Here is a 264,497-nt window from a genome sequence, read left to right on the forward strand (position 1 = left end):
AACCCAGTATCGTCCATTCTTTGATGAAAGTCAGACATGATTGAAGCAGAGAAATCAAAGTGTGGTGGGGAGGGGTTGTGTGAGCCAGATTGGAGGAGGCAATGGCAGCAGGTTGTTTAGAGCCATGCTGACTATTCTGAGCTTTTTGAAGGCCAGTGGACAGCCACTTACTGGCATTAAGCAGTTCTTGTGCTGCAAATATATTTTGGAAATAATAACCATGATTGAATGATATCTGGCAGGACAGGAGCTTGTTATGAACAAGTTAAGGAAGACTGTGAGGAAGCCTAGACATGGAGATTGGTTGTGGATCAGGAAGATAATGCAGTGATATAATGTAGATGTAGATGGTTCAAAGGGCATCCGCTTACTGAATGCACATTCCTTGAGTTACAGGCTGTAGATCAGTGAATGCTTCTCGCACTTGAAATATCAATGTGAATAACCTGGGAATCTTGTTAAAATGTGGATTTTGATTCAGCAGTTCTCGGGTGGGGCTTGAGATGCTACATACTGAACAAGCTCCTAGTTTATGCTGGAAATAGTAAGGATGTTGTCTTAGTCATCTAATGCTGGTATAACAGGAATACCACAAGTGGATGGCTTTACCAAAGAGAAATTTATTCTCTCACAGCCTAGGAGGCTAGAAGTCCAAATTCAGAGTGCCAGCTCCAGAGGAAGGCTTTCTCTCTCTCCCACCCCTGGGGGAAGGTCCTTGTCATCCATCTTCCCCAGTCGAGGAGCTTCTCAGCACAGGGACCCTGGGCCCAAAGGATACACTCTTCTCCAGACTCTTGTTTCTTGGTAGTGTGAAGTCCCCATGTCTCTCTGCTCACTTCTCTCTTTTATATCTCAAAAGAGATTGACTTAAGACGCAACCTAATCTTGAAGATTGAGTCCTGCCTCGTTAACATAACTGCCTCTAATCCTGCCTAATTAACATCATAGAGGTAGGATTTACATCGGAAAATCACATTAGATAACAAAATGGTGGGAATCCTGGGACTCATGGCCTAGCCAAGTTGACACATATTTTGGGGGGACACAGTTTAAACCATGGCAGTCTATGTTTTGGCCCCCAAAAGTTCATATCCTTGCCACATGTAAACCATATTCACCCCATCATATCATAGCAAAAGTCTTAATGTGACTCCAAGTCCAAAATCCAGAAATTTCTCTTCATTTGCGAAATCTAGAATACAGGTTATCTGTTTCCAAAGTACAGTGTGGAACAGGCACAAGCTAGACATTTCCATTACAAACAGAAGAAATTAGAGGGAAAGAAGGGATAACAGGACCAGGCAAGCTGGAAGAACACATTACTTTAGCCCTCAAGACTTGAAAATAATCCTCTGTTCTCTAAGATCATTTGTACAATGGCTCTGCCCTCCAGACTGTAGGTATTGGCCACACTGTCCGGATTCTGAGTGGAAGTCCTTCAGCTCTGGGCTTCAGCTTTGCCTTCCAGGCCCACTGTAATGGCAACTCTGCTCCATCGAATTTGGGCGGCCCCATTCTCCTAGTCCAATTGAGTGGCAACTCCACCCTTTGAGACCCCAGAGGAGGCTCACCCTTTGAGATCCCAGAGGTCATGGCTCTACCCTTTGAGACTGAGGGAGCTCAGCTTCCTGTATTCCTTGTCTCTTCAGCTTCTTTCTGGTTCATTGGCTTCTCAGCCCTTCAGTGCTCACTGCCCATGTCTGCGCTTCTGGGACAAGTGTTCCAAAGCTGTTTAGCGCCATCTATAAGTACCTGGAGACACCCCACTCCACCAGTAAACTTCAGCCAGAAGGGACTCAGCTCTCTTCCTCCGTGGATTGGCAAGCCTAGCTCCACCGATACGTTTTCAGAGGCACCCCACTCCACCTAGAAGCCACCTGCCAAAGGCACTTAGCTCTCTTCCTCTGTGGGTTGGCTCCAGTGCTGTCTTGCATTTGTCTCCTGGCTCTGCTGCTGCCATTTCTCTGCCACTGCTTCTCTCCATCAGCGCCATTTCCAGCGTTAACAGTTCTCTTCACTTCCTTCTGAGTCCTCACCAGAATTGTCTTTGATGTCCATAATTCCACCAACAATTTCTTCAAGGCAGTTTACGCTTTTACTATTAGGCGCTTTAAAACTCTTCCAGCCTCTGTATATTCACAGTTTCAAAACTGCTTGCAAATCTTAGGTATCTGTTAGTACAGCACCCAACTCTTGGTACCAAATTCTGTCCTAGTCATCTAGTACTGCTATAACAGAAATATCACAAGTGGATGGCTTTAACAAAGAAAAATTTATTCTGTCACAGTCTAGGAGGCTGCAAGTCCAAATTCAGGGTGCCAGCTCCAGGGGAAGGCTTTCTGTCTCTCTCAGCCCTGGGGGAAGGTCCTTGCCATCAATCTTCCCCAGATGAGGAGCTTCTTGGTACAGGGGTCTTGGTTCCAAAGGACACACTGTTCTCCTGGCTCTTGTTTGTTGGTGGTATGAGGTCCCCATGTCTCTCTGCTCACTTCTTTCATTTATATCTCAAAAGAGGTTGACTTAAGACACAATCTAATCTTGTAGATCGAGTCCTGCTTTATTAACATCATGTTGTTGTTGTTAGGTCCCATCAAGTTGGTTCCAAATCATAGCAACAGCGACCCTGTGTACAACAGAACAAAACACTGCCCAGTCCTGTGCCATCCTCACAGTCATTATTATGCTTAAGCCTATTGTTGCAGCTGCTATGTTGGTCCATCTCATTGAGGGTCTTCCTCTTTTTCTCTGACCCTGTACTCTACCAAGCATGATGTCCGTCTATAGGGACTGATACCTCCTGATAACATGTCCAAAGTATATGAGACATAGTCTCGTCCTTGCTTCTAGAGAACATTCTCGCTGTATTTCTTCCAAGACAGATTTGTTCATTCTTTTGACATCCATAGTATATTCAGTATTCTTCACCAACACCATAATTCAAAGGCATCAATTCTCCCCTAGTCTTCCTTACTCATTGTCCCTCTTTTGCATGCATATGAGGCAGTTGGAAACACCATAGCTTGGCTCAGGTGCACCTTAGTCTTCAAGGTGACATTTTTGCTTTTACCACTTTAAAGAGGTATTTTGCAGCAGATTTACCTAATGCAATACGTCTTGATTTTTTGACTGCTGCTTCCATGGGTGTTGACTGTGGATCCAAATAAAATGAAATCCTTGACAACTTCGATCTTTTCTCCATTTATCATGATGTTGCTTATTGGTCCAGTTGTGAGGATTTTTGTTTTCTTTACGTTGAGGTGTAATCCATACTGAAGGCTGTGGTCTTGATCTTCATCAATAAATGCTTCAAGTCCTATTCAATTTCAGCGAGCAAGGTTTTGTCATCTGTATCTCTTGAGTTATTAATGAGTCTTCCTCCAATCCTAATGCCCCGTTCTTCTTCATATAGTCCAGCTTCTTGGATTATTTGCTAAGCATTCAGATTGAATAAGTATGGAGAAAGAATACAACCCTGACACACACATTTCCTGACTTTAAACCACACGTTATCTCCTGTTCGAATACTCATTGTTTGCAATGTTATCCATAATTTGTTATGATCCACACAGTCAAATGCTTTTGCATAGTCAATAAAACACAGGTAAACATCTTTCTGGTATTCTCTGCTTTCATCGAGGATCCATCTGACATCAGCAATGATATCCCCAATTCCATGTCCTCTTCTGACTCCGGCTTGGATTTCTGGCAGTTCCCTGTTGATGTACCGCTGTAGCCGCTTTTTGTATCATTTTCAGCAAAATTTTACTTGAGCCTGACATTAACGATACTGTTCAATAATTTCTGCATTATAACATTATGTTAACATCACATTATTAACATCATAAAAGTAGGATTTACAACACTTAGGAAAATCACATCAGATGACAAAATGGTGGACAGTCACACAATACTGAGAATCATGGCCAAGCCAAGTTGACACACTTTTTTGGGGAACACAATGCAATCCATGGCAGATGTGAATTAAATCTGAGAGTGCTATTAGAGAAAATAATAAAAGAAGCGTGTAGAGATGATGCGAGAGAGAGAACATTTACACTGAGACCAAGAAATGAAAGAGTAGGATTAAGCTTGGAGGGGAAACAGGGTAGCAGGGTGGAAGGAAATGGGAACAAAGGAGGGAAATGGCTCCTTAGAGAAAACTTAATGATTTTCTGATTTACTTGTTGATTAATTTATTATAAGGTTGAAAGACAAAGTGTTCAGGAATCCTCCCAGATTTCTCAAAAGCTTAGGGCCTGGTGGTGTCATGGTTTGAGAACAAAGGGGGAAAAAAAAGACTCAAGGGGAAGAAAGATGTTAATTGCAAAAGCTACAGGAAAAATACCGATCATATATTACAATGCTATAAATGAAATGAAAAAAAATTAAAAGCAAAATATAAGTGTTTTAACTGCACATAATTAAAAATGAATGAACCATGATGACAAAAGTTGAAAAACAAATTCTTTCTGAAAATTCACCCATGTTAATATCAAACAGCAGTGCGTGTGTTGATCTGTAAGGGACAAAGTTAAAGTTACGTAGGTGAACCCACTTCTTCAACCTTGGAGCCCTGCCTCGCTGAAGGAAGTCAGGTTCAAGTTTTCCATCCTGGCCAGGCCTGGTTGCTTCTCATGCTCTGGAATAAGTAAATTCCTGCATCTGTGATCTTGTTGCCAGAAAGAAGATCCCACGGAGCTGCATGAAAGAATGCAGGTGTGTGCTCTGGAGGCTGGAGCCTGTTCTGCCTTCAGTGCCAGTGCCCCCAGAGGGGAGCATTGCCCTGAGCCTGGGAGGAAGCCAGAAACCTGTCACTCCCTGCTTACTCAACACTGTTTCCTCCCCATCCTTCTTCCATTCTAGGTCACAAGTGCGGTACAGGGAGAACTAGTCCAGTCCAGGCAGCTGGGGACTTAGGACTACCGTCTCACACATCTGTAAATTACAAGTACGACTTCAACTGCCCTGACTAGCGTATGGAGTAAACATTATTCATCTGCTTCCAAACTGCCTGGTGCTGTGCCTCTGCTCCCATCCTTCTTATTGAAGTGGTTCTTGGGCTTAGAGACAGCATCCTCTCAGACTTCCAGAAGCTAGATCAAGGAAATGGTGAGTTCTACGGGGAACGGGGTTATTCTTACCATAAGTGGCTGAAGTTTGATATGAGTTGTTGGGCGGCCAGCTGTGTGCTGCAGGACTGTGGCTCCTTAATGAAGAAAAAAGTTGGCAGAGGAGGCCAAGGGACTGAGCCCTAGGAGGTACCCTAAGGCCCTGTTCCACTGTTACTGGGCCCTTCCTGTATACATATGTGGCTTTTCAAGATTTGAATGTCTGGGATCACCTTCCTTATGTGACTCTTAGAGCAGGCACCATGGGCTTTTAGCATCCCCATCTTGGGCCTTGGTGCTCTGTATTGAATGACAGAGTGTCCTGACCAGAGCCTGAAGACGGAGCAGCTCTGGCTCTGGAGGCTAAGATCCAGCCCTCCAGAGCCATCCTTGCCCCGCCTCTCTTAACCATTTTCTTGACTTCCCCCAGCACTGGAACATGTTCTGTACAGTTCTAAAACTACTGCTCCACCTCTTACACTGTGTTAGGGGAAGAGAGTTCGTAGGTGAAAACCCTCTTTGTGGGGTCCTGGGTGGTGGTGGTGCTCTCCTGACATCACCAAAGGTATGAAGCTGGGGACAATGAATCCAGTTGGATCCTGTGTGGGGTCTTCAGACCCATTTTTTCCCCCTGCGGTGGGGAATGCTTTTGCCTCGAGGCTTTCAGGTGTGTGGAATGTATGAATCCCCAGTCTAGGTCCTTGGCCTCCCACCTATGCCTAGATTCTCTAGAGCTGGTATTTAATCCCTATAATTTTTGACTGTTCTCCATAGTCTTGAATTAGAATCTAAAATTATTCTTTATTGCTAGAGAAGTTCAACGTGTGAGATGTGTGTATTTAAGTTCTTGGGTTTACAGTTTCCACTGGGAAAAAATTTCTAGATCATTTGGTATGTTTCTACTGAGAATTTTTCAATTTAGTGGATATGAACTTGTCAAATAGAGGAATGCCTGTTTTAACTGATGGTTACTCTAAAGCTTAGTTAAATCTTGAAATGGTTCTTACAGACTCCTATTACATTTAACACATCATGCCAGAACCTCTAATGTGTTATATATTTTAGCCATTTTAGAAACCTTCTGGCTCAGATAAAATGGATGTACAGACTCTGATATCCCTGGCTACTGTGTTTAGAAAAAGAGGGCTTAATTTATACTTTTGTGATCTGCACAAGTGTATTAGACCATTTAACAACAGTTAGGTCCTAAATGATTAAATTTTAAATGGTTTTATTATTAAATGAATATAATTCCTAGTAAAAACACTTAATAACTCGTGTTGACTTATATATCATGTTTAAAAATACAGTATAGTTTACTGGAATTTTTTTTCCAGTAGATAATACCTTCAAAGTTCAAAACGCAATATGAACTTAAAAGTATACTTTATGAAGACTTGTCCCTATCCTTGTCCTCACTTAGCCCATCCCTCATCCCCCAGCTTCCTTTAAGTAACCAGCTTTATTACTGTCTGAAGCACCTTGCCAGTGTTTATCTAGAAGCAAGGAAATAGAATAGAAATTTTTTTTATTTCCCCTAGTTTGTTACACAAAAGATAGCATGGAATTCACACTTACTTTTTCATGAACAAATTGTCCTGCTGATCTTTTCATAACAATACATAACCCAAAAAACTATAACCCATTGCCGTCGAGTTGATTCCGACTCATAGCGACCTTAACAATATAATACATAGAGAGCTTAAATCTAAATTCTTATAAAACTCCAAAATACTACATCCAATTGACCTTGGTTTTTTGTTGTTGTTTTTAACCATATCGCCATGAGTGGACACTTGGGTTCTGGCCATTATGTTGCTTCTGCAGCACTTGTTCTAGTGAAATCAATGTAAATTCCTAAGATTTGGGTACCAGTAGGTATAAAAGCCCTTCTGAACTAAGGTAAGTAAAATCAAAATGAAAGAGTTTTCACATGACTCTGTAAATTTAATATATGAAAATTAGTTTTCTTTGGGGTTTTAAATAATGCTTTAAACTTCCTATTGTCAACTATATCATGAACAAGGAGTGCATAAACTTCTTCTGTGTAATTGAAATAGTGATCTGAGTCACTGATAATCAATAGATCTTGGTCAGTTTTTGTAGACCCCCAGTGTGTCCTGCCTTGATCTCATCTCCTCCTGTCTGGAGATTATTACTATCTGTATTTAGAAGTTTATGACTATTACCAACATTTCTATCATTATAGCTTTATCACCCAGGTCTTAATCCATAAACTCTATATTGTTTAGTTTCGTCTCTTTTGAGCTTTCTCTAATTTCAGTTATTACTGTGTCTGGGTTCTTCAGTGACTTGTTTTCCTCAGGATGCTTTTGAGTTTCATACATGTTGGTGTCTGTAGCTCTAGTCTACCCATGTGCCTATGTATGTATGTTCCTATTGTATGAATGGGCCACAATCTACCTACCCATCGTAGAACTTGTGGGATTTGGGTGGTTCAAATGTAACTTTTGTTGTTGTGAGTCTTGCTGTTCTTTTGTTCATTCTCCTTCCGGGCTCCATGTGTTTAGTGTTTACTAGGAAATACTGATTCATTTTATAACTTTTTCCTCCCAAAAAGTATGCATATGTCTTTATTTGTTCAATCTGTTTATCTAATTAATTTTTACTCTTGTAAAGAGTGTGAAATGGTATCTTTGATTTTATTCTGTAATTACACTACTCCACTACTGACAAGGCTGTGCGTATTTCCCCACCGTTAATTTATATTTCTATGACTTTCTAGATCTTCCTTACAAACTTGGGGAATTTTTCTCCTAGTATGTAACTTATCTTTTCACTCATTTTCTTTGCCCTTTGATGAATAGTTGTAAATTTTAATGTAGTCAAATTTGTTAATCTCTCCTCTTATGTCTTACTCTTAAGAATTTTTTCTCTATTCTGGTGTCGTAAGATCATTTGCTCCAAATGAGGGGGACAAGGGAAGATCCCCACTGAATAGATTCCTCTTTTTCCTGATGAGCCTGGGGAATAGAGGGTGGAGGAAGATGCTGATAGGATTATACGATTCAGTTGTGAATGTGGATTGGTAACAGGGTTAATTGTGGTTGTAAAAACTGTTATTACAGAAGCAGTAACTGTGAAAGAGTAGACTAAGGGGAAGGCACTGCTAGACTGGAGGACAGTGGCTGAACCTAAAATCCCTTAAAGGTTTTACTGTGCTGATACTTCATCATGAGGCTCAGAGGCTCTCAGAGCAAGGGAATAATCCTCTCTCAGTTAAATTTTATCAGAGGCCAGGTAGGGTGAAGGTGAGACGACTTTTGGAGAATATGACCAGATCAGATGGACACTCGGCAGCAGACCTGAACAGCTGGTACCTGAGTAACTTCACCTGAGGACTCTTTGCCCTACCGAAGTAATAATTGTTAATGACTGTTTTGGAGTGGTAAAATGATTGGGAGGGGGAAGTTAATCCTTCAAATACGAAAGAGCCAGGGGATGGCCTGCAGCGCAGTGAGTTACTTAACATAGCTATTCTAGCCATAATCTTTGTAACTCCTACCAAATGACTGGGTGGAGCTATGCAGATGTGGTACTTGCGTCCCACCAGGGAGATTGACATCTTCCTAATAATGGTCATGGTACCATGCAAATAAGGTGTATGGAACCTAACAATGGTATTAGCCAGTTTTGCCATCCTGCCACTTCTTATAAAGAAGCCATCCCAGAGGCAGAAAGGGAGGAACCTCACACCACTAAGAAAGAAGATTCAGGGTAGAGTGCATCCTTGGTGCCCAGGGTCCCTGCGCTGGGAACCTCCTAGACCCAGGAGACAAAGAGCTGTAACACTGGAGATGGTGAGAGATGGCAAGAAGCAATGGCAGAGAAACAGAAGCAGCAGAACCTGGAGACCAATTACATTGGTCAGGGCTCAGTTAGTCATGGTTGTGTGCCTTTCAGGAGCTGCAAATGTGAGAGAATTTTGCAGTGGAGCCTCTAGAGGGCTAGTGTGTAACTGTTTCCTATGTTTCACAGGCAGTTTTAACAGGTAAACTGCCCTTCAACTTACTTAAAAAATTACTTTTATTTGTGGTAAGAGTTATATATAACAAAACATTTGCCAGTTCAACAATGTTTACATGTATAACTTGGTAACATTGATTATGTTCATCATTTTGTGCAGTTGTTAAAAATGGACATGTAACCTCTTCTCGGTCAGCAAATGCAAGGGTATACTATTCTTGTTTCTGCAGAGGTAGTGCTCTTTGTCATCTTACAAGGTTAGACTGTGTGTGAGGAAGTATGGGTTTATGTTTGTTGAGGGGAGCAGTCACTAATAATTGGTGTACAGTTGCATCATGTCTCAAAATTTGAGAATTGTGGGGAGATCTGGATTCTAATGTTTCCTGTCTCTCACCTGAGCTCTTCTTAATTTTTATTACCTTTGCCTGTCTCTTTGATAGGGACAGAGAGGATGACAGAACAACAGAGTTTTTTTAAAAATAAGTGACTGGCATGTAAAAATTCATAATTCTCCAGAGGAATATTCTTTTCTCAGCAGTTGGACCTGTAACCTCTTGATTTCCTAGAGTTGTTCAAGAAATATGATCAGCTCACACCCTTGGGTTGCCAGTTTGTTTGTGCTGGCCCCTGGTCCTCCCATGACTGTGAGGAAGAAAAGGAAACACTGCCATTCTGCAGTGTTTCCCAGTTGTTAATACCTTATCCTGCCTTCACCCTTTGCTTTATGTTTTGCTGAGTATCCTGGTAGTCTCCTGGAAGGAGGTCAAACTGTTCACAATGAAGTGATAACCTGAATTAGAGCTTTTCTAACTGTTCTAGACCATAAAGAGAGAAGAAGAAGAAGAAGACTGCAATTGGTGCCGTCAAACTGTGGACAGATTATTTCAGTTCTTTGAAAGTCTGTGAGACAGGATGCAATCAGCAAAGAAGTGAATTCAGTTAGTCAAAGGAAGAGGATGATAGCTATACACTAGAGTAGACCTTGGTAGAACAAAGAAGCTTATGTCAAAATCTCTATGAATTCTCAGTTCCTCAGGACTGTCAGCTTCACCGTTTGTTCTCGTACACATTCCAGTACATGGTATCTTGCTGATCCAGAATGTGTGGGATGTTTTAGGACTCAGTGGTCATTGAGGATGTGGCTGTGGTCTTTAGCCAGGAAGAGTGGACTTTGCTGGATCTTGCTCAGAAGAAACTCTACAGAGATGTGATGCTGGAAACCTTCAGAAACCTGGCCTCAGTAGGTAAGAATGGCATCATTTATTTTTTTAATTTATTCTTTTAGTGAACAAAAATATTTTACTCATCAACTTTGCTCCAGTATTTGGGCTGAGGAAGAGAAATAAATTGTTAAATATAGCAGGTGTGGTCCCTTAGTCTGTGGAGCTCACATATCCTGGCTTCTCCATGAATATAAAGTTGTATGTGAGTTTTCAGTTCTCTTTTTCTTATGTAGGGTTCTCTAGAGAAGAAAAATCAGCTAAGTTTATATAGAGAGAGAAACAGAGAGAGAGAGATTTATAGAAAGGAAATAGCTCACACAGTTGTAGAGGCTGGAAAGTCCCAAGTCTGCGGATCAGGCTTCAGGCTTCTTCTGACTCACATAGATGCAGGGGCTGATGAACCCAAGGTCGGTAGGTCAGATGGCAGGCTGCTGGTGGCTGACGAATCCCAGATTGGCAGATAAGATGGCAGACTGCTGACTCAAGTTCCAAGAACTAGAGGGCAGGTGATGACAAGCCAGATGCAGGATCCAGAGTAAGCAAAAGCCAGCAAGCTTTGCCAGAAAGTCCATATGTAATGGATGCAGGCCACACCCACAAGGAAACACCCTTTCAACTGATTGGCTGCTAATAGTAGATCTCATCATGGAGGTGATTACATTATATCAGCTCTCATCATGTAGTTAATTGCATCATTACATAACTGCCAAACTATATCATAACTGTCAAAACACTGAGAATCATGGCCCAGCCAAGTTACACACAACCTTAACCATCATAGTGTACCCCTTGTCAACTTGGCACCTGTACACATCTCCTTAAACCATATATAATCTCTACATAAAGACAATTATAAAGACATACTTGCATCTAACAGGATACAGTTAACGTGTACAACGAAAAATGCACTGGTCATGTTTACATCTCATATATTATGAGTGAAGAAACCAAAAATATTTTATGTACACATACAAGGAAGAACTACTCATAACAATTATGCTCCTAGTTTCTGCAGCATGGTCATAGTTGGTATTTACAACTACCTTCTTCTACCACCCATTCAGTATTCCCTTTACTGTCAGCAAGCACATCAGCTGGTCATGGGTCTCTGCCTGGTGAGGTGACCCAAACCTTCATTCCTGAATGGTCTGGACCATTTAATAGTCATGTCGGAATTGGGTTGCTGTAGTTTTCCGTTCTCCCACGTGTCTGTCATTTTGTCTTATCATAGGGGCTTGCATGTTCATGTGATATTGGAATCTCTGCCACTGGTATTCAAATACCAACAGGGTCACCCATAGGGGACAGGTTTCACCTGAGCATACAGACTAAGACAAACTAGGAAGAAGGACCCAGCAGTCTACTTCTGAAAAGAATTAGCCAGTGAAAACTTTATGAATACCAGTAGAACGTGGTCTGATACAGTGCCAGAAGATGAGCCTCTCAGGTTGGAAGGGACTGGGGAAGAGCCGCCTCCTCAAAGTAGAGTTGATTTTAATGACTGATGGAGTCAAACTTTTGGGACCTTCAGTTGCTGAAATGACATGATTCAAAATGAGAAGAAACAGCTGAAAACATCCATTAATCATCTGAATGTGGAATGTATGAAGTATGAATCTAGAAAAATTGGAAATTATCCAAAATAAAGTGGAACACATAAACATCGATATCCTAGGCATTAGTCAGCTGAAATGGACTGGTATTGACCATTTTGAATGGGACAATCATATGGACTATGCCAGGAATGACCACTTGAAGAGGAATGGCATTGCATTCATTGTCAAAAAGAACATTTTAAAATCTATCCTGAAGTATGGTACTGTCAATAGGATAATATCCATACGCCTACAAGGAACACAATATGAATGTTATTGAAACTTACATAGCAACCACTAAGGCTAAAGATGAAGAAATTGAAGGTTTTTTATCAACTTCTCCAGTCTGAAGGTGGTCCAGCATGCAATCAGGACGCATTGATAATTACTGGTGATTGGAATGCAGAAGTTGGAAACAAAGAAGGCGGTCCGGTAGTTGGGAAGTGTGCCCTTGGTGATAGAAACGATTCCAGAAATCACACGATAGAATTTTGCAAGACCAGTGACTTCACCATTGAAAATACCTTTTATCACCAACATGAACGGCAGCTATACACGTGGACTTTACCAGATGGAATACACAGAAATCAAATTGACTACATCTGTGGAAAGAGACTTTGGAAAAGTTATATATCAGTCAGAGCAAGGCCAGGGGCCAGCTTTGGAACAGACCATCAATTGCTTATATGCACATTCAAGTTGAAACTGAAGAAAACTACAAGTCCACGAGAGCCAGAGTATGACCCTGAGTATGTTGTTGTAATTCGGCACCATCAAATTGGTTCTGACTCATAGCGACCCTGTGTACAACAGAACAAAACACTGTCTTCTCCTGCACCATCCTCACAATCGTTGCTTTGCTTAAGCCCATTGTTGCAGCCACTGTGTCAATTCATCTCATTGAGGGTCTTCCTCTTTTTTGCTGACCCTTTACTTTACCAAGCATGATGTCCTTATCCAAGGACAGATCCCTCCTGACAACGTGTCCAAAGTATGTGAGACATAGTCTCACCATCTTTGCTTCTAAGGAGCATTTGGTTGTAATTTTTCCAAGACAGATTTGTTCGTTCTTTGCGACCATCTCAAAAATAGATTTGACACATTGAACATCAGTGACCAAAGACCAGATGAGTTGTGGAATGACATCAAGGACATCATACATGAAGAAAGCAAGAGATTATTGAAAAGACAAAGGAAGAAAGTCCAAAATGGATGTCAGAAGAGGCTCTGAAACTTGTTTTTGAACATTGAGTAGCTAAAGCAAAAGGAAAAAATGGTGAAGTAAAAGAGCTAAACAGAAGGTTTCAAAGGGAAGCTCCAGAAGACAAAGTATTATAATGACATGAGCAAAGACTTGGAGATAGAAAACCAAAAGGGAAGCGCACACCCGACATTTCTTAAACTGAAAGAACTGAAGAAAAAATTCAAGTCTCGAGTTGCAATATTGAAGTATTCTACAGGGAAAATATTAAATGACGCAGAAAGCATCAAAAGAAGATGGAAGGAATACACAGAGTCATTATACCAAGAAGAATTGGTCGACATTCAACCATTTCATGAGGTAGTATATGATCAGGAACTGATGGTAGTGAAGGAAGAAGTCCAAGCTGCACTGAAGGCATTGGCAAAAAACAAGGTTCCAGGAATTGACAGAGTACCATTTGAGATGTTTCAACAAATGGATGCAGTGCTGGAAGTGCTCACCTGCCTATGCCAAGAAATTTGGAAGACAGCAACCTGGCCAACTAACTGGAAGAGATCCATATTTATGCCTCTTCCCAAGAAAGGTGATCCAGCCGAATTCAGAAATTACCGAACAATGTCATTAAGATCACACGCAAGTAAAATTTTGCTGAAGATCATTCAAAAGCAGCTGTGGCAGTGTATGGACAAGAAACTGCCAGAAATTCAAGCTGGATTCAGAAGAGGACTTGGAACCAGGTATATCATTGCTGATGTCAGATGGGTCCTGACTAAAAGCAGAGAACACCAGAAAGACGTTTACCTTTGTTTTATTGACTGTACAAAGGATTCAACTGTGCGGATCATAACAAATTATGGATAACATTGTGAAGAATGGGAATTCCAGAACACTTAATTGTGCTCATGAGGAACTTGTACATAGATCATGAGGCAGTCGTTCGAACAGAGCAAGGAGATAATGCATGGTTTAAAGTCAGGAAAGGTGTGCATCAGGGTTGTATCCTTTCACCATACCTATTCAATCTGTATGTTGAGCAAATAATCCAAGAAGCTGGGCGATACGAAGAGGAACGCAGCATCAGGATTGGAGAAAGACTCATTAACAACCTGTGTTATACAGATGACACAACCTTGCTTGCTGAAAGTGAAGAGGACTTGAAGCACTTACTGATGAAGATCAAGGCCACAGCCTTCAGTATGAATTCCACCTCAACATAAAATGAAAATCCTCACAACTGGACCACTAATCAACATCATGATAAATGGAGAAAAGAGTGAAGTTCTCAGGGATTTTATTTTACTCAGATCCACAATCAACACCCATGGAAGCAGCAGTCAAAAAATCAAAAGACACATTGCTTTAGGCAAATCTGCTGCTAAAGACCTCTTTAAAGTGTTGAAAAGCAAAAATGTCACCCCGAAGACCCAGGTGCACCTGACCCAAGCTGTGGTGTTTTCAATTGACTCATATGCATGCAAAAGCTGGATGATGAATAAGGAGGACGGAAGAAGAATTGATGCCTTTGAATTGTGGTATTTGTGAAGAATATTGACTATACCATGGACTGCTGAAAGAAGGAACAAATCTGTCTTGCAAGAAGTTCAACCAGAATGCTCATTAGAAGCAAGGGTAATGAGACTACGTCTCACATACTTTGGACATGTTATCAGGAGGGATCAGTCCCTGGAGAGGGACATCATGCTTGGTAAAGTAGAGGGTCAGCAAAAAAAGAGGAAGACCCTCAAAGAGATGGATTGACACAGTGACTGCAACAGTGAGCTTAAGCCTAACAAGTATTGTAAGGATGGGACAGGATTGGGCAGTGTTTCATTCTGTTGTACGTAGAGTCATTATGAGTTGGAACCAACTCACTGGCATCTAACAACAACAGTTTTCCATTGACTTTAATCATTAGGCATGGTAGTACTAAGAGACACCCTAAGGGATCTCCTGTATTCCAGACATATTCTTCTTTACCTCCATTATGTGATATCAGTCCAATTTAAGTTGATAATCAGGATCAGTCACACCAGCCAATACAGTATCTCCCTCCTTTGCCTGTTGATCCAGAGGCATGAGGACCCCAAAGTGCCCGGGTGACATTCATAACTTTCACTTCAGTGGAATCAGGGTTGCGTCTCCTGGTAGGAGCATTCCTGCCTTTGGAAGTAATACGAGACCTCTAGACCTGCAAAGCATAGGGTGATGAGGACAGGAAGCAGATATTTTGTGAGTGGGTCACTAAGGATATTAGTGAGTGGTGCCATTCCCATTTCCATCCCTTGATTCCTGGACCCGTGAATGCTTGCTATGGGAGAAATAGCACCATATATTGGACACTGGTTTAGAGCATATACAGCCTCCTGGAGAACATTGCCCCAACCTTGCCATCCTGCACGGTATTGCCACCTAGCTGGCACCGTAATTATGTCTTTAAACTGTTCTGTCAACCCAACTGCTTAAGGATGATGGGGAACATGGTAAGACCAAGGAAATCCATGAACGTGGGCCCATTGCTGCACTTCATTTGCTGAGAAGTGGGCCGCTTGATCTGAGGCAATGCTGTGTGGGATACCATGATGGTGGACAGGGCATTCTGTAAGTCCATGGACAGTAGTTTTGGCAGAAGCATTGCATGCAGGGAAGCCAGATCCACATACAGAGTAAGTGGCTTGTGATCATTAAGGTTGTGTGTCATCTTGGCTGGGCCATGACTCTCAGTGATTTGACAGTTATGATGTAGTTTGGCAGTCTTTTTTTTTTTTTTTTTTAATGATGTTGTGATCACTTCCATGATGAGATTTGATATAATGTGGTCACCTCCTTGATGGGATCTGTTGTGATTAGCCAATCAGCGGAAAAGGAGTTTCCTTGGAGATTTGTTCTGTATCGAACGTAAGTGGAGTCTCTGGCAAAGCTTGAGGGCTTTTGCTCGCTTTGGATCCTCCGGCTAGCTCCTGTTCATCTGACCTCCACTTCTTGGGAGTTGAGCTAGCAGCTTACCTGCAATTTTGCCTGCTGATCTGGGTATTCGTTGGTCTTCACAACCTGTGAGCAAGAGCCCTGCTGTCTGACCTGCCAGTCTTGGGTTCACCAGCCTCTGCGGCTTAGTGAATCAAGAGAAGCCTCCAGCCTAATCTACAGATTTGGAACATTCCAGCCTCCACAACTGCATGGGCCGTTTCCTTAATATAAATCTCTTTATATAGATATATGGGAAGCCCTGGTGGCATAGTGGTTAAGTTCAAATCCACTAGGCGCTCCTTGGAAACTCTGTGGGGCAATTCTACTCTGTCTTATAGGGTTGCTATGAGTCGGAATCGACTGGACGGCTGCAGGATTTTTTTTTTGTATAGATATATAAACATTTTATAGGTTTTGCTTCTCTGGAGAACCCAGCCTAAGACATTTGGTACTGAGAGTGTTTCTAGAGAAACAAAATCGTAAGAATGAATTTTCTAACTTAGCTTTAGTCTGGTTAGTCTTAGAGATGTCAATGACTCTACGTTCAGTAGTAAAAAGGACACTGCTAATCCATGGTGTGAGGTGGCAATACAAATATGTAAAATATCACCACCGTTAGATCAGGTATTGGTGAAAGACGAGGCTCTGGGTGATCACATGTGTGATACCTTTCTACAATTTTGTCATAATGAGAAGTATAAGGAAGCTGGTTGGTCCCACTTTTGTTAGACAAACTGGTAAAAAAAAGATGACCTCAGAGCTTCAGAGTCAGAGCTCAAGTGCCACATAAACGACCTCGATCTTTCCACTTGTGCCTTGAATGAAAGCCTTATTGTAGTAACAGAGTTGATACTGCCAAAAACCAAACCCAGAGTCTTATTGTATGAGTGGCTGAATTACAATGCTAACTCAATTGCCAATCTCCAGAGGGTCTGAAATTAATGTGAAAGCATTTGTTGAGAAGAAATGGGATCCTGAAAGTTGGGATGGAGACATATGGACAGATAATCAGGAAGCTGGAGACACTGAAACCCTAAATTCTGTTGAATCACTCCTTCCAGCAGAACTAGCCCTCTCATTCCCATCCGAAGCAATTACTCCATCTTTCTCTGCTAAGCCACCCTCCTCAGTAAAATCATTAGCCCCTCCACCCCCATCTAATGAGATTAACCCAGCTGTGTCTAAAGAGCCTTTTCTGAGTCGTTACCTGGGGCATTGCATGAAGCAAATGCCTTACAAACAATGCTGAATATTCTCAAAACACATACCCACCACCGATTTTGGTTTTTAGACTTATAACTAGAATTAAGTCCCTGCAAGCCCCAAAGTACAAAGTGAAGTACAAAGTGTGACCCAGGAAGAAGTACGCTGCACTCTAAAAGAACTGCTTGATTTTTCTGACATGTACAAACAGAAATCTGGGGAATATATGTGAGAATGGCTGTTAAGGGTATGGGATAAAGTTGCAAGGAACATAAAAATAGATCAGTCTGAGTTTATTGATATGGTCCCGTTAAGCACAGAATCTTCATTCAGTGTTTCAGCTCAAAAGGTTAGGCAAGAACCTAAATTAATAGTTTATTTGGTTGATTCGCTGAAGCATGGATTGCTTGGTAGCCTACACTATTCAAGTTGAAGTACCAGGCCTGCCTGGTATATTGTAGAAGAAGGTATCCAAAGGCTTAGGGAAATAGGCATGCTAAGAGTGGATTTATCAAGCTAGACCCACAGACCCATACACAGAGTGCCCAGAGGACATACCTTTTACCACAATAACCCACTGCTGTCGAGTCGATTCCAACTGATAGCAACCCTATAGGACAGAGTAGAACTGGCCCATAGGGTTTTCAAGGAGCAGCTGGTGGATTCGAACTGCAGACCTTTTGGTTAACTGCTGAGCTCTTAACTACTGTGCCACCAGGGCTCCTTTACCACAAAGGTGAGTAACAAATTGTGGAGGGAGCCCCAGCATCCTTGAAGACTGCTGTGATAGCTGTTTTGTGTAAGCCAGATTTGCCATAACTGATTAAGACACCTAACTACAATGGGGTTGATTTGACCCCATGGTGGTAGGGGCCAAGTGGCAGTACTCAATCAACAAAGACAGGGTGGGCGTGGTTACTGTAATGGACAGTGGAATTGAAGCAGTAATCAGAATAGTCTGACTGGTATGGACTTATGGCATTGCCTAGTTAGTCACGGTGTCCCTTGAAGTGAAATAGATAGGAAATTAAATATTTTCTTGACATGTACAAGCAAGTGAATTCTAGGTCAAGTGAACTGCAGTCTGACTTGAATCGCCAGAATAGTGTCACAGCACCTCAGTTTGTTCCCAAACTTGAGCGAATTTAAAGAATCACAGTCTCTTGAATGAAGAGGAAGCCAGGTTCCCTTGAGGAACGTCTCCAATACACTGCCAAAAAACTTACGCTGTCAGTCTTTCACCCAGCCTTCCCCAAGAGGATCTACAGCCTTTTATGAGTGTGACTGTTCATTGAGGAAAAGGAAATAATGAGACTTTCTAGGGATTATTGGATACTGGCTCTGAACTGACACTAATTCCAGGAGACCCAAAATGTCAGTGTGGCCCACCAGTCAGAGTGGGGGCTTATGGGGCAGGTTATTAATGGAGTCTTAACTCATGTTCATCTCACAGTAGTTCCAGTGGGTCCCCGAACCCATCCTGTAATGATTTCCCCAGTTCCAGAATGTATAATTGAAATAGATATGTTCAGCAAATGGCAGAACCCACACATTGGATCCATGACAAGTGGTATAAAGGCTGTTATAGTAGGAAAAGCCAAGTAGAAGCCATTAGAACTGCCTTACCCAGTAAAACAGTAAACCAAAAGCAATACCACATTCCTGGAGGGATTGCAGAGATTATTGCCGCCATCAAGGGCTTGAAGGATGTAGGGGTGGTGATTCCCACCACATCCCCATTCAACTTGCCTATTTGGCCTGTGCAAAAAACAGATGGATCTTGAAGAATGACAGTGGATTATTGAAAACTTAACCAGGTGGTGACTCCAGTGGCATCTGCTGTTCCAGATGTGGTTTCATTGCTTGAGTGAATTAATACATCTCATGGTTCCTAGTATGCAGCTATTGATCTGGCTAATGCCTTTTTCTCCATACCTGCTTCATAGGACCACCAGAAGCAATTTGCCTTCAGCTGACAAGGCCAGCAATACACCTTCAGTTGTCTACCTCAGGGCTACATCAACTCACCAGCTGTATGTCATAATTTAGTCTGCAAGGACATTGATTCTTCACTTTAGAAGGAATATCATAACATGCCCAGCACCACTGGGACCCTAGAAATTTCACTGGGGTGGAAGGCACCTGAATTTTTGTCAGATTAATTTCCCACCCTCTACCATGCAAATGTTTTACTAATAAGTCCAGATTCATTGACACTTCTTCCTAAGCAAGTCCAATCAGCATAATGTCATCAGTGTAACAGACCAGTGTAACATCTTGTGGAAGGGAAAATTTGGAGAATACAGTATTGCTTTTGGTTTACTGTTGTATTACGTGGGGGCAGTTCTAATGGCTCCCACTTGGCTTTTCCTACCATAATAGCCCTTACTCCACTTGTTAGAGATCCAATGTGGGAATTCTGCTAGCTGCTGAGTACATCTATACTAATTATGCATTTTGGAACTGGGGGAAACACTATAGGATGGGTTCAGGAAACCACAGAGCCCAGTGTGAGATGGACATGAATGAAGACACCTTTAATAACCAGGCCTCCATATGCCCCAACTCTGACTGGAGGGCCACAGTGACGTTTTGGGTCTCCTGGAATTAGTATCAGTTCAGAGTCAGTATCCAGTATTCCCCTAAAAGTCTGATTATTTCCTTTTCCCCAATAAACAGTAACTCTTTTAAAAGGCCATAGATCCCTTTGAGGTAGGCTGGAAGAAAGATTAACAGTATGAATTTATAGAAGTGCAGTGTGGTCCTTCCTGAAGGGGACGTGGCCTCCCCTTTATTCAAGGGGTTGTGGGTCAGTAATCTGGCTTAGGTCAGGGATTTCATTGAGGGGCCATGACTGTTCTGGCAATTCAAATTAGACTGCCATTCACTTGACCTAGAATTCTTCCACTTGTACATATCAAGTAAATATTTAGTAGATTTCCCACCTGTTTCATGCCTAAGAACACCATAACTAAGTAGCCAATTCCATAAGTCTATATGAGTCAGACTGTTCTAATTACTGGTTTGACTCCACTGCCTATCACGGTAACGATGCCCACCTCCTCCTTCTCGACTGAGTGCTTCCACTTGCCCCCTACCACCACAGGGTCCAATCAGCCCCACTGTATTTAGGCATCTTAATTCAGTTAGGAGAGTTCCCACTTACATAAAACAGCAATCACAGCAGTCTTCAAGGATGCTGGGGCTCCCTTCACAAATTTGTTCCTCACCGTCGTGGTAAAAAGTATGTACTCTAGGCACTCCATGTGTGGGTTTTTAGATCTAACCTGATAAATCTACTCTAACATGCCAATTTCCCTAAGCCTTTGAGAACCTTCTTCTACACTATACCAAAGCAGGTCTGCTACTTCAGTTTGATTTAGTGTAGTCCACCACGTAATTCATGCTTTAGCGAACCAACCAAATTAACTATTAGATCCTTTCCCAACCCTTTGAGCAAAAACATTGAATGAAGAATCTGTGCTTAGTGGGCTGTCATGGATTGAATTTTGCCCCCCAAAAATATCTGTTAACTTGGCTAGGTCATGATTCCCAGTATTGTATGATTGTCTACCATTTTGTCATGTGATGTGATTTCCCTATGTGTTGTAAATCCTGTCACTATGATGTTTATTAGTGGCAGTTATATTGAAGAGATCCACAAGATTAGAGTGTCTTAAGTCAATCTCTTTTGAGATATAAAAGAGAAGTGAGCAGAGTTACATGGGGGACCTCATACCACCAAGAAATCATCACTGGGAGCAGAGCGCGTCCTTTGGACCCGAGGTTCCTGTGAGAAACTCCTAGACCAGAGGAAGATTAATTACCTTCCTCCAGAGCTGACAGAAAAAGCCATCCCCTGGAGCTGATGCCCTGAATTCAGACTTGTAGACTGTGAGAGAAGAAGCTTCTCTTTGATAAAACCATCCACTTCTAGTATTTCTGTTATAGCAACCCTAGATGACTAGGGCAGAATTTGGTACCAGGAGTAGGGTGCTGTTGTCTAGTTATAGGTCTAGAAGCAAAAATGGGTGTGGTGATGTGTCTTGAGGACATTCCGCAATGTCTTGTAAGGCGTCTGCCTCAGGCGATGCCCCAGGCAATGACTCAGGTCCCAAGAACCAAGCCAGATGCAGGATCTAAAGTGAGCAAAAGCTAAGAAGCTTTGACAGAAAGTCCATATATGTTGTTACTACAAGAAATGAGATTTTCTTTCAGTGCAGAAAGGGCATATTTGAGGTCATTTATGTGGCTCTTGAGCTTTAACTCTGAAGCCCTGAGCTCATCTCTTTCTTTCACCACTTTATCTAGCAAAAGTAGGACAAACCAACCAGCTTCCTTATACTTCTCATTATTCATACCACTTTTGGTACCAGATGTCTTAGACTGGATTCTCTAAAGAAGTAAAACTAGTGACGCCTGCATAGATGTGTGTATATATATATATATATATACAGAGAGAGAGATTTATATCAAGGAAATGGCTCATGCAGTTGTTGAGGCTGGAAAGTCCTAAGTCCATGGGTTAGGCATCAGGCTAGAGGCTTCTCCCGACTCACATAGCTGCAGGGGCTGATGAATACAAGATCAGTAGGTCATATGGCAGGCTGCTTGCTCATGGGCTGCAGAGGCTGATGAATCCAAGATTAGTAGGTAAGATGAGAGACTACTGTCTCAGATCTCAAGAACCAGAGGTCAGATGATGACGAGTCAGATGCAGGTCCAGAGGGAGCAAAAGCCAGCCAGCTTTGCCAGAAAGCCCATTGGATGCAGGCCACACCCCTAAGGAAGCACCCTTTCATCTGATTAGCTGCTAATGGCAGATTTCATCATGTAGGTGATTACATTATATCAGATCTCATTACATAAGTGAATACCAAATGCAAACCCAGTGCCGTTGAGTCAATTCCGATGCATGGCGAACCTATAGGACAGAGTAGAACTGCCCCATAGAGTTTCCAAGGAGCACCTGGCAGATTCAAACTGCTGACCCTTAGGGTTAGCAGCCGTAGCACTTAACCACTATGCCACCAGGGTTTCCTAAGTGAATACATCATTACATAACTGCCAGACTACATCATAACTGCCAAACTACGGAGAATCATGGCCTAGCCAAATTGACACACAACCTTAACCATCACAAAGTGTTAGCATTGGCACTAAGATTTGTGTTTTGGGACCTTGTGGAGAATCTTACTGTGTTTATTACAAGTTTGATATGATTATTTTGCTGCACATAAACTCACATCTGTCCATCTTCAGTGACCCTCAAGAGGAAAGTATTGGCTCAGTGTCTCGGAAATGTTATTTGCTCTGCACTGTCTTCCCTCACGATATGCATTTTTCCATGACCACCATGTCTTCTATACTCATTTAGTTTCCATGAGAAGGAAGGACAGTGGAGATAGGAGTCATCCAGGGCCGCTGGGTCAGGGAGCACCAGGAAAGCAAGAAATTTTTGAAGGACCAGCCCTGCATTTAGCAGAGCCATAACAAGGAGGGGCAGGGGGTATGGATTTGCTCCAGGATGCAAGTTCAGGAGGACGCTAGGTGAGGTGTGGAATGACATTGTGAGATGCCACAAATATGACAGGCACCGGACTGAGGCAGCGGGACAAGACGGGGGAAGGTGTTTCTACTGACACATCACCACTATCAATATCCATTCATCTTGAAATTGGCGTGGGGCACAATTTAGAGATTGCCCCTGGGCGCTCATTACCCTCACTATGCCCCTGGCATAGAGGGAATTACATTTGAATCAATCAGTTAGAAAAAGTCTTGTCATGGATTGAATGTCCCCCAAAAAATGTGTGTATCTACTTGATTAGGCCGTGATTGCCAGTGTTGTGTGGTTGTCCTCCATTTTGTGATAGTAATTTTATGTTAAAAAGGATTAGGGTAGGATTGTAACACCACCCTTACCCAGGCCACATCCCTGATCCAATGTGGAGGGAGTTTCCCTGGGGTGTGGCCTGCACCACCTTTTATCTCAAGAGATGAAGGGGAAGCAAGCAGAGAGTGGGGACCTCATACCACCAAGAATGCACCAGGAGCAGAGCGCATCCTTTGAACCTGCGGTTCCTGCGCCTGAGAAGCTCCTTGACCAGGGGAAGATTTAGGACCAGGACCTTCTTCCAGAGCTGACAAAGAGAGAAAGCTTTCCCCTGGAGCTGACACCCTGAATTTGAACTTGTAACCTACTAGACTGTGAGAGAATAAATTTCTCTTTGTTAAAGCCATCCACTTGTGGTATTTCTGTTATAGCAGTGCTAGATGACTGAGACAAATCTCTTATGGGCTGAGGATACAACTTTACAGATACCTGAGCTTACTTTGCTGACTTTAGCAATTCTTCCAAACCTGTGGTCATGGAGATCTTTTTCCTTTTTTAATGTTACATGTCTATTGTGTCTGGTATCTTTCTACTTAGCTCCCCTAATTACACCTATATATGTCACCGTTACTCCCAGTCCTCATGGAAGTATTTCTGAGCAAATTGCTTTTTAACCATTGCCAAAGTACTGAAACTGTGAAATTTGGCTAAGTCTAAGTCTTTTTTGGTTCATAGCAGTCTTTTTTTTCCCTAATAATTCCTTTTTTTTCTTTTTCATATTGTGAACCTCAACTTGAATTATTGGGTCAGTCTCTCAAAACTTTAACGATGGAGAAAAGTTATCCAGCAAACATAGACTAGTGCGATTCATGAAGAAAAACACCTGGTCCTTCATATTAGGAGAAATCTCCAAATTGCATGGCAATAAAGATCCGCATAAAAAACAGAGGAGACATTTGAGGTAAGTGTCATTCATACAAGAGAAAACAGTGTCTCAGGAGAAAATCCTAAGGTGTCATGACTTTACATACTTATGTATATGCATATATGTGTATATATTTATATATGTAATATTTGGTAGAGGATCAGAGAAAAAAAGGAAGACTCTTAACGAGATGGATTGACACAGTGGCTGCAACAATGGGCTGAAATATAGTAAAGATTGTGAGGATGGCACAAGACCAGGCAATGTTTCATTTTTTGTACACAGGGATGCTATGAGTTTGCACCTAACAACAGTATGTATAAACCTAGCTCTAAAAGTGTGTTCAGAGAATTTTCACAATAGAACATTCTCATAAATGTGAGTCAGATATTATTTGAAACATACTTTACTTGGATACAATTATCAGAAAGCCACATTTTAGAAAAACAGTAACAGTAATTGTGTTTCTGCTAGATGATTTATCCTGTGAAACAAGACAAGTCAGGGCAAAAACTATGCACATTCATGTGTTTGGTAGTGGTGAAATGGAAACAAATTTATTTACAACAGCATATTGCCTATTTTTAACAGATGTCATACAGTAGAAAACCTCTGTGAAAGTAATGAATGCATTCAGTATGGGATAACCAGCTGGATTCCAAATTTTACTGTGCTAAAAAGAAATCCTCCGGAAGTAAATCCTTTTGAATGCTATGAGTCTGGAAAAGCCTTCATGGATCACTCATATAACCATCATACTAGATCTCACACTGGATGCAATAACTGTCAGTGTAAGGAATGTGGAGAAGCCTGCAGTTGCCCCTCTCACCTAACTACTCCTATGAAAACTATTACTGGAACAAAACTTCAAAAATGTATGGTATGTGGGAAAGACTTTATTTGTATCTCAACACTTAGGAATTCTGTGACAACACTCACTGGTGAGAAACACTATGAATGTAACAAATGTGGGAAACATCTCTGTAGTTTCCAATCCTTTTGGACACATGTCAGAGGTCATAAGCATGAATATAAAGAATGCCATAAAACCTATAGTCCTTTATCCCTCTTTTTACATAAAAAGATTTATAACAAAGATGTGTATTATGAATGTAAGGAATGTGGAAAAGCCTTCAGTCGTTCTTCAGACCTCACTATACATATAAGAACTCACAGTGGAGAGAGGCCCTATGAATGTAAGGAATGTGGGAAAGCCTTTAGTCGTTCCTCAGCCTTAACTCAACATATAAGAATTCACAGTGGAGAGAAGCCTTATGAATGTAAGGAATGTGGGAAGGCCTTTAGTTGTTACTCAGTCCTCTATCAACATAGAAGAACGCACAGTGGAGAGAAGCCTTATGAATGTAAGGAATGTGGGAAAGCCTTTAGTCGTTCTTCAGCCCTCACTAGACATGTAAGAACTCACAGTGGAGAGAGGCCCTATGAATGTAAGGAATGTGGGAAAGCCTTTAGTCGTTCGTCAGCCTTAATTCAACATATAAGAATTCACAGTGGAGAGAAGCCTTATGAATGTAAGGAATGTGGGAAAGCCTTTAGTCATTCCTCAGCCCTTGCTCAACATACAAGAATTCACAGTGGAGAGAAGCCTTATGAATGTAAGGAATGTGGGAAAGCCTTTAGTTATTCCTCACGCCTCACTGCACACATAAGGGCTCACAGTGGAGAGAGGCCTTATGAATGTAAGGAATGTGGAAAAGCCTTTAGTCGTTCTTCCCACCTAACTGCACACATAAGGGCTCACAGTGGAGAAAGGCCTTATAAATGTAAGGAATGTTGGAAAGCCTTTAGCTGTTCCTCAGCCCTTGCTCAACATATAAGAACTCACAGTGGAGAGAGGCCTTATCAATGTAATGAATGTGGAAAAGCCTTTAGTTCTTCCTCAGCCCTCATTAAACATATAAGAACTCACAGTGGAAAGAGGCCCTATGAATGTAAGGAATGTGGGAATGCCTTTAGTTGTTCCTCATACCTCACTCAACATATAAGAATTCACAGTGGAGAGAGGCCTTATGAATGTAAGGAATGCGGGAAAGCCTTTACTTCTTCCTCAAACCTCACTCGACATGTAAGAATTCACAGTGGAGAGAGAACTTATGAATGTAAGGAATGTGGGGAAGCCTTTATTTGGTCCTCACAGCTCACTCAACATGTAAGAACTCACAGTGGATAGAGGCCTTAATAAATGTAAGGAATGTGGGAAAGCCTTTATTTGTTCCTCACACCTTACTCAACCTGCAAGAACTCCAGTGGAGAGACTACTCTGTCAAAAGTGAGATGTTTCATTCTTACTGCTATAATTTCAAACAGCAAATTTCCCAAAGCCTGGGAGTAAAGAACAGAGTTCTTCAGTGAGTAAGAAAGCAATACTAGCTCAACGAAGAGGCCATCAGAGCTACTTTGTGTGTTTGGGAGAAATGACAGTTTCATCATAGCTGCGAGGCTATCATCAGTGTCACTTCCTCAGTCCAAACTAAATTTTACCTTTCTTGAAGTCTTTGGCTAATACAAATAAGGCTGCAGAAAATAACCTTGAGCGAATGTGGTTAAATGTTTTATTGATGTTATTTTGCATACAATAAAATACACTGATCTTGTATTTGGTTTGTGTGTTTTCTGTTGTTTCCATATTACATTTCCTTCCGTTCTTTCCTATTGTAAAGTTAACTGTTTTATCCTTTATAATTAGTAAGTTTCTTATATGGCAGTACTTTGAAACTGCAAATATTCTTTTTTTCTTTGAACTTTGGCTTATTATTTTTAGTACCCATTGATGATTATTACCTTTGATTGTTATCACTGTGTTGTTTACCAAATTATATTTTCTCTTGAATTCATTTTTTCTGTGTTTATTAATTGGAATTCTGCAAGTATTAGCTTTGCCTTCTCTCCTCTTATTATTTATACCAGTATAGGCTAATCAATATTACTTTTTTTTTCTTTTCTTGCTCAAATTGCCCCAGATTTTGCTATTAGGACCTCCCTTAAATAGGTTCCTGTATTTTTTTGACATGTCCCCATTATAATTTGTACATTACTTTCTGCCAATGGTCAAGGTTCATCTTGTCCTTTTTCTGCCTGAGCCCTTGGATCAGAGTTTTCTTCAAGAAACCTTGGTTTCTGTTAGTAGAGAATGATATTTAGAAACAAAGTTCTGGGCATTATGTGTGCTTATTTCTACTCAACCCTCAAAGTGGAAAGGGCTAGGAAGTATATGTGTGTGAGTATATAGGCATACCTCAGAGATACTGCAGGTTCGGTTCCAGACCACTGCACTAAAGCAAATATTGCAATAAAGCAAGTCACAGGTTTGTTTCCCAGTGCATATAAAATTTATGTTTACACTATACTGTCGTCTCAAGTACAAAAGCATTGTGTCTAAAAAAAATGTACATACCTTAATTTCAAAATTCTTTATTGTTAAAAAATGCTAACCATCATCTGAGCCTTCAATGAGTCATAATCTTTTTGCTGTTGGAGGGTCTTGCCTTGAAGTTGATGGCCACTGACTGATCAGGGTGGTGGTTGCTGAAGGTTCGGGTGGCTGTGGCAATTTCTTAAAGTAAGATAACAATGAAGTTTGCTGCATTGATTGACTCTTCATTTCATGAAAGATTTCTCTGTAGCATGCAATGCTGTTTAATAGCATTTTATCCACAGTAGAACTTGTTTCAAACTTGTAGTCAGTCCTCTCAAACCCTGCCACCACCTTATCAGCTAAGTTTATGTAATAGTCTAAATCCTTTCTTGTCATTTCAGCAGTGTTCACAGCATCTTCACCAGGAGTAGATTCCATGTCAAGGAACCATTTTCTTTGCTCATCTGTGAGAAGCAACTCCTCATCTGTCAAAATTTTATCATGAAATTGCAGCAATTCAATCACATTTTCAGGTTCCACTTCTAGTTCTCTTGCTGCTTCCACCACATGTGCAGTTACTTCCTCCACTGAAGTCTTGAGCCTTTCAAGGTCATCCATGAGGGATGGAGTCAACTCCTTCTAAACTCCTGTTAGTGTTGATATTTTGACCTCCTCTCATGAATCACAAATGTTTTTAATGGCATCTAGAATGGTGAATCCTTTCCAGAGGTTTTCAATTTACTTTGCCCAGATACATGCGAAGAATCACTGTCTGTGGCAGCTACAGCCTTATGAAATGTACTTCTTAAATAATAAGACTTGGAAGTCAAAATTACTCCTTAAGTCATGCACTGCAGAATGGATTTTGTGTTAGCAAGCGTGAAAACATTGACCTTGAAGATCTCCATCAGAGCTCTTGGGTAGCCAGGTGCATTGTCAATGAGCAGTAATATTTTGAAAGGAATCTTTCAGCAGCAGGTCTCAACAGTGGGCTTAAAATATTCAGTAAACCATGTTGTAAACAGATGTGCTGTCATCCAGGCTTTGTTGTTCCGTCCACAGAGCACAGGCAGAGTAGATTTAATATAATTCTTAAGGGCCCTAGGATTTTCAGAATGGAGTGAGCATTGGCTTCAACTTAAAGTCACCAGCTGCATTAGCCCCTAACAAGCCTGTCCGTTGAAGCTTTGAAGCCAGGCATTGACCTCTCTCTAGCTATGGAAGTCCTGGATGGCATCTTCTTCCAATATAAGGCTGTTGCATTTACACTGAAAGTATGTTGTTCAGTGTAGCCACCTTCATCAGTTAGCTAGATCTTCTGGATAACTTGCTGCCGCTTTTACATCAGCACTTGCTGCTTCATCTTACACTTTTATGGAGACAGCTTCTGAAACCTTATGAACCAACTTCTAGCTTCAAACATTTCTTCTGCAGCTTCCTCACCTCTCTCAGCCTTCATAGAATTGAAGAGAGTTAGGGCCTTGTTCTGGGTTAGTCCTTGGCTTAAGGGAACGTTGTGGCTGGTTTGATCTTCTATCCAGACCACTAAACTTTCTCCATATCAGCAATAAGGCTATTTAGCTTTCTTATCATTTGTGTGTTCACTGGAGTTGCACTTTTTATTTCCTTCCAGAAGTTTTCCTTTGCATTCACAACTCGGCTAACTGTTTGGCACAAGAGACCTAGCTTTCAGCCTGTCTCAGCTTTCAACATGCCTTCCCCGCCAAGTTTAATCATTTCTAGCTTTTGATTTAAAGTGAGAGATGTGGGACTCTTCCTTTCACTTGAACACCTAGAGAACATTGTAGGGTTATTGGCCTAATTTCAATATTATTATGTCTCGGAATAGGGAGGCCCGAGGAGAGGGAGAAAAACGGGGGAACGGCTGGTCGGTGGAGCAGTCAGAACACACACAACATTTATCAATTAAGTTTGCCATCTTAATGGGTGCAGTTCATGGCACCCCAAAACAATTACAATAGTAGCATCAAAGATTACTGATCACAGGTCACTGTAATAGTTATAATAATAATGAAAAAGTTTGAAATAGTGCGAGAATTACTAAAATGTGACACACACAAAAGAGCACTTGCTGTTGGAAAAATGGCAGATAGACTTGCTCAACACAGGGTTGCCATAAACTTTCAATTTGTAAAAAATGCATTATCTGTGAAGTGCAATAAAACGAAACCCAATAAAACAAGGTATGCCTGTGCATATACAAAGACACACAGTTATACCTGTATCTGTATGGATCTGTATATATTTTAAAAACCACAAAATAGTACCCATATCTCTGATTCCAGTCCAATGCCACAGGGTTCATTTTAGCTTTTTCCCCTACTTTATATGTTACTCCTTTCTATAATAGTAATACTCCTGGCTTTCATTATCCACAATGTTATTTGCTGAATCTTAGATATACACAAAGTAGTTTCAAAATTGCTAACTGAGGTGATGAAGCACCTTGCAGAAAGCAGTTTGGCCCTTGAGGTTCCTGAGAGTCGAACTACAGCTGAGGATAATGAGTGAGGGTGGGTAAGATTAGAGAGGGACCACCTGGTGGCCTGATGCTAACCTCTTGAGGCACAATTTAGCTTATACAGGACTGGCCAATAAAAGCCCAGAAGTCGGAGGCTTAAGGGGGCTTCCCGGTTGATAAGAAGCATCCATTCATGTGGAGGGTAGCATGTCCTGGGGACATAGAAGCTCTACACTTTTTTTTTAATTTTTATTGTGCTTTAAGTGAAAGTTTACAAATCAAGTCAGTCTTTCATACAAAAATTTATACACACCTTGCTATATACTCCTAGTTGCTCTCCCCCTAATGAGAAAGCACACTCCTTCCCTCCACTCTCTATTTTCGTGTCCATTCAGCCAGATTCTGACCCCCTCTGCCCTCTCATCTCCCCTCCAGACAGGAGCTGCCCACATAGGCTCATGTGTCTACTTGATCCAAGAAGCTCACACTTCACCAGTATCATTTTTTATCCCATAGTCCAGTCCAATCCCTGTCTAAAGAGTTGGCTTTGGAATGGTTCCTGCATTGAGCATCTTGGATAGATATCTTGTCATCGTTCATGATATCAGGGAAGTTTTCTGCCAACAAATCTTCAACAATTCTTTCTGTATTTTCCTTTGTCTCCCCCCCGTTGTGTTTTTTTTTGTTGTGGCACTCCAATCACTCACAGCTTATTTCTTTTGATAGAGTCCCACATGATTCTTAGGGATTCTTCATTTTTTTTAATTCTTTTATCTGATTTTTCTTAAAATAGATCGGTGCCGAGTGCTTTATCTTCAGTCTTACCAATTCTGCCTTCCACTTGCTCAGTTCTCCTCTTTCTATTGAGTTGTCTAATTCTGTAATTTTATTGTTAATCTTCTGAATTTCTGATTGCTGTCTATGGATTATTAAATGTTTCCTTATATTCTTGAATAACCTTTTTAATTTCTTTAGCTGTTTTATCTGTGTGTTCCTTGGCTTGTTCTGCATATTGCCTGACCTTCCTGATCTCGTTCCTGATGTCTTGAAGAGTTCTGTATATTAATCTTTTGTATTCTGCATCCTGTAATTCCAGGAAGGCACCTTCATCCAGAAGATCTCTTGATTCTTTGTTTTGAGAGCTTGTTGAAGCAATCATGGTTTACTTCTTTTTGTGATTTGATATTGATTGGTGTCTCGAGCCATCTATACGTTGTTGCATTAGTTTATGTTTGCTTACTCTATCCTAGCTTCTTGCTTTGTTTTGTTTTGATATGCCCAAATAGGTTGCTTGAGTGAGCTAGCTTGATTATTTTCACCTCTGAAGCTCTAATGTCCTGTCACCAGGTGGCTAGAGCTGTTACCGGGCATATCAGCCTAGTATCCCATTCACTTTTCTTGTATGGATTCAGCTCAGGTGTCCAGGTTATTGGTCAAGTGTGTGGTACAGGCTCTGTTCTACAGTCTTTGAGGGGCAGCAGTGTTTGGTGTAGGTACCAGTATCTGGTTGGTGTAGATACCAGTATCTGAACAAGGCAGGGGGCTGACATTCGTCCCCCAAGTGTCTGTGAGGAAAGTGTATCCCTGTTCCCTAGAGCACACAGGTGGGTGGGTTCTGCAAACAGACATGGGCACACAACACTTTGGTTGTAAGAACTGGGAGGTACCAGTTATGCTTGGTCTGCCGTCATGGATGGCTGTGTGACATGAGTGGAGCCACCAGTCTTCAGGCCCCTGATGTGGGTAGGTGAGAACCCTATTAAATAGGCAAAGCGGTGTCAAACATCAAACACCCACCTCTCCACCACACAGCTGAAACAGTTGCAATCTGCCAACAAGGGCCTCTTATCCTGAAATGGGCCCACACAGGTTCATGCAGGGGGCAAAGACATTCAATGCCCATGGACCATTTTTGCCTGGACAGTAGCCGCTTCTGTTCTGAGCTCCCCAGGTTAGTGGAGCTAGCAGATTATCTTTTCCCCCAATTGTGAATTTATTCCTTCTCCAAGGCCGGAAGAATGGCTCAGCATGCTCAGCAGGGCCTATCTCAGGCCCAGGGAAATCAACAGCCACTGAAGCCAGCTTGGGGGCTGGGGGCACAGGAAAATATACGCAAGTACTTAGCTTTTGCCGACAGCACCGTTCATCTCTGGTTCCGGAGCTGTGAGTATGTTGTGAAGCTGGCTGTCTCTCCCTGAGGAAACTGCGGCTGAACACTACCACCAGCCCACTGCAGTCTTTCCCGGGAATGGTGCCTGAAGGTTCCCAGCGATTCATGTCCAGCAACTCCTCTCCGCTTCTGAACCATCTCTCCCTCCCCCTGCCACTCAGTCCCTTTTCTAACTTTGCCTTTGATGTTCAGGGTCCTAGCTTGTCATAAATATAATCATTTCATTTTTCGGGTCTTTGTTGTAAGAGGGATCACCGGAAGCATCTGACTGCTCCGCCGTCTTGACTCCACCTCCTCTCTACACTTTTTGTGGACAATATCTTTGTTGGATTAAAGGTCATATCCAGATTAGGATATGCTCGTTAAACAATAAAGTCAAACTAGCCTACAGATTTTCAGAACTATGTAGTTCTGTGAATATAGACCAAGCTCATGTGATTTACAATGATGCTGTCTTCATAACCAAATATTTTAAATATTCTACTATTTTAATTTAGGGAAAAAAAAGTAATTAAACAAAAAGTTGAACAGAGATTCCCTGAGAACGCATTCACAATAAACTTGCTTTCTTTATCTTTTAAACAAAGTTCACTGGTGAATAGCAGGGAGCATTTCATGGGATTTCCAGGAAGATAATATATCAATTTCAGAAATCATTGGATACATGACATCATTATATTCATGGCATCTGAAAGAAGGAGAATCAGGAGTGCCTTGAGAAGGAAGAGACGGAAGAACTGCATGACTACAACTGTAAAAAAAAAAAAAAACTGTAGGTGTTATTTAATCAAGGAATAGATGTGAATCAAGCTCTAGGGAGGTTAGCGGATATTCTGAAGAGAGAGTCATTGATTTCAGAGGTACAGAGCACTTCTGGATGACCACAGGTCCATAGAATTTGTCATCTGTAGTGGAAAATTCCCAGCAAAGAGGTCAATGAACCTAGAGGCCAAAGTAGTAGATAAAAATCCATGCAGATGCAGAGGCCCTCACAAGTGATGCAGAATTTAGGAGAGAAGGTAAGGATGAGCCAGGTTCCAAAGTCATTAATGAATCCGGTAAATGACTAGAAGGTGGGCAGACAACAGTAATGAGGATGGAGAGAAGCTGGTATAGACAAAAGGCAGTAAAAGAAATGAGATTTCTCCTGTGAGTGGAGGGTGGTCAGCCCCCAAATGCTACTAGGGACTGAGAACAATTCTGATCTCACTCCTGGAATCAGAGGTAGAAAGGGTGTGAGAGAAGATTCAAAGTGTTGAACAGATTTTTAAAAATCCAGAAACAACCTTGAGAAAGAAGACTTTTTCATACAAAGTAGATTGTCCACAAACAAGGGAGCTGGGGATTACTAGAAGAAAGGTTTGCCCACTTCAGCTGACCTCTGTCTTTCTTACCATGAATCTTTTACTCTCTTTTACTTTCCATCCCTTCAGTCTTTTTCAATTTTTATATCTCTGCTTTATTCGGCTTGGTTGCTTATACCTATCTATAAGTTTGGGAAATCTACCCCCTGCTGTGTATCAACTATTAAACCAATCTACCACCTCTAATTTTGTAACTATATGTTTCAGTACAGAATTCCTGGCTGGTTCCTTTCAGATCTACAGTGTCTTCTGTGATTTTTTCCAGTTCCTGCCTTTTATCCTCATGACCATGGTAAGCATAGGTGTTTTACATCTGCGTGTCTGTTTCTGTTGTCTGTGTTTGTTCATTTCCTCGGTGCCTGATAATTCGTTGCTCTGTGATAGACATTATATTCATTAGGTTTTCTTTTTTTTCTAACAGTTTTAACGTATACTAAATAAAGTACCATTTATTGCTCATATGCAAGTTCAAGTTCAAGCTGAAGAAAATTAAAGCAAGTCCATGAGAGCCAGTGTACAACTTTGAGTATATTCCACCTGAATTAGAGACCATTTCAAGAATAGATTTGACACATTGAACACTAATGACAGAAGACCAGACGAGCTGTAAGATAACATCCAGGACATCATACATAAAGAAAGCAAGAGGTCATTAAAAAAGACAGGAAAGAAAGAAAAGACCAAAATGGTTGTCAGAAGACACTCTGAAACTTGTTCTTGAGCGTAGAGTAGTGAAAACAAAAGGAAGAAATGAAGTAAAAGAGCTGAACAGAAAATTTCAAAGGGCAGCTCCAGGAGACAAAGTATTGTAATGAAATGTGCAGAGACCTGGAGTTAGCAACCCAAAAGGGATGAACACACTCAGAGTTCCTCAAGCTGAAAAAACTGAAGAAAAAATTAAAACCTCAAGTTATAATATTGAAGGATTCCATGGGCAAAATATTAAACAACGCAGGGTAGCATCAAAAGATGGAAGGAATATACAAAGTCAGTGTACAAAAAAGAATTGGTCAACATTCAGCCATTCAGGAGTACCATATGATGATGAAGAGCCAATGGTACTGAAGGAAAAAGTCCAAGCTGCGCTGAAGGCTTTGGCAAAGAACAAGGCTTCAGGAATTCATGGAATACCATTTGAGATGTTTTGACAAACAGACACAGCTCTGGAGGTATTCACTCGTCTATGCCAAGAAATTTGAAAGACAGCTACTGGCCAGCCAACTGGAAGAGATCCATATTTGTGTTCATTTCAAAGAAAGGTGATCCAACAGAATGTGGAAATTATCACATGCAAGTAAAATTTTGCTGAAGATAATTAAAAAATGGTTGGAGCAATATGTTGACAGGAAACTACCAGAAATTCAAGCCAGACTCAGAAGTTATGTGGAATGAGAAATATCACTGCTGGTGTCAGATGGTTCTTGGCTGAAAGCAAAGAATACAAAAGAGATGTTTCCCTGTGTTTTACTGACTATGCAAAGGTATTTGGCTATGTGCTTCATTACAAATTATCGATGATATTGCAAAGAATGGGGATTGCAAAACAATTAATTGTGCTTATGCAGAACCTGCACATAGACCATGAGGCAGTTGTTCGAACAGAACAAAGGGATACTGTGTGTATTAAATTCAGGAAAGGTATGTGTCAGGGTTGTATTATACTTATTTAATCTGTATGATAGCAGATAATCCGAGAAGCTGGACTATATGAAGAGGAACATGGCATCAGGATTTTAAGAAGACTCATTAACAACCTGCAATATGCAGATGACATAAACTTGCTTGTTGAAAGCAAAGAGGACTTGAAGCACTTACTAATGAAGATGAAAGACTACAGCGTTCAGTATGGATTACACCTCAACATAAAGAAAACAAAAATCCTCACAACTGAACCAATAAGCAACATCACGATAAACAGAAAATACTGAAATCGTTAAGGATTTCATTTTACTTGAATCCACAATCAACGCCCATGGAAGCAGTAATCAAGAAGTCAAATGATGCATTGCACTGGGCAAATCTACTACAAAAGACCTCTCTAAAGTATTAAAAAGCAAAGATGTCACTTTGAGATGTAAGGTGTCATGGATTGAATTGTGTGTCCCCCAACAAATGTGTGTATCAATTTCGCTGGGCCATGATTCCCTGTATTGTGTGACTTACCTATGTGTTGTAAATCCTATCACTATGATGTAATGAGACGGATTAATGGCAGTTATATTGATGAGACCTACAAGATTAGATAGTGTCTTAAGCCAATCTCTTTTGGGATATAAAAGAGAAAAGCAAGTGGAGAGACACGAGGACCTCATGCCACCAAGAAAGCAGTGCCGGGAGCAGAGCACGTCCTTTGGACACGGGGTCCCTTTGCAGAGAAGTTCCTATCCGGGGGAAGATTGATGAGAAGGCCAACAGAGAGAGAAAGCCTTCCCCTGGAGCTGACTCCCTGAATTTGGACTTTTAGCCTACTTTACTGTGAGGAAATATACTTACCTTTGTTAAAGCCATCCACTTGTGGTATTTCTGTTACAGCAGCACTAAGACAGTGTGCCTGACCAATCCATTGTTATTTGCAGTCACCTCATATGCATGGGAAAGCTGGATAATGAATAAGGAAGACCAAAGAAGTTTTGTTTTTTTTTTCTTAATGGCGTTGGCTAAGAATATTGAATGTATCATGGACTGCCAGAAGAATGAACAAAACGATCTTGGAAGAAGTACAACCAGAATGCTCCTTAGAAGCAAGGATGGCAAGACTTCATCTCACGTATTTTAGACATGTTATCAGGAAGGACCAGCCTGGAGGACATCATGCTTGGTAAAGGGTTAGCAAAAAAGAAAAATACCCTCAATGAGATGGATTGACACAATGGCTGCAACAGTGGGCTCAAGCATAGCAATGATTGTGAGGATGGTACAGGACCAGGCAGTGTTTTGTTCTGTTGTACATAGGGTAGCTATGAGTTAGTACTGACTTGACGGCACCTAACAAAAACAACAATCTTTATAGAATAAGAATGCCACATCGTTCTTCTGCATAGCAGCTGGCGAGTTTGAACCGTGAACCTTCGCTGCTAACCACTGCACCACAAAGGCTCCTTCAGATAGACCGATGTATATATCTATATCTAAATATATAAATTTGTAAGACGTGAAGAAGTCTACCAAAGTTTATATAACTGGGGAGACAAAATGTGTTTCAAAGAGAAGAGTCAAAATAGAAGGAAATGAAATCTCTAATCTTTAAAACAGCTCTTTTAAAACATTAACGGCACTTTGTTTCTAAGACTTACCTGGTAATCTCCTGCCACTGCTTATGCCTACACTGTTACACCTTACCTATGTCCCTCCCCAGGGGTGCATACTCCGTCCATCCTGCCCTCCAGCTGTGAGTTTCCCCAGGCCAGTGTGCACCACTGTACTCTGGCTGTGTTTTCCTGGGTTTCCCCAGGACTCAACTCTATGCCGTGTTCCTGCACTACTCTCTCAGGTCTGCCTAGTCCCTGTACACACTTTGCCCCCTTTGTTGCGCCTTACAGGCCTGTCTCAGTCTGAGTCCTCTGTTTTGTTCCCACCCTGGGCTTTTTGGCAATTATGAATATAGCTGCTACCACCTGTGGCTATCTCAAAATGGCCCCATTCAGCTAAGTGGCAAGCAGGGTGTGGACAGTCCAAGAATCCTCCTTCCTATGGTCCCTGCTTCAACATTCTCCTAATTTGGTACTCAGCCTGGTTCTACAATTCTTCACTTGGTATCCAGAGCTCCAAGATCTCTGGTTTTGTAGGTTTTTACTTGTTTTCTTTGTCATTGTTGTAGGGGATCATGAGGGTGCTATTTGTGCCACCATCTTGCCTCTCCTCCTCCTGACTTCTCTTTTGAACACTGCAGATTCTAAGAAATGAAAGGATAAGGGGAAGAAAGGCTATTTTTACCAAGGGTTTTCATGGTACACGTTCCCTCAGGTCCAGTCATTTGGAAGGTGTTATCTTGGGTAAGCACATTGACATATTTTTTGGCTACATACACAGATCGATTCCTACTCACATTGACCCTATAGGACAGGGTAGAACTGCCCCATAGAGTTTCCAAGGACACAACTAGGATGTTCATTCCTTTCTAATAAGAAAGTCTACCTGGAAATAAAATCCCTTCCTGACAGTGACTTAGAGCAGGGTTCAGCAAACATTTTTGTAAAAGGTTAGATCATAAACATTTTAGGCCTTGCAGCCTACATATATACCTGCCGTTATTGTAGCACGAAAGCAGCTGTAGACAATAGGTACATGAATGGTTGTGGCCCTGTTCCAATAACACAGTGTTTACAAAAGCAGCTGTTGGGCAGATTGGGCCTGGGGCTGTGTAGCATGCTTACCCCTGACACAGAGAGTAGATTCAGATATAGGGAGCAGGTAAATCATAGAGGACACTGTAAAATTAACAGAAGAAATCACATACAGCTTCCTTTCTGCTAGTGGGACTCACCTAATAAAAGTTCCAGGGTGATTACGTCACTCAGGCTCTGCCCCGTATTCCTGGCCAATGCTGATATAACTCTCAGACCCTCTGTCATCCTGACCTTCCCCTATACCATCCTAGCCCATTAAAAAAAAAAAAAAAAAAAAGGTTGCCCTCGAGACAACTCAGGCTCATGGCAGGCATTGAGTTTCTTCTGTTTATGGTGATGGAAAATTGAGAACAGATATTGGTGATGGTTGTGCAACATGATTAATGTAATGTTACTAAATTGTGCACGTGAAAAATGCTAAATTGGCTAATGTGTTATTTATATATTTACCAAAAAAAATTACTTTCAGGGTAGGGGAGAGAACTGCAAGCTATGCGGGCAGCTCCTCTCTGAAGGGGAGATGAGAAGGCAGAGGGGGACAGAAGTTGGCTGAATGGACACTGGAATACAGGGTGGAGAGAAGGAGCGTGCTGTCTCATTAGGGGGAGAGCAACAAGGAGTACACAGCAAGGTGTGTATAAGATTTTGTGTGAGAGACTAACTTGATTTATAAACTTTTACTTAAAGCACAATAAAAATTAAAAAAAGGCTTGGGGATCTGGGGTGAGCGTTCAGTTCTGGGAGCATAATACAAGGGTCTGCAGTGGTGTCCCTCACCCATGAGGTAGGCTTAATGACCCCAGGGGTGGGGCTTGAGGGTGTGACAGTACTGGCCAGACAGTTGGGGATTTGGAGATGATATCCCAGCCCTGGAAAGTGACTTAAGGGTCTGGGGGTGAGGCCCCATGGACTGATTTGAGGTTTTATGGTTTATGGCTGTACCTCCTAAATTTAGGGCACTGGCTCTACTCTGTCCTACAGTTTTGCTATAAGTTGGAATCAACTCAGCCCCAGTGTGTTTGCTTTGGGTTTGCCCAGTGAAGGGGAAACAAGCTTTGCCAGGCTGAATGTTAGCACCCCCATGTGGTCAACTAGTTCACTACAGTTTGCTAAGTCATCCTTATGTAAGTCCCTGGCATGTAGCCACTATGGTCTACTGCCATATAAAACCTCTGCCTTCACACTATGGGGTGAGATCTGGTTTGATCCTGCAGCTGCCCAGCACTTGACCTCCTATGTAAGTCTTCCTAATAAACTTCTTCGGCGCCATGCTGGAGTTGCCTTGTCTCTTTCTTCAGTCTCTTGGCACCCTCTATTTTTGGAGACAAATTTCAACTTACAGGTCCATGTCTGGACAGCCAGTGAGGGGAACTGGACCTGACCAACCAGGGAGGCCTGGGAAGGGTGACTTGAGCATGCCCACTATCCCGCATGGAACCATTTTTGGCTCTGCCTGTAAAGGTTTCTAAGTTCCATTCCAGTGATTAGGACTGGGCCAGGCCAAGTAGGGGGCCAGCAGAAGGCCCCAAATATCATATGTGCCTCCAGAAAATATTTCTAAATCCCTGGCAGAGTGGGAAGCAAGGTACGAGCCTGGGTCAGCGAGGAAGGCCTGGGGAGGGCACCCGGGGCCTGGCTGCAGTCACATGTGGGGCCCGGTTGCCAGATGTGCCTCTTGAAAAAAGTCTCCCTCTAAAGAGAGGGACCATCCAGAGGCCTAAGGATGATTCCCCAGCCTAGTCAAGGTCATGCACGCGGCCCAGTTGCTTGATGCACCTCCCAAACACTTCACAAAGTCTCTCTCCAGAGGGGGAAACCACTGAGTAAAGTTGACCAGGCAAGTGTGGGGAAAATGGGCTCCAGCCTTTCAACCAACCTGTGGCCCAGGGTCATAGGTGGCACCCACCCAACTGTTTACCAGAACCTCCCTGGTGGCAGAATTGGACCAGGGCAGGTGGCGAGCCTCACCTTGGGCCTGGTTGTCACATGCTCCTGCTTAAAACATCCAAGTCCCCCTTTGTCATGGATTGAATTGTGTCCACCCAAAATGTGTCAACTTGGCTAGACCATGATTCCCAGCATTGTGTGGTTATCCTCTGTTATGGATTGAATTATGTCCCCCAAAAGATGTGTGTATCAACTTGGTTAGGCCATGCTTCCCAATATTGAGTGGTTGTCCTCCATTTTGTAGTTGTAATTTTATGTTAAAAGGATTAGGGTGGGATTGTAACACCATCCTTACTCAGGTCACTTCCTGATCCAGTGTAAGGAGAGTTTCCCTGGGGTGTGGCCTGCACCACCTTTTATCTCTCCAGAGATAAAAGGAAAGAGAAATAAGCAGAGAATTGAGCACCTCATATCACCAAGAAAGCAGCACAAGGAGCAGAGCGCATCCTTTGGACATGCGGTCCCTGCACCTGAGAAGCTTCTCGACCAGGGAAGATTGAGAACAAGGACCTTCCTCCAGAGCCAACAGAGAGAGAAAGCCTTCCCCTGGAGCCGATGCCCTGAATGTGGACTTGTAACCTACTAAAAAAAAACCTACTAGACTGTGAGAAAATAAATTTCTCTTTGTTAAAACCATCCACTTGTGGTATTTCTGTTATGGCAGCGCTAGATGACTAAGACATCCTCCATTTTCTGATTTGATGTAATTTTTCTGTGTTGTAAATCCTAATCTCTACCTGTGGTTAATGAGGCAAGATATTTGTTGTTGATAGGTGCCGTCGAGTCAATTCTGACTCATAGCAACCCTATGTACAACAGAATAAAACACTGCCCAGTCCTGTGCCATCCTCACAATCATTGTTATGCTTGAGCCCATTGTTGCACCCACTGTGTCAATCCATTTCATTGAGAGTCTTCCTCTGTTACTGACCCTCTACTTTACCAAGCATGATGCTTTTCCAGGGACTGATCCCTCCAGATAACATGTCCAAAGTATTTGAGATGAAGTCTTGCCATCCTTGCGTCTAAGGGCCATTCTGGCTGTACTTCTTCCAAGACAGTTTTGTTCGTTCTTCTTGCAGTCCGTGGTATATTCAGTATTCTTTGCCAACACCACAATTCAAAGGTATCAATTCTTCTTCGATCTTCCTTATTCATTGTCCAGCTTTAGCATGCATATGAAGCAATTGAAAACACCATGGCTTGGGTCAGGCATACCTTAGTCCTTAAAGTAACATCTTTGCTTTTTAACTTTAAAGAGGTCTTTTGCAGAAGATTTGACCAATGTAGTTTTTTTTTCAATGCGTAGTTTGATTCTTGACTGCTGCTTCCATTGGCGTTGATTGTGTATCTCAGTAAAATTAAATCCTTGACAACTTCAGTATTTTCTCCATTTATCATGATGTTGATTATTTTCTTTTTGTTTGTTTGATTATTGGTCCAGTTGTGAGGACTTCTGTTTTATTTATGTTGAGATGTAATCCATACTGAAGGCTGTAGTCTTTTTGTGTGTGTGTGTGCTTTAGGTGAAGATTTACAGCTCAAGTTAGTTTCTCATACAAAAATCTATACACACATTTTATGCAACCCTGGTTATTATCCCTGTAATGTGACTGCACATTCCTCCTTTCTCCCCCAGATTTCCCGTGTCCATTCAACCAGCTCTTATCCCTTTCTGCCTTCTCATCTTGCGGCTGGACAGGAGCTGTCCATTTAGCCATGTATCTACTTGAACTAAGAAGCACACTCTTCTCGAGTATCATTTTATGTCTTATAGTTCAGTCTAATCTTTCTCTGAAGAATTGGCTCCAGGAATGGTTTTAGTTCTGGGTTGGCAGAGAGTCCGGCAGCCATGTCTTCGGGGGTTCCTCCAGTCTCAATCAGACCATTAAGTGTGGTCTTTTTACTAGAATTTGAGTTCAGCACTGCACTTTTCTCCTGCTCTGTCAGGGACTCTGTTGTGTTCCCTGTCAGGGCGATCATTGATGATAGCCAGGCACCATCTAGTTCTTCTGGTCTCAGGCTGATGAAATCTCTGGTTTATGTGGCCCCTTTTATCTCTTGGGCTAATATTTTCCTTGTGTCTTTGGTGTTCTTCATTCTCTTTTGCTCCAGGTGGGTTGGGACCAATTGATGCATCTTAGATGGCCCCTTGCTAGCTTTTAAGACCTTAGACGCCGCTCACCAAAGTGGGATGCAGAACATTTCATAAACTCTGTTATGCCAATTGATGAAGGCTGTAGTCTTTGGTCTTCATCAGAAAGTGCTTCAAGTCCTCTTCACTTTCAGCAAGCAGAGGCAAGATTGTTGTTGTTGGTAGGTGCTGTCAAGTCGGTTGCGACTCATAGCAACCCTATGCGCAACAGAACAAAACACTGCCCGGTCCTGAGCCATCCTTACAATTGTTATGCTTGAGCTCATTGTTGCAGCCACTGTGTCAAACCACCTCGTTGAGGGTCTTCCTCTTTTCCACTTACCCTGTACTCTGCCAAGCGTGATGTCCTTCTCCAGGGACCGATCCCTCCTGACAACATGTCCAAAGTATGTAAGACGCAGTCTCGCCATCCTTGCTTCTAAGGAGCATTCTGGTTGTACTTCTTCCAAGACAGGTTTGTTCGTTCTTTTGGCAGTCCGTGGTATATTCAATATTCTTTGCCAACACCACAGTTTAAAGGCGTCAATTCTTCTTTGGTCTTCCTTATTCGTTGTCTAGCTTTCACATGTATATGATGCGATTGAAAATACCATGGCTTGGGTTAGGTGCACCTTAGTCTTCAAGGTGACATCTTTGCCCTTCAACACTTTAAAGAGGTCCTTTGCAGCAGACTTACCCAATGCAATGCGTCTTTTGATTTCTTGACTGCTGTTTCCATGGCTGTTGATTGTATATCCAAGTAAATGAAACCCTTGACAACATCAGTCTTTTCTCTGTTTATCATGATGTTGTTCATTGGTCCAGTTTTGATGATTTTTGTTTTCTTTATGTTGAGGTGCAATCCATACTGAAGGCTGTGGTCTTTGATCTTCATTAGTAAGTGCTTCAAGTCCTCTTCACTTTCAGCAAGCAAGGTTGTGTCATCTGCATAACGCAGGTTGTTAATGAGTCTTCATCCAATCCTGATGCCCCGTTCTTCATGGAGTCCAGCTTCTCGGATTATTTGCTCAGCATACAGATTGAATAGGTATGGTGAAAGAATACAACCCTGACACACACCTTTCCTGACTTTAAACCAATCAGTATCCCCTTGTTCTGTCCAAACAACTGCCTCTTGATCTATGTAAAGATTCCTCATGAGCACAATTAAGTGTTCTGGAATTCCCGTTCTTCACAATGTTATCCATAATTTGTTTTTGATCCACACAGTCGAATACCTTTGCATAGTCAATAAAACACAGGTAAATATCCTTCTGGCATTCTCTGCTTTCAGCCAGGATCCATCTGACACCAGCAATGATATCCCTGGTTCCATGTCCTCTTCTGAAACCAGCCTGAATTTCTGGCAGTTTCTTGTCAATATACTGGTGCAGCCGGTTTTGAATGATCTTCAGCAAAATTTTACCTGTGATATTAATGATATTGTTCTATAATTTCCACATTTGGTTGGATCACCTTTCCTGGGAATAGGTATAAATATGTATCTCTTTCTGTCAGTTGGCCAGGAAGATGTTTTCCATATTTCTTGACATAGATAAGTGAGCACCTCCAGCACTGCATCTGTTTGTTGAAACATCTCAATTGATATTCCATCAATTCCTGGAGCCTTGTTTTTCGCCAGTGCCTTAAGAGCAGCTTGGACTTCTTCCTTCAGTACCGTCGGTTCCTGATCATATGCCACCTCTTGAATGGTTGAACATCGACTACTTCTTTTTGGTATAATGATTCTATGTATTCCTTCCATCTTCTTTCGATGCTTCCTGCATCATTTAATATTTTTGCCATAGAATCCTTCACTATTGCAACTCGAGGCCTGAATTTTTTCTTCAGTTCTTTCAGCTTGAGAAACACAAAGCGTGTTCTTTCCTTTTGGTTTTCCATCTCCAGCTCTTTGCACATCATTATAATACTTCGCTTTGTCTTCTTGAGAGGCCCTTTGAAATCTTCTGTTCAGTTCTTTTACTTCATCAATTCTTCCTTTTGCTTTAGTTGCTCGATGTTCAAGAGCAAGTTGCAAATTCTCCTCTGACATCCATCTTGCTCTTTTCTTTCTTTCCTTTCTTTTCAGTGACCTCTTGCTTTCTTCATGTATGATGTCCTTGATGTCATTCCACAACTCGTCTGGTCTTTGGTCACTAGTGTTCAATGCGTAAAATCTGTTCTTCAGATGGTCTCTAAATTCAGGTGGGATATAGTCAAGGTCATATTTTGGCTCTCGTGGACTTGCTCTGATTTTCTTCAGTTTCAGCTTGAACTTGCATATGAGCAAGTGGTGGCCTGTTCCACTGTCGGCCCCTGGTCTTGTTCTGACTGATGATATTGAGCTTTTCCATCGTCTCTTTCCACAGATGTAGTCAATTTGATTTCTGTGTGTTCCATCTGGCGAGGTCCTTGTGTATAAATAGTTGCTGTTTATGTTGGTGAAAAAGGTATTTGCAACGAAGAAATCATTGGTCCTGCAAAATTCTGTCATTCAATCTCCGGCATTGTTTCTATGACCCAGGCCATATTTTCCAACTACTGATCCTTCTTCTTTGTTTCCAACTTTCGCGTTCCAATCGCCAGTAATTATCAATACATCTTGATTGCATGTTCAGTCAATTTCAGACTGCAGCAGCTGAAAAAAACTTCTATTTCTTCATCTTTGGCTCTAGTGGTTGGTGTGTAAATTTGAATAATAGTCGTATTAACTGGTCTTCCTTGTAGGTGTATGGATATTATCCTATCACTGACAGCGTTGTACTTCAGGGCAGATCTTGAAATGTTCTTTTTGACGATGAATGCAACACCATTCCTCTTCAAGTTGTCATTCCTAGCATAGTAGACTAGATGATTGTCAGATTCAAAATGGCCAATACTAGTCCATTTCAGCTCCCTAATGCCTAGGATATCGATGTTTATGCATTCCATTTCATTTCTGACAATTTCCAATTTTCCTAGATTCATACTTCATACATTCCAGGTTCTGATTATTAATGGGTGTTTTCAGCTGTTTCTTCTCATTTTGAGTCGTGCCACATCAGTGAATGAAGGTCTTGAAAGCTTTACTCCACCCACGTCATTAAGGCCATCTCTACTTCGAGGAGGCAGCTCTTTCCCAGTCATCTTTTGAGTGCCTTCCAACCTGGGCGGCTCATCTTCCAGCAATATATCAGACAGTGTTCTGCTGCTATTCATAAAATTTTCACTAGCTAATGCTTTTCAGAAGTAGACTGCCGGGTCCTTCTTCCTAGTCTGTCTTAGTCTAGAAGCTCAGCTGAAACCTGTCCTCCATGGGTGACCCTGCTGGTATCTGAATACCAGTGGCATAGCTTCCAGCATCACAGCAACACGGAAGCCCCCACAGTACAACAAACTGACAGACACGTGGGGGCAAGATTAAGTTATGTTAAAGAGGATTAGGGTACAACACCCTTACTCAGGTCACATTCCTGATTCAATGTAAAGGGAATTTTCCCTGCATCACCTTTTAATTTACAAGAGAGAGAAGGAGAGAGAAGCGACCTGACAAACAAGGGCCAGGAGGGAGCATGTCCTTTGGACCAGGGGTCCCTTACGCTGAGAAGCTCCTAGACCAGGGAAAGATTGGTGACAAGGACTTTCCCCCAGAACTAACAGTGAGAGAAAGCATTCCTCTGGAGCTGGTGCCCTGAATTCGGACTTCTAGCCTCCTAGACTGTGAGAGGAGAAATTTTGGTTTGTTAAAGTCATCCACTTGTGGTATTTCTGTTACAGCAGCAGTAGGTAACTAAGACACCCTCCGAAGGGGAGACACTGTTCTGGGTCAGACAAGGAAGCCTGGGGAGGGTGCCACGGTCCCAGATGTTGTCGTTTTGTGGGTCCTGGGCATTGAGAGTGCCTCTGAAAACTTTACATTCTTCTATAGAGGCTGAGACCAGCCAGTATGGATATGGAGGCCCAAGGACGGTGCCCTCAGCCTATTCACTGTGCAGCATGGGGCCTGTCACAGGAAGCACTCACTGAAAATGCTTCTAACTCCCACTCCTGTGGCAGGGACCAGCATGGGCCAGCCAGGGAGGCTCGGGGAGGCTGCCAACACCATTCTGAGGTCCCACGTAGGGCCTGGTCATGGCAGCCTCCCTTGAAAACTTTCACAAGTCCTGCTTCTAGTCTGGTAGAGCCCAGGCCAGAAAAGAAGTCCAGGGAAAGGTGCTGTGGGTCTGGCCACAACCCATGTGGACCCACTTGTAGAATGAACATCCCACAAATGTTTCAGAAGGGAGCACAGGTCTGGGCTGGGCAGAAAGGCCTGGCCATGGTGAAACCATCTTACTGGATGTGCCTCCCCCCAATTTTTGTAACTCTCTCTCCAAGGACAGAAACAGCCTGAACAAGCTGGTAAAGTCTGGGGAGGGTGTCCTGCCCCGCCATGGCCCCAGGAGAGGCTTGGTCTTAGTAGGCACCTCCCAGAAACATTTCTAAGTTCCCCTCTGGTGGTAGGATCGAGCCTGGGTCATCCCAGGCAGGGTCTTGATTCCACATGTGTCAGAAGGCTTCCCCGAGAAGTTTGCTAAGTCTCCTCCAGAGTCCAGGATCAGTCTGAATAAAACAGGGAAGCCCAAGTAGGCTGCCCCGGCCTAGCCTTGGTCCTATGTGGGGCCTGTTGAATGCGTGCACTCCTTGAAAATATTTACAAGTCTCCTTCCTGATGGGAGAACTGGGCATCCATGGAGGAAGTCCAAGGAGATCATGGTCTCTCATTGGATCTAGTCATAGGAGGGTCCCCTAAAATATTTCTAAGTCCCTCTATACTGGTGTGTATAGACCAGGGCTGGCCAGGGATGTCGAGGGAGGATGCCCTGGTCTTAGAAGGTACCCACCAGAAAGGTTTCTAATCTCCTCCAGTGGTGTAGACCAGACTGGATGGGCCAGTGTGGGTTGGGGAGTGTGACCAGGGCTCGGCTGACTCCCTTTTGTGCCCTGGTTATCGAACTCTTTCACCCTGGGAGGGGCCACCAGCCCACACCAGCAAGGAGGCTGGGTATGGGGGCACCAGGCCCTGTGTTGGTCCTGCTTGGGTGCCTGTCTTTAAGAGTGCTTCCAGAAAAGATTTCTAGGTCCCTCTCACTAGGCTGGGACCAGTCCAGACCAGAGGAATGCTTGTGGAGAGCGCCTGGGTCTGCCCACAGCCCTGTGTGGGACCGGATTGAGGATGTGGCTCCCAAATGTTTTCTAAGCCCCCACTTAGGGCGAGCAGGCCCAGGCCAACCAGAGAGACCTGGAAAGGTGCCCTCAGTGACCTGCTTAGGGTCTGGTCGTTGGATGGGCTCCCTGAAAACATCTCTATTCCCTTGCGAAGGCCAGAACCAGCGTGGCCAGCCATGGAGGCTGTGGTCCTGCTTAGGACCCTGTCTCCAGAGGTGTTCCCTGAGAATATGCTTAAGCCCCTCACCTTGGTGGGGACTGGTCAGGGCCAAGCAGTGAACCAGGAAAGGGTATCCTGGACACAGCCATGTTTCTGAGTTTGCATGGGTCACCACGTGTGTCTCCTGAAAAAGTTTTCAAGTCCCCCTCTGGAGAAGGACTCTGACCTGCGCTGTGTAGAAACACCTTAGGAGGGCTCCCCAGTCCTGTCAAGACCTCCATGGGGCCCAGTTAGTGGATGCAACCCCTACAAAATTTTGTGTTTCCCTCTAGAGGAAAACACCGGTCCTAGTCATCCAGAAAGGCCCAGGAAGGGTGCTCTGGACCCAGCCACAGTCACATGTGGACCCCATTAGCCATATGTGTCTCCTGAAAATGTTTCTCAGTCCCCATCTAGGGTGGCTAGCTACATACTTGGAGGCGATTGGACTCCAGCCACATGTAATTCCCAAAAATTGTGTAACTCCTCCCTCTGGTATGGAGCTGTGGTGCTGAAGTGGTTAAGAGCTCGGCTGCTGACTAAAATGTTGCAGTTGAAATGCACCAACTGCTCCTTGGAAACTCTATGGGGCAGTTCTACTCTGTCCTATAGGGTCGCTATCAGTCGGAATCTACTCCACCGCAACCGGTATATATGCCAGAGAGGAAAATTGCCCTGGGATATCCAGGGAGGCCCATGGAGGGCTACCCGCTCAGGCCACAGTCTCATGTGGGCCCTGGTCATCAGGTGCACCTCCCAGAAATTATTTCTATGTCCTCTGGTGAGGCCAGAGATGGCCTAGGCCAGCCAGGGAGGCCCGAGGAGAGTGGCTTAGGCCCAGCCTGACACACCATTCCTCTCACCCCGCAATGCTGTGGGCCCATGCACAGTCGAGTGAGACAGGGACTTTGGGGTTAAGGTGTGTCCTGGTCGTGCAGGTTGTCGCGCGCCACCTGGCGGCCGCTTTTGCATCGCCCCTTGGAGCTCTGGCTGCCTCTGCTTCGAATGGGAATCGGCTACGGAGCCGAAAGCTGAGTTCCAAGCAGGGCTTCGAACCGGTTCATTTCGGTTTGAGCCCCTGTATTAAATACTTTTCAGGCCAAAGTATGCTTGCCCAAAACTTCTCCTCTTTGCCTGGAATCCGCATTTCTTCTGGCAGGACCCCGACAGTGTGCCCATGCACTTGTGATTAGAAAAGGAAGAAAAGAAATTTAAGATGCTGACCGTGCCAGCCAGAGGGGCTGCGTCAGCATCAGGAAATGAAACGGCCAGGGCTGGTTTCCTGCCTGACTCAACAGGGGCATGGGGTGCTGGAGCTCATAGGCAGGAGGGACCCCGGGAATGGTGGGGTGGGGTGCGGTGGCCACAGAGCTGGGGAGGCCAAGACCCCCTTCCGCTGAGCCCCCAGGATTGCCCCGGTTCCCGCAAGTCACGAGGACACATGGTTTGGGTCACGATCTGCGGATGCCTAGACAGTGAGCTCACGGCAAGGCGGGAGGGCGGCAGAATAAATGTGGCTTCCATTTTCCCAAAGCCAGAGCTCTCTGGCTCGGATGAGAGGTAGGCCGTGCGGTGACTGAATCTCCCTCGCCCCAAACAACACAAGCACACACACACGCTCACACACACAGCCTTCTTTCTTAAAAAGTCTTGCTAGGAAAGGTGCCCACCTGAAATAGGCCCAAGGACTTCATCTTGAGGCTGCCCCAACCTCCCAGGTCCCTTCCTGACCGCTCCAGCTCATTTAGGACTGCTGTGTGGCCCTGGGCAACTCGTCAGCCTTCTCTGGGCCTCAGCCAGGGAATTACCTATAAAATGAGAGGCCGAAATAGAATATTCATGTTTCCCAAACTACTCATTTGATCCCAGTCAATGTTTGCCATTTCATATAGCACCTGTACTACTATTGGCTAAATAAAAAATTAAAAAACCCAAACTCGTTGCCACTGAGTCGGTTCCGACTCAGCCACCCTACAGGACAGAGTAGAACTGCCCCATAGGGTTTCCAAGGCTGTAACCTTTACAGAAGTAGACTGCCACATCTTTCTCTCTCAGAGTGACTGGTGGGTTCAAACCACCAACCTTTCAATTAGCAGTGGAGTGCTTTAACCACTGTACCACTAGGGCTCCGTTCTCCCTAAATCACTTCTTTTTTTTGTAACCTGAAGATTGGAAAGCCAGGGTCACCGTTCATAAACCATTACAATGAACATAAATCCTATGACCACGCGACAAAATGAATACATTCTAACTAGTTACTAACAGAGAAGAAACTTTAGCAGGGGCCAGCCAGTGAGAGGGAGAGATGGGCGGAGCCTGGGAGTTCGGAGCAAGACTTGGACCAGCTTGGATGCTGGCCCTGCCCTTTCCTGATGTAGACCTTGGGCAGGTCACCTGACTTTCCTGTGCCTCAGTTTCCTCATCTGTGCAATAGGAATAATGACAATGTTAGTATCTTTTGTTTGAGAGAGAATAAAATAAAACATCCTCTCCCAATGATTTAGTGTTATTCCCTGTGCCATTCTCTGATCATCCTAAATCAATAGGTGGCTGGGGGTGACTTCTCTGGGATGCCCACTGAAGGCTCCTCGAGGGCAGCTACCTGGGCTTAGCTGGCACGGTCAGATATCAGATGCTTAAGGGGGCCACGGGGAAAAGCAGGGCCTGGGTCCTGTTTGGGAGGCGAGCACCTGGAAGATGCTTTGCTGAAGTCTTCCCTGCCTCTCCCACAACCCCAGTTACTCCTTCCCCACGGGTCCGTCTTTGCCCCAAATCTTTGCAAGAAAGAAATAATCCAATAAGTCTAGGGCTAGTTATCTTACCTACTGGGTGACCTCAGGCAAGTGACTCCATTTCTTCATGCCTCAGTTTCTTTCTCTGAAAAAATACGGGTGACAATCCCACTTTGCAGAGCCGTTAAAAGGCTTAACCTTGATAATATACCTGAAAACCTAGAGCACCATCTAAGCAGTCAGTATGTTACTGTTATTGCTGCTTCTGTTGTTGCTATCAGCACTATTTGAACAGGCTCTGATGTCTTGAGACCAGCACCATCCAATCGAAATACAATGTGAATCATGTATGTAATTTTATATGTTCTAATACAATATTAAATAAAATAAAAGGAAACAGGTAAAATTAATTTTAATAATGTATTTTCTTTAATCCAAATTTATCTAAAATATTATCATTTCAACATATAATCAATATAAAAATTCTTAATATCATACATTCTTTTTTTCCTTGGTCTTTAAAATCTGGTGTGTCTTTTACATTTACAGCACATCCCAACTCCCCATTTCAAGAGCTCAAAAGTCACTGGTGGCCAGTAGCGACTGTACTGAACAGCTCAGGTCTGGAGAGGGGTTTACTGAATGGTGGGTGGGGACTAGAAGTTCCTGGAAGGAAAAGGCCAGATTTCCAAAGGGAGAGGGAATCTGGCCACTTAGGGGCTGGCTTGGGTTTTTCCTTCTGTGTAGGTCATGCCAACTGAAAGTGGGCAAAAGGTGAGATGGTTCATTCAACAAGTTGTAGATTGAGCGTCTGCTGTTTTCAGGGCGCTGTTTCCGGGCGCTGTTCCAGGTGCTGGAGGCTCAGCAGTGCTCTATTTAGACAAACCCCTGCGTCGTAGGGCTCATGGTGGTAAGGGAGAGACAGATACTAAACAACTGTAGAAATAGATAAATAAATGTAAGGACAACGGAGAGAAGTGTGATGAAGGGAAAATGCAGGGTTCTCTGAGGACGTGGGGGAAGGGGGTGGCCAGAGGGGCCCAGTGAGGAACCCACAGCTGGACAAGCTGGGGGCAGAGAAAAATGATCAGGGTGGTCGAATTTGACATGCCTTAGGTTGAACCTATGAAATTGCCACTTTCATAGGTAAAAAATAATCGAAAATTGGCAAAGTCATATGATTCGACCTAATATTTAGGACATAGAATGGATTGGGAAACACTGGTGGCGTACTGGTTAAGTATTACGGCTGCTAACGGAGTTAGCAGGTTTTTTTTGTTTGTTTGTTTAGAATGGATTGAGATCAAGGGTGGGCTTGAGGGAAGATCTCCAAACCCCCTAATTAGAGCTCCTTACAGGAGCCCGTGACTCCCCTAAAGCATCGAAACTTGACCCTGCGCCCTGAGAGGCCGAGGGAGTTGTTTTGGGTCCCACGGGCAGGAGGAAGGAGGGGCTGAGCGCTGTCCGGGGCTCCCGCCGCCCCGTCTCGCTCCCCCAGCTGGGCGGTGTTGATTGTCCCTTCGCGGTGCCCGGAAGCGACCCTCAGTAAACAAAGCCGTGCGTGGGCGCAGCCCCAGCTGCCCGGGGCGCGCTGTCCAGCTCGAGGGGGCGGGAGGGAGAGGAATGTTGTGAATGAACCCAGGGCCCGCCCCGAAACTCCGCGTAAGGGCAGCGCCGCGGGGGTCCTCCCGCTCCGATTGGCAGCCAGAGCCCCGTGATTGACAGTGCCTCTCGCTGCATGCTCTGATTGGGTGAACCCCAAAAGAAGGGCCGCGCAGGCAGCGAATGAGCAGTGGCACCTTGGGGACGCGGCCGGTGGCGCCGCCAATGGCAGAGAAGGGCCGCAGACGACGGGGGGGGGGGCCAATGGGGACTGGCGGCTGGGGCGGGACGACAGCGGAGGATAAAGCGACAGCCGAGGCAGCTTCATTGTTGTGAAGAGTCTTAAAGGGGCCGCATCACCCGGCCAGCCCGGCGCGGGGCAGGGGTGGGTGCGGCGGGGGTCCCGGGGCGGCCGAGAGCAGAGGCAGGACTGCAGGGCGGCCAGAGGGCGCGGGAGCCGGCAGATCAAAGCAGGTACTGGACCGACCCCTGGCAGCGCCGCCCCGGCCCCGGCCGGCCGATGGACCCCCCCGCGGCCAAGCGGAGCCGGGGCAGCCTCGCTGGACCAGAGGAGCGCGATTCCCGGACCGGGGCCGCGCGAGGCCGGGGCCGGCCCGAGGCGCTGCTGGACCTCAGCGCCAAGCGAGTGGCCGAGAGCTGGGCCTTCGAGCAGGTGACCGAGCGGGGCTGGGAGGGGGGCTGGGTAGGGGAGAAACGCACCTCGTCCCTTCCCGACATGCCTTCTCCTCCCCCTACCCAACCTCCAATCTCCGGACCCGCCTCCCACAAGAAACACCCCGAGAACCCCTTCAAGATCCTGAGCCCCGCCCCAGACACCTCCTCGTCCTCCCATTTCTGTCCTTCAAAGCCTATGACCCACCCGCACCCCTTGTCCCCCATTCCTGCCCTCCAGCCCACATACTGGCCCTTTAGTCTGGGATACTCTGAGCTCTGCACAGCCCAACTCAGGACACTTCTTCTCCCGCCCCGGACTCCTGAAATCCAACCCCCATGCTCCTCCCAGAAGCCTGTGTACCCCCCTTTTCTCATCTCATTCTTATTCCCCACAAGGACAAGTCCCCCCCACTGAATCCTCATTCCTCTTTCTAATTCCTACAAGCCGCCCCCCTGGAAACACCCATCTCCCCAGATCTCAGAGCCAGTGACTTCCAGCCCCCGACTCCTGCCCTCCAAACCCCTGTCCTACACGCCGGTAGAAGACTGCCCCATCTCTCCAGATCATGGTCTTGAAGCACCCTTTTCAGCCCTCCATCCTGCTTTGCAGCCTCCAGAACCCACCTGTCACTTGGGGACCCTGTTCTCCACACCCTCATTCTCAAGCCCTTCTCCTCCCTACCCCTTGCCTTCAGCACCCCTGGGGCCAGCTCCCACCTGAGACTGCCCAGCCCCTCCTGGCTGGTAGCAGGGATTACCCAAGTGCCAGGGATCACCACAGCCATTCCAGTCCTTCCAGGGGTCAGCGGCAGTGGGAGCAGGTCCTGGTACCTGGACAGATACACCTGGGGCCCTGCCTCTGTGGCTTCTGGGGGTGCCTCCAGGATGTCCCAGCGCTGGGGCCCTTGAAATGCATTTTCCAAGCCTCAGTGTGGGCCCACAAGGAGCCTGGACCTGGCTCTGTCCAGCTTTGGAGGGCGGTCTTTGCTCCCCTGGCCTCTCCTGAGTTAGGAGCTTTGCCAGGCTGTTGAGTCTGGGCCAAGTGGGGATGGGGTAGGCTCTGACTCATGGCCTGAAAAATCCCTCCTTAGTCATTTGCCGACTGTCCCCTTGGCCTGAGCCCATCACTGACCCTCCCACCTCCCCCAGAAACCCAGGAGCCAGGGCTCCGGATCATCCCTGTCCCAACACTGTGTGCAAGACACACCGAATAATCCTCAAATGACCTCCAGGGCTTCTGTGTACTTCCCTTCACCAGGCCTGGTGCTAGGAGAGCTCCTGGCCCCAGAAGCTCAGCAAATCCTCTACAGCCCTTTGGGAGTTGTTGTTCTTGGTCCCACTTTGTGAGGAACCTCGGGCACAGAGAGGTTGAGAAACTTGCACAAGGTCACCCAGCCAGTAAGTAGCAAGCCCAGACTGGAACACAGGCTCAACCAGCTCAGTTCATTGCCTGGAGCCCACAGGGATGGCTAGGACACCCCTCCCCTCTTGGGGGCCCTTCCTCGGGGAGGGGCATGGACAGGAAGCTCAGGAACAGAGCTGGTCTTGGGAGTTGGAGCTGGCCAGCTCTGGGACTCTGAGCAAGTGAATTGACCCCACCTCTGAGGCTCAGATTCCCTGTCTGTAAAATGGGGTGATGATCAATGTCTAACCCACTGGTGTGAGAATTAAGGGAAATCGCATACATAAAGCATTTAGCGTAGTGTAGGCTAAGAAAATGTAGGCTTTGATTTTTATTATTCTTCCTATTACTTCTGTCTTCCTGCCTCCCGCCCCCTCAAGGCCTGGGAGGCAGGACTACTTACGCTGGTTCCCTGGGTCCTGGCATCCTGGTGGGAAGTGGCAGAAAGTTCTAGAACACTAACTATGAGCCAGGTGTTATTGTAAGCACTTTACATATATTATTGTATATTTAATCCTTACAATACTCAGGAGGTGGGTGCTATTAACATCCCCATTTTACACCTCAGCAAACAGAGGCTCAGAGAGACAGAGTGACTTGCCCACCGTCATACATGCTGCTTGCATTTGGCAAAGCCAGGATGCACATCACAGACCCCTGCACGAAGCCCAGCTTCCTAACTCCCTGGCCCATCCCCCAGGTTGAAGAGAGGTTCTCCCGGGTGCCAGAGCCAGTCCAAAAGCGCATCGTGTTCTGGTCGTTTCCACGCAGTGAGCGTGAGATATGCATGTACTCATCACTGGGCTACCAGCCCCTGGAGGGTGAGCACGATGCCCGGGTGCCCTTCACCCGCGGGCTGCACCTGCTGCAGAGCGGGGCCGTGGACCGTGTGCTGCAAGTGGGTGAGTGCCCCCTGACCCCCTACCCCGGACAGGGAATTCTGGAGAAGAGGAGTTAGAGGGACTCCTTGGCTGGGGGAGAGAGGTTCCAGACCTCAGGCAGTGGGCCCAGTAGGGGTTTGGGGTAAGGGCTAGTAGAGACTCAGTGTCTCAGAGACTCAGAGATGAGAACCACTATATGGGTTGGGGGTAGAAGTTGTGAGACAGGGTGATGGAAAGTCCTAGACCTTAGGCTTCAGGCCTAGATGGGGTTGGGTGCAGGATTATGAACAAAAGGTGAAAAGTGGTCCTAGACATCCATCAGCTTAGTTGGGGAACAGAGGAAGAGGGGGTAAGCCAGAAGGGGCTGGCAGGGGGGGCGGGGGGTGGGGAGCAGGGAACAGAGTCCAAGTAGGGGCTAGAGGAGTGCTTGTAAACCAGGAGAGGTTCCAGGCCTCAGGCAGCAAGGCCCAGTGATACTTTGGGGTAGAGTTTAGAGCCAGAAACAAGACACAACCCTAAACCTCACACAGCGGGACCCAGGTGAGAGCTGGAGGCTGCGATTTAGAGCCAGAGGTCAGAGGTAGTCTTAAACCTCAGGCAGAGAGACTCAGGTAAAGGTCTTAGACCTAAAGCAATGGGGCATAAGTGGGAGTTGAAGGTAGACATTCAGGATCAGCTGTGAGGGGTGGTCTTAGACCTTAGGCAGCAAGGTCCAGGTAAGGGTAGGGGGCAGAGGTTAAGGATACAGGTGGAAAATGATCCCAGACCTCAGCCCAGGTGGGGGCCGAGGGCAAGGTTATGGGCCAGAAGCAAAGGAAGGGGTGCAGAGTCTAGGTTGGGGCAGGCTGTGAAGAGGAGTGGAAGAACAGCCTCCGACCTCAGGCAGAGGGCTCAGGAAAGGCCGGTAGAGGTTGAGCCAGTAGAGGTTGTCCCAGACCTTTGATGGTGGCAGGGGCTCAGTCAAGATGACCCTCTCTGGGTCCTGTCAGCCTCAGGTCCCTGCGGCTGGCCACAGTCTCCGCCGCCTCCAGCCGATATGAGGAAGCCGTCTCCCGGCATGACGCAGCCAGGACTGGCTGGGGCCCGAGCGGACCAACCAGTCAGGCGAGCCTAGCACCTGGCTTCCCAGGGGCCAGGGAGGGGTAGGGGGTGATAGGATGACCTGCACCACTGGCCTGCTGCATCAGCCCCTCGCCCCCAAGTGTCACAGCTTTTGGCATCTTCCCAGGGAGCTCCAGAGCTCCTGGATCCCTGGCTGTGTCCATGGTAACCCGAGTCTGAGAAAACCATCTCTGACATCATTGCTATAATAGTATTCGTAATAGGTTAAGAGCAAGCGTTTCTTTAGGGCACACTGTATGTCAACACTGTTCTAAGTACTTTTCAAGTATTAACTCATTTAATCCTCACAACTACCCAATGAGGAGGATGTTACTATGATTCCCATTTGACAGATGAGAACACTGAGGCATAGAGAAGCCAGGGGACTTGCCCTGGGTCACTCAGCTGGGTTTGCATCTGGGTCTTGGTGACAAGGCCTGCCTGTCCCTGGGGGTACATGGCCCTGACCATCTGGTTCTGGTCTTAGGGTTCCACCTGAGTGGGAATGTGCGGGAGCCGGGGGGCCCTGGTGAGCCCGAGCGTCTCTACCACATCTCCATCAGCTTTGATCGCTGCAAGATCACGTCCGTGAGCTGCGGCTGTGACAACCGCGACCTCTTCTACTGCTCCCACGTGGTGGCCCTGTCACTGTACCGCATTCGGCATGCCCGCCAGGTGGAGCTTCGGCTGCCCATCTCTGAGACACTCTCCCAGATGAACCGGGACCAGCTGCAGAAGTTCGTGCAGTACCTCATCAGTGCCCACCACACTGAGGTGCTGCCCACTGCCCAGCGCTTGGCCGATGAGATACTCCTGTTGGGCTCTGAGATCAACCTGGTGCATGGTAAGGGCACCAGGGGTCGGACGGGGCAGTGAGGGAGCAGCTCACAGCCAGCTCACCTGCTGTGGACCAAGCATCATCACAGGATCCTCATATCCCCTTGATACATGGGGGGCAGAGGTGCCATTTCCAGGGTCCCACACCTAATATGTGGTAGATACAGGAGTCCATCTCGTCCTGGGGCAAGGGAGTGGTCAAATATCAGCTGATGGGCAGAGAGCAGGACAAGAGGGAGTGCCTGAGTTGGGGGACCTCAGGATGGGGGTATCTCAGGATCACAGGGACAGGCTTGGGTGTGGATGAGTGGTGGGGGATGAAGAGCTTATGTGGACATTAGTATCTGTCAGGAGTGGGGTATGAGTAGGGAGATATACCAGGAGGTGTTGGGATGTCTGGGAGGGTTAGAGGGCTATGAGGGCTGGGTTGCCTAGCTATATGGTTGGAGGATGGGGTTGAATAGGGGATGGGTAGATTGATGATAGAGAATGGAGGAATGGATGTATAATTGAGGGTGGGGATGGATGGGTGCAGAAAGAATTGATGATGGATGTTAGGGTGAACTGACAGTGTGGATAAACAGTGAAGTGAGTGGATCGGTGAGTAAGTAGGACAGTAGATGAATGGGGAGTTGGTGGTAATTAGAGGGGGAGATGGGTGTGTGGTTGGGGAGGGCTTTGATGATTGGGGAATTGAGGTAGACTGATGGTGGTGGACAGATGGGGTTAGTGAAAGAATGGAAGGACCAAAGGGTTCACAGATTTGGGGATGAGTTGATGGGTGCATGGAAGGGTCCATATGTGAGGACCAACATGGAGGATGGATAGAGTGGGTGGGTGTTTTGTTTAAGACGGATGGATGGACTAAATCAAGTGGTAGATGTTTGGAGAAGTGCATATGAATGGATGGTTTGACAGGTAAAGGGTAGATGTGAGAGTTGTGGTTATTTGGGTGGGTAGATGGTATGGCTACAAGGGTCAGTGAATGGATGGGTGAGTGGGTATTTTGAGTATAGGCAGTCCCCAGGTTGTAAACGTGAACATACATACAACCCATAGTTATGAACCAATCCCCTTAAAGCCTATTATATTAAATATTTGAGGTACATACAATGGTTCTTAATAATAAATGGGCACTACTTTGTGACATGCATCAAAACATTATTATTATTACTGTATTACTATGTTAAAGATGTTTTAGTGTATCTGGAAGTGTTTATTTAATATTTTTTATGCAGAGAAAGATACACTGTATACCAAGACAAATATTTGACAAACTGACATTAAATATGAACCATACCTAACTGTTCTGACTTACATACAAATTTGACTTAAAGACAGATTTAGGAATGGGACTCGTTCATAATCTGGGGATTGCCTGTAGCTGGTTTGGATGGATTGGAAAGGCAAATGGGGCGAGTGGTTGGATGGATAAATGGAATGGGTATATCGATGGGTGGGAGTTACGGGTAGAGCAGATGATAGATTAATGGGGGGTAGATAGGTATGCTGAAAGGTATGGATGTTTGGATGAACTGATATAGGAAAAATGGATGGATAGATGCACAGCACGACACAGGTGGATGGGATGGGTAAGTGATTTAGATAGATGGGCTGATGGTTTTTCAGGCAGGATGGATAGATGATGGATGAATGCGTGCTGTTTCTGGTCGAATGGACAAATGGATGGTGTTATCGATTGAATTATGTCCCCCAAAAATATGTGTTGTAAATCCTAACCTCCATGTCTGTGGTTATAATCCCATTTGGGAATGGGTTGCCTTTGTTATGTTAATGAGGCAGGATTAGTGTAGGGTTTATCTTGAGTCTATCTCTTTTGAAATATAAAAGAGATTAAACAAGCAATCAAGAGAAGCAGAGATGGAGGAAGAGAGATGCCAAGTCATATGAAGATTGCCCAGGAGCAGAAGCTCAAAGAGACAAGGACTTTCTTCTGAGTTGACAGAGAGAGAAAGCCTTCCTCTAGAGCAGCACACTGAATTCAGACTTCTAGCCTCCTAAACTGTGAGAAAATAAATGTCTGTTTGTTAAAGCCATCCACCTGTGGTATTTCTGTTATAGCAGCACTAGATAACTAAGACAGATGGGTAGATGAGTAAGTGAATGGATGAGTAAATAGATGGGTGGATAGATGAGTAAATGGGTGGGTGTGCGGGGTGGCGTTTCGGGTGAGATGGATGAGTAAATGTATGGACAGGTGGGTGGGGGTGGTGTTTTGAGTGGAACGGATGGATGATGTTTTGGGTGGGACGGACAGATGGATGGATGGGCAGACGATGTTTAAGGTGAGATAGACTAGTAGGTAGATTAGTAAATGAATGAATGGTGGATGGGGTTGATGTTCTCACTGGGACAGATGGATGGATGGATGGAGGGATAAATGGATTTATAGGCAAGTGGTGTTTCAGATGAGATGGATAATTGATGGATGGATGGATGGATGGGCAGATGATATTTAACATGAGAGGGATGAGTGAATGGGTGAGTAAATGGATGGATGGGTGAGTATGGGTGGTGTATTGGGTGGGACAAATGGATGGATGGATGAATGGGCAGGTGGTATCTCAGGTGAGATGGATGGATGGATGGATGGATGGATGGATGGATGGATGGATGGATGGATGGATGGATGGATGGATGGATGGATGGATGGATGGATGGATGGATAAGTAAATGGACGAATGGGTAGGTGGGGTAGTGTTTTGGATGGGATGGATGAAAGATGAAAGTTTGGAGTGTGTTGGGTAATTTGGAGGAATGGACTGATGGCAGGGGCAGACACCCTCTCTGTCCACTCTGCTCCCAGCCTCAGCTTTCCCTTCCTCCCCGCAGGTGCCCCAGACCCCACAGCAGGTGCAGGCATCGAGGACGCCAACTGCTGGCACCTGGATGAGGAGCAGATCCAGGAGCAGGTGAAGCAGCTGCTGTCCAATGGCGGCTACTATGGTGCCAGCCAGCAGCTGCGCTCCATGTTCAGCAAGGTGCTGCACGGGTCGGGGGCACAGAGGCTCAGGAGACCCTGGTGCTGACACCCCACCCCCTCCTCACCTCCACGTCCCCGCACAGGTGCGGGAAATGCTGCGAATGCGGGACTCCAATGGGGCGCGCATGCTGATCCTCATGACAGAGCAGTTCCTGCAGGACCCACACCTGGCACTGTGGCGGCAGCAAGGCGCAGGCATGACTGACAAGTGCCGGCAGCTGTGGGACGAGCTGGGTAAGACCCAGCCTGGAGCGCGGCAGATGTCAAGCCTGAGATTAGGGCCTGGCCCAGGAATCCTTCCTCCACTCATTTGACAAGCATTTATTGAGCACCTACTATGTGCCAGGCACTATACTGGGCACTGGGGACCCAGCAGAGAACAAGAGACAAAATCTCTGCCCTCATAGAGCTGATAGCTCATGGGGAGGACAGAAGATAAAATGCAATAAACACGCTAGACCAGGGCTCAGCACTCTTCTTCTGAAGGGCTTAAAACAACAGAATTGTGTGCTCTCAGAGTTTGAGAGGCCAGAAGTCCAAAGTCAAGGTGTCGGCAGGGCCACACCCCCTCCAAAGTCTCTAACGGGGGGATCCTTCCTTGCCTCTTATAGCTTCTGGTGGCTGCCAGCAATCCTTGGTGTTCCTTGGCTTGCAGACGCAACGTTCCAATCTCTGTCTCCATCATGACCTGGCCTTCTCTGCCATGTTTCCATCCCTGTCTCTGTGTCCAGATTTTCATCTTCTTTCTAGTCATTGGCTTAGGGCCCATCATAATCCAGTAGAACCCTGTCTTAGTCTCCTAGGGCCGCCATAATTAGAAACCACAAAGTAGGCGTCTTCAAAAAACAGAGACGTATTTTCTTACAGGTCCGTAGGCTAGAACCCCAAACCCAGGGCTTGGCTGTGTTGATCCCTTCTGAGGGTTCTGAGAGAAGGACGGTTCCATGCCTCCTGGCTTTTAGTGACTGTCGGCAACTGTTGGTGTTCCTTTGCTGTTTACAGATCCATCTATCTCTGTCACATGGCGTCCTGTCTTCCTCCTGTGTGACTGTCTCCATGGCTTTCTTCTTTTATAAGACATAGTCACATAGGGTTAAGGAGTCCTGGTGGCACAGTAGTTAAGCTCTCCTCTGCTAACCAGAAGGCCCGTGGTTTGAACCCACCAGTGTTCCTCAGGAGAAAGATGTGGCAACCTGCTTCCATAAAGCTTTACAGCCTTGGAAACCCAAGGGGCAGTTCTATTCTATCCTATAGGATCTCTATGAGTTGGAATTGACTTAACGGCAACGAGTTGTCATATAGGATTAAGACCCACCCTACTCTGTATGGCCTCATTAACTTCACTAATAATACCTTCAAAAGAAGACCCTAACTCCCCAAACAAGGTTACGTTCACAGATATGGGGGTTAGAGCTTCAGTGTATCTTTTTGGAGGACACAATTTGATCCATACAGACCTCATCATTACATCTGCAAAGACTCTATTTCCAAATAAGGTCACATTTACCAGTTCCAGATGGATATGAATTTTGCGGGGGGGTGGCGAGGCATTATTCAATGAAGGGCAGCCGGAGAGTCAATATTTTCAGCTTGGCAGGCCATCCAGTCTCCATCACAACTAATCAACTGTGCCACTGTAGTGGGAAAGCAGCCATAAACGATACATAAATGTGTGCGTGTGGCTGCATTCCAATAAAACTTTATTTACAGGCATTTTTATTTATTTGAATTTCATATCATTTTCACAAGACACAAAATCTTCTTTTTTTTCAGCCACTTGAAAATGGTTGTCCAGTGGGCATGCAAACACATTCCACAGACATGTTAGAGAGAAATGCTATAGAAAAAAACACATGGAGAGGGACCAGCACCCTGGTGTGAATCCTGACTTCCAACTTAGCAGCTATGTGACCTTGAATAAATTATTTTCCATCTCTGTGCCTCAGGTATCTGACCTGTAAGCAGGGCTTTGAACCGGTTAGTTCCTGTTCAAACCCCTGTGAGAATCTGCATTTCCACCCCCAGGTATACTGAATCAGAATCCACATTTTAACAAGATCCCCACGTGATTCCTATGTATACATAAGAATGGGGACAAAATGAACTGGTTTTAAACCCTGTCTGTAAGGTGAAGATATCATTAACACCAACCTCAGAGAGTGGAGGTGAGGATTGAGCAGAGCAGGGCCTGGCACACAATAAGCGCTCAACAAGTGTTTGCTGCCCTCTACCCTCAGGGGCCCTGTGGGTTTGTGTTGTCCTGAGCCCCCACTGCAAGCCTGAGGAGCGGGCTGGCTGGCTGCAGCTGCTGTGCAAGTGGGACAAACTGGAGGTGTGCCCCCTGGAAGAGGGCAACTATGCCTTCGACAGCCCCAGCCTGCAACCCACTGCGGCCCCCAGCTCAGGTAGGAGAGGGGGCCCTGTTCCAGGAGAGAAGGGCGGCTGGTATAGGGCAAAGGCGGACCCAGCCAGAGGAGAGTTCATGCCCAGGGCAGGGGTGGTGGAGAGCTCCGGGGGATGTTGAAGTATGATGGGGAAGACACCTGCGGTCCTGGCTGATGTCCTGGTTCAGCCTTCTATTACCAGCTATGGAGACAGAGTGGAGGAGGGAAAAATACAGAGCGAGACAGAGTAGAGGAGAGAGAGATGGAGAAGAGAGAGACAAAGAGAGGTGGAGATGGATGGAGAGAAAGAGATGGAGTGGGGAAGGGAAATGGAGAGTGAGAAAGAAGGACAGACTGACGGACAGTTACTCAGCTTCAGTCTCCATCCATGTGATGGGGCTATCATAGCCCCACACATACACCCCTTTGAATGGCTGCTATGAGGATTTGGGGAGATGATGCACACCCATAGTTCCACACAGGGCCCAGCCCAGAGTCCATTCCTGGTGGGTGGAGCTGACCACATCCGCCGTTTGTGCCCCCTCACCAGACCGCCTTGGGTCTCTGTCCCCCAGGCCCAGAGGTGGCAGCAGCAGGTTCCCGCCACACAGTGTTCAGCCGAGCCCTGCAGGCTGGGGAGCTGCACTGGAACGACGCCCACCTACAGAGGATCCTGGCCAGTGACTCCTACAGCCCCAGCCTCAAAAGCAACGTAGGCTGTGACAACCTGACCTTCGACCCCCAGGGCCATCCACTCTGGCTGGGAGAGCCCTTCCCCACAGCCTGTGCCCGCGTGGACACCCTACGTGCCCATGGATACCCTCGTCAGGCCCTGCGGCTGGCAGGAGCCATTGTCAACACACTGCGGCTACAACGTCGGCATCAGCTTGAGAGCTACAAACAACAGAAAAAAGGTGGGCACCAATGTTAGCACCACATCCCAGGGGCCGCGGACACACAGGCTGGCCAGTGGGGACAGTGGCACCCCAGAGGGCCCATGGGGGGCCACCAGGAAAATAGAAACCACTGCAGGTGTCTGGAGCAGAAAGGAATATAACACAGGGAATAAGGGCTTAAAAAACAATTGCAGGGCTACAGAATTGAAAGTCATGGCAAACCGCCAACAGCAAGCACAAGGGCCTGCAGCCCGCAAAGGGCCAATTCCTAAGAGGATGCCAGAACCTGCTGGCAAAACTCTCCACCCTGCACTGAGCCCCACACCTGCTCACGGCTGCTGCAGGGGAATGGTGGGCCTCTCCCACCTTCACATCTCCCACAAAGGAGGCTGGGACATGCCTCTCAGAGATGTAGGCCCAGTGTGGCCAGATCTTCTGATTTTGTCAAGTGAGGCCAAACCAAAAACCCATTGCCATCCAGTCGATTCCAACTCATAGTGACCCTACAGGACAGAATAGAACTGCCCTATAGAGTTTCTGAGGAGTGCCTGGTGGATTTGAACTGCCAACCTTTTGCAGCCATTAGCAGCCGTAGCTCTCAACCACTATGCCACCAGGGTTTCGGGCATATGGATTAATGGATGCAGAATTTCCTGGTTTTTAAACATAAGTAACATTCAAATTTATGTTTTTGTTTTTTTAACTGTATGGGCAAAAAAAAAAAAAAGGAACTGTGGATCAGATATGGGGGTGGGTACCAGGTGAGTTCCGTGAGTAATGCGGTTGATGGATCAGGAGTCAGAAAATTGAGCGCAGGGATAATGGGGGAAACACGGGGGCTCCGGGAGCTGGGCAGAGGCCCTGAAGCAGCCTGCGGGCCTCAGGGAAAGCCTCCCAGATAGCTAGGTAGAGATCTTTAGGATGTCAAGTTGTCCAGGAGAAAACAGAGGGGTGAAGAGTGCTCCAGGTAGAAGGACTAGCCTGGGCATAAGCCCAGAGGCAAGAGAGAACATGGCTTGTGAGAGGAGATCCAGAGGGCTGTGAGGCATGCGCCACCGTACGAAACTCTCTGTTGGTCCTGGAGGCCTTGAGAGCTGTTTGGGCTTTGTCTTCTCAGAGGTGGGGAACAACACATCCCTTGTCCCTGTGTCCTGCCAGGTCTAGGCCTAGCCATGGGACGGGAGGTGAGAGCTATTGTACAGCTCAGGAGCAGAGAAGACGGCTGCTGGGTGGGCAGGTGGTGGGGCCTGGGGGGCTGGGGGGCCTGGAGGTCAAGGAGAGGCGAACTGCCCTGGGGCAAGCGAGCCGCAGGTGAGCATTGAGCCCCTCTCCCACTCACAGAGCTGCTCCAGAAAGGCTCCACCTGCATCACCAACACAGAAGGATGGGTGGGCCACCCCTTGGACCCTATTGGCTGCCTCTGCAGGGCACTCCTGGAGGCCTGTCGCCTAGAGGAAGAGACCCTCTCTCTTTACCCAGGTATCCACATTGGGGACCCCTGTAGGTGGTGGGGTTGATCCCACCCCCTTGGCCACGCCCCCTGGCCAGTGCCAGGCACCAATAGACTTAGGTTCTGAAAGTGAGGCCACCAATAGGTCTTTCTGCTGCTAGCGGGAGGGCCCCGCCACCTGGTGCGTGCTGGGAGCTAATGTGCTTCACCACTGGGCCTTCCCTAAGCCCTGCCCCCAGTCTACCTGCTTGGGTGGGCCCGGAAGAAGGGGGCCCCCTCGCAGCCTGTGCCTGTCTCCCACAGACGAAGGCCCTGAGAAGCAAAAGGTGGCCTACCAGCACGTGCCCGTGCCCGGGAGCCCCGGCGAGTCCTACTTCGCTCTGGCGCTAGAGGTGGCGCTGCTGGGCTTGGGACAGCAGAGAGCCCTGCCAGAGGGGCTGTATGCCCAGGACAAGGTGGTGCGCAACGAGGAGCAACTGCTGGCCCTGCTGGAGCAGGTAGAGCTGGACGAGCGACTGGTGCAGGTGCTGCGCAAGCAGGCAGGGCTGCTGCTGGAAGGTGAGGCCCAGCCCCTAGCCCCGCCTCCTGGTCCTTGTTAGGTGCTCTGGAGTCGTTCCGACTCATAGGGACCCAGAGTGGAACACAAGGAAACACTGCCCGGTCCTACTCCATCCTCAACAATCATTGCTATGTTTGAGCCCATTGTTGCAGCCACTGTGTCAATCCATCTCGTTCAGGGTCCTCCTCTCTTTCTCTGACCCTCTACTCTACCAAGCATGATGTCCTTCTCCAGGGACTCTTCCCTCCTGACAACATGTCCAAAGTATGTGAGACAAGTCTCAACCATCCTCGATTCTGAGGAGCACTCTGGCTGTACTTCTTCCAAGACAAATTTGTTCATTCTTCTGGCAGTCCGTGGTGTATTCAATATTCTTCACCAACACCGTTATTCAAAGGCATCATTTCTTCTTTCATCTTCCTTATTCATCGTCCAGCTTTCTCATGCATATGAAATGATTGAAAATACCATGGCTTGGGTGAGGTTCACCTTACCCTCAAAGTGATATCTTTGCATTTTAACACTTTAAAGAGGTCTTTTGCAGCAGATTTGCCCAATGCAGTGCGTCTTTTGATTTTTTTGACTGCTGCTTCCATGGCTGTTGATTGTCGATCCAAGTAAAATGAAATCCTTGACAACTTCGATCTTTTCTGCGTTTATCGTGATGTTGCTCACTGGTCCAGTTGTGAGGATATTTGTTTTCTTTATGTTAAGGTGTAATCTATACTGAAGGCTGTAGCCTTTGACCTTCATCAGTAAGTGGTTCAAGTCCTCCTTGCTTTCAGCAAGCAAGGTTGTGTCATCTGCTTATCACTTGTTAATAAGTACCTTGGCTCCTCCTAAAAGGTGAAATCTAGCCATTGGTCCCGCCCCCTAGCATGTGCTGGCAGGGAAGAAGTCTAACTGCTGCCCTGCCCACTTCTCACCTTGGGGCCAATAAGCCGAGTAGCTGCTGCTGGAAAGTGAGGTCACCCTTCCCCGTCCACAACTTGGGCCCTGCCTGCTCTTTCTGGCTCCACCCATGGCCCCTCCTCCATACTGTGAGGCCTCGCCCCTACCACGCTTCCAGAGCCTACTTGCCCCTGCCTCCTCCTGGCTCTTCTCTATGCTAATTGCTGGGGCTGGCCTTGGGCCGATGACCCACCCTTGTCGCAGGTGCGGTCCCACCTCCACCCTCTGGCACCACCCTGCCTTTGGGTACTGCCCACCACCCAGGGGTTCCTCCACCTTTTGTCCTTAGACCTTCCAGCACTTGCTTCAGCCCCCAGTCCCCACCCCAGGGACTCCTCTAGACCAAGCTACCCCCTCCAGGGGTCTACCCATCCGCCCTTCAGAGCCCAGGGTCTAGGGAGATCTGGGGAAAGGCAGAGGCAAGCCCACACCTGGGGGCTGAGTTCAGGCTGCCCCTGCAGGGGGTCCCTTCAGCGGCTTTGGAGAGGTGCTGTTCCGGGAGAGCGTGCCCATGCACACCTGTGCCCGATACCTGTTCACCGCACTGCTGCCCCACGACCCCGACCTGGCCTACCGCCTGGCGCTCCGAGCCATGAGGTGAGGACAGATGGCTGGGGACGCGGACATGGGGGAGGGAGGTGGGAGGCATTTCAGGGGCCCCACCCTCCCACAGCCTGGTTCATCTAGTCTCCCCTACCCTGGCATTCCAGGCTGCCACGTGCTTTTTATTACTAAATACAGACAGGTAATATTGTTCTGAGTTTGAGAAATATCCACACGGTACAAAATTAAAAAGGTACAAAAAGGCAAGTCTTTTTCTACTCGCACTTGTCTCAAGCTACCAAGTTCTCCACTCTGGAAGTAGACATACCCACACTCATTGCTGTTGAGTCTATTCTGACTCCCAGCGACCCTATAGAACAGAGTAGAACTACTCCATAGGGTTTCCAAGGCTGTAATCTTTGTGGAAGCCAACTGCCGCATCTTTCTCCTCTAGAGAGGTTGGTGAGTTTAAACCATAGATCTTTCAGTTGGCAGCTGAGTGCTTAATCGCTACACAAGCAGGGCTCCTTAAACAATGTTATGACTTATATGTTCTGGTCCTACGATAGTTCTATACCCCAATTCTCAGTCTGAATCTGAGTCTAGATTTATGCAAGCCTTTGATCTGGACCTTGAAAGTTGGTCCTGCTTTTACACAAATGGCAGCATCTAGTCCTTTCTCCTTCTACCTCAGTGAACTGAACACTGCATCTTAGAGGCTTTGTCATATCACCTAGTAGACAGGATGCGTGAATCACAGCTTTGTTCCACTGCATGCACACGCCATAGAAGAACCTGGAGCTGATGGACTTTTATGCCATTTCCAAAAGGCACTGGAATGAATAACCTTGTTACAGTTTCTCATGCCCGCCAGCAGATCATAGAGACAGAATTTTAAAGGCCTCCTCTCTATAGAAAACCATGCCCAACAAATAATGTGACATCTGTCCCCTACCCCCTGATCCCCTTCTCCAGAGATACCAACTGACAACCTGGGGTGTGTCTTTCCAGAATATTTGGAAAGAATAATCCGTAAAAGCCATGATTTAGAAAACACTGTTTTATGTACAAGACTTTTTTCTAAACCAGAGGTCAGCAGACTACAGACCACAGGCCCTATCTGGTCCACCTCCTGTTTTTGTACAGCCCATGAAATAAGAACGGCTCTTACTTTTTTTTTTTTAGTTTATTTTATTTGTTGTTATTATTGTCAAGAATATACACAACAGAACATACACCAGTTCAACAATTACTACACGTACAATTCAGTGACACTGATTGCATTCTTCAAGTTGTGCAACCACTCTCAGCCTCCTTTTCCAAATTGTTTCTCCCCCGTTCATATAAACTCACTGCCCCCTAAGCTTCCTATCTAATCTTTCGAGTTGCTGTTTTCAATCTTATCCTGTATAGATTTAAAAATTTTTTAGTTCTTATTAAAAGAGCACCATGTGTTTTTATATTGTCTAATGATTGGGGGGAAAAGCAAAAGAATATTTTGTGATATATGAGAATTATATGAATTCAAATTTCAGTGTCCAGAAATAAAGTTTTATTAGAACACAGCTATACCCATTCATTTACATATTGTCTATGGCTGTTTTCACACTACAATGGCAGACTTGAGTCCTTGGAAGAAAGACCAAAGGGCCGGCTGTCTTAGTTATCTAGTGGTGCTATAACAGAAATACCACAAGTGGGTGGCTTTAACAAACAGACATTTGTTTTCTCACAGTTTAGGAGGTTAGAAGTCTGAATTCAGGGTGCCAGCTCTAGAGGAAGGCTTTCTTTCTCTGTCAACTCAGAGGAAAGTCCTTGTCTCTTTGAGCTTCTGCGCCTGGGCCATCTTCATGTGACTTGGCATCTCTCTTCTCCCATCTCTGCTTTTTCTCAGCTGCTTGTTTAATCTCTTTTATATCTCAAAAGAGATTGACTCAAGATACACCCTGCACTAATCCTGCCTCATTAACATAACAGAGACAACCCACTCCCAAATGGGATTATAACCACAGACATGGAGGTTAGGATTTACAACACATATTTTGGGGGGACACAGTTCAATCCACAACACCGGCAAAGCTGAAAATACTGGCTTAAAAGAGTGCCAACCGCTGCCCTAAGCCCATGATGTTCACTGCCTGATGTAATCCTCAGAACAGCCTGGCGATGAAGAAAGTGATCTGTTTGTATCTCCATTGTCCCAGGTCACACAGCAAGGAATTGTAGCTAATATTTAAACCAGAATTGTCTGACTCCTGCCCCCACGCTTTTAGTCATACCTAGCTATTTTGAATATCTTGCTGAACACAAAACTAAAAAAAAAAGCAGTTTCCCCTGATTCCAACTCATGGAGACCTCATGTGTGTCAGGGTAGAACTGTACTCCATAGGATTTTCAATGGCTTCTTTTCTGGAAGGAGATTGTCAGGACTTTCTCCCGAGGTGCCACTGGCTGGACTCGAACCTCCAACCTTCTGGTTAGTAGCCAAGCACATTAACTGTTTATACCACTCAGGGAACACGTATGTAAATTTCAGTGAGCCACTTAACAAAATTGGCTTGGATATGGAGTCATCCAACAAATATTTATTGTTCACCTACTGCATAATCAGGTGTTGTTCTGGCTGCTGCAGACACAGCAATAAACAAAGTAGTCAAAAATCCCTGCCCTTGTGATGCTGACGGTCTAGCGACAGACAGCTAATAAAGAAATAGCTAGAATGTGTTGTCTATCAGATGGTCGTACTCAATTTGATGGGGAAAACAGAACAAAGAAGCAGGAGAGGGTGTTGGGGGTTGGACTGGCAGTTTCTCGTGTGGGGGTGTCAGGGAAGAGCTCTCTGAAAAAATATTTGAGCAAAGACCTGAACGAGGTGTGAGGGAGGAGCCATGAGAAGATCTGGGTAGAGGCCTATGCAAAGGCCCTGTGGTGGGACTGCCTGATGTATCTGAAGGACATCAAGGTGAACAGTGTGGCTGGAGTGGAGTAAATGAGTGAGAATGGGCAGGGGGTGAGGTCACAGAGGTGGTAATGGGGCTGCATCAGGACACAAATAATTGTTTCGCCTCTTAGCCGTGTTGCCCTCGGTGCATAAGTAGAGCATGGTTTCTTTAACTGACTCCTGAGTGATGCGCATTGTCAGGACTTCTACATCCCCTCTTATAAACAACACTGCAGTGAACATCCTTGTCCACACATCCTCCATTTTCTGGGTGCCAGGGCTCTGCTGGCCGCAGAAGAGTGGCTTGGGCTGGGGCAGAGGCTTACCTCTCCCAGAGAGGACAGACACAGAGCCCTGCCTCACCACAGGCTTGCTTTGCCCCTCACCCCAGGCTGCCTGTACTGGAATCAGCCTTTCCAGCTGGAGAACCTCACCCCAACCCAATGGAGTCCATCATGAGCAACCGCTTCCCCCGCTGGTTCATCCTGGGCCACCTAGAGACCCGCCAGTGTGAGCTTGCCTCCGCCATGCTGATGGCCGCCAAGGGTGAGGACAGTGGCTGCCCCTTCCCCACCCTCATGCCCCTTCCCACCTCCTTTATCCTTTGACCAAATTCCCCCAATCTTCATTCAGCACCTTCTGTGTACTGGGCACTGTCCTAGGTGCTGGAATAAAGCAGGGACCAAAACAGCCCCAAATCCTTACCCTGCGTGGTTTCCAGCTAGTGGGAGGACAGTAAGCAAAGTAAAGACCCAAAACCAAACCCTTTGCCTTCGAGTCAATTCCAACTCACAGTGACCCTATGGGACACAGTAGAACTGCCCCATAGGGCTTCCAAGGCTGTAAATCTTTACAGGAGCTGAATGCCACATCTTTCTCCTGAGGAAAAGCTAGTGGGTTTGAACCACCAACCTTTCAGTTAGAAGCCAAGCACATAACCACTGCACCACCATGGCTCCCTATTATTACCCACTTTACAAATGTGGCAGCTGAGGCACAGAGAGGTGAAGTGACTTGTCACACAGCTAGTAAGTGCCAGGGCAGGGCTGATGCCCTTGACAATTGGGGGTCCAGCAGTCCCTGAGCAGCTCCCTCACACTGGGCAGAGCAGCCCAGTGGGTACAGAGGAAAGAATGGGGAGGCAGGAGAGGCGGTGGGTCCAAACCACCACAGAACCATTGCCTGGTGCATCTCCCTCCACACTCACGCACCAGCACCTAGGCTGAGAGACCTGTGTGAGCAGGTCAGGCGGTGGCAGACCTGTGCTGGGGGTGTGTCCAACATTCCTCTGTCCCTCCCTCTGCCCAGGAGACCCCAAGTGGCTACACACAGTGCTGGGTTCCGTCCAGCAGAACATACACTCACCAGCCCTGCTCTTCAAGCTGGCGCAGGACGCCTGCAAGACAGCTGCCCCAGCCAGCGCGCCGCCGGACACCACACTGCTGGGCATTGCGCTGGAGCTAGGCCTGCAGGTGAGGGCCACCAGGTGTGGGGCGGGGGGGGGGAAGGTGCTGCCTTGGGGCGGGGCCTGTAAGAATCAGGGAAGTGAGGGAATAGGGGTCATCAGTAGAGGGGGCCCATGAGTGAGGGACTCAGTGGCAGGTCCTGAAGGTAAGGCTCTCCCTCTGGGAGTGAAGTCTGTGGTTGAGGACCACCAGAGGGACCCTGGACAGGCAGGACCTATAGATGAGTAGCTAGGCTTCCCGAGGGGGCAGAGCGAAGCGGGTAGGCCTGGGGTGCCTTTGGCTGAGAAACATGGGTGGGCAGCACTGAAAAACTAAGGGAGGGTGGGGGCTGAACCCACCAGTAGGTACTTTCTTAGGGATGAGGAATGTACCACTGAGGGGTGGAGCCTAAGAAGGGAGGGTCAGAGGAGGGTCCTGAGAGTGAGGAGCCACCTCTGGGGTTGGAGTCTGCAGTCTCAGTGGGGCCATGGCCACGGCCCTGTGGGTGAGTGCTTAGGGCCATCCCAGGGTCCTGCAGGCCCAAGTCAGGGCCAGCATGGGTGGAGCCAGCAGGTGAGGAGTCAACTCAGAAGGGCCAGAAGGGCCCAGAAGGGACAGGATAGGCAAGCAAAGGTCCTGCAGGGGACAGGACCTGAGGGGTCAGGTGGGGGGGCCTGTAGGGGCAGGGCCAAAGAGGGTGGCAGAAGTAAGATAAAATAAGGAACAGCTTGGAGAAGGCCTGAACCAGACCTTCCCAGGTAGAACAGGCAAGGGTAGAGCCTGTGGAGGGGAGGGATCGACCTGAGACAGCCTCCTGTGGGGGCAGAGACATGGTGGGGGTGGGGGTGAGGGACAAAGGTGGAGCTCTGGAAGAGACAGGCTAGTAAGGAGCTTGCCAAAGGCAGGGTCCACACTGCAGGGCCTGGGGTGGCCCCTCAGGGGAGAGGCTAGCGAGTAGGGTGCTTACTGGAGGGTGAGGCCTGAAGGAGGCAGTGCCAGTAGGGCAGGTGCTTTTGGGGGCTTCAGGGGTGAATCTGCTGAGAGAAAGCATGGAACTTTCCCAAGAGAAGGCCCACATTGGTTTGTTGACCAGGGCAGGATCCATGGGATCTCAAAATAATGCCAGCGTTAGCAGTAATAGTAATTGCTGACATCAACTGAGCACTTTCAAGCAGCCGGGTAAAGAGCTTCACTACATAGTTTCATTTTGTTCTCACAACAACCCTATGAGGTATACTATCTTTATCACCACTTGACAGAGGAGGAAGCTGAGGCCCAGAGAGGTGAAGTCACTGCCCCAGGTTGTATGGCTCACTGGAGCAGCCTTTCACTTTCAGGCCTCCCCCTTCAATAGGCCAACCCAAGACTTTGAGTGACCCCCTTCTCCCCTCAACCCCATCTTATAGGTGATGCGGATGACCCTAAACACTATGACCTGGCGTCGTAGGGAGATGGTGCGCTGGCTGGTCACCTGTGCCACGGAGATAGGTGAGAGCCCTTCTGAGTGTCCTGGGGGTGCCTTGACAAAGAGCCACAAACTGGGTACCTTAAATGACAAAAACTTGTTCTCTCACAACCTGGAGGCCAGAAGTCTGAAATCAAGGTGTTGGTAGGGCCACACTCTCTACAAAGTCTCTAAAGGAGACTCTGACCTTGCATCTTCTAACTTCTGATGGTTGCAGCAATCCTTGGCATTCCTTGATTTGTAGCAGAATAATTTCAGTCTCTGCCTCCATTGTCCCATGGCCATCTTCCCTGTGTGTGTCTGTGTCCAAATTTCCCTCTTTTAAGGGCCCACCCTAATCTACTATGACTTCAGCCTGATTATATCTGCAAAGACCCTATTTCTAAATAAGGTCACATTCGCAGGTTCCAAGTGGCCATGAATTTTGGAGCGATACTCTTTGGCTCAATACAACCCCCATTGGGACCCTCCACCTACCTCCCTGCTGTGGTTCTCCAAGTTTCACTGAGAGAACCAGGCAGGCAAAAGAGAAGCAGAGCCTTTTCCCTGACTCCAGCCTCTGCTCAGACCAAAGCTGGGAGGGAGGCTCAGGAGGGGAACCTATATGGACAAAGGTCTGGAAGCCGGCCAGCCTAAAGTGGTTTGAGGAGGAAGCATGTCTGCAAAACTTAGCCCCCTACGTTAATTCCAACCCAGTCCGGCCCTGTCCAGTTGCCCCCCCCCCAACTCCTTTGGACAGGTAAGGCGCAGTTTCTGTTGAGAATGATGTGGAGATGGGGGCTATCTTCAGTTCCGGTTGGCAACGATGGCGGTGTCGGGGTAAACCCACGCACACATGTACACGTGCCTTCACTTCTTGACCAGTTTCTCCCTCTTGCCTCCCACCAGGCCCACAAGCCCTGATGAATATCATGCAAAACTGGTACTCTTTATTCACACCAGTGGAGGCAGCCACGATTGTGGCAGTGACGGGCACCGCTCATGCCACACTATTGCGGCTGCAACTGGATGGGCCACGACGTGAGGAGCTCTGGGCCTGCGCCCGCACCCTGGCCTTGCAGTGCGCCATGAAGGACCCGCAGAACTGTGCTTTGCCTGCTCTCACCCTGTGTGAGAAGAACCATGCCGCCTTCGAGGCCGCCTATCAAATCGTGTTGGACGCAGCGGCCGGCGGCCTGGGCCACGCCCACCTTTTCACCTTGGCACGCTACATGGAGCACCGTGGCCTGCCGCTGCGAGCCTACAAGCTGGCGACACTGGCCCTGGCGCAGCTCAGCATCGCCTTCAACCAGGACAGCCACCCGGCGGTCAACGACGTGCTCTGGGCCTGTTCCCTTAGCCATTCTTTGGGCCGCCACGAGCTCTCTGCCATCGTGCCGCTCATCATCCGCAGCGTCCACTGCGCCCCCATGCTCTCTGACATCCTGCGCCGCTGGACCCTCTCAGCCCCTGGCCTGGGCCCCCTGGGAGCCCGCCGATCTTCCAAGCCCCTGGGCGCCGACCGGGCGCCCCTCTGCCAGCTCCTGGAGGCCGCAGTGGCGGCCTACATCACCACCAGCCACTCACGCCTCACACACATCAGCCCACGGCACTACGGCGACTTCATTGAGTTCCTGGGCAAGGCCCGTGAGACTTTCCTGCTGGCACCTGATGGGCACCTTCAGTTCTCCCAGTTCTTGGAGAATATCAAACAGACCTACAAGGGCAAAAAGAAGCTCATGCTTTTGGTGCGGGAGCGTTTCGGCTGAGGGGCCAGGGGAGGTCCCCCTTTGCCCCTGCCCTCCTGGCACTGCTCCCCACAGGGGGCTTCAGCAATCTAGGCCCAGGTGGCATTTCAGTATTAAGTCAGGGAAGGAGCCAGGTTGGGGCAAGGTGGTCTTGCTTGGCACCCACCCCAAACCCAGCTGGAGACCGGGGTTAAGGAGGTGGCATCCTACCACCTGTGTGCCTAGGAGTATGCAAGATGTGAGAATCAGAAGCCACAGCCACCACCCGTAGGCCTGGAGGGGGGTGTATGCTTGGGCTGCTGGTATGATCCCCACTTGGGCATCCCAAAAGCAATAGGCAAGTTCCCCTTCCTGGACTTGCAGGCCTGACTTGGGCTCCAGGGGGGCTAGGAGGCAGGACTTTCCAGGGACAGCCTTCAAAAGCTATGTAGCAGAACCCCCTACACCCTACCCTGAGGTGACAGGAGCTCACCTTAGGGCATCCAGAATCCCCTTGTGCACCCTCCTGTCACTGCCTCAGGGCCCATCCCACCTCCTGGACCTGCTCCCAGGCTGCCCAGTGGGGACCATGCCTCCTCCCCAGTGAAGGATTTTAAGAGGCCTCTGGTCTCAGCCACATACCTCAGACCCCTCTTCCAGCGGGACCCCTGTTCCCTTCAGCATCAGGGTCTCAGGGCGGGCTGGAGTCATCGCTACCCCTCCCACCACCTGTTAGTCACTGGACACACAACTCAGGAACACAAGTGAGGCTAACACTGTCCCCCAAACTGCAAGAGCCAGGAACTGGGCCGCCTTATTAATGGCTGTCCATCTGGCTCTCTCCCCCCTGTCTCCTGCCTCACCCCTTCAGCTTACTCTCCCTCTCCACATTTCATAGTTGCCTTTCTATTTGTGTCTCTAAGTCCTAGCTGCTGTCGCTTTTCGGCCTTCCTTTCCACTCCCTCGGCCTGAGGAGGAGGAGAGAACGTCCCACCCCCAGTCAGCCCCTCTACCTCTTCTTCTCTTGTATATTAAGGACAAAGGATCACACCGTTTTGTAATTTTTTTCCTATTTATTGAACCTTATATTGCATTTCCTTTTTTTCTTTTTTAAAGAATAATCACAGTTTTTACTTTTTAATTTTATTTTGGGGTTGGGGTGCATCCGCCTGGGCCAGAACTCCCTGTTCCGTTCCCTCCTCAGGAAATCTCTGGCCTCCTTTCTGGGCACAGCTTCAAGCAACGGGTGGAATGAGAGCGACTGCTGGTTTTATCCAACGGCCAAAATGGCAAACGCGTATAAGCGATTTCCTTGTGTCGTTAATTGTTACAGCAACTCTGTGAGGTTTAGTATTTCCATTTTACAGATGGGAAAATCGAGGCTCAAAAGTTTCCAAAAAGGGCACTCAGCCAGGAAGAGGTGGAACTAGACTTATTACCAGGCTGCCCGCCCAGGTTGCGTGGCCCCTGCACCGCTGGGAATGGCCACTCGGGGGTGCCCTGGCTCCAGACACACGCCATTGGTGGTGTGGTCTGCAAGTTGCGGAGCAAGCGAGCTGCTTCAGGTACTAGGTGCATAACCGCCCAGGATTCGGGTGACTCATGCAGCCCCAGGGACAGGTCGTTTCACCACAGTGCGCATTAATGGAGGGCTGAACGGGCGAGGGAGCTGGGTTGTTGCAGAACAGCCTCAACAGGCAGCTGGGTCGGAGGTCTGGAAAACACCCTGCGCAAAGTCCGGAGCAACCGGCCTGGACTAGGCCATGGTGGGCGGGGCTCCGGCTGCGACGGGAAGAGGGGTGGGCGTGGTCAAGACAGCGGCGCTAGGCGGAGGGCGTGGTCAGCGCGGGTCGGCGGGTCGGGGGCGCCGGCACGGCGGCGAACCCTCCCGGCCCTCAAATAGGATGAGAGGTCTGGGGGACGGCCGGAACGTCTTTGGTTGCTTTCCTTCCCTGACTCCCCGAGAAGCAGCTCCCTCGGGACCTTTCTGCTGACGGACAAATAGGGGTACTCGTGGCAGAGGCCTGAGTCTGGGTCACAGTCAGCGCCGGGGGCAGGCGAGGACAGAGGCTCCCGGGGGGCGGGGCTTAGAGTGGGGCTGGGCAGGGCCTGCCGACAGAGCGCTGGGGCGGGGTGCGCAGCCGGGGGCGGGGCGGCGGCGGCGCTGGGCACAGCGATTGGTTCGTGCCTCCGCCATCGGCTTCAGAGGACCAATTGGGGGCGGCCCCGCCCCACGCGTTCCGCAGGTATGTGCGGGCGGGCCCGGGGCTGGGCCGCGCGTTTCCTGGGGCGGCTTACAGGCCTGAGAGGGCGGGGGTGGCAGGCCTAGTGCTCCGCGCCGGCATCGCTTCGGCGTCGTACCTCCGGATCCCAGCCCTCCCCAGTTGTCCTCCTTCGGCTCCCTCAAACGACCCCTTCGGGCTGGGGCGTCCCTGAGGTCCCAGTCTCTCCAAATGTCCCTCCTTGGGCCTGGGGTTTCCCTAATGTCATACATACCCCTCAAGCTCTTGTTCCCCTCCAGCGTTCTCCTTAGGCCTTCTCAAAGTTATCCCTTAGGTCCCAGTCGACCCCAAAGGTCATTAACTCCATCACGGGCCACCCTTCTGGTTATCCCCGAGTGTCACCTCTGAGGCCCAGGTTTCCCTCAGGGTCACCCCCACTACCGACTCAGGTGGGACCCCCCTTCAACGTTCTTGCTCAGGTTCCATCGGTCCCGAGGCATGGGGCTCATTGTTACCTCGGAACAGCTTTCTCCGTATTACCCTCTCTCAGGCCTCACTGGTCCTGAATGTCAGTCCCTCGGGTCCAGGATTTCCCTCAGGGTCACCTCCCAACCCCAGGATGCCCCTCAAGGATACCCTTCCAAGCCCAGGGCACTCTTCGGTCCAGGTAACTAAATTTCCCCCTTTCCCAGAGCAGGCAGGGTGATGGGGATCCTGTGGGGCCGGGTGCCCCAGGTGCCAGCTGATCCACCCTCCCCACCCAAAAAGCCATAACTCCCTGGGAACGGATGGAATGAACCACAAAACGAGACCTGCCCTCAAGAATGAAGCTGGGGCAACTTTTATTGGACAGCAGGCAACACACAGCACAAACTGCCCCTCCCTCCTCCCCACGCTTCTGTCTGTCCATACCTGCTGGGGAAGGGGCCACCCGCCCAGCCCTGACAGCCTGGAGGGCAGGGGGCATCAGCCGCATTAGCGGAGGGTGGCGCGGGAGGGGGCACACTCTGCCTCCACAGCCCCACCCCATCTCATCTCGGAATCATGGGCAGTCTCAACTTGTTTCCATGCCCTGGGATCATCTGAGGGCAGAGTGGTTCATGTCCTTTCTCTGACCACAGGAGCCTTGTTCCTGCCCCAAGTGCCAGAAGAGGGGGTCATCGCCCCTTCCCCCAAGTTAGGAAGCTGCAGGGCTCAGGGAGAAGGGGCCAGGCATGCTTAGATCAGACCAGCCTGGTTCCGGAAACCTGGAGCTGGCATTTAACGGTCTGGGGGCCCAACACAGCTTCCTCTTGGGTAACTGGTGGTGGGAGGTGCAGGCCCAGTCTGGCCCATGCCCTTGCCAGGCTAGGGGAAGGCGGGGCTGAAGCTTCAAGCCCAGGGGTTGTCCAGGCTGGGGACACAGCTGGCTTCCCTTCTTCACAGAAGGGCTGCCTGGGAGCACAGCACAGCCCAGCCCAATGTGAGACCACGTGGGGGGTCCTCAAGTGCAGACTTGGGGGAGGGGACCTGCAGCAGACAGCTGGGCCCAGCCAGGCCCCATCCCTCCCCATGTCCCTCCTCTGGACACAGGTCTGGGTCCAAGTCTCTCCCCCAGGCATCGGCCCACCCAAGGACGGTGGGGCCATGGGCTCCGAGAGGGCGAGACTCCTGTTCCTGCTGAACTGAGCCAGTCTGCACAAATCAACTGTGTTTCAGCTCAGTAGGCACGGGAGGCAGAGCCCAGGGGAGCCCGGGGAGGCCCAGGAGCTGAGGGGAGGGCGGCAGGGCTGAAGGAGGCGGGGGCCCGGGGGGCGGAACTTAGCCACTGTGAACACGACTTGGTGTGGACCCTGCTCACAAGCAGCTAAGCCCTGCTCCTCAGGCCAGGCGCAGGCAGAAGCCTCCCTGCCACCCCTTCCCCTGGCAGCATCTCGGTGGTGGCAGCGACGGTGGCCCCGAGGCAGGGCCCAGGGTCGGTTGGAAATCCCTGGCAATGTGATTTGTGACAGGCAGCAAATCCCATCCCCAGGAACCCCCGCCGGCCATGGCACAGGGTGGGGGCACCGGCGGGGCCAGTGGCTGGCACCTGGGGGGGAGAGAGAGAGGAAAGGAGGTGATGAGATTTGGAGGCCCCTCCCCTCCAGGTCCTGGTCTGCCACCTCTGAAGCCTTGCAGCGAAGCTCCCTCCCCACGTGCAGCAGCCACAGGAGGGAGATCCAGACCAGGAGGCTGACCCCTGCCCATACCCTGGTCCCAGGTCCCGAGAGGTCCCTTTAGGCCAAGGAGCCTTCAGGAACTTCCAGAGCTAGCCCCCCCCCACTGCCTGTCCCCCCCACCTCTTAGCCCTGGGCAGGCCAAATGGGGCCAGGGCGAGAGGAAGCTGAGGGGGTGGCGGGCAGGCGGGTGAGGAAGTGATCTCACCCCAGCTGGCGCCACTTCCGAGCCTGAAGGGCAGGAGGAAACCACCGGCCCCCGCCCCCTGTGGCCCCGGCTCCAGCAGCCAAGCCTGCTCCTGGCCCTGCCCAGACTACCCCATATCCCAGCAGAATGGGCGCTGCCAGAGAGCACCCAGCTCTGTCCCTTGGCACACAGACGCAGAGCTTCAGACCCAGGCTGGAAGATGCAGGCCTCTCCACTCAAACAGCCTGAGATTCAAATCCCAGCTCGGCATTTCCTCATGTCCCCCAAGCCTCAGTATCCCCATCTGTAAAATGGAGCCAACAGCCTCTACTGCGTAGCACAGGAAGGTTTCATCAACAGTGTGTATGTAAAGCTCTCAGCAAGTGCCCAGCACCAGGACCAGCTACAGAGTTTGCGGGGCCCCATGTCATTAAATCATTAAGAACTTCGGTTGCAACAGCAGAGCATTAAACCAAGTGCAAGGCCCTTCTGAGCACAGGCCTTAAGTATTCGGTAACCAGAGCTTCTGACTAGGAGAGTCATGTGGCTGGGAGACTCCAGCTCTGGAGCCAGCCTGCCTGGGTTTGAGCCCTGGCTCTGCAGCTTCCTAGCTGGGTGACTCTGGGCAAGTTACTCAACTTCTCTGGGCCTCACCTTCCCCATCTGTAAAACAGGGATAATAATAGCATCTACTTAGTAGGTTACAGTGAGAACTTCATGGGGACCCCATGAGTAATACATGTAACTAGGAGAGGGTCAGGCAGACACCAAGCAGGGTAATAATATGTCACAGGTAGGACCCCAGCATCCAGGCGGGTGGGGAGAAATGTCCTGCTTCCCCCACACAGGGTCTGGGGCACCAGCCAGCGCAGACGAGGCCCCAAAGGGCCGTCAGTCTCCCTGGGCTCCTCCGGAAGTGAGACAGCACATTCAAGTCCCAGGGACGAGAACGGGAAGGGCGGCCATTTGGCCAGGCCCATTTCCTGTGGGGTTTCCCCTGCACAGAGCGCAGAGCCGGGGCCAAGGCCACTCCCCGTCCCCACGGGCACCAAAGGCCAGGTCCCGCATGTAGGGGTAGTGGCACGCAGGTGTCCAGAGCCGGGTCTCCCTTACCCAAGGTGTGCCTCAAAGGCTCATGGGAGAGCTGTCCAGGAAGGGCCAAGCCCCTGGCATCTAGGAGGCATGAGGGAAGGGCGGAGCCTGGAGTCGGGGAGCCCCAGGACACCCTGGCCAGCCCGTGCATGTATCTGTGTGGATATATCTAACCCTGCAGACAGGGCGTGTGCGTGTGAGACTTATGTGGGCACGCGTAGTGCTACCCTCCCACCCGGTGCTCCAAGAATGAATCAGGGCAACTTCCGCCGGGGGCGCCACCGCTACCGCCCCCAAGCCAGGTCCCCAAATACTTTCCACCCTCGCAGAGCAGCTGGGATCGGAAAATACCAAGGGCTGCTGGCCCCGCCCTGCTTGTCGTCGTTGTCGTCGTCGTCGCCGCCGCGGCTGCCTGCCCTCCTGCCTGTCACTAACGCTTTGGCTAATGGGCCCAGAGTCTCAGCAGAAGCTCCGTAGGCTGGGCCCCAAGCCAGCCGCCAACCTGGGCTGCCCAGCCAAGCGCTGCCAGCCCCCCACTTCTACCCCAATCCCAACGCAGTGACAATAACAACCGGCTGACAGGCACCCTCAAAGCTGGCATCCAGCTGGAAGGGGCCAGGGCACTGGTGAATGGGTGGGCCCCCGCTGCCCACCCAGTGCTGGAGGGGAGCTCAGGAAGGGGTGAGTAAGTGGGGACTGAATCACTTGTTATAAATAGGGGAACCAGAAAAGATGCCTCCCAGCCCCCACTGGGCCCAGACACACCACACCCCAACCCCTGGCTTAGACTCTAGTCCCCCGTAACCAACCACAAAATTCCCAGATGCTCCCAACATTCGTGCTGTGAGCCCTTAGCTGAGGGGTGCACCCCCACCTCCGCATCCACCTCTGCCATCTCCCCATATAAGTCCATGTCCTGGGCAGTGTCCTGGGCTTTTGGAGCCACTGGCCTTGAGAGCAGTCTCAGCTAGACTGGCTTCTGGGCCCCCTACCCCTCCATCAGCACCCCGACAGTCCCCAGGCCTGAAGCTTAGGGTCTCTGGATCCCCAGGCATTCTCAGTGTGGGTGAACACAGCCGTGGACAGTGATGGCCGGACACAGGAGCAGAGGAGGCCATGGTGGTAGCGTCTCAGAAGTCAGTTCCCTGGCCCCTCACCACCCAAGCCCTGCACCCCAGACCACCCAGCCCCGCTATGCCCAGGGCCACAGCTCAGTGACCACACCCAGGGTGGCGCCAGCTCCAGCACCCTGGGGCAAGGCACTGCTGGAGCGTGACTCAGCCGGGCCCAGTATGGCGGCGTCCTTCCCCCCACCCCAAGGATCCCACACACCCATGCCCCCTACCCCTCTGAGCACATCTTTCCCCAGCGACAAGCCCTAATGGCAGAGCCTGCCCCAGACACACCTCCGTGTCTACCCCAAACAGTCAGCAGCAGGAGGGAAGGTGGCCCAGAGCGCCCCAAAAAGGACTAAAGAGGAGGGCTGGGGCAGGGAGGGGAAGGCACCTTTCCTTCAGCTTGCTTTCCCAATGTTCCCCATTTGCAGATGGGGAAACTGAGGACCAGGGAGAGTCAGAGCCAGCTCAAGGTCACAAAGTAGGTCGGAAAAGCAAGCCTAAACCCAGGATAAAGCAAACCCTAAGTGGGGCAGAGCTGGCCAGTGAGCCCAGAGGGCAGGAAAGAGCTTTCTCAGGGCTGCCCAGGGTTCCTCACAGCAGTCTATGGCGAGCAGACCCCCACCCAGTCTTCCAAGGTGAAGGGCAAAATCAGCCAGGAAGGGTCTGAAAATACCCTAAGGTGTGTCAAAGTGCTACGCCGGCCCAGGGCGAACAGGTCACCCCACTGTCCCCACAAAGCCAGTTACCCTGGGACCGCAGAAGGGATGGGGCCTGCACCACAGCTGCAGCCTGCGCACAACATCTGTCCTCCACTTGCGACAGGCAGGGGGTGGGCACAGGGGTCCCTGGGAAGACCCCTGGAGCGTCCATGTCAGCGTCTGCTCTGTCTTTCTCCAGCAAGCAAGGGTCTTTGTAGACTCCGAGGCCGCCGGGCCAGCACAGACAGGCCCGGCACTGAGCCCCCTGGACACGCCCTGTCACGCATGTGCTCCGCGTGCCAGGGCAGAGCTAGCCAAGCAGCTATTTTAGGGCCCCCTCTAGTCCCACAGACCAGGCCTGCCAACTGGGGTCTTGAGGAAGCTCCCAGAGGACACCCAGCAAGCGCAGAGGGCAATGGCTGCCCCTGGGTGCCCAGGCAGCACTGGCGCCAGGCCCCAGGGCCCATGCCTTCCCAGGATTCAGCCTGTGAACACATGTGCCTGGGCTGGCCTGGGCAGGGTGCGTGGGCGAGTGGACAGGGTGTGTCCCACATCACCTCGCCTCTCAGCTTGGCACCTGTTGCGTGCTACCCTCCAGCTTGAGTCAGCATGGGCAAGGCTGCCAGGGGCCAATCCTCATCACAAGGGTCTGACAACCCCCAGCATCACCCTCATGCACCACACCATCAGCAGGCTAGGGGTGGGGCAGGGAAGGGAAGGTGACAGGGAGCCATCTGCTGGGTCTGGGACCTGGCAGGGGCTGGTCTGAGAAGGAAGGTCAGTGCTAAGGCTGTGGGCTTTGGTAGCAGTCAAGTCTGCTGCTGGGGTCAAAGGTCAGTCTGGGGTTAGGATGGAGGGCCAGGCTCAATCTAGGCCCTTCCACTCTCCTCCTGCAGCTCAAGGACATGGGGACCCAAAGCTGCACAGAGCTGGGGATACAGCCCTCCAGGAATCTCCTGAAACTGGCCTGCCTCCCAATGCAACCTTGACTGAGCCCTGCCCTCCCAGGCCCCAAGAAGTCCCCTAAGCCCTGCTGCACTGCTGGGTGCCACCAGGCCCTCTGCTGGGAAGCCTTCCCGACACTCACAGACCAACAGGTCAAGAGCTTGAACCCTGCCCCTCTATCCACAGGACTCCGGTGCTGCTCCAGCCTGGGGGCTCCAGGGAACCTCACTCATTCTTCCTGCCCCACCCCCACCCTGGCCAGGCAGGCACCTCCCGGGGCGCAGGCACACGCATATCCATGCCACCCCACCCTAAGCCGGACACATGCCCTTTGACGCTGCCACCAACTCCCTGCCCACCCTGAAGTACCTCAGGCGCGTTGGGACACGCCCTCCTCACCCCATTCTCATGGGTCTCCTGGGGGACCCGGGTGCGGGTCGCGGCAGGCCTCCTGGACAGGAGCAGAGGCTGGGCCGCCCTGCCCCCTGTCCGTAGGGGGCGCCCCAGGACTCTGCTGCCGCCACCAAATGCAACCGGCCCCGCGCCCCGCGCCCCCATCCCGGAGGCTAAGCGCCGGGCGCGCGTCCTCCCCACCCCCAGAAAGAGGGCTGGGGCCCCGGCGGGCGCACCCCACTCCGCCCACGAGTCCACCGGAGAAGTTGCGCCGCCGCTCCCCCCCTGCCCCTCCCACCACCCCGACTTACCGCGGGGGGAGGGGAGCCGGCTCACGGGCTCTGGCCGCCCCGGGCCCGGCCGGCCGAGACGCAGGCGGCGGCGGCAGGCGACGGGCCGGGGCGGCCGCCGGCGCTCCACCCGACTCACTGGCCGGCCCGCCGCCGGGCCCCATCGCCTTTAAAACCTTCGCGTCTCCTCCCCACCCCCGGGGCCGGGCGGGGGGCGGGGCGGGGCGGGCGCGCCGTCATGTGCCCCGAGCCTGCCCGCCCTCACTTTCTCTCTCCTGTCCCCCACCTCTGTCCTGTCCCCAACTCAAGCCCAACTTTCTCCCTTCTTACCCCGAATCTGCCCAGGAGGCAAACCCAACCCATCTTACCACTCTGCGTCCAGAACTTTGGTCCCAGCCCGGTTTTTAAACCTAACCTCTCCCTATGGAAGTAGGGTGGGAGCAAGAGTCTTAACCCCATCCCCACCCCTGGGACCCTTCTTGGCCCTGAATCCTGCCCTGTGCCGGAAGGAGCAACACGGGAGGCCGGCGGCGGCTGTGGGGCTAGGGCATACGCGGCGGCTTGGTGCCGGGGCATCCAGCCACTGGGACCCCTCTGGTAGGGCATGGGCCTGGGTATTCTGGGATCCCGCCAAACAGGAACCCCGCTTCCTACAGTTCCCAGAGTGCCTTCTGCAGCGTTAGGAAGTTCCTCCTTTTATCCCACCCAATCCTCTCCTACTGTCGTAGGAGAGACTTCCTGACCCCAACCCAGGTGGTCACCGGGCCTGGGTCCCCTTCCCCCACTCTAGACTTCCCGGCATCCTCCTCCCCAGGGCCTCTGGGAAACTCCCCAGCTCCTGGAGTATTCCTGGGAGAGAGGCCCTCCCTGATCCCTCCCTCCTTCCCTGCGTTCCTGTCTCTCCCGCCTCATCCTCCAGCCTCCCCTCCACCGAAGGAACACGGAGGCATTGTTTCCCAGGACGGGGCTCTGCCTCGGGGCCTGGCCCAGTGCCCAGGTGGGGAGCCGGGAACAAAACTCGGCAAAGGAGGGGCGTGGTGCCCTCTACCGCCAAGCCAGCCTCCTTTGGCATGCCCAGCCACCACTCACCCCTCTCTAGGACAGGACAGGGGCTGAGCACCCCCACATACATGCCCTGGCAGGGCTCTGGAGCCTGGCACACACTCCCCAGACCTGTGTGGGCATTGCTTTGGGGGGCAGTTATTCCTACCCCCCCCCAAAAAATTTCAGAAGTCATATCTTTGGGATTGGGGGTTGGATTCTTCATCACCTACCTCCCAGCAGTAAAGGGGAGCCTTCCCTTTGAGTAATGCCTGGTGGGGGGGCAGCAGCAGGCCCAGGCAGGGGACTGGAGGGACTGGTTGGACGCCTCTGGGTCACCCATGCCCCAGATGTCCTCCAGGGCCCCCATTTCCTCAGTTCAGCTCAGCAACCCCCCCCCCTTGGATCTTGAGGGTATTGGGGAGAGGTGGGTGGAAGCCACACCTGGCTACCATCCCATGAGGCCCATCCCTGGGGGCTCCTGGGTCTTTCTTCCCTGTGGGGCCTGAGGGGCAGGCTGGCCCAGGCTGCAGCATCTGGCAGGTTGGGGCAGGAGGGGCAGAGCCACCCATGGGGCCTAGGGGATGATTTGGGGTGGCACAGAATTCCCCAACTCAGGGTGGGGCCCAGAGTGGCTACAAACCACTGAGAGGAATGAGATCCCCAGGGCTCTGGATCTCCCTGTGAAATACATATGTGCTTGCTCAGAAGCAGAAACTGACCAAATTATGGTGGCAAACAGCTCGCAGTGTCAACCTTCTACTGCACCCCTCCATGCAGTAGAAGCCTGTCCAGGAGGCTCACACCCCAGACCGAGGACTTACACTGGACACCTGCCCTATTGTCATAGTGCAACTGGCATACATTTAGGGGTAATGCCTCTTCCTCCATGCTGGCCTCTGGGGATACCTGCCCTACCCTGCTCTCTTACATGTGCTTCAGACCACCCCACCTCGCTTAGCATCCCTCAGCCCAATCATGGAGGGTCTTCCAGGAGCTTCAGCTCTCCCTCTGGGTCCCCCAACATCTGCCCCCACAAGCCCCAGTTATGAACTGGCCACTTTACCCAGGGGCAGCAGCCAACAGAGATGGAAGTTCGCTAAAGTGACCACCTGGTCCTTTCTAAGACAGGTGGGGAGAGAGGGAGAGCCGGAGGAAGTCAAGTTGTCAAGTGGCACAGGGCACATACACACACCCCCACACATTCATTTGTTCTACAAACATTCCTTGAGCATCTGTTATAGGCCAGGTGCTGTTCTAGGCACTAGGGCACAGAAGAGAACAAGACAGAAAAGTCTCTGCCCTCATGAAGCTGACATCTATGGGGGAAAACCCACACAATAAACAGATGACTATGTATAAAAATATATAGTGTGTTGGGTGGTACGTGCTAAGGGAAAAACTAGGTGAGGGTAAAGGGGATCAGGAGTAGGGGGCCTGGTCAGCAAAGGCCTCCAGGAGGAGGAGGTGACATTTAAGCAAAGACTTGGTGGAAGTAAGAGAGGAGCCCTGCTGATATCAGGGGAAAGGGTATTCCAGGCGGAGTGAACAGCCAATGAAAAGGCCTGGAGGTGGGAGTGTGCTTGGGGTATTTGAGAAACAGCAACAAGGCTGGTGTAATAGAGTTGGGGAAGAGTGCAGTAGGAGTTTCGAATCCTTGCTTCCCAACTTTCTAGCTGGATGATCTTGGCCATGTGATTGTACCTTTCTGAGCCTCAGTTTCCTTAGCTGTAAAATGGAACTGAAAACGTGGAGTTTGCACTTATTACAAGGCTCTAAGATGAGGTGTGTCATGTCCTGGCCCTGGGCCAAGGTAGATTCTGGTTAAGCATGTGCACACAGGTACACACAGGTACATACAGCCGGGAAGGCCCAGGCCAGGGCCGGGGCAGAAGACCTTGACAGGCTCAGCCGCCCCACAGGTCACCCCGGCTGGCATGCAGGGCTGCCTGCCGGGCCCCATGGCAACGCCACACACAGAGACATCAAACAGGCCCTGCCGAGGAAGTCCCACGTCACTGTGGTTAGAGTGGCTCCTCCCAGCCCGGCCCCTGTTCGTGACTGTACTCCTCCATGCCAGTCAGGGCCCCTGCCTCCTGTCAACCTGGCAACTGACTGTGTTATAGGCTGAGCAGAGATCCCACCACCTGTCCCCCCTTCACCAGGACACCAGCCACTCCTCATATCCAGGGAAGGACGTTACATGGTGACCCCCGCTCCCCTCCACCCACCCCTCCATTCAACCCCCCCAGCCCAGCATCTGGAGCACCAAGAAAGATATTGCCTACCCACCCATGGTTTAGGGGACAGAGGGGCCCAAAGGATCCTTGGGACCCCCAGCCAGATGCTTGAGTACCCAGGGAAGCCTCTGGGTGTTGCTCAGGGGCACGGTGGGGTGAATCAGACAGGAATAGCCCCCAGGCCTGCCCAGCTCCTACCTTGGGGCTGACTCACCACCCACCCAGGACCCAATGACCTCACAGCCTGGCCAGCCACCCTGACTTGGCACGGGGCCAGGATGGGGGGGGCTTCCAAGAGGTGCCACACCTGGCTGCCCTCTCCCGATAGACTGCGCCGGCACCATGGGGTTAAGGAAGGGCCCTCCCAGGGGTCTCCCCCTAACCCCACTCCCCTTTTCCCGGGGATTTCGGGCCCCAGCCCCTCTGATGTCACTGGGGGTTGCTATGGCAACCGGCGGAAGTTCCCAAATAAAATTACCGCGGGCGGGTTAAGTTTCCTAGGAGGCAGCCGACGGATAAACAATGGCTGTGGCAGGCGGGGCCGAGGAGGGGCCGTCTCCCCCTCCCACTCCAACTGCTGGGACACGGGGTCCCCGGGCGAGGGACAGCGTTCCCCTCCCGGCCTAATACCCGAGAGCCTCGTGTGCACCGCGGAGACTGACGCACAGACGGGGGACACGGAGGTCACCACTGAGATGAGAGCGGCTTAGGGGATTTGGGGGGTCGAGGCGGCGGGAACAAAGGGGGACCTGAAGCCCGAGCTCCACCGTCCGCACACCCCGCCCCCCCCCACCCGGCCGCCCGCCAGTCCAGCTGTGGCTGCTCCCAGCTGCCTGGCTCCCCACATCTGGCGGGCCGCGCGCTCACTTCCTGTCGCCCCGGCAGCCGGGAGAGAGGTAAAAATAACCAGCCCCCTCCCCCTGCCCGCGGGCGCAGACTGCGGATCCTCCAGCCGGAGGAGGCGAGGCCGAGCCTCAGCCCGCTGAGGGAAGGCCCCAGAGGCCGCCTCCCGTCCATCCCACCGCCTCGGTGTCCTGAGAGGAGGCGGACGGGGGTGGCACAGAGCCAGGTTCTGCGAGGGAGCTGGGGATTCTATTGCCTTAAGAAGGCCCTTACCTGAGCGGCGAGGAACCGGGGGACCGCACTCACCTCTCACCCCATGGTGGGGTGTAACCCCTGTCGGACTGTAACCAACATGCCTGAATTGGAATCGGGGTTCAGTCACTTACTAACGGCATAGACTGGGCCTCAGTTTCCCCATCTGGAAAATGGGTATAATAGTAGGGCACACTTCAAAGGGGAGAGCACCTAGCAAGTGCTAGCTCAGCTCTTCCTGAGTATTAGATATCAACGGTTCCCCATTCCCAAACTGTTGCCAGATGAAAATACTCAAACCCAACCCATTGCTGTGGAGTGATGCTGACCCAAAGCGACCCTAAGGATAAAAATACAGGACGCCTAATGAAATATGATTTTCAGATAAACAACAAATAATTTTTTAGTGTAGGTATGTCCTATGCAATATTTGGGACATGCTTGTATTAAAAACTACTTGTTGTATCCCTGAAAATCCAAATTTAATTGGGTGTCCTGCATTTTTATTTGCTAGATCATACAACTCAATCCCCAAGCCATAGTCATCTCTGGCCTAAAAACACTCCCACAGCCACCTTCCTGGCCACCCTTCTCCCATCCATTCTCCAGAGAAAGCTTTTTTAAACCTTAAATCCAACCATGCATCCCCCTCACCCCCACCCCCCACTGTGAGCCATTCCCCTCTGATCCCAGCCTCAGCCACTGAAAGGCCTTGCTAGTCAAAGCCCCCCTCCCCTGCCATCTCTCCAACCTGTCACTCTCACCTGCCAACTCCTGATCACCCTTCAGGTCCCAGGACATCACCTCCCCTGGAGGCCTTCCTCACCTCCCTACCCCACCATGGCCCTGGGGCTTGAGGCTCTCCAGTGAGGCTGTACTCACTCCCCTACCCAACCCGGCATCCCTGGGCCTGCCTTGGTCACCGCTGTGTCCCCAGTGCTCTGTCCTGGCACCTGGAAGAGGCACAATGAGCATCCATTAAATGCGTGAATGATCCAAAAGGTGGTCCCTTCTCTAGCAGCTGGGAAAGGACAGGGCTCTGTGCAGCGCCTCAGGCAACCCCCTTCAGAGCCCTGTGGGCAGCTCAGTGGTGACTATAACGGGGTGCTAGGGAGCCCAAAGTGATGTGATCCGATGCTGGCTCTTGGGGAGCCCTCTCCCTGCCCTCAAATGCCATGGTCATCGGGACGGCGGCAAGTACAGCCCCTGAAGGAAGGCACAGCCTTCAGCCGCCTGTGTGGGCAGCCACCACGGAGCCCACCGGGACCCCACCATGCTCTTACATGTCCCACTCACACTTCCACGTGTACTTGGCACTCGGGTCGTAAGTTCAAGACTCCCACGGGCATACCCACAGCTGAAGCCCTAGGCCACAAGGGGGCTTGCACCCGGCTGAGAGGGGCGCACCTCCTCTAGTACCGGACTTGTCTCTCTGTGACTCAGTTTCCTCATCTACAAAATGCAATCATACCAGTGCAACCTCAGATGGTGATTGCAAAGATTAAATTAGTTGACACACATATAGACCAGGACTTGGGACCCAGAAGGCACTCATTAAGTATTAGCGACTTTTACAGCCAGCGGGGAGGGTGAAAAGCCAAAAGCCTCTACCACGACCCTCCTGAATGCCCAGGACAGCTCCCCACATCCCTCTGGGAAAATGGCTTTAACTCCTCGGCCACAGCTGCAGCTCAGCTCTCAGGGTCTCTCTCACCCCACAGGGACCTCAGAGCAGGACAGAGGTGAGTCAGTGCTACCCTCTGACCCTGGCACCCGCCTCCGGGGACCCAGAGGTGGGACTGGATTGGGCTGCAGCCATTCTCTGCCACTACCCCCAGTGGACCACAGGCGTCTCCGTCGCCCTCAATTCTGCGCCCACCAGGTCTGCAGGCCTGATCTGAGTCGCTAATATGGGTCACTGGGTCCCGGAGCCCCTCGCAGCTTCCACCTCGGCGGGAGGCTGGAACCCGGGTCCGCGCGGGCGGGGCAGGTGGGGTGGGAGGCGGTGGCAGTTGCCTGGCAACGCCCTGTTTGTTGGCGGCAGGGGGCGTGGCCGGCGGCGCGCGGTGACTCAGAGCTGCGTGATGCGGGCGGGCGCGGCGCCCGGCAGCCTGGCGGGCGGCCCGGACCCGGCGGGCCTCGGCGGCTGGAGGGGCCCGGCGGCGGGGGGCGCCCCAGTCCGTGGGGAAGCGGCGAGCAGGCCCTCGCATCTGTTCGAATCCCACCCAGCATCGCACTTTGGGTCTGTCAGTAAATTAAGGGCTCTGAGCCTCAGTTTGCGCATCAGGAAAACAGGGGCGAAGGTGTTGGCTGCAGTAACCGCACCGCCGGTTCACAGGGTAACTTGGGTTACTACCTAGTAACACTATGGGGCAGCAGGCTAGGTGTGTCCCTCGGTTTGACTCTCCTGAGTCCTTGGATTAACCCCATAGCCTCACGAGCCTCAGTTTCCCCATCTGTAAAAAAGAGGTGGCAGTAGCACCCTTCACTGAAGTGATTTGAGGGTTCAATGAATCAACAGGACAAGCTTGGCCATCTCAGTATGGGCCCCTGCCCCACCGAGGAAGTGAGGGTTGAGGGTACTTTCTCTGTGATCTGAGCCCTGGACAGCAAGGAACCAGGGTCGTGCAGGGTGGCCACCCCTGGGGGGTGGCATGGACGTGGCTGAGGAGGCCCCATCCCATGCTGTCTCTGGCAGCACCTGCTGCAGACGGCTGGCGGGAGGGGGCCTGGGCGTGAGTCACCACCCAGCAATGAGGCTTGAGTCACGCAGGGCGGGGTCCCCCAGCAGCCCCCCCTCAGCCGCTCCCACAAAGACTCTTTGAGAAAATCCCCCCTAGCCCCTAGGCCTTCTCTGGGGGTGGGCTATGGGGCCAAGGCCAGCTGGGCTGCCCCCCAGGAGCCTGGTCTGGGCCAGGGAGGCGCCAGCCTGCTTCCGCCATGACTTTTCAAAGTCTCCACGGGCAGCCTGGCGTCCCTGGGAAGGGGGCTTCCAGACCCCCTGAGTCATTCAGAGGACAGCGGAGGGTCACACACACGGGGCTCCTGCACACAACAGACAAACTGAGTCAGTCTGTGTGGTAGGGCGGGCAGGCAGGGCGCTAAGAATCAGGCTTCAGAGAAACCCCTGGAAGAAACGTTTCCCCCACACTTGGAATGGGCACCTCAGGGAAGCCCATGACTTCTGGCAGGAAAAGAGAATGTCTGGGGCACATCTGACCATGCCCATCACCCCTTCTGCTCAGGCCTTCCTCCCTGCCTTTGCTGGACCCCTCTTCCTGCTTTAACTGTTCCTCTTGAGCTTGATGTGGGAGGGACAGCAGAGCCTGGACTACAGTGAGGAGAGGGAGGCGCTCCCCTGGGACACAAAATTTAAGGGAGCACCAAAATGGATAATAAAGATTCAATATCTTTTTACAGCAGCTTCATTGAGTACATACCATAGAATTCACAAATTGAGTGTGCAATTCAGTGGTTTTTAGTATATTCACAGAGTTGTGCAAACATTACCAGTCAATTTGAGAACATTTTCATCACCTCCCAAAAGAAACTCAGTACCCATTATCAGTCACTCCTTATTTGCCCCCAGCCTCTCAGTCCCTAGCAACCACTAATCATACAACACATGGCTCTTTGTGACTGGTTTCTTTCACCAAGCATAGTCTTTGCAAGGGTCATCTGTGTTGTAGCACATGTATCAGGTCTTCATTTCTCTTCATGGCTCAATAATATTCCACCGCGTGGATGCGCCACGTTTATTTATCCATTCATCTATGGTTTCCACTTTTCAGCTCTTGCGAATAACACTGCTGTGAACCCTCACGTACAAGTTTTTGTGTGGAAGATTAGTTTAATGTGATGTTGTAAAGCAGCCAAATGAATGCAAAGGAAAAAAAATCCATGACGAACAAACTATCTGCATTTTAAGCAAAGACAGAACCCTACAGGTCTGGAATGAGGGTGAGGTGAGTATGATGAGTCAGGCAAGGGCAGGGTCTGGTCTTGTTTAGACCTGCATTGTCCAATGTGGCTACTTAGCATCTGAAATGCAGCTCATTCAAGTTGAGATGCGCTGTAAGGAGAAAGCCTGCACTAGAGACTGGAGACTTAGCATAAAAAAAAGAAAAAAGAATGTGAATTATCTCAGTAATCATTTGTATTACATATTTGCTTCCAGGTATTTGTCACATGTACATGTATTTGATTCCATGTTGATACTCTTGAATAAAAAAAAAATATATACTGGGCTAAATAAAATACTTGATTCACATCAATTTCATCTGTTTTTTTTTGTAATTTTTTTTGAATGTGGCAACTAAAATTTTTTTATTTACACAGGTGGCTCACATTAGAGGTTCACAATCTATTTGTGTTGGACAGTGCAGCGCTGGACTCACCGCTTTTGTTTCCTTCCCACCATTGACTCCCCACGTGGCCGCCTGATCACACCATTGACACCAACAAGCTGGCTCAGGCAGACTTTCTCATTTGTTGCTGGACTCTTCCTCTAAGTAGCATCTGCCCCTTCTGCCCACTTTCTCCTTGGCCTCGAGATGCCACATTGACCTAGGGCCGCCCTCCTCAGTCTTCTTTGTGGAGCAGCTTTCCCCCCTCAAATGCTGTGCTCCCCGGGGCTCATCTCTCCACTGTCTCCCTGATTTCACCCAATCCCATAGCTTTGATCACCAGATACTGATGATCCCCTTCAAAAACCTCTCCTCCTGGGTATCCCCCAAGTACCTCAGATTCAGTGTGCCCTAGCTGGGCCCCACCCTCTTTCCGTGACTCCTTACCCCCTACACACATTTGGTCCATCTCAGAGACCTGCCAGGTCCATCTCTCAAAGCTCTCCATTCCCACCTGTCCCCCAAGCCCCTGCCCTAATCCAAGCCCATTTCCTCTCCCCTGGACAACCACTCTGGTCTCTCCACTGACTCCCTGCTTCCACGATTGCCCCCTCTGTTCTGTTTATGGCCCAACGCACGTGACCTCATCCCCCTGCTTAAAGCCCTCAGGCAATGGTTGCTTAATTTCACGCATTTGTCAAAGCTCATAGAACTGTAGAAAAGGTGAATTTTACTCTAGGTGAATTACACCTCAACAAATGTGGCTGAAAAAGAAAGTCTTCCAAAGTCTTCCCTGTCTTGCTTAAATCCAAACTTCTTACTGTGGCCGACAGGGCCCTGCAGGACCTCACCTCCTCCAGAAGCCTTCTCTGCACCCCTTCCCCCAGGCAGGGCCCAGCACCTCACCTGTACTCTTTGTGCATCCAGCTGTCAACACTGAAAACTCTGCATTGTAATCGGCTGGCTATATGACTGTCCCCGCACCAGACGGTGGCAGGCAGGCTCCTTGTCTGCTGCTGTCCACCACGCCATTCCCCATGCTGGCATGCCAAGAACATGGAAGCTATCGCTGACTCAATAGATAATGACCAAGGTCCAGCTCTAGGTGCTACTGCAGGGATCAAAACAAACGTTCCGGCCCTGGAGGAGCTGAGATCTGAGTGCAGGAGACGGACAAAAACAAGATACACAGTAAAACACAATACGTTCAATAGTGGTAGTGTTGTGGAAAAAATAAAGCAAGGGGTGCCATTTTAAACAAAAGAGTTAGAGAAAGCCTCACTGAGGAGGTGATATTTGAGCAGAAACCCCAAGGAGGCGAAGGAGGGAGCCAGGTGAGTATCTGGGGGAGGCAAGCCCTTGGTAGAGTGAACATCCTGTGCAAAGGCCCTGAGGCAGACCTTATGGAGCAGTGAGGAGGCCCATGTGGAGGGGTCGGGGGGGAGACGATGGCAGGGAGGTGGAGGGGAGGACTTGGGTTTTTACCTTAAGTGAGGTGGAAACAGAGTGGAGGAGGACAGACCATGTGAAGTGGCGGGGGGGGGGAACAGGGGGGCACTGACACCACTGGTCCAGGGCCTGGACCAGGGTGGGGGCCCTAAAGGCGGGGAGGAGCAGTCAGATTCTGGATGTATTTAGAAGGGACAGTAAAGTGAATTTGTTAACAGATTGCATAAGAGTGGGAGCAACTCCAAGATTTTGGCCTGAGCAGCTGGAAGGATGAAGCTGCCATTTCTGGAGCTAGGGAAGATGGTGGGAAATGCAGTTTGTTGTTGAAGGAATGAGCCTCCAGGCCCGGCAGTGGCCCTGCCCAGACTCTGATGGGGTGCAAAGGAAGACGCCCCCAGAGCCTGGGCTTTGTCTCCTCAAGGTCTTCTCTTGGCTGTCGCCTGATTGCGCAGGCTACACGCAGACAGGCGCGCATGGTCACTGACCAAGACCCCCATGATCCGACATGCCACCCAATATCAAATGCCCACAGCCTTGGGGCCTCTGGAAGCTGGGGGCTCCAGTTGATGAGCAGAGAAGGGCCTCCTCGTTCACACACCCACCCAGTCCACATCAGGGTCCCCAAGGAACCCCTGAGGGGCCAGGGGTGACCTGGGGTGGGAAATCTCCCAGGGAGAGGTTCAGAAAGGGCCGCTGCTGAGTCACTGTCCTGGGCTCCCCCTATGAGTCAGCACTGGCAGGGGCCCCAGGAAGTGGGGGTGGGGGTGGGGAGGGCAGTTCCCACGTCTGAGGGAACCAGGAATCCCTGGCACTGGGGCTTCCCCGGCTGCCTCTCCCATCCTCTGCTTTCCGGGTATTTGGAGAAATTGGGGCGGGGGGGGGGCGCGGTGAGAACCCAACGGTGGACTAGCCACTCGGCTGGGATCCAGGAATCCTCTCCCCTGGTCTGACCCAGTTCAGGAGCACAGAAGCTGCCTGCCCAGAGAACGTGTTGCAGCAAGAAGAAGTAGAGTTAGACGTTAAGACGGACCACGTGCAAATGGGGCATCTGTAGGCACGTCAGTTCTAAGAGGCTTCATTGAAGAAGAGCGTTTTACTGGGGTCTTTGCATTCTGGCAGAGGAGGCTTCAGCCAGGGGAGGCCGGCACAGTTCTCAGCTGCCAGGGGAGAAGGGAAAGGCGCTAAGAGCCAGTCCGGCCTCACGGGCTCTGGAGTCTGCTGCCCCCTTCTGGTAGCCGCGGGAAGCTCAGCGGGCAGGAGCGTATTTTTCGGCCGATCCTGGAAGGCAAGAGACAGGAGAGGCCCCTTGACGCTTGTCGCCAGAATCTGGGTTCTGCCGCTTCCAGGCTGTGCTGAGATGATGCCAGCCCTCTGGGGCTGAGCAGGGCCATTGGAAGTGAAGTCGTGGCAGCTCTGTACCTCGAGCCCCACCCCCTCAAAGGGTTCCCTGGTTTGGATGGGAAAGGAGGCTTATACACATCTGTGGGATGGACCAGTGAGAGAATGAATGAATGCTACATATTTCAGAGCAAATTCCCCTTTTTCAGTGGGAATGGGACCATGAAAGACACAGCAGGGACAGCAACAAAGCTGACCCAGCCAAGGAGGCCCAGTTACTGTTTACTCCCACCCTCTCCCCCTTGTGGAGACCTGGTGGTGTAGTGGCTAAGAACTCGGCTGCCAACCAAAAAGTCAGCAGTTCAAATCCACCAGCCACTCTTTGGGAACCCTGTGGAGCAGTTCTACCCTGTCCCATAGGGTAGCTATGAGTAGAAACCCCCTCCATGGCAAAGGGCTTTCTCTTCCTTCTGCAGCTTCCCTGAGAACTATCCCTCCCCGGTTTGGGGGATTCAGGCCTAGGAAACGGAACGTTAATGCTTTAGTAGTAGAATTTTCTCCTTCTATGTGAGAGACCCAGGTTTCATTCTGGGTCAATTCACCTTGTGTGCACCTACTGCCCGTCTGTCCGTGGAGGTTTGTGTGTTGCTATGGTGCTGAGCAGGTTTCAGGGAAGCTTCTAGACTAAGGAGAATTAGGAAGAAAGACCTGTCCATCTACTTTGGAAATCAGCCAACGAAAACCCTGTAGATCACAACGGTCCAATCCACAACCTATCATGGGGATGGCGAAGGACCCAGCAACGTTTCATTCCATTGCGCATGGGGTTGCCATGAGTGGGGGCAATTCCACCGCAGCTAACAACAGGTCTAGTGAGGGTGGACCCCACTGCCTGCTGGGGGTCCTGGGCCATCCACCCACCTGGGCCAGCTGGAGCTTGGCCTTCTGGGCTGACACCTGAAGGAAGGGGGGAGGTAGGGAAGAGGGGCTCATCAAGGAGAAACTGAGACAGGATGGTGGTGAGGGGTCATGGGGAGAGGAGCCTGACATGGTGTAGTAGGCCCATGGCCCTGAAAGGGTTAAGGCCCAGGCTTTTGGTGGGAGGATTCGAAGATCACTCCAATCCCTTCTCAGACTAGTTGTTGTTGTTAGGTGTCCTGGAATCAGTTCTGATTCATAGTGACCCTATGCACAACTGAATGAAACACTGCCTAGTCCTGTGCCATCCTCCTGAGCCCATTGTTGCAGCCACTGTGTCAATCCATGTCGTTGAGGATCTTCCTCTTTTTTGCTGACCCTCTACTTTACCGAGCATGTTGTCTCTCTCCAGGGACCAGTCCCTTCTGATAACATGTCCAAAGGACGTGAGACAAAGTCTCACCATCCTTGCTTGTAAAGAGCATTCTGGCCGTACTTCTTCCAAGACAGATGTTTGTTCTTCTGGCAGCCCATGGTCTATTCAATATTCTTTGCCAACACCCTAATTCAAAGGTGTCAATTCTTCTTCAGTCTTCCTTGTTCATTGTCCAGCTCTCACACACACATAAGGCGATTGAAAACACCATGGCTTGGGTCAGGTGTACCTTAGTCTTCAAGGTGACATCTTTGCTTTTTAACACTTTTATGAGGTCTTCTGCAGCAGATTTGCTCAATGCAATACGTCGTTTGATTCTTGACTGCTGCTTCCATGGGTATTGATTGTGGATCCAAGTAATACGAAATCCTTGACAACTTCAATCTTTTCTCTATTTATTATGATGTTGCTCATTGGTCCAGTTGTGAAGATTTTTGTTTTCTTTATATTAGAGTGTAATCCATACTGAAGGCTGTAGTCTTTGATCTTCATCAGTAAGTGCTTCAAGTCCTCTCCACTTGAAACAAGGTTGTGTCATCTGCATAATGCACGTTGTTAATGAGACTTCCTCTAATCTTCATATATAGTCCAGTTTCTCAGATTATTTGCTCAACATACAGATTGAATAAGTATGGTGAAAGGATTCAACTCTGACGAACACCTTTCCTGACTTTAAACCATGCAGTATCCCCTAGCTCTGTTCAAACAACTGCTTCTTGGTCTATGTACAGGTTCCACATGAGCACAATTAAGTGTTCTGAAATTCTCATTCTTTGCAGTGTTATCCATGCTTTGTTATGATTCACACAGTCTAATGCCTTTGCGTAGTCAATGAAACACAGGTAAACATCTTTCTGATATTCTCTGCTTTCAGCCAAGATCCATCGGACTTCAGCAATGATAACCCTTGTTTCATGTCCTCTTCCTAATCCAGCTTGAATTTCTGGCAGTTCCTCGTCGATGTACTGCTGCCACCCTTTTTGAATTATCTCAGATTTAAGTGCTGCTAACCAAAGGGTCTGCAGTTGGAATCCGACAGGCGCTCCTTGGAAACTCTATGGGGCAGTTCTACTCTGTCCTATAGGGTTGCTATGAGTCGGAATTGACTTGACGGCACTGGGTTCACTGGGTTAGGGCAAGGGGGTAAATAAATAAACAGAATAAAGAAACTGTCAGTTTTCCTGGGCCAATGGGAGGCCGCCTGGCGCCACAGTCTGTCCTGACATGGCCTCCCTCTGACCATGATGGCCATGGAATCAGGTGGTCTGGGGCTGTGTGCGTGTCGGGGGAGTAAAAGGGGTATGGTCTGTGTGAGTATCCCTAGAGGGAACCTATGTACGTGCCCATGCACCTGGTGTGTGTGTGTGTGTGTGTGTGCGTGTGTATGTGTGTCAGAGGGTATGCGGGGGGTGTGAACATCTCTGGGAGATCAGGGAGCCTTGGTTCGTTTACAATTTGTGTGTCCTGTGCACCTGGCCTAGGTGTGTGCCTAAAAATGATGGTCCCAGGTACACATGTTCCCAGGTGTCCCTGTATTTTGTGCGTGTCTGTGTGGACCCCCGTGGCCCTGCGGACCTGCCAGGAGTTTTGTGGCTAGAATTCGGTTGGTTTTGTGAAGTCTGTGTTCTGCCCCAGCTCATCTCTATGCAAATGGCTACATGTGTTTGTGTGTCCGGGCACTTTGCATATCTGTGCGTGCCCCTGAAACTGTACCTGTGTGTCTTTCTGGGTGTATCTCCGTTCTATGCATATAATGGAACGTTGGAGGGTTTTGTGTGTGGACGTTAGAGTGTTTTGTGTGTGTCGAGGTGTTCCCATGGCTGTGCACCTGGTGCTTGGGGAGCTAGAGGTGAACGGGTGTCCGTGATTTTCTGTGTTTGTGTGTGTGTGCGTGTCCCTGGGCGCTGTGTGTGTGTTGGGAGTTTCTGTGGCCATCCCTACGTTTATGTGTATGTGGTGTGTCTGAGTATTTTCTGTGCGGCCTCTGGGCTCCTCTCTATGTATATTTCAGTTTTGAGGACAATTTCGCCTGTCCTCGATGTGTGTGCCTGTGTGTCTTGCATGTGTCCGCATTCCCTTGGGTATCCTTACGCGTGGGGCTTGGTTTTATGGACATCCCAATGTGGCCTGGTGTCTGGGGCGGCCGGGCGCCCAGCGCCGCTGCCTGTCTCGCCGCCCCTCCTGTGGGTGTGTGTCTCGCAGCCCCCTGCTCACCCTTCCCAGTGTCTGTGGTTCGCGTGCCTTTGTGTGCGTGTGCTCTCCGCGAACCTTAGAGGTCTGCGTGCGTCTAGGTCCCTACTTATGCCCGTCCGCTTCCCAGTGTCTCCCGTGCGGACCCAGGGAGCCGCGTCCTGTCACCTAGTGGGCAGCCCTGCCTGTGTCCCGGGGCGCCTGGCGGGAGAACTCAGGCGCGTACGGCCGTGGCTGGCCCCAGAGCCCGGCGCGGCGCGGGGAGGAGGGAAGGGGAGGCGGCGGCGGGGCGCGCGGGCACGTCACCGAGACAGACAGGCCGGCGGGCGGGGGGTGGCGGCCCCGGGTTCGAGCCAGCGACGGGCCCACGGCCCCCTCCCCCCGCGGCCCGGAGAGCCCCCGCCCGGCCCCGAGCTGCCGAAATGCAATTTCCCGTGCCGGCGCCTCGGCGCGGGGGCTTTTCCGGGCGGACTTGGAAAGAAGAGGAGAGCCCTGGGAGCAACCAGAACGAGGTGGGCGCGGGCGCCGGGCGGCCGGGGGCGTCGGACCGGGCGGTCGGGGGCGCCAGGGCAGGGGTGCCGGGGCGGGGCGCGGCGGGGGCCCGGCCGCAGCCCCCACGAGCACCTGCTCGCGCCTGGGGGCGGGCACCCGGCCTCTGCGGCCCGGCCCTCCATTGTTGCGGCGGTTGGGAAGGGGGCGGGGAGGCCGGGTGGCATCTCTGCGTCTAGCCTTCCGGAGAAGGGGCGCCGAGGACCAGACTCCTGAAGGAGGACAGCCCCGCAAGTCCCCAAGCCGAGGCCACTGTGGGGGAGGGCGCGCAAGCTGCCCCCGCGGGGCGGGGACGCATGCCGTGGGCGTGGGGGCTTGGGGGCAGTGGTGCGGGAGTCGCCGACACCTGACGGCGGGAGGGCCGTGTCAGGCGGTGGTGAGCTTTGTTCTTGGGGCAGCAGAGCGGGTGGGGGGCCTGGAAATCCAGTGCTGGAAGAGGCTCCGAGTTGTACGTGCGTTCGGGAAGGCATCCCCGGCCAAGTTCACGGACACGCGGGCCTGCTCTGGCTCTGCAGAGACGGATCCCCACGGGCGGCCCCGCTTGGGCCTGGCTACGCCCTGGCCGGGGGCTGCAGCGGCGCCGCCAGCGGGGGGCCTTGGCGCCCTCCCGGGGCTACCCCCAACCTGTCATTAGCAGGGGCTGCAGGGTGTTTCCAGGGGCCAAGGCTTGCTAAGAGCAACCTGTCCTCCAAAACTGGCCATAAAAAGGAAAAATGGCTCGAATTCCCCTGCTTAGAATGCCCTTTTAAAGGTACAGGGCACCTTTCCCAGGGGACCTCTTCCTGGAGACTCTGCTGGGGGTGGGGGGCTGGAAAGCCCCCTCATTGGCTGATGGGGCTGAGAAGCCCCCCACACACACATTTGGGGTTTTCTACCCCCATCTCCATTCCCATTATCTACCCCACTCGTGACTGCTGACACAAACATTTATAGAAACATGGTTAGATTCTCCCAGATCATTGAGGAGGACCCTCAAGCTACACACCATACAGGGACACATAACATCCAGGGTTGTCCACAGTAACGCCAGCACACACATGTGCACACAGTCACCCACCATAACACTGCCATGTGTTCACACAAAATAGCAAGGGTGATGCAGTCGTTCAGGTGATGGGGTCATTCAGGACGGACACCTTGAAAATGCTGCCACACGGAAACATTCAGCCACTCCCCACAGTGGTCACAATGTAGATACACAGCCTTATGCATACACTGACATACAGACACACAGATGCTCACTGTACCAATCACGCACAAATTGTCACCCAGAGAAGCCTTGACAACCACAGTTACATAAACTCCCCAACACAGGGACACATAGACACCATTGTCCAAAATGACATGGACATGCACACTTAGGCGTCCATGTGTCTGCCCAGCAAGGACACACACTCAGAGGGTACAAGACCTGCAGAGAGAGGGGCATCCTGACAAAGGGTCCCCATAATCTTGACATATGGACCCCCCAATAGCAGCCAAGAGCGCTGACACACAGCTGTCCACAGTAAAACCAATGCCACAGGAACACCCATTAAGAAGTATTGACATCCCAACAGTGCTGACACCCACCCTAACACTTGGTATGCACCTTCCTTGTTGTCCTCGAGTCGATTCCAACTCATATCGACCCTATAGACACAGTAGAACTGCTCCATAGAGTTTCCAAGGAGTGCCTGGTGGATTCAAACTGCCAATCTTTTGGTTAGCAGCCGTAGCTCTTAACCTCTACACCACCAGGCTTTCCAGATACCTGTAACGATGCTGACACGCACACTGACAGAGCATCACAGACACAATACCATGCGCACCTGGGCACGTACAGCTGGTTTCCCACAGGAAAATGGACACAGGGACATGCAGAAATCCAAAGCCACTTTGATATTCAGACTCCACACTTGTTTCTTGAACATCTGCTACATGACCGGCACTGGGGACATAGCTGTGAACAAGTGATAAAAGTCTCTGCCTGCCTGGACCTCGCATTTTAGTAGGGAGGCCCTTAATCGGATGACACACAGACTGCAGTCACCCATGGTGACATCGACAGACAACAGACATCCACGAACACTGGCTCACACATCCACCTGCACCAAAAACAAAAAACCCAAACCCATTACTGTCAAGTCAATTCCGACTCATAGGGACTTATGGGACAAAGTAGAACTGCCCCATAGGGTTTCCATCCAAGGAGCAGCTGGTAGATTCAAACTGCAAACCTTTTGGTTAGCAGCTGAGCTTTTAACCACTAAGGCACCAGGCCTCCTACGTCGACCTGCAATTCCCTACAATTGCCTAAAGCACGTCCACCATCACACAATCAGAGGCCCATGGGGGTCCTGACACACACAGTGCACCCACTTACCCACCAGGACACACAGATGCCCATGGACCTCCAACACAACCCCCCCAGAATAGCCCTGACCTGAAGCCCACTGAGCCCCCCAGTCCCAGGCTCACAGACAGCCCCTGCCCCTTCACACAGAGTCCACCAGACCCGACCCAGGGTTGCCCTGTACCGTGAGCCTCAGTGGAAGGGTCTGGATTTTTCCTCCAGAGCCCTCAACCCCAACCACAGAGAAGTGGGGCCTCCTAGCCTCCCCCTAAGCTCAGGTCCCACATCCGGTGGGACATGGGAAGGAAGCTCCGGCTCCTGGCCCACCCACCGCCCCATCTGGGCAAGACAGACGAGCCCCTTGTCTGAGGACCCTGGCGTGAAAGGCTCTAGCAGCTGGAAAGGAAGCTGGGGAGACGTCATGGGGAAGGCAGGGCAGGAACCTGAGAGGCCACGCAGGTGTCATCAAAACCAGGAGCCCCTGCCCCCTAGTCTAGACAGCCCAGGCCATCAATGAGCCCCCCACCTGGGGACCGCCACAGGGCTCACTCTGTCACTGCAACCCCATAATGGGCTCTTTGTCTGACCAACCAGTCTCCCTGCTGGCCCATGCACATACACAGACACACAAGGACATACACAGAGACACAGAGGGACATACAGGGACACACACAGGGTCACACACAGGGACAGGAACACACCCAGAGACATACACAGAAGTATGCACACACGGACGCACACCCTGGGACATACAGATGGGGACACAGACACACACACAGGGAAACATACACACAGGGACATACCTAGAGACACAGAGCAAAATACAGCAATACACTGAGGGACACTAAGAGACAAAGAAGCATACACAGGGACAGAGACAAACAGGGACACAGATATACACACAGGGACAGGGACGGAGACACACACCCAGAGACGAAGAGGAACACAGAGACAGAGACACAGATATAGACACAGGGACAGGGACACACATACCCAGAGGGACACACAGAGACACTCATATAGGGACATACACAGAGACAGATGGACACACAGGGACAGGGACACACATACCCAGAGGGACACACAGAGACACTCATATAGGGACATACGCAGAGACAGACGGACACACAGGGACACATACCTCAGGACATACAGAGACACAGGGACACACACAGAAGGACACACACCCCAGGACATACACAGAGACACACAGGGACACGCACAAAAGGAAGTGCATACACATACACACACACACACACACGGGGAGACAGAGGGAAGCACGCACACACACACACACAAAGGGACACACAGGGAAGTACTCGCGCACATGTATACACACAGACACACACACAGAGGGAAGCACACACACAAGGACACAGGGAGGGAAGCACGCACACACACACACACAAAGGGACACACAGAGGGAAATACTCGCGCACGCATGTGTACACACACACACACACACACACACGGACACATAGGCCTCCAGACGTCACCTCCTGCTTCTGGCCTGGCACCTCCCCCACCCCTTGTTCTTCAACTTGACAGCTACTACGCAGAGCTGCCTCCATCCATTGCCTGCCCATCTGGCTCCGCTGGGACCTCTCACCTTCGACCCTGACCCCCAGACCCCACAGCTGTCCTGCCTTCCAGGACCCCAGGAAGGGGGCAGGGCTCCTGGGTCAGCGTGGCTTCTGGAGGGCTTCCCCTCACCCTACTCAGACCCATCCTCTGCCCCAGACAGACCCTCCTAGCTGGGGGTGGGAGTCCCAGGGGCTAAGGAGGCGGAAGAAGCAGGAGGGCCACAATGGCCTGCACAGGGTGGGGGCGGGGAGGGAGGAGACAGCTCCTCCTGCCCCCCACACTCCCTATACCACCGGGCTTCAAGGGTAGATCAGGCTCATGCCCAGATGGTCAGAGCCGCAATAGGAGGTCCAGGCAACCCTAGTTGTCCTCAGGGACTCTTGGCAGGAGGGACAGTTAGCCCAGTCAGTCAGAAGAAGGGGGGGTAGTGGCTGACACCCACAGGACCTGCTCCAACCCCAAGAGGAAGATGGGTGTAAAGGGCCAGCCACACACAGGGGCGCACCGACAGCCAGACACACACACAGAATCAGCCTCAGACAGGCGACCCCAGGCTGACAAAGAGACAGGCGGACCCAGACAGATGCGGAGGGCGGGAAAGCAACTGCGACCAACCACCAGCAGACAAAGGGAGACAGGCCGAACCCGCAGGGCCAGACGGCCCCACCCCACCTGCGGGCCAGATGGGGGCTGAGGCCCCTCCCACCCCCTTGACTTGCAGCCGTAGCCTCTTGCCCTGCTGCTGCCTTCCCGACGCCAGGGTGAGACACCCCTCAGGAGGGTCTTTCCCAGCCTTGGGGAGACCCTTACAGGGCTCCCCTTCTTGGCAGGTCAAGGTCAAAGCCCTCAGAGGGAAGCAAGACAGAAGGTGTCTTGGGAGTCTCCCTTCCCCCATGGGGCTGCAGGCCTAATGACCCACCATTATAGCTTCAGGAATACCCTCTGCGCCCCCTCTGGTCCTAGCTCTCAGAGCCTCAGCATCCCCACTGGTAAAATGAGTCTCCCGACAGTGGGTTTAATACCACTCGTAATCGACTCAACGGCAGTGGTAATACCACTAACTCCCAACTCTAAGCATTCACCTTCTTAGCACCCAATCTTCAAAGCAGGAGACCCTGTGGCTCCCTCAGCGTCTCACTCCCCTTGTCACCCCTCAGAGGAGAGAGTCCTTAAGCCAAGGGCCTGGATACTTGTGCGGGGTGAAGGGGCACAACTCCGGGCCACCACCAACCCTGCACCCAAATGGGGGCCTACTGGCTGGGGCGGATGGATGCAGGAGAAAGTGCTCCACCCTGAACTCTGAACAGGAGGTGGGGATGAGACTGGGTGGGGGTGGGCCTGTGGGAGGGGGCTGGATTCCATGGAGGCCGGCTTGGGGATCCCTAGGAACTTGGCCTACTTGGGTGTCTGGGTGGGTGGGCTTCAGGGGAGGGCTCTAAGGAGGCAGGGCTCCCCTCCCAGTAGACAATAGGTGAGGAGCCTTAAGGGGTGGGTTCTGAGGGCGGGGATCAGAGCCAGCCTAAGAGGGGCTGGGCTCCTGGAAAACAAGTTTAGGGGGCCAGGCCCACGGGACTCTAGATGGACAGGCTTTAGGGCTCTAGGGGCAAGTAATATGTAGGTCAGCCTTAAGGGGTAGGCCTTGGAATGGGCCTTGGCTGGAGGCTGCAGAGTGGCAGGTTCTGCATGGGAGGTCTTGTGGGCAAGGCCTGGGGGGACTGCAGCCTCCACCAACTGACATTCTGGGGGTCACCCAAACCCAACATACTTGGGGTTCCTGATCTACCTTGGAATTCTGCCAGGGAGGGACCCAGACATTAGGATGTCCAGATGTCCCTTTCTAGGCCATCCTGGGGGGTCCCCAGGCCCAGGTTAAGGGTGGCCACCCTTTTTTCTCCCTGGTTGCTGCTTGGCTGGGGGTGGGGTATACCTGCAGGCCTGAGCCTGGGCGTGGGGGGACCCCAAGGAGGAGGGTGTTCAACTCTGCCCAGCTGCTGGAGGGAGGGACTGGGGGCTTTTGTGCTCATGAGAAAAGGGGGAGCGGCATCTTGCAGTCAGGGCCTGAGGAGGGGTTAGTCAGCCTGTTTCAAGGCCTTGGGGTGCGGTTTTGCACCCCCACATCCTGAGGGCAGCACTCCTGTGGCTAAGCTCTCAGTCGGTGGCCCCAGAAGAGCCGGAGTTCAAATGAGTACACCCCGAGAGACCCCCACTCCCTGCAGGATGGAGGGTGACTTCCCTCCTTCTCTCTCCTGGCGCTTCTCCCAGGTAAAATGGGGCTGTGGGCCCCGAGGGCAGGGTCTGGCTGTGGCCTCATGCTGACACCCCCTTGTTATGATTCATAAACAATAGTGGTGGGAACACAGTTAGCTGAAGGTGTTACATTGTATTAAAATGACTTGTTTATAGCCTTCTGGGTGGAAGCCCCAAGGGAGGGGGCCCTGTGGCTAGACACTTTTGGGGCAGACATCTGGGCCCCTGGAATGCCTTCCCTGCCTCTCACTAGCTGTGCCTTTTGGTCTCACTCTCCCCTTCCTGGGCCATTTGGAGGATTCCAGAAGTTACCATCAGGCACTGCTGCATTTATGGACAAGGGCTACATAAATATTTACTGTTGTTAATACTTTTAGGAGCCCTGGTGCTGCAGTGGTTAAGCGCTCGGCTGGACTGGTTGGCGGAGTGAACCCACCAGCCGCTTGGCTTGGCGAGAGAAAGATGTGGCAGTCTGCTTCAGTGAAGATCACAGCCTTGGAAACCGTCTGGGGCAGCTGTCCTCTGTCCTATAGGGTCGCTATGAGTGGGAGTCAGCCCGAGGGCAGTGGATTTTGTTTTTGTATTGCTGTTTGCCCCATGTTCTTCTCTGGCTTGGGACAGACAGTGTGTACCTAGTAACTGTTTGCTGACTTAATGACAATCAGTGAATCCCTTACTCTTTCTCCTCTGTTCCCCCTACCTTGCCGGGTTCCCTCTCCACCACCCCTCCACCACTTGGTCTCTGGAGAATCCACCAAGGGTTTGGGGGAACATTCAACCTGTCGGTGAGTTTGGGCAGCACAGGCAAACCATCGACCGTTGAGTGGACCCCGAGGCCTGGAACTGCCATCTGCCTGTTGCAACCACACCTGAGATCTGGGGGCGGAGGTGCTGATGACAGGGAAGCCGGCTGGGACTGTGGAGCCCTAATGAAAGCATACCCCTCCCCTAGGCCACAGCGAAGGTCACAATCAACATTCATTGTTGTCGGTGGGTTGTGAAGATGGAGGCCAGACCCACCGGGGGATGAATGTCACTGTGGCTGGGCCAGACACGGCCTGGGGGATGGGAGGGGGACAAGGCCCCCGGGCTCCCTCAGATCTCTCAGCCCATCCCTTGCCCTGACCCCCAGCCTCTTACCTCTTGTGGAGGGCTGGTGTCAGGGATCTTTACGGACGTGGACTGGATTTGAGGACTAAATCCTGGAGGGTGGGTGGGGGCAAAGCTGGGTGGAGGGAGGTGACCAGAAACCTTTCTAAAGAGGGCAGCAAGCTCTGTTCTCAGGAGGGGTCAATGAAGATTTCCTGAATGAATGAACAGGGAAAGGAGGAGGGAGGAAGGGGTCGTGGCGTTTCCAGGTCCTGGGATGGCGGGGTCGTGGCGTTTCCAGGTCCTGGGATGGCGTTCTCACCCTCCTGGCACTCTTGGACTCCCTCTTGCCCTCTGCACACCCTTACATGAGCTGGTCCCTCTGCCTGGAAGTCTCTGTCCACCTGGGTGACTCCTGGCCACACTCCACCCTCCCCAGGCTAAGATGGGGTCTCCTTTGAGTGGGGAGGACCAAGGAGACGGCTAGTGCTGAGGGTCCCCCAATAGCCTGTCCTGTGATGTACTCCCAGGGATGCCCAGCCTCTGCTCCCCCACCCCCCTGCAGGGTTTTGTTTCACACACAGACACACCCCGCCCTAGGGTAGGAACACCCCCACAACCCAGGAGCCAGAGGCCACCCCCCTTCCAGAGGCTGCTAAACATTAGCAACCCTCTCAGGAGCCCAGGGGCACCTGGCCCTGCCCCCAAACCCCCATCGCCCCTGGCTGGCCTCAGTGCCCTCTGAGGGTGTGGGCCCAGATTGGCTGCTCCCCTGCAGCCTTGTCGCCCCAGCCTACCCAGGAGACCAGTACCTCCCCTTGGCAGGTGCATTGATGGGGGCGTCAACAAGGCCCCCTGCGACACTAAGGAGCCTCCCTCAGTCTGCTCCTCCCCCTTCGCACCCCTTGGAGGTAAGAGGAGGGAACAGACAGCCCACAGACTCCCAGGCTCCAGGGAGGGGCAGGGAGTGAGGGGCTGAGCTTTGGCAGGCAAGTTTGCTTCTCTCTCTGCCTGTCCCCCCCAAGCCATGGGGACCTTCAATCTGTGGACAGATTACCTGGGTTTGGCACGCCTGGTGGGGGCTGTGCGTGGGGAAGAGGAGCCTGAGAGCAGGCTGGACCCCCAGCCAGAGCCAGCGCCAGCGCCAGGTCCAGGGGATCAGAGGCCCAGCATGGAACCCTCCCTGGCCCCTGAACGCCTGTGCTCCTTCTGCAAACACAACGGCGAGTCCCGGGCCATCTACCAGTCCCACGTGCTCAAGGACGAGGCGGGCCGGGTGCTGTGTCCCATCCTGCGAGACTACGTGTGCCCGCAGTGTGGCGCCACTCGCGAGCGTGCCCACACCCGCCGCTTCTGCCCGCTCACTGGCCAGGGCTACACCTCAGTCTACAGCTATACCACTCGCAACTCGGCTGGCAAGAGGCTCACCCGGCCTGACAAACAGAGGACACAGGACCCAGGGCATCGACGAGGAGGAGGAACAGGTGGCTGGGGTTAGGGGTGCTGTGGAGGGGGCCTGGAGCCAGACTACATTGAGCATGGGACTGTACCCCTCTGGGCCTCTGTGAAGTGGGATTAACCCAGTGCCCACTCTGGAGGGCTGAGGGAGGGGCAGGGATCCATGTAGAGTTTAGGATAGCCTTCTAGAGGTGGTGCTTGTCATGGAGAAGCTGGGGCCAATTTTGCTGTGTGTCATTGGGACAGTCACTCTCCCTCTCTGGACCTGTGGAAGATAATGCTATCCTTTTCCAGGCGCGGTGATCTGGCAGGAGTGTAACTGTGGGATAAATGTAGTTACTGCAAGGGCTTCAGTCCTGGGGGGCACTTAGAACTGTGTGGCATGGAGAAGCTCTGAGCCTGGCTTCCTCATATCCACTCACTTACCAAATAGTTTGCTGGGCCGGGCCAGCAGTGGGAGAGCAGCAGTTAAAATGCTGGGTGAGAGGTGTTGAATTGGGGGGCCCAGACCAGGGCTTTGTGGAGGAAGTGACTTCTGGAGGCCTCACTTGGTTAGGTGGGGGGCAGGGAAGTGGGACCCAGGCTCCAGGGTGGGTGTGCAGGGCTTTCAACTCCAGAACAGGGTCTGTTCAGGCAATCTGAGGCTCAGCGTGTCTAGGGGAGGAAGGGTGTATGTGTGCGTATAGGGGGGTGTCAGATTTTGGGGCAAGCTAGGGGCTTACAGGGCCTTGCAGGTCCCCTTCAAGAGTTTGGACTTGGGCACTGGGGAGCCATGGAAAAGGCAAGGTCAGACAGATTTGTGTCAGAGCAAAGACAGTGGCTACCGGATGGGCAGCTGTACCATAAGAAGGGTTTGAGAGCACTGGTAGGGTGGAGGCAGATCTGGTCTCCCAGGTAGAGTGTCGGGACTGTACCAAGGCAGAAGGCCTGAGCCTTGGGGGAGCAGCAGGTTGGATGGAGAAGGGGGTTTTGAGTCTGGGGTGTGTGGATTGCTCACGAGGGCAGTGGGGGCTGGGAACTCCCCTCCCCAGGCTCTCCTTAGACTTCATCTGGCATCCTGTTTAAATGCAGATTCTGATTGTGCAGGGCTGGGGGGGCCCTGAGGGCCAGGCTTTGAGGAGCCGCTGGCTTAAAATCGCAACAATTATTACTGGCACAAAAGATCTTCCGGGATTTTAAAAGAGAAAACCAACTTAGCACCTTTAATTGCCGTAGGGGAAGTCTGCCACTAGAGGGCCCCATGGGGGGGGTCCTGCCTCCCCCATCAGACTGAGCACCTTAAGGTGTTGGCCAGGTGGGCCTGGCCCCTCTTTGTCTCCAAAGCTGCTCAGTGAGTATTGTGACCCAGATGAAAGATGCTTTTCTGGGGCCCCTGCAGGAACAGATACTGTTCCCTGTGAGGTTTGATGAGGTTCGTCTCGGAGATGCTGGAAGTACAGGGAACACAGAGATGATGGCCTTGGAACTCGCCTTTTTCCCCTAAATTCAAAGGAACTGAAAAACTCCCCTCCTTTTAAGGCAGGGAGGGCTGGAGGAGCCCTCGCCAGGATATTGACTCAAAAAGGCCGCCTGAGGCCTCCCTGGTAACTTACTTGGGGGTTAATAACAAATCGGGGTCAGCAGAGCCCTGCAGAGGTGAGAAGGTGGTGTCATTCGTCTAGGCTCCAGGTCCCCCTGGGGCCAGCCCTGGTTCAGGCATGTTCTAGAATTGCTATTCCCAGGAGCAGCCCCCAGGTGGCGACAGAGCCCGGGCAGCGCTGAAGGTTCAGCTAGGACTTGGGGCGTGTTTAATCATTTCCTATATATTTTTTTATATTGTGTTTTTTTCCCTCCCCTCCTCCCTTTTAAAATCCAGGTTCCAAAGGTGCTGGGAAGTCTTCAGGACCCTCGCCTTCATCCTGTAGTCCCTCCAGTTCTGCCTAGGAGGCCAGCGCTGGGAGGACAGGGCCCCAGGAATCCTGCCTTCACCAGGGGACTAAGACCCAAGCTTGGTGGAGGCTGGGTTTCAGGGAAAGACACCCTGCAAGGACCGGCCCCCAGGCCTGGGCTTGAGGCCACCGGGGCTGGCAGGGAGCAAGGCCCAGGGGCATAGTTGAAATAGCTCATATGGGGCAGGAGAGAGGTTCTCAGGTACCCCCCCACCCTCCCCACCAAACTGCCAGCCCTTCAACCCCAGCCTGTCCTGTTCACGCGCATACGGAGTCAGCACGCAATAAACGCCTTATGAACGCAGCAGTGTCAGATGAGGCCGTCTTGCCTGGAGATCCTGAGCCCTGGGCTGGGGGCCCCTCTTGTCTCCCGGCTGCATCAGCCCTGTGTGTTACTGACCTCCACTCTCCCTGACTGCTGTCCTGATTAATACCTGTTGGATTTGTGCCTGTGAGCTGCTGTTCTGAGACAGGAGTGGGCGTCCCAAGGCAGTTGTGGGGTTCCGAGAGGTGGCCCGGCCTGAACTTCTGAGAACATCCTCAGTGACCATGTGTCAGCAACGGGGCATTTTTGCAACAGCAGGTGTTCTCAAACTCCCAGAGATGGGCAGGATCCCCACACAGAGGCGGAGGCTGATATGAGGGGGGAACTGGAAGCCCCATCTTTTTTACATGAATGTTTGTTACCATGGGCGCCCCAAGGACAAAGGGTGATGCAGATACCCGCCAGGAGCTCAGAACATGGGAAGGACAAATTGATGGGCAGGACTATGTCCTGGGGTTTTGGGCCAGCCAGAGCCTTGGGCCGAGGGCACTGTGGTAGTTGTTTGGGGGATCTGCTTGGGCAGGAATGGAGGGGGGCATCACAGGAAGTGTGGGTTCCAGTTTGGTTCTCTATAAGGTGGATGCACCTGGGGGAACCCCCACACCCCTACCTGCCTCCTCAACATCTCTGTCTCACTCTCCCTGACCCTGTGGGGGCTGTGCTAAAGGAAGCTGGTTGGCTGTGGTCCCTCCACCTTCTTCCCCCAAACTGAGGGCTGGCACTGGGGCCAGGCTCCACTCACGGCCCAATCCCCGCCCACCCTTGGCTTCTCCAACCCAGGAGGAGGGCTGGGTGAGCTGGGGTGGGAGGGAGCTCTCAGCCTGCAGCCCAGGTGTGGAGGGGAGAGAGGGGAAAGGAAAGAGTAGAGGGCTCCTCTCGGCCCCAGGGTCTCTGAATGTGTCCTGGAGGGGCTGAGGAGGGCGCTCAGTGCGTTTTTCGGGGCGATATGGCAGGAGACCGTGGCCCGTTCACCTTGTTCTCCTCCTGCACTGGGTCTCCCCAGTGTAAGAAGCGGAGGAGTTGGCCTGGCTGATTTAATGGAAGTAGCGTTTCTGTAAAGTGGCAGCACCTGAGCCCTGGGGGCTATGGTAAGGCTGCTTGTAGGATGGGGGTGTGTGGCGCCCACCTGGAACTGGCAGGAGCTGTCTGCCAGAATGGTTTCCTTCCAGCCTGGGGCTGGAGGCAGCTTGTCCATTGAGGGCAGGGATCTGAGCATTGGGCTCAAACTCCCCAGTCAGAGCACCAGCTACCGCTTCTCCACAGACGTTTGTGTGAGTGTGCCCGAGTATGTACACACACAGACCCTCAGAGGAGCATCAAACATGCCATAACTTGTGGGGACCCCTGACCTGCACCCCAGGAAGGATGCAAAATAAATCATAAGGAGGGGGGGCCTGTCCTCACCTAGGAGGCTAAGGAGGATGCTTTGAACCAAACAGCAGTTGCAGGGACTAGTTAGGGAATCATTTATTAAAGGCCGTCCCAGGGAAAAAAAAATGGAAATTGGGAGAAAGGTAAAGATACAACCAACAAAGGGAGCCCTTTTCTCCTGGTGGGGGGGCGGGGTAAGAAACAAATTCTGAACCTTGCATAACCTCAGCTAAAACAGCTACGGAGGTAAAATTTGCAAATCAAGATAAACTTCTGGGTGGCTCCTGGGTCCCGGCTAAGACTAGACGGCTGCCTGCAGGCAGGTGCCCTCCCCACCCCCGAGTGGCGCTCTTGGCCTCCTCTGTTCCAGGAAAGGGGCTGGGGGCTTAGACACGGGAGGGAAACAACACACCTGGCCGCTCTCCCCACCCGTACAGCTTTCCCAGGTCAATCAAGAGACTGTTGCCGGTTGTTTAGCAGGGTCAGGGAACTTCTTAGGGCCAGTGTTTGTATATCTGCAAAGGAAACACACATGCCCGTGCACACACACACACAGGGTCATGCACACACACACTGGAGCAGCCCTACAAGTCCCTCCAGGGCTGCTTCCCTAACGAGGGAGATTCCCAGCCCCCTTGGAGGCATAGGGCGCAGGGGCCTTTCCTGCTGGCTTCCCCTTCCGGTAGCTGAGACGCTTGAAGGCTTCCAGGTCCCTGTGGGTGCTCATGATCAGCCGGCTGGGGGGAAACAGGTACGCGAGCTGGGAGGTATGCGTCGCCACTGCGCACCTCAGTAGGGCCCACACACTCACCCTTGCACACAGGCTCTCACGTAGGCACACACGCACTCACATGCACACTCACACATGATGGCAGACACCGATGCACAGGCACACACACATTCATGTGCACAGTCACACAGGTGTACTCACGCACAGGTCCCCACTTTAGGATGCACACACTGTCACACTCATACACAAAAACGTGCACATGCTGACACAGGCACACTCACACGGGCACATACTCACACTCACTCGTGTGCAGACTCACATGCATACCCAGAATCAGCTTGTTAGAGAACACGGTGTGACCATCCACACCACTCTTAGGACCTTCACATTTTGGCAACAGATGGGCCAACAGTACAGAGGTGTAGCAAGAGAAGAATGAAGCAGAAGCTTCCTGGAGGCCCCTTGGTGCCCCCAGTGGTTCCTGTCTCTCACTGCTCCCTCCCCCCCTCCCATGGGCTGTCCCCGGGTCCCCAAGCCCCCCACGTGCCTGAGACCAGCCCTCACTTGAGATTGGAGAGCTCCATGATGAGGCCACACACGATGTCTGTTGCGTCCTCCAGCCTGGGGGCCTCAAAGGCCTTGTTTCCTGTGTCCTGGGTCCTGCAGGATAAAGGACAGAGGAGAGGCCTAACCTGGCTTGGGACTGCCCCACCAGAGGGCAACGCCATTTTGAGGAGCTTTCACAGGGCCCTGTAGCTTTGCGGCAGAGCCCTGATCGCCAACACAGCTGTCACTACCATAGCGGTTTGTACACCGAATCCAGCTGCTCCTCACCACTGCCACCCTTGTCAGATGGTGCCTGGGCCACAGCCTCCTCCCTGGATCCTGCTCCCACCCTTGCAGCCTAATCCCCACACAGCCTGGGGCCAGGGGAGTAGGGACTGTGAGGATGGACACACCAAACCAGTTGCCATGGTGACCCCACATGTGTCAGTGTAGAACTGTCCTCCATAGGGATTCCAATGGCTGATTTTTCAGAAGCAGATTGCCAGGCCTTTCTTCTGAGGTACTTCTGGGTGGATTCAAACCTTTTGGCTAGCAGTTGAGTACCTAACCATTTGCACCCCCAGGGTCTCCCTCAGAGCACAACTCTCCCTAGAGCTTGCGGGCCGTAACCTTGGAAATCCCTGTTCTGCTCCATCTGCCTTGTCCCCCAAGGCGGCTGGCTGTCCTTGGGCCTGAGCCTGAGCCTGAGCCTCTTGGGTGTCTTGCTGAGCCTCAGGCTAGCAAAGCCAACCTCTTCCTGCGGGCTGCAGCCACCATCTGTGCTGGGTGGGCACTGCTCAGGGAGGAATCACAGACTCAGACACGAAGCTCCCACTCCCTCCCTGATGCTCACAACAGAGGGAGCACTTTGACTGCCTCTGGTCCACATGCAGGTCGTGTGGTAGGGGGCAAGGAACAACAGGTGGCACCAGAGGTACTAGTGAGAACCTGTGCAAGGGCAGGAAGCATGAACACAGCCGCCCCACGCCACGAGGAGCAGGAGGAGGAGGGACACGTGTAGCCCAGGGCTGCAGCCAGGGCCCCTCTTCCATGTTCCCCAGACAGAACCTTGGCTGTGAATAATGGATGAGCCTCTGCCCCCGTGGAGAGGGAGGTTCAAGTGCAGGGTAACAGGAGAGGATGGGGGTGGGGAGGTAGGGCTGGCTGCTGCGGGGTAGGGGAGGGACTCCCTGAGGAGGGCGTGGACTGGAGGATGCCCCTAGGCCCCGAGGCTTACAGGAGGGAGAGGAGGTGGCTTGCCCAGGTACAGAGCCAGAGTGGGGGTGGTGAGGAGACCTGGGCAGAGACCAGAGCTGGGGATGGCTGGAGGTGGTCCCGCCAACAGCTCTTAGCCCTGCCTGGGTCCCTTTGCCCTCTTGGGGACTCAGGGAAAGCGCTGGACTATTGCCTCAGGAAAGCGCACACATGTATCTATAAACACACATAAAGCTGGGGGCGCCACCCCAGGAGTCCCAGGAATCCATGGAGCGAGGCATTGGCTTGGGTGAGGATCACTGAGCACTAGTTCTCTGCCTGTGGGCAGAGAAGGGGATACGCATAGTCTGGAAGATGGGGCCCAGCTCTTCTTTGTGGCTGGGGGCTAAGGCCTAGCAAGGGGGAACCCAGACCAGCTCCGTCACCCTTGTCAGTAGAATGGGAGCCTACATGGCAGATGTGAAGAGGGTGTCCAGCGGGAACGTGGGGTCTAAAGAGCCAGGAGGTCCGCAACCCCAGGGAAGAAGGGTGGCCTCATGCTGCATCGAGGGTCCCAGTCCACCTCCCACCACCTACCTTGGTCTGGCCGTGGTGATGAGGGCTCTATCAGTAGGTGGGTTGGTGTCAGGCCAGCAGGGGCTGCGTCTGCTCCCCACAGGAGAGGGCTGGAAAGAGAGAGCCATGTGGAGGGTGTGGCCAAGCTAGGCCTGCACAGAGGAGGGTGCAGAGGGCAACGTGTGCGTGAGTGCCAAGGTGGGGGGAGCCAGCCAGGTCAGCGGGGCTATTCTCTCCCCCTAACTTGCCCGTCATCTGCCCGGTCCGTCTCCCCGCCAACACTGTCACCCTGCCCCATGGTCCTGTATCTCCCTCTGTGGGCACTGATGGTCCCATGGATATACTCACTGTCCCTCACCACTGGGGGTGACCATGCAAGCCACTGCTTCCTGCACACCCCACAGTCTCTTCAACAGTGCAGAGAAGCCCACATGGGGTCTCTGGCTCCAATGTGGTGGGCACAGCACGGTCAAGGGACGAAGTCCTCGACACCTTGGCCAGACAGGCAGCATGTGTAGTTATCAGGAAAAGATTTGGTAAATACATCACAAGGAAAAATTCATAATTAATAGAGAAGAAAATCTGATAACGCTGTGAAGTTTAAGTTTCTAAATGTCAACTGTGGTTTAATTTTCGTGGAAAATGTCAAGCTCGACTACGGAGATGACGTAAGTCCCTCTAAGTGGCAGAAGCCATGGCGGATGGGCGGCGGGGCCATCTGCCTCTTCTGGGGGGAACAAAGTCTGGGGAAGGGGGCTTGTTCTAAGGAAGTCCTTTCCAACTGGAGGATGGTGGCTTGAGCCACCATGGAAAAGGGTCCCTGGATGCAAAGGCCATCAAGAACTTCCTGTGTAGCAGCACTATGAACAGTAACAAAAAGTGGAAACAGCTCAAATGTCCATCAACAGATGAATGGAGAAACAAAATGCAATACATTCACACAATGGAACGTTACTCAGCCATGAAAAGGAAGGGATCACCGGTTGATTCCAAGACATGGATGAGCCTTGAAGACACTACGCTCAGTGAAAGATGCCAGACCCTAAAGACCATATACTATATGACTCCACATGTAGGAAATGTCCTGAATAGGCAAATCCCAAGAGACAGAAAACAAATGACTGGTTGCCAGGGGCTGGGGGTGGGAAAGGGGAGCAACTACCGCACAGGGATCTTTTTGGGGTGATGGAAATGTTCTATCATTGGATTGTGGTGATGGGTCCATGATTCTGTAGAATTTATTAAAAATTACTGAACCATACACTGAAAATGGGAGCATTTTATGGCTTGCAAATTATACCTAAATAAAATTCATAGGGTTCTCATAGGGGAGTGATTTTGACCCCCACAGGGACACTTGGCAACGTCTGGAAACATGTTTGGATGCAGCGCTGGAAGCGCCTACTCGTCTATGCCAAGAAATTTAGAAGACAGCTACCCAGCCAACCAACTGGAAGAGATCCATATTTGTGCCTATTACAAGGAAAGATAATCCAACCGAATGTGGAAATTCTAGAACAATATCATTAATATCACAGGCAAGTCAAATTTTCCTGAAGATCATTCAAAAACGGCTGCAGCAGTATATCAACAGGGAGCTGCCAGAAAGTCAGGCCGGTTTCAGAAGAGGACGTGGAACCAGGGATATCATTGCTGATGTCAGATGGATCCTGGCTGAAAGCAGAGAATACCAGCAAGATGTTTACCTATGTTTTATTGAGTGTACAAAGGCATTTGATTGTGTGGATAATAAATTATGGATAAGAATGAGAAGAATGGGAATTCCAGAACACTTAATTGTGCTCATGAGGAACCTGTACATAGAATCAAGAGGCAGTTGTTCGAACAGAACAAGGGGATACTATGTGGCTTAAAGTCAGGAAAGGTGTGCATCAGGGTTGTATCCTTTCACCATACTTATTCAAACTGTATGCTGAGCAAATAATCTGAGGAGCTGGACTATATGAAGAAGAAAGGGGTGTCAGGATTGGAGGAAGACTCATTACCAACCTTTGTTACGCAGATAACACAACCTTGCTTGCTAAAAGTGAACAGGACTTGAAGCACTTACTGATGAAGATCAAAGACCACAGCCCTCAGTATGGATTGCACCTCAACATAAAGAAAACAAAAACCCTAACAACTGGACCAAGGAGCAACATCATGATAAACAGAGAAAAGACTGAAGTTGTCAAGGATTTCGTTTTACTTGGATCCACAATCAACACCCACGGAAGCAGCAGTCAAGAAATCAAATGACACATTTCATTGGACAAACCTGCTGCAAAAGACCTCTTTAAAGTGTTAAAAAGTAAAGACATCACTTTGAAGACTAAGGTGCACCTGACCCAAGCCATGGTGTTTTCAACTGCCTCATATGCATGCGAAAGCTGGACAATGAATAAAGAAGACCAAAGAAGAATTGATGCTTTTGAATTATGGTGTTGGGGAAGCATATTGAATATACATACTAAGGACTGCCAAAAGAATGAACAAATCTGTCTTGGAAGAAGTACAGCCAGAATGCTCCTTAGAAGTAAAGATGGCGAGACTACGTCTCTCATACTTTGGGCATGTTATCAGGAGGGATCAGTCCCTGGAGAAGGACATCATGCTTGGTAAAGTAGAGAGTCAGCAAAAAAGAGGAAGACCCTCAACAAGATGGACTGACACAGTGGCTGCAGCAATGGGCTCAAGCTTTAACAATGATTGTGAGAATGGCGCCGGACCAGCAGGTGTTTCATTCTGTTGTGCGGAGGGGTTGTTATGAGTTGGAACTGATTTGATGGCACCTGACAACAACACAGGGACACTTTGCAACATCTGAAAACATATTTGGTTGTCACAACTGTCGGGGTGGGTCGAGGCCAGGGATGCTGATAAATATCCTACAGTGTGTGGGACACCCCCACCACAGTGATCTGGCCCGCAATGTCAGTAGTACAAGGGTGGAGAACCCCTGCAGTAGCCAAGAAAACCCTATGGAGCAGTTCCACTCTGCAACACGTGGGGTCGTCATGAGTTGGGGGCCAACTTGATGGCAGCTAACAACAACAACAGCATCCAGGCCCAGGAGTACAGAAGTCCCCATCTGCCAGCCCGCTGAGGGAGCCACTTTGAGAAGACACCAAACCTTCCCTGAGGGAAAACTGGCTCCTGTCACTGCTGTGCAACCTCCTGGCCCCCTTCCTCCCTGATGCCATGTGGGGCTGTGATGCTGAGGTCAAGGGTCACCGTGTCTTTTCACCAGGAGGACGGCTGTCACTGTTATCTCAACCCAAGCACTGCTCCCGAGGACCCCTACCCACAGGCCACAGGGGCCACTGGGCGTGGCTCTGCCTTCCCACAGGAACCTGCTGGGTGGCTGGGTCGCCCTGACTTGCTCAGGAATGCCCAGTGTCAAAACAAAGCACACCCAAGTTGGCAGCCAGGCCTGAGTGCTGGCTCCTCCCCCAGCTGGTCCAACCACCTGGTCCTGATTTCTTGATATTTTCAAAAGCACATTGCCCCTGCTGGCCTGCTTGGAAGGGCTCACAGGTTTACCTGCTAGATGCTGCCCAGGCAAAGGTGATCCCAAGCTTCCCTACTACTTCCCCAACCTTCTCCCCAGCCCCTGCCCAAGAGGCCAGGGGCTGGGAGCAGCTTAAGCTGCTGTTGTTTCCAAGGGAGGGTTTGCAGTTTCTAATGGGCAAGGGTCCCAGGATAACATCTCAGATGTGACCAGCCCCTTCCAGATCAAGGGCCATCTTGTCCAGACTCTAACACCGAACAGCACTGGGACTTTGCTTTCAATGACACCATCTCATTTGGGATCACAACACTGTGAAATGGGAGGGCACCTGAAGATTGGCCAGCAGAGATTAATTCGTATGCCCTCCGTGTGGCAGCTGGGCCAGGCGATAGGGCCAATGCTTCAGATAGTCAAAGTGACCCTGGAGATGGCTCAGGAAGGTGGCGCCTGGAGACCCACGTGCACCCTCTTCACGTCCAGCTCAGCCTTACTACCCTCCCAGGTTGGAACAGTGGGCCATTGCTCCAGTTGTGCCGTGCTCAGGAGCTGTGTTCTATGTTGTTGTTAGGTGCCCTTGAGTTGGTCCTGACTCACAGCAACCCTTCATACAATAGAACAAAACGCTGCCCAGTCCAGCACCATCCTCACAATTGTTGTTAATAGTTGGCCTATGGTTGCAGCCACTGCGTCAGTCCATCTGATTCAGAGTCTTCCTCTTTTTCACTGACCCTCTACTTTACCAAGCATGATGCCCTTCTCCAGGGACTGGTCCCTCCCGATAACACATCCAAGGTACGCAAGACGCAGCCTCACCACCCTTGTTTCTAATGAACATTCTGGCTGTACTTCTTCCAAGACAGCTTTGTTCATTCTTTTGGCAGTCCATGGTATATTCAATATTCTTCGCCGACACCACAATTCAAAGGTGTCAATTCTTTGGTCTTCCTTATTCATCATCCAGCTTTCACAGGCATATGAAGCAACTGAAAACACCATGGCTTGGGTCAGATGCACCTTAGTCTTCAAGGTGACATCTTTGCTTTTCAACACTTTAAAGAGGTTTTTTTTACAGCAGATTTGCCCGATGCAATGTGTCTTTTGATTTCTTGACTGCTGCTCTGATTTCTTGACAAGCCCCCACAGTACGACAAACTGACAGACACGCGGGGGTGTTCTATGAAAACCCAGTAACCAGTTGCCGTCAAGCTGATCCTGACTCCTGGCAACTCCATGTGTGTCAGAGTACAACTGTGCTCTGTAGGGTTTTCACCAACTGAGTTTTTGGAAGTAGACTGCCAGTCCTTTCTTCCAAGGCTCCTCTGGATGGACTTGAACTTCCAACCTTCCGGTTAGCTGAGGGCATTCACTGTTTTCCACCACCCAGGGACTCTATTCTATGAAAAAGAGCTCTTTAAGCACTGGAATCATGCAGAACCAGGTGGTGACAGGAGAACCAGGAGAGGCAGGCGGGGCCCATGCTGACCATGGGGGCAGGGACCACGTCTGATTTGCTTTCCTGACATGGAGCAGGTGCTCCATAAATAGGAGCTGAATGATTGGATTGTAATGCCTCAGCGGGGTGGGCCAAAGGAACAGCGGACACTTGAAGAGCAAATGGGCTCCATGTTTCAGGGCAGGGTGGCTGAGGCGCGGCTTCAGAATCAGGCTGACCTGGAAGCAGACCCAGCCTCCTCCGCTCACGGCTGTGTCACCTCCAGTAGCTACCTGACCCCCCTTCAGCCTCTTGGCCACACCCAGTGTGTGGAAAGAGTACTTACCACCTGCTTCCCTGAGGTGACTGCCAAGCACTCAGTCGGGCTCAGGTGCGCCAACTGCCAGGGATGCTGCGTTTCCTGAAATGAGGTGGCCACCTGCCCTGACAGGTGACCAGGAACAGCCGGCACACACTCAGCAGCCAGAGAAGGCAACACCTGGGCAGCTCTCCTACTGCCCTGTCAGGTGGGCAGGTCCTGGGAGGAGGCAAAACCCTTACAAATTCTACCAGGAAAATAAAATCACGTATGTTGTGGATGTTGTTGTTAGGTGCTGTCGAGTCGGTTCTGACTCATAGCGACCCAGTGCGCAACAGAATGAAACACTGCCCGGTCCTGCGCCATCCTTACAATCGTGGTTATGCTCGAGCCCATAGTTGCAGCCACTGTGTCTTGTGAGTGCCTTCCAACCTGGGGGGCTCATCTTTCGGCATGATATCAGACAATGTTCTGCTGCTATTCATAAGGTTTTCACTGGCTAATGCTTTTCAGAAGTAGACTGCCAGGTCCTTCTTCCTAGTCTTAGTCTGGAAGTTCAGCTGAAACCTGTCTGCCATGGTGACCCTGCTGGTATCTGAATACCGGCGGCATAGCTTCCAGCATTACAGCAACACGGGAGCCCCCACGCTACGACAAGTGATGAACCGGCATGTGGGGGAAAATCACGCACGTGTGTGTATATATATATATATACATATATGTATATATATATATATAGGGTCACTATGAATCAAAATCGACTCGACAGCACTGGGATATACAAACCAAACCAGCTGTCGATTCTCAGCCCCATGTATGCAGAGTAGAACTGTGTTCCATAGGATTTTCTAGGCTATTTGTTATTTATTTTTATCCATCTATTTATTTTTCATTCATTCATTAATAGGGTCCTATCAGAATCCCCAGTGACCCTATAGATGAGCGAAGGCTCTTGCCAGTTCCCAGGTGATATCCTTCCCCAGGCCCAGTTGTGGGTCATGGGCTCACCAGGTTGCCCTTCTCAGTCCAGGGCCTGCAGCCAGGGGGGGCTGCTGAAGGGTGGAGGGGCCAGCACAAGAGTGCAGCTCCCCAGGGCTCATTGAGGGAGGGTGACTGCCTGGGCTGGCAGAGTAACTGCTCCATGACCCCCTGATTCTCCAGCTCCCCCACAGGGCGGGGCCATCAGAGGCAGGTCTGACCTTTCCAGAAAACCACTTAGTCATTACCCACCCAAGTTGCACCTCAGACTCCTGAAGGCATCTGCCCTGTACACGCCCAACTCCCTCCAGGAAGGGCTCCTGGCTGTCTGGTACCTGCCTTGGAAGAGTCCAGCTAGACCATGGGGAAGCCCTTACCTGCTCAGGTGGGGCTTCGAAGTTGGGGGCATCCAGGGCATCCTGTATCTGGCTGTCAGGCAGGAAGTCAAGTTCCATAGGTGAGGAGCACCCCCATACAGCCTGGTCTGCAGGGTCAAGAGCGGTGTGGGCCCTGGGCCCCTGGGAAAGGCCATCCACCACTTCTGTATGCTCTGGTGGGCTAGCGGCTCGGAGTGACAGGCTGCATCCCGAGGGCTCGGGGTCTGGCTGGCTCTCGCTGCCTGGCTCGGCTGCCTTCCCACCCACCGGCTCTGGGGAAGGCAGCACCCATGCACCCCCCAGCTCCTCCTGACCAGGGCTTGCCGTCTGCTTCAGATCTACACCTGGACCCACTTCCAGGGTGATAGGGCTGGAATCGCCACCACCCACTGTAGGCTCTTGACTCTGGTGAGCAGGAGCCTGGGAGGCTGCTGGGGGCCTTAGGGTATCGCCAGGAGGCTCATCTTCTGGCCCCACCTCCCCTGGGCCTCCCACAGCCTCCAAGGAGTGGGGCAGGGCCACACTGCAGCTGCTGTTGGGGGCCCACCTAGCTGGCTCTGGAGCTCCTGGTGGTGGCACTGTGGGGTCTGTGCTCCCTTTTGCAACGACTACAACAGGCCTGCTGGGCATGTGCATGTGGTTGGGGCAGCCCTGGGCTGCAGACCCAGGCTCTGGGCCCTGAGACACAGGGATCAGTCCTCGAGCAGGATCGGGGCCCAGGGCGCCTGGGACACCTTCTCCTTCCTTCTGGGGGGCTCCTCTGTGCGGCTCCTTTCCTTCAGACTCACTACTGCGTGGGGGCCCTTTTTGGCGAGGACCCTCAGGAGCCAAACCCCTCTCTGTGCCAGGCCTGCTGTTTCCCTGCCAGGCCTCTAGGACGCCAGATTCTAAGCCACTGTTTCCACCACGGGTTCCTGGCTCTGACAGATGTTCCTGGCTGGCCCTCTCTGAGGCAGAGGCCACCATCCGCCAGCTTGGGGAGCCGTCGGTGGATGTCATGGGCAGAGAAGCCCCACCGCCCAGCACAGACTCTGGGGGGAGCTGGCTGTGCTGCTCTGGGTGGATGCCAGTGGCCTGTGCCTGGTCCTCCGGGGCCCCTTCCTCTGGGAAAGCCAGTCCTGGGGATGCATGTAGCTGCTGGCTTCCCGTCTGCGGGGCACTGGGTTCTTGCAGTGTTTCCTGTGGAGAGAAAAAGACTCAGCCTGGGTCCTCACTAATGCACCCTTCAGAAGATTGTTCTAGTACTCACTGGCCCTGTCCTAAGTCTCGGCGCTGCGGATGCCCATGTATTATGCACCACCCTGCCTGGAATCACCAGAACCACAGCTAAGCAAGCTTTGTACTGGGGGCCGGAGGGCACTGGGAGCCCAGGAGCCCTTCCTCCTCCAGTTCCCTCTCCCGGCCAGGCACCTCTCAGGAAGATCAGGGGCCTGGGGTCGTACCCATGGCAGTTTCCTGGTTTTGATCATGGACTTCAGTTACATAATAAGATGTTACCATTGGGGGAGGCGGAAGGAGGGTACATGGAACCTCTCTGTACTATTTCTGCAACTTCCTGTGAGTCTATAATTATTTGAAGATGGATAAAAAGTTAAAAAAAAAAAAAAAGCCAAGTATCCCTAATGGGTTCTCTTCTGTCACTGTACCATCAGCCCTGTGAGGACTGTGAAGGTTTGCAATAAGTATTTCTGGAATGAATCTTAAAAGTCTGACCATGTGGTCTTGCGTGTGTCTGGACGCACAGGCCTTCAGCAGTAGCAACGACCAAGTGTGCAGTGAGGGAACTCACAAGCCCCTGCACACGCGTGTTCACAGCAGCACTGTTCACAAAAGTCAAAAGATGGGAACAACCCAGCTGTTCATCAACAGATGAATGGATAAACCTGGCGTGGTATATGCCTGCAATGGCATAGTACTCAGCCCTCAAAAGGAATAAAGCGCTGATACATGCTTCGGTGCAGATGAACCTCAAAAACATGCTGGGTGAAAGAAGCCAGACACGAAAGATCACACGTTGTGCGATTCCATTTACGTGAGCTATCTAGACTAGGCAGATTCATAGAGACAGAAAGCAGATTAGTGGTTGCCTGGGGCTGCGAATAGTGGGGAATAGGGAGTCACTGCTAGTGGGTACTGGGTTTCCCTTTTGGGGTGATGAAAAAGTTCTGGAACTAGAGAGTGGTGATGGTTGCATGGTGGTGTTGTTAGGTGCTGTCAATTCTGACTCATAGCAACCCTAAGTACAACAGAAGGAAACACTGCCCGGTCCTGTGCCATCCTCATGATCGTTGTTATGCTTGAGCCCATTGTTGCAGCCACTGTGTCAGTCCATCTAGTTGAGGGTCTGCCTCTTTTTTGCTGACCCTCTATTCCACCAAGCATGATGGCCTCCTCCAGGGACTCATCCCTCCTGATAACATGTCCAAAGTATGTGAGCATTCTGGCTGTACCTCTTCCAAGACAGATTTGTTTGTTCTTCTGGCAGTCCGTGGTGTATTCAATATTCTTGACTAATGCCATAATTCAAAGGCCTCAATTCTTCTTCCGTTTTCTTTATTCACTGTTCAGCTATTGCATGCACGTGAGGCGATTGAAAGCATCATGGCTTAGGTCAGGTACACCCCAGTCCTTCAAGTGACATCTTTGCTTTTTAACACCTTTGAAGAGGTCTTTTACAGCAGATTTCCCCAATGCAATGCGTTGCATAACACTGTGAACATAATTAATGTCACTGAACTGAATGGTACACTCAGAAATGGTTAAAAGGACAAATTTTATGGTATATATATTTCATCATAATAAAAACTTTTCTAAAAGCAAACATTAAATAACAACAAAAACACGCAGCTCGCACAGACTGTGTGCTGCGCGCTGTGCTGACATTTACATACAGCACCTCGCTGAGTCCTGGCAGCAACCTCACGAGGCCTGTTTGTGTCATTATCTCTAACTCAAGAGGTTAAGTAAGAGCCGGAGAGTGGCAGAGCTGGGACCCAAACTCTGTCCGATTCAAAATCCATGCCCCCAACCTCTGCACCCAATTGTGTCCCAAGAAACTCTGTGATACATGAGCTGTAAAGAAATAAATTCACTAACGAGGGCCTGAAGTCTGCCCTGGTGGGCGCCTTGCAGGCAGCCGTTGTCACCCTCTCTTCATAGTTATCACCACAGAGATTGTGCTGGGGGAGGGTCTGCACTGCAGACGCTGGACCACCTGAGGGCATGGCCTATCCGTTCAGTTTCAGTAAAGCACGAAGCCAGCCTGCCGAGTCACACATGCCCTTAATTGACCAGGAAGCTAACCCCCACCGTTTTTTAACTAAATTTTTTTTTTTGAGATAATCATAGATTCACATACAGTTTTAAGAAATAATACAGAGAAGCTCCAGGTACCCTTCACGCAGCTTCTCCCAGCAGAAACACCTCGCAGAACTGTGGTTGTTGCACGGACGGTCTGCCGAGGCCCCTTTGCCTCCCACCTGGCGACCTAACGGGCCCACAGTATTCCCTGATAATGGTGGCTGGGAACTGAGCCTCTCTCTCTCTCTTTCAGTTTCTTCTCCTTATGGGGGGCCCCCCTCCCTGTTCTGGGTACACAGTAGACTTTCCCCGTGTTCATGCATGCATGTCATATGCACCTGGCCAACCCACTGCTATATCTGTTCCTGGTGGAAAGGGAATGGAGTCTCTCAACTGTGGCCCAAGAGGGGTGTGTGCAGACCACCAGCCCTATTCTGGCTGCAGGGAGTGACCTGCTGCCACAGGGGACTGGTGCCCACTACCAAAGCTGCCCTGGCTCTGTCTCTTCTCTGTGAATGAAGTCTTTTTCCACCCAATGCCTGTGTGTAAGCCACACCTTTGCTGGTGACCCTGGACCTTGGTTCCACAAGAGTTAATATCATAACACTGATAACATAATATTGACATTGATACACTTCAAGTATCTTATTCGGATTTTCCCAGTTTGACTTGTACATTTGGCGTGTGTGTGTATGAAGTGCTATATGATTCTATCACTTGTGGCGGTTCCTGTATCAACCAGAGTCGAGACCCTGAATAGTTCCAACGCTGCAAGGATCCCTTGTGCTGCCCTTTTATAAGCACATCCCTCCCTCCCATGGCCCCCTGTCTGTAACCCCTGATCTACTCTCTATCTTTACCATTTCAATAATGTTATATAAACGGAATCATACAGCATGTACCTTTGGAACTGACTTTTTTCCACTCAGCACAGTAATCTGGAGACTCATCTTATTCCTCACGTGTATCACTAGCTCTTCCCTTTTATTGCTGAGTAATATTCCACGGTGTGGATGAACCATTCACTGTTGAAGGACATCTGGGGTGTTCCCAGTTTTGGGTGATTATGGACACAGTTGCTGTGAACATTTAACACCCCTTTTTTTAGGGGCACATATAACCAGGGACACCACCATCCCTGGAGCACATCATGAGAGCCTCAACTTACACAAAAGCCCCTGGAAGCAAAGCGGGGCTGTGGATGGAAAGCAATGATACTATTTCCATGCATTCTGGGGAAAAGAACTCCGGTCGGGACCCCTGCAGTATGGGCACGCGTCTTGCGGGCCTGTGAGCTTCCAGCCCTGTGCCTGGCACACACTCAACAGACACCTGTAGTGGGATGCACTGAAAATAAGGGGTGGAGAGTCGAGAGCATGGGTCTGCTCATTGCCAAAGAAAATAAGGTTAAACTCAGTGAATAGGAGAGCCACAGCAGCTGCCGAGGCTGGGCCAAGAGGCTGTGCTCTCCAGGGCTCAGCCGGGCTAGTTTTAGGGCCTTACCAGGTTGAAGGCCCCACTCCTGATGTCCTCCTCCTTTGTCTCTGCTTTTCTTGTCACTGTTTTCCTGGCTTTTGCAAACTGGGGGACAAACTTTCTGCCTGAGTTCTGTAAGCCAAATATGACAAGAACAAAGCAGCAAAGTTGATAAGGGGGGAATTGTCTTCTACAAAAACAAAAATCAGTTCCTTTCTCTTAGCTTCAAATGCAGGCCTTGCCCCCTCAATCCCTGTCGGTCAGTAGGTTAGCAGCTGTTGACAATGAAAAGAGACAGAGAACCTGAGCTTAAGGGAAAGCTGTGTCTTTCATACATACAGAAGCTCACCTGGGAAAGAGCGAAGGGAACTGGATCCTTTTCTGGCTGCCCAAGAAGCCTGGAGGGAACTTCTGTTTCTTCATCAGGGGAACTGGGTAGACAAAGACAAAACTGAGGAGAATCTTAGGCTCAGAGAACAAACTCCAAAAGGAAAGCCATGCTAAGATTTCCTAAAAGGGAGACCCTGGAGCACTTGCTTAAAAAAGGCAGGGTGGAAAAAGAGACCAATGCCTTGGATAATATTCAGCCACCGAGACGAATGCAGAGTTCCATCTCTAGAATACAAGTTACTGGGTCTGGGAAAACATTGCCCTCATCAATTATGACACCCAGGAAGTGGCTCCTAAAGTAAGGACAGGGATTCTCATGTGGACTGATGCTCCAGCTCCCAGTATGGTAAATTCTAGAGACAGGAAGTGGATACAAGAAACACTTGATACAAGAAGCACAGGGTCTAAAAACATGGGTAAATATGACACTGAAAGCACAAGCAACAAAGAAAAAATAGATACACTGAATTTCATCAAAATTAAAAACTTTTGCACATCAAGGGACATTATCAACAAAGAGACAACCTAGAGAATGGGAAAAAATATTTGAGACTCATATATCAGGTAAGGGTTTAATAATATCCAGAATATATAAAGAACCCCTACAGCAAAACAACAAAAAGACTAATCAATTAAAAATGGGCAAAGGACATGAACAGATATTTTTCCAAAGACAACATACAGATGGCCAATAAATACATGAAAAATGCTCAGTGTCATTAGTCCTTGTTGTTGTCATTGTGTGTGTCAATTCTGACTCATAGTGACCCTATAGGACAGAGTAGAACTGCCCCATAGGGTTTCCTAGACTGTAATCTTTAGGGGGGCAGACCGCCAGGTCTTTTCTCTCGAGGCGCCGCTGGTGGGTTAGAATCTCCAACCTTTTGGTTAGCAGCCCAGCTGCTTAATGCAAATTAAAACCACAATGAAATACCATTTCACACCCACTAGGTTGGCTATTATAAAACACACACACAAACAGAAAACCACAAGTGTCGGTAAGGATATAGAGAAACCAGAACGCTTATCCATTTCTGGTGGGAATGTAAAATGGTGCAGCCATTGTGGAAAAGCTTGGCTGTTCCTCAAAAACTTAAACATGGTAATTACCATATGACCCAGCAATTCCATTCCTAGGTACACACTCCAAAGAATTGAAAGCAAGGATCTAAACAGATGCTTGTGCACCAATGTTCATTCCAACATTAGTTGCAGTAGCCCAAAGGTAGAAACAACCCAAGTGCCCACCAACAGGTGAATGGGTAAACAAAGTGTGGTATAGACATACAACGGTGTATTATTCAGGTCTAAAGAGAAATGCAGTTCTCAGGAATGCTACAGCATGGATGAACCTTGAAAATATTATGCTGAGGGAAATAAGTCAGATGCAAAGAGACAAATATTCTATGATCCAACTTATGCGGAATATCTAGAATGGGCAGATGCAGAGACGAAAGTTCATTAGTAGTCTGCGAACCCAGAAGCATGTTGCTCGAAGGGAAAAATCACACCAGAGTGACTTCTCAAGGCTGATTTTGACTGAAAGAAACCTAGAGAAGGAGGAAGAAGGAAGAAAGAAGAGTCAGAAATGGCTCTGTCCCACGAATTAGTTTCTGAGTTACACACTACCTTCATTTTGGAGCAAGGGAAGGAGTCCTGGACTGTGAAAAGAAAGGTGAAAATAGAAACAGCAACAACAAAAACCAACAACAGATACCACAACAGATATCTCCTCTACATTTCTGACCAAGAACTTATCGCCAAAACAGGTCACTAATAAAAATGAATTAATCCAAATGATAATGTGTGTGTTGGGGGGGGAGTAAATTAGTGGTTACCTGGGGCTGCGCAGAGGGGACTAGGAAGGAAGGAAGGAATTAAGAAATTAAGGAAGAAAACAAAGTGAAAAAATAAAAACCAAACAGCAAATATTACCAAAAATTTTTATATAGAGAGATGTGGGCACATCTTAATGAAGCTGATAGGAAATGACAGGGCTGCGACATGGGCTGAAAACAAAAAACAAACAAAAATAGTAAGCATGGACTTTTATTCAGAGACATGGGTTATAGGACTTACTGACATAACCACTGTGCCACCAATTCAAAAAAAAAAAAAACTCATTGCAGTGGAGTTGATTCCGACTCATAGCCACCCCATACGACAGGGTAGAACTGCCCCCATGGGCTTTCCAAGGAGCAGCTGGTAGATTCGAACTGCTGTCCTTCTAATGGTTAGCAATGGAGTTCTTAACCACTGGGCCACCAGGACTCCACTGCACTGCCAGGACTTCTTAAACAAATACCAGGCATACATTTTCCCGAGTTCGGGGCTGGCCCACAGGGTTTAGTCTAAGTTGGGGTCATTCCTGGTCTGGAAGACGATTCTGAGGCAATTTGGAAATTGAAGCAAGAGCCATGACGGCCTGGCGTTATCTTGGACTGACATTTCTACCTGAACTCCAGTGCCACATTGTCCAATTGCCATTAGTCTTGAAACAAGACTACTACAAATTGAGATGTGCTGTGTGTCAAATACATACTAGATTTTGAAGGCTTGGTACAAAAAAAAAAGAAAATGTAAATATACTGGGTTAAATAAATATTTTAATAAGAAAAACTGAAAAAACTGATAACAATCTGGTTCTAATCAAATAAACGTGGGTATGTATACTGCAAGGTGTCCTGGTGGTACAATGGTGAAGCGTTCAGGTGCTAAGCAAAATGTCAGCAATTCAAATCCACTAGCGGCTCTGAGAGAAAAGACCTGGCTATCTACTCCCGTAAAGATTAAAGGCAAGAAAACCCTACGGGGCAGTTCTACTCTTTCCTATAGGGCCTCTTTGAGTTGGAAACGATTCGATAGCACACAACATCAACATGTATTTTGCAAAAAAAGATGAGATGACTTCAGTTCTGAGGTAGGGAGGAAAAATCACGAAAATATGCTAATGGATTTTGCCTGTTCTAGGGGAGGTTACAGAGGCAGAGAAAAGTCTGCAGAGGGATAGGAAGATGTTAGAAAATTTAAGATAAATTGTGATGGTTCATGTGAACTGCTTCTAAGACAGGGAACCCAGGGGCCCCCACATCTGCAAAGTAATAGGAAATGCACCAGGGCGCAGAAACAAAGCCATTCCCCAGAACAATGGGGCAGGGTATCAGAAAAAAAGCCCACAAACTTCCTTAAAGTTGTCTTTCAGAAGCAGCTGGATGAAACCAGCCCCAGGGACATGCGCAGAACATCCACCTGCGACCGCTGTGTGATCTTCCACCAGGAGCAGTGAGGGGCTGCAGCTGGGGAATCGAACTGGGGGAGTGAGAGACTGCACAGGTGCGACACCCCACAATAAGTCCTGCTAGGAATCCCAGGGGCCTTCAGGACAGGAGCCATCTTAGAAAGCAGCTGCTCGTGCACCTTAGTTAACCTATCCCCACCCAAAATGGGCTACTTGGCGGAAAACCTCACCTGTGTCTGACTAAACATGAATCCCCCCTACCCCCAAGAGTTTTTAAAAGACCATGCAAGTCCTTCGTTCTGTGAGACGGGGTAAGTGTAGCTTAGCCCTCCTTGTCTCAGCTTGCAAGCCTCTTCAATAAAGCTTTGCTTGTGTAGAAAACTCTTCGGGCCTTACCTGCTCATTCTTGACCAGTGAGAGGCAAGAACCTTATTCAATGGCGGCAACACTTTGAGAGTGCTGGCAATATTTCACTTCTCAACATAACTATTTTAAACTTTCTTTGCTCTATGTTCTATTTTTCTGTGTGTTATGATTCTATGAGAAGCCCTGGTAGTGCAGTGGTTAAAGCACTTGGTTGCTAGTCAAAAGGTTGGCAGTTCCAACCACGAGTCACACCACAGCAGAAAGACATGGCAATCTGCTTCTGTAAAGATTTACAGCCTTGGAAATCCTATGGTGTAGTTCTCTACTCTGTTCTATAGGGTCGCTATGAGTTGGAATTGACTTGATGCAAGTGGATTTAGTTTTTGGTTTTATGGTTCCGTATGTGTGATACTTCATAACAAAACGTTTAAAAACAAACAAAAAAGGGTGAGCACATACAGCATCCACCCTTCTTGTGGACTTGGGGGGCAGTGGCCCCTGTCTCGTGGCCTCACAAGAACTGACATCAGGAGTGGCCAGAAGCAGGGACATCACCTTGCCTGTCTGGGGTCGAGGAGTGGCTGAGGCGTGAGGGTCTCTTCTCTTCAGCCTCTCTCCTCATATCACTCACAACAGGGCTGCCTGGGACGTGTGGGTCAGTATTTCTAGCCTCCTGACCCAGTCTTTAGTCCTAAGACTTGCAATGAGCCAAAATCAGATAGATGGACAGGCAAAGACACACCAGAAAAAAGTTCTACCTCAATATTTCATTCTGGAAATTTGTTTGTTCAATCCATGATGCCTTCCTTGAAGACATCAGCTAGAAGGAACCTTTCTTCCCCAACTTCATTAACCCCTTCTACTTTGCGATAGTTACATGGGGCTTAACCCCATAGATAGACTAAGCTGTTCTGAGGGTCTTTTTTCTCACCATGCTTAATTACATATTTGCTGAAAAAATAAAAGAACCAGGAAACGACAACGTCAGGAGCACAGGAGCTGGACGTGGGTGGATGTAGGCTTGCATGCCAACCCTGGCCCACACCAGCTGGGGGACCTTGGGCACCTCACTTACTCTAAGCCCAGGGCCCACATCTGTGAACTGGGGATAGATAAAAACAATTCTCTCACACAGCCATGAGGGTAAAATAAGCTTATGGATATAAAGCGCTGTATATACCGGCACACTGCTTGCCACATACTGATCGTTATCTTCTTTAAAAAACTATGTTAAAGATAGATCTAAAACAAAACATTGGCTGATTCAACATTTAGTACATGTACCATTCAGTCACATTGATTAGGTTCATCATGGGTCAACGGTCACCACTATCGTTTTCCAAATCATCCCACCACCATTAAGAGAAACTCAGTGCCCCCTAAGCAAAGACTTCCCCCTTCTCTCTCCCTCCTACTCCTGAGAAGCTTTGCTTTATATACACTTGCCATATAAGTGGGACCATACAATATTTGTCCTTTTGTGACTGACTTATTTCAGTCAGCACGATGTTTTCAAGGTTTTGGGCTCTTCCTGATTAAGGAGGACAAGGAATGTGGAATATAGGATTTGACTGGCAGACAGGACATCAAGTTACATTCTATAAATAAGTGACCTTGGACAACTCAATGTTCTCCTCACTCAGGTTAAAATATTGACCTTTCTCGTCAGACAGGAGAGAGTCCCAGGATGAAAAGAAAAGCTGCGAGAAGCACCATCTGAGGGACCCTGAGCCCTCAGGGGAGACGGCATTGTAAGGGGTCATGTTGGTCCCCTTCCTCCCATCCCTGCTTGCTGAAATATTCCAAGCCACCTACCTGGGGGCTGCCGGTCTTAGTTCCTCTTTACTGTGCTCTGCAGGGGGAGTGGGTCCCACCTTTCCTTCTGACTTGTCAAGGGCAGGGAAACGGTCCAACTTAGGACTCTGGGGGGCCCCGTCAGAGTCATCCAGTCTTGGTTTCTTTGGGCATTTTGGAGAATAGACTCGTTCTTCTCCTGGTTTAGAGACACAGACAGATGAAGGGGTGGTGGGTCTGGGAGCATGCACTGCCATGGCTTATGACCAGATGCAGCCGGACCATTGGTGCAACTTGGGCAAGCATGTTCCAAGAGGCGACCAGGACACCCTGTTCTGACCCCCTCCTGGTGAGCAGGCGGATCCCATTTCCAGGAGGTGGGACCTAGGAGCTTAAGAGGCTGTGGGCTTCAAAGGGCTTTTATGCACGGACTGGTCATCACTGAGGCTAAATGCCTGGGTGGCCTGGCCTCAAACCCGATGGGGCCACCTGGCCCACCTAACTGGCTCTCTGGGGAAATGGTGAGGGGTGTGTGGGCAGTTCCTTTGGGTCTCAGCTCAAATGTCCCTGCAGAGGGGTACATCCCTGAGTTCTCTCTAGAACATCCCCCTTTTGGCACACGGCTCTGTTCTACCCCTTTCACAGCTTTTCTGCAATTATCTAACATGTTGGATCATTTTCTGTCCCCATCTACTACAACCTGGCTCCAAGCCAGGAGGGGCCCTGTCTATCTTGTCCTCTATGTCCTGCAGGCCTACAAGAGTATCTAGTACACTGTTGGTGCTCAATAAACACTTGGTGGATGACTGAAGGAGTCCCTAGGTGTCACAAACTGTTAACATGCTTGAATGCTGACTGAAAGGCTGGAGGTTAGAGTCTACCCAGAGGTTCCTCAGAAGAAAGGCCTGGTGAGCTACGTCCAAAAAATCTGCCACTGAAAACCCTATGGATCACAGTTCTACTCTGACACGAGGTCACCATGAATCAAAGTCAACTCAACAGCAACTGGTGGTGGTTGTCTTTGGCTGGGTTCTCTAGAGAAGCAAAAGCAGTGAAGCATATAAATATACATAGAAAGAACTTCTATCTAGGAAATGGCTCACGTGGTTGTAGAGGCTGGAAAGCCCCAAGTCTGTGGGTCAGGTATCAGGCTGGAGGTTTCGCCTGACTCACAATGCTGCAAAGGCTGACAAATCCAAGATTGGCAGGTAAGACGGCAGGCTGCTGGCCCCGTTCTCAAGAACTGGGGATCAGATGCTGACAAGCTGAACGCAGGATCCAGGGCAGAGCAAAAGCCAGTGAGCTGTGCCAGAAAGTCCATGTACATTGGATGCAGGCCACACCCCGAAGGAAACTCCCTTTCCACTGATTGGCAGTTCAAGGCAGATTCCGTCATGGAGGTGATCACATGATATCAGATCTCATCATGGAAGTGATTACATCATTATACGACTGCCAAACTACATAACTGCCAAACCACTGAGAATCATGGCCCAGTCAAGTTGATATACAACCTTAAGGATCACAGTGGTGGATGACTGAATAAATGCACGTGGAAAAGGCAGATCGCTGAGGCGCAGATGACTTGAAATCATGCACTGCTCTAGTTTTCCATGACTGGAAAAACCGGGACCCAGAACAACCATGTGCTCGGGAGATACTGCCTCCTGGCCTCTCGGTTCCTTGCATCTTTGCTGTACACTTCCCCATCACTGAAAATAATTCGGCTGTGTCTTTTCCTTACACTTCAGAGCCTAAAGGTGCTTATTAACAACAATTTGCTGAGTAAACTCCCTCACACACAAACCGTCAAGATTTCCTCAAACCTGGCCCCAACCTATTCATTTATTCAACAAACGATCAAGTGAGAAGGGATGATGCTAGTGAGTTCCACGCCAGACGCTGTCCTAAGAATTTAGGCATTAGCTCACTCCATCCAGGAAACAACGCCTCAAGGTAGGGCACCACCGTTATCCTATCTTACAAGTGAAAACACTGAAGCACACAGAGGTGAAGGAGCAGTGGTGATGGAGCCGGGACTAACTAAGATCCACGCAGTTTGACTTCAGGGCCAGCACATTTAACCACTGCTAAATGTTTCTGGATGTTTATTGAGCACCTATTATGTACTGGGCTTCTGGCCTGGCAGTGAGGGCAAACAGACAAACCAGACAAACTCAGTCAGGTCACTGTGTGCTGTTGAGTCAATTCCACAGGGTTTCCTAGGCTGTAATCTTTACAGGAGCAGATTGCCAGGTCGTCTCTCCCATGGAGCTGCTGGTGGGTTCGATCCTCTAACCTTTTGGTTAACAGCTGAGCAGTTAACCACTGAGTCATCAGGGCTCCTTCTCAGACCCTACCTTTCCAACCTCAGCTCCTTATACACCTTGAAGTAAACCTGGTGACTGAGCCTCCCAACACCAACTGCAAGGTCCTCCTCCATCCTCACTCAGCTGTTCGCTGAGTCCAGGGAGACTTTCCTCCAACTTCTGATTCGGTCAGTTAAGTTCGTGTGTACCCACGTAGAACTTCACCCCACTGCTGTGTATCTGACCAGCCCTCCGTGAGAAGCATTTTTCTTCCCTTCACCTGATTCAAACTAGTGGGTCTCCAGAACAGGAATGGAGCCTGCTGCATGCTTTGACACCCACCCAGTCCCAGCCCAGTGCCTACCCCAGCGCACGCCCAGAGGAGAGCTCCACCGAGTGTTTCTCACACACACACTTTCCTACCTTGTGGTTTGCCAGAAGAAGCAAAATACAGCAGCTTTGCATATTTGGTTTCTTAAGATTCCCGAACACTAGCTCTCTTTGCTAATCCAATGGACATGTGTACCAAATAAAAAGCAAAAACATCAAGAAAAGTGAAGAGCCTCCCATTTCCTTCCTGTGATCTGTCCCCATAGGACTAATTTAAGAATAATCACATTTTAAAGGCAGAACTTTGTGTTCAACACCAAAGGCCAAAACCCTTGGGAGGGAAAAGGCCTCTTTCACCACCTGCCAGAATCTTCTTCCTCTCTCTCCACCCTGTCCAGGACACACAGAAACAGCTGTCCTCAGCAAGCTTGAGGATCCACTGAACTGAGGAGTCCATTGCCAAGAGAGGCCCCAAGTGACCTGCTATGGGTGGCCCTGATGCGCCCAGCTCCCCCGCTCAAGGTCAGAGAAATCCCTGTGCCGCCCAGCAGCCTGCTGCTCACCTCCTTTTGTGAAACATCCTCAATCTGTTGAGGATTTCGCTTTTGTCCAAGATCCTGGGAAAAACAAGCACCACTCCCTAAATGCATTACTCACTAAGTGTCAAAAAATGACAAGTTTTTCATTATGAAAACATAAGAAAATTCTCTTACCCATGACTCTAAAGGTCATCTTGTTAAGTGTTGTTAAAAACCTATGCACTGTTACAAATACATAATCTTTGAACTATGTTGTTTGTTAAGTGCTGTCCAGTCGTTTCTGACTCATAGATTGGATCCCCAATTAACACCTATGGAAGCAGTAGTTGAGAAGTCAAACAATGCATTGCACTGGGCAGATCTGCTGCAAAAGACCTCTTTAAAGTGTTGAAAAGCAAAGATGTCACTTTGAGGACTAAGGTGCTCCTGACCTAAGTCATGGTATATCATAACGACAACAGAACGAAACACTGCCCAGTCCTGCGCTGTCCTCACGATCACTGCTATGTTTGAGCCCACTGTTGCAGCCACTGTGTCAATCCATCTCATCGAGGGTCTTCCTCTTTTCAGCAGACCTTCTTCCTTACCAAGCATGATGTCCTTCTCCAGGCATTGGTCCCTCCTGACAACATGTCCAAAGTATGTGAGATGAAGTCTCACCATCATCATTTCCCAGGAGCACTCTGAATGTACTTCTTCCAAACAGATTTGTTTGTTCTTCTGGTGGTCCATGGTATACTCAATATTCTTCACCAATGCTATAATTCAAAGACGTCAATTCTTCTTCGGGCTTCCTTACTCACTGTCCAGCTTTTGCATGCGTATGAGCTGATGGAAAATACCATGGCTTGGGTCAGGTGCACCTTAGTCTTCAAAGTGACATCTTTGCTTTTCAACACCTTAAAGAGGTCTTTTGCAGCAGATCTGCCCAATGCAATGTGTCATTTGACTTCTGGACTGCTGCTTCCATGGGTGTTGATTGTGGATCCAAGTAAAACGAAATCCTTGACAACTTCAGTATTTTCTGTTTATCATGATGTTGCTTACTGGTCCAGTAGTGAGGATTTTTGTTTTATGTTGGGGTGTAATCTACACTGAAGGCTGTGGTCTTTTTCATCAGTGCTTCAAATCTGTACCTTCAGCAAGCAAGGTTGTCATCTGCACATTGCAGGTTGTTGATGAGTCTCCCTCCAATCCTAATGCTGCATTCTTCTTCATATAGTCCAGCTTTTTTATGCGTTCATCTTTTGACTTCCAATTTTCCTAGACTCGTAGTTCGTACATTGCACATTCCAATTATTAATGGATGTTTGCAGCTGTTTCTTCTCATTTTGAGTCATGCCGCATGACAAAATGAAGGTCCCGAAAGCTCGACTCCATCCACGTCATTAAGATCAACCCTACTTTGAGGAGGCAGCTCTTCACCAGTCATATTTTGAGTGCCTCTTCCAGCACTATAGCAGATAACATTTTGCTGCTATTCATAAAGTTTTCGCTGGCTAGTTTTTTTCAGAAGTAGATGCCAGGTCCTTCTTCCTAGTCAGGAAGCTCCACTGAAACCTGTCCACCATGGGTGAACCTGCTAGTATTGAAATACTGGTAGCATAGCTTCCAGCATCACAGCAACACACAAGCTACCACAGTACGACAAACTGACAGACAAGTGGAGACTATGCTATAAACTACGTTGAAAAGTATCTAGGTGACTAGGCCCACTGAAACCAGAAAGTCTGGTTTCATTATTCATTAACTTTCACTTAAAACTCAGAAAGCAATTGAAATAAATAAAAATGCTGTCTTCAAAGCTAATGAGCACATCCTATTTTCAAAACTTTACCGTACCCGTTGCCATCAAGTACATTGACTCATAGCAAGCCTATAGGACAGAGAAGAACTTCCCCGTAGGGTTTCCAAAGAGTGGCTGGTGGATCTGAACTGCTGACTTGGTTAGCAGCCAAGTTCTTAACCACTCGGCCACCAGGGCTCCTTCAAAACTTTAGGGGTCTTATAAAGGCTCACTAACCTTGCAGCTGCCTTGTAACTGTTTAGCCAAGTTAAGTAAATGTCAATCCATCAGAAATTTTGTTCAAAAGTTCCTGATATCTTTGTATATTAGCACTTCAAGATTCTTGGAGAATTGGGACACTCATTTACTGGGTAAATGATGAAATGATGGGTCGTCCAACTTTAAAGCTGTCTATCAAACCTGCTTAACAATCTCTTCGTGGTGTCCTGAGTGGCTTACTTTTTGACGTAAGTGATGAAGTCATTTCTGAACTTTCAAGAAGTTTAAGGTACCTTAAAAAATGACAGGGAAATGGAGTCGTATGTAAGATTAAACGCTTTCCTTTTTTTCTAATGAGAAAATTCTCTACGTATGTAGAAAAGGAGTCATGATATACCGTAAAGTGAAAAACAGAAGTTGTGAATCAGTATGTGTGAAGATTTGATTATCAAAAAAACCACTATATTTGCATATATAGATGGAAAATGTCTGAAAGTATTGTACCCAGGTGAGTTTCCTGTTTTTTTTTGTGTGTGTGTGTGCTGTACTATGGTTATACTAGGTGCTATACCATATGGTGGAAACCCTGGTGGTTAAGTGCTATGGCTGCTAACCAAAGGGTTGGCAGTTTGAATCTGCCAAGTGCTCCTTGGAAACTCTATGGGGCAGTTCTACTCTGCCCTGTGGGTCGCCATGAGTCAGAATCGACTTAACAACACTGGGTTTTCTTTTTTTTCATACCATATGGTATTATGTACTATGATATCATGTTGTGCTAGACATTAACATCAGAGGAGGCTGGGGGAGGGGTAAACAGGACTCCCAATTTTTGCAACTTTTCTCTAAGCCAAAATTATTTCAAAATGAAAAGTATTTAACAAGTCTGGCTACAGGCATATGCCAGAAAGTGAGTTAGTGGTTACAGTGGCTGGCACAAGGAAGGTTTGAGGGGTTATTGCTTAATGGGTACAGTTTCTGTTTGAGGGAACTGAAAACATTTTGGAAATAAATAGTAGTAATGGTTGCACAACACTGTGAACATAATCAACGCCGCTGAATAGTACACTTAAAAATTGTTAAAATGGCAAATTTTGTTGCAAAAATGGTGCAGTGTAGGGGCATCTGACCTCTAACTTCACAAGGGGGAGGAGAATCAAGGTCAACAGCCTAAGGCCGTTTCCCACGAGGCCTAGGTCAGCCGTCCCTCCCCTGGCACTCTCTACTTCTCTGATGAGTTTGACGATTTGTTGGAACGGCCACACAAAACTCACAGACAATACTTACAATTATGCAGTTTATTAGGGAAGTAACAGATTATAATTTACGATCAGGAACGACTCAAGATACAGTTCTTTGGTCAGGACAGCCTCTTCTCAGCTGTGCGGCAGGCAGGCCTCTCTCTGGCCCACAGCCCCTCGGCCTGGCCTCTGCCCTGCTCGGGCAAGTGTTACAAAGGTCTTTAGCTCTCTAATAAAGTGCCTGGGGGCACCCCACTCCAGAAGGGCACATCTGTCCAAAGGCACTCAGCTCTCTTCCTCCATGGATCAGCAAGCCTAACCCTGCCAGGAAGCCTCCTGCCCGAAGATGCTCAGCTCTCTCACTCTGTGGGTTGGTATACCTACTGCAGTCACCTTGCTCCATGGGCCAGGAAGCCCACTTTGCTCCATGGACAGGAAGCTCATCACGTTGTCCTGTGCTGGTCTCCTGGTTCTGCTGCCACCGCTTCTCACTGTCTCTGGTGTTATAGCTCTATCTGTCTCCTGGGTCTAGGAGGTTCTCAACACAGGGGCTCTGGGTCCAAAGGATGTGTTCCACTCCTGGCTCTTCTTGGCGGTAGTGAGGTCCCCCCTTTCCACCTCTAGGATGGCTCATTTTAAGCCTAGTGGAATGGCTAAACTGGCTAATCCCCTTGTTTGGGCTCCATACATTTTATTTGCATAATCCCATGCCCAGAAGGGTGCCATGCACCTTATTTACATTATTAGCAAGCTGTCCAATCCCCTTAGTGGGCCACAAGCACCTTATTTGCAGAGCTCTACCCAATCATTTGTCAAGAGTTACAAGACCATGGCAAGAAAGACCATATAAAAACAGTCTGTTGCACCCCACTTGTGTTATGTATTTTTACCACAAAAAGAGAAAAAGGCTGGGCAATCACAACAGTATTCATCTATGTACTACCCGAGGGTGTGTCTTCTGCTTACAAGTACTAATACATTTAACCCACACGAGAGCTCTAGGGTAGGGTTTCTCATCCTCATCACTACTGACTTTGGGAACTAGAATAATTTCTGTGTGGTAGGGAACATCCTGTTCATTGTAGGATGTTTAGCAGTGTCCCTGTCCTCAATCCACTTAATGCCAATAGCACCCCCTTGGAGCTGTGAAAACCAAAAATGTCTGCAGACATTGCCAAATGTCTCCTGGGGGCAAGGACTACTCCCTCTCTGAGAACTTCTGCTCTAAAAGGGTAACCCATTACTCCAGATGCCATCCAGTCAACTCCTGACTCTGACTCGCTGCTTCACATTCATGCATCAGAGTAGCACTGTGTTCCATAGCTTTCGATGGCTGATTTTTTGGAAATAGACTGCCAGGCCTTTCTTCCAAGGCACCTCTGGGTGAACTGGAACCTCCAGCCTTTCAGTTAGCAACTGAGCATGTTAATCGTTTGTACCATCCAAAAAAGAAAGGGTAGGTGCTTTTATTATCCCCAACTTACAGAAGGGGCAACTGAGGCAGAAAAGTTAACTCATCTGTAATCATACAGTGAGCAAGAGAGCTGGGATTATGAACCCAGGTCTTTGTTTCCTGAGTCAAGCACTTAGCCACACACCAGATGGCCTTGAAGCCCATCAAACTGTATTTAGCGGTCATCTCAGGGAGATGCACCCTTACCCCACAGTCTGGGGGCCTCCCCTGGGCCGTTGGACCCCACCAGAGGTAGGGTAAAGTTCCGGAAAGCTTTCACTTCTTACTTATGTACTTCTTCATGATTCATGTTTTCCTCACTAGTGTGTTTCAAATCATTTGTTTTTTTAAAGGAGCGTGGTGTGCTTATGCTAGTGTTTCTGAAATAAATTAGCCCACACGCCTATCAGAAGCTTCAATATACAAATACCTGAGGTGCCTGAGGTATGTGGTTTCTTCCTCTTACTCATTTTATCCCTCCCTCGAGAAACCTGAAAACAAGCAAAAGTTTCCCATTATTACGAGCAGTCCCTGTCCCCCTCTGTATACAGGGGCCCTGGCTGAGGGCAGAGGCCAGCCCTATCTCAGCCTATCGCACACAGGATAGAAGGCACAGCCTTATCCCTCTGCCCCACAGCAGGGTGGGGACTGTCATCTTCTGCCCAGCAGCAGGCAGGGTCTGAGAAACACACAGGGGATGTCATCTGTGGGGAGTCCTGGGCACCCTGGCACTAGTTTCCCCCTTAAGAGGCTGCCAGGGGACTTTTGAGGGGACAGCTAGGGCTCTCCCAGGGATATCTGAGGACTTTCAAGGGGACATCTGGGGTTCTTCCAGGGACATCCAGAGGCTTTTGAGAGGAGACCTGGGGCCCTTCAGGGACCGCTGGAGCCCTTGGAGGCCTAGGCGGCACACACAGTATAGCCTCTTCCAGCCTTGGGGGCCAGAAAAGCCAAAACGGACCTGGGCTAGAGTTGTTGTGGAGCTCCCTCTGTCCTTGCCGGGAACCAGGTCTGCCTGGATCTGTTGGGAATAAATCAGACAAATTATCTGCGTTAGCATTTTCTTGAGAAAACAGAAGGCAAAGTTGGCCCTCAGAGGGGCCGCTCGGGAAGATGTTGGGAGCTGAAGGACCGTTGGCCAAGGCCTAGGCAAATGGAGCCTCCAAACCAGTGACCAGTCCCGCACTAATCCTGCCCCTGGTCGGGACCCCCACATGAGGATGGAGTCTGCAGGAGGCCGCAGGACGCGGAGAACCACGCGGCGCCACTGACCCTCACACCCAAGCACACGTCGCCTCTTTCCCGCGCAGAGCTAGGAGCCGTGTGCGCATGTGCAATACAACCCCGTCCTCTCACTCGCGCAGGCCCCGCCTCTTTCCCGGCGTAGCCTGCGGCCCCTGCGCATACTCCCCCGCGCGCTGCCTGCCGGGAGTTGTAGTTCGGCACGGCGGGCCAGGCGAGTCCAGTAGTACAGGCGCCGGTACCGCGGCGCCGGAGGGCCGAAGCGGAAGTCGGGCGGCCACACCGAGGGGCGAGAGCGCAGGGGCGGTGATCGCGGGGTGACGAGCGAGGGGCGCGGAGCTCCGGGAAGGGCGCGTGCGCGGGGACAGACCCTCGGGGGAGAAGGCAGGGCAAGGCCGGACGCGGGGGCCGGTGGTCTGGGCACCCAGCTTAGAAGATGCACAAGAGGAAAGGACCCCCAGGTCGAGGCGCCGCCACCGCCCGTCAGGTGAGTCTGCGCCCTATGGCCCCGCCGGGGGGTCGCTCCCGAACCCGGTCACACGCACAGGGAAGGGACCCACCCTCAGGGAGCCCGATTCCCGCCCCCTTGGTGAGCCCCATCCCCGCCCCCCAGGTGAGGCTAGGCACCCCTTGTCGCCAAAGTCCCACCTGCTGGCTCCGACCTCCCAGCTGTGCCGCTCCACCCCCTACACCCTGGCTGGAGCCACCTGTTGCTGCAGCTGCTCCAGTCGGGAAAGGGCAGGCATGGGACCTGGGGTAGTAAGGACAGTAACTGCTCCCCCTCGGTCTCTGTGCGCCTGGATCTCTCTTATCAGCCTGGCCAGGACATGACTTATTTTATCCCCACTGTACAGATGAGGACACTGAGGCCCAGAGAAGTATCTGGGACTTGTCCAAGGTCATAGGGATTAACAGCTTGGTCAGAGCTAAGTGCAAATCCTGAGCTGCCGCCCCACTCTCCCTTCCTCATCTTCTTGTCTTGGGCACCCACAGAGTTTGATTTTCCTTAGATTTGATGGAGGGGGAAACCCTGGTGGCATAGTGGTTAAGTGCTACAGCTGCTAACCAAAGGGTGGGCAGTTCAAATCCTCCAGGCGCTCCTTGGAAACTCTATGGGGCAGTTCTACTCTGTCCTATATAGTCGCTATGAGTCGGAATCGACTTGACCACACTGGGTTTGGTTTGGGTTTGGTTGATGGAGGGAGCCAGGGAATGACTAAGTACCTAGGCATTAGGGGCAGGTGTTCCTGAATTTCCCTCCTGGCCTCTGCACACTGGATGTGTCTTCAGAGCTGTGCACCTCAGTTTTCTCATCTGTGAAATGGAGATCCTAAAAGTTCCTACATCACAAGACAGTTGTGAAGGTTCATTGAGATAATTTATGGAAAGTGGTAGAACATAGCACTCAGTGAACGTCATCATCGTTGTTATTACTGTTGTTGTTAGCTACCGGTCAAGTTGGCCCCTGCATCATGGTGACCCCATGTACAAGGGAACCAGACGCTGCCTGGTCCTGCGCCATCCTCATGATTGGTTGTGGATTAGACCATTGTGACCCATAAGGTTTTCATTGGCCGATTTTTGGAAGTAAATTACCAGGCCTTTCCTTCTAGCCTGGAAGCTCTGCTGAAACCTGTTCAGCATCACAGTAACACACAAGCCTCCACCAACAGACGGTTTGTGGTTGTGCGTGAGGTACATCAGGTGGGAATTGAACCTGGTCTCCTGCGGGGAAGGCAAAAATTCTACCACTGAACCACTACTGCCTCATTATTACTATTAAATCTCCCCAAAACCAAACCTGTTGCCATCAAGTCCATTCCGACTCATAGTGACCCTATAGGACAGAGTAGAACTGCCCCGTAGAGCTTCCAAGAAGTGACTGGTAGATTCGAACTGCCGATCTTTTGGTTAGCAGCCAAGCTTTTAACCACTGTGCCACCAGGGCCCCTGCAGCGGTGTATACTTGCTGATATTGGGCCATTCTTGACCAAAAGGCGATTTTGTTTTTTTAATTCGTATTTTGTTTTTTAATTCTTTTTTATTATTGTTGTTGAGGGCATACACAGCAGAACACACACCAATTCGACAATTTCTACATGTACAATTTGGTGACATTGATTACATTCTTCGAGTTGTGCAACCATTCTCACCCTCCTTTTCTGAGTTGTTCCTCCCTCATTAACATAAACTCACTGCCTCCTAAGTTTCCGATCTAGTCTTTCCCGTTCCCATTGTCAGTTTGATCCCATATAGATAGATCTTAAAACCAAAGAGCAATATCATATAGCTCAGTCTAATATTATCACGTCATCGTAGGACATTTACCAGGACACGGAAGATGGGTTTGTTACATAGCAGTGTTTCTGCTTTGAACTTCTACATTGTTGTTAAGGTTTCCGATTGCCCTTGGAGGCTCAGATCTCCCAGCCTGGCCCCTCTGCTGAGGATGTTGGAAGGAAAAGCTCATTGCTGTGCAGAGTGGCTTTGTCTTGCATAGAGTGTGGGGCCAGCTTTTCCTACCGAACATGTCTAGCAGCGTGTGACAGGCGTGAGCTCTAGCAGGGAGCTGGGTCTCTCCGCCTGCCCTTTGCCCTGTTTTGATTTGTGCCAGCGGGCTTGGCCTGTTGCAGGACACCTGCTTCATTCTGGGGCCGTCCTAGCCTCCTGGAATTCCCTGGGAATGGCTTTCCCCATGAGGCCTAGGCTCCTTTTCTCCTGAGAGGACTGTGGGCCCATCCTGGCTGCCTCTGACCGGATGGGCTCCATCGTAAGATCTGACAGGACCCTCACTGTTCCTGCAGCTGGGCCTGCTGGTTGACCTCTCCCCAGATGGTCTGATGATCCCTGAGGATGGAGTTAATGATGAGGAACTGGAGGCCGAGTTCTTGGCCTTGGTGGAGGGCCAGCCCCCAGCCCTGGAGAAGCTCAAAGGCAAAGGTGAGATGCTCACACACACCCCAAGTGTTTTCTGAGCTCCCACTGTGGGCTGGCTCGGAACTGGGTACAGGGGAGATGGGGGAGAAAGAGAAGGCCCCTTCCCTCCTGGAGCCCACGGTCTGGGTAAGAGGCTAAACAGTTGACTTGGGACTGAAATGATTGTTTGAATCCCACTTCCTGGCTCTGTGACTTGGCAAGTCATATCACTTGGGTAGGGCTTGATTCCCTGGCTGTAAAATGAGAATAATAGGTGCACTTACATCACCAAGAGTCAACCTTCCCGTGTTTCGTAAAGCACTTCCCACAGGGCTGGCACACGGTCAGCTAATGTTTCATCAGTGTGAACCTCCGAGCTGCTGTCCTGTGATCAGGACTGGGATGGGAGAGCCGGGAACCCTGAGGGAGATCTATGAGTCGGGTGGGACACTGGGAGAGGCATCCATGATGGGGAGGGCAGGTGAAGAATTGGGAGCTTTTCCAGGAGGGGTTACAGCAAGTGTAAAGACCTGGGGGTGGATGGGAACACAGCAGGGGTCAGGGGACAGTACAGCAGCCTGATGGAGCTGGAGCCCAGAGGACACACAGAGCCTTTAAAGGCTTCAGTTCTGCCCTGTGTGATCCTAAGAGCTTTATGTACCTTCAGGCTCCATGACCTACCTGTGAGGGAGGAACTATTGTTATCCCCATCTAGCAGATGGGGAGACTGAGGCCCAGAGAGGTGAAGTAACTTGCCCAAGGTCCTGTAGCTAGAAAATTGCAGAGCCAGGGTTCAAACTCAGGCAGGCTGGCCCCAGAACTGAGGCATTATAAGGAGATGAGGTTGTTGAAGTCAACGGGGGTGGAGTAATGTAGGGGTAAGAGTGGGCCACCAGAGAAGGGCAGGAAAGGGGACGTGCTGTCCCGACTGCCTGCTGACCTCTTCTGCGGGCCGTGGGTGACTGGGATGAGAGGTGGGGCCTCCGGAAGGATCTGACCCAGCTGGGGCCTCCCCTGCTGCCAGGGCCTCTGCCCATGGAGGCCATTGAGAAGATGGCGAGCCTGTGTATGAGAGACTTGGACGAGGAGGAGGAGGAGGAGGAGGAGGGGACTGATGAGGACGATGTGGAGGCTGATGATGACCTGCTGGTAAGTGGCTGGGCTGGGCTGGGCAGGGTGGGGCTTTGCTTTCCCGTACCCTGTCTGATGGGCCCTCACGCCTCCACCATGGTGTGTGCCTCCAGGCGGAACTGAATGAGGTCCTTGGAGAGGAGCAGAAGGCTTTGGAGTCCCAGCCTCCTTCGGCCCAGGTACATCTCTGACGACCCTGCTCCTTTGAACCAGACACCACGGACAGCCTGAGGTTCAAGGCCTATCCTTGCCTCTCCTCATCATGTGACCTCTGAGCCTCAGTTCCCTCTGCCAGGAAACAGGGACAATGATTTCTCTCCTGCCAGGGTTGCGGGGATGGCCCAGGATGGAAATGCATAGAGCTGTCGCCCTGTTAGCACATGGTGGGGCTGGTGGGGGCGGCCCAAGTAGGGTCACACCCAGGCCGTGCCCGTTTCCTCTCATAGCCACAGCCCACAGCCCCCAGCCCAGGGATGGAGGCCACCCTGCAGGAGAGACTAGCCCTCTACCAGACAGCAATCGAAAGTGCTCGGCAAGCCGGAGATGGTGCCAAGATGCGGCGCTATGACAGGGGCCTTAAGGTGAGCGGCCAGAGGGATGGGTGTCGGGACCCGCCCTCAGCCCCGTGCCCAGCTCTGGGCTTCTCCAACACCCATACTCACGCCTCCTCCAGACACTCGAAAACCTGCTGGCCTCCGTCCGGAAGGGCAATGCCATCGACGAAGGGGACATCCCACCACTGGTGGCTGTGGGCCGAAGCCTGGCAGCCATGCCCAGCCACACCCCTGTGCCCACCCAGCCAGCCCCTGTGAACCTACCTGCCCCGGAGCCCAGGGTGAACGTGCAGGGTCCTCCTCCCACTGCCCCAGCCTCGTCCCCTGGCTCAGCAAAGCCCCAGCTGCCCCCAGGTAGGCTGCAGGGCAGGGCTGGGCTGGCAGTGGTGTTGGGATGGGGTATTCAGCTGGTAGCCTCCTCTGCGGGTGTACAGCCATGGACAGCTGTTAACTATTCAAACGCCCCTTCTAGGTCCTCATGCTCCTGGAGTTCCTGAAGCCTCTCCAAGAGGTATGCACCATATAAAGTTTTTTTGTTTTTGTTTTTAGTAACTTTTTTTTGTTTTCAGTGAAAGTTTACACAGCAAATTAGGTTCCCATTTGATCATTTCTACACAAATTGTTCAGTGACATTAGTTACATTTTTCACAATGTGTCAACATTTTTTTTAATTGCATTATGGTTGTGTTTCCAGGACTCTAGTTTCCCTGCCCCGTTATTTTCTCATCTTTGCTTTAGAGTAATTGTTGACCTTTTGGTCGCATAATGATGGTTTTTTAATGGAGTACTATACCCACGGATGGAAACCCTGGTGGCGTAGTGGTTAAGAGCTGTGGCTGCTAACCAAAAGGTCAGGGGTTCGAATTCACCAGGCGCTCCTTGGATACCATTTTTTTTTTTTCAACAGGTACTCACGGATAATATTCTTTACTTTGTGTGCCAGTCTGTTATTTTGCTGAAAGGTAATTTCAGTGGATGGTTTTTGTTTAAGGTTTAACAAGTACCTCAGGGTGATAGCCTCAGGGAGTCCTCTAGTCTCAACTTGTCCAGTAAGTCCGGACTTTTTTAAGAATTTGAGTTCTGTTCCTTGTTTTTCTCTCATTCTACCAGGGTCCATCTATTGTGCCCCTGATTAGAATGGTCAATAGTGATAGCTGGGCACTATCTAGTTCTTCTGGTTTCAGAGTAGTTGAGGCTGTGGCTCACGTAGGCTACTAGCCCTGTAGACTTGTTTCTTCTCTGAGACTTTGGTTTCCTTCTTTGTCTTGCTCCTGACGAGTAGAGACTGATTAAAAAAAAAACAAAAAACTAGTTGTATCTTAATGGCTGCTTGCAAGCTTTTAAGACCCCAGACACTACTCACCTCACTAGAATGCAGAACACACGAGTTTTAAGTCAGCAATTCCCAGGCCTCAGCTTCTCTTCTAAAGCTCATCTGTTCAAGAAGGCACCTCCCACGAGGTTTTCCTTCCCAGTCTCCCATTTTCTGATCACCCTCCTCCCACCTTAGGGAAGAAAGGCCCACTGCCCTCCGTTCTAGAACCTGAGCAGGAACCAAAGAGACAACTCAAACATTGGCATGGGGTTGAAACAGTGACCACTGGGTCACAAAATTCTCTTGCACCCGGGCTGGTTTCTAAGCAGTTGTTTTGGCAAAGTTCAAGGTGGACTGTTTTTCAGCACAGTCACCTGAAACCCTCAGCTGAAATCACCAACAATTTTTCACGGTGGGGTTTTAGGCAGAGAGCTTGGCAGGAGTTCACAGAAGCACCTAGTGCGACTCGTGTATTCCCACTTGCTTGTTGGTGTGAACTGGGTTTCTCAACACTTCACAAAAGACAAGTAGAAAAAGAGTGAGCAGGGCACTGAGCTGATGGGTGGGGAGGACCCAGCCCCAATAGGATCTGCAAGAGGTGTATCCCTAGTCAAACCCAGACGTACAGAAATTCTTTTCTGACCATCACCCTTCACGAAAGATTACGCAGGTCTGGGAAAAATGATAACACACGTGAGGAACGTGCTTCTTAGTTCGATCTTGTAAATGGACCAGATGGGCAACACCTGTCCAAAACCAAAGACGAGAAGGCAGGAGGGGACAGGAAAACGGGGCAAGTGAAAACAGGGAAGCTGGGGTGGAGAAGGGGAGAGTGTTGACATATCGTGGGAATTGCAGCCGATATCACAAAACAATTTGTTTATAAACTGTTGAATGAGAGACTAATTTGCTCTGTGAACTTTCACCTAAAGGACAAAAAAAAAAAAAAAATTTGATATGTGTATATTTCATTCAGTGGCGTGCTAGGAACAATTGTAACAATAATTCAGCCCAGAAGAGGTGGTTTTTTTTAACGTTGAGAGATTAGTAATCACAGGAAATAAAACCAATTAAATGTCAAGGTGTTTTCCTTCAACCTCCAGACACCTTTTAGGGAGAGTCCATCTAGATTTAAAGCAATAGGTCCAGTTGGCCGTCTGAAAAAGTGCGGTGCAGAATGCGCTTTCCAGATATTGGGGACCCGAGGGGGAGGCGTATGTACTGTACTTTGGTTTTTTAGACTAACCATTGTGCCTGTTATTTTACATATTAGAAATACTGTTTCCAAAAACATATCAAGCGTATCATTTGAAAATATAACTAACACACTCTTTAAAAATCACCTAACCCCGCTTGTCCCAACTTGGCGGACATGCAGACGTGCTGTGTGAATGTGTTTTGGTTGCACCAATGTACGATCCAAAAACCAAACCTTTGAGTCGATTCCGACTCATAGTGACCCTGTAGGGCAAAGTAGAACTGCCCCATAGGGTTTCCAAGGAGTGGTTGGTAGATCCGAACTGCCGACCTTTTGGTTAGCAGTTGTAGCTCTTAACCACTATGCCACCAGGGTTTCCATAAATATACGATAGGGTGGTCAAAAAAAGATTTTCAACCATACAAATATGTTAGAAGAAAATTCTATAGGGGGCATGGATGGAAAGAAGCGTTCAAGGAGAAAAAGACGTGACATCCCTGACTGCTAGCAGTGAGCTTGTGGATATATTTAGACGTGTGTTGGTGAGTTTCAACTCACCACGATACTTTAAAAGAGTGATGGAATGGCTTTATTTTCCAAATATCAATATTTTGCAGAGTGCCAGGAACGGCAAACTTTGCCACTTTTTACATTTAAGATGAAAAATTTTAGATGTCAACTTGACTATGTATAAGGAGACATAGAGTTTTCCAAAATTTTCTGGAGGGCAAAACAGTAGTGGCTCCAGAGTCTGCCAGGCTGGAGGTCGAATCTCAGCCCTGCCGTTTTCAGGCTGTGTGACCTTAAGGAAGCAGTGTCCCTGCTCTAATCCTCAGTTCTCTCATCTGTAAAATGGGCTTAAACAGTCTCGTTGGGAGAATTAAGTAGAAATGGTTTGTGCAGAGGACCTGGCCCAGCCTCTGCAGCCTCCTTGGTGCTATCCCCCTTCCAGGTCCTTGCAGCTCTGGCCCCCCGGCCCAGTTGCAGAGCCGGCAGCGTGAGTATAAGCTGGCTGCTCTCCAGGCCAAGCAGCAGGGAGATACTGCCGCCGCCGCCCGACTCTTCCGTGTGGCCAAGGTGTGTCCAGAATGACAGACAGGGTTGAAGGGAGAGGGCAGGATGGTTCCAGCATTGCATGGATACAAAGAACATGGGCTCTGGAGTTAGACCCAAATTTGAATCCTGGCTTGGTCACTTCCTACCTGTAGTTTGCTATGCCTCTTGGAGCCTCAAGTCTACCCACTCTGTGAAATGGCCATCAGTCTCAGAAGAGAATTGAGCGAGGTGGTGCAGGGGAGAGGCAGAAACTAGGCACCCTTTGCTGGGTGGCAAGGTGTGGGGGTTCTCCAACTGCAGCCCCCTCCCCTAATCTTCTCATTCTTTCTCCCAGAGCTTTGATGCCATCTTGGAGGCCCTGAGCCGGGGGGAGCCCGTGGACCTGTCCCGCCTGCCCCCTTCACCTGGTGAGGACACTGCCCTGCCCACCTTCCAGGACTGCTCGAGGCCTTCACGAAGTTCTTCCTGATGCTGCTGCCCCCACTGGTCAGGCCCGGGGACTCTCTTGGGTCAGACCAGCCTGGAGGGGGGCGCCAACCAAGCCCCTGATTGGCCCTCTGTGCCCCCAGACCAGCTGCCGACAGACTCACCATCACCACCTTCGCAGCCTCTGACTCCCACTACAGCGCCCTCGACACCAGGTAGGCTCCTGGGACCGTCTGTGGTGGGCAGGCTGGGGCAACAGCATTTCCTCTTCCTGGGACTCTTAACCCTGCCTCCTGGCCCGGCCCAGAGGTGCCCCCACCCCCACGGACCCTCCTGGAGGCACTGGAGCAGCGGATGGAGCGGTACCGCGTGGCTGCAGCCCAGGCCAAGACCAAGGGGGACCAGCGGAAGGCTCGCATGCATGAGCGTATCGTCAAGGTGTGTGGGGGCCAGGGGGTGAGAAGGCAGCCCCTGGACACCTAGCCCGGGCAGCCTAACCCCTGTGTCCCTGCAGCAATACCAAGATGCTATCCGAGCCCACAAGGCTGGCCGAACCGTGGAGGTGGCAGAACTGCCCGTGCCCCCAGGTAGGCTCCGCCTAGCTCCCTCCCCTCAGCCTCAGAGCCTTTGCAGGTGCTGTTCCTTCCTGCTGTGCAAGCTCGGGGAGCCAATTGCTACATAGCGATTTTGCAACCTGGTTAAACTGTTGTAGCTGAAATCAGTCATGGTGGGCGTATACACCATGGAAATTGGCAAGCAGTAAAAATCAGGGCCGTTTGTTGGAGTGCCAGTTCCCCACGTCCCCTCTGCCCCTCCCTTGTCTCTTTGCTCGACTCCTTCCTTCTCAGCCATCAGGCTCAGCTTAGCTGACCCTTTTCACGCTCCCCTCAGCCTCCCATGGGTCGAGACCTCCTCTGGGTTCTCAGAGCTGCCTGTGCACCCCCCATGAGAGTAAAAAATCAGGTCTCTCGTTAGCCTGGGAGCCCCTCCAGGTGAAGATCCAACCCCTGTGCCTCACATAGAGGAGGCATCAGGATGTGTCTGCTGGAGTCTGGTCAAAGCTTTAGGTCGGGAGAGGGAAGCTGAGAGGCATGAATGAGGTTAGGAATAGCCTGGTGTCCATACGGGACCAGCAGCAGCTCCTTGCTGGGATTTAAGTAGAATTAGAGGCCCAAAGTGCCTCAAGTGCAGGAGGCACCCATGTCTCCCGACATGGGTGCTCTCCTGACCAGGCCCCAACTGGCCGCCCAGGCTTTCCTCCCATCCAGGGTCTGGAGGCCACCGAGCCCACTCAGCAGAGCCTAGTGGGTGTCCTAGAGACTGCCATGAAGCTGGCCAATCAGGATGAAGGCCCAGAGGATGAAGAGGATGAGGAGCCTAAGAAGGTGTGAGGGGTCGGGGCCGCCGAAGTGGCAGCCAAGCAAAGCCTGGGAGTCCTGGCCTTGAGCTGGAAAGAGCCAGGCTCACATGCTGCCCCTGCCACTTGTGGCCTGTGTGGCTTGGGCCAGTCGTTTTACTCTATGAACCACAGTCTCTTCGTCTGTAAAGTGGGAGTGGTAATAGTCCCTTCTTCCCAGGGCTGTTGCAGATTCACAGAGAACAGGGCGCTACACTGTGTTAAGTGTCCTGAGACAGAAAGCAAGGTGGCTACTTTTGGCAATGTCCAGCCCTGGCCCTTTGGGGATGGGCTCATTGTAGGCACTGGAAAAGCTCTGACTTCCTCTCTGTCCCTCAGCAGTCCACCAGCCCTGCAGCCCCCATGGCCCAGCGCAAGGCTCCACCCTCAAGGGCACCAGCATCAGGACCAGCCCCAGCAGCCAAAGCAGCCCCCAAAGGCACGTCCACCAGAGGTAGGTGTGCCCTTCCTGCTCTAGCTGCCCTGTTGCCTGGCCGTGGACCAGGTAGCACTTACAGCAGCACCCATACCTGTAGCTCAGCAGCAGCTGGCCTTCCTGGAGAACCGCAAGAAGCAGCTCCTGCAGGCTGCACTGCGAGCAAAGCAGAAGAATGATGTGGAGGGCGCTAAGATGCACCTGCGCCAGGCCAAGGGGCTGGAGCCCATGCTGGAGGCCTCACGCAATGGGCTGCCCGTGGATATTGCCAAGGTGAAGCCCCTGGGGCTGCCGGACACGCTCAGGTGCCCGCAAGTCACATTCTAGCACTGAACAGCCATGTGACCTGGAGTGTATGAGTCAGGGTCTGGATTAAGCTGCTGTGACAAATAGGCCCCCGAAGACAGTGGGTGAAACCAGACAGTTACGTTTCTTGTATGTAACACTCAAGGGAGTCTAGGCTCCACACTATGGGGCCCTCCAGGGCCCAGGCTCCTTCCATCTTGTTTCTCTGCCACTCCCCAAACAAAGTGTCATCGTTGTCCACATAGTCAAAGCAAATCGTTGCCCTGTCTGCATCCAGCCTGTGGGAAGGGGTGAAAGAGAGAAACGGCAAGCAGTTTCTTTTTAAGGAAGTATGGAGTTGCCATCGCTTCATTTCATCTCCCATTGGTCAGAACTGAGTTACGTGGCTACACCTAGCTGCAAGGGAGGCTGGGCCATGTAGTCTCTTGCTGGGTTGCCGAGTGCCCAGCCAGACTCCATTACTAGGGAAAGGATGATCAGATTTAGGGGAGATAGTTAACAGATCCTACTGCATTGGGCAGGACCATTCATTCCCTCTGAGTGTCAGATTCCTCCTTGGGGAAGTGGGGACAGAAATTCAGTGAGCTGGTGTGATGAAACAGCATCCGTGACAGGAAATATTTTTGGAGCACCTGCTATGTGCCCAGGAACCCTGGTGGTGCAGTGGTTAAAGTGGTTGACTGCCAGCTAAAAGGTTGGCGATTTGAGCCCACTATCGTGCTCCACTGGAGAAAGATGTGGCAGTCTGCTTCCATAAACATTTATAGCCTTGGAAACCCTATGGGGTGGTTCTGCTCTGACCTATAGGGTTGCTGTGAGTGAGAACTGACTCAATAGCAATGGGTTACTGTGTGCGTGACCCATGCCGGACACTGACGTTGTAACCTGGAACAAAACAGACAAGTACTCCCACCGTCATGGAGCAGGAGACAGCAAGAAACATGCGAGTAAAAATAGCTCCTTATAGTTACCCACAAAGCCCTGTGCAATCTGACCCATCACCTCCCTGCCCTCCCTTCTCCACTTGCCCCCTTCCTCCCACCTCACCAGCCATCTGGCCTCCTCGCTGTCTTCAAACTCCAGGCATGCTCCAACCTCAGAGCCTTTGCACCTGCTGCTCCCTCAGCCTGAAATCCTGTTCTCTCGATCTCTGTCTAGCTCACCCCCTCCCCTCTTTAGGTCTCTGTTCAAATGTCACTGATCGGAGGCCTGCCCTGACATCCCCCCCATCTAAAATCCTTCCCTTTAACCTGGACTTCTCTACTCCCCCTCCGTCTTTATTTTTCGCTGGAGCATATATTATCTCCTGCTGTCTCTTACGAGGTCTCTGGGTGGTGCAAATGGTTTGTGCTTGACTACTAACCTAAAGGTTGGCAGGTCAAACCCACTCAGCAGTGCCATGGAAGAAAGGCCCGGCAGTCTGCTTCTGTAAAGATTATAGCCAAGAAAACCCTACGGAGCTCAGTTTTACTCTGTAACACATGGGGTCATCATGAGTTGGAATTGACTCGATAGCCACAGGTTTGGGCTTTTATTTTATTTTACTCTCTCCTATAACTTACTTCAGTTATATGTTATTCCTTTCTCCAAAGAGAATATGGCCCCCTCGATATCAGGGATTCTTTTCTCTTCTTCATGCTGTGTCCCCAACCCCAGCACAGGGCCTAGCACACAGGAGGAGCTCCACCCATGACTTCTTGGGTGACCGTAGGGTTGGCTCAGTGTTTCGGATGATTGGAAGTACCAGGTAGAAGGAGCAGAAGCAGGGCTGCAGGGGTGCTCAGGGGGGCCTCTCCAGGAGGAATGACATCCGAAGAGCCCAGGGTTGGCCCTATGAGCCTCCTCCTCCCCAGGTGCCGCCTGCCCCAGTCAACAAAGATGACTTCACCCTGGTCCAGCGGCCTGGCCCGGGTCTATCTCAGGAGGCTGCCCGGCGCTACGGTGAGCTCACCAAACTGATACGGCAGCAGCATGAGGTAAGTGGGGCCCCCAGCCTGGGTCAGCCGGCCCCCCTGGGGCACAGCCCCCTAAGCCGCCCCTTAATGTCTTCTCTCCTAGATGTGCCTAAACCACTCTAACCAGTTCACCCACCTGGGCAACATCGCTGAAATCAGCAAGTGAGTGTCCTCTACCCCACCCTGCCAATGGCTTCACTCCAGCCTGCCCTGGGACCAGGGAGCCATCCCCTCACTGCAGGCCTGAGCAGGGCCCTCTGGTTTGCAGGTTTGAGAAGCTGGCAGAGGACTGTAAACGGAGCATGGACACTCTGAAGCAGGCCTTCGCCCGGGGTCTCCCCACACCTGTTGCCCGCTTTGAGCAGAGGACCTTCAGTGTCATCAAGTAACGCTCTGATGCCCCCGGCCTGGGTGCCGCTCTGGGGTAGGGGTGGGTGCTGCGTTGCCCGGAAACTGGCAGAGGGACTTGCCCCGGGAGTAGAGTTTGGGTGAGTGGTGGGAGCAGAGCACGTGCAAGGGTCCTGAGGCAGGTGTGCAACATGGGTGAAGGCTGGTGAGGTGGTGCTGACAGTGACAACGTTCGAAAACGGGGAAGATCCAGCCAGTGAGTGACAATGTTCCATGCCCCGGGGGCCTGGGGAGCCCACGGGAGACTGGAAATGTGGGCTAGTCTTGGTGCTTGTGGGTCATGCTCTTTGTATCAGGGTGTCCCAGAGAAACAGAACCAATAGGACGTATTCATACATGCTAACACACACACATATACACACACAGAGACTTAACAAGTTGCCTCACGAGATTGTGGGAGCTGGCAAGTTCAAAATCCAGAAGTCACAGGCAACAGGCTGGAAAGCCTGACAGTCTTGTGTCCCGATTGGTAGACCGGGGAGCAGGCTGGAAACTCACAGAATCCTTCTCCCTTGGGAATCCTTTCTGGAGTCAACTGATTGTCAGTGTTAACCATATCAAGAAAATGCCTGCACCTAGACAGTGGAGCCCTGGTGGCATAGTGGTTAAGAGCTCAGCTGCTAACGCAAAGATTGGCAGTTCAGTTCCACCAGCTGCTCCTTGGAAACTCTATGGGGCAGTTCTACTCTGTTCTGTAGGGTCGCTATGAGTTGGAATTGACTCCATGGCAGCAGGTTTTTAGACAGAGTTTGACCAAACAACCAGCCACCAAAGATGATCCACACTGGCACATGAAATTAACCAGCATACTCTTGTTAAATCTTTGCCACAGTGTGAGGAGTTCGATGGGGTGTCCCACTTTTCGATGAGGCTAGGTGTGGCCACTTGCCCTCCAGTGTTTGCCCAGCATACCTAGGGTAATCCACACCCCTACCCTGGCTCCCAGTATCCTCTAGGCTTGGCTCCCGACTTCTCATCTTCCTGCACTGTCCCTGCTTTACATGGCTCCAACCACATGCCAAGCATGTTCCCACGTCAGGGCCTTTGCACCTGCTGGCTCCTCTGCCCAGACCTTCCTTCCCTGGTCTCTAGGTGGCTGTTCCTTCCTGACACCCAGAGGCATCTCCAGTGTCATCCCTCTGGAAGGCCCCTCCTAGCCACGTCCCTCGGGCAGCCCCTCCTGAGCTTGCTCCATCCATCCCCTATATTAATTCTCTGCAGAGGTGCTCACAGCATCTGAGCCTTTTTTTTTTTTTTTTCCTACCATGTGTTCACTGGTCACCTCCTCACTGAGCTAGATTGGGCTCCATGAGTACCGAGATGGGGCCTGTGCCATCCCCATCTGTGAGGGCCCTGTCTGGCACATAGCAGGGGCACAAGAGATATTGTTAAGCATAAAGGGCAGGTACCCTGGCAGTGAGGGCACTGGTTGGCGCATTAAAAAAAAAAAAAAACCAAACCCATTGCCATGAAGTCCATTCCGACTCATAGCGACCCTATAGGACAGAGTAGAACTGCCCCATAGGGTTTTCAAGGAGCAGCTGGTGGATTCTAACTGCTGACCTTTTGGTTAGCAGCCCAGCTCTGCACTACCAGGGCTTCGGCTGGTGTATAGTAGGTACCAAATAAATACGTGCAGACTGAAAAAAGGACCCAAAACTTAGCCAGTGGCCAGACTGGACAGAAAGCTCTATTCTGTCTGATTCCAAAATTGAAGCCAAGGAGCCGAGACACACCCAAAGGCCAGGGTGGGGCTTGTCCCCGACCCCTCTCTCACCCCAAAGGAAAAGAAGGTGGGTGGGCAGTAGGGCTGAGGTACCCCTGTCTCCCCACCTGCCCGCCTGGAAGGATCTTCCCTGACCTCAGCAGCAACGACATGCTTCTGTTCATCGTGAAGGGCATCAACTTGCCCACACCCCCAGGTGAGAGGGCAGCTGGCCGGGGTCAGGGCCTTGGGGACCATGACTGCCCAGCTCTGAGCCTTGTTTGTCCACAGGGCTCTCCCCCGGGGACCTGGATGTTTTCGTTCGGTTTGACTTCCCCTATCCCAATGTGGTAGGTGGGGAACTGCAAAGGGGAGGGCTCAAGCCCCAGTGAGCTGGCAGGTGTGTGGGACAGGGGTCCATGGCCAGGCCCTAGGCCCTTGAGCTTCCCTGCCTCCTGTCTGATCACAGGAAGAAGCTCAGAAAGACAAGACCAGTGTGATCAAGAGCACAGATTCCCCAGGTAGGCCACAGCAAGGGCCCCCTTCTGCCTCATGAACAGAACCTGAGATCACAGCCTGGCCTGTTCCCAACTTCCTCTCGCCCCTCCCTCTTTCCCTGGCCAGAGTTCAAGGAGCAGTTCAAACTCTGCATCAACCGTGGCCACCGTGGCTTCAGAAGGGCCATCCAGACCAAAGGCATCAAGTTCGAAGTGGTCCACAAGGGGTGAGCCAGGGCCACAGGTGTTGGGTGGGCTCTAGGGAAGGGGGAGCTGCCCTGGGTCAGCCAACCTGTGTCCCCGCCAACACACACAGGGGCCTGTTCAAGAACGACCGGGTCCTGGGCACAGCCCAGCTGAAGCTGGACACCCTGGAGACTACATGTGAGGTCCGGGAGATCATTGAGGTACGAGATGGACATTCATCTGAACACTCTGGTACGGCCATGCCACTCATGGCATTCGAACACCTGCCCTGAGTCCCTCCGGGGACCCCCTCTGGGAGCCCCAGGCCACCCCACACCCAGCACTAAATAACTCCGTTCCCTCTATTCCAGACATCGTTCTTTATAACAGATTAGTGCCTCAGCCAAACTCTTGGGTTCATATTTTTGAAATCTCCCTGGTTCTCTCAGATTCTGGCACCGGGCCTTTGGCCACTGCCACTTTCCACCAGCACCTCCCCTGGCCCCCACCTAGGTTCTGGACGGCCGCCGGCCCACTGGGGGAAGGCTGGAGGTGATGGTCCGGATTCGGGAGCCACTGACAGCCCAGCAGTTGGAGACGACAACTGAGAGGTGGCTGGTCATTGACCCCGTGCCGGTAGCTGTGCCCACGGTGAGACCACTGCCCATCTAGAAGCCCCACGGAGGGAGGCTTGGTTCAGAGGGGCCAGGACTCATGGGACTCTGTCCCCTGAAGCAGGTCACTGGGCCCAAAGGGAAGGCCCCTCCAGTGCCTGCCCCTTCGAGGGAGCCAGGGAACAGGTAGGTGACTGGGCCAGACCTTCTCAGCCCCACCTGGACAGTTTCCAGCAGGCACAAGTGGGACCATGCCTCTTCCCTACTTCAAAACCTCTCCTGGCTCCCTTTCTTCTGGAGAATGCAGCTTAAATTCCTTAGCCTGATCTTTAAGACCCTTTGTGATCTGATCATTGTTGATATGTCCAACATTCCCTCTGCCTGCTTCCTCCTGTTGGTTCTTTGACATGCCTTGTTTTTGCTAGCCTCTGGGCTTCTCTGTGTTCCTCTGACCGGAACACCCCATCTCCCCACCCTTACTCCCTGTTTTTCTCCCCAACTGTTGCTCATCCTTTGGGTCCCAACTTGGTTGTTCCTTCTCCAGGAGCCCTCCAGGCTAGTCGGGGGCCTTCTCCAGGTCCCACAACAGCCTGAGCACCTGTCACAGCCCTAACTACTGGGTGTCACAGTTGCCTGGGCTTGTGACCCTCTTGCCCATGAAGTTGTGGGATCAGAAAACACCAGGGCAGCCTGGCTTGCTTCCCACTGTATCCCTGGTGGCCAGTGTCTCTGCTGAATTAACGGGGTTAGTCAGGGAGGCCCCTACAGCCTCTTATCACACCCCCGCCCTGCAGACCAGCCCGGCCCCTGCACAGCCTCAGTGTGCTGGCCTTCGACCAAGAGCGTCTGGAGCGGAAGGTGGGTTCCCACCCCACTGGGCTCTGCGGGGTGGGGTTGGGGGGTCTGCACGCCCAGGCAGGGCTCTCACAGCCCTCTCTGCACCTCCAGATCCTGGCCCTCAGGCAGGCACGGAGGCCGGTGCCCCCTGAGGTGGCCCAGCAGTACCAGGACATCATGCAGCGCAGCCAGTGGCAAAGGGCCCAGCTGGAGCAGGGGGGTGCAGGCATCCGGCGGGGTAGGGGCTCAGATTGGGGACAGTGGGGGAGGGGGATAGGGCAGGCATGGTGGGAGAAGGGGACAGGGTGGGCACGGTGGGGGAGGGGGATAGAGTGGACACAGTGGGGGAGGGGGATGGAGCAGGCACGGTGGGGGAAGGGGACAGGGCAGGCACAGTTGGGGGGATAGAGTGGACACAGTGGGGGAGGGGGATAGGGCAGGCATAGTGGGGGAGATAGGATGGGCACAGTGGGGAAGGGGAGAGGCAGCTGGGCTTCCCTGACCCCTCTCTGCCCTCAGAGTACATGGCTCAGCTGGAGAGGCAGCTGCAGTTCTACACGGAGGCCGCCCGGCGCCTGGGCAACGATGGCACTAGGGTGAGGCAGGGCAGGCAGGCAGGCCAGGTGGGCATGGGGCAGGGCTGCCAGGGTACCTGCTGACCACCCATCCCTGCAGGAGGCTGCAAAGGAGGCGCTGTACAGGCGGAACCTGGTGGAGAGTGAGGTGAGGCTCGGGCGGCCGGGCCAGGTAGGGGCTGTGGCCCTGTCACCCTTCTCTGACCCCCGTGCCCTATCCCCCAGCTGCAGCGGCTCCAAAGGTGAGGGGCCGACAGGCGAGTGGCCCCAGCCCAGGGAGCAGCCCAGCAGCTGGGAGGAGCTGAGCGTGGCCCAGACCAAATGAGCAGACAATCATCGGACAATCAGCTCTTGGGACATGGATGTGGGGCCGTCACCTGCTGTGCCAGCCCAGGCCTAGTTGGCAGAGCCTCCCTGGCAGGGGGCATTGGGATGGTGCCTGGCTAGCTTGGCCCAGCACCCAGCACCCTGGGGACAGGCCTGGCTGGGTGGGCCCCAAAGAGCCCTGTTTGCACAGCCCTGGGTTGCCTGGCCCCTGGCCTGCCCTGAGGTAGGAGATGCCGGGACCAACGCTGGGGGCCCCTGCAAGCACTTTACTCCCTGTCCCTCCCCTGCCTTAACCTTCTGAAGCCTGCCCACACCCCAAAGAAGCCTCCGAGGTCACCTGTGCCCCAGCTGACTGCCCTGGCCCAGTTGGGCCCCCAGGACCAACCCTCGGAATAAACGGCTAGGGCCACATCCAGCCTAGCCTGTCCTGTCTTTGTTGTTCCAGCCCTCAGCGGCCGACCTGGGTTCTCCCTCACAGCCCTGAGCAGAGTGCGTCTGACCCAAGCACCTGCTGTGGGGATACGTGTAAGGGTCTATCATGGGGGCCTGTGGTCTCTGTTTCTGCAGCGGCTGGCCTTGGGCGCATCTGGATTCACATGTGGCTGGGTGGCATGTAGGGCCCCTGGGTGGTGCAAACAGTTCTTACTCTGCCTCTAATGGAAAGATCGGTGGTTCAAACGTACCCAGTGGCACCAAGGAAGAAAGTCCTGGCAATATGCTTCCATAAATTATAGCCAAGAAAACCTTACAGAGCAGTTCCACTCTGACATGCGTGGCGTCACCATGAGTTGGAATCAACTCAATGGTAATGGGTTTGGTTTTCTGGGTGGCAGGTTGGCAGGTGGTAGCCCCACAGTGTGACATAGGCTATGCCAGCACATGGGGCCCCTGGGGCCTGTATGTGTGGGTGGGTCAGGAGGACACGCACCCACCAGCCTCAGATTCTAGCTCTGCTACTTGCTGGCTCCAGGGCCTGAAACAAATTACCAGATCCACTTAGCACTCCAGAGCCTCAGTATCCCCAGTTTCACACAGGAGTGGTGAAAGCCCTTGTAGCGAGGATTGTGAGGAGCCAGTGGGCATAGCCCTGGAAGGACGCCTGGCCCGTATGAGCACCCCAAAGGCTTAGGCTTTATTGTCATCTTCTGCGTGGGGGACACACACTTGGAGTGAGTCCTGTGTGCTCTTCAGCCATCCCCCAGCTCACTGTGTGGAGGCAGCACCCCACCCCCATCAGGCTGAGCCCCAGTCCCTGAGGCCTGGTAGAGCCAGGCGGAGGCCCCAGGTGGGTCTTGTCTTGTCAGTCCGTGGCCCAGAGGAGCCCCAGGGGCTCAGGGGCCACCTGCCCGGGGTCGACGTGGGGCCGTGGGCTGCAGCCGGACAAGGACCTGTTCCGGGTTACCCGCTGTGTCTACCACTCGAAGGTGTGGGAGGCCCAGGAAGGCCTCAGGTGCAATGCTCGTCATGTGAAGCCTGTTGGCCCTTGACAGAGAGGTGGGTGTGAGGGCTGGTTGGGGCCACAAACCCCATGACCCACCACCACTGCCCAGGCCCTTCCCTGCCCAGCTGGCTCCCCGGGGCACCTGAGGAAGAGGGCGCGCAGGCGCGGCGTGCTGGCGAAGGCCTCGGGGCCCACGTGGCCAATCCGGTTGCCCTGCAGGTGCAGCTCTTCTAGGGCCTCGGGCAGGTCTGGTGGCACAAAGGACAGCTCGTTGTGGCTGAGGTCCAGCACCTGGTGAGGAGGCAAGATGGCACATGGTGGCCCCAAGCCTCTCCTGGGCCCTCCATGCCCAGCCTGGCTCTCTACCCCCTTCCCTCCATCCCCTTCTGTGGCTGCCAAATTTGGCCCCTCCACAGAGGTAACCAAGTCCCTCCTCAGTTCAGCCCTGCTCTGGAGTCATTGCAGAGATAGTGCCTTTTCACACCCTCAATGGTTTACTCCTCATCCTAACAGGACAGGACCTGTACCTGGCAACTCTGCAGGGCCTAGACCAGGGCCTGGCACCAGAGGAGCACCAGAACTCTATGGAATTGACAGGCAATGGCAACGTGACTCTCATTTGATCAGTTTGGTCAGAAAAAGCTAGAGACAGCAGTGCCCACTGGACTAGGCACCAGGGGACAGCGTGAACAAAGGCCTGGAGGCCGGGGCTGTCTCATTCACCCCACGGCTGGCACCCAGTAGAGCTTCTTTAGGATATCGCAGGGCCTGGGAGCTGCAGGGTCTGGGCAGGTGGAGGGGCTGCACAGTGTTCCTACCGCCATCCTGACCTTCAGGGCTTGCAGCTCGTGCCAGGTGCCAGGCTCGATGTTGCCGACCCGGAGCCGGTTGTGGGCCAGGCTGAGTTCCTGCAGCTGGTCCAGGCCGGCCAAAGACTCGGGCTCAAGGGCCCGCAGCTGGTTGCGCTGAAGTCGCAGGGCATGGAGGCTGGAGGGCAGGCCGACAGGCAGCTGGGTCAGCTGGTTGCCAGCCAGGTCAAGGCTGTGCAGGGCACTCAGTGGGCGGAAGGCCCGGTGGTGGATGCGGGCACTGACTAGGCGGTTGTAGGCCAGGTTGAGCTCAGCCAGCCCTCGCATGGCAGCCAGGTCGCGGGCACCCAGTGTGGCCACTTGGTTGTGGGACAGCACCAGGGCCCGCAGGTGGCGGGGCAGCTCCAGGGGCACGCGGTCCAACCCATTGCCATACAGGTGCAGTGTGTGCAGGCACCGCAGCGGCCGCAGAGCCCCCGGGGGCAGCCCCGTGCGCCCCAGCGCATTGTGCTGCAGCAGCAGATAGCGCAGGCCCCGTGCTCCCTGCAGCCGGGCCCCCTCCACCCGCCAGATGCGGTTGCGGCCCAGGTGCAGGATGGCCAGGGCCTGGGGGAGGCCGGTGGGCACCTCGGCCAACTGGTTGTGGGACAGGTCCAGGTACTCAAGGCTGTACAGCTTGCTGGCAGGAGAGAGGGCCTGGTGTTGGGCTCAGCACCCAAAAGTGGGGGCGGGCTGATTCTCTGGAAGGGTAGGTTGGGGCGTGGTCCTGAGACAGATCTAAGCTGCAGATTTCAACTTGGGGGTGGTGACTCAGCAGATGTTGGCAGAAGACAAACTCAGGGTAACCAGGGCAGATTGTGGCCCAAGGCTTAGATGTGGGGATGAACCTCTCCGAATGGTGGCTCTGACAACCGTGTCACAGGGTGACTGGGAACAAAGGACACTACAAGCCTGGCACACAGTAGGGGCTCACCAAATGAGTCTGGGCTAGGAGTCACACAAGGGAGGGAGCCTGAGGGTACAGGGTCCTGACCTCTGGATCCTTGCCCCCAGCCTGCCCCAGGGCCCACCTGAAGGTGGTATTATCCAGGCCACTGTCGGTCAGCCGGTTGTGCTGAAGGTAGAGCTCACGGAGCTGGGTCTGGCGGCTCAGGGCTCCTCGAGGCACCTTGGAGATGAGGTTGTCCTGGGGAGTAGGGGAGAGAGTAAAACTGAAGGGCTGAGACAGGGCATTCGGGAGCCATGGAAGGCTCTGGAGTCAGTATCATGGAGCTTGTCTTTAGCGAGGTGCTCAGTGGAAGAGAGTGGTAATTCTGACTGCTGGAATTCCAGGGGATGATTGGAAGGATAATGTTTACAGGGGGCCAAGTGAGGAGGCAGAGAGGACTCCAAGAGAGGGTGGACAGAAGGGGACAGCCAAGGGCAAGGTGAAGGAGGGGAAGTGGGGAGGGATCACAAGGAACCTGAGTTGGAAATACAGGCCTGGTTTTCATCAGGGGAGAACTTCAGAATGTGTATGTCCGCTTACTTTTGCACTAATAAAGTGCTGAGCACCGTGCCTGGATGTCACTGTCGTTAAATATGCTATGAGCCCCGGAGCCAAGTGGGGAGTGTGAGGAAGGGCCCCCTGCCCCCGGGTTGCACCTGCAGGTGGAGCCGCTCCAGTGAGGGCGGCAGGCTGGGCGGCAGGTAGCTGAGCCGGTTGCCCGAGAGGCTGAGGGTAGTGATGGCCTCAGAGCCGAGGAAGGCGTCAGGCGGCAGGCCCGCGTTGCTCAGCTGATTGTTGTGCAGGTATACAGACCTGAGGGAAGCCAGGCTCCAGCCACCAGCCTACCTTACCTCCCGCTACCCACACTCCAGTCCCCACTCCAGCCCAGGGCCTCCTTCAGGGTATGAGTGTGAGTGCAAGTGTGTGCTTGCGCGCTGTCTCCTCCTCAGGCTAGAGTTCTCCAGGACAGAGCATACAGGGCTCTCCTCAGATCCCACAGGGTGGGGCCATGCCTTCCTCAGATTCCCAGGGCAGGGCCTCCTCAGACCTCCTCCTCAGACTCCCAGGGTGGGCCCCCCCTCAGATCCTCAGGGCAGGGCCCCCCAGGGTGGGGCCATGATCCCAGAGGTTATCTGAAGCCTGGGGTCCTGGGCTGGGCCAGGGGCTACCTGAGCTCCGGCTTCTCCCCAAAGGTGAGTGGGAAGATCTCTGTCATTTGGTTGGCGGCCAGATCCGCAACACGGAGGGAGCGGGGCAGAAACTGGGGGGCCACCGATAGCTGCGGGAGCACAGCCCACTGGTCTTGGTGCCCCTCAGCCTCCACAGGTCACGCTGTGTGACCCCAGGCCAGGATATGCCCTCTCTGGGCTTGGCCCCAGGGGATAGGGGAGCTCACCTTGTTGTGGGCAACATAGATGTGCTGCAGCTGGGTGAGGGACTCAAAGGCTTCATCAGGCAGGCCTGGAGGTGGGGGCTAGTGAGGGAACCCTGGGCCTGGTGGGGCTGGGGGGCTGCGCCAATGCTCCCAGCTGCCCCAGGGCTCTAGCTGAATGCTGGTAGAAGCTCCTCTGTCACTCCCAGCCTGTGCTGCCCCTGCCCCCGCCCCGTCCCTGCTGAAAACCCACACTCCCCCCCCCCACCAGCCCCTGAGTTTCCACCCTACTCAGCAAAGGGCACTTCTGAGAAGTCAGCCACAGAACTGCCCACAGACCGGGGCTGGGGAGGGAGAGGGACGCTGGAACCTCCTGTCCCCCACATGCTGGGGAGGTGCCACCTCCTGTTCCCCTGTCCCCTCACCCTCAGAGGAGATGAGGTTATTGTGCAGACTGAGGGTCCGCAGGCCACTGAGGCGTGACAGCTCGTTGTAGGGGAGCTCCTGGAGCTGGTTATTCTACGAGACAGGAGTCGGGCATTCATACGCCTGATCCCATAACCCATCGCCCTCGATAAGCCCTCACTCTCAACTCCCCATCAGCCCAAACAAGCCAGGCCCCAACATCCCATCACCCCACCACAACCCCTAACACCCATTACCCCGATCCCAAACAACCCCATAAGCACCAACACATGGACCCCCAACACCCATCACTCCCACAGTCAACCCCAAATGCCTTGTCAACCTAGCCCCAAACAAACCCACAACCTTCAGTACTTGGATCCCAACATGCCACCACCACCAATCACGGTCAACCCCAATTCCCAACACTGCAACCCCAAACAACCCCATAACTGCCCTGATCTCAAACCCATAACCATCGAGACATGGAGTCCAACACCCCATCAACCCCTCAGTTGACCCCAAAGTCTAGTACCTTGACCTCAAACAACCCCATAACCACCAAGATGTTGACCCCAACAACCAACCACCACACAGTTGACCTCAATCCTGATCACCCTGACCCCAAACAACCTCATACCCACCAAGATGTGGACTCCAACACCCCATCACCCCCACAGTTCACCCCAATCTCTATCACTTCCCCTATCTCTATCCCGACAGTTCTCACCTCCCACACAGACCCCAACACTGTCACCAACACTGAATTCCATTGCTTCCCAGACCTTCACGGTCAACCTTTTTCCCTTAGCCCTGTCAATGCACCCCTGCACCCCAGCACCCTGTGCCCCATGCCTTGCATGCCGGGCCCCACTCTCCTGTGCCCAGGCCCACCTGCAGAGAGAGGTGCTGAGCCGTCCTGGTGATGTTGTCTGGGAACACTTGCAGGTCCAGGCCAGCGCAGTCCACGGTGTCTGCACGGGCGCAGGAGCAGCGTGGGGGGCAAGGCCGGGGCAAGGGCTGCGAGCTCTCCCCTAAGTGGGGGAAGGCAGCGTCCTCCATGCCGGGGGCCACTGGGGGGCCCAGCCACATCAGGAGCAGCAGCAGGATCAGCCACTGGAAGCAGAGGGACGGGTCAGCAGGCCCCTGGCTGGGCAGTGGGTTGCCATGGCGACGGTAGCATCCCGAATCAGGGGAGGGCCTGGGGGGGGCAGGCATGGGTGCCAAGAGCAAGCTGGCAGAGCTGGGGGGGCAAGCCCCACCTTCAGTCCCTCCCCCCCTTACCATAGCCGGCCCCAGCTCTGCGTCTTGCCTGAACTGCCCACTAGGGCTCCCTAATGGAAACCAGGCGGTCACCTCCTGGAGCTTCTGCCGTGGCCACCACTGCCCCCATCTCTCAGCACACCCCACCCCCTGGCCTGTTTTCCCAAGGGCTCAAGGGGCTGGTCTACCCCTGCCCCGCCCTGGGGAGGCCAGGCAGGCGGCCGAATAGAGTGGTAAGGACAGGCCAGCCCGGCCTCACAGCTCTCCTCAACACCCCCACCCCCAGCTCCTGCTTGCATAACCTCAGCCAGCCTGGGCTGGGCCACAGGAACAAGGAATGTTTGGGGAAAAGCTGAGATTCGCCCTGTCTGGTATTTGAGCTGACCACAGGAGAAGGATTGGGGATGGAGGAGTGGGGGAAGTTTCAGAGCACAGGAGAGTCTCTCAGGGGCAGGAGCTGGCAGTGAGGGGTCCAGGGAGGCCTGGGCTCAGCCTGCCAGCCCAGATGCCAGCCTGGGGTCTCTTGGCCAGGCCTACCATCCGGGCCCTCCTCCACTTTGCCAGCTGGCCTTGCTGGCAGCCAGAGTCCCCCCTCCTCAAATGGCTGTGGCCGCTGGGAGGGAAATTACATGTATGAAGGCACCAGCATGGTGGTTAAGGTTATGAGCTCGGTGCCAGCCTGCCTGGGTGTGAACCCTGCCACCTCTTTGGCCTCGGCGTCCCTCTCCAACCAGTGGGGTAATGGCTGTACTCACCTTCCAGGAGTGTAGTAGGATTAAAGGACACAATGCATCTGGAGTGTGCAGGACCATGCTTGGCACGTCCCAGGCCCTCAGCATCCAGAATGATGATGTGAGCAGTGCGCCAGGAAGCACAGCCTTTGCCAGTTTAAATCCCCCAGCTGTGCCACCTACCACTGGGGTGACTTCCCTGCCTGAACCTCAGCTTTCGCACACGTAAAACTGGGAGAACAGATGATGCTCCCTCAAAGGCCTGTCATAAGAGCAAAATGAGGTGATGCGTAGGAATTGTTAAGAACTGCACTAGCACCTCATGAGAGCCACGCTTGGGAGTGGCTGGTGCAGGGTGGGGCAGGCCAGGGCGGGGTGGGGCAGGGCAGTGGGCTGGATTGAGGTCAAGGTCCCCCAGAAACAGAGCTTGAGACAAGGATTGCGTGAGTTGATCTTGGAGAAAGCACCTATAGGGGAGCAGGGGAGTGCTACAGGAGACGGAGGCCAGGCAATAAACTGGTGAGTTATCAATATCAAAATGGTAATCAGCTTGTCACAGTTCGCCTGGAATTTTCTGGTTTTATCACTCAAAATCCCACATCCTTAGGGGAAAAAAAAAAACAAACCCAGTGCCGTCGAGTCGATTCCGACTCATAGCGACCCTATAGGACAGAATAGAACTGCCCCATAGAGTTTCAAAGGTGCACCTGGTGGATTCAAATTGCCGACTCTTTGCTTAGCAGCTGTAGCACTTACCCAGTGCACCACCAGGGTTTCCACATTCCCAGAAGCCCCTTAAAAACGAAAAAACCAAACCCATTGCCGTCGAGTTGATTCCAACTCATAGCAACCCTATAGGACAGAGTAGAACTACCCCATAGAGTTTCCAAGGAGTGGCTGGTGGATTTGAAAACTGTTGACCCTTTTGGTTAACAGCTGTAGCTCTCCATAGCTCTTAACCACTGTGCCACCAAGAAACCCTTTAGTCCTGAGCAAATCAATGGTTGCTCACTCTAGTTATAAAGCAAATTCCCACCGTGGACAACCAGGGCTTAATCCCACTGGGGAGCCTTGACAGACAGCATAGAACATGCACCTCAGAGTCATTCTACCTGAGGGGTCAGGGAGCTGAGGTATTGATCCAATGCCAGCCCATCAGTTATTGGTTGGGCTGCTCCTGAGCACTTTGAGTAGAGCAGATTCCAGTCCCAAAGAGATGCAGATACCTGAAGTTGGAGGTAGGCCAGGTGTGCCCCAATAGTGAGGCCCAAGGGTGCAAGGCAGGTTACAGACAGCACCTGCTACTGTGGGTCATGGGGTTGATGGTTATGGAATCAAACCATGGGGGGAGGTGGCAATGAAAGATGTCAGGGTGATGGAAATGGGATCGGAGGTTCAGCGTATGAGGATGAGGGTGAATATGGAGGGACTGAGACCATGGGAGAAGTGATGGAGAGAGAGGGTGTTGAGGATCCTTGAAAGCCTGTATTATTCACCCCATCCATGAAGGAGGAAAGTTAGGTCCAGAGAGGGGGTTGTTTGCTCACGTTTCCCAGGACGTGTGGCCTCCTGAGGGTGGTCCCCCCTCCCCCGCCATGGATGGGACAAGAGGCAGGTCTTAGTTTCCACCAGAAGAGACTAAAGCTCCATTCCAACTTCTCCACATGGGACCAATGGCCTCTAGCTCAGAGGTTGGATAGAATCCCCTCAGTCTTCCCAGCAGAATAATGAGGCTAGCCCCAAGGAGGCTGAACTACTGTAGCAGTCCTAGTCCAGGGAGGCAGCAGTAAGAACCAGGCTGTTTGAGTTTCTGGCAGGCCTCTGCCAGTTGTGAAGGTCAAAGAACCCAAACCAAACTAGCGAATGAGAACAAGGGCATTTATTGGCTCATGAACTAAAAAGTTGAGGAATGTGTCCTTCACGCATAGCTGGATCCAGAGGCTCAATGATGTTCTCCAGATGGATTCTCTCTCTGCCTCTCAGCTTATGTTGTGCCAAGATGGCCCCAGCAGTGACATGCACGCATCCCTGGTTTCTATACAGCCGAATGCCCCAGTTTGAATTTCATTGGCCTAGCTTTGGTCATGTGTCGATCCCTGAACCAGTCCCTGTAGCCAGAGGGATGGAATGTACTGATGGGCTAGGAACCTAGCTACTGCTCCTGTAAAGAACACACTGGCCTTATCTTCCTGGAACAAACTTCTTTCCCTCCCTCTACTCAGCCCTGCCCTGCCTTGTCTAGCCCAGCCAGGCCCACTCCAGACCTGAGCTTCCCTGCCTTGTCTAGGCCTTTCCTGTCCTGCACTACCAAGTTCAGCCTTTCCCAGCCCAGCTCAGCTCTGTCCAGCCCTGCCTAGCCCAGCCCTCCCCTGTATTGTTCTGCCCAGTCCAGCCCTGCCCTGCGTTGTCTAGCCCTGTTCTGCCCAGCCGAGCCCAGCTCTGTCCAGCCCTGCCCAATCCAGCACAGCCCTGAATTCAGGGTGATGGCTCTAGGGGAAGGCTTTCCCCCTCTGTTGGCTTGGAAGAAGGTCCTTGTCTCCTTGAGCTTCTGCTCCTTGGCAATCTACATATGGGTTGGCATGTCTCTTCACCCATCTCTACTTCTCTCACTTATGTGTTTAATCTTTTTTATATCTCTAAAGAGACTGACTCAAGATATACCCTACACTAATCCCGCCTCATAACAAAGACAACCCATTCCCGAATGGGACTATAACCACAGTCATAGGGGTTAAGATTTACAACACTTATTTCTGGGGGACACAATTCGATCCATAACATTCCATTCTTTGGCCCCTCAATATTTATGTCCTTTCCACATGCAAAACACATTTACCCCATCACATCATCCCAAAAGACTTAAATCAACTCCAAGTCCAAAATCTCATCTTCTGAAACATCTAAATCAAATATGGGTAAGATTTTAGGTGTATTATATCTTGGGGCAAAATTTCTTTTCATCTGTGAACTGTGAAAACTAGAATACAAGTTATGTTTCCAAAGTACAATGGTGGAACAGGAACAAGGGAGACATTTCACTTAAAAATGGGAGAAATTGGAGGAAAAGAAGGGATAATGGGCACCGAGTAAGTCCAAAACCCAGCAGAACAAATCACATTAGCTCTCAAGGCTTGAAAATAATCCTCTCTTTTCTAAGACCATCTTGGCCATGGCCCTGCCTCCAGGCTTTGGGTGTGGCCATGCCCTCTGGATTCTGGGTGGAGGCCCCTAGCCCTGGGCTTCAGATCTGCCATCCAGGCCCTCTGGGATGGCAACTCTGTTCCCTTGGCTTTAGGCGGCCCCATTCTCTTAGTCCATCTGAGTGGTGACCCCAACCCCTCGGCGCGGTTCTTCTGTCACTTGGGTATGGTAGCTCCACCTCCTCAGCTTTGGGCAGTGGCTCCATCCCCCTGGTACACCTTAATGGCAGACCTACACTCTGGAACCAAGTTGGGGAAGATCCAACTCTGAAACACAGGAGGCTATGGCCCCACCCTTTGAAACCGAGAAGGCCCTGCTTCCCGTGCTCCTTCCAACAGTTCTGCTGATCTCCATGCTGCTCCAGGGGTTGTCCTTTCTTTTCTTGAAGGACAAGAGATGTAGCTCTTTTGGTCCATTTCCTGCCTGTAGAATTTCGAGAGGTAGACAGCATGTTCTCTCCTTTCATTCTTTGTCCCATTTAGTCTAAGCTAATGGTTTTTGGTTGTGATAGTTGGTTAACCCATCAGTCATGGGCTTAATCTCTTTAACAAAAGATTGTGTAGCTACCTCCTCGGTGAAAATTCTAGGACATGTGTCCTTAGTTTTTACAACAGAATTTTCCAAATCTTTAAGCTTTGTTCTTATTTTTCACAGTTCATTTTTAAGTCTATTTCTTTCTTCTCACATTTTATTGAAAGTGGCAATAAGAAACCATGCAGCCCCTTTAAGATCTTGCTTAGAAATCTCATCAGCCAAATATTCAAGTTCATCACTTATAAGCTCTACCTTCCACCAAACATTTGAACATAATTCAGACAAGTTCTTTGCCACTGGATTCAAAGCATCACCCTTCCCCGTTGTTGAAGTGCGTGTTCATCATTTTCTTTTAAATCCTCACCAGAAGCACATTTAAGGTCCATATTTCTAGCAACATTCTCTTGCTGGAACCATATGTATTCTCTAAGATGATAAAGACTTACTCCATAGCTCTCCTCACTTCCTTATGAGCCCTCACCAGAATTGCCTTTGATGTCCATAATTCTACCAACAGTCTCTTCAAGGCAATCTAGGCTTTTACTATTAGGCAACTTAAAACTCTTCCAGCCTGCCCCCATTACCCAACTCCAAAACCACTTCCACATTTTAGGTATTTGTTAGGGCAGCACCAGGCTCCTGATACCAAATTCTGTCTTAGTTATCCAGTGCTGCTATAACACAAATACCACAAGTTGGTGGCTTTAACAAACAAGTTTATTTTCTCACAGTTTAGGAAGCTAGAAGACTGAAGTCAAGATGCTGGCTCTAGCGGAAGGCTTTTTCTCTCTTTCGGCTCAGAGGAAGGTCCTTGTCTCTTTGAGCTTCTGCTACTGAGCGATCTCTGTGTGGCTTGGCATGTCTCTTCCCCCATCTCTGTTTCTCTTAACTGTTGTTTAATCTCTTTTATATCTCAAAACAGATTGACTCAAGATACACCCTACACGAATCCTGCCTCATCAATATAACAAAGACAACCCATTTCTAAATTGGATTAAAACCACAAGCAGGGGGATTAGGATTTACAATACATATTTTGGGGGGACATAATTCAATCCCCAACATTTGGGAATAGAGGCCTTGCATGGTGGAGCAATAACATAGAAGCAACCTGGATCCTGCATACCATTGAAGACTGTGCCACCCTTGGACTGACCAGCTCCAGTCTTGTTGTACGTGAGAAGCAGACATGTCACTTGTTTAAGCCACTGTTTATCTTTTATTTCTTCTTCTTTTTCTTTGTCCTGTGTTTTGAAGCTGAATCTAATTCTAACTAATATGGTGGATATCCACAGAGGTGAGAATTAAAGCCACATTGTGGATGACATTAACCAAGAAGAAAGTATACATCAAGGAAAGAATGCGGCTCAATGGAATGGCACATTATGTCATTATAAGACATAACATTTTAAAATAGTTCTAATGTGGGGAAATACATTTTGTATAATATGATGTGAAATAACATCATTTCAATCTACTGAAATGAGTATCTGTGGGTGTGAGAGAATGTGGGTGTCTAGAAAAAAGGACTAAAAAATACATCATAAGTTCGTATTCATAAATGTGTGACTATGGATTATAGGAGTTTCATTTTCTTCCTCATATTTTTGCACTCTACAGATCTTCAATAAACATGTATCACCTCTGAAGAAAAAAAAAAGGAGAAAGAAGGGGAGGGGGAGGGATAGGAGGAAGAGAATCGGGGAAGGAAAGGGAGAAGGCGGAGGGGAAGAATAGAACGAGACAGAGGGAGACTCTTGAGGAATACTTACACCTGAGGGGTGGGTAGAAGAGAAGCCAATGATGACCGCGGATAAGGAGGGTCAGAAAGAGATAAAGAGCCTACAAATATCTGGTAAAACGGGGAATGTACCTGTCATACGTACTAGTCAGGAAGACAAAGTCGTTCTGCATACCGCCACCAAAGGTGAGTGACTAACACCTGAGCTGGTCGTCCACACTATACGTCCGCAACAGATCAGCAGGGTGTCTCTGCCACACAGTCAGTCAAGGACCTAGTCCCACAGAGGCTGCACCACCTTGAACACGAGCCTCCAGAGTGGCTGTGGCAGCAGGAAAGACTACGGACTCCCGCACCGGTTTTTAATGCTTCCGCCTGGAAGTGCCCCATGACACTTTCTCTCTCATTTCATTGGCCAACGGTAGTCATGTGGTCCTGCTTAACCACAAAGGAGGGAGAAGCAATGGAATATTTGTATTGTTGTTTCTGTCACACCCAGAAGGTCAACAATTTCTTCCAGAAAAACTTTCGCATAGCTCGCAACAGATCAGAACAAGGACGTTCCCTGCCGCCTCATTTATGAGCAAGAAGACCTGCTCTTACCCCAACCCCACAGGGCCGCTCCCTCACTCAAGTCTGTGCTTAAATGTCACTTCCTCAGAGAGCCTCCTCGTCCCCACTCCCGAGCCAAAGCAACATTTTTGTCTCCCTCTCCCCTCCCCCTGCCTTATTTTTCTTCCTGACATTTCTCAGGTCCCGAATTTTTATATTTGGTCATTGTCCATCTCCCCCACCGGAATGTCAGCCCCACAGGGGTGGGGCCTTTACCAGGCTTGCGTCTGTATCCCAGCACCTAGAACAGCACCAGCAACTAGCAGGTGATTGGTGAATACGATTCAATGAGTGAATGGAAAAAACTCATAAATAAGATGTGTTACATTAAAATTATAGAGAACTACATCTAGTATGCCCAAGGAACAAACTCTGCCTACACGTATTGTATTCGTTTCCTGTGGCTGCCATAACAAATGACCACAAACTGCACGGCTTAAAACAACAGAAATTCTCCCAAATTCTTGACTCATACTAACCATTAAAAAAAAAAAAAAAAAAACACCAGTTGCATGGAGTCGATTCTGACTCACAGGGACCCCATAGGACAGAGCAGAACAGGTCCATAGGGTTTTCCAGGCGGCAAATCTTTGCAGAAGCAGACTGCCACATCTTTGACCCGGGGTGCAGCTGGTGGGTTCAAACTGCAGGTTAGCAGGTGAGCACTTAGCCACTGTGCCACTAGGGCTCCTTCATACAAACCATATGAGATAATAAAGGCTTTTTTTTTTTTTAACTCATGATTTATTCTCTCGCAGTTGTCGAGGCCAGAAGTCCAAAATCAAGGTGTTGGCAGGGTTGGATTCTTCTGGAGCTGTGAAGGAGAATCCCTTCCTTGCTTCTCTCCTCACTTCTGGTGGCTCCAGGCATTCCTTGGCTTGTAGACGTAATACTCAGTCTCTGCCCCCGTGGTCACATGGCCTTCTTTTCTATATCTCTATGTCTGTTTCTCCTCTTTTCTCTCTTGTAAGGATACTTGTCACTGATTTAGGGCTCATCCAGGTAATCCAGGCTGTTGTCTTCTCAAGATCCTTAACTCCATTACATCTATGAAGTCTTTCTTTCCAGATAAGATCACCTTCACAGGTTATGGGGGTTAGGATGTGGGCATATCTTTTTGTGGGTCACCATTCCACACACTGCACATATTAACACAAGTAGAGCTAATCTTGTAGGAGGAAAAAAAGTTGCAGAGTGATGCTAACAATACTTATCATTTTCATAAGTTAAAAACAATAAACTATTAACTGGCCTTGGGTGAACTGGATGGCTGGGGCTGGGGATGGAGGCAGACTTGCCATGGAATATCCTTGTAGATCTGTTGAATTAAAAACTTCATTGAGATACAAATGATCTACAAGAAAATGCACATATTTAAAGTGTACATGAGTCAAAATTCATTTCAAAACTCAACATACATACATCCATGAAACCATCACCATAGTCAAGTTAGTGAATATTTCCATCACCTCCAGAAGTTTTCTCATTCCCTTTTATCATCCATTCCTCCCATCTTCCCTCCACCCTCAACTCTAGGCAACCACTGATCTGCTTTTTGTCACTATAGATTAGGTTGCATTTTCTAGAAACGTATATAAATGGAATCGCAGAGTATGCAGTTTTGGGTGTCCAGCTTTTTCTGTTTAGGAGAGTGATTTTGAGATTCATCCATGTGGGTGCAGGTATCCATACCATATTCTGGTTTTATTGCCTAGCAGTATTCCATTGCATGCATTGCCACAATTTGTTTTTCACATGTTGATGTACTTTTGGGTTGTTTCCCTCTTTGGGGTATTTTTAAAAAGCTGTTATAAGGAGTCATGTACAAGCCTTTGAGTAAACATATGTTTTTAAAATTGCTCTTGGATATTTTGAATAAAATGGCTAGATTACATGGCTAATTTTTTAAGAAACTGCCAAACTGTCTTCCAAAGTGATTGCATCATTTTACATTTCCATGAGTATTGTATGAGAGGTCCAGTTCCTCCACATGCTAGTCAACATTTGGAATGGTCTGTCTTTTTAATTTTAGCCGCTTTAGTGAGTGTAAAGTGGTATCTCATTGCGGTTTTCATTTCTATTTCTACCCTGACTAACGATGTGAAACTTTTTCATTTGCTTAATGACTATCCGTGTATCTTCTTACTGTTGAGTTTCATATCAAGTGAATGTAATACCCGTTAAAAAATAAATGAAAAATTCAAAAGCTATATTATAAATACTATACACAGTTCATATACGTATTGTATTAGTTTGCATAAAATTTGCATAAAGGCAGTCATTAACAGTGGCTTAACCGAGGGGAAACTTTCTCACATGACAGGCTGGAGGAGATTCTTGGGGCTGGTTTGGAGGCTCAGTCCCATAAACTGAGACCCAGTCTCCCCGTCTTCATCCCTGAGGCGATAATCACCCAACAAATGGCTCTCCAACCTATTCATCTTTTCATCAGGTGGCCATGCCATCTCCCTTTATAAACATGGTCAGGGAAGCTGAGAAACACCTTTTTTTATGCTGGTCAGTGATATGTCCAGATAAGAACTGGGATTCTATTACTACAGATAAATGGGAAGATGAATATCTGGAGAGTAACTAGTCTTTGGGCCACAATGAAGATGGAAGTCAAGCCTTTCTGTGTTCAAAGCCAGGATCTACAAAGTCGAATGTGGAAAAAAATTATAATTTCTAGTTCCATTTACTTGTCATACTGTTTAATACTTGTATTCCATGTACATATTGGGGTTCATATGATATAAAGAATAGTTTAAATGATGTGTAAATAAATAGAGCTATTAAGGATGAATGCTTAAAATTATTTTCCGGAAAGTAACCTACGATCAGCAGGAACTCTAAATTTTTGTGTTCTGTTGCCTCTGAAGAGAGTAGGGAGAAACAGGAGAGAAGTGAGTTTCAACATAAGGGAATGGTGACAATGTTTGCTGGAGAAGGAAGAGGTGCGAGAGAAGTCAAGAATGCGGGGAGAAGGGGTGATGGATGGCAAGCCTGCCCCTAACATTTCAGAGTACAAACGGAGGCCCTCATACTCTGTTATAAATCAAGCAAACTGTGAAATAAATTATGTTCTATCATGCACCCCAGTAGCAATGAGCACACTCAGCACCCAAATCTTGGCTTCTAATACCATTCTCCAATGAAAGGAACCAGGGCTCCTTGGAGAATTGGCTGACTCCAGGACTAGGGCAAAGAAATTACAAGATGATACTGGAGCATTTTGTGTGCCAGAAAGTAGAGAACTGCTTACAAAACAAAAGGATAGGGTCATGTCAAAGGGAAACAGAAGCCAACCCATAGGAGCTTCTTATGGCCAAAGATGGAACATTTTGAGCAACCAAATAAATAAACAAAGTTGTTGTTGTTGTTAGGTGCCACTGAGTTGGTTCTGACTCATAGCAACTCTACGTACAACACAACGAAACACTGCCCGGTCCTGCGCCATCCTCACAATCATTGTTATTCTTGAGCCCATTGTTGCATTCACTGTGTCAATTCACCTCATTGAGGTTCTTCCTCTTTTTCACTGACCCTCTGCTTTACCAAGCATGATGTTGTTTTCCAGGGACTGGACCCTCCTGATAACATGTCCAAAGTAGGTAAGATGAAGTCTTACCATAAATAAAATTATAACCCCCATAATAAAATAAATATCCAAGAGTATATACAGTATAAATGAATCATTAAATAAATAAGGGGAAATGGACATATCTTCCTTACAGAAGAATTCCAAGTAGTATGTGTAGAAGCAATCAGTGAATTAGAAAATCAACTTTTAAATACCACAGTAATAACTGTTACAGGCAAGATCCACTAGTGGGTGTTAAAATTAAAACTAGTGGGTGAAACTTTAAGAAGAATCAGAATATTTGCACAGTGTAAAAAGTATCTCCCACAAAATATTTATTAAGTGAAAAATAATAACTTCACAATGCAGACACCTAGCAGATACTACCTTAATGAAGTAAAGATGGTTAATATCACTGATGATAATTCATGTGGATATCTTATAACCCTGGCTGTAATATTGTAAAAATGGCATGGTGGCAGCATCTGATCTCCTCCAACTTCACAAGGAGAAAGGAGAATCGAGATAAACAGCCCAAGGCTGACTCCAATGAGGCAGAGATCAGACATGCCTCCTCTCTCCACAATCTTTACCAGTTCTGATACCAACTGTCCCTCCCATAGCAGAACTCTACTGGGTTCGAAAATTCATTGCAATGACCACATAGAACTTGTAGGCAATATTCAAGTTTATGTGGTTTATTAGAGAAATAACAGGTTACAATCCATGTTCAGGAATGTGCAGGATACAGTTCTTCATCAGGACAGCTTCTTCTCAGCTGTGCCTGCAGGCATGCTTCTCTGGTCCTCAGCCTGTGCCCTGTTTGAGCAAGTGCTACGAAGCCCTTTTAAAAAACAAAGCTGTTTTAAAAGGCACCCCACTCCACAAGTAAGCCTCGGCCCAAAGGTGCTCAGCTCTAGCTCCCTGGGGCTACAAACCTAGTTCTGCCAAGTGCCTGGAGGCACCCTACTCCACCAGCAAGGCTCCTGACCAAAGACACTCAGCTTTTTTGCTCCATGGGCGCGTAAGGCCAACGTGTAGTCTCCTGCAGGTTTCTCCTGCAGCTGTTTCTCTGCCGCTGTTTCTTGCTGTTTTCAGTGTTACAGCTCTCTCCCTCTCTCTCTGTCTCCTGGTTCCAGGAGATTCTCAACACAGGGGCCCCGGGTCCAAAGGACATGTTCCCCCCCGGCTGTTCTTCCTTGGTGGTGGTGAGATCTTCCCTTATTCACCTCTGAGATAGCTCATTTTAAGCTTAGCACCACAGTTAAAACTGACCAATCCTTTCTGTGGGCCACAATTACCTTATTTTTACAGTCCTGCCCAATCACTTGGATGGGAGTTACAAGATCATGGTAAGAAAGGCCACATAAAAGTGATCCATTGCACTGCAGATATGACGAGGAAGGCAGCTCACCTCTGGAATATTCTACCCCAAAACCCATAACTCCAGTCTAATCATGAGAAAACATCAGATAAACTCAAATGGAGGGTCATTCTACAAAATTACTAACTGGTGCTCCTCACTAGGAAGAAGGACCTGCAGGTTGTTTACTTCTGAAAAGGATTAGGCAATGATGAATAGCAGCAGGACATTGTTTGATATAGTGCCGGAAGATGAGCCCCTCGGGCTGGAAGGCACTCAAAAGATGACTGGGCAAGAGCTGCTTACTCAAGTAGAGTTGACCTTAATGATGTACCTAAAAAACCCATTGCCATCAAGTTGATTCCGACTCATAGTGACCCTATTGGACGGAGTAGAACTGTCTCTTAGAGTTTCCAAGGAGTGCCTAGTGGAGTGGAATGGCTGACCCTTTGGTTAGCAGCTGTAGCTCTTAACCGCTACGCCTCCAGAGTTTCCAAACAAACAAACCTGTTGCCATCAAGTCAACTCTGACTCATAGCGACCCTATAGGACAGAGTAGAACTGCCCCATACGGTTTCCAGGGAGCCCCTGGTGGATTCAAACTGCCAACCTTTTGGTTAGCAGTCATAGCTCTTAACCATTATGCCGCCAGGATTTCCAAATTATGTACATGGAGTCAAGCTTTCAGGGCCTTCATTTGCTGATGTTAAATGATTCAAAATGAGAAGAAACAGCTGCAAACATCCATTAATAATTAGAACTTGGAAAGTACAAAGTGTGAATCTAGGAAAATTGGAAATTATCAAAAATGAAACGGAAGGCATAAAGATCAATCTCCTTTAGGTATTCGTGAGCTGAAATGGACTGGTATTGGCCATTTTGAATCAGACAATCATATGGCCTACTATGCTGGGAATGACAGATTGAAGAGGAGTAGCACTGCACTCATCATCAGAAAGAATATTTCAAGATCTATCCTGAAGTGCAGCGCTGTCAGTGATAATATCCACACACCTACAAGGGAGACCAATTAATATGGCTGTTATTGAAATTTATGCACGAACCACTAAGCCAAAGATGAAGAAATTGAAGATTTTTAACCAATTTCTGCAGTCTGAAATTGATTGAACATGCAATCAGGATGCATCAATAATTACTGGTGATTGTAATGCAAATGTCAGAAACAAAGAAGGATCGGTAGTTGGAAAATAAGGCACTGGTGATAGAATGATGCCGGAGATCGCATGATAGAATTTTGCAAGACCAACGACTTTTTCATTGCAAATACTTTTTTTCAACAACATAAACAGTGACTATACATGTGGGTCTGGCCAGATGGAATACACAGGAATCAAATCAACCACATCTGTGGAAAGAGACAGTGAAAAAGCTCAATATCATCAGTCAGAACAAGGGCAGGGGTCAACTGCAGAACACACCATCAATTGCTCATATGCAAGTTCAAGCTGAAGCTGAAGAAAATTAGAACAAGTCCACGAGAACCAAAGTATGAACTTGAGTAGATCCTACCTGAGTTTAGAGACCACCTCAAGGATAGATTTGACATGAACACTAATGACTGAAGACCAGATGAGTTGTGGAATGACATCAAGGACATGATACATGAAGAAAGCAAGAGGTCATTAAAAAGACAGGAAAGAAAGAAAAGGCCAATACGGATGTCAGAAGAGACCCTGAAACTTGCTCTTGAATGTTGAGTAGCTAAAGTGGAAGGAAGAAATGATACAGTAAAAGAGCTGAACAGAAGATTTCAAGGGGCGACTCAGGAAGACACAGTAAAGTATTACAATGACATGTGCAAACACCTGGAGGTAGAACACCAAAAGGGAAGAACATGCTCAACGTTTCTCAAGCTGAAAGAGCTGAAGAAAAACTTTAAGCCTTGAGTTGCAATAGTGGAGGATTCTGTGGGGAAAAAACTAAACGACGCAGGAAGCATCAAAAGAAGATGGAAGGAGTACACAGAGTCATTATACCAAAGAGGACTGGTCGACATTCGGTCATGACAGGAGGTAGCATATCATCAGGAATCAATGGTACTGAAGGAAGAGGTCCAAGGTGCACCGAAGGCATTGGTGAAAACAAAGCTCCAGGAATTGACAGAATACCAGTTGAGATGTTTCATCAAAAGGATGCAGCGCTGGAAGTGCTCACTCGACTATGCCAAGAAATTTGGAAGACAGCTACTTGGCCAACCGACTGGAAGAGATCCATATTTATGCCTATTCCAAAGAAAGGTGATCCAACTGAATGTGAAAATTGTCTAAAAATATCATTAGTATCACACGCAAGTAAAATTTTGCTGAAGATCATTCAAAAGCAGCTACAGCAGTACGTCAATAGGGAACTTCCAGAAAATCAAGCCAGATTCAGAAAAGGATGTGGAGGGGACGTCCACCCAACATGGTGCCATAGTACAAAGTGTGAATCTAGGAAAATTGGAAATTATAAAAAATGAAATGGAAAGCATAAACATCAATCTCCTATAGGCATTCGTGAGCTGAAATGGACTGGTACTGGCCATTTTGACAGACGCACCACGCCAACCCTCCACAGCAAAGACCCGAAAAACTAAGTAAAACAGAGACAAACGTCATTCCTGGAACCCGAAGTGTCAAATGAAGACATAAAGAACTCAGCTGAACACCGAATGAAATAAGAAACTGACAGAGGACTGAGAGTGAGGAGAGATACCTGCCGAGGTTCCTTATCAGCTGATGCAGCACGGATTTGCCATCTTGGACTCCTGTCAGAGATTAGCTGACAGGAAGCACGGGAAAGCAGCTTTGTGGAGTTCCCAGCAGGAGACAAAGCACCCGGTAACCACTGATACGTGCTTTCCCACCCTCCATCCTCTCCCCGTTGCTCTATCTCCGAGCTTCCTGGCTGCCTGTGGTGGCTCAGCTGGCCAGCAAGTGCAGTGTCCATTGTCCATGCCTTTGGTTCACCCCACCCACATTGTAGATTGGCAGACAGGGAGTATGGGAAAGCAGCTTCATGAAGTTCCCAGCAGGAGACAGCACCTGGTAATAAGCGATATATGCTTTTCTAACCTCCACCCTTCTTCCCCTCCCCCTTTGGCCTCCTCTGCTTCCTGCCAGCCACAGTCTCCTGGCCAGGAGGCAACTGCTTCCACCCCAGACCACTTGGATTTGCCGTGTCCACTCTGGCTGGATCCCTGAGCTGGTGTTCCTTCTTTCCTCTCTTTTGGTTTCTTCCGTGCCTGCAACCACCTCCCTCTCCTTACTCTCAAACACCTGGCTCCATGTGCCATCTTTGCTTCTTCTTGAATGGCTGTGAAGCCCCACTCAACTGGGACCCACTCCCCTGGCCTTCGATACCACGCTGGTAGGATTCCTGGGGCTTTTTTTTTTTTTTTTTTGCTTGCTTTGTTTGTTCATTTGTTTCATTTCTCTTTTCACACTTGGAAGCACCTTCTAGCCAGGCTGCACTGCATGGCTTATGAGCCACTCTCCCAATCTGCACAGCCACCTAGGCAGGGTCCCTGGTGGTATTTCTCTTTTTCTTTCTTTTTTCCTTCTCTCTTTTTCTCTTCCTGTCTTTTTTCATTTCTCAGCTCTCGTCTGTCTATACAAACATTCTTTTCCTGTCTCCTCAATACCTGGTGCTGTGTGACATCTATACCCCCTGTAGCCAGGCTATACTGCACAATCTGGGAGACTTCCCCAGTCTTCGCAGCTGCACTGGTGGGACCCCTAGAGGCTATTCTTTTCCAAATTTTTATCTAGTTTTTTTTCTTTTTCCCTTTTTGCTTCTCTCCATTTCTTAGGTTCTCATCTCTCCACTCCAACGGCAAGCTCTCTTTGCACTCTTTTTTCCTCTTTGTTTGTTTGTTTCTGGCTCCTGTTTCTCTCTTCTGTTTCCCATACCCGTAGTAGCTCCATACACCACAACCTCCCTCCCCTTTCCTGCCTACATGCACCATGCGCTGAATGTTGCACCACCAAGCAGCACAGGCGTGGCCTACTGGAACCTGCCCGGCACTGATTCCTGGCCTGCCCTGTTGGCCCTAGTACATGCCACAAACAACCCATCCCAGCCCCTCCCCGTCAGCTGGACCTGCCCTGCTGTACCATAGCTGAGTGACTGGCCCGACCCATTGGAGAAGGAGGTGAAAAGTATCGCGACTACAGATGAGCAAATGACAAAGAACGCACAGCCAGCCTGCTCAGACATAACTAAATAAAACAAAAAACCAGGACAAAGCAAACAAATCTACAATCAAGAAACAAAGAAAATAACTACCGGATGTCCCAAAGACAGCAGACAATACCAAAACGTATCAAAAACCAGGACAGGATGGTTCCAGTAAAAAAAAAAAAAAAAAAAAAACCAGTGCTGTCGAGTCGATTCCAACTCATAGCGACTCTATAGGACAGAGTAAAACTGCCCCATAGAGTTTCCATGGAGCGCCTGGCGGATTCGAACTGCCAACCCTTTGGTTAGCAGCCATAGCACTTAACCACCAGGCATCCAAAATAAAACACCAGATGACTTTCCAGTAGAAGAAAAGGCACTAGAACTACCTGACCGGGAATTCACATCTCTAATATTCAGAGCTATCCAAGAGATGAAGCAAAAAGCAGACAAAAAACAGAAAAAATAGTCAAATTTATGGAAAAGGCAGGCAAATTCCAAGAGATGAAGCAAAAAGCAGACCAAAAACAGAAAAAATAGTCAAATTTATGGAAAAGGCAGGCAAATTCATGGAAAATACAGACAAAAAATGGAAGAATTCAGGACAATAATATGGGAACAAAATGCCAAAATAAATTCACAACTAGAAATCATACAAAAACAACAATTAGAAATCCAAAAGATAAACAAGATTCCAGAAATGGACAGTGTCATAGAAGGGCTGAGGAGCACGTTTGAAATGATGGAAGACAGGACCAGTGAAATTGAACACAAACACTTGGATACAACTCTGTTTGAGGAAAAATCAGAAAAAAAGAACAAAGAAAAATGAGGAAACCCTGAAAATTATGTGGAATACAATCAAAAGCAAAAATTTGCAAGTGATCAGAGTTCCAGAACAGGGAGAGGAAATGGAAAACAGAGAGGATCATTGAAGAATTGCTGACAGAAAACTTCCCTAATATCATGAATGATGAAAATCTATCCATCCAAGAAACTCAATGAACCCCATGTAGGATAGACCCCGAAAGAAAAATTCCAAGGCATATCATAATCACACTCTCTAAAACCAAAGACAAAGAAAAAATTCTGAGAGCAGCTTGAGAAAAACAAAAAGTCATATACAGAGAAGAAACAATAAGACTAAGCTCTGATCATTCAACAGAAACCAAGCAGGCAAGAAGGCAATGGGATGATGTACATGAAACCTTGAAAGAAAAACATTGCCAACCACGAATAATATATGCTGCAAAACTTTCATTTAAATATGATGGTGAAATTAGGACATTTTCAGACAAACAGAAATTAAGAGAATATGTAAAAACCAAGCCAAAACTACAAGAATTATTAAATGGAGTCCTTCGGTCTCAGAACAAACAACATCAGACCACAGCCTGAATCTAGGACATGAGATTGTACAAGCCAGATACCAATATAGGAAATGAACTCGCAAAGACTATCCAAAACCAGAAGAACTGCAACAGAGAACCAGAAAGGTTAATCCGTAAATGACAACAATATCAGAACAATAAAAGAAGGAATGAACAGTGTAGGTATAGAACTTTCTAATGAAGAGGAAGGCAAGGCAATACCAAGTAATAATGGACTGGTTCAAACCTAGGAAGATACGGGTAAATTTCAAGGTAACCACAAACAAAGTTAACAGAAAAGGATGTGGAACTAGAAATATTATTGCTGATGTCAGATGGATCCTGGCTGAAAGTAGAGAATACCAGAAAGATGTTTACCTATGTTTTATTGACTATGCAAAGGCATTCGACTGTGTGGATCATAACAAATTATGGATAACATTGCGAAGAATGGGAATTCCAGAACACTTAATTGTCCTCATGAGGAAACTGTACACAGAGGAAGAGGCAGTTGTTCGAACAGGACAAGGGCATACTGCGTGGTTTAAAGTCAAGAAAGGTGTGTGTCATTGTTGTATCCTTTCACCATACTTATTTAAACTCTATGCTGAGCAAATAATCCAAGAAGCTGGACTATGTGAAGAAGAACAGGGCATCAGCACTGGAGGAAGACTCATCAACAACCTCCATTATGCAGATGACACAACCTTGCTTTCTGAAAGTGAAGAGGACTTGAAACACTTACTGATGAAGATCAAAGACCACAGCCTTCAGTATGGATTATACCTCAACATAGAGAAAACAAAAACCCTCACAACTGGACCAGTAAGCAACATCATGGTAAACGGAGAAAAGATTGAAGTTGTCAAGGATTTCATTTTACTTGGATCCACAATTAATGCCTATGGAAGAGGCAGAAATCAAACGACGAATTCCATTGAGCAAATTTGCTGCAAAAGACCTTGTTAAAGTGTTAAAAAGCAAAGATGTCACCTAGAAAACTAAGGTGTGCCTGACTCAAACCATGGTGTTTTCAATTTTCTCATATGTATGCGAAAGCTGGACAATGAAGAAGAAAGACTGAAAAAGAATTGATGTCTTTGAATTATGGTGCTGGCAAAGAATATTGAATATACCAGGGACTGCCAAAAGAATAAACAAATCTGTCTTGGAAGATGTACAGCCAGAATGCTCCTTAGAAGTGAGAATGGTGAGACTATGTCTCACATACTTTGGACAGGTTATCAGAAGGGATAGGTCCCTGGAAAAGTACATCATGCTTGGTAAAGTGGAGGGTCAGCAAAAAAGAGGAGGACCCTCAAGGAAATGGATTAACACAGTGGGGGCTGCAAAAATGGGCTCAAGTACAAGTATGATTGCAAGGATGGTGCAGGACCTGGCAGTGTTTCGTTCTGTTGTACATGGGGTCGCTACGAGTCATAACCAACTCAAAGGCATGTAACAACAATAACTCCTCAAAAGTGGCAAGGCCATGAAAAATCAGGAAAGTTTTAGAAACTGTCATGGGCTAGAGGAGATGTCTGATGACTAAATGAAATATGATGTCCTTGATGGGGTCCTATACCAGAAAAAAAGAACCTTCGTGGGAAAACTGGTGAAATTCAAACAAAGTCTGTAGATTGGTTAATGTTGTTAGGTGCTGTCTTAATTATATAGTGCTGCTATAACAGAAATACCACAAGTGAATGGCTTTAACAAAAAGAAATTAATTCTCTCACAGTCTAGGAGGCTGGAAGTCCAAATTCAGGGTGCCAGCTCCAGGGGAAGCCTTTCTCTCTGTCAGATCTGGAGGAAGGTCCTTGTCATCAATCTTCCCTGACTGAGGAGTTTCTCAGCGCAGGGACTCTGGGTCCGAAGGCGTGCTATTCTCCTGGCTCTCGTTTCTTGGTGGTGGGAGGTCCCCATGTCTTTCTGCTCACTTCTCTCTTTTATATCTCATAAGAGATTCACTGAAGACACAACCTAATCTTGTAGATTGAGTCCTGCCTCATTAACATCATAGAGTCAGGATTTACAACATGTAGGAAAATCACATAAGATGACAAAATGGTAGAAAATCATACAATACTGGGAATATTGGCCTAGCCAAGTTGACACATTTTTTTAAAATAATTTTTATTGTGCTTTAAGTGAAAGTTTACAAATCAAATCAGTCTCTCACACAAAAACCCATATACACCTTGCTACACACTCCCAATTACTCTCCCCCTAATGAGACAGTCTGCTCTCTCCCTCCACTCTCTGTTTTCATGTCCTTTTCGCCAGCTTCTAACCCCCTCCACCCTCTCATTTCCCCTCCAGGCAGAAGATGCCAACCTAGTCTCAAGTGTCCACCTGATCCAAGAAGCTCACTCCTCACCAGCATCCCTCTCCAACCCATTGTCCAGTTCAATCCATGTCTAAAGAGTTGGCTTCAGGAATGGTTCCTGTCCTGGGGCAACAGAAGGTCTGGGGGCCATGACCACCGGGGTCCTTCTAGCTTCAGAGTCAGACCATTAAGTCTGGTCTTATGAGAATTTGGGGTCTGCATCCCACTGCTCTCCTGCTCCCTCAGGGGTTCTCTGTTGAGTTGACACATATTTTGGGGGGACACAATTCAATCCATGACAGGTGCCATCCAGTCCTGACTTGTAGCGACCCTAGGTACAACAGACCAAAACACTGCCATCCTCACAATCATTGCTATGTTTGAGCTCATCGTTGCAGCCACCGTGCTAATCCATCTCATTGAGGGTCTTCCTCTCTTTTGCAGGCCCTCTACTTTGTTTTTTAATTTTTATTGTGGTTTAAGTGAAAGTTTACAAATCTAGTCAGTCTCTCACACAAAAACTTATATACACCTTGCTTCACACTCCCGATTGCTCTCCCCCTAATGAGACAACCAGCCCCCTCCCTCCACTCTCTGTTTTCATGCCATTTCACCAGCTTCTAACCCCCTCTACCCTCTCATCTCCCCTCCAGGCAGGAGATGCCAACATAGTCTCAAGTGTCCACCTGATCCAAGAAGCTTACTCCTCACCAGCATCCCTCTCCAACACATTGTCCAATCCAATCCCTGTCAGAAGAGTTGGCTTTGGGAATGGGTCCTGTCCTGGGGCAGGCCCTCTACTTTACCAAGCGTGATGTCCTTCTCTAAGAACTGATCCCTCCTGATAACGTGTCGAAAGTACATGAGACGAAGTCTCGCCATCTTCACTTCTAAGGAGCATTCTGGCTGTACTTATCCAAGACATATGTGTTTGTTCTTCTGGCAGTCCATGGTATATTCAATATTCTTCGCCAACACCATAATTCAAAGGCATCAATTCTTCTTCAGTCTTCCTTATTCAATGTCTAGTTTTCATATGTATATAAGGCCACTAAAAATAACATGGCTTGGGTCAGGTGTACCTTAGTCCTCAAAGTGACATCTTTGCTTTTTAACACTTTAAAGAGGTCTTTTGAGTAGATTTGCCCAATGCAATATGTTGTTTGATTTCTTGACTGCTGCTTCCATGAGTGTTGATTGTAGATCCCCGTAAAGTGAAATCCTTGACAACTTTACTATTTCTTTCAGACTAAGACAGACTAGGAAGAAGGACCTGACGGTCTACTTCTGAAAAAATTGGCCAGTGAAAATCTTACGAATAGCTCTGGAATATTGTCTAATACCATGCCAGAAGATGAGCCCCTCAGGTTAGAAATCATTCAAAATACAACAGGAAAGGAGCTGCCTCCTCAAAGTAGTGGCAACCTTAATATTGTGGGTGGAGTCAAACTTTCAGAACCTTCATTTGCTGATGTGATACAACTGAAAATGAGAAGAAACAGTTGCAAACATCCCCCAGTAATCAGAACATGAAATGTATGAAGTATGAATCTAGGAAAATTGAAAGTCATCAAAAATGAAATAGAATGCATAAAGGTTGATATCCTAGGCATTAGTGAGGTAAAGTGGACTGGTATTGGTCATTTTGAATTGGACAATCATATGGTCTACTATGCCAGGAATAGTTTGGTTAATAGTATTGTACAATGTTAATTTCCTGATTTTGATAATGGAACAACATATATTTATGCAAGGTGTCAACATTAGGGGAAGCTGGGTGAAGGGTATATAGGAACTCTATTATTTTTGCATCCCTTCTGGAAGTTTAAAATTATCTCAAAATAAAAAGTTAATGTATGTCCTAAAATAAAAAGATAAAATATGTGTGTTTTATCTTCCTACCTTGAGAAGTATACCTTCATTAGGTCCTGGAGGACCAGGTTCTAATTTAGAACTGTAGGACTCTTCAGAGTTCCACACCAGTATGTGATCAACAACAACAACAACATGTAGTGGTATGAGAGAGCCAATCTCTAATCCATAGTCCTTCTCCCTTTTCTTTGCAGCTCCAACTTTACCTTCCAGTGTACTCATGCACATGTGTATGGACACCCCAGACTGCTCATCCAAGCTCCATCCACCTACTTTCCCCACACTCCACAGTGGCAACACTTGGCCAATCCTCAGGTCCTAGGCAGAGAATTCTGGGGTTCCAGGTACTCAGAGCAAGGTCTAGTGGCAGGGTGAGTTTTGGGGTGGGCACGTCCTCTTGTTCTTTTTAGACTTCTGCCCAGTGGGGATGGCCACGCCTGGAGGGTGGCAAGAGTTAAGTCCTCTAAGGTTGACATTTTCTGGTCCCAACTGCATGTTCTCTATAGTTACCATGCCTACCATATCAACTAAAAGACTTCCAACTGCTAGCACCTCTTTGTACGAGAGCTTTCTCTGGCCACAGGAGCTCGTTCACCCTGAGCTTGAAGTTCTGAGGAGTTAACATTTCCTGGGAGCAGTCCATAGGTGGATAAATACCCCAGCTCCCTCACTCGTTGGGTGGGATGACTCTTGGATGTGTTCTATGTTATCTCTCAGAGGTCCCCAGTGGGACTGAGCCCTGGTTGCCTATAGTGGAAGCGTCCTTGATAACACCCCCTTTGCTGGCTGCTTTCCCTGCCCTCTCTCACTTCCCGTCTGCTCTACTTATCTTTCTTGGGATCGGCAACCCAAATATTACTTGCCCACACCCTTGTTCTGGGAGGACCCAAACTAGGAAAGAGGGCTTGTGGGATATTGGCTGTATTTATTTCTATGCCTTGGTAATTTATCGATGCTCATTTCATAATTACTTATTCAGTGGACTCATGTGTGGTATGGGTTTTTCTGTGTTACAGTTATTTTATAAAAAATAAAACAAAATTAGCTAAGTTAGCAAAAAAAAAAAAAAAAAAAAAAGCCTTGGTAATCCCTCAAGAAAAATTCTGTGTGAGTCTAGCACAGTACCCAATAGTAAGTCCAAGATAGCCAGCTTCCCTCACTGTTTCCATCGTTGAGCTTCAGACGACTCAACTGGCTTGTGTTTAGAGGCTATAGTGTACCGAAAAGAACTGCACCTCTGAACACCCAAGTTTCACTTAAGGGCCAGGGATGGATTGCCCAATAAGCAAGGTACACACGGGCTTATTTGTGCTTACTTATTAATGTGTAGTGCACAATTTCACATGAGTTTCACTGCATCTTTTGAAAGGTAAAGTTCTACACTTTAGATTAGTAAGTAAACACAGTTAAGCCTGTGCATGCCTTCCTTACTGGCTAATCCACCTCTTCTTAGAGCAGTAAAATGTCCACACTATGAGATGCAAATGGGAGCTAAGAAAATGACAGGATATGTCTTCTTTTCCTGTTCAGAAGGGTTGCACACCCATCCCCCCAGCAAGTGCACTATACTCGGAAGCTACAGTGTTCCTCTCTGTGTTTTCCATGTACAGTTGAATTTACATAACTTAAATTGGTGTAAACCACTACTCCACTGTGGCAGTAACAAGGCTTTGATGAAAGAAGGAAGCACAGAAAGGGCACCAAACTCAGAGTGGAGGGTGGGGATCTTTGAAGGCTTCCTGGAGGACATTACATCTTTTTTATAATTAGAATACGAATAAAATTCTCTGTTGGGATGCTCCCAAAAGGGATGAGTGACACATCATTATTGTGTTTCTAAACTGGTAAAGAACACATCTAGAGAAGTCTGACAATACCAAATGTTGGTGAGGATGTGGAGCAACTGGAACACTTGTACATTGCTGTTAGAGGTGTGGATTGGCACACCACTTTAGAAAACAATTTGGAACACACCACCAATTCTACTCTAATGTATATGCCCTAAATAAACTCTTGCACAACTATCCTGAGAAATATGTACAAAAGTGTTCATAGAAGTACTTATTGTGATAAACCTGGGAATATCCACGTTTCCCTAGACAGGACAATGGATGAATAAATTACTGAGCATGAACTATACGGCAGTGAAAATGAATGAACTCCAATCACATACAACATGGATGAATCTCAGGATTATATTGTCGGGTAAAAAAAAGAAGTCATAGAAGACTGCTGTCAACATGATTTCGTCTATATAAAAGTATAAACCGAAAATCAAACCTGTTGACGTAGAGTTGATTCCGACTCATAGCGACCCTATAGGACAGAGTAGAACTGCCCTATACTGTTTCCAAGGAGTGGCTGCTGGATTCGAATTTCTGACCTTTTTGTTGGCAGCCAAGCTCTTAACCACTGCACCACCAGGGCTCTGTACAAAAGTATAAAACAGGCAATAATAATAATAATATATTATTTAGAGGTAATACATGTGGGAATAATAGACAAAATTCAAAGATGTGGTTACCTTGAGGGGCGAATAAAAATGATGGGATCTTCAAAGATACTGGTAATATTCTTGTACTTACATGGGGTGGAGAGTACACCATTAAAAAAAATATTCTTGTGTACGTTCTCAATATTTGATAAAAGATGCCTTTGGCCAATTATATTTCCAAAGGTGGCCACAACAATATCTCACACCTCATATGTTATTCTTACAATGTTCTCTTGCCATTACCTCATCAAGAGGTGGATTCTGTGTCTCCCTTCTTTGAATCTGGGTGAATCTCGTGACTAACGCAGCCAATAGAAACTGGCGGAGGTGACATAATGCCATTTCTGAGTCCAGGTGACACAGCTTCCACCTGATTCTCTCTCATGAAGTTTGCCCTTTGTCATGGATTCAATGTGTTCCCCAAAACTGTATGTCAACTTGGCTAGGCCATGATTCCCAGTATTGCGTAATTGTCCACCATTTTGTCATCTGATGTGATTTTCCTATGTGTTGTAAACCGTATCTCTACAATGTTGATGAGGTGGGATTTGTGGCAGTGATGTTAATGAGGCAGAGCTCAATCTACAGGATTAGGTTGTGTCTTAAATCAATCTCTTTTGAGATATAAAAGAGAGAAGCCAGCAGAGAGATGGGGAGGGGGCGGGGGGACCTTATAACCCATTAAAAAAACCCATTGCTGTTGAGTCGGTTCCAACTCATAGAGACCCTACAGGACAGAGTAGAACTGCCCCATAGGGTTTCCAAGGAGTGCCTCGTGGATTTATCTTATACCACCAAGAAATTAGAGTAAGGGGTGTGCGTCCTTTGGACCCAGGGTCCCTGTGCTAAGAAGCTCCTAGAGCAGGGGAAGATTGATGACAATGACCTTCCCCCAGAGCCGACAGAGAGAGAAAGCCTTCCCCTGGAGCTGGCACCCTGAATTTGGACTTCTAGCCTCCTGGACTGTGAGAGAATACATTTTTCTTTGTTAAAGCCATCTGCTTGTGGTATTTCTGTTATAGCAGCACTAGATAACTAAGACACCTTTGGATCCCAGCTGTCAAGTTGTGCGGAAGCCCAGGATGCATACAGAGGCCACATGTAGCTGTTCCAGCTGAGCTTGCCAGCATGGAGTACGGAAGCCTTGGAGGTGACTTTAGCTCAAGCCACCATCTGACCATAACTGCATGACAGATCTCGAGGGAGAACTGCCCGGTTGAGCCCAGTCATGAGAAGACCATGAGTGTTTTACGCCACTGTATTTGGAGTTGTTTGTTACACAACCGTGAATAATTGATACAAGGCCTCTTCTGCTGGAACAGATGGAGGTGGGTCTCTGGGAAGGAGATAAGGAGTACTGCCTGCGTGGTCTCCATTGTCCCAGGTGAGGAGCTCACTAGGTGAGAGGGTCTGAGGCTGCCAGGGTGGGGGCAATTTGGCCACTGTGTTGGGAAGACACCTAGCGTGGATTCCTAACAGTTCTTGGGGAAGGCTCTGCTCCCTGAGTACCCGAGGTCTTCAGGAGGGATGCGTGCCTCCTGATAAAACACATGTCCAAATGACTTGGCCAAAACCAGCTCCTCATTAGTCTTCCTCACATCAGAAAATGACACCAGCATCCATCCAGTTGCTCAAGTCATCTTTAACTCTTCTCTTCTGGCCCCCATCCCAATATCCAGTCCCAGAGCAGGACCCAGTGACACTGGATATCACTTCTCTCCTTCTTCACTGCTACTGCCTGAATCCAAGGTGCCACCTCCCATAAAACCATTCTCCACATAGCAATAATAATGATCTATTTCCACACTTTTTAAAAAATTGTGGGAGTTTGAGGGGCGGAGCCAAGATGGCGGACTAGGCAGACGCTACCTCGGATCCCTCTTACAACAAAGACACGGAAAAACAAGTGAATCGATCACATACATAACAATCTACGAACCCTGAACAACAAACACAGATTTAGAGATGGAGAACAAACTAATACGGGGAAGCAGCGATTGTTTCCAGAGCCTGGAGCCAGCGTACCAGTCAGGTACGGCACAAGCACAGAGACCTACTCCACCCTCCTGAACTAACCCCGGGAGGGGGACCAGCCGGTTCCGCGGGCGGCGTGGGACGCAGCCGGTAGGAAAAGTCCCCGGGAGGCAGTGACTGGTCTTGGAGCAGAAAGAGCAGCATCCGAGCTGGGGAACCGTCCCGCAGGGATTTGGACTGGATGCAGGTACGCCATAAACACGGAGAGTTGCTCCACCCCACTGAACTAACCCCGGGAAGGGGACCAGCGGGGTTGCGCGGGCGGCGTGGGACGCAGCCAGTAGGAGAAGTCCCCGGGAGGCAGCGACTGGTATTGGAGCGGGGAGAACAGCGTCCCAGCCGGGACACTCGGTCACGGCACAAGCACGGGGACCTGCTCCACTCATCTGAACTAACCCCGGGAGGAGGCTCAACTGGTTCTCGGGACGGCACGGCCACGCGGCTGGAGGGACGAGAAGGCGCCGGGAGGCAGTGACTGATTTTGGAGTCGAGAGTGCACCGTCCCAGTAGGGGAGCCTTGACGCTGGGCGTGGGGCTGGAAGCGGAGGATCTGACCGTGACTCCAGCGGGCCAGACCCCCCGGGGGCAATCTCCACACAGCCAGCACACATAGGCGACGCGCCCGCAGGAATCTCAGATATAATAGTCATTCCAAGCAAGACAAACAACTCTGGCTATATTCTGAGGTGCTACTCTCCTATCTCTCTGTTCCCTCCCCCACCCTCCCCAGGCGGCTTCATTAACATCTGAATAGCCTGAGCCAGAGGGAGAACTCTGATAGGGATCTGACTGCATTTTTTTTTTAGCGGATTTTCTGGAAAAACTAGTTTCCCAGTGATGGCTCGGAGACAACAATCCATATCAAACCACTTAAAAAAGCAGACCGTGACAGCTTCTCCAACCCCCCAAACAAAAGAATCAAAACCTTTCCCAAATGAAGATACAATCTTGGAATTATCAGATACAGAATATAAAAAACTAATTTACAGAATGCTTAATGATATCACAAATGAAATTAGGATAACTGCAGAAAAAGCCAAGGAACACACTGATAAAACTGTTGAAGAACTCAAAAAGATTATTCAAGAACATAGTGGAAAAATTAATAAGTTGCAAGAATCCATAGAGAGACAACATGTAGAAATCCAAAAGATTAACAATAAAATAACAGAATTAGACAATGCACTAGGAAGTCAGAGGAGCAGACTCGAGCAATTAGAATGCAGACTGGGACATCTGGAGGACCAGGGAATCAACACCAACATAGCTGAAAAAAAATCAGATAAAAGAATTAAAAAAAATGAAGAAACCCTAAGAATCATGTGGGACTCTATCAAGAAGGATAACCTGCGGGTGATTGGAGTCCCAGAACAGGGAGGGGGGACAGAAAACACAGAGAAAATAGTTGAAGAACTCCTGACAGAAAACTTCCCTGACATCATGAAAGACGAAAGGATAGCTATCCAAGATGCTCATCGAACCCCATTTAAGATTGATACAAAAAGAAAAACACCAAGACATATTATCATCAAACTCACCAAAACCAAAGATAAACAGAAAATTTTAAAAGCAGCCAGGGAGAAAAGAAAGGTTTCCTTCAAGGGAGAATCAATAAGAATATGTTCTGACTACTCAGCAGAAACCATGCAGGCAAGAAGGGAATGGAATGACATATACAGAACACTGAAGGAGAAAAACTGCCAGCCAAGGATCATATATCCAGCAAAACTCTCTCTGAAATATGAAGGCGAACTTAAGATATTTACAGACAAACACAAGTTTAGAGAATTTGCAAAAACCAAACCAAAGCTACAAGAAATATTAAAGGATATTGTTTGGTCAGAGAACCAATAATATCAGATATCAGCACAACACAAGGTCACAAAACAGAACGTCCTGATATCAACTCAAATAGGGAAATCACAAAAACAAACAAATTAAGATTAATTAAAAAAAATAAATAAAAATACACATAACAGGGAATCATGGAAGTCAATAGGTAAAAGATCACAATAATCAAAAAGAGGGACTAAATACAGGAGGCATTGAACTGCCATATGGAGAGTGATACAAGGCGATATAGAACAATACAAGTTAGGTTTTTACTTAGAAAAATAGGGGTAAATAATAAGGTAACCACAAAAAGGTATAACAACTCTATAACTCAAGATAAAAACCAAGAAAAACGTAACGACTCAACTAACATAAAGCCAAGCACTATGAAAATGAGGATCTCACAATTTACTAAGAAAAACGCCTCAGCACAAAAAAGTATGTGGAAAAATGAAATTGTCAACAACACACATAAAAAGGCATCAAAATGACAGCACTAAAAACTTATTTATCTATAATTACCCTGAATGTAAATGGACTAAATGCACCAATAAAGAGACAGAGAGTCACAGACTGGATAAAGAAACACGATCCATCTATATGCTGCCTACAAGAGACACACCTTAGACTTAGAGACACAAACAAACTAAAACTCAAAGGATGGAAAAAAGTATATCAAGCAAACAATAAGCAAAAAAGAAGAGGAGTAGCAATATTAATTTCTGACAAAATAGACTTTAGACTTAAATCCACCACAAAGGATAAAGAAGGACACTATATAATGATAAAAGGGACAATTGATCAGGAAGACATAACCATATTAAATATTTACGCACCCAGTGACAGGGCTGCAAGATACATAAATCAAATTTTAACAGAATTGAAAAGCGAGATAGATACCTCCACAATTATAGTAGGAGACTTCAACACACCACTTTCGGAGAAGGACAGGACATCCAGTAAGAAGCTCAACAGAGACACGGAAGATCTAATTACAACAATCAACCAACTTGACCTCATTGACTTATACAGAACTCTCCACCCAACTGCTGCAAAATATACTTTTTTTTCTAGCGCACATGGAACATTCTCTAGAATAGACCACATATTAGGTCATAAAACAAACCTTTGCAGAGTCCAAAACATCGAAATATTACAAAGCATCTTCTCAGACCACAAGGCAATAAAACTAGAAATCAATAACAGAAAAACTAGGGAAAAGAAATCAAATACTTGGAAAATGAACAATACCCTCCTGAAAAAAGACTGGGTTATAGAAGACATCAAGGAGGGAATAAGGAAATTCATAGAATGCAACGAGAATGAAAATACTTCCTCTCAAAACCTCTGGGACACAGCAAAAGCAGTGCTCAGAGGCCAATTTATATCAATAAATGCACACATACAAAAAGAAGAAAGAGCCAAAATCAGAGAACTGTCCCTACAACTTGAACAAATAGAAAGTGAGCAACAAAAGAATCCATCAGGCACCAGAAGAAAACAAATAATAAAAATTAGAGCTGAACTGAATGAATTAGAGAACAGAAAAACAATCGAAAGAATTAACAAAGCCAAAAGCTGGTTCTTTGAAAAAATTAACAAAATTGATAAACCATTGGCTAGACTGACTAAAGAAATACAGGAAAGGAAACAAATAACCCGAATGAGAAATGAGAAGGACCACATCACAGCAGAACCAAATGAAATTAAAAGAATCATTTCAGATTATTATGAAAAATTGTACTCTAACAAATTTGAAAACCTAGAAGAAATGGATGAATTCCTGGAAAAACACTACCTACCTAAACTAACACATTCAGAAGTAGAACAACTAAATAGACCCATAACAAAAAAAGAGATTGAAACGGTAATCAAAGAACTCCCAACAAAAAAAAGCCCTGGCCCGGACGGCTTCACTGCAGAGTTCTACCAAACCTTCAGAGAAGAGTTAACACCACTACTACTAAAGGTATTCCAAAGCATAGAAAATGACGGAATACTACCCAACTCATTCTATGAAGCCACCATCTCCCTGATACCAAAACCAGGTAAAGACATTACAAAAAAAGAAAATTATAGACCTATATCCCTCATGAACATTGATGCAAAAATCCTCAACAAAATTCTAGCCAATAGAATCCAACAACACATCAAAAAAATAATTCACCCTGATCAAGTGGGATTTATACCAGGTATGCAAGGCTGGTTTAATATCAGAAAAACCATTAATGTAATCCATCACATAAATAAAACAAAAGACAAAAACCACATGATCTTATCAATTGATGCAGAAAAGGCATTTGACAAAGTCCAACACCCATTCATGATAAAAACTCTTACCAAAATAGGAATTGAAGGAAAATTCCTCAACATAATAAAGGGCATCTATGCAAAGCCAACAGTCAATATCACTCTAAATGGAGAGAACCTGAAAGCATTTCCCTTGAGAACGGGAACCAGACGAGGATGCCCTTTATCACCGCTCTTATTCAACATCGTGTTGGAAGTCTTAGCCAGGGCAATTAGGCTGGACAAAGAAATAAAAGGTATCCGGATTGGCAAGGAAGAAGTAAAGTTATCACTATTTGCAGATGACATGATTATATACACAGAAAACCCTAAGGAATCCTCCAGAAAACTACTGAAACTAATAGAAGAGTTTGGCAGAGTCTCAGGTTATAAAATAAACATACAAAAATCACTTGGATTCCTCTACATCAACAAAAAGAACACCGAAGAGGAAATAACCAAATCAATACCATTCACAGTAGCCCCCAAGAAGATAAGATACTTAGGAATAAATCTTACCAACGATGTAAAAGACCTATACAAAGAAAACTACAAAGCTCTACTACAAGAAATTCAAAAGGACATACTTAAGTGGAAAAACATACCTTGCTCATGGATAGGAAGACTTAACATAGTAAAAATGTCTATTCTACCAAAAGCCATCTATACATTTAACGCACTTCCGATCCAAATTCCAATGTCATATTTTAAGGGGATAGAGAAACAAATCACCAATTTCATATGGAAGGGAAAGAAGCCCCGGATAAGCAAAGCATTACTGAAAAAGAAGAAGAAAGTGGGAGGCCTCACCTTACCTGACTTCAGAACCTATTATACAGCCACAGTAGTCAAAACAGCCTGGTACTGGTACAACAACAGACACATAGACCAATGGAACAGAATTGAGAACCCAGACATAGATCCATCCACGTATGAGCAGCTGATATTTGACAAAGGACCAGTGTCAATTAACTGGGGAAAAGATAGCCTTTTTAACAAATGGTGCTGGCATAACTGGATATCCATTTGCAAAAAAATGAAACAGGACCCATACCTCACACCATGCACAAAAACTAACTCCAAGTGGATCAAAGACCTAAACATAAAGACTAAAACGATAAAGATCATGGAAGAAAAAATTGGGACAACCCTAGGAGCCCTAATACAAGGTATAAACAGAATACAAAACATTACCAAAAATGATGAAGAGAAACCCGATAACTGGGAGCTCCTAAAAATCAAACACCTATGCTCATCTAAAGACTTCACCAGAAGAGTAAAAAGACCACCTACAGATTGGGAAAGAATTTTCAGCTATGACATCTCCGACCAGCGCCTGATCTCTAAAATCTACATGATTCTGTCAAAACTCAACCACAAAAAGACAAACAACCCAATCAAGAAGTGGGCAAAGGATATGAACACACATTTCACTAAAGAAGATATTCAGGCAGCCAACAGATGCATGAGAAAATGCTCTCGATCATTAGCCATTAGAGAAATGCAAATTAAAACTACGATGAGGTTCCATCTCACACCAGCAAGGCTGGCATTAATCCAAAAAACACAAAATAATAAATGTTGGAGAGGCTGCGGAGAGATTGGAACTCTCATACACTGCTGGTGGGAATGTAAAATGGTACAACCACTTTGGAAATCTATCTGGCGTTTTCTTAAAAAGTTAGAAATAGAACTACCATACAACCCAGAAATCCCACTCCTAGGAATATACCCTAGAGATACAAGAGCCTTCATACAAACAGATATATGCACACACATGTTTATTGCAGCTCTGTTTACAATAGCAAAAAGTTGGAAGCAACCAAGGTGTCCGTCAACGGATGAATGGGTAAATAAATTGTGGTATATTCACACAATGGAATACTACGCATCCATAAAGAACAGTGACGAATCTGTGAAACATTTCATAACATGGAGGAACCTGGAAGGCATTATGCTGAGCGAAATTAGTCAGAGGCAAAAGGACAAATATTGTATAAGACCACTATTATAAGATCTTGAGAAATAGTAAACCTGAGAAGAACACATACTTTTGTGGTTACGAGGGGGGAGGGAGGGAGGGTGGGAGAGGGTTTTTTATTGATTAATCAGTAGATAAGAACTGCTTTAGGTGAAGGGAAAGACAACACTCAATACATGGAAGGTCAGCTCAATTGGACTGGACCAAAAGCAAAGAAGTTTCCGGGATAAAATGAATGCTTCAAAGGTCAGCGGAGCAAGCGCGGGGGTCTGGGGAACATGGTTTGCGGGGACTTCTAAGTCAATTGGCAAAATAATTCTATTATGAAATCATTCTGCATCCCACTTTGAAATGTGGTGTCTGGGGTCTTAAATGCTAACAAGCGGCCATCTAAGATGCAGCAATTGGTCTCAACCCACCTGGAGCAAAGGAAAATGAAGAACACCAAGGCCACACGACAACTAAGAGCCCAAGAGACAGAAAGGGCCACATGAACCAGAGACCTACATCATCCCGAGACCAGAAGAACTAGGTGGTGCCCGGCCACAATCGATGACTGCCCTGACAGGGAGCACAGCAGAGGACCCCTGAGGGAGCAGGAGATCAGTGGGATGCAGACCCCAAATTCTCATAAAAAGACCAAACTTAATGGTCTGACTGAGACTAGAGGAATCCCGGCGGCCATGCTCCCCAGACCTTCTGTTGGCACAGGACAGGAACCATCCCCGAAGACAACTCATCAGACATGAAAGGGACTGGTCAGCGGGGGGGAGAGAGATGCTGATGAAGAGTGAGCTAATTATATCAGGTGGACACTTGAGATTGTGTTGGCAACTCTCGTCTGGAGGGGGGATGGGAGGATAGAGAGAGAGGGAATCAGCAAAATTGTCAAGAAAGGAGAGACTGAAAGGGCTGACTCAAGAGGGGGAGAGTAAGTGGGAGTAGGGAGTGAGATGTATGTAAACTTATATGTGACAGACTGATTGGATTTGTAAACGTTCACTTGAAGTTTAATAAAAGTTATTAAAAAAATTGTGGTAAAATACACATAACAAAAAATGACTTTTAAAATGTACAATTCAATGGCGTATAGGACATTCACAATATTGCACAATGGTGCTGACCATTATCTAGTTCCAGAATTTTTTCAGCACCCCAAAAGAAAATGCTCATGCCCATTAAGCAGTCACACCCGCCCTACTTGGCAACCATTGATGTGCTTTCTGTCTTTGAATTTCCCTATTCTGGACATTTCATAGAAATAGAATCATGCAATACGTAGTCTTTTGTGTCTGGTTTCTTTTCACTTAGCATGTTTTCAAGGTTCATTTCATGTTGTAGCATGTATCAGTACTTCATTGTTTTATGGCTGAGTAATATTTCATTGTATGAGTGGATATACAACATTTTGTTTATCCGTTCATCCATTGATGCACATTTGGGGTGTTTCTATGTTTTGGATATTGTGAATATAAACACTCATGTATAAGTTTTTGTTTGAAGACCTGTTTTCAATTTTTTTAGGTATATACCTAGGAGTGGAATTGCTGAATCATAGAGCAATTTATGTTTAACTTATTGAGGCCTTGCTAAATTTCAATCTTTTCAAAATTTCTTATTTTGAAATAGTTAAATGTTTATAGAAGAGTTGCAGAAGTGGTACAGAGAGTTCCTGCATAACCTTCACCCAGCTTCCCCTAATGTAAACCCTTGCATAACCACAGTACGGTGGTCTAAACTAAGAAATCAACTCACACTGCAGTTTTCCCACTAATGTCCTTTTCTGGCCCAGGATCCCATCCAGGACACTACATTTCATTTAGTCATCATGTCTCCTCTGATATGTGACAATTTCTTGGTCTTTCCTTGCTTCTCATGCCTTGACACTTCTGAAGAGTACTGCTCAGGTATTTTGTAGAGTGTCCCTCAATTTGGGACAAACATCTGATGTTTTCTCATGATTAGATTGAGGTTAGGGGTTTGGGGGAAGATACCACAAAGGTATACTTTGTCGTACTGTGGTGACTTTCATGTTGCTATGATGCTTGAAGCTGTGCTACCAGTATTTCGGATACCAGCAGGCTCACCCATGGTGGACAGTTTTTCAGACTAAGACAAACCAGGAAGAAAGGGCTGGAGATCTACTTTTGAAAATTAGCTGATGAAAACCTTGTGTATCACAACAGAACGTTGTCTGACTTGCTTGCTTTGGACACTTCATCAGGAGGGATCAATCATGCCTGGTGAAGTAGAGGGTCAGTGAGGGCAAGGGAGACCCTCAGTCAGATGGCTTGGCACAATACCTGAAATAATGGACTTGAATATGCCAGTGATCATGAGGATGTTGAAGGACTGGGTAACATTTTGTTCTGTTGTAAATGGGGTTACCATGAGTCAGAGGCGACTCAAAGGTAGCTATCTATCTCTACCACAAAGATGAAATGCTTTCCTCATTGCATTACATCTGGGGTCCATGATATCAACATGACTTATCACTGGTGATGTCGACCTTGACCACGTGATTAGGGTGGTTTTTTGCTAGGTTTCTCTATGGTTAAATTCCTTAGAAATGAGTTGGTAAATCCAGCCCACACCAAGAAGGGAAATTAAGCTGGGAGGAGTATCAAAAAATGTGTGGAGATATGTAAAAACCCCTACAATAATTAATACATATTTTGGGAGAGATACTTTGAAGCTATGCAAATGTCCTATTTCTCCTTAAAACTTCACCCACTAATTTAACATCCATTGATGGATCTTGCCTGCAGCAATCATCACTGTGGTGTTTGTCTAATGGTGATATTCTATTTTCCTCATTCCATCTACATTTTTTTTCCTTCTACATTTATTTATTGGAATTCTTCTGCAAGGAATATTTGCCCCATCCAGTTTATTTATTTCATCATTTATTTATATCTCTATGAACTCATGGATATTTATTGAATTCATTGGATTACAAAGATCTTTCAAAATCTCATATCGGATTCCATCATCTCCAGATGAAAACTTTCCAGAGGCTTCCTTTTACACGTAAGAATAAAATCCAAATGCCCTATTTACCATGGCCTTCCTTACTTTTTTCCCTGCTCATTCCTGCTGTGGCCCAACTGGCCTTCTTGCGGTCTCTCAAACATGTGTCCTCATTCTTCCCTCCCCCCACCCCCACCTTTGCCTTTGCCTGGAATATTCCTACTCCTCTCCTTCACAGAGTGTTCCATCTAAACAAATTTCTTCCTTCCCCTCAGTTTCTAGCCCTACACGGAATTAGATAACAGACACTTGTTTGCTTGTTTATTTTCTTTTTTATTCATTGCTGTAGCCCCAGTGCTTAGAACATAGTTTTGTTTCTCCTTGCTGTTGAGTCGGCTCCAACTTATAACAACCCTATGGAAACCCTGGTGGTTGTAGTGGTTAAGAACTACAGCTGCTAACCAAAAGTTCAGCAGTTTGAATCTACCAGGCCCTCCTTGGAAACTCTATGGGGCAGTTCTACCATGTCCTATAGGGTTGCTAAGAGCTGGAATCAACTCAATGGCAACGGGTTCGGTTTTTTATGGTTTGTGTGTGACAGAAAGAGCCCTGGTGGCACGGTGGTTAAGTGATATGGCTGCTAACCAAAAGGCCAACAGTTCAAATCCACCAGCCACTCCTTGGAAGCCCTATGGGGCAGTTCTACTCTGTTCTCTAGGGTCGCTATGGGTCAGAATCGACCCAACAGCAACAGGTTTTTCAGGGTTTATGTATAACAGAAATGTTATACACAGAACATAGTAGGTGCTCGATAAATATTTGTTGACTGAATGTGAGAGCATGGAAAAATACAGAAAGTGAGATCCATTCGTTTCCTCTGATTATTGTGACAGCAACTCATTTCTACGGTGTATATATGTGTATCAGGTACTCGGGAGAGCTACACTTTCAGGCTCAGTCTCATCACATGTAAAATGAAGATTCTGGGCCAATGCTCCTCATACCCAGTTATCACCTGTCAGTCAGTGGAGGCTTTCATGTTGCTCTGATGCTTAACGGGTTTCAGTGGAGCTTCCAGACTAAGATGGACTAGAAAGAAAGGCCTGGCGATCTACTTCCGAAAATCAGCCCATAAAAACTCTATGGATCACTATGGTCAGAACTGCAACCATTCAAGGGGATGGCACAGGACGGGGCATCGTTGTGTTCAGTTGTGCCTGGGGTCACCATGAGGTGGGGCTGACTCAAGGGCAGCTAACAACAACAAAATGAAAATAATAAAAGGACCTATCTCCAAGACTGTTGCGAAGATGATGCACACAGTAAACATTCAACAATTAGTATCTGTTCCTTCTGTTTATTAACATCATTTGTAAAATGGGTGTAATAATACAGACCTACCAAAAAAAAAAAAAAAAAAATTTTTTTTTTTTTTTACCACACAGAATTGTTGTAAGGATTAAACCAGTTATTACGGTATATGTGGACTTTACACTGAGCAGCACCCAGAATCATGCCCAGTATATGTAACCGCAATGTAAGTGTTTGATGCTATTATCGTCACCGTTATCATCATCATCAAGATTAGTAGCCACCGGCAAGGTTGCCCTCACAGCCCATCTGAAAGATGCTTTCATCGAATCTCATCCTTAGCAAATCCCTTTCTTTGGTCCAGACTGGCGGTCCAGGAATGCTCGCCAGGTCGCCGGCCCATCCTCCCTGGGCCGGGACAGCTCTGGGTTGGGATTCCGGCCCTTCTGGACCACAAACTTCCATCGCCCCGCCCACTGGCCTGGACCGCCTGGGGTCTCCATGGAAACCCACCAGCCACGGAGGGCGTGACGCCATCAAGACGGACAAGGTCTACGCCTATTGGGTCAATATCATCTGGGAGGGGCGAACAAATGGGGCCTCTGATTGGCTCGTCCTTGCAGGAAGGCGGGAACACGGCGACAAACAGCAAGGGCTGTACCGCCCCTACCAGTCAGGAGCGGAGACGGCTTTGATGGACAGGCTCAGCGGGAAGAGGCCCGGAGAGCGGGCTTTCACCCAACCGGCGGGCCACAGTCCCAAGGAAGGGCCAATGAGGAGGCGACAGGGGTGGGGCGAAGGGGCCGGTTGCTCCGGAAGTGGAGGGAGGGGGTGAAAATGGCGCCCAGCTCGAAATCGGAGCGGAACAGCGGGGCCGGGAGCGGCGGCGGCGGCACTGGGGGTGCCGGGGGGAAGCGGGCAGCGGGTCGGCGGCGGGAGCACGTCCTCAAGCAGCTGGAGCGGGTCAAGGTGAGGCCTGGAGCCTTGGAGGAGCGCGCCGGAGGGTGGAGAGTAGGGACGAGGGAGGCGGAGGGAGGGCGTTCGCGGGGTGAGGGGTTGGGGGCGGGGCCCCGAGGGAGGGGGTTTGGATGGAGGGGGCTGGGGCGGGGCCTCGGGGAAGGGGTTTGGATGGAGGGGCTGGGGCGAGGCCCCGGGGAGAGGGCTTAGGTAGAGAGCGGTGGGGTGGGGCCACGGGGAGGGGGCTTGGATGCAGGGGGCGGGGCCCCGGGGAGGGGGCTTGGATGCAGGGGATGGGGCGGGGCCGCGGGGAGGGGGCTTGGAGCTAGGGGGCCCTAAAGGCCGCTGGAGTAATAAGGAAGAAGGGGGTCGATCCAGGGTTAGCCTCATTTTTCAAAGCACCGCTCCCATGGCCCCTCTGTTTTGGAGCCTTCCCGCCCCCTTTGCAGAACAGAGCGCCCATGACCAGCTTCGGGCTTCCTCAGTCCGGTGTTCCTCTCTCTGACCACTCCGGAGCTGGCAGCGCCTGTACCTGGATCTGCCTCCTCCATTGGATGGGGGGAGGCTCCCTGGATAGGACCAGATCTTTCCCCCCAAGACTGGGAGCTACCTGAGCAAGGCTCTGCCTCCCGCGTCAGACTGGGAGCTACCTGAGTCCTGCAACACCCCCCGCCCTAAAGCAACGTCACCCTCATCAATTTGGGAGCTCTGAGAGGGCAGAGATGTGACTCTCTTGTCAGATCAGGAGCAACCAGGGCAGGACTGTGTCTCTGGACAGGGCCTGCGCCTTCCCCATTAAGTTGGGAGCTCCAGGAGGATAGGGCTGTGTCTCCCCCTTTTGACTGGAAGCTCCCTGGGTAGAGGCTGTCTCCGCCCTCAGCCTGGGAGCTCCCGGGTAGGGCTGTGGCTCCACCCTTAGCTTGGAAGCTCCTTGGGCAGGACTGTGTCTCCCCTATCAGCCTGGGCCTCCCTGACAGAGCTGTTTTCTCTCTCAGGCTGAGGCTGTGGCCCCTGAGCAAGTCTGTTTCCTCTATCAGACTGGGACCTCCTCGAGGACAGAACTGTCTCTCCTCTCAGTCATGGAGCTCCACAGACTGGGCTCTTTGTTTCTTCTCAGATTGGAATCTTTTGAAGGCAGGGCTGTGTCTTCCCCATCAGACACGGTGACAAGCCTGAGGGTGCACTGACCCTCAGCACTAGGTTGTGTCTGTCTGCTCCCCAAGATTCTTCCTTGGTGGCATTTTCGGGATGAGGGAGTGGGTTGGAAGGCTGCAGCTAATTGAGAAGGGGGATAGGGCAGGAATCAGGCCCAACCTTCTCTCTGCCTCCACGAGCCCCTAGATGAGGCCAGACTGCTCTGCGGGCCTGACCCTGTATATGGGCTGGTGGGTTGGGACAGCTGAACGCAGATCAGGTCCTCATCCCAGCCTTCTTGGTAGTTGAGAACATTGACTGCACCATGAGCCAGCTTTCAGGAAGGGAGCTGGGTAGCCCAGTGTGGGCCAGGGGAGGCTGGGAGCCTTCCTGGAGGTGCCACCAGTGCTAGACCTCAGAGCCCAGGGGCTTGGGCAAGAGGGACCCCAGGCTGAAGAGGTATGAGGTTGGGAGGCCAGGGCGTGTCCCAGGTGGAGGTGGAGGTTCGCACCAGGTTCACTGGCTTCGGTGTTCTTACCCATGGCCCATCTGCCCCAGACCTTCCCCCCTTCTGGAACTTGGACCATCCTTGACCGTGTGGCTGGCAGGGAGGGGGCCTGCATGGCCAGGACTGACTGGCCCCTATGGGTGCTGCTCTGCTTTGGGTGAGGAGTCTGGTGCCTGGAGGGCAGCAGGAGGGTGGTGCCTGAAGGGTGTTGGCTACCTCTTCCCAGATCAGTGGGCAGCTATCCCCGCGCCTCTTCCGGAAGTTGCCGCCCAGGGTCTGCGTTTCCCTCAAGAATATTGTGGACGAGGATTTCCTCTATGCAGGGTGAGGCTAGGGCCGGGTTGCGGTAGGGGACTGGGTGGGATGGTGGGCTTTTCTTGAACTGGCTGCCTGTACCCCTCCCCCACAGACACATCTTCCTGGGCTTTTCCAAGTGCGGCCGCTATGTCCTGTCCTACACCAGCAGCAGTGGGGATGACGACTTCTCCTTCTACATCTACCACCTGTACTGGTGGGAGTTCAACGTCCACAGCAAGCTCAAGCTGGTAGGGCCAGGCTGGGCTCCACTACATGACAGAACGCAGCTCCCATGGGCTCCTATGCCAGGCTACCTGGGCTTGGGGCCTGATGATCCCACAAACAGTGTGACCCTGGCAGGTCATGTCATGCCTCTGACCCCTAGACAACTTCTCTGTAAGGTGGTGATAACTTACTCACGAGATTGTTGTCAAGATTACGTATTAGGTAAAATCATATGAAATTGGTGTTTTTATAGGTCAAAGACAGGAAATAGTTGTAATTTTATTTGGTGTAACTGAACATATACCAAATGAAAGCCAAACCCATTGCTGCTGAGTCGATTCCAACTCATAGCGACCCTATAAGACAGAGTAGAACTGCCTCACAGGGTTTCCAAGGAGTGGCTGGTGGATTTGAACTGCTGACCCTGTGGTTAGCAGCCAAGTCTTTTAACCCCTGTGCCACCACAGCTCCAACTCAGTATATATATAAAGCCCGTGAAACATCACTGGCACAGGTCTTGTGGAACATGTTGGCTTATTTTGACCACACAGGCTACGACACTGGCTTTCAGCCCTGAGCCTTGACCCCTTGGGCCCCTATAAGGTGGATTCTGTTATCCCATTTTACAGATGTGCTCAGGAAGGTGAAGGCATTTGCTGAACCTCCAGGCAGCAGGGCTGGGTCAGGCTTGAACTGTCTGGCTGAGTCCCTCCACTGAGTAGGAGGGGCCACAGCCTACCTCGGATCCAGCCCCACTTCCCCCATTTAGAAGTAGAGCCTCCCTAGCCCCTGCCCTTGGGCGAGGCTACCTGAGGCCTCACTAGAAATGGAGCTGGGGGCTGCTTGGGGCTCCCCAGACCAAGATGCCACCAAAGATGGTGCCCCTGCCAGCTCTGGCCTTCCAGCTCAGCATTGACTAGCCTTGGGCAGCCAGGCCCCTTCTCAGCCCCCAGGTCCCAGCCCACACTGAGCCTGGAAATGCCCCTCAGGTACGGCAGGTGCGGCTTTTCCAGGATGAGGAGATCTACAGCGACCTGTACCTCACCGTGTGTGAGTGGCCCAGCGATGCCTCCAAGGTCATCGTCTTCGGCTTCAAGTGAGACACAGGGATGGGGAGGCTGGGGATAGGCTGGGATGCAGCGGGGGCCCGGCAGCTGAGGCTGTGCTGCCCCCAGCACCCGCTCAGCCAACGGGATGCTCATGAATATGATGATGATGAGTGATGAGAACCACCGTGACATCTACATCAGCACCGTGGCAGTGCCACCACCAGGCCGCTGTGCTGCCTGCCGAGACGCCAGCCGGGCCCACCCAGGTGAGGGCTGGGGCCTCCAGGGGCACGGGCTGCCTCACTTCCCTGGCATAGCCAAGGGTGAGACTGGTGTGGCGTGTGTTGCTGCAGGCGACCCAAGTGCGCAGTGCCTGCGGCACGGCTTCATGCTGCACACCAAGTACCAGGTGGTCTACCCCTTCCCCACCTTCCAGCCCGCCTTTCAGCTCAAGAAGGACCAGGTGGTGCTGCTCAACACCAGCTACTCCCTGGTGGCCTGTGCCGTCTCCGTCCACTCAGCAGGTAGGCCCCCACCCGGGTCTGAAGGCCCATTGGCTCCATTGGGAGTGGACACTCCCCAGGCCAACGTGTCCCTGGCCCTGTTGTGAGTGTTTCGGGTATATCACCTGTTTACCCCGCCGAGCAACCCTGTGGTCCTGTTACAAACTGGGAGACCGAGGCACAGAGTGGTGAAGTCACTCATCCAGGGTCACACAGTGGGGAACTGGAGGTGCTGGGACCTGAGCCTCGCCCAGCACTCTCTGGTGGAACTCCATATAGGGCTGAGTACTCTGCATTTGCATTGTTTCCTGTGGCCACCAATAGCCACTTGTGACTGTCGAGTGCCTGAAATGTGGCTTGTATGACTGCAGAACCGAGTTTTCCATTTTATTTAATTTTAGTTATTTTGAATTTAAATAGCCGTATTTAAGAACTTTGGAGTGATCTGTGGACAACAGCATTTTACGTCTTTGGTTATCAAGAAACTCAGGTGAAAAGAACGGGAATGATCACTTGACAGGCGTCAGAAACCTGAGTGACGCCGCCATGGCTGGTGGAGACAAGGACAGGGCAGCCCCTGTCCTTGGGGGCCGGGTGACAGTGGAGTGTGACCTGTGCCCAGCAGCTTTGTACCCAGAGCCTCTCCCTCGGGTCATTCCCACTGGGCCTTAAGGGGCATGTCCAAGGCTATGGTTTGGAAGCTTGAACTCCGTTCATCCCGAGGGGCAGGGAGGTAAGACAGGTGGGTGCTCTGAGGGGAGCAGACCCAGAGAGAGTCTCAGAGTCCACATCCCCAGAGCATCCTGGGTCGGACTTAAAGATGTAACGCAAATGTAAAAAGAAGCATAAGATCTATAACTGACTCCACTTAAGTATACATTAAAATGCATTGCAACTTTTCAGGAATCCAATCAGATAACAAGATACTCACTAAATATATTAAAATGGCTGCCCGTGGGAGAGAAGGGAACAGGAACAAAAAGAGGATAAAACTAGCCCACAAGTCAGCGGCCAGGGCACCTTTGTCCCCAGACACATCTAGGGGCCATCCCAGCTCCTGGTGGGCTGAGCCTCTGTGGGCGAGGTCCTGTCACTCACTGAGGCCCAGCTACCTAGTTGGTTTGCCATGAGCCTCCAGGGTACCAGCCCAGGACAGGTTGATGCCCTTCGCCCTCATGGCTGTCAGCCCTGTTAGGAAAGGCACTGGGATTCCATCAGAAGGGATTCTGCTGTGTGCCCTGACCCAGGGAAAGGGCGCTGTTATAGCCGTTTACACGCTATATCACCACGTCAGGGATTACCCAGAGGGAACCTGGGTAAGATTACCCAGACTCAACCACTGTGGGGAACTGGAGCCTGGACCTGCATCATCTCACCCGTGACCTTGGATAGACTCCTCTGGGCCTCTACCCACTTTTCTGACCTGGGAGAACACGATCCTCCCTCCTGGGGTTGCCTTCAGGGGCTTGCCTGGAACCTGGCTGTGGTGCTGCTCAGAGAACACTGACCACCACACTCCCCAAAGAGGAATCTGGCACCTGACGGGGAGGCTGAGGTGAAGACTCAGGCTCCAGGCTGTGCCGGCACGGGCCTGGCTGGTTGGGAAGGTCAGAGGGTTGTGTGTCAATGGATGTGTTTGCCAGTACTTTTGGGCTTAGTCACATGGCTTTCACCTGTCTCCACCGCAGCCTGGCAGCTCCCTAGTGCAGGGGTTGTATTCTGGTGCCTGGCTCACAGTAGGTGCTCAAGATAAGGTTTGAACGAATGTGTGTCACGTGTGCGTGTGATGTGTGTGGTGGGCGTTTCAAACTGGTCTTACAGGTAAGTCTTCTAGAAGGGTCTCCCTCAAGGTGCATTTCTAGGAACCCCTCAGGAGGGTGTGTAGAGAGAGGAGGTCAGGAGAGTGTCCTGGACTTAAATTAGAATACTGATCCTCTCCATTACTTTTTTTATTCCAGGCGATAGCAGCTTCTGCCAAATCCTGTATGACCACACAGCCTCACCCCTGGTCCCTCCCAGCCCCCCTGCACCCCAGAGTCCGGATGTGCCCCCAGCCCTTCCTAGCCTCTCCCCCGAGGCTGCCCCGGTCCGGCCCTCTGGGGCCTCCGAGCCCTCGCCTGCCATTGCCAAAGCCAAGGAGTTTGTGGCCGACATCTTCCGCAGGGCCAAAGAGGCCAAGGGTGGGACCTCTGAGGAAGCCCGGCCGCCCCCTTGTCCAGGGCCCTCAGGCAGCCGCTGCCGCCTGCCCACTGAGCCCCTAACCCCAGGTGGGGAGGCAGTGCCCCGAGATAGTCCCCCTGCAGTGGAGGTGCCTGCCTCAGAGCCTGGCTATGTCAACTACACCAAACTGCATTACGTGCTGGAGTCTGGGGAAGGGACAGAACCAGAGGATGGTGAGCGAGCAGGGCCCTGGGCGGGGGGCCAGCCATTGTGCCTCCTGACCTCCCGGCCTCCCGCCTCCCCTACCCCGACCTCCTGCCTCCCCAGAATTTGAGGACGACAAGATCTCCCTACCCTTCGTGGTGACTGACCTCCGGGGCCGCAACCTTCGACCCATGAGGGAGCGGACAGCTGTCCAGGTTGGTGCTGGGTGGACAGGCCAAGGGGTGGCCCTCAGTGAGCCTGCTGGAGTGGAAGTTGGCACAGTCCTCTCTTGCCTCCTACTCACCTGCCCATAGGGTCAGTACCTGACAGTGGAGCAGCTCACACTGGACTTCGAGTACGTCATCAATGAGGTCATCCGCCATGACGCCACCTGGGGCCACCAGTTTTGCTCCTTTAGCGACTATGACATCGTCATCCTGGAGGTTGGCCCGGGAATGGGACAGAGCGGGCCCAGGACCTCCTGCTCTGGTGTCACCCTCAATGGCTATCATCGTCTAAACCCCTGCCAGGTATGTCCGGAAACTAACCAGGTTCTCATCAACATTGGCCTGCTGCTCCTGGCATTCCCGTCCCCGACTGAGGAGGGCCAGCTCCGGTGAGTGGGCAGGGATCCTTCCCCTAGGAGGGGCCACATCAGTGTGGGACAGCGGGGATGGGAGAAGATGGCCCCTCAAACCTGGATCTGCTACTCTGTTGTTGTTCCAGAGACGAGGCCCCCCCGCAGAGAAGCCTGGTTTCTCTAGAAACCGGGTGTGCTCACCCCCTTCCTTTGCACCCCCTGCAGACCAAAGACCTATCATACCAGCCTCAAGGTGGCGTGGGACCTCAACACAGGTATCTTTGTGACAGTCAGCGTGGGGGACCTCACTGAGGTCAAAGGGCAGACCAGGTGAGATGGGGCCAGGTGGGGCTGGTGTGGGGATGGCAAGGCTGGGAGAGCTTCTTACCTCCTCACCCTTCAGCGGCAGCGTCTGGAGCTCATACCGCAAGAGCTGCGTAGACATGGTGATGAAGTGGCTGGTGCCTGAGAGCAGCGGTCGCTACGTCAACAGGATGACCAATGAGGCACTGCACAAAGGTGGGCCTGGGGACTGAGGACAGTCAGGAACGAGGTTCTCATTGGCATGGGCCATGTTCTTACCCCAGTGCTAGGCCAGGCTGCAGCAGGCCTGAGTCATAAGTGTTGGCTGAATGAACAGGTACATTGGACGTGCCGGGGGATATCATGGAATCTGGGGCGAGGGAACGGTATCCCCTACCAGACTCAGCTGAGGGGCCGCTCAGAGGCCCTGGCTCAGGTGGGACCGGGACTCCTCCAGTCAATCGTTGATTCATTCAACAGACATTGGGGTGGCTTCGGGTAGGACTCAGAGGTGCACTCGGCCTTCTGGTCCCTGCCTTCCAGAACCTTCTGGGCCTGGTGGGTGGTGGGCAGTTGGAGGGGTGGCCCACAGCAGCCTCATGGCTCTATGCCCCCACCTCCCTGCAGGGTGCTCTTTGAAGGTCCTGGCGGACAGTGAGCGATACACGTGGATTGTGCTGTGAGGGCCCTGGCACCATGGACACTGACTCCAACTACCTCCGCAGCCTGGGAGCTGGCCGCTTCCCGGGCTGGCCTCTTCCCGGCCGAGGGCCAGCCGACTGACGACCGGGACTAGTGTTAGGCTGCGGGGGGGAGGTGGCTGGGCGGGGGCAGCCCAGTGGTCTAAGAGTCTGGACACTTCTTATTTATGCCTATTTAAGTTGGGAAGGGGCAGAGGGAGGGAGCCCCTGCCCCACCAGCCACGTGTCCCATCTCCACCCTAGTTGGGCATGGCCAGTTCCTTGCGCATTTGCCCCTTTCCTCACCACAGGAGGTGTGGACATTGCCCTCTGGGAGGCTGAAGAACCCCGGTGCCCTGCCCAACCCAGCCTCCCTCACCTGCGGGTGAGAAACCTCGTGGCCATCCCCCTTTTGATTCCTCTTCATGTAATAAATGTTTTATTTCTGAATTTTGCTGAGGTCCCCTCACTGCTGCCCAGGGCTCAGCACAAGCCCCCAGGCCCCACCAAGTCCCAGCAAGTCAGCAGTAGCCAAATAACACAGCAGAATTTATTGTGTTTTAAGAAAGACTACAAAAAGGTAGAAAACAGCTCGGCACACTAGACTACCACACGTGTGGACACTTTCACTGCCAGGAGAGGGTGGCCCATGGGCATTGGGGTGGGCAGGGCCAGTCCCAAAAGCTGTAGCACGCGGAGCACACAAAATAGTGATTTTTATACAATAGGTCAGATTTTTTTTTTTCTTTTTTGCCATAAACATCTATCGCACAGATTGAAAACACTGAGAAAACCAGAACAGATAAGGCCATGATGGTTGGAAAAAAACCCAACAAGTTACCGACTCCGCTTGGTGGCGCTCACAAATCACACAATAGTTATGTGGTTCAGAGGGTGGGGGTCACGTCACGGAGGAAAAGCACAGTCTCCGGGAAGAGTAGGAGCGTGGAGAAGGTTCCATTACAAACCAGCGGCAGGGAGGTGGGCTCTGGGAGGGGGCCCAGGCAGGCACCGGGCATGTCCGGCCCCACTGCCCACAGCAGGTCCCCCAGGCTGGCCGGGCTGAGCCGCCCGATGCTCTTTGGAAGCTGGAGGCCAGGCCCTGGCCGCCCTCCCCCAGCCAGGCCGGGCAGTGCCCCGCTCGGGCTGAGGGGCAAGGGAGGGCCCGGCTCTGGAGAAGATGCGACACCCACAGCTTTAATTGCACTTATACCAAAGGGGAGGGGGAGCAGTGGGGCTGCTAGGGGAGGGCTCCCGGGACTGCTGCCGACAGTGGGGGTTAACCAGGTGACACCCACGTGCGCCTGCCTGGGGCTCAGGTTAGGCCCAGGACAGGCTGTGCAAAGCCAGCGAGCTGAATAACTTAACGGTTCCACAGGGGAGGGGGCCTGCCTGCCTGCCCCCTTGGGTAGCGGGAGAGGGGTGTGGGGGGAGGTGAGGGAGATGCTGCGGCCTTCGGGGCCAAGGGGGCCCAGCTGGCTGCCCCACGGGGCACCTGGGCACGGCGGCAGGTTCCTTAAGGCACATCTTTTGTGTCAGAGTTTGCAGCTGCGGCTCCGCGGGGCCTGTAATTGTGCCGACCCTGTCCGGGGGTGGGGCCCCCTGCCTTCCGCGTGTCGGAGGCCCCTCTCTGCCCTGGCCGAGGCTGGAGCGGTGACAGCGAAGCCACAGAAGCAGTCAGGGACCCTGGCATGGGGGACGGCGGGGGTGGGCGGGTGGGGACCCGGGCCAACGGCCGCGGGCTTAGCTGGAGGGCAGCGCCTGCACGAAGAGGCCGCGCGCGTCAGGCCGCGCCAGCTTGGCAGGCGGCTCCAGGGCCTCGGCGCCCAGCGCGGGCGACTCGCCGCCGTCCGCCAGCGAGATGTCCTGCGGCAGCTCGTCCTCGCTCTCGTCCTCCTCTTCCTCCTCCTCGTCTGGGGCACACCGACCAGGCTCGGCTCAGAGCGCGGCAGCGGCACCCTCGGGCCTCAGCCTTTTCCACCCCCGCCCCCCGCCAGCTGCCTCCTGGGCTCAGGGTGGGGTCATGTCTCGCCTACCTTTGTCGGGGTCCAGGGGGTTCAGCGAGGTGGCCAGGTTAGCGAACTGTAGGACAGGAGACAAGAGGAGATGAGGAGCCCGCCGCAGACGCCCCGCCCCGCGCCCTCACGCCCCGCCCGCCCACCTCGCCCATGACGGCGATGGGGGTCTCGCCCTTGGCTTGGGCCACGCGGTGCTCGATCAGGTAGTACATGTATTCGTCGTAGAGCAGCCGGATGAGATGGAAAGAGCCAAAGCTGGCGGCGCTGCGCAGGGTCAAGTCCCGGATCACCATGGAGCTGGAAGAGCCGAGGCCGGTCAAACCCGCCGCGCCCGCCGTTGGGACCCCAATACCCTCAGGCTCCGCTCCCGCCCTGCTCTCCCTAAGGACTTCCGTCAGAGCGAGCGGCGGTCCCGCCCCTCATAAGGCCCCGCCCACCGACCCCGCCTTCGTAAGGGTGCAGCGGGGCCCAGGGAGGAATGGCCCTCCCTGGTCCCGCCCAAGTGGAGGAGGGGCCTTCTGTGACCCCGCCTCTAACCCACTCCGAGAGGCGGGGTCTTCCCTGACTCTGCCCCTCGCTATTCCCGCCGACTGGGCGCGCACCTGTAGAAGGACCACTTGAGAAGGAAGAGTTTGGCGGCCTTGGGGAAGCCGGCGCTGCCCTGGTAGGGTTTGAGCACCTGGCTCACGACGCCGTCCAACCACGCGGCCCACTGCTCCAGCGAGTTCTGCTGCTGCAGCGTCACCTTGAAGTCCTGCTCCAGCCGCTGCACCACGCGGTCCTCGCAGCGGCACACCCACGAGGCCTGCTCCTAGGGCACAGCGGGTGGAGCCACGGCTCAGCCACCAACCCGGCCTCAAACCTGCGGCTCTGGACTCACCTGCCCGCCCGCGCTCACCTGCACGTTGGCGAAGTCCACGCGGTTGAGGTCGCTCAGCATCTGGTTAATCTGCGCCGTGTTCTGCAGGACTGCGCGTGCCGCCTGCGCCAGGTGGTTGAGCGACGTGTAGCGCCGCAGCGTCTGTGCGAAGGCGCCGGCAGCCGCCACCTGTGGGGCCGCGAGGCTTGTGGCTTCCGCGGGACTGACTCCTCCACCACCCCCTGCCCCGTACGCTGTGGCCCTCGTGGCTCCCAGCGCGCCTTGACCCGCGTGGAGAGCACAGGCAGGTGGGGGCCAAGCCTAGCTGGTGCCCTTTTCTGGCTGCGTGACCTCTGCAACCTCTCCGGGCCTCCGTTTCCTCTTTTTCTACGTCGCGGCTTTTATTGGGAACCCAAAGAATAGTGCTTTTCAGACTTTAGGTGTTCACCCACTGGTGTGCATCACAAAATAACCTTCTTAATTTCCTGTATTCTGAGCGGCATTATTGTTTTTTAATGAAAGCACACGATGGAAAATACTAGCGGGTACTGCCCAGAAAAAACGAGCACTGCTTCCCTAAACTTTTTCTTTCAATTACGCATTCAAATGTCAGCTCCAAGGCAGGAATTTTGGCCATTGTGCCTACTGCTGTGCTCCCAGCACTGAGAGCCACCCCAAGCACACAGGAGATGCTCAGTAAATGTTGAATAGGCGAATGACTAAGGGCCTCTTTTTCCCAAGGGCATCCCCCTGTATCCAGCATCTGCTCTCTCCTCAGCCCCCACCCCTGCCCTGTGTCCCCATGCCACCAGATAGGAACCTTCAGACATCTGTCTGGTTGTCTTTTAAACAGCAAAAATATATCTATATATTTTAGCATCTTAACACAAAACAACAACAACATATATTTTAGCATCTTAAGGAAGTAAAAATAAAGAAAAAACTTTTTTTTTTTCCCAAGCACATCCCATTTAATTTCTCCTGTCTAGGTGGTTATCAAATGTGCAGCCTTGGGCTATTATTCTGTTTAAAAAAAAAAAAAGTTTTTTTTTTTTTTTTAGGTGGTTATCAAATGTGCATTCTTGGGCTATTATTCTGTTTCCTTATAGATGTCTTTTTTTTTTTTTTTAAGATTTTATATTTCTGAATACTGCAAGCACTTCCTAGCGAGGCTGTCTGAAAAGAACTATTTCCAGTTTGCACTTAGCTTTTATTGTTTGAGATGCTGTGTCAAGCACCAGAATGCCACACAAGGGTTCCAGAAGTGGGCATCTGAGGAAGCGGGTTTATAAAGACAATTCCCCTCTCCCTTGTGTGCACACACCTGGGACACACCTAGGAGACAAGTCTTATGGGCAGAATTCTTACAGAGTAGAGGAGACTGAGGCCCAGGGCCCCATGCCCCAAGGCCACCCAGCCAGCTGCTCAGGCACCTCCTGGGCCCCCCACCTCACCTTCACCCGCAGCATCTCCTCAGGGATGTTCACCATGGCGTGGGTGAGCCAGCTCTCCAGGCTCTTGGCAAAGTTCCGGATTGCTTGGGTCAAGGCACCTGTGGGCAGCAGAGGGGGCTGGTCAGGGCTTAGGTGGGTGGTGCAAGGGAAGGGCCCAGGGCCGCACACTCACTGGGAATGGGCCGCAGCACATCGGGGATGAGGATCTCCACCAGGCCCTGGTACAGCACGTTGTCACAGTGCTTGGTCCACTGGAGTACGGGCTCGAACTTGGAGAGGAGCACCAGGCTGGCCTTGGGCAGCCGCTTCTCGGCCTCGTCGTGCCTGTGGGCAACACCCACTGGGGTCAGGTGAGCATGGGCATCCACATCCCAGGGTCAGATGGCACAGGTGCCCCCATTCTACGGTCAGGCAGGCACGGATACTCCCACCTAGGGTCAGGTGGGCACTTCATGCCTCCCCAGATCCCCAGGTCAGTCGGAAATATGCTCAATGCCCCAAGGGTCAGATGGGGATCCTACACTCTTTACACTGGGACCAAAGGGGCCCCCATGCCCAGGCCCGCTCATCCTATGCACTGAGCGTCAAACAGGCACACGCGCACTTGGGAGTCAGAAGGGCATGCGTACCCCACCAACTGCAGGGTCAGGCAGGCACCCCCCGACTCCTGCACACCTAAGGGTGCCCAGGGGTCTGCTTGCACCCTGCCCTCCCCCGCAAGCCCCACGGGACTCACACGGCCAGCGGCGGTGCCTCGCTGGGCTGGCTGAGATTGTATCTCCAGAAAGTTTTCCACAGAGTTTCCACCAGGGTGAACTGCAGGTTCACCATGACGTCAACGATGGCCTATTGAGTAAACTAGGGCACTCAAGGAGTTTGGGGGGCAGCATGGTCCTCCCGGCCTATGGCTACACCTCTGCCCCCCGCCCGGCCAGATGGCCCTACCTCACAGTGTTCCCGGTACAGGAGCTGGAAGGCTTTGATGTCCCCGGGCCCGACGCCTTCCGGCAGCATTTTGCCCTGGAGGTCCAGCTCCGTAAAGTCAGGGAGGCTCCGGGAGGCATCTGAGTGAACAGGCGAGCCGGGCACCATGAGGTCCTTATCCCCTGCCCATCCCCCCTCTAGTTCCCCCAAGATCCTATTAAGTAGTCACCGCTGTCCCACCAAGTAGGTGACCCCTGTGTGCAGTGGGGGACATTGAGGCTCAGGGAGGGCATGCCCCTGACTCAGGGTTCCCCCCAGAAGGCTCCAGGAAGTGGGGATCTGAGCTGGGGAAGGCTCTAGAGCCTGTGCGCCTCCTGCACAGAGAACGTGAGTGGCTTGTTCAGGCCACAGCTTGGTTGCTAAGTGGCAGCACCGGGCTAGCCCCCGGGGCGTGGGACTTTGAGTCCAAGCTGCCTCCCTGTGTCCACCCACTTGGCCAGGAAGCAGCCCCCAGGTCCCAGTCAGGACCACAGGAAAGCTGCCCTGAAGCCTGAGGGCCCGAAGTGGGGGACAAGCAAAGACAGTCACCCCGAGGATGCGCCTTGACTTGCTGAGGAGTGTGGTTTCACATCCTCCCTCAGATGATGATGCACCTATGAGGACCAACAGGTGAGGGCCCGGACAGGAACCACCGTATGAGCAGCGCTGCAGACGTCTGGTGGCTGCATCTTGGGCTTTGCTTATTTCATGGATTGGTTTTTGCTTTCTGGGTCTTTTTGTTCTCAGAAATTCATCTCTAGAAATACTGAGTATCCCGTGCACACCTTCTTGGTGAGCAGCCTCTGACCTATGGAGGCTCCCTCTGTGGATGGCTGGACCGGCGAAGGCGGTAGCCCTTACGAGGCTTCACGACAGAAAGGAGCTGCCCCGTTATGTCACAACGTAGGAGTTGACCTGAACCATTCAAGTGAACGTGTCTGTTTACAGGCGATTTGGAATATGTTTTGCATAAATGGGTTGATGTGGGGGCTCAGTAACACAGAGAAATGCCTCCCATTGGTGTTAATGGGAATTCACCTTGGAAAGGAGCCTTCGCCCCTTACAAGGCAGGGACGACGGTCTTGCCAGACTCACGGGCCCTTAAGGCAGATCTTGTCGAGTCCCCACCCCCAGGGGATGACCCCTGTTATGCTTTGGGAAAACAGCGAGGGGATCACTGCCTCTCCTGGCCCGGGGACACGTTCCTGGAGCCAAAGACTCCTCCCTGGGCCCCACCCCAACCAGGGAGGCCCTCACCCAGGAACTGCTGGTACTGCTGGACCTGGGCGCTGATGTCCGACAGCCCGGCAGCCTGCTGCTGCCCTACGGCCACACCATTGGTCATGCCTTCCATCTTCTGGATGGGCTTGAGCCTGGAGGATGACGGGTGGGCAGGTGGGTGGGCGGCTAGGTGGGTGATGGCTGGGGCCACCCCTCCCTGCCCGCCTTGTGGGGCCTGGCCCCTCTCCTACCTCTGCTTTTGTGAGAAGGGCTGGCCCCGCATGGCCATGTGCTGCTGGTCCTCCATCAGGCGCAGTAGGGGTGAGTTGGCCTTGATGCGCAGGCCGTAGTAATGGTATTTGGAGTTGCCCCTAGGAGGGAGGCACAGGGTGAGGGCTAGGCAGAGCAGGGCATGGGAGCCCCGCACGTTTACCTCAGCTCTGCTTGGGAGCTGAATGGAGACCATGGGCCCTACCCTGAGAGCCACCAGTGCTTGATGGGGGAGGCTCCCACTGGCCAATGGCTCTGTTCACACCTCAACCCTGACCCCCACATGGGGCAGGGCACTTGGTAAAGACTTCCTGATGGCTAGTCATAACAACTGGGGACTTACGCCAGCGCTGTTCTAAGCCCTTTGCCTCTATGACCCATTTGTTCCTCATCCCACCCTCTAACATCCATGCATGGGTAAACAACTGAAGGCATGAATGAGCCAACTCCGAAGCTGGAGCCTGGAGCTGAGAGGTGAGCAGGGGCCGGCAGGACAGGGATCCCAGCAGTGCCTCGTTCCTTCCTGCATGAACTCACTCGAAGGCCCTGCTTAAGCGTTGACTGTGTGCAGCGCCCTCCCCCCGCCATGCCCTCAAGTAGGGTACATTTCAGTGTTGGAAGACAGATCATAAACAAAGGCAATAAGTAAAATGAAAGGTGTGCTGGATGGTGCAATGGAGAAAAATAAAGCAGCGAAGGGCAGGGTGTCAGGAAGGGGAGGGACCAGGGACCAGGAAGAAGGCACAGCCTTGCAAGGCCCTGGGGTGGGAGCAGGTTGGTGTGTCAGAGGACCCTCACAAGGGGCCAGTGGGCTACAGTGGGGCCAGCGAGTTGATCGGGCAGCTGAAGCCTATGAGTAACTCAGGGTGGGGGCGGCCTCATGGGCCCACCTGGTGCCAAGGCGTCGTGTGCGCAGGCCCATGAAGACCGAGCGGATGAGCTTGCCAAAGGAGGCGGCATTGACGGGCTCCAGCTTCTGCTCCTGGCAGTGTAGCAGGTAGTGACAGTAGAGGGTGCTCCGGGGCAGGCTCACGCCCTCAGCGGTCTCATAGTTGTCCAGGAGCCACTGGACCTGGGGACAGACCGGGGCCGGGAGAGTAATGAGAGTTGCTTGCTGTGAAGTGTTCTGAATTTCCGATTGTGATTCTTAAAACCAAGCTATAAGGCACATCACATCCTTATCATCCTCAGCACCTGAAGCTCATGGATCTAGAACTGCACTGTCCGATACAGTCACCACTAGCCACTTGCAGCAATTTGAATGTAAATTTACATTAATTTATGATTAGTGACAAAAGCCAATCTCTAAAGGTCACATGCTATACTTATGATGCCACTTACACAACATTCTTGAAATGATAAAATCATAGAGATGAAGAACAGATTTGTGGTTGCCAGGGGTTAGGGATGCTGGGAGGGAGGAAGGTGGACGTGACTTTGAAAGGGTAACAGGAAAGAGATCTTTGTGGTAAAGGAACAGCTCTGTATCCTGATTGAGGTGGTGGTTTCAAAAATCCACACATGTAATAAAATGACCCAGAACCACACACACTGTACTGAAGTGAGCTTCCTGGTTTCCATGTTGTGCTACAGTTACCCTAGTTATATAAAATGCAACCAGCGGGGGAAGCTGGGTGAAGGGTACACAGGTCCTCTCTGTCCTATGTCTGTAGCTTCCTATGAATCCATGCACAGGAATTGACTTGATGGCAACGGGCACGGTATGAAATGATGAGCCTATACATATTTCAAAATAAATAGTTTAAAAAATTTTTTCAGTTCTTCAGTTGAACCAGCCACATTTCCAGCACTCAAGAGCCACATGTGGCCAGCCAGTGGCTACCATAGTGGGCAGCAAAGACAAAGAACCATCCCATCACTGCAGAACGTTCTGCTGGACAGCACTGTGCTGGCGCAGCCAGCTTCAATCTATGGGTGCAGATCCACTAGGGGGTCATGAAATCACTTGGGTGGGTCCCGACCAGCATCCCAAAGAAAAAAAACAACAGAAGGTAGACTGTGGGCATTAAGGGAAGTCCCATCTTCTGTGCTCCGCCTGGGTATCCAAGTGGGTGTGCTTGGGTCGCAATGCAATAGGGCAGTAGTTATAAACATAGAAATGCCACTGCTCCAACTTTGAGCTCCGCAGGGGCAGGGACCACCCCAGGTCCACCAGGCCCTGACCTACTCCACCATCACACAGCTGGTGAGGGGACCATTGGGGGTGGCCACCTCTGGGGAGAGGGAGGTTGTGGCACTTGCCTTACAGACGCAGAGCTATCCTCTGGGCTGTTCTCTCTGCCCCATAGTCCCTGCCTCATTCTCCTCTCGCTATCTATCCTCCATCATCACTTACAATTGGAGGAGATGACACGTCCATGGGCACCCCTCTAAGAGTGTCAGGCCCAGAGAGGCTGAGTAACTTGTCCCAGGCGACACAGTGTGGGTTCAATCCCAAGCCATTGGCATGTGAGCACTTTGGCGCCCATGACAGTCTCCTGCTGCTGATGCCAGTGACCATAAATTCTTGTGCCCACTGCCCACCCTGCCACCCAGGGTTCCCTGGGCCTGCCTTATCAGGGGATTGGGCCGGGCACTTACGGTGGCTGGTGAGGCACGGGTGGTGTGGGAATAGGACTGGCTGGCACTGCCCAGCATGTACCCGCCTTGGATCACGTAGGTGCCAGCTCCGCTGCTGCTGCTGCCACTGCCACCACTGCCACCGCCACCTCCCCCACCACCACCGCTGCTGCCAGCGCCGCTGCTGTTGCTGCCGCTGCCCCCGCTGCTGGTGGAGCTGGCAACGACCTGGCTGCCAGACACGTACATGGGCACGGAGCCACTGCTAGGCACCGCCTGGGAAGTAGCAGGTGTGCTGACTTGGGCAGCCGTGCCGGCAGCCTCATAGTAGCTGGTGCTGGCTGTCTGCGTGTACAGCGGCGTTTCAGGGTAAGGGTAGGTACTGGAGCGGCTGAGGAAGAAGCATAGGGAGAGTCAGCGGATGAGGGCTAAGGACAGACCCAGCTTCTGCGTGGGGAGACTCCCGGGACCCTGGCTTCTGCCCAGCCACAGCCCCAGGACAGCAAGGACCCTGGGCTTCTGCCCAGCTTTAGCCCTAGGACAGCCAGCCCCGAGAAAGGCACAGAACAAGAGAATCAACACTTCCCTCCAGTGGACCAGCCCCCTCCCATGTGCTCGATGGCAAGTTTCCATCCAATCCTCAGAGCTGCCGCCTGACACAGGAGTCACTGTCCCCACAGAGACATGAGGAAACTGAGATGGATGGGACTGGTAGGCTGCAATAGGCCACACATTTCAATTCCGCAGACACAACAGTGGACAAGAGAGAAGTCCCTGCCCTCGGGGAGCTGACATCCTAGTGGGGGAGACAGACTGGACACTGTACAAAACAGGAATAGTGGGTACAACACAGGGGGTGCATGCTGAGGGGTTAAAGAGGCAGGAACGGGGGTGCTAGGGAGAAGAGGATTCTGATTTTAAATATGGGGCCACCCTGAGGGGCCATCTGGCAATGACTGCAAGTGTGCTGAGGCACTTTCCGTGGACCTGGCTCCCACCCCGCTCCTGAAGGCTGACACTACAGCCCTCCCTGTTCCTGGTACCAGGACACCCCAGGTCCCTCTCTAGTGGCTTTACAGAAATGATGGTGGGTTCTGCACAGGTGTAAAAGAAAACGAGGAAGGCCCAACTGTCCTGCTCTAGAACATGTTGTTAAATTAAAAAAAAAGGTGGTGACGGTGTGGATGGCGTGGTGGGGGGGGAGTCAACAGCTTGACCCGCATGCCTGTCCTCCATGGGGTAGAGGGCACAGGGGAGAGGTGACTGGCAGGGATACCATGCTCAGTGTCTCACTAGATATCATGGGACTCAGCTTTGATTTTGCAACCCTATATGAGTAGGAATCAACTCAACGGCAGTGGGTTTGGTTTCATTTTTTTTTTTTAAGTATTTTTTTAAAAAAAAACATAAAGAAGGAGTAATAGTTGGAAAATATGGCCTTGATGATAGAAACAATGCCAGAGATCACATGATATAATTTTGCAAGACCAACAACTTATTCATTGTAAATACCTTTGTTCAACAACTCTACATGAGGACCTCACCAGATGGAATACACAGGAATCAAATCGACTACATCTGTGGAAGAGACGATGGAGGAGCTCAATATCATCAGTCAGAACAAGGCCAGGGGCCGACTGCAGATGAGACCATCAATTACTCATATGCAAGTTCAAGTTGAAGCTGAAGGAAATTAGGACAAGTCCATGAGAGTCAAAGCATGACCTTGAAAACATCCCATCTGAGTTTAGAGACCACCTCAAGAATAGATTCCACGCATTGAACACCTATCACCAAAGACCCGATGAGTTGTGGGATGACATCAAAATCATCATATATGAAGAAAGCAAAAGGTCGTTAAAAAGACAGGGAAGAAGGAAAAGACCAAAACGGATGTCAGAAGACACCCTGAAACTTGCTCTTGTACACAGAGAAGTTAAAGCCAATGTAAGAAGTGATGAAATAAGAGAGCTAAACAGAAGATTTCAAAAGGTAGCTCGAGAAGACAAAGTATTATAATGAAGGACCTGGAGTTAGAAAACCAAAAAATTTTCACCTGAAGAACAACAACAACAAAAAAAGAGTCCAATGATAAAGCTGTAAGTGTGGGTATGGAGCAGCTGAAACACTTATGCAGTGCTGGTGGTGATATAAATTGGTATATTCACTTGGGAAAATAATTTGGCATTAAGGAATAGAGTTAAAGATGCAAATAACCTAAAAAAAAAAAAAAGGGAGGAACACGAAGGGCATCTCTCAAGCTGAAAGAACTGAAGAAAAACTCAAGTTTCAAGTTGCAATACTGAAGGATTCTATGGGCAAAAAAGCTTCATCTCATGTACCCTGGACATGTTATCAGGAGGGACCAGTCCCTGGAGAAAGATATCATGCTTGGTAAAGTAGAGGGTCGGCAAAAAGAGGAAGATCCTCGAGGAGAGGAATTAACACAGGGGCTGCAATAATGGGCTCAAACACAGCAATAATTGTGAAGATGGTGCAAGGCTGGGCAGTATCTCATTCTGTTGTACATGGGGTCACTATGAATCAGAAGCAACTCGACGGATCCTAACGACAACAACAACGATGGGCAAAATATTGAGTGACACGGGGAGCATCCAAAGAAGATGGAAGAAATACACAGTCATCGTACCAAAAAGAACTGGTCGATTTTCAACCATTTCAGGTGGTTGCATATGATCAAAAACCGATGGTATCGAAGGAAGAAGTTCCAAGCTGCACTGAAGGCACTGGCAAAATACAAGCCTCGAGGAATTGATGGAATACCAATTGTGATGTTTCAACAAATGAATAAAACACTGGAAGTGCTCACTCATTTATGCCAAGAAATTTGGAAGACAGCTACCTGGCCAACCAACTAGAAGAGATCCATATTTGTGCCCATTGCAAAGAAAGGTGATCCAACAGAATGTGGAAATTATCAAACAATATCGTTAATATAACACACAAGTTAAATTTTGCTGCAGATAATTCAAAAACCATTGCAGCAGTACATCGTTAGGGGACTGCCAGAAACTCAAGTCAGATTCAGAAGAGGATGTGGAACGAAGGGTATCATTGCTGACACCAGATGGATCTTGGCTGAAAGCAGGGGATACCAGAAAGATGTTTACCTGTGTTTTATTGACTATGCAAAGGCATTCAACTATGTGGATCATAACAAATTATGGCTAAGAATGAGAAGAATGGGAATTCCAGAACACTTAATTGTGTTCATGCAAAACCTATACGTGGACAAAGGGATAGTCGTTTGAAAAGAACAAGGGGATACTGCGTGCTTTAAAGTCAGGAAAGGTGTGCATTAGGGTTGCGTCCTTCCACCATACTTATTCCATCTGTATGCTGAGCAAATAATCTCAGAAGCTGGACTATATGAAGAAGAACGGGGCATCGGGATTGGTGGGAGACTCGTTAACAACCTCCAATATGAAGAGGACGTGAAGCACTTACTGATGAAAATCAAAGATCACAACCTTCAGTATGGGTTACACCTCAACATAAAGAAAACACAAATCCTCACAAATAGACAAGAAACAACATCATGATAAATGGCGGAAAGACTGAAGTTGTCAAGGGCTTCATTTTTACTTGGATCCACAACCAATGCCCATGGAAGCAGCAGTCAAGAAATCAAATGCATATTGCATTGGATAAATCTGCTGCAAAAAACCTCTTTAAAGTGTTAAAAAGCAAAGATGTCACTTTGAGGACTAAGGTGTGCCTGACCCAAGCCATGATATTTTCAATGGCCCCATATGCATGTGAAAGCTAGACAATGAATAAGGAAGACAGAAAAAGAATTGATGCCTTTGAATTATGGTTGTGGCAAAGAATACTGAATATACCTCGGACTGCAAGAAGAATGAACAAATCTGTCTTGGAAGAAGTACAGCCAGAATACTCCTTTGGAAGCAAGGATGCTGAGACTTCGTCTCACATACTTTGGATGTGTTATCAGGAAGGATCAGTCTCTGGAGAAAGACATCATGCTTGGTAAAGCAGAGGGTCAGTGAAAAAGAGGAAGATTTTCAACGAGATGGATTGACACAGTGTCTGCAACAACGGGCTCAAACACAGCAATGACTGTGAGGACGGCACAGGACTGGGCAGTGTTTCATTCTGTTGTACACAGGTTCACCGTCAGTCAGAACTGACTCAACAGCACCTAATAACAACAATATATTATTGATTAAAATCACAAAACCAAATTAAAAAATGCAGAGAGATAGGGAGACCAGTCAGGGGCCTGGCTCAGGCACCATGGAGTGGACTGGAAGGACGCAGGATTGGGCTGGCAGGCAACTGGGGGTGGGCAACAAGGAGGAGGGGTGTGGTAGGAGGTATGGTCAGCTGTGGTGGTGCCAGGGCCTGGGCTCTTATCACAGTGCCCAGGCCACACCCACCGTACCAACTGACACCATGAGCAGGCCCAGCACCGGCTCCACCCCCCACTATGGTCAGGACCAAGTCCGGCTTGCCCCTACATGGTGAGGTCCAGCCCAGCACCAGGCATGCAGTGACCGCTCAAAAAATGTTGCTTCAGGAGGTATTTGCTGAGCAAGTGAATAAATGAATGTGTGTGTTTCTGGACAAGTCCTTTGGCCAGGGCGGAGGACTCAGGCCGACAAAAGTTAACACTCCACTGTGAGGGAGAGACAAAGACAGAGTCAACAGCAGGATTTGCTGCCAGGCACTTCACACACAGAATCTGACGGAAACCATGAACTGTATGGATTATATGTGCCACAATCATGAAGGAAGGAATTCAAGGAAGGACAGATATGACTGGGGAGGACTTCGAGCAGGGTCAGCCAAGGCCTGGGCTCAGGACTCGGAGTGCCCTGCTCTGCCTCTACCATCCGGGATGCTCTTCTGGAATGCCCTCTATGGCCCCTGCAGCTCGGGCATTCTGGGGAATGTGTTGTTTCACCACTTGCCGGCTCTGAGGCTGGTGGCACTGAGAACAGTGGCAGAACTGTGAGGTGCTGGACACCATAAGCCTGTCCCACCCTCAGATCCGGCCAAAGCATCACACCTAAAGGGCTTCATCATACCATGAGCTAACCTACTCCCAGTCCATCCTCAAGGTGGGCAGATGGGATGAAAACAGACAGGTGCAAAGAAAACCAAACTAAACTTCTAGAAGCTAAAATGACAGCAGCAATGACTAGAGTCCTGGAGTTACTACTACGCAGGTGGACAGGGGAGGTGGCATTGGGGATCCCACCAATTGCCCTGGTGCAGTGTGTGGGCTCGAGACCTCCACCTGGGACAAATGCCATACCGTGCCACCGGCAGCGACCAGAGTGAGGACTGGCCAATTGGCTCTCCATGCTTTTGCACAGGGCAGCGTCTATTACACAGGAGGACAATGAGGGAGAGCTGCGAGTTGCATGTCCAGGGAAGAAATGGCAGCAGCCTCTGCTTCTACTTTGGCAGAAAGGGTGCTTTCTATGCTGTGGATATCCCTGGGGGGAAACACACTGGGTGCAACGTTCCCGCGGGGTCGAGTTGGGGACAGGAGTGAAGGAGATTTCTTCTTCCCTAACATTCCCTAACACTTAGAAATGTTCGACTTTGTCAGCATTTAAAAGAAATATACGTATATTTTTAGCTAACAACAAGGCTCATCTGAGGTAGAGCCCAGGCTGTGCTGGTGCCTCGGTGACCTGCCAGGGCCCCTCTGCCTCCCGGAGGCCACTGGCTACCCCTGGGGAGCACCTGCCCATCTGTCACCTAGCACCTTGGAGGCAGACAGCCCAGCAGGGTCCTGAGCAGTCCTGGACCCCCTTCCCACCTGGTGTCCCACCCACTCACATGGCACTGGCCGTGTAGCTGGCGTCGCCACCCTCCACATACTGCACCTGGCTGGAGTACACGTGCGGGACAGGCACCTGCTGGAGCTGCTGCACCTGGACAGGGGGAAGGGGTAGAGGGTCAGGGACCGGCCTCTCCCCTCCACTTCTGAGGGGTGGACCCCCAATCCCCAGCTGGGAGGCTACACTCCTCGGCTCTCTGGATACAGGGTTGGGGACAGAGGCCCTGGGGCTGTGGCCTTGGCCAGGGCGGAGACTGAGCCCAAAGAGAGCTGGGAACCAGGAAGAGTTGCATCAGGAGAGTGGCCAGGATTCTCCTGCTACGGCTGTGGCCAACAGCCTCAAGAGGCTGAGGCGAGGTGAGCGGAGGAGCCAGACAGCATCCTACGTGGCATGAAGGCTGGACCCAGGAGCAGAGCCGAGCACTGGGCCCAGGCCCATTGCTAAAGCAGGACTCTGGGACCATGGACAGGGCCTTGGGGTGGGGAAGGAGTTTGCATCCGGGGACATATGTAAGGGCGGGACCTGGAGACTGGACAGGATACTAGGGGTAGAGCCTGGGGCCAGGGCTGGAGTCCCTGTTTGTGGGGCAGAAAAAGAACTTCTGACAGGGCTTTAGGGGCGGGGCCTGAGTACCCCACCCTACCCCCACCCAGGCTGTAGGCGTGGAGCCTGGGACCTGGGCTTTGGAACTCAAGAGATGGGCTGGTTGAGTGGGGGCCTACCCTGCGGGTGGGGGGGCCTGGGGGGCAGCCTGGGCCGGGCGCGGGCCGGAGCCGCGGATCCCGCCCCCGCCCGCCCGTCGCCCCCGCCCATCTGTCCCCACCTACTTTGAGGGCCGTGGCGGCCGTGCCGAACACTAGCACCTGGGGGACTCTCTGGATCCTGACCCTCTGGTCGGGGCTGGCTCGGGCCGGGAGCCCGGGCAGTGGCTCGATGACCACTTTCTGCTGCGGCAGGAGCAGGTGCGGGGGCAGCACGCGTACCAGCTCCACCCACTGCTCCGCGCCGGGCTCGGCCGCGGGCACCGCGGCGGCGGGCAGGTAATGGAGCCGCGGCGGCTCGGGGCTGCCTAGCTGCGGGGCCTCGCCGCTGCACTCGAGCAGGAGCGGCGGCGGCTCTGGGGCCAGCGCGCCCGGCCTCCGAGGCGGCGGCTCCGGCGGCGGCGTGGGCCGGGGCTCCTGCTGCTCTGCCTTCCTAGCGGGAAACTGACTGCCTGAGCTCTGGAGGACAAACAGAGACACTGAGGGGTCACCGGGGCGCGGCGGGCGGGGCCCAGGCCTCGCCGCCCACCAGGCTGCTGACCTCACACAGCTGCCCAACCGAAAATTCCCGCCCAGGTTCAGAGAGGGGAAGGAACTGTCCCCAGGCCACACAACAAAGAGGTGGGATTGGAATCCAGATCTCTCAGAGCAAAACCTGGGCCTTGAACTGCCAGGTGTCAGGGGTGAAAAGGGTCCAGGACAGGGTCTGTGGCTGAGGTGGATGGGGAGAGGGGCTCCATCCCCTCCCTATGGTCCCTCAGACCTACACCCTCCCCGGCCCCAGTTTCTCCCCCAGGTAGGTGGGGGAGACACACACCTCTTGAGCCACATGGACGGGTTGAAGCCCCTGCACAGTCAGCTGCTGCACGGGCCCTGCTTTGGGCGTCTGCGGAGTGGCCTGGACCACAGACCTCTGGGAAGGGAGAGGCAAGGCAGACTCTGAGGACGAGGCAATGCAGCAAGCCCCTGGGTACACAGCTCTTGTCATCTTCACAGCAACCCTGTGAGAAGCCAGCCTTTTCTGCTGGCTGAGTGAAGAGAGCAGCCCTACGCTGTGCCAGGCCCAGCACCCCGGAACGCCCATTTACAGGTGAGGAAACAGGTTAGCAACGAGAGGATGACAAGGCGTGGCAGAGCTAAGGTGGAACCGGGGCTGACTGAGGGGCTTGCGCCTACAGGCTGTAGCCCTGGGTTATCTCGTCGCCCACCTGCAGTATGTTATTTGCCCACATAGCCGGAGCGGGGGGGAGCACCCAGAGCCACACAGCTGGAGTGGTGAACCCAGGTCTGGAGTTCCAGAGGGGCTTTGGTGCAGGGCAGCAGACTGACTAGCCTGTGAATCCTTCCAGGGTGGTGGCATTTCTGCTTTCCTCTGGGGAAAGAGGTCTATGGCTTTAATTGTTTTTTTCAGGGATCGGGACCCCCACACCTTGAGGGGTAACACCCAGATGGCAGACAGCCCTTGCCTCTTACCCTCAGAGCGGGGCCTCTTAAGAGGTTGCTATGGGTAGGCTGGGGGTGGATTTGGATGCTGGGGTGCCGCTCTGAGCCCCTAGGGGTGAGCCAGGACTTGGCCTCAGGGCAAATGAGAGGCTGCCTTTCAAGGCCCAAAGAGGCCATGGTGGTTTCTCGAAGCTGCTCCCTGCACCTACTCTGTGTGAAGCACCTACCATGAGGACTGCGTTTCGCCCTCATGGAGCCCTAGCAGGCTGAAGCCTTTACTTAGAGAAGGACTTTCAGTTTGGAAAGGGGGAGGCGCCAGGCAAAGGCATGAGTGGCAAGCTGGGCTGGGCCCTGTCTCTCAGCTTTAATAGGCCAGTAGTGCCCAGAGGCCACTTGCCTGGGACCCCCCGCCCCAGCCCTGCCCGCCTTGGCCTGGCACCTCTTGGGTGGCAGGGACACTCGGCTGGACACCGTGGACCTGCAGCTGCTGTGGCACCGTGCCCGTGGGGGCGCTGGCCGTCTTGCTGGAGGAGCTGTTGGCCTGCGCTGGTGATCGCTGAAAGGGAAGGAGACACAGCACAGTCTGGGCCGGCTCGGGACCACTCGGGGCACCCAGCCCTGACGCAACCCTTCTCAGGAGGGCTGTCCCCAAGAGCTGTTTGGTGAGGACAGCAGCCAACAGGGGCATGTCCTAACCACGGGGCTGATAATGGGCATGCGTCCCATACCCACTCCCTGCCTCAGCCTTGGTCACCCCAGGCAAGGCTGGGGGTTGAGTGAGGGTGGCTAGGACTCCAGCCTTGGCTCATGGCCACCTGTTGCCTCCATGGTCACAGGGGCTGGTGCTCAAGGCCAAGGCCCTGAAGCCCCGGAATGAGGAAGGGAGGGCAGGAGAAGGAAGCCCAGATGCCCCTGAGGGCAGCTCTGAGTGGTGGGAGGTGCTGCCCAAGCCTGAGGCTCTCCTGGGGCTGATTCTCAAAGGTTGCAGTACTGACCACAGCAGCATCAGATGTGGTATCGTGCTGACTCCCACCAGGCCTGCTCTAAGGAACCTCAAAACACCCCCACCTCCCAAATGAGGAGTGAGGCACAGAGGGAAGGGCTGTGCCCAGGGCCACTCGGTGTTATGTTGCGGGGGGGCTGGGTGCTGCCCCAGCTGGACATGTGACAGAGCCCTGCCTTAACCTCCAGGCCTGCTGTGCCCAGTCTATAGCTCTCCCGGCCACCCGGCGGGCTGGTTGGTATCATCAGCTCTCCTTTACAGTTAGCAAACTCCGTGCTCGGAAGGGTCAAAGGGCCTGCCCAAAGTCCCACAGGAGTGACTGGATAAGTGGGGATCCAACCCTGAGCTCCCGATGCCAACACCTGTGTTCCTGGCTGCCATGGCCCGCCTGCCTCCGACATTCTTGTTTGTCTCTGTGGGTCCCCAGAAACCACCTTGGGGTCTGAGGGTGCTTGGAGGAGGCTTCACCTGCCCTGGGGAAGGACGAGGAGCCCACTTTGCTCCCTGAGATGCCACTGAAGCCACGAGGCCCATTTCCACCCAGCCCCAGGGCCGCTCTGTTCAGAGCCAGGAAGGTAAATTACTCCTGCCCAGGGTAAATCAGGGTGTCTGCTGGAGTATTGGGTGGGGGGAAGCAGGAGGACTCTGAGAACTGGGCTCAGGAGCAGGGAGCCCCAAGTACCTTTGGGAACACATGGATGACTGGGGAGAGAGGAAGGGTGGAGGTAGCGGCAGGGCTACAATACATACCTCAGGAGGCGAGTGCACCTGCTGGGTGTTATGGACCGTCAGGGAGACCTGGCCGCCCTTGCTGCCCTGGGCTGGGCTCTGGACCACCAGACGCTGTGTGGGGAGAGCCTGGAGCAGAGGAGGACAGTTTACTAACAGGTTTACTAAACTCCCTGATGTGGTACCATCATCAGCCCCACGTGACAGAGAGTGATCCTGAGGTGCAGAGAGGGGAGATGCCTGCCTGGGCTCCTGGAGCTGGTAAGTGGCCAGACTGGGCCTGTGTCCAGGGAGCCTCGCTCCGAGGCCACACGAAATGTGCTCTTAGACTTCAAACCCAGTAGAACTGAATCCAATTCTGTGCTCACCATTTGGGACGCAGGCGTGAACCTCGGCACCCTGTCTGCAGCCTCTAGGGGACAGACCCCCATCCCCTCCCACGCTGGCTATGGGCTCTTCAGTTTTCTGCTTTCAAATGCTGGAGCTGGACCTGCAAACCACCTTCCTTACTACCAGTTCTTACCAACACTTAATTTTCTGTTAAAATAACTCATGTGGTTCCTCTCTTCCCTACTGGCCCTGACTCTTACCCAGGGAGGTGGCCAGCCAGAGCTGGGGGAGGCCCCTGGATGGGCCCTAAGTCCTTGATGCTGGAGAGGGCAGACTTAGGGGAGAGTGTTCAGGGCAGGAGCAGGTGAGGTGGACTTACCTGCTGGGGCACTTGGATGTTGGTGAGCTGGAGGGGTGAAACATGGCCTGGCTTGGCCTGCACGCTTGTCTGGACCAGCAGCCGCTGTGGGGGCAAGGCATAAGGAGCAGGCCAGGTCAGCCTCTCAGGGGCCCAGCCCAGGTGGGTGGGAGGACAGATGCGCTGACCATCTTGATGAGAGCAGGTGAGCAGATGGCTCTGGCAGGAAGGTTGGAGGGGAGGGGGGCACCCTCACCCTGGCTGCCTCCGCACATGCCTTCCCACCCGCTCTGGGTAAAGGGGTTATGTCCTACCTGCTGGGTGCCCTGCACCTGCTGAACCACCTGAGTGGGGACTCCAGTCTGGCTGGCCGTGGAGCCTGGGCTGGCCTCTGACACGGTCTCACTGGCCCTCATGGCGCCTTCTGTTGGGGGCAAGGGGGGTCACCAGTCAGCTTGGCATGCTGCCCCTCCCGTGCCCTGAGCCCATCTGGAGGGGATGACATGCTGAAGCAGGATCCCATGAGGAGGCCAGGACTCTCCAGGAGTCTTCCCTGCTCCCTGGGCAGCCCAACAAGGGGTCATATGGCAGGGTGCGGTGGGAGCCAGAAGGACCCAGGAGCCTTAGCATCTAAAAGCAGCCCCTACCCGCCCCTCGTCCTGAAGCCTGACCAGAAAGGGTAACTGAGGAGCTGGACACAGGGGAGGCCTGAGGGTTGGACCCTTTTTGCCAACGGACAGGCTTTGTGCAAAGGACCCGTCCAACCCGGGATCTGGGCAGCATGGGAGGACCAAAGTCTGGGGCCACCTTCCCCGCGATGACCCCTGGTCAGAGGAGTGGTCTCTCCCAAGGCCTCACCCAGTGTCCTGCCATCCACCCTGTCCTCTGCCAGACTCCCCGTCTTCGGGAGGACTTGGCGCTAGGGAGGCAGGTACTCACGCTGACAGGTGGCCGAGAAGAAGCAGTCATAGAACATGGTGCCCACTAGCCCACCTACCTGCCCCACCAGCCCACCCGCCTATCTCTGTCCACCGGTCCGCTGCCCTGCCCAGGGGAGCCTGCCCAGTGCTCCTCGCCTGGCTCTGAGAGAACAGCAGGGTGCGTGGGCAGCTTTATACCCACAACCTTGGGGAGCTAATCCCCCTGGTGGATCCAGAGGTCCTGCCTGCCCTCTTGGAATAAACACCCCCTCCCGGCGGCACGGCTGAGTGGGGCATTCCAGGCTTGGGCAGCCTGCGGAGCTGGGAGCGAGGCTGGGTCCCTGTGATGCTATCGGCAGCACAGGTCGAGTTTCACGCACATTGTGCTGAGTGATTAACAGGGAGGGGGGATGTTGGTAGGGGGGCAAGTGTCCCCAGGATACAGCCAGGAGCTACTCCCCCAGCTGATGCCACCCATCTCCCCGTCCCATGTGGCCTGGCCTGCTCTTTGGCAGTGCCACAGGCCAGAGTAGGGGTGGGGGGAGCCCCCGTGCCTGCCCTTCCTCCTGTCCCATCCAGGGCGCCCCACCCACCCTTCCTGTGGGCTCAGTGAGGGGCTACATGACTCCTAGCAGGATTGGCGAGGCCATAGAGTCACAGAAGCTGACCCTAAACTGTGCTTCTAATGCACCTGGCACTACGCTTCAGTCTTTCTGGGCAGCCAGAGAGTGAGAACTTTCATTCCCCAGTTTCAAATAAGGCAACCAGGAGAGAAGAAGTGACCTGCCCAAGGCCACCCAGCTGGGCAATGGCAGGCAGGACACAGGGCCACGTGGCACTTGGGAGTCAATGGTCATGCCCAGGCTGAGGCCCCAAGGGCAGTGGTGTGGCAGGTACAGGTACACAGGCACAAGAAGCACAGTGAGCCCCAGGGCCTATGGGGACGGTGCAAGGCCCAGAGGCATCGACAGGGGAAAGGGGGCCTCAGCTATTAGCAGGGCACACGGAGAGGGGCCTGCCGAGGGCAGGAGGGCTAGCCCAGAGGGTGCAAGGAACTCAAGGGCCAAGCCCAGTGCAGAGTACATGGGGAGGCAGATAGGGGGCAGTCTCCCTATTGCCACATGTGGGCAGTCATTTGGGCAGCCACTGCAGTCTCCACTTTGCTGGAATCTTCCCCTTGCATTCCCTTTAGGTTTCCCTGAGCCACGAGGGAGGAGGCCCTCACTGAGTTGGCCCCTCCAGAAGAAGCCCAATAAAGCTGTGTCACATGAAGGGTCTGCACACCTGGATGTCCATGAGGCACAGGGAGCCAGGCCCAACCCAGGGGGTGATGCCTGAGAGAGAAGGCCCCATGGAGTGTTTTGGTTTGACATGGGCAGCAAGGTGGGGGCTGGCTCCTGCCACCTCCTGGGCCAAGAGAGCTATGACAAAAATGTTGAGGCTGGTCCTGGAGTGGGACCCTCAGCAGGTGGGGGCTGGAAACTGCCTGCTATCAGCTGTCTGAGGCACAGGAGGCTGCGGGAAGCAGTCTCGTCCCAGTCTCCTGCCTCTGGGGTGGCCCTCAAGGCTAGAAACCCCACCTGCCAGGCCAGGAGGGCACAGTGGGGTGCACCACAAGGACAGAAGGCCGGTAAGACTCCATCAACGCTTTGCTCGTGGAGCTTCCTGCCCGTGTGTGGCTGCATGTGGCTGGGGCTGGGGCGGGGCATGGAGTCTACAAACGGTTGCATCTATCTGTCTGAGGTTCTGCACTTTGGGACATGCACAGGGCCCCGCTGTCTGAAGTCATGAGTCAGGAAGAGGCAGCTGGTTTCCTGTCCCTGAATCTGACAAGCATCTCTGCCGAGTGGGCTGTCCCTGCCGCCCTGCCCCCCTCCCCATCTAGATCTGCTCACATCCTTAAAGGCCTCAAGCTCCTCAGAGGGAGGGAGGGAGGACTGGGAGGCTCAGGCAGGGGGGCCCCAGGCACCTCCTGCAGATGGCCAGGGTGACCGTGCCTTCTCCTGCGCCTTTGCTCCTGGGGACGAGTTATCTCAGGGGCTCTCTAAGGGGCCTCTGGGCCTTCTCTGCCCCAGCTGGTCTCCCCATCTGCACTTGGGGATGCTGACTAACACTTTTCATCTCCCTCTCTAGGACACAAGGATTCCCAAGAACCCCAGATGAACAGAAAGCAGGGAAGGAGGCTGGTCTGGGTCCCATTCTTCAGCCAGTCCGAGCCCCTTGGGGGGCTTCATCCTCCTGCAGGCTGGCCACATGAGGCTCTGGCAGCCTCTGAGGACAGGGTTTTATAAATCTAGAGTCTTGCTCCTGGTGGGTAACTTGAGCTTCTTCATATCACCTTCAAAGTACCTTCCAGCAGAGGGTTGGCGCCAGGGCCGGATGAGCTGCCTTCTGGGGCTGCTCTCAGCTGGCTTCCGCCTGCCCTGCAGCTCCAGGCCTGCTCCTCTTCCTCTTCTTTCCTCCCTCCTTCCTCCCCGCCTAAGCAGCCCGACAGCTCCTGGCTCTGGAGAAGCTAAGGCACAGCCTTCACTGGTGTCAGTTACCAATCCCACTCACAAGAGACCAGCTCACATGGCCCAGAGGCAGCCCTTAGGTGAAAAGGGATACAACCTGGGAGGGATCAAGGAGGAACCTGGGGAATCACTGCAAGGGGAGGGAGAGGGGTCACCGAAACAGCAAGTGCAGACTACAGGGGCCAAATAACCTCCTCTTTCTCCATGGGAATTTCTATAGCCCAGTAACCCTTCTGAAGACAGGCTGGCTCCTGCCAGGACCGGGAGCAAAGGGGACACGAAATTCCCCAGGATTACTACAAAAAATGACTAAGCCACCCTGACCCTGTGTGGACTGTATCCACAGCCCATTTGTGAGCAGCAGCCACTGCTGAAGGGGCTCTCGTCTCCACTTGGCCAAGGAGACAGAGGCTGGGGGATAATTCCAACCCAGGTCTGTTGGACCCAAAGACCTCAGTCAGCCTTGACCCCATGGAGGCCCAGAAGAGCCGGGGAAGCTGAGGGGAAGAGGAGAGGACGGACTTGGGATATCTGGGGCCTAGAGTCGTCTGCCCACTCTAGACTCTTGCTCTGGGGACCCTAGACCCCAAGGCAGCAAAATTTCACACCCAGGAGGACCAGGGCCAACGAGAAGGGGCAGAGGAGAGCCCTTCAGCGGAGACAGGCCAGGGCTCTGGTCTGCTCTGGGTGGTCCAGGGGCTGAGGGTTGGGAAAAGAAAAACTCAGCAGCTCCCATGGGCAGATCATTCCAACCACTGGGGGTACAGTGGGAACAAGACAGAGCCCTGTCCTCCTGGGTCATGCGACAGGCATCACCACCATCACTACCTCAGGTGGTAAGCCAAGGAGACAGAGAATGAGCAGTTGAGGGGGAGGGGTACCTGGGAAGGGACACCTGAGCAGACCTGAAGGGCATGAAGGAGCAAGCCACTGGGAAGATTGGGACAGGAGCATCCTGAAGGCTGAAGGCTGGGAGGCAGGACTGTGCTTGGTGGAATGAGGGGCAGGTGAGGCAGGTAGAGTAGGTGGAGCTAGGTTGTGACTGACCTAGTTTACTAGTTTGAACAGGCTCCCTCCCACTACTGTGGGGGCAGCTGAAGGGTGAACTGGGAGCTGGGTTAGGGGTATGGAGGGTGAGGGAGGCGTATCCTGGAGGATTCAGAGGTGGAGGTAAAGGATGGGCTAAGGCATTACAGAAGACAGGAATTTAAGGCCCTGGTTGCACAATGGAGCTCTAGTGGCGCAGTGGTTGAGAGCTATAGCTACTAACCAAAAGGTTGGCAGTTTGACTCCACCAGCTGCTCCTTGGAAACGCTATGGGGCAGTTCTACTTTGTCCTATAGGGTTGCTTTGAGTCAAAATCAACTCGATAGCAATGGGTTTGGTGGCACAATGGTTAAGCCCTTGGCTGCTAATGAAAGGTCGGTGGTTCGAACCCACCAGATGCAGCTAGAGAAAAAAGAACTGGTGATCTATAATCCCATAAAGATTACAGCCTAGGAGACCCTCTGGAGCAGGCAGTTCTACTCTGTCACATGTGGTCACTATGAGTCGGAACTGACTTGACATCTCCTAACAACCTGGGTATGGGCTGGAATTTTCTAGGATGAGGAAGTCTCAAAGGAGGGCGGGGTGGAAGAGGGGTAGAATCAAGTTCTTTTGGCCCTGCAGAGTATGAGAAGTTCATGTGACCCTGAGTGGACACATGCTGGGGGCTCAGGGCCCAGGCCTGGGCTGTGGGCCTTGTCAGCATGAAGAGAGCAGTGAAGGCTGTGACGCTGGACAAGGTGACCGTGAGGCAGAGTTAGTAGAGCTGAGAGGAGCCCGGGACCGAGCCCAGGGAGATGTGGAGGAAGCAGCAATGGGGACTGAGAAAGGGCAGCCAGGGAGGCAGGAGGAGACCAGGACAGTGTGGGGCCAGGGGCCACCCAGAGACCCAAGAAGATGAGGAAAAGACTGAGAGTGACCAGCAGACCAGGTGTAATGGCGGTGCCGGGTGACCCTCTGTGCAGGGTCAGGAAGCACACAGGAGTGGATGAATGTTTTGAGGAGCGATTTCACCTTTATGGGCTGATAGGAGAGACCTGAAAGAAAAGGCCCACGTGAAGGGGCATGTGCAGTGATCGCAGGAGCAGGTGCTGCAGGGGTGTGTGCATGGGTGACTTTGGACAGGAATAGGGCTGGTGGGTGCAGACAGACTCCAAGAGCTCGGAGACTGGCTAGTGGAGAGATGGGGTCCTTCTCCCCTGATGGTGCCTTTCCCTCCATACACTTGGCAGCAGGGTCAGGAGCTGGGAGTGTGAAGTTTGCGAAGGGCAAGAGGGAAGGGGTTTTCTTGGAGCGTGTGGCAGGAGGCTGACAAGGATTCTTCACAGCATTGCAGGTGATGCTGAGAACTGGCCAGTGGTTTGTGGCCTGGCAACTGTGGTCATGTCCACTGCCTGACTTCATCCTGGGCAGGGCCCTGGATGCATACCGGTGTGGCTCTCACATCGGTCAGTCAAGGGGCCCCCTACCTGGTCCTCTCTGGGGACCTTGACCTCCCATACAGGTACTGCCAGGGGTCTCATTGCTCTGGTCAACAGTGCCGGTCTTTTGCCTGACCATTGTCCCATGGTCCCCCAGTCTGATCCTGACCTGCCTCCATCCACAGCCTCCCACCACTTGCCCTTTCCACACCAGAAGGACCATGGCCAGCTTTAAGGCAAGGTTCCAAGGGGCCCTCCCTCCTCCACTGAGCACATTAGAGACACTGAAAATTTGTGGTTCAGGTCCTGAGCCTCCCTTCCCCCACCATCCCAACCCTGCTCCCCGGCACTCAGCCTGTTCCAGCCCTGGAAGGAACCAGGCCTGAGAAAGATGCTCAAGGTAGGAACTAGGAGAGGAAGGCAGTCCTGAGGGCACCAGGATCTAAGCTTTCTGGTCATTTTCTCCAAAGCCTACAGGGGTGGCTGTGTGAGAGAGTGGAGCCTCAGCCACACACTCACATACTGAGAGCCCACTCAGCCCCTGGAATCTGCCAGAAACAACAGGGTGGCTCCTCCTGAGAGGAGTGGCAGTGCCTCCAGGGAGAGAGAGCCCCGTGACCTTTCTGGAATGCCTACTCTGGGCCTGGCTGATGGCAAGAAGCCACTGTGACTCCCTTAACAGAGGAGGAAACTGAGGTAGCTGTGCTCACACTCCTCTGTCTCCCACTTGGGCAGATGTCTGCAAACTTTCTTCCACTGTCCAACCCTTCCTTCAAGTGACAGCTTAGTCAAAAGGGGAGGCACCTGAGGAACCCTAGCAAGTTTGAAAGCTGTCGTTCTGGTGACAAGGACAGTAGGCCCCCAAATCCAGGACACTGGCTCCCAGAAGTTCCTCTCAGAGTTGCTCAAAGAGTCCCCAGGCTCTAAGCACATGTCCACTTACCAGAGACGGTGACCACGATGTACTGCTGGGATGCTGGGGTTGGAGTGGATGTCCCGGCCGGCTGCGAGGGCGTGGGGGCAGCTGGGAGCTCCGTCACATACTGCTTCTGGCTGCCTGGTGGCTGTGCCTGGGGCTGGGGGCTCTGTAGCTCGGTGACATACTGGGGCTGGGGGGTGGCAGCAGTGGCGGTGGGTGGCTGGGGCGCCACTGGTGGTGGTGGTGGCGGCTGGGGCTGGGCCTGTGATGGGGCCTGTGGTGGCTGGGATGGTTGCGGGGCTGCCTGTAGCTCAGTAACGTACGCCTGTGTTGCCATGCCAACAGTGGGGAAAATGATAATAAATAAGGCTTTTTTTTTTCTTCCTTGGGAAGAAGAAGGGGAGGAGAGAAAAAAAAAACAAAAGCAGGGGAAACAAGAATTAATCTACAGGCAGAGGAGAGCAGGGACAGCGCCCAGCTCCCTGGAGAGAGGTCGGGTTTGGGTTCATCACTAACTTAATTAAATCCGAGGCTGGTGGCTGAATACAACCCATTCCTGCAGGGAAGAGGCTGTGGGTGAGGCTGCACGCCCACACTGCACTTCCTCCACCTCACCCCAGGCCCAGTCATTGGACCTAGGGGACCCCCATATCCACCTCCGGTCAAGTTTTCCTCCTATGCCACAGAATCCTGGGGCCAGCTAGTGGCTCTGTGCCTTTGCTCAGAGACAACTGGTCCTGCTCTCACTGGGACATGCTCATGAATGCCAGGGCCGCCCCTTCACCCATTCCCCGGGCCCAGGACCTCTCTCCAGGGCGAGCTGGTATCTCCTAAGAGCTCCAGCCAGCTGGGCACTGAGCCAAGCGCTTTACATACTTTCTTTGATCTTAAACCTCGCACCAACCCTTGTCTGGGCTTAGTCTGCCAGATGAGGAGTGGAGGCTCAGAGAGTGTAAGGGGCTTGGCCCAGGCCACACTGCAGGAAGTGGCTGCCTCAGTGTTAGCCCTGGGCACTTGACTAGGTGCTGGATTGCTGATTCACAGGAAAGCTGTCTCCCCACGCACCTCGGCCAGCTCCTTACACACTACACCACCTGGGCTTGGAGGGGCTGAGGTCATTCCCAGTCAGACACAGAAGGTACTTGAGTCCAGAAGGTCCCCCTGAGCTGCTGTGGCCTCAGGTGTTTCTTGGCCTTCTTCCCAGGGCAGGTGTGGATTGTGATGCCAGATGAGAGCTCACAGGAGGAGAGGGCCCTTCTGAGAGGCTAGGAAACCACTGGGCTGGGAACAGCTTCTGCTAGCCTCACCATGGGGCCAGCCTGGCTAGCAGCTGAGGCTGCTAAAGGGTGGTGGTCCCTCTGCCAGGTGCTGGGCTGACATGACCTTGCTCCTGCTGAGCCCTAGCCTTGTGGAGGGGTGGGCAGATGGTTTTAGGACCCCCTGCAGGTGTTGAGGAATGGCAGAACAAATGGAGGAATGGGTAAGAGAGGTTCCAGCACCCGCACCTTCATGGCCCTTGCCTGGTCCCTGGAGGAGTTTGAGTTTGAGAGCCCCGCCTGCAGCCAGCTGTGACCTCTGCAGTGCTCAGGGCCTGGCTGGCAGCTGAAACTTAGGGCTCTTCCACACAGACCTCCAGCACCTGAGCACCATGGCACGCCAGCAGGCAGCCCCCTAGTTGCAAGGTGACCCAGAACGGGACTGACAAGAGGAAGAAGGCTCACTGACCTGTGATGGAGGCACCGTCACACCCACTGTACAGACGTGCACAGTGAGGCTCAGGGTGACCTGCCCAGAGCCACACAGCAAGTGGTAAGAGAGGCGTTTGAATCCAGGTCCCTCGCCCCCAGATACGCGTTCTGACCCCCAACCTGAGGCATAATCTTGGTTTATTTCTCACAGCATCTCCCCTATTTTTCAGATGGGGATACCTGAGCCCCACCCAGAGAGGTTACACCACCTGCCCAAGGCCCTGGTCAGGGCAGCAGAGTGGGGAGCTGGCCAGAGGAAGGCTGGGCAGTGCAGTGGTTCCTGTGTTCTTCATGCCTCCTCCCCTCCCTCCCCTGAACATCAAACTCAAGTTGTGGGGCGGGGGGTGGGGGGCAAGCCAGGGGAGAAACACGGCCTGAACAGGGCTGAAGGCACATACTGAACTTGGCTACCTCCTAGCTGTGCAGCTGCAGCCGAGGGATTCTCCTCCCTGGGCCTCTACTGCTCTGTCTGTAAAATGGAAGCCAGCAGGCCCTACAATGCAGGCTTGTGGAGGAATTCAGTCTGACTGTGTGGGCAATGCCTGACTGGGTGCCTGGCACATTACAGTGATTAGTAAATGGCTCTGGCTCCCCTCGCTGCCCTGGGCCCTTTAACAAGGCACCAGGAAAGATGGCGAAGCCACCTGGCCCTGCCTCCCTGCTTCCCTGCCAAGCAGCCAGAGCCCAGGCTGCTGAGTACAAATGGAAGCAGGGCTCTGTCTGTCATTTAGGTGTGCTCAGCTGTGCTTGTGGCGGGCAGGGACTTCACTGGCTGGTGCAGGCAGAGCTGGCAGAGCCTCGGAGCCAACTCACAGGCCAGGCTGAGGTCAGATGTGGCCTCCCTCAAGGCCGCCATGCTGACGTTAGAGGCAGAGGCGGATAGGCAGGCTGGGCAATGGTCCAGGCTTTCCCACCCAGCAGGGCAGAAGGGCAGCTGGCCTCAGTGCCTCCCTGCCAGGGGCTCGTGCTTCACGTCACTGTAGCCAGTCAGCACCCATCTGCCTAGGGCCAGACCCACCCAATGGGAACCCCGGTGCTATCTTTTAACTCTCAAACCTGGGATATTACCAACCCTCCTCTGGGCCTCAGTTTCCCCATCTGTTACCTGGGGATGATGAGATACGTGAGTCACGGAGCTGCTGTAAAGATCCAATAAGATCATGCCCACAGACCAGCTCAGCACCCAAAAAGTACTGACAGTGGAAGTTGCTATTATTATTATCTATTCCACAAATACGCATGCCAGGTGAGGACCGAGGTGGAAGTGGACAGACATGCCCCTCAAAGTCTTAGAAGGACACACTGAGTGGGGATCACCTGAAAACTTTTGCACTGATTAGTATCACCTGGAGAGCTAGTTAAAATATAGATTTCTGAGCCCCACTGCCCAGAAAATCTGGGATGGTCCCAGAATCTGCTTCTTTAGCTACCAGCCCAGGTAATTCCAAAACCCTGTTGCTGTCAAGTCGATTCCAACTCATAACGACCCTATAGGACAGAGTAGAACTGCCCATAGAGTTTCCAAGGAGTGCCTGGTGGATTTAAATTGCTGACCTTTTGGTCAGCAGCCATAACTTTTAACCACTATGCCACCAGGGTCTCCTTATTCAGTCTGTATGCGGAGCAAATAATCTGAGAAGCTGGACTGTCTGAAGAAGAACAGGGCATCAGGACTGGAAGAAAACTCATTAACAACCTGCGTTATGCAGACGATACAACCTCGCTTGCTGAAAGTGAAGAGGACTTGAAGCACTTACGGATGAAGATCAAAGACCACAGCCTTCAGTATGGATTACACCTCAACATAAAACAAAAATCCTAACAACCAGACCAATAAGCAACATCATGATAAACAGAGAAAAGACTGAAGTTGTCGAGGATTTCATTTTACTTGGATCCACAATCAACGATTGTGAGGATGGCACAGGACCAGGCAGTGTTTCATTCTGTTGTGCATAGGGTTGCTATGAGTTGGAACCGACTCAATGGCACCTAACAACCACCACCACCCCAGGTAATTCCCAAGACAGGTGGCCCTGGGAGCATTCTTTGAGAAACCCTGGCCTAGACTTTCTTAATCTAGGAGAGCTGGCCCTGCTGGGGGCTCTGGCTTCGCATCGCTATATATAGGCCAGTCAGCATCTGTCTGCCTGGGACCAGACCCACCTGACAGGAACCCTGGTGCTATCTTTTAACTCTCAAACCAAGGAAAGGGCTTTAAAAGCTCCACGCTCACTGGTAATTTCTCCTTCATGGCGAGCAAGCCTGCAGGCCTGATCCCTTCCACTCATGGGGCAGGGGATGTGAGGAGGCAATGATGAAGGCAAAAGGGCTGAGCTCAAAAAGGGGAAGTGAGAGTTAGATAAACAGTCTGACTTCTTTATTGGAGGCCTGCTCAGCACTGTCATTGTCACTATCCAGGAAAGTAGATAATGGAATGCCAAGTTTCCCACAATTATTTGGTCAAGGAACCCCCTTTTTTCATTTGTGGAATACTAGGTTAAACAGAGCTATGCAGGCATGTTCCCTAGAGAGGAAAAAACCATATATATCTAGATAGCATGAGGAGTTGCCCATGTTATTCCAGCATTAGACCCTTTTCTTTATGGAGCATAGCACATGAAACATGGAATCGCTGAACAAACCTGTTCCTCAGCAATGAGTCTCCCACAAAAAGCTCTAGTGCTGCACCTATCTTCAAAGCCAAGAGTTTTTTTTACAGAATGTTTGAATAGACTTTAGATCAGGGATTAGCAAACTTCTTTCGTAAATATTTACTATAGTAATATTTTTGGCTTTGTGGCCCAGATGGTCTCTGTCACAAGTACTCAACTCTGCCAAACCCAAAAAACAAAACAAAACCCAAACCCGTTGCCGTCAAGTCGATTCCGACTCACAGTGGCCCTACAGGACAGAGTAGAACTTCCTGCTCATAGAGTTTCCAAAGAGCACCTGGTAGATTCGAACTGCCGACCTTTTGGTTAGCAGCCGTAGCACTTAACCACTATGCCACCAGGGTTTCCTCAACTCTGCCATTATGGTGCAAAAGCAGTCATAAACCATATACATAATAAAGCAATTAGGGGGCACAGTTACAGACACTTCTTAGACATAACCAAACATCTTGCAGGATTGGCTTTCTATATTTGAAGGCTTAGGACCACAGTCTCATGGGACAACTTGGCCAATTGGCATAACAGCTCCTAAAGCTTAGGTTCTATATCTTAGTTTGGCGAGTAGTGTCTGAGGTTTTAAAAGCTTGTGAGCAGCCATCTAAGATACAATTATTGGTCTCTATGAATAAAAAAAAAAAAAAAAAAATTTTTTTTTTTATTCATCTGGAGCAAAAGAGAAAGAAGGAAGCCCAAGATTCTGAGAAGTCTATAGGCCTAAAAATCTACACACAAACCACAGCCTCTTCTACGCTGAGACCAGAAGAACTAAGGAGCTTGGCTACCACTGTTGAACATTCTCATCAGGGCCACAACAGATGGATCCTGATAGAATAGGAGAAAACTGTTGAACAGAACCTGAAATTCTTTAAAAAAATCCAGACTTACTGGACGGGTTGAGTCTGAAACTATTGCCCTGAGATACTCTTTAAACCTTGAACAATACTAACTCCTGAGATTACCTTTTAGCTAAATAACAGATTGGCTTATAAAATAAAGAGTATCACTCATGAGTACTGTGCTTCTTAATAAAACCATCTATATGAAACAGTCCACAGTTACTTTAAAAACAAAGATGAGAACGTAAGGGGGCAGGGAAACTAGATTACTGGAAATGGAACAACCAGAACGGAAATAATGAGAATCTTCATGCACTGTGAAGAATGTAGCTGATGCCACTGAACAATTTGAGTAGGAAGTGTTGAACAGGAACCTAATCTGCTGTGTAAATTTTCACCAAAAACAAAAAAGCAGCCATGGACAATATGTAAACAAATGAACCTGGCTGTGTCCCAATAAAACTTATTGCCTAGACACTGAGTTTTAATTTCATATAATTTTCATGTGTCATGAAATATTATTTGTGCCATAGGTTATTATTCTTTCAACTTTTTCCAGCCATTAAAAAACATGAAAACCATTCTTAGCTCACGGGTCATACAAAAAAGAGGCAGTGGGCCAGATTTGGTTTACCAACCCCTGTTCTGGATACCAGATTCTATAACTAAATGGTTCATATCTCGGGCAAGGCCCTCCCAAGAAAATGGAAAGAAAATTAGCTTTCCTCATCTGTAAAATGTTTTCAATAATGAACTTACAGGGGAATATGGGAAATTAAATGAAACAATGTGAGTTTCCCTCACTCTCTACATACAATTAGTTTATAAAACCCAAAAACCAAACCCACTGCTGTCGAGTTAATTCTGACTCATAGCAACCCTACGGAACACAGCAGAACTGCCCCAAAGGGTTTCGAAGGAACACCTGGGGGATTCAAACTACCGACCTTCTGGTTAGCAGCCATAGCTCTTAACCACTATGCCATCAGGGTTTCTGTTTATAAGACCTGTCAATCTTTCCTCTAAAATACATCCCAAAGCTGGCATTCTCTCCATCATTATCAATGCCGCCCTAGTCTGAGCCGCTATCATCTCTCTTGCACACAGGCTCCTGGCTTCACTCTTGCCCCTATAGTCTACAGGATCCTTTGAGAACATCAGTTCTATCTTATCACTCCTCTGCTCAGAAGCCTCCAAGCCTGCCCATCACAGAGAATAATAAAAATCCAGAGCCCTTCCCATAACCTATAGGGCCCTGCAGGATCTGGCTCCTCTTGTCCTTCTCTTCCCCAAGCTGGATGTTGCAGTCTTCAGTCAGGCTTCCTTCTGCCTCAGGGCCTTTGCACAAGCCCTTCCCCTGCCTGGCATGCTTTTCCTCCACTGCCCTGCCCCCATCCTCCATTGTCAGCTCCTCTTCTTCACTCAGATGTCACCTTCTCCTCCCCCCAGGCACCCTCTAACACATACCCTTTTATTTTCTTCCTGGCACTGTATTTACTGTTTGTGTGTTGATTTGCTTATAGCTCCTCTCCCCTCCACAACTGGAAAGGTAAGCTCCCCAGGAGTGTACACCTGGCCTGCCATACCCATCACTCCACCTCCTGCTCTTACGACACTGATAGGCACACTGTAGGGGCTCAACTATTGCTGTCAAATGGGTGTGGAAGCACCAAGACCATACTGCGGCAAATGTCAAAAGCCTGTTTGAATCTACCACTTGGTGAGGTCTTGTAAAGAAGCTCCTGCCCCTGGCAGCAGCAGTCTTAGACTGCAGGGACAGCGAGACTTCCTGGTCTCAAATGGCCAGGAGCCCATAGCGAAAAGCCCCTCATCTGCTCTGCTGTCAGGGCCTTTGCCCAGGAGGACCAGGCACTGTGTACTGCATCTGAAGGCAGAGTCCCTGGGAGGGTCTGCCTGGCCACACCATCCCTGGCACTGATGTGCACAGACATGTTGCAGGGGTGGAGGGTGAGGACCTCAGCTCCAAAGACACCTTTCCCAGGCCCCCACCCTTCCCATGATGCCCACACACCCGGCTCATCCAGCTGTCTCCTGGAAGATTTAGGACTGAGTCTGGGCCCAGGCCCAAGGAGAATTTTTCTTTCTGGCTACTTTCCTAAAGCCAGAGAAAGGCTATCCAGGAGCAAGGGAAGTGACACTTTCCCACTAGAAACCAGAGTCCTCATATCCAGCTTCCTGTGATCCCTGTCATCAGCCCACACAGCCATCGAGAGAGTCAACCTTTAAAGCTATGAGGCTCTCATCAGATCCAAAATGATAAAAATAAGCATGAATAGTATCATCCCAAGGGCTGAGCTGGAAGCACCATCATAATAACAGCAGTAGCTAACACAGTTTGAGCAATTATCGTGTATTTGATGCTCAACACGTATGATGAGATTAAAATGATTACCAGTGATTACTGCCTGCATCTTAGACAAGAGGGAACAGAAGCCCAGAGAAGCTAAGAAACTTGCCCAAGCACACACAGCTAGGATGTAGTTGATCGTTTCTGGTGCAACTGAACCAAGCCATTGCTCCCTGCCCTGGTCAAGTGACCCCTCTGGGCTCAGGCCCTTCACCTGTAAATGCCATGGGAACAGTCAACAAAACCAGTTAGTCAACAACATCACCTTGTACTCAAAGTGAGCCTTTCTAACAGGTACAGGTGACCTTTCTAGTAACTCTGGCATTTCTAGATGTTTATGAAAATGAATCACTACTTTCCTAACTCTCAAGGGGCCCTGACTCCTCTCAGAAGGAGCCTGGCCTAGCAAAAGTCCCTGTAGAAGGGAGGCCCCTGGCCGAATCTCAAGTTCTTGGGAGACAGCCTTGGGGAAACCTGGAACGATCCTTTTTGAGTTTACGGATTGATTTAAAAAGAAAATGGCTGTAGTTTGTACAGTTTGCCAAGCTCCAAAGCAAGACGGAGAAAAAGCAAAGGACACTTGGCCAGTCTGGGGACTTCAGAAAAAAAAATTCTTCCCCGAGCTGGCAGATCTTGTCGCCCTGCAAAGCAGTGGATCAGATTCTCCTCTAACCAACGTGGAGCTCTTCCCCTTCCCTCTGACCTCGGTGTCCGCTCCTGCCCACGTGGCCCTGGAGGCTGGTACCTCCTCGGTGACATGTGACCCAGCTGGCGCTGACTTGGTTGACACAAAATCATGTCTCCTGCCAAGAGAAGCGGCTTAAGGAATCTAAGAAACTTTCTCAGACCACATTCGCTCCCCATCCCCAGCAGAGGGGATCTTGATAGGCAGAATTGTAGGAATCAACTTCTCTGCACCAGAAGACACCAGGTCTGAGAGCAGCCCATAGGGAAGCAACCAAGTTTCTGTTCCTCTAACTCAGTCACTAAAAAGCACTCCTCCCTACCGCGGGCTTCACCTTCCGCAAACCAAATTCTCAAAGCTAAAGCCAAGTCTGTGTCCTGGCCCACAGCTTCTCCATGAAACGGTCTCCCCTTCAGAGAGAAAGGAAGGTTTAGCAGTGGACAGCAGTATTGAAATCAAACTACGTCCAGAAACAGTTGATATGAGGTAAAAGGTTCAAAGATGGGCCCTACAGAAAGTTCTGGAAAGAGTTGAGAGTCCCTGAAATGCAGAAAGTGCAAAGAATGGCAATAATTCTCCCCATTTTACAGTTTGGGAAACCGAGGCCTCAGATGTGGCAGGCACTTGTCTAAGCTTGGAGTCCTGGGAACGAACGACTGAGGGCCCTTAAGTGTACACCGCACGGACCACTTCGGCCTCGAACCGCTGTGGGCAGACCAGGAGGCGGCTGCCTCACCCCACTCCCCCGGGATCCGTCCGGCCCTGCCCACACCTTCCCGCCTGGTCCCGCCCACCCACCTTGGGCCCGCCTCGCCCCTCCCTCACTCCGATTGGCCCAGCCTCCCAGGCCCGCCCCTTCGCACCTCCCGACACATAAAAGCCCCCCGCCCTGGCCGCCAGACCTCCACTCGTGGCCGGCCTACGAATGCCCGCCCCTCGCGGGGGCCGGGCTGCGGGGCCCCGGGGAGGGTGGTGTCGCCGAGCCGGGCCCCAGCCCCCTCCCCCACGGCCCCGACACTCGCCGCCGCCATTTTGACCGCCCGCCCCTTCCCCCCGGGCTGTGATTACAGCGACACCCGCCTCCCGGGCCCCAAGGCTCGGCCCGACCCGCCAACCCGGGTCCGCCCGGTTACCTCAGCTTCTCCCCACTTCTGTTCGCGGCAGGGCTTTCCGGAGGTCTCGGAGGCGATGTTGGGAGGGGGACGGAATGTGCCGGGGTCCCCGGACCGGGCCGAGGGGGTGGGGGTGGGGGTCGGCCGGGCGGTTGTTGTTGTTGACTCGCGTTGCCGGGTTGCTTGGTCGCCACGACTACCGTGGCTATGGCGCCTCCGTTTCCCTCACCGGGGCAACTGTTGCTACCCACCCTACTTACGTCACGCGCTGGGGCGGGGCTCTGGGTGATTGGCGACGCTGGGAGAGGTGATTGGACGGCTCCAGGCCCTGCCGCGAAGCTATTGGCCCGTAGCCACGCTTTTCAACACCCTCTCGAATTGCTGGCTCTCTGATTCATCGATATGGATGTCTATCAAAGGAAACTGAACCCTCAAAGGCAGCGGAGCCCGTCACTCCTGCAAGGAAGCAGCGGGCTAAGAATAAAGGGGTGGGATCTGAGAGGTCGGGATTGGGGGTGTGGTGATAAAAACCTGCCTTCTGGTTGGGCTAAAGGGGTGTCAATCAACCTCAAAGCTTTGCCGCGCTCTGGCTGGAACTGGTGCGCATGCGCGACACGCAAGACCAGCCGGGAGTGGTAGTTCGTCCGTGTGTATTTTAAAAGCCTTACCAAAAAAAAAAAAAGGCGAGAAAGGAAAAATCTCTCCAAACGTCTTCCTCCCCAGGTGGGCCAGTTCCTGGCCTCGCGCGCTGGCGTCACGGGAAGAATGCGGTGACGCAGCGCTCCTCGTCTGTGATGTCAGCGGTGGAGGCCGGGCTCGGGGTTTGGTGACGTCACCGATGTGCTTCCCCTGCCCCCACACCCCTACGGAGATGGCTGGGTGGCAGCGGGGAATTGAAGCGGGTTCGATTCCCGGTCCCAGCCCCAGAGGCCGAGCTCCCCACCCCAGGCCAAAAGCACGGCCACCGCGCACTCTCCCACCGCCCTCCCAGCCTCACCCGGCCGGGAAAGGTCACCGCTGCCCAGGCGACCGAGGCTATCTTGGCCCCGCAGGCGGCACAGGCTGCCTAGGAAAGGCCTCTCGCGGGCGGGGGACTTAATTAGCGGCTGCGACTGCGAGCGATAAGCAAAGGTCAGGGCCGGGCCCCTCCCGGAGGGGTTTGGGCCGCCCGACAGGCCTCCGCGCCACTGCCAACGTGTACCCCTCTCCGTGCCTCAGTTTCTCCTGAGTGACTGCCGGGCCGGGAGGAGGAGAAGAGACAGAAGCAAGGCTGGGACGAAAGTGAGTCTCGGGTGCAAAAACTCAGTCATCAATATAAGTAATATTTCAACATAATATTTGTTAAAGTTTAAAAAAAAAGAAAACCGCAATGAACAATATATCAAATTTTAAGATAAAGACAGGATCCACCAGGATTGGGGTTAGGGTCAGACGAGTGAGGTGAGTCGCACAGGTACAGGTTAGCATTTTGCCTTTTAAATTTTTTGATATTTTGTTCATCTTGTATTTTTATTTTGTATTAATTTTGCTTTCTTAAAAATATTGCAGTAAAATATCTTGATGGCTGAGTGTTTTGGTGCCCCCTTAAATTTTGAACCCTAGTTCTGGCCCAAACAGAGGAGTGAGGAAAGAGAACTCAAAGGCTCCTTTGCTGTTTGCCAGGCAGAGGGAACAGCTGAGAGTCCCGGATTCTAATCCCACTCTGCTGTGTGACATTGAGAGAGAGTCTCCATCTCTCTGAACCCTAAGCTGTAAACGTGAAGAAAGCAGACAAGTCTCTTGACTTTGTGTTCCAGTAGAGGAGACAATAAACAGGGTAATTAATAAATAAGAGTTTCCTAAGGGCTATGCGAGCACATAACAGGGTGTGGGGAGAAGTGAGAGAGATGCTTTAGAATGCTTTATCTGAGGAGACAAACGAACTGACCCCAAGCGATGAGAGGAACAAGCCCCACAAAGCTGAAGTGGAGGGAACCACAGGGGCAGAGGCTTGGGGCAGAATGAGTGAAAGGAAACTGGTCAGGAGGAGAGGCAGCAGAAGCCAGGTAATTCCACAGAAATCCTCACAACAACCCAGCAAGGGGGAACAGTCCTCCCATTTGACAGGTGAGCAAATGGGGGGCTCAGGGGGAAAGTATCTGCCCACTAGCACCCAGCTGGAAGCAGCAGAGCCTGGGCAGCAAGCCTCCCTTCCTGGGACTTCCCAATGTGTTCTGCTGCCCTGGGGTGTGACCCTGCCTGGGAGAGGGGAAGCAGCAATAGCCAGTCTGCCTGGAAATGCCAGCTGAGCCCCAACTCATGAAAAGCCCCCACAAGAAGTAATGAGCCCTCAGGGGAGGTGGCTCCCACAAATGGATCTCAGCTCAGTCCTTGAAGCTTTGTCCAGTGCCAGCAATGGGGTCTTCATTGTCGGGGGCCAAACCTAGAAGCCGTATTTCTACCTCCCATCCTTTTCCCCACCTCGCAGAAGTCCCTGAACCTCAAGATGGGCACAGCCAAGCCTGGAGATCATTTCCTCAATCAAACATATTCATTATAAACCTTACTGGCAGAAAAGGGAGAAGAGAGCTAGGAATGTTTTACATTTTGGTCTGGGTGGTAGTTACCCGAATCTGCAGATGTAAAAATTCACTAAGCCATTCACTCAAGATCTGTCCGCTCTATGTATGTTATACCTCAATTTAAAAGTTAAAAATACACATTTATTATACTGTTGGAAGTGGCTTTCAACCAGCTCCTGCCTTGGAACACTGGTAATTAAAAGAAGGAATTAAGTGTGGTCTTGCCTTCCCAGTGGTAGTTGTGTGTCACAGTCACCCAGTGGCCCAAGAAGAATGCCAGCTGATAAATACGGAAGGAAGGAATTAGAAAATCATCATTTTGCAAAAGCCAATGGAATAATTGATTTAGACAAGGATCATCAATGGGTGCTATAAACCCATTAGGTGAGAGGATGACAGGGAACCCAGAGTGTGACCTCCCAGAGGGCTCACTTGGCATAGGGAGCAGACTTCATTTCAGACTTCCACGGAGGCGTTAACAGTGATAAAGGTCAGCATCACAGCAGAGAGACAAGTGGGCGTGGTGGGCTGCTGCTGTGATACAAAAGGAAGTTCAGAGCTTCCCCAGGATACAATCTTGCCAAAATGCTAAACCTGACTCTAATCGAGTCTCTAGATCTAACAAGTTAAAATGACACCATCAGGAAGCAACAGACAAATCCAGAAGGTGGGATGTACTACAGGACAATTGTCCTGGTCTTATCAACAAGTTGTTAGGTGACATCAAGTTGATTCCCCATAGGACAGAGTAGAACCGCCCCATAGGGTTTCCTAGAAGGAGAAAGATATGGCAGTCTGCTTCCATAAAGACCACAGCTTCGGAAACCCTATGGAACAGTTCTGCCCTGTTCTATATGGTCACTATGAGTTGGAGTCGATTCAATGGCGGTGTTGTTTTTTGTTTTTGTTCTTGTTTTTCTTTTTTTTTTTAATGTTTATAGAAGCCAATTGCCAGGTCTTTTTTTATTATTATTATTTTTATTGTGCTTTAAGTGAAAGTTTACAAATCAAGTCAGTCTCTCACACAAAAATTTATATATATTTTGCTGTATACTCCTAGTTGCTTTCCCCCTAATGAGATTGCACACTCCTTCTCTCCACCCTGTATTTCTGTGTCCATTCAGCCAGCTGCCATCCCCCTCTGCCTTCTCATCTCTTCTCCAGACAGGAGCTGCCCATGTAGTCTCATGTGTCTACATGAGCCAAGAAGCTCACTCCTTACCAGTATCATTTTCTATCTTATAGTCCAGTCCAATCTCTGTCTGAAGATTTGGCTTTGGGAATGGTTCCAGTCTTGGGCTAACTAGAAGGTCTGGGGACCATGACCTCCAGGGTCCTTCTAGTCTCAGACCATTAAGTCTGGTCTTTTTTACAAGAATTTGAGGTCTGCATTCCACTGCTCTCCTGGTCCCTCAGGGGTTCTCTGTTGTGTTCCCTGTCAGGACAGTCATCGGTTATAGCCAGGCACCATCTAGTTCTTCTGGTTTCAGGCTGATGTAGTCTCTGATTTATGTGGGCCTTTCTGCCTCTTGGGCTCATAATTACCTTGTGTCTTTGGTGTTCCTCATTCTCCTTTGCTCCAGGTGGGTTGAAACCAATTGATGCATCTTAGATGGCCGCTTGCTAGCCACCCTCCAAAGTGGGATGCGGAATGTTTTCTTAATAGATTTTATTATGCCAATTGGCCTTGATGTCCCCTGAGACCATAGTCTCCAAACCCACGCCCTGCTACGCTGGCCTTTGAAGCATTCGGTTTATTCAGAAAACTTCTTTGTTTTTGATTTATTTCACTTGTGCTGACGTCTCTTGTGTGTTGTCTTTCCCTTCACCTAAAATAGTTCTTATTTACTATCTAACTAGTGAATACCCCTCTCCCTCCTTCCCTCCCCACTCTGGTAACTGTCAAAGAATATTTTCTTCTATGTTTAAACTATTTCTTGAGTTCTTATAATAGTGGTCTCATACAATATTTGTCCTGTTGCAAATGACTAATTTCACTCAGCATAATACTTTCCAGATTCCTCCATGTTATGAAATGTTTCACGGATTCATCATTGTTTTTTATCGATGCGTAGTATTCCATTGTGTGAAAAAGAAAAAAAAATGAATATACCATAATTTATTTATCCATTCATCCATTGATGGGCACTTTCATTGCTTCCCTCTTTTTGCTGTTGTAAACAGTGCTGCAATGAACATGGCTATGCATATTATCTGTTCGTGTAAAGGCTCTTATTTCTCTAGGATATATTCCAGGGAGTGAAATTGCTGGATTGTATGGTAGTTCTATTTCTAGCTTTTTAAGGAAGCCCCAAATCGATTTCCAAAGTGGTTGTACCATTTTACATTCCCACTAGCAGTGTATACGTGTTCCAGTCTCTCTACAACCTCTCCAACATTTATTATTTTGTGTTTTTTGGATTATTGCCAGCCTTCTTGGAGTGAGATGGAATCTCGTTGTAGTTTTGATCTGCATTTCTCTAATGACTAATGATCGTGAGAATTTCCTCGTGTGTATGTTAGCTACCTGAATGTCTTCTTTAGTGAAGTGCTTGTTCATATCCTTTGCCCATTTTTCAGTTGGGTTATTTGTCTTTTTGTTGTTGAGTTTTTGCAGTATCATGTAGACTTTAGAGATCAGGTGCTGATCAGAAATGTCATAGCTGAAAACTTTTTCCCAGTCTGTAGGTAATCTTTTTACTCTTTTGGTGAAGTCTTTGGATGAGCATAGGCGTTTGATTTTTAGGAGCTCCCAGTTATCTAGTTTCTCTTCTGCATCGTTAGTAATGTTTTGTATACTGTTTGTGCCATGTATTAGGGCTCCTAACATTGTCCCTATTTTTTCTTCCACGACCTTTATTGTTTTAGATTTTGTATTTCAGTCATTGATCCATTTTGAGTTAGTTTTTGTGCATGGCGTGAGGTATGGGTCTTGTTTCATTTTTTTTGCAGATGGATGTCCAGTTATGCTAGCACCACTTGTTAAAGAGACTGTCTTTTCCCCATTTAAATGACTTTGGGCCTTTGTCAAATATGAGCTGCTCATTTGTGGTTGGATTTATGTCTGGATTCTCAATTTTGTTCCTTTGGTCTAGGTATCTTTTTGTACCAGTACCAGGCTGTTTTGACTACTGTGGCAGTATAATAGTTTCTAAAATCAGGTAGTGTGAGGCCTCCCACTTTGTTCTTCTTTTTCAGTAATGCTTTACTTATCTGGGGCCTCTTTCCCTTCCATAAGAAATTGGTGATTTGTTTCTCCATCTCATTAAAAAATGTTGTTGGAATTTGGATCGGAATTGCATTGTATCTACAGATTGCTTTTGATAGAATAGATATTTTTACAATGTTAAGACTTCTTATCCATGAGCAAGGTATGTTTTTCCACTTATGTAGGTCTCTTTTGGTTTTTTGCAGTAGTGTCTTGTAGTTTTCTTTGTATAGGTCTTTTACATCTCTGGTAAGATTTATTCCTAACTATTTTGTCTTCTTGGGGGCAACTGTAAATGGTATTGATTTCTTCTTCAGCGTTCTTTTTGTTGGTGTAGAGGAGTCCAACTGATTTTTGTATGTTTATCTTGTATGCTGGTACTCTGCTGAACTCTTCTGTTAATTTCAGTAGTTTTCTTGAGGATTCTTTAGGGTTTTCTGTGTATAAGATCATGTCATCTGCAAATAGAGGTACTTTTACTTCTTCCTTATCAATTTGGATGTCCTTTATTTCTCTATCTAGCCTAATTGCTCTGGCTAGGACCTCCAGCACAATGTTGAATAAGAGTGGTGATAAAGGGCATCCTCGTCTGGTTCCCGTTCTCAAGGGGAATGCTTTCAGACTCTCTCCATTTAGGATGATGTTGGCTCTTGGTTTTGTATAAATGCCTTTTATTACAATTGCCAGGTCTTTTATCCTGAGGGGCTGCTGGGTGGTTCAAACCACCAACCTTTTAGTTAACAGCCGAGCTGAGCACTTAACCATTTGCGCCACCAGGGTTCATCTCTTCAACAAGTTAGTCATGGGAAAAAAAGTGGATGGCGGGGGAGGAATGGGGACTATTCTAGGGCAGGCAGGATTTCCTCAACCCAGCACCATTGACATTTGGGGTTGGATCACTCCTTGCCATGGGGGCTGTCTGGTTATTGTAGGGTGTTAAGCAGCATCTCTGACCTGTATCCATTAAATGCCAGTAGCACCCCTCCCCAAGTATGACAGTGAAAAATATCTCCAGACATCGCCAATGTCCCAGGGGAGGGGAAAATCACCTGGGTTGAGAACCTCTGCCTTAGAAGAAGGCGGAGCAAGTGATGGAAGGAACCTGGGCCCCTCAGCTGTCTGCCAGCAGAGAGAAGTCAACAACCCCTCTTGTTTAAGCCACTTTATTTGGTCCCTGTGAAATCAGGTGAACTAATATACCCTATGACCTGGCAGTCCCACTCCAGATTTTTATATGCCACTGAAGGTTTTGCACCAGATGAGGATGTTCACTGAGGTGGTCAGAGAGGCAGGAATTTGGAAGCAACTTAGGTGCCCATCTCTCAGGGTGCTCAATTGGTGGAGTAAGAAGGCTATGTGTCACAGGATACTAAGTAAATGGTAAGAGCAACAGAGTAGCTCTTAAAAACATAGCAGGATGGAGTCAGACCGAGTCACTATCCTATTTTAAAATAATGCAGCCTCCTGATTTAAGTGCTAAGGGCAAGAGGTCCCCCCACAGAGCTTTGCTAGCGAGGGAGGAGGGGAGAGAAATTAAAAACCACCCACTAATGTGCCTATGAGTAAAGAAATAAGAATCTGACACTTGATACATTTAAATACAAACAAGATGCACCTGTGTTACCTTGGGACGTCCTTATAAAAGCTGGTGATTTTCCTGATTTCTGCTTGTTATACCTGAGGTGTAGTTAATTATTACCAGGCTGGTTCTTCAAACAAACTTTTCAAACTATGTACAAGATAGGCTCAAACACACACACACACACACACACACACATGTTTTCTGTATAAACACTCTGCAGAGATGTCCATAGATCAAATGGAGCCTAGTGGCAGGGACACCCACCCAAACATGTTTTTGGAAATGTATTGCAACCAGACTTGGAACGGGTTAAGACCATCTTGAAAACCTATTCCTGGAGGAATTGCATCATCATCCTAAATAAAGAGTTGGAAAGGAAAAGGGGGAGGAGGGTAAGCTGAGATTTAAAAATAAAGATGAAAACAAGAAACTAATGGGTGATCCTCTAGGTACTTGGGTTTTAGAGACAACGTTTGGGACACATGTATATTCACATGTGTCAAGCCACTTTTTCCCCCAGTGGAAAGACAACTTTTTGTTGGGAGGAGGCGGAACGAAATAAGTTAATAAGTGCTTCGGCTCTTAAAAACCAAAAACAAACAACACAAAAAGCACTGAGCTAAAAGAATACGGAGATCCAGTACTTGATGAAGAGCCCTGATGGTACAATGGTTGAGTACTCGGCTACTAACCAAAAGGTTGAAAGTTCAAACCCACCAGCTGCTCTGTGACGAAAAAAAAGAAAAAAAAAAAGAAAACTGGCAATTTGCTTCTGTAAAGATTACAGCCTAGAAAACCCATCTGGCAGTTCTACTCTGTCCTATGGGTCGCTATGAGTCAAAATCAACAGGACAGCACACAACAACAAGCACTCGATGCCATTGTGCCAATTACAGCAGATTTGTACAAAACGATACAAACTATTTGTCAATAATATGTGTTTAAGAATACGTAGCAAACACACTGAAGTGGCTGGCTGTGGTTGGGGAAGGACAAGAGGTTGGGGACCTGAGGTGGAGGTAGGGTGGAATTAAACCAGAGAAAGCTTTGCATGGACCCATGAAGATATGAGAGTTTGGTGAGAGGCAGGGCTGGGTGAGACCTGGGTTCCTTTTTGGTGACCTCCCACTGTGGCACCTGGGGGGGTGATGTCAGATTGCACTAGGCTGAGGGCCAGGTGAGAGTTGAGGAATGGAGACAGGACAGGTAAGAGATCTTTAAGTCAGAGAGCCAGGTTCTATACCTGCTCTGTCCAATATGATAGCTGGTACCCGCATGTGGCTATTAAATTAAAAAAAAAAATTAACGATTCAGTTCATCAGTTGCACTAGCCATCTTTCAAGTGCTCAACAGCCACTTGTGGCTTTGTTGCTGTTATTAGGTGCTGTAGAGTTGGCTCCAATTCATAGCAACCCCATGTCCAACAGAACAAAATATTGCCTGGCCCTGTGCCATCCTCACAATCATTGCTATGCTCAGCCTGTTGCTGTAGCCACTGTGTCGGTCCATCTTGTTGAGGGTTTTTTGCTGACCCTTTACTTCACTAGTCTCCAAGGATTGGTCCCTCCTGATAACATGTCCAAAGTAAGTGAGATGAAGTCTTGCCTCGCCATCCTTGCTTCCAAGGAGGCCATGGCTGGTGACTACCATATTAGACAGCACAGATGTAGATGTTGCCAACATGGGAGAGTTCTACTGGACAGCACTGCTTTAGAGCAACTCTAAAAAGACATTTTGGAGACTCGGAAATTTGAATGTGCACGTGGTATTAGATGATATTGAGAAATTATTGTATATTTTATTAGGTGTGTTCACACCAAACAACACTGTTGTGATTATGTAGGAAAATGTCTTTATTTTTCAGAGATGTATGCTGTAGTGTACCTCATGTGAAAAATCATGTCATTGAGATTTAAATGTATAAAGCACTTAGCACAGAACCAGGCATGTATTAAGTCCTTAATAAATGTTATTGGTCATTATTAAAGAAGTCTCAAGAAATGACAAACTGGGGGGTGGGGAGAGAATATTTACAACTCATTTCGCAATCAAAGCAGATCTCCTTAATATATAAAGAACTCCTAGAAATCAAGAAGAAAAAGATCAACAACCCCAAAGAACAACAGGCAAGGGAGGTGACCAGAGAGTAATTAGAAAACTATAAATATCTCTTAAACACATGGAAATATAGTCCACCTTGCTCGTGGTAAGGGAAATGCAAACTATCTCTACCTGGAGGTACCATTTTTCACCTGTCGGCAAAAATCCAGTTTGATAGCACTCTGTTGGGAGGCTGATGGGAAACGGGACTCTTATGCCCTGCTGAAGGGAGTGGGAGCTGTCCTAATCCCCAGGGGGAAATTTGGCAATGTCTGTAAAAATTATAAATGCACGTAGTCTTTGAACTACTTTTATCTATAGGTAAGGAGCCCTGGTGGCACAGTGGTTAAGTGCTCGGCTGCTGACTGAAAGGTCAGCCATTGGAACCCACCAGCTGCTCCATGGGAGAAAGATGTGACAGTCTGCTTCTGTAAAGATTTCAGCCTTGGAAACCCTATGGGGCAGTTCTACTCTGTCCTATAGGGTCACTAGGAGTTGGAATCAACTCCATGGCAATGGGTTTGGTTTTGATAGCTACAGTTATACTTGCATATGTATGAAATGACATTTGTATAAGACTCTTCACTTCAGTGTTAGCCTAAGAGCAAACAAAAGAACAGCTGAGATGCCTGTCTTCTGGGAACAAAATAAACCATGGCGTATCCACACAATGGAACACTATGCAACTATAAAAAAAGGACAAAGGTGCATAAAGAGAGTTTTTTTTTTTTTAATTGTGCTTTAAGTGAAAGTTTACAAATCAAGTCAGCCTCTCAAACAAAAATTTATATACACCTTGCTACGTATTCCTAGTTCTTCCCCTAATGAGATAGCACACTCCTTCTCTCCACCCTGTATTTCCGTGTCCATTGAGCCAGCTTCTGTCGCCCTCTGCCTTCTCATCTCCCCTCCAGACAGGAGCTGCCCACATAGTGTCATGTGTCTATTTGAACCAAGAAACTCACTCCTTACCAGCATCATTTTCTGTCTTATAGTCCAGCCCAATCCCTGTCTGAAAAGTTGGTTTTGGGAATGGTTCCAGTCTTAGGTTAACAGAAGGTCCGTGACCATGATCCCCGGGGTCCTTCTAGTCTCAGTCAGACCATTAAGTCTGGTCCTTTTACAAGAATTTGAGGTCTGCATCCCACTGCTCTCCTGCTCCTTCAGGGATTCTCTGCTGTGTTCCCTGTCAGGGCAGTCATCGGTTGTAGCAGGCACCATCTAGTTCTTCTGGTTTCAGGCTGATGTAGTTTCTGATTTATGTGGCCCTTTCTGTTTCTTGGGCTCATAATTACTTTGTGTCTTTGGTGTTCTTCATTCTCCTTTGCTTCAGGTGGATTGAGACCAATTGATGCATCTTAGATGGCCACTTGTCAGCTTTTAAGACCCCAGACACCACTCTCCAAAGTGGGATGCAGAATGTTTTCTTAATAGATTTTATTATACCAATTGACCTAGATGTCCCCTGAAACCATGGTCCCCAGGGCCCCACCCCTGCTACTCTGGCCTTTGAAGTGTTCAATTCATTCAGGAAACTTGCATAAAGAGAGTTTTGAGAGGGTGTCATAGATTGAATTGTGTCCCCAAAAAATATCTGTCAGCTTGGCTAGGTCATGATTCCCAGCGTTGTATGATTGTCTAGCGTTTTGTCATCTGATGTGATTTCCCCATGTGCTGTAAATCCTATCACTATGAGGTAATGAGATGGATTAGTGGCAGTTACATTGATAAGATCTACAAGATTAGTGTCTTAAGCCAATCTCTTTTGAGATATAAAGAGAGAGGCAAACAGAGAGACATGGAGACCTCATACCACCAAGAAGGCAGTGCCAGGAGCAGAGTGCATCCTTTGGACCTGAGGTTCCTGCTCTGAGATGCTCTGAGACCAAGGGAAGACCAATGACAAGGACCTTCCTCTAGAGCCAACAGAGAAGAGAAAGGCTTCACCTGGAGCCAATGCCCTGAATTCGGACTTGTAGCCTACTGGACTGTGAGAGAATAAACTTCTCTTTGTTAAAGCCATCCACTGGTGGTATTTCTGTTATGGCAGCACTAGGTGACTAAGACAAAGGGAGAGCGCTGTATTATACAGCATTAAATGAAAAAAGCAAGGCACAGAAGAAGAATGTGTAAAACATGCTGCCTTTAATGTAAAAAGAGGGGAGAATAAGGATCGGTACTCATATTTGTTTGTATTTGTGCACAGAAATTCTGGAAAGATACTCAGGAAATCCAGAGCAGTGGTTACCTGTGGGGGAGGGGTTGGGGTTTGGGAGGGAGATGTTGCAGCATACGCCTTATACTTTTGTGAGATGTACCACATTTTGTCTATTTATACCTCTAAGACATGTGAATGTATTAAGTACTCAAAATTAAATGTAAACATTTGGAGAGAGTGGCTTATTTAGGATTGGTAAGATTTGAGTGCGTTTTTCTGCTGAGCTCTTACTGTACTGGTTTCCTGTGGTTGCCGTAACAAATTACCACTCACTGGTTGGCTTGCAGAGTCCCTGGGTGGTGCAAATGGTTAACATGCTGGGCTGCTAACCAAAAGGTTGGAGGTTCATATCCACCCAGAGGTGCCTCAGAAGAAAGGCCTGGTAATCCACCACTGAAAAATCAGTCATTCAAAACCCTGTGGAGCACAGTTCTACTCTGACATATGTGGGTTCTCCATGAGTCAGAATGGCAACTGGTTCGTCGCTGGATTTAAGGCCCACTTGGAAAATTCAGGATAATCCCATCTCAAAGTCCCCTTGTCCAAAGAAGGTCATATTAACAGATTCCATGAGTTAGGATTTGGACTAATCTTTTGAAAGGCTACCATCACTCACTGAAGTCCCCGAACAGCCTGTGAATTAGAAATACTTGTTATCTCCATCTTCCCAAATGAACTCAGAGAGGTTCAGGGCCTTTCCCAACGGTCGTACAGGAAGGGGGATTCAAACCCAGCTGCACTGGGCCAAGAACTGACTCTGTATGAGGTAAAAAAGGGGCTCTGGGTCTGGGCCAGTCGGCTAAAGTCAGGCAGCCAGGCAGCAAACGGTTCCTGAGCTTGCCTGTCTAGCCCCGGGCACTGGGGATACAGGAGAGAAGGGCAAAAGGATGCCTCCCTCTAGAAGTGGTGGGAGAAGGGGCCGAGGAGGACAGCGTATTATTCATCAGCCCTTTCAAAGTGTTCTATCAGCAGTGACCCCTGCCTTCTGGAGCGTTGCCCTCGGCCTGCGACATCCACAGGGTGGGGGGTGGGGGCAACTTCAGGCCAGGAGCCTGTCACAAATAAAAGGGCAAAGGGAGAAAGTCCTGCCCCAAAGAGCATGTGTTGAGTAGAAATACCATTTAAATAGCACATACTGAGTGCCAGAGGCAATTTTAAAAATTTGATGTATACATTGAATCCTAGTTTTAAAGATGAGGAAACTGAGGCACAGAGTGGTTAAGTCACTTGCCCAGGGTCACACAACAGGAAAGGGGCAGAGCTGGGGTTTGAACACAGACCTGCCCATCACCAGAGCCCCTGTTGTTGATGTTTGTTTGTTTTTTAATTGAGGTAAAATTCATACAACATAAAATTAACCGTTTTAAAGTGAACAATTCAGTGATATTTAGTACTGAATCTGGTTCCAGAACATTCTCGTCACCCCAAAAGGAAACCCTCTACCCATGAAGCAGTCGCTCTTCGTTCCCCTCCCCCAGCCCCTGGCAACCACTAATCTGCTTTATGTCTCTATAGATTTGCCTATTCTGCATGTTTCATGTGAATGGAGTCATACAATATTTGTCCTTTTGTGTCTGGCTTCTTCTTCTCAGCATAATGTTTTTGGGGCATGTATCAGAACTCATTCCTTTCATGGCTGAGTAATATTCCACTGTGTGCGTATACCACATTTTGTTTATCCACTGGTCAGTTGATGGATGTTGGATGGTTTCCACCTCTTGGCTCCAGTGAATGGTGCTACTGTGAATATGCATATACAAGTTTTTTGTTTGAACACCTGTTTTCTCTTCGGTATATACCCAGGAGTGGAATTGCTGGGTCATATGGTAATTCTAAAAGGAGCCCTGGTGGCACAGTAGTTAAGCCACCAAAAGGTTGGCAGTTCGAACCTGTCAGCAGCTCCAACCTGTCAGCAGCTCCAAGGGAGAAAAGACCTGGCCATCTGCTCCCATCACTACGAGTGGAAATCGACTCAATAACACACAACAAAGTGGTAACACTACGTTGAACTTTTAGAAGAACCGAGAGCCCCTTCTGTTAGTCACTACCTTTCGAGGCAGCCCTCCCACCCCAGTCTCTGTGTACTTGCCCAGCAATTGTTCTTTAAAAGATCCCTAAGTGTTTGTTGAATGAATAAGTGAAGACTGAGTGATTGTCTATAGGCAAACTCCAGGAGGGTAGATTCATAGATTTTCAAACAGCTTCTTTGCTTTAAAAAAAAAAAAAAGCTCTCAGCCAGGTTTCTCACTGCCAGAGAAAGAAGTTACAAAACAGGTAGAGGAGGAAGGCTAGAAAGGACCATCTGGAGCTAGGTTGGAATTGTGGATATCAGTGTGAACTCATTATATATTATTTTAATATATATACAGAAATAAATATGGATATTGTGTATTCATGGGTTAGTATGCATACATATATCTCCTTGCTCTGTTCTCTCAGGGGGCCCAAAAGCAATGATTTTGTAAGAGGACTTTCAAATTGTAAAAAGTCATGCTATCACATTCAAAAGAACTGAAAAAAGGTATTTAAGCAAAAACTTGTAGATGAGTGTTCATAGCAGTGCTATTCACAACAGCCAAAAGATGAAAAGAATCCAAATGTCCATCAATGGATGAATGGATGAACAAAATGTGGTCCATACATACAATGGAGTATTATTCAGCCATAATAAAGTCCTGATACTCAAAAGGCCATAGATTGTACAATTCCATTTATACGAAATGTCCAAAGTAGGTAAATCTACAGACAGAAAGTAGCTTAGTGGTTACCAGGGGTTGGGGGAGGTGGGAAGTTAAGGGTGACTGTTTAATAGGTTTTGTTGTTGTCGTTGTCTGACATTGAGTTGATTTCAACTCACAGAGACCCTACAGGATAGAGTAGAACTGCCCCATTGGGTTTCCTAGGCTGAAAGCTTTCTGGGAGCATATCACCAGGTCTTTTCTCCCACAGAGCCTTGGTGGCTTTGAACTGCCAGCCTTTTGCCTAGCAGCTGAGCACTTTACCATTACACCACCAGGGCTCCTTGTTTAATAGGTATGGACTGCTTAATAGGTCTCTTTGGGGGTGATGAAATGTTTTGGAACTAGACGGAGGCTGACAGTTGCACAACATTGTGGATGTACTACATGCCACTGAATTGGTCACTTTAAAGTGGTTAGTTTTACATTATGTGAGTTTTACCTCAGTATATATGGGGCAGTTCTACTCCGTCCTATAGGGTCGCTATGAGTCAGAATCGACTCGAGGGCACTGTTTTTTTTTTTTAATATATTTAAAAAAAGTAATGGTATCAGCTGAGAGAACCAAGAAGTAATGACACCACAGTAGCAACAAGCACAACTAGCATCCAGATCTTGGTTTCTAATATCAATCTCCAACAAAAGGAACCAAGGCTCCTTGGAGAAATGGCTGATTCCAAGGCCGGGGCAGTGTCTTAGGCTGGGTTCTGTAGAGAAATAAAACCAGTAAAGCATATAAATATATATATAGTACCCATTGCTATCGAGTCGATTCTGACTCATAGCGACCCTATAGGACAGAGTAGAACTGCCCCACAAGGTTTCCAAGGAGTGCCTGGTGGATTGGAACTACCAACCTTTTGGTTAGCCACTGAACTGTTAACCACTACACCACCAGGGTCTCCTAAAATTTATATCAAGGAAAGGGCTCACATGATTGTAGAGGCTGGAATGTCCCAAGTTCATGGATCAGGATAGAGGCTTCTCTCGATTCACGTAGCCACAGGGACTGGCAAACCCAAGACTGGCACAGAGAGCATGGCTCCCGCTCTCAGGCTTTGAAGATCCCCAAATCCCAAGATCTGCAGATAAGCTGACAGCTGAAGTCCCAATAGCTGGAGATCAGACAAACAGGAGGCAGTCACAGGATCCAGAGAGAGCAAAAAAGCCAGACATCAGTTTATCTTTGGCTGCAGGCCACACCCCCAAATAAATCGCCTTTCAACTGATTGGCTACTATCAGCAGATTCAGTCATGGAAGTGATCACATATAAACACGGAGAATCATGGCCCAGCCAAGTTAACACACAATCTTAACCATCACAGGCAGGGAAAACAGAAGATCTGCCTGGAACGTCTTGTGATACCAGAAAGTAAAAACCAGTTGTCAACGAGTTGACTCCGACACCTGGCAACTAAACCCAAACCAAACCAAACCCACTGCTGTCAAGTGGGTTCCTACTCAGAGTGACCGTACAGGACAGAGTAGAGCTGCCCCATAAGGTTTCCAAGGCTGTACATCTTTACGGAAGCAGACTGCCACATCTTTCTCCTGCAGAGCTGTTGGTGGGTTAGAACTGCCGACCTTTCGGTTAGCAGTCAAGCCACCAGGACTCCTCCTGGCTGACGGAAGAGCTTAAAAAAAAAAAAAAAAAAAGGCATTTCAAAAATGAGAGACCGGTTCCTAGCCAATCTGAAAGAGCTCCCAGTTCCAGTGGTCAAAGCTGAAACAATTTAAGCAATAGTATAAATAACAAGAGTATTGGATTATAACCCAAGGAATAAAATAGCTATCCATGAGTTCATATAAATAAATAAATGATTGAATAAACTAATGGGTGGAGGAGAATGGACAGCTCTTCTTTTTATTTTATTTTTTTGTTGCTGAGACTATACACAGCAAAATATACACCAATTCAACCATTTCTACATGTACAATTCAGTGACACAGATTTCATTTTTCAAGTGGTGCAACCATTCTCACTTTCCTTTTCTGAGTTGTTCCTCCCTCATAACATAACTCATTGCCCAGTAAGTTTCCTATCTAATCTTTCGAGTTGCGTTGTCACTTTGATTGCATATTTTTGTTGTTGTTAGGTGCCGTCAAGTCAGTTCTGACTCACAGTGACCCTATGTACAACAGAATGAAACACTGCCCAATCCTGTACCATCCTCACCATCTTTGCTATATTTGAGCCCATTGTTGCAGCCACTGTGTCAATCCACTTTGTTGAGGGTTGTCTTGGTTATCTAGAGCTGCTATAACAGAGATACCACAAGTAGATGGCTTTAACAGGGAGAAATTTATTTCCTCGCAGTAAAGTAGGCTAAAAGTCCAAATTCAAGGCATCAGCTCCAGGGGAAGTCTTTCTCTCTCTTCCGGCTGTGGAGGAAGGTCTTTGTCCTCCATCTTCCCATGGTTGAGGAGCTTCTCAGGTGCAGGGACTTTGGGTCCAAAGGATATGCTCTGCTCCTGGTGGGGCTTTTTTGGTGGTATGAGATCCCCAACTTTCTGCTTGCTTCCCTTTCCTTTTATCTCTTGAGAGATAAAAAGGTGGTGCAGGCCACACCCAAGGAAAACTCCTTTTACCTTGGATCAGGGAGGTGACCTGAGTAAGGGTGGTGTTACAATCCCACCCTGATCCTCTCAACATAAAATTACAATCACAAAATGGAGGACAACCATACAGTACTGGGAATCATGGCCTAACCAAGTTGATACACACATATTTGGGAGTCTTAATTCAATCCATGACAAGGGTCTTCCTCTTTTTCGTTGACCCTCTGCTTTACCAAGCATGATGTCCGTCTCCAGGGATGGGTCCCTCCTGATCCCACATAGGTAGTTCTTAAAGGAGCACAGTGCTCAAGGCAGACATTCTTTACTAGTTAAGTTAAACCATTGTTTGGTTTTAGGACTTCCAAGAATATTTGACAATTCTTCTTTATAGAAAAATCCCAAATAATAAATAATGGTAAATGCAGACAGTGAGTTTATGTTAATGAGGGAAGAACGACTGACAAAAGGAGGGTGAGAATAGTTGCAACTTGAAGAATGTAATCAATGTCACTGAATTGTAGAAACGGTCGAATTGGTATATATTTTGCTGTGTATATTCTCAATAACAACAACAAAATAAAATTAATTAAAATAAAGTTAAGAAGAGAAAAAAGTAATAAATGTAGAAGGAAAAAGGTAAGTGGAAAAATTCTGTTAGGCAAACACAGCAGGAATAATCAGTGGGGACAAGATTCACCAATAGGTGCAAAAATTAGTGGGTGAAAGCGTAAAGGGAAATGGGATGTTTGCATAGCTTCAAAGTATCTCACCCCCAATTATTTATTAATTACTTTGGGTGGGGGTTAATATATGTCCACAAGTTCTTTAATGCTCCTCTCTCCTGGAGGTGGAGCTTAACTAACACACACACACATACACACACACCTTTGAGTGGAGGCTGGAAATGGTCTGTGTCTTGACCTGGATGGAGTTTACAGAAGTGAGTTTAGTTTGTGAAAATTCTTCAAGGTGTTCACTTATTTTTTGAAGTGTGAGCTGTACTTTGATAAAAAGCTCAATTTAAAAAAAGAAAGAAACACACAGACTCAGCTGTCTGTCTCAAGGGGTATATATGCTGGTGTTAAAACTATAATGAAAAGCAAAGAAGCGAAGATGGAGGCAGTGGTGGTTCACTAGTAGAATTCTCATCTTTCATGTGGGAGACCTGGGTTCGATTCACTGCCCGTGCATCTCATGTGCAGCCACCACCTGTCTGTCAGTGGAAGCTTGTGTGTTGCTCTAATGCTGAACAGGTTTCAGCAGAGCTTCCAAACTGGGAAGAAAGGCCTAGAGATCTACTTCCAAAACTTGCCCAGCGAAAATCCTATGGATCACAATGGTCGAAGTCCAATCTGCAATTGATCATGGGGATGGTGCAAGACTGGGCAGTGTTTCATTCCATTGTGCATGGGGTCCCCATGAGTCAGGAGCGGACTTCATGGCAGCTAAAAACAAGATAGGGGCTACCTCTGAGGGGAAGGAGAGTCGTGACTGGGGAGGGGAGATAGAGGTGGGGGGTGTCTTCAGTAATAGCCCATTGTATTTCTTGGCCTGAGTGGTAATAACTTGGGTGTTCCACTTATAATGATTCTTTAATGCATTCATGTATTTTTTTACATTCCAGTGGTTTTCTGGAGTTGGCCCAAACTGGCTTGTGAGAGCTGACTGTTAACTTTTCTGGAATTTTGGGAGCCAGTGGGTATCATCACACTGGTTGGTTGAAATCAGCTAGAAATGAACAATTGCAACAAATCAGGGCCTTTTTTTTCTGGAAAGCTCCTCATTAAACATTTACCAGCATATCACAGCTCCTCTGTGATATAAAAAAAAAAAAATTTTTTTTTTTTTTTTTGTGATACATAGTGTTAAATTTTTTTTTTTTTTTTGATCCTAAAACAAATTTCCCTTGGAGAGCATGAATTCTGGGGCCAGCCTGCCTCTGTTTAAACCCCACCCGCACCCTGTACTTGGGCAGGTTATTTCACCTCTCTGTGCCTCAGTTTCCTCATCTGTAATGTGGGGTGATCACTGTCCCAACCTCATAGTGCAATGGCTTTCAAATGCGTGGCCCGTG

The 264,497-nt window shown here is 50.1% G+C and overlaps 8 protein-coding genes and 1 long non-coding RNA gene across 16 annotated transcripts in view; 5 read left to right on the forward strand and 4 right to left on the reverse strand.

Annotated features, from left to right (window-relative positions):
• The window catches only part of LOC100654325 (zinc finger protein 883-like), a 59,346-nt gene extending 12,758 nt beyond the window's left edge, over positions 1-46,588 (forward strand). Inside the window, exons 2-6 of the mRNA XM_023552315.2 lie at positions 4,864-5,109; positions 10,213-10,339; positions 23,931-24,081; positions 24,637-33,729; positions 33,859-46,588. Of these exons, the coding sequence (XP_023408083.1) occupies positions 5,107-5,109; positions 10,213-10,339; positions 23,931-24,081; positions 24,637-26,236 (1,881 nt within the window). The 5' untranslated portion in view covers positions 4,864-5,106 and the 3' untranslated portion in view covers positions 26,237-33,729; positions 33,859-46,588. The remainder of the gene's footprint in view (positions 1-4,863; positions 5,110-10,212; positions 10,340-23,930; positions 24,082-24,636; positions 33,730-33,858) is intronic.
• A 5,397-nt stretch (positions 46,589-51,985) lies between these two features.
• ZSWIM4 (zinc finger SWIM-type containing 4) lies at positions 51,986-75,945 on the forward strand. 2 transcript variants are annotated; one of them, XM_064280784.1, is made up of 14 exons: positions 51,986-52,257; positions 54,362-54,563; positions 56,131-56,487; positions 59,334-59,413; positions 59,568-59,718; positions 61,722-61,889; positions 62,444-62,782; positions 64,106-64,243; positions 64,518-64,772; positions 66,186-66,321; positions 69,600-69,754; positions 70,517-70,680; positions 72,060-72,141; positions 73,007-75,945. In XM_064280784.1, exons 1-14 carry the CDS (start codon positions 52,105-52,107, stop codon positions 73,864-73,866), a joined length of 3,240 nt encoding a protein of 1,079 aa, XP_064136854.1. In that variant the 5' UTR covers positions 51,986-52,104; the 3' UTR covers positions 73,867-75,945. The 2 variants fall into 2 exon arrangements, with proteins under 2 accessions (XP_064136854.1, XP_064136853.1); XM_064280783.1 differs by having other exon boundaries at positions 51,993-52,257; positions 59,334-59,482; positions 73,007-75,942.
• Positions 75,946-76,272: 327 nt separating this feature from the next.
• Positions 76,273-83,086, reverse strand: LOC135230668 (uncharacterized). Its single transcript, XR_010321239.1, has 2 exons — positions 82,986-83,086; positions 76,273-78,114 (listed from the first exon to the last, which is right to left on the reverse strand). It is a non-coding gene; the product is annotated as an uncharacterized LOC135230668 (long non-coding RNA).
• Positions 83,087-106,848: 23,762 nt separating this feature from the next.
• NANOS3 (nanos C2HC-type zinc finger 3) lies at positions 106,849-109,317 on the forward strand. The gene is made up of 2 exons (XM_003413335.3): positions 106,849-107,314; positions 109,135-109,317. Exons 1-2 carry the CDS (start codon positions 106,849-106,851, stop codon positions 109,200-109,202), a joined length of 534 nt encoding a protein of 177 aa, XP_003413383.1. The 3' UTR covers positions 109,203-109,317.
• A 2,170-nt stretch (positions 109,318-111,487) lies between these two features.
• BRME1 (break repair meiotic recombinase recruitment factor 1) lies at positions 111,488-131,713 on the reverse strand. The gene is given in 9 exon segments (XM_064279897.1): positions 111,488-111,514; positions 111,517-111,640; positions 112,198-112,293; positions 113,971-114,059; positions 120,567-121,745; positions 125,370-125,474; positions 125,692-125,773; positions 131,152-131,329; positions 131,629-131,713. Coding segments are annotated over 9 exon segments (1,965 nt in total).
• An 8,821-nt stretch (positions 131,714-140,534) lies between these two features.
• CC2D1A (coiled-coil and C2 domain containing 1A) lies at positions 140,535-158,095 on the forward strand. Of its 4 annotated transcripts, none has more exons than XM_064280787.1 (30): positions 140,535-140,733; positions 143,051-143,186; positions 144,187-144,311; positions 144,407-144,472; positions 144,740-144,874; positions 144,967-145,201; positions 145,320-145,358; positions 148,313-148,437; positions 148,751-148,823; positions 148,986-149,057; positions 149,150-149,280; positions 149,357-149,429; positions 150,094-150,227; positions 150,581-150,692; positions 150,775-150,947; positions 152,834-152,956; positions 153,039-153,097; positions 153,204-153,320; positions 155,192-155,265; positions 155,340-155,398; positions 155,518-155,569; positions 155,673-155,772; positions 155,862-155,952; positions 156,245-156,382; positions 156,467-156,531; positions 157,140-157,203; positions 157,294-157,420; positions 157,702-157,778; positions 157,858-157,905; positions 157,983-158,095. In XM_064280787.1, exons 1-30 carry the CDS (start codon positions 140,683-140,685, stop codon positions 158,001-158,003), a joined length of 2,895 nt encoding a protein of 964 aa, XP_064136857.1. In that variant the 5' UTR covers positions 140,535-140,682; the 3' UTR covers positions 158,004-158,095. The 4 variants fall into 4 exon arrangements, with proteins under 4 accessions (XP_064136857.1, XP_064136858.1, XP_064136855.1 ...); XM_064280788.1 differs by having other exon boundaries at positions 156,470-156,531; XM_064280785.1 differs by having other exon boundaries at positions 140,537-140,733; positions 150,578-150,692.
• A 695-nt stretch (positions 158,096-158,790) lies between these two features.
• Positions 158,791-171,572, reverse strand: PODNL1 (podocan like 1). Of its 2 annotated transcripts, XM_064280790.1 has the most exons (10): positions 164,384-171,572; positions 163,994-164,215; positions 163,120-163,213; positions 162,719-162,783; positions 162,492-162,601; positions 161,979-162,135; positions 161,405-161,520; positions 160,356-161,013; positions 159,668-159,816; positions 158,791-159,566 (listed from the first exon to the last, which is right to left on the reverse strand). In XM_064280790.1, exons 1-10 carry the CDS (start codon positions 164,384-164,386, stop codon positions 159,416-159,418), a joined length of 1,725 nt encoding a protein of 574 aa, XP_064136860.1. In that variant the 5' UTR covers positions 164,387-171,572; the 3' UTR covers positions 158,791-159,415. The 2 variants fall into 2 exon arrangements, with proteins under 2 accessions (XP_064136860.1, XP_064136859.1); XM_064280789.1 differs by lacking the exon at positions 164,384-171,572 and having other exon boundaries at positions 159,416-159,566; positions 163,994-164,366.
• Positions 171,573-201,608: 30,036 nt separating this feature from the next.
• DCAF15 (DDB1 and CUL4 associated factor 15) lies at positions 201,609-209,836 on the forward strand. 2 transcript variants are annotated; one of them, XM_003413056.4, is made up of 13 exons: positions 201,609-201,755; positions 203,612-203,709; positions 203,795-203,930; positions 204,897-205,003; positions 205,083-205,222; positions 205,310-205,480; positions 207,418-207,852; positions 207,947-208,038; positions 208,138-208,266; positions 208,354-208,439; positions 208,629-208,733; positions 208,807-208,922; positions 209,334-209,836. In XM_003413056.4, exons 1-13 carry the CDS (start codon positions 201,624-201,626, stop codon positions 209,387-209,389), a joined length of 1,803 nt encoding a protein of 600 aa, XP_003413104.1. In that variant the 5' UTR covers positions 201,609-201,623; the 3' UTR covers positions 209,390-209,836. The 2 variants fall into 2 exon arrangements, with proteins under 2 accessions (XP_003413104.1, XP_064136861.1); XM_064280791.1 differs by having other exon boundaries at positions 208,138-208,439.
• Positions 209,837-211,129: 1,293 nt separating this feature from the next.
• RFX1 (regulatory factor X1) lies at positions 211,130-245,581 on the reverse strand. Of its 2 annotated transcripts, none has more exons than XM_064280792.1 (21): positions 245,478-245,581; positions 236,057-236,416; positions 229,527-229,636; positions 229,234-229,317; positions 228,546-228,653; positions 227,232-227,348; positions 226,167-226,262; positions 224,587-224,681; positions 218,773-219,142; positions 217,062-217,243; positions 216,153-216,272; positions 215,938-216,053; positions 214,663-214,781; positions 214,454-214,563; positions 213,890-214,041; positions 213,718-213,815; positions 212,303-212,452; positions 212,007-212,215; positions 211,548-211,701; positions 211,423-211,468; positions 211,130-211,299 (listed from the first exon to the last, which is right to left on the reverse strand). In XM_064280792.1, the coding sequence occupies exons 2-21, from the start codon at positions 236,367-236,369 to the stop codon at positions 211,130-211,132; spliced, it is 2,919 nt and encodes a 972-aa protein (XP_064136862.1). In that variant the 5' UTR covers positions 236,370-236,416; positions 245,478-245,581. The 2 variants fall into 2 exon arrangements, with proteins under 2 accessions (XP_064136862.1, XP_064136863.1); XM_064280793.1 differs by having other exon boundaries at positions 236,057-236,412; positions 245,478-245,553.
• Between the last annotated feature and the right edge of the window lie 18,916 nt (positions 245,582-264,497).

Source organism: Loxodonta africana, chromosome 3 (genome assembly GCF_030014295.1).
Source record: "Loxodonta africana isolate mLoxAfr1 chromosome 3, mLoxAfr1.hap2, whole genome shotgun sequence".
NCBI lineage: Eukaryota > Metazoa > Chordata > Mammalia > Proboscidea > Elephantidae > Loxodonta > Loxodonta africana.

What these genes read in the sequence shown, in the direction of transcription:
- ZSWIM4 (XM_064280783.1), top strand. Translation starts at nt 52,105, where the DNA reads ATGGACCCCCCCGCGGCCAAGCGGAGCCGGGGCAGCCTCGCTGGACCA. An exon ending in TGCGCTCCATGTTCAGCAAG is followed by an intron (nt 59,483 to 59,567) that starts GTGCTGCACGGG and finishes GTCCCCGCACAG; the next exon opens with GTGCGGGAAATGCTGCGAAT. An exon ending in CATGCTGATGGCCGCCAAGG is followed by an intron (nt 69,755 to 70,516) that starts GTGAGGACAGTG and finishes CCCTCTGCCCAG; the next exon opens with GAGACCCCAAGTGGCTACAC.
- NANOS3 (XM_003413335.3), top strand. Translation starts at nt 106,849, where the DNA reads ATGGGGACCTTCAATCTGTGGACAGATTACCTGGGTTTGGCACGCCTG. An exon ending in AGGAGGAACAGGTGGCTGGG is followed by an intron (nt 107,315 to 109,134) that starts GTTAGGGGTGCT and finishes TTTAAAATCCAG; the next exon opens with GTTCCAAAGGTGCTGGGAAG.
- CC2D1A (XM_064280785.1), top strand. Translation starts at nt 140,683, where the DNA reads ATGCACAAGAGGAAAGGACCCCCAGGTCGAGGCGCCGCCACCGCCCGT. An exon ending in CCGCCTGCCCCCTTCACCTG is followed by an intron (nt 148,824 to 148,985) that starts GTGAGGACACTG and finishes CTGTGCCCCCAG; the next exon opens with ACCAGCTGCCGACAGACTCA. An exon ending in TCGAGGGAGCCAGGGAACAG is followed by an intron (nt 156,532 to 157,139) that starts GTAGGTGACTGG and finishes CCCGCCCTGCAG; the next exon opens with ACCAGCCCGGCCCCTGCACA.
- PODNL1 (XM_064280789.1), bottom strand. Translation starts at nt 164,317, where the DNA reads ATGCCTGCCCCCCCCAGGCCCTCCCCTGATTCGGGATGCTACCGTCGC. An exon ending in CTGGATAATACCACCTTCAG is followed by an intron (nt 161,014 to 161,404) that starts GTGGGCCCTGGG and finishes CTCTCCTGCCAG; the next exon opens with CAAGCTGTACAGCCTTGAGT. An exon ending in CTGCGCGCCCTCTTCCTCAG is followed by an intron (nt 159,567 to 159,667) that starts GTGCCCCGGGGA and finishes CTCTCTGTCAAG; the next exon opens with GGCCAACAGGCTTCACATGA.
- DCAF15 (XM_064280791.1), top strand. Translation starts at nt 201,624, where the DNA reads ATGGCGCCCAGCTCGAAATCGGAGCGGAACAGCGGGGCCGGGAGCGGC. An exon ending in CGCCAGCCGGGCCCACCCAG is followed by an intron (nt 205,223 to 205,309) that starts GTGAGGGCTGGG and finishes GTGTTGCTGCAG; the next exon opens with GCGACCCAAGTGCGCAGTGC. An exon ending in ACTGAGGAGGGCCAGCTCCG is followed by an intron (nt 208,440 to 208,628) that starts GTGAGTGGGCAG and finishes CACCCCCTGCAG; the next exon opens with ACCAAAGACCTATCATACCA.
- RFX1 (XM_064280792.1), bottom strand. Translation starts at nt 236,369, where the DNA reads ATGGCAACACAGGCGTACGTTACTGAGCTACAGGCAGCCCCGCAACCA. An exon ending in TGTGCTGCGGCCCATTCCCA is followed by an intron (nt 213,816 to 213,889) that starts GTGAGTGTGCGG and finishes TGCTGCCCACAG; the next exon opens with GTGCCTTGACCCAAGCAATC. An exon ending in TGGACTTCGCCAACGTGCAG is followed by an intron (nt 212,216 to 212,302) that starts GTGAGCGCGGGC and finishes GCTGTGCCCTAG; the next exon opens with GAGCAGGCCTCGTGGGTGTG.